Consider the following 243,793-nt stretch of genomic DNA (forward strand, 5'->3'; position numbering starts at 1 on the left):
GGGAATGGTGAGAAAGACACTGTAGATAACCTAAACTTTTCAAATGGTAATCCTGGAGTCAAGACCTTTACATTCATCAAATCCTCACTTACCTTAAATGCTTAGAAGTGAAGGGAGCCTTGGAACAACAGAGCTGGTCCATAGAGAAAAAGACTCTTTGCACCAAGGTTGGATCAACTGAAAGAAAAAAAAAATGGAGAATAAGTATCCACGAGGAGGCTGCAGCCAGTGGTCAGAGCCCAGAGAATTAACACGCTCAAGTCTGAGAGTCTAAAATCTGGGATAGCACAATCAGGTGAGTGGGAGAAACAGCCGTTTTACAGTGTACATGGTATTTGCAAATGAGCGTGCTTGGATGTATATACTTCTACAAATTTGAGATCTCTTCCTTCTTCCCTTTTTTACTCCATCCAGGTTTCTGCCTGGCCCTTGCATGGCTGCACTCTCTATGGGTCCCTGGCTAGTCCAAAAGTATTGCCACCAGATACTACCACTTAGGTGGAAATAAGAGCACAATTCCTTGCGTTACCATGTCATTAATACCCACAGAATGGCTGAAGGGCCTTTGCACTTACTGTTCTTCCCCCAGATACATGCCTGGCTCACCCCCTCACCTCCTTCAAGTGTCAGCTCAAATGTGGCATCATCCAAGAGGTCTCCCTTCTCTTTATTCCCCTGCTGGTTTCTATCCACTCATACACTATATATTTTTTCATATCCCTAATAACCCCCTGACATATGTTTTCGTGTAAATATATTCATTTGTTTCTATGCTTTGCTTGTGTCATGACTAGAAAGTAAGGTCCATGAGAGTGGGGACTTCCATTTGCCCATTGCTGAATCCTAGCACCGTAACAATGCTTGGCTTAGTGTAGGTGCCTAACAGACATTTGTTGAGTGCATTGATTAAATGCACTCAATACATTTAATCATCCTTTAGAAGAAGCCACACCACTGGTCAGGTAGAGAAAGAAATTGTCAAGACAAGACCATTTTCTACCACCCGGCTTTTCTTACTTTATGCCTTCCAAAGGCTTGATGATAGTTGCCTCTCAGAAGAGGAATTAACAGATCATGGACAATGTAGAAGATCTTTTGTTCCTTGTTTTCTGGCTCTGACCATAAAACTGTAATTTTTTTAGGGGAAATAGCTACAAGGCATGTTAGACACTCAATTGTTCTGATAACAAAGCAGCAGTTAAGTTTAAGGGAAGGGCCCTGACAGGAATGTAGATGATACATAAGGTAACATGAATCTCCCCCCGCCTTTTAAAAAATATTCCCAGCCTTGGTTTGGTTGATTTGGCTTAACTGGTCAGATTCATGAATTCTTTGAGTTTCAAAAATACTTAAAAAAAAAAAAAACAACTCTAGGAATTATTTAGACATTCTTCTCTTTCTCAGTCTTTGCTGGAGGCCAAAATAATAATAATAATAATAATAATAACAATAATAATAATGGGCTGTGTATTTTTTTCTTAGCTTGACAGATCCTAAAGAAAATAAAGAGAAAGGGAGCAGAAGATGTTTACTTTCTCTTTCTCTCTTGGTTTTAGATGGCAAGTCACTAACATTTTGGGAGGATTTATAGGTTTTTAGTTTCCTGAGTGCACTTGGATAGAGAACATTCTTGAAGAAGGTCTTATCTGACATTTTATTGAGTTCCTGCTTTGTGTCAGAAAGTATGTTCTATTCAGATGACTCAAAGCCATTATTTCCATTGCTACCCCAAGTTTCTAGACAGCCTGTTGCACTCATCTGCTTGAAGGCCCCACGAACATCTTGAGAACTCCCTGTCCCTAAATTAAACAATAGCGGGACTGCACATACTTACTCCATCCCTGTTAAATAATGTTGGTGCCAAGCAAAACAACTTAGCTTCTTGATCCAGGAAATACTCTTTCCTGAAAGCTAAGACTGTAAGCCAGTTAGACAGCTTATTCATCAAGACTTGCTTTAAGAATTTTGCCTCAGTGTGCCCACTGATCCCTACCACCCTCCTCCTTGTAAACCGTACCTTAAAATTCCCTAGCCAGGCCTTGAAATTCTATAATGTTCTTGCCTTAATATTTGAGATGTCACTGAAACTGTGTCACATTGTGATAAACTTAGCATTGCTTGATTAACAGGTTTTTCTTTAGCCTTTTGGGGAATTGACAGCCAACAACCTAAGTTCAATATGTCAGTTAGAAACAGAGTTATCTTTGAATACTTTCCCTCACCGCCAATAAATAATCAATTCCAAAGTCAATAATTTTGTTCTTAAATATTTTTCAACTTTCACCTTTCAATTTATTGTTGTGGTCTTCTCACTGTTTTCTTCTTTTCTCTTTCTTTCTTTCTTTCTTTCTTTTGAGAGTATGAGGTGGGGAGAGGCAGGGAGAGAGAGAGGGAGAGAGAGAATCCAAGCAGGATCCACACTCACTTATGTGAGGCTCAATCCCACAACCGTGAGATCATGACCTGAGCTGAAATCAAGAGTCGGGCGCTTAACTGACTGAGCCACCCAGGCACCCCTCTTCTCACTTTTTTCCATTGCTGCCCTGAGAGTTCTAGGTGATTAATTCCACTTACCTGGTTAGAATACTTTCAGGTTGGCATCATGTATGCTGCTTAAATCCAGTGCTAAACCAATGCATTTAGGACCAATGCTAAAATTCACATCCTAGAGAGAGGGTTTGGGGGCTTCCCACCCCTCATCTTTCTCCACGGCTCGGGAAGTCGGATTTGCTGGGCTCTCTTTCCTACTTAACTAAAGATCCCCTTACTTAAACAGTGCCACACCTTGCCCTCAGCCCCACAGTGACTCTTACTGTTGCTTTTTACTTTGGTGATAACACATGAGATTTTGCTTGGACTATGCTGGAAAAGTGAGTTTGAGGCTATGAAGATGATTTTGAAGGCAGATAATTTTTGAAGGCGAATGCTTTTGTCTGTCCAGAGTCCAATACTCCTTCAAAGAAAGGAGCAGGTTCTCACCCCACCAATTCTATACTGGCGGCCACAGGAATGAAAAAGGGGTGGTATTATCAATTTACAATCCTACGCACACCTCATCATCTCATGGGCCACAATTTTTAACCTTTTAACCAACCATTTGACGTCCTTTGACTGTCTTCTTTTGTTTCTGGAACTGGCTAAGAGCAAGGTTGATGGCTCAAAACTGAAGTGTCTGGATCTTGGCTTGCCGAGTTCCCAAAGGAAGGAGCAACCAAGACGGAGGTCTTCAGTCGTTGACCTGCAGAGGCAGCCCTGCCACAGGGCCTTCTCGTGGAAGAAAATGTGAGCCCTAAGTAAGCAATTGCCAGGGCGTGAGAACTCAGAGTCACAGACTTCTAACGTGAGCTTCCTGTATGCTAAGAGAGGTGTGCACGAACCCCAGTCACTATATTAGGTATGTCTCGTTGCCCTTGATGATTAGATTACATAGTTCAGTGTTATTTTTAGCTGCATCGTGAGGTCAGTAACATACTTGGGCATGCCCTATCACAAGGCGATGATCAAGGTTCGGTTTTTTGCTTTTACTTTTGGCCCCCACCACCCTACCACCCCACCGCTCCCACCAGAGAGTAAGATTAAAATAAGATTAAGTTACTTGATTAAGTACTTGATTAAGTACTTAATTGATTGACTCAATTAATTGATTGACTCAATTAAGTACTTAATTGAAAGACTCAATTGTAACTTGATTAAGTTACATTTATTGAATGCTAAGCAAAACCCTATTTGTAAAACTTTATGAAGTAGGTATATTATTCTATTAATTTTACTGATGAAGAACAGAATAGGTACAGAGAGTTTCCCTAACTTTCCCAGTTACACAGCACCTAATGGCAGAGCTTGGACTTTCCCTGAGCCTATGCACTTTGCCATTTTTAGCAGGGCTTCTCAAAGTGTGTTCCACAGGAAAGCAGTCCTACAAGATTCTTCATAAAAATCATTCTAGCGACATACAGGTACCTTAATTTATGGCAATTTACCACAAACGTTACCATATAAAGGCTCTGAAAAGACCTGTGTAACTTAGTATTACAGCAACGTTAGCAAACTTATGAAAGCACAGCCCATTTGCTGCATAACTACCACTACCACCCCAGCAAACACGAACACGGAAGGATGGTAGAGGATGGAACCCCACACTCTCTTTACATCCTTTCTGGATCCAGACACAACATGCCACAAAGAGGTTTGCTCCATATTTCCCAACCATAGACATTCTTTCACATGAATCTCAACATCTACGACGTGTGTGTGTGTGTGTGTGTGTGTGTGTGTGGTCTTTAGCTTTGCCTGGTGGATGACCTTCCAGGGTAAACCTATCAAAGTCCAGTATGTAAGATCACTAATTAAAGTGCTGGACATGAGTCGTAACCTCTCTGTGGTTTCCTAAAAATGAAAACATAAAATTGTAGTGTCTCAAACCCAGCTGGCAGCCCTCTGAGGTCGGCCAGAGTTTCTACAGGTAGGCAACTGTGAAAAATTCAGCTGGTTAGTTCATAAAAGGAAATGATCATCTAGAAATAAAGAAAAGGGACAAATTCAGAAGAAGTTAATTTTTTCCTTTCCAAAAGATACATGCACTCCACAGGACTCATAGGGACAATAATTTTCCAACACAAAATCCTTCTATCCAACATTGTATAGTGTTAACAGTACACCCTGGCTCTGAACAAATGACATACTTCTCTTTACTTCAGTTTCCTTATATGAAAATGAGATCATGTAAGTCCCAATCCAAAAGGTTGTTATGATGATTAAGCAAGATAATGCATGTGAAGTGCTAACTCAATGCCAGTACATAGTAAATGCTCATTAAAGCTGGTTATGATGAAGAGAGTAGGAATTCTACAGAAACGGCTTCTGCCAAGTCACTTCCTCCTTCCAGGTGTCTGCTTTCTTGTGTTGACAGTTTTCTCAATAATTCCTTGGCCTACAAAAAAAAAAGCAGTGGGAAAATGTGGCCTCATTGGATACGAACAGTCTATGAAGACACAACTGGTCTCAAGCTGACACGCAGATTCTGACAGAAATAGGATGAGTTCCCAATTCCAGGACCTCTGGTCTTATGAGTACTAAAATCATTTAACAAAACACAAATTAGAGTTCCCTGAATAAAGCAGGACTTGGTGTTAATCAGGAAGAACCTTGTTTTAACTGTTATGTTATTCACTAATGCAAAGTTAAGGTGGGAAGTATCTTCAAACGATACTAAAAAAAGCAGCTAAAATGCACTGAGGTCTTACCATACATTCTCTGGGCAAAGCACTTTATATGCCTTCTCAAACTGGATGCTTAAAGTAAACTAATGACGCTGGCACTATGTTTATGCCAATTCTCTGGACAAGAAAATACATCCTGAGAGAGGTTAAGGAACCAGTCTGAGGTCACACCCAAGGTAAATGCTTTGATCTGATCCCAATGAGTCCACGTCCAGAACCAGTCCATTCAAGGACTCTGCTGCACTGTATAGCTGGGCCAAACCCACTGCCCCACTGAGACAATCCATTGCAAGTCACCTACAAGAACATAATGTAGATGCATGTTTTCAATGACTAGAGAATTGACCAGAATATTCTCTTTTAGACCAGGACACTCTGCCATGTTTCACCAACATTTTGTCCATCGCTGCACGGTTTCTAATCACCAGAAACTCTTGTGTTATTTAAATAATGCCAACTGGATATTTCACTGGTTAAAAAACATCTTAACTGCATATGACCTGTTCATGAGTCTTCCTAATCTCTAAGTAGGGATTGGTCCTCAATACCACAACTTCTGTCTTCAGCTAAGCCACTAGCAATCCTAGGAGACAATCGTCCTTAAGATGAAAGGCAGTGATAAGGTTTAGGGATCCTAAAGTCATATGGATGTTAGATGGAGAGATTATATGATAAGGTCACCAGATTATTTCTCTAAAAATGAAATCAGCCCTAGAATTTAACTATTCTGAAACCAGAGGCTTGTGATGGAATTGGTTAGTTATTTGTTGTGATATTGTGAAGGGCTCATCTTTCAACAGTCTTGTTTGTTTTTTTTTTTTTAATTTTGAAAACAGTCTATTTTTTGGTTTGACAAATATGTAGCACTTCTGCATTGGGTAAAGACATTAACAAAGAAAGCCCCAGCCCTTGAAAATTTTAATGAACTCGAATGTAAAGAAATTATAAGAAAGATATTTAAGAAATGTTAAAACAGAAATATCGATGCAAAATGGTGGTTACAGTCTAGTCACTATACAGATTATTTTGGCACCAACTTTGTGTAGCCAAGCAATTTTCTAAGTTGATGCCACTGGTGTACAGGCCCCGCACAAATCGCAAATGCTGACGTATGTCTGAATTGGAATGGACACAAATGATGATAATCTCACTTACATAATGTTTTCTCTGTGGCAGACAATGTTCTCATTTCATCTTCAATACAGCCCTATAACAAAAGTGAGGAAGTGAGCCAATGAGGCCAATAGAGGTTCAGCAATTCACCTGAGGCCACACAGCTTGCAAGTGGCAGAGCTGGGACTCAAACTCGGAAAATACAGCTTCAGAGTCTGGGATCTTCACCCTCATGCTCCAATTCAATATTATTCCCAAGATGTCAGCTTCAAGCACAAGACAACTCCTAGTCATAGGAGCCCTAGGGGAAGAAGTTCATGCTCTAGCCTTCCACTCAGAAAAGACTGCAAGAGCGACCCAGACTGAGAATGACTGGAAAAACACAAACCGACTGGCCCAGCCAGGGCCTGCCAAAATGGCCAGCCTCACAGGACAGCCTCCTACTGAGAGACGCTAGGTCAGGATGTCCGCCTAGAGTTGCCGATTGACGCACATGCCCCTCTGGCCTGCTGTGCTTATGTTTCAGGAGGCAAGAAAGGTCTCTGTCATATATGAATTTCCCTGGAGTTTCCCCCTACAGAATGTAAAGTGTCATATCAGGTGACCGATAGGGACTGAGGATAGAGAAGTCATAGGTCTATGCCTTCCAGAAAATCATATTCTAAAGTTCCTTATTGGCAGCTATTCTTGATTCTTGTTTCCCTCCAACTTCCCTCAAATATCTGTATTTAATTTTCAAGAAATGCATATTATTTTTTAAAATTTTTATTCTTTAGGTAATCTCTACACCCAACGTAGGGCTCAAACTCACAACCCGGAGATCAAGAGTCACATGCTCTACTGACTGAGTCAGCCGGGTGCTCCAAGAAATTTTTAGTATTACATATAGGTTCCATCTTTATCAAACAGAGAAATGAGTTGACTTTCAACGTTAATCCACTGACTCATAAAAACCAGCCAAACAAGTTATAGTGAATCTTGCACCCTTATGCCTTGCTCTGATTCAGACATAGGTGTTAGTGAGATTAAGGATCTGATGAGTTGACTCCCAGCACTACTGATATCCTTCAGCTATGGACTCTGGGACTGATCGGCACCAACGACCTTGGGACAGACAGAGGACTTTGTGCTACAAAAACAACTTAATCCCGTATCTATATATGCCAAGCAATGACAATTCAGGAGTTATTTGACAAAGCCAACACCATTTGGTACATTCACAACAAGCTGGAAAGTCATTACCAAACTGTCTGAAGTGTGGTAATAGGAAAATTAGAAGTATTCAGTAGGGGTATTGCGTACTTCAGAGATAGTTTGAATAGAGAAGAACATTTATGAATTTTGTGATAGAGACTAAAGGTTGTTAGTCCAATAGCCTATCCCCTTCTCCCCTACTGAGAAAATCCTGATTTGACTGTGTACTTTCCACAATGTGACACTGTGAATTCTGTCCCCCAGAGATGAATTATGATTGATCTTAATCCAACAGGACAATCCCATTTTCCTTTGCTACTGATTGGTTTAGGGGTTGACCTATGACCTATTTCTGGGCAGTTGGATGATAGAGCAATATACTAGAAAGGCTCCTGGGAAGGACTGTCTTCTCTATTAAGATAGGAGTATATGATAGATATGCTCTCTTTTTACTAAGAACATTGTTCTGTGCAAGTATGATACATGGAGATGCCACCCCCATCTTGTCGACATTGTCTATGTGATAGGATCACTAGAGCCTTAATAACACGATCAATCTGTTGAGCCACCCTTAAAACCAACCATTTTATGGCTTCCTCTTATGTGAGATCATAATAAATGATTTTTGACACAAATGAACAAAGTACATTGTCCCAGGCTCAAAGATAACTAATAGGAAGGGCTGAGATTTCAAACACAGATATACCTGATTCAAAAGCCATTGGCTTGGTCCTCTAGGCCAGGCTGAAGAAGTAAAAAACTGAGAAAGGAAGAAATGAATATTAAATGTCCTGGTTCTTGCCCTGGCATACCACTAAAGTGGATATCCCTGTAACATATACTGGGCAAGTGCCAAATTTGTTCAGGAGTTTCTGCCTTCTATGCCTTAAGTCAAGGTCAGCAGCAGGGCAGGTAATAGCATTCTAACTGGTAGAGTTTAGCTAAAAGATTCAGAACAAGACTGTTCGGTTTAAAACTGCTTTAGGTATTCAAATCCAAATGTCAGAAGTATCAACAACTGTTGATAGTTTTCAATCTAAACAAGCATTGCCTGAATAAGCATTCTTCTTGATTTTTAGTTATGCATAAATTACCTTCTTTAAAAACTTTCCAGAGCAATCAAATAAATGTCTGAAGTTGTCCGCATTAGGTCAAATACTCTAGCAACTTCTTTTTCCTGACCAAATTTTGAGTCATCTTGTAACTGAAAACAGAGGTATATGTTTCTCACATATCAAAATTAATTTAAGAAGGCTACGGCAATTCGAAATACTCCTGGAGAAAGAACAACATTCTCCTGGCACGGATAAAGATGATGGTGGCCTCAGGAGAAGAAGCACCACCTGGGAGAAGCGCAAGTCAAAACCATGAATATCACCTCATGCCTGTTAGAATGGCTACTGCCCAAAAGACCAGAGATAATGAATGCTGGTGAGGATGTGGAGAAAGGGAACCCTGAGGCAGTGTTGGTGGGAATATAAATTGGTACAGCCACTATAGAAAACACTATGGAGTTAAATTTAAAATAGAACTACCAGGGGCGCCTGGGTGGCTCAGTCGGTTAAGCGGCCGACTTTGGCCCAGGTCATGATCTCGCGGTCTGTGAGTTCGAGCCCCGCGTCGGGCTCTGTGCTGACAGCTCATAGCCTGGAGCCTGTTTCAGATTCTGTGTCTCCCTCTCTCTGACCCTCCCCCGTTCATGCTCTGTCTCTCTCTGTCTCAAAAATAATTAAATGCTAAAAAAAAACAAAAAATTAAAAAAAAAGAAAAGAAAATAGGACTACCATAGGATCCAGCAGTTCCACTTCTTTATCTGAAAGAAACAAAATGCTGACTCAAGAAGATATATGCCCCCCACCATGTTCACTGTGGCATTATTTACATTAGCCTAGGCATGAAAAGAACTCAAGTGTCCACTAATGGATGAACAAATAAAGAAAATGTAGGAGATGTGTGTGTGTGTGTGTGTGATGGAACATTATTCAGTCGTAAAAAAGAATGAAATCTGCCATTTGCAACAACATGAATGGACTTTGAGGGCATTCTGCCAAGTGAAATAAGCCAGACAAAGAAAGACAAATGCAGGAAAACCTTGGTTTGTGAGCATAATTAGTTCCAGAAACATGCTTGTAACCCAAAGCACTTGCATATCAAAGCGAACTTCAAGAACCATTGGCTCAGTGGTGATCATGTGACACTGGGCATCACATATTACTCGCATTGGAAGATATCACTCATTTATCAAGTTAAAATTTATTAGAAATGTATACTTGTTTTGTGGAACACTCACAGAACAAGTTACTCGCAATCCAAGGTTTTACCGTACTGCATAATATCACTTATACATGGAACCTCCAGAAAAGCAAATTCACAGAAAAAGAGAACAGATTTGTGGTTACCAGAGGCAGAGCGTAGGGGACAAAGGAATTGAGTGAAGGTGGTCAAAAGGCTCAAGCTTCCAGTTATGAGATAAATATGTCCTGGGGTGTAATGTACCATATGATGACCATATTTAACACTGTTGTGTGGTATATTTGAAAATGTTAAGAGAGCAGGGGTGCTTGGCTGACTCAGTTGGAAGAGCATACAATCCTTGATCTCAGGGTCATGAGTCAGAGCCCCACACTGGCTGTAGAGATCACTATCAATAAATAAATAAATAAACAAACAAACAAACTTAAAAAAAGTGCTGACAAAGCAAATCATGCAAGCTCTCCTCACAAGGAAAAAGAAATTATAATTATATGAGGTGCTGTTACATTAGCTAAACATTCTGGTAATCCCTTTGTAATAGATGTAGGTCAAGTCACTATGCTGAACATCTTAAATTTACATAGCACTCTATGTCAATTATATTTCAACAAAACTGAATGGGAAAAAAGCAATTTCTGGGAAACAGAACGTATCTTTTACAAAAGGCTTTTTTTTTTCTTCTCCAGAACTGGACAGTGGCAGGAAGAGAGAGAGAAATAAGCATCTCAGAGCCTTGCTACCCCAAGTGGGGTGCTGGAATCAGTAGCATTGGCAATGCCTAAGGGCATGTCGGAACTGAGCATGCCCAGACCTAGAGGATCAGAACCCGTGAGTTAATAAGACACCCAGTGATTTGTATGCAGTTTACAGTTTGAAAAGCAATGGCTTAGACCAATGATTCTCCACCTTGGCTGCACTTTGAATTTTCTGCAGAGCTTTAAAAAAATACTGCCGCTAGGTCAACCCTCAGAACCTCTAATTTAGTTGTGCTAGGGTCCAGTCGGTGCACTGAAGTTCTTTAAAGTTTTCCAGTGATTTCCATGTGCAGCCAAGGCTGAGAACGACTGATTTGGTGAGCTGATGGCGGCCATTCCAGCGTATTTGTTCTCCTCAGTGACACTAGGGAGTATGTAGGTTTCTCAGTTTTAGACCTGCAGCCATGGGACCCTGTGACAGGAGAAAGCTTTGTGATTAGATGTAGGACATCAACAAGAAATCAGGGAACTCTGAGCGCAGGCGTGATTTACATCATGTAGTAGATCTTTCCTTACAGCTGTACATGTTCAATATATCTTTATAAAGAAGAATAATTTTTGTGCTCTTCGTATCTATTGCACCCTGTGCTAGACAGCTATGTCTATTCCTCTGATAATCCCATAAACTCTACAAGGAATATACTATTGTCCCTCTTTCACAGTTTTGGAAACTGAGGCTCAGAGATATTAAGGCATTTTCCAAGGTTGCACAGCTGATGAACGGTGCTGGCAGGATTTGAGGACAGGTCTTTCTGTCTCCAGAGTTGATGTTCTTTCCCTTAATCTAATTGCTTTTGTATCAACATAAATCATATTTCGAATTCACCAAGTTTATCACTTCTGAAAATATACAAGATAAATCACTTCGAAAAAGCAAAGAGTTATTTGATGCAATCGCTCCTAATTCACCTTCTTCACACACTACAGAGTTTACATACATTTCCCAAAGGAGTGCAGTCCAAGCTCTGATTTTATCACTCAACTGGGTGAGCCTGAAAACAAGTAATCAGGGTTACTTCACCTCCTTTCTCCTTGCTGTCCACTGTCCCCACCCCACCTCTAGCCTCGATTCAAACGAAATGAAAGCGTTACAGACCAAAAGAAAATCACTTTGTTATTGCCATGTGAGTATATTCAACTTTCTAATTACTTGAGCATAAGGAAGTAAGGAAGGAATAATCAAAACATTATTTCTCTGTATGGGCCTTAATGGGGCAATTTTCCCTATAAGAAACGATACAGGACCAGGAAAATGATACTGGTACCCAGCTCTCAACTGTGTAAGAATGATAACTTAGCCTGCGAAGGAATCTCCCCACAGGAACATGTGGTGGGGCTTCTTTTTAAACGTTCATGCCACAATGTACCTCAATGCGTCACTTCTTCAGGATCAGAGCACTCTAGTTTCAGGGTCCAAGAACTGAGTCTGCCTCAAGTGAATTTATTAACCGACAAAAATGGCCTGGGATGGGTAGAGAATTTTCCAAAATGTCGTGACCAGCGCGCAGATGCCTAAGCAGATAAAAACAATGCCATAAGGAGTCCATCAAATAACTATTTTACATGTAAATATATTGTCCCCTGTATTTAGAAAACAAGCCCTATGCTAAGTACTGTCTGTGCATCATTCCATTGAATTCTCATATCAGCCCTGCAAGAAGGATTCTGTTAATTTCATTTTGCAAATGAAGATGCTGAGGCGTGTACAGGTTCAGTGACTTGTATAAAACCATACTGCTTATAACTGGTGGACCTAAGAAATGAAGGGCGGCAACCCAAGTCCAGAGCTCGTGTTTTTTAGCCCAACACTGCCACCTATAGGTAAAAGGAGCTATCATTTCCTGTAGGGATAAGGTTTAAAATGGAAAGTCCTACCTAGATAGACCAGACCAGCATCTATTCTCTTTCCCCTGCCCAACAGATCTCTGGTTTCCTTTAAGGAAATACCTGTGGTAACCATGCAATATTCATGCATTAACCACAATGTTAAAACGGACTACTCACTTCCAACCCCAAGTGATGGTCAGTCGGCATAGTCTCATACCCCTTGCAACAATGATCAATGTGCCTTGGTTCAACCTGAATGAAGAACTGGACACATCATGTGATATTGTGAGAAGTGCTACCTTCTTCCCTGGAAATGCACAAGGAAGCAGTTGCTGCGGGTAGCCATCTTTGTGACTGTGGGGTCACATGGTGGCTAAGGATAAAGCCAGAATGAAGAGAGAGAACCAAGATCTTGCCTAAAACATGTCTGATGCTGGATCCTCCTTTGGTTTTCGGTTACATGAGCTAATAAATCCACATTATTAAGTCTCATTTACTCAGATGTTTTGCAACTGAAAGTTCTTAACTGACATGTAGATACCGATACTGTACAGTTTGGTGCCTGAAATAACTTTAGAAGAAGGATTTACTTTCTGCATGCTATATTTTAGTAAGGGTTTCATTGTAGATATCTTTTTGAAGATTAAAAAACAAAAAGATCTAGAATTGTCTCCAGACCAAAGCAGTGATCAGATTATTGTCAGGCAGCTCATGTAGATTGTGTAATTTGAAATTCATCATGATCGGTTCATAAAAATAAAGACATTCACACTGAGCCAACCATATTACCATTCACCAACTTGTGTAACAGTGTGAAATACAATTTATGTCAAACTGAAGGAAAACAAGCCTCATGTTCTGAGAATTTGGAGGAAATGTTATCAGTCATAGGTACGTTTCCTTCTAAGAACAGGAAATGATGTTGAGAAATAAAACATGACCCAACTGCTTGTTTCTCGTTGCATTTAAAACTATTTCCGCCGTGAAGTTTTCCTTAGGAATCCGAAGAATTAGATGTATGGAGCATGACTCAGTCTCTCCACTGACCTTACTTACTGACAGCTGCAAAATTTGACTTCCTCCTTTTGCATCTAATACTGTCCCAGAGCACTTGCCATTAAAACAGACCCCTCTCCAACCTACATCCTATTTACCTCTCTGCATGTTTCCTGCTGACATCTTTCTACCTACCCACAGGTGGCTGGATCAGCTCTGCTCAAGTTAGTAGGAAACCTCAAAGTTTCAAAGTGACGTACAGGGAAATGACAAGAAGTACACCTAGCCAAACACAAACTGGATTGTTCTCTCTCCATAAAACTGTGTAAAGAGAGAAATATGTAAATATAAATAGCTATGCATTTATATATATACACCTACATGCATATATGAAAATATTGGGGGAGGAGGAAGAATGCCAAACATTTAACAGAATTGTTGTTGACCTATTACTTGTCTGGAGAAAAGCGTACCGAAGGTTGAGGAAATCAGGAAGGAAAATACTATGTAAATTAGAGAAGTTAACCTGGAAGTCTAGATTAAGATCAATTGATCTTTTCATTTAAGATCAATTGATCTTTTCATTTAAGATCAATTGATCTTTTCATTTAAGATCAATTGATCAATTCTAGCCAATGTTTATGTTGAAACTACTCACAGGTGAAGTAAAGAAGTTGTCCTGTCCCCAACCCAGCAGGACATCACTGTAGTTGAACAAGCGGTATGTGTTGGTCTTTGAGAGAGAAAGTGCACCATGGGGAGGGGTGTCTCACTAAAATGCCATTTGGGAAAACTTCTGGTAGAACTGGCATTCGTGTTAGGACATTTGGGGAAAGGGCTGGGAAGCAGAGCTTTGCTCTGGGTTGCATGTTGTCAGGAAGGGGGCAATCCTATGACTGGGTCTGTAAATATAGCTTATCCAGCTTGGGGAAGTCTGGAGCACCTGAGACTGTAACCAAGCAGCTAACACTCTGAGTAGCCAGAATAGGGGGATGTTGGACCATTTGGGGGGCTTGAGTCACGTTTGTGATTTTGTCTGTGTACACACGTGGTTACGGAATGCTCTCGTTTGTGTCTCCGTCCACCATGGTCACAGAGTGGCTTCTCTGATGTCGGTGCTCTGTGAAATCCTTTATTTCAAAAGGAGAACACTGCGGTCTCATTGGGAGTGCTAGGCCAGCTCCTGATGTGAGGGGCAGCTTTTCTCTTTCTCAAAACCAGACAAGTTTTCCAGTATCTAATCACATAAAGCAAATCTTCCCAAGAAACAAAGAAGCAGATCCAAAGAGACTGACCAAAGATTTGTAAAGTATCGTGCAGGTGAGTAGGGAATTGTTTTATCAACCTAGCAACTTTCATTAGAGCAAGTTGGTAAAATTTCTCCTCTTCACCATTCAAATTTAGATACATTTTTTAGACTGGGTCAACATAAAATTTCAAAATTAGCTGAATTATTATTTTATGCCAAGAAAAACTGGGCAGAATTTTTAATAGTCCACAAATACCCAAGAAATATGTTATTTTTCTCTTTTTAAAGAATATCTACATAGAATAAAGCTTCATGATCAGTATTGCTAACTCAAAGCCCATGTATATGTTTATACCTCTCGATGACACCTGTGGCCTAATTGCTTTTCAAAAGGATCGTGGAGATTGCTGTAGCATGTGTCAAAATACATGTTCCCATATAGCCCATGCTGTGTGTGGAAATGTTTACAAAGCATGGGCCGTAGGGAAACATATTTTAAAAAAGAAAAATTACATACTTAAGATGCTATCATCAAGTTTTTTATGGTAATTTAAATTTAATTGCATCCTAATTTCAAACAACAACAGAAACTTTAAGTAAATTTGCATTTAAATCTTTTAGTCTATTAAGTCATAACTTAAACGATCATTACTGGAGCTGCAATGGTCCATCAGAGTAATCCTGCTTTGAGTCAAATGAGTCTTTATACCTCCACTGTATCAGTCATTGGTTCTGGAACCAGTGGTTCCAATGGAAGGGTCCAGAAAGGTATGACCTTGGCGGGGTGACTCCACAGCTGAGGCAAACGCTGAAGGATCTGAGCTACAGGCCATCTGCTCACAGTACCTCAGTAACTGGGGCAATGCAGGAGAATCTGGGGGCATAGCTCCTGTCTACTGCGGTCGACCCTCAGCACTGCCGGGATCGACTTCTTCATGTACTTACAGGAAGCAGCTCTTCTAGGATCTTAGGGGTCTCTCTTCCTGGAAGAAATGTGGGAGAAGAAATTGAGTGGGAAGAACTACATTCCCTGAACTGCAAATGGTCTTGGGATTGACTGATATTGTCTCCCTTCTCCATTATCCCTTGTAGATTACCCTTCTCTTCAGCTTGACTTTGAGTCTTCCTGGTGCCATGATCCAGAAACTCATCCTTGAAGAGCCTAAAGTCCTGATCACTGTGGCCTTCTCAAGCCAGGATTGCTAAACTTGTCTATTTACCATCAAAACTGGGCAAAAGAGTGCCAAGAGTCACCCAAGTGGATCCCCTGAGCGTGAGCCACTGGTACGGGATCCCACATAATTTCATGTCCAATCAGAGGACACACTTCCCTCAAAGGAGATGAACAAATCAGCCCATGACTTTGAGCTCCACTAGTACTTAACACAGTGTCTGGCACCAAGAAAGGTACCATCATTCTCAGCAAATATGGATGGGAGGAAAAGGGGCTTACTATACAGATGAAATGGCTTAGTGTGTGTGTGTGTGTGTGTGTGTGTGTGTGTGTGTGTGTTTCAGTTGAGCCTAAAACATGGTGGCTGCTCAATAACTATGAATTGAATGAACTGTAATTATGCATGAACATTTTGTGAAATAAGGAATTTTAATCATTGACTTCTCCTTGCTATCTCTAAGCACAGGCAGTGCTTGTCCAACCATGGAGAAAAGGTGACTTTATGTTCGAGAACACAGACTTTTCTATACCTATTAAATTCTATTACATATTTCATTTTTATATTTCTATTATGTTAATCCTTCTAAGGGTTTCTCACACTCCTGTATTTGCCACTCCAGTCTCCTGTCTGCAGACTGGGGCGAAAAGGCTAGTTACTATTCATCACAAATCAACAGAATGGATGGAAAACAATCTGTTGTATGAATAGCGCGATTAGTTACTTTTTAACCAGCTCCGGTGGCAGCTCAGGTAAGTCTCTGAATCCATGACCTCTGCTGTAGAATAAAGCAGCCGGAATCCAGCTCCTTTTCTAACAGGATGTTTGTTGAAGGTTATACAATGGAAAATGCGGCTGTGGCTGCCAAAAAAAAAAAAAAAAAAAAAAAGGCATTTCAGTTTCTGCCACTAGAGGGCACCGCAGCCCAAGACCTAAGATGAGGTTCTCGCTAACCTCACTGCACTGCAGGGGCAGTGAGACATTTCACTGTATTGCATTGCATTGTTTTTTTGTTTTTTTTTTTTCTGTATTGTACTATACTGTATTATACTGAATTGCATTAAGTTACATTGTGTCTTATGGTATGGGTTTCTGACGGTATTTAATTGGATTGCCTTAGAGAAAACGCTATTTGCTATTATCTTTTTAAGTTGATGCCTATCCTTGACGCCCGATTGTCATTTTCGTTAATATCAGTGGCTGAAATCGAAGCACAGAAAAAGCATAATTCATCTCCAGAATTCTTTATCAGACTCATTGAGGAAGATAGGAAGAGACATCACGTTATACTTGAAAGTACGTGGGTGATTCAATCAATCTTGTGAACCATGGCCTAGAACTTTGCTTACACAGAGTAGGCATTCAAGAACATGGTTCGGTGAACTAGACATGATTCTATTGCATGTATGCTATTATTGGGTGAGCTTGGGAAGACTATTTAATTGAATATTTCTGGAAGTGGGTCCCCTGATTACCTATAATTGAATCATCTGGGTGTTAGTTTAAATGTTATTACTTTTTTTAAAAAAAAAGTTTCATTTTTTGTTTTTGAGAGAGAGAGAGAACACATGTGAGGGGGAGATGGGCAGAGAGAGGATAGAAGATCTGAAGGGAGCTCTGTGCTGACAGCAGAGAGCCCGACGCAGGGCTCGAACTCACGGACTGTGAGATCATGACCCAACCTGAAGTCAGATGCTCCACTGACTGAGCCACCCAGGCACCCCAAGTGTTTCTTAAGCTACCTTAGACCTCATACACCAGCACCCCTGTGAGGTGATGGTGGCATTAGAGGAGAATCTGCATTTTTTAAACATTTTTTTAATGTTTATTTTTATTTTTGACAGAGAGAGAGAGACAGACAGACCATGAGTGGTGGAGGGGCAGAGAGAGAGGGAGACACAGAATCCGAAGCAGGCTCCAGGTGCTCACCTGTCAGCACAGACCCCACGGGGGGGCTCGAACTCACAGACCGCGAGGTCATGACCTGAGCCAAAGTCGGAAGCTCAACCGACTGAGCCACCCAGGCGCCCCTAAATTGCGTTTTGAATAACCGTTTTATGTGTGTATTAAAGTTTCAGAACCAGTGGCTTAATCTCCTGCTGGTCTTGGTTTTCTCCCTTCTTCATCTGAGGGACTAATGAAGAAACTAAATCAATTCTTCGGTACCGGTGCGTCTGTGGAGTCATCACCATTTGCCAGGGGCGGGAGATGTCAGTTCTCATAGTCACAGAAGCAAAGCTCAGCAGGAAGAGTGAGACTGAGCTTATTTCCATCCGCCGCTTCCAGTCCCTCAGCCACCGGCAGCATCCCTGGATGTGAAGCAAGGGAGCCTGGACCTGGGCACAGCCGACAAATCCAGCCGGGGAAAAGAGGAGCAGCAAACAGACATCAGATCTGTATTTCAAAGTCTGATCCCTGAGCCAGCCAGGAACTTGCTAAAAAATGCAAGTTCTCAGGTTTCACCAAGGACTGAGTCAGAAGCCCGGGGACTGGGGTCTCGTAGTCTGTGTTCTGACAAGTCCTTGGGTGATTCTGAAGCGCACTGAAGTTTGAGAGCCAATGCACTGCCTCTCTGCAGTGCTCCAGGGACAGCAGAACCTGAACGACTTGAGTCACTGTCCTGATTCCCGAGGGCCCACGGCTTTTGGGTGGACAGTGCTTCGAGGTTGGACCTCTCCTTCGTGAACCAAACAGGCTCTTTAGTAAAAAAGATTTTCCTTCCTGGAAAACTGCCCAGACCCTGACATAATTATTAAAAACAGCTGTATACACATAAATGCTCATTTAGACTGATGCCGCTTTGAAGCAGAAGAAAGGAATATATTTTGTCAATGGCTTCCATGCAGCTAAACAAGAAGAAAAGGGCTCTGCTTTGTCAAGATTCAAGGGAAATAGTCCTTTTAAAATTCTCTATTGGAGCATATTGCCTATTAGGCTAAAAGTTTCCCCCAAAATATAGTATTCTCCTGAGATGTTCAAGTTTATAGATGGGAATACTACTCAACTTTATGTCTTAAGGCCTCAAGAAGGGCTTCAGTATATGTTTGGTAAACTGCAAAATAATCCACCATCACCAGAAGGACACTCCCTTCTGTAATAGAGGGCCCAATACTATAAGGACTTATTAAAATTTGGCACCATATCTTTTACCTAATAATGTAGCCTAAAGTAAATATATTGGGGTGCCTGGGTGGCTCAGTCGGTTGAGCGTCCGACTTCGGCTCAGGTCATGGTCTCGCAGTTCATGGGTTCGAGTCCCGTGTCGGGCTCTGTGATGACAGCTCAGATCCTGGAGCCCGCTTCTGATTCTGTGTTTCCCTCTCTCTTTCTGCCCCTTCCCCACTCATGCTCTGTCTCTCAAAAATGAATAAACGTTAAAAAAAAATTTAAAGTAAATATAATTATCAGCATATTCATTCATGTGTCAATTTTAATCTGCCAACAAATATTTGTTAGTGTCTACTGTGTTCCAAGCACAATTAGAACCACTAAGATTACAGCAGTGAACAAAAGAGATGAAGATCCCTGTCCTCATGAGGATTATATTCGAGTGAAAGAAGATTAACAATACACAAACAGAAAAATGAAAATCAGTAAGTGCTGTAGAAAAAATAATGCAGGGAAGGGAGTCAGGTGGTGCTGGGTGGGGGTGGGGTTGCAATTTTAAGTGGTTAAAGAAGGAATCTCTAGGATGGTGACTATTCAGCATGCTGTGTCTCCTCTGGGGAAAGATAGGTCAGGTAGAGGGAAGAGCGATTGCAAATACACTGAGGGACCACCAGGAGGCCAATGTCACTAAACAAAAAACAAAAAATAAAAAACAAAAAACCTGAGCAGTGTGGAGAGGACAGGAAAATGGCCAGTTGTGTCATGGAGAGCCAGACTGCACAGAGCCTTGAGAGACATTTGCAGGACTTTTACTCTGAGTGAAATAAGGCGTCAGTTGAGCTTTTTAAAACAGCATGAATGGTATGATCTAAAATACGTGTTCTACGAGGACCACTTTGGCTATGGTGCTAAGAATAGGCTATGTGGGAGAAGCAGAATGAAAGCAAGAGAACAATTATTAGGTTTTCCAAAATTCATGAGTGAGACAATAATGCCTCCGACCAGATGATAAGAAGAGGTGTTAATAGTTGGAACATTCTATATATATTCTGGAGATAGAACAAATAGGACTTGCCCATTGCCTGGATGATGGAAGAGAGAGGTTGGGGCTATGTCTGTATTTTATGGTTTGAATAATTGGAAGGATAGATTTTTCATTTACTGAAGATTGAGAAATTGCAGTTGGGGTGGGTGCCGAGCAGGAGTTGGCTTCCAGACATTAGATTTGAGATGCCTATTGAAAATCCAAGTGGAGACGTTGAGTTGGCGTTTGGAAAGAAGATGTGGCATATATACACGATGGAATATTCATCAGCTTTCAAAAAGAATGAAATCTTGCCATATGCAATGATGTGGATGGAGCTAGAATGTATTATGCTAAGCAATATAAGTCAAAGAAAGACAAATACCATATGATTTCATTCATATGTGGAATTTAAGAAACAAAACAGATGATCATATGGGAAGGGGGGGAAAGAGAAGAGAGGGAAACAAACCACAAAAGATTATTAATGATAGAGAACAAACTATGGGTTGACAGAGGGAGATGGGTAGGAGATGGGCTAGATGGCTGATGGGTACTAAGGAGGGCACTTGCGGTGATGAGGACTGGGTGTTGTATGTAAGTGACGAAACGCTGAATTCTAATCCTGAAACCAATATTGCACTTTATGTTAACTAACTAAAATTTAAATTAAAAAAAAAGTCTGTAGTGGAGGGGCAGATTTAGGCTAGAGATATAACGTTAGAAGTCAGCCATATATGTAGACAACAGTTGTCATGAGAAGAAAAGAACAGTTTTATAAAACCAGCTTATGACTTATACAAGGTTGTTCAGAGCCACTCTATTCATAATTGTTTAAAAGTGGAAATAGTTCAGGTGTCCAGTAGTAGGAGAATGGATAAACAACCTGGATATACAACAGTATATATACTGTAATATCACTCAGTCATGAAAAGGAACATGCTTCTGAAAACGGCAACTACCTGAATGAAACTTACAGAAATGATAATAGGTAAAAGAAGTTAGACACGAAAACTACACACTGTATGATTCCATCCACATGGAATGGGCAAAACTAATGTGTATGGGAAAAAATCAGAACAGCAGTTGCCTCTGAAGGGTTACCTCTGCAGGAATCAACTGGGAAGGCAAATGAGAGAACTTTCTGATATGACAGTAACTTCTGTCTCTTGATAAAGGATTGGGTCGCATTGGTATATGCATTCATCAAAACTCATCCAATGGAACATTTAAGATTTGCTCATTTCACTGTATGTAAGTTACATCTCAAAAAGAAGCAATATTTGTTCATATGCAAGTATTGAACTCTAGCTAATAAAAATGATATGCATACAAAGTTTAGGAGTAAAACAAACTGATTTCTATAATTTACTTGGAAATATGTTTTTAAAAATATGATCATAAAGAATGGATGGATGGATACATTGATATACAATTTTAAAAACAAGTATAATAAAGTGTTAATTGCAGAATTTATGTGGTGAATATTTAGGTATTTGTTGTAAATTCTACTCTACATTAAAAATTTATTATGAAAATTTTGAAATTGAAAACTATGAAATTACTGAAAAAAAATCAGACTACTATAGGTTCAACGCATTGGTTGGTTACTTTTATACCCTTCAACTTCCATCTGAACTTACTAAAGTGTAAGTCCCATGGGAGCACAGGGTCTGTCTTCCTACATGCTGCTCTGTGATGGACACTTGTCACAGTGCACTGGGACACTCCCAATGTATATATATTTGATTGTGATTGACTCAGTGGCTCAATCACAAGGTAGTCTCAATTTATCTACTGAACTGGGAGACAGAGCCACAGTTAACTTAATGGGGGTTGTACTGGGGGAGAAGAATTTGTCAATAAATTTGAGGAAATACAGGAAAAGAGAAAAAGACTTCACTCTTCAGGACGTCTTTTTAAAATTTGTTTATTTATTTTGAAACAGAGAGAGAGAGAGAGAGAGAGAGAGAATCCCAAGCAGGCTCCACACTGCCAGCATGGAGCCCAATGCAGGGCTTGGACCCACAAACCACAAGATCACAAACCTGAGCCAAAATCAAGAGTTGGATGCTTTTTCAGCTGACCTATCCAGGTGCCCTTCATTTTTTTTTTTAATGTTTATTTTTGAGAGAAAGAGACAGAGCATGAGTGGCAGAGGGGCAGAGAGAGAGGGAGACACAGAACTGGAAGCAGACTCCAGGCTCTGAGCTTTCAGCACAGAGCCCGACGCAGGGCTTGAACCCATGAGCAGTGAGATCAGGACCTGAGCCAAAGTCAGGTGCTTAACCGACTGAGCCACCCAGGTGCCCCATGTGCCCTTCATTTTTCAGGACATTTTAAATACCTCTCCCCACTCTCTTATGTTTTGGGGCTCCAAGGAGAAGTTGGATGTAATTCTTCTCTTTGCCCTTCTATAGGTAAGAGGTTTTTTTCCTTTGGCTTCATTTAATAGTTTTAGTCATTTTCTGCAATTTAAATACTAATTTTGGCATTTATCCTGCTTGGTGTTCTCTGAGCTTCCTGGCTGTGTGTTTTGGTGTCTGACATTAATTTGGGGGAAATTTTCAATCATTCTTGCTTCAAATATAGCTCCTGATTTTCTGTGCCTTTCTTCTTCTTGGGGTATTCGCATTATGCATACTTGCCCCACCGTTCTTAGATATCCCATTCTGTCTTTTTCAGCCTTTTTTTTCTCTTTGTTTTTCCGTTTGGGATGTTTCTACTGACCCATCCGCAAGCTCAGAGTTTCTTCCTCAGTCATGTACAGTTTACCTACGAGCCCATCCAAGGCTTTCTTCATTTCTCTTACAGTGTGTTGGATCCCCAGCATTTCTTTTTTATTCTTTCTTACAATTCCCACCTCTCTGCTTACATGGCCCTTCTGCTCTTGCAATGTTGCCTACTCGGCATATTAGTTATATGAGTTTTACCTCCAGGAGCTCTACCAGGTCCTCACATTAATCATAGTCTTAAAAATTTTGTGAGGTTAAACTCACATAAGTGACCCCTCCACCACCAATAATGGATCCCCCTGGAGTTTTTTTAATGTTTATTTATTTTTGAGGGGGGGGAGGGGCAGAGAGAGAGGGGGACAGAAGATCCAAAGCAGGCTCTGCACTACCTGACGCTGGGCTCAAACTCATGGACTGTGAAATCACGACTTGAGCCCAAGTTGGACACTCAATGGACGGCCGGAACCACCCAGGCGTGCCCCCCCACCCCTTGCCCCACATGGAGTTTTTAACTCTCTGACTTGTCCACAGGAGCCTCCAGCAATTCAGCAATTTCAGGTCAGGTTTTCTTACCCCCGGCACTGGTTGCCTGGAGTTTTCTGCTCCTGTGTTTCTCTTCTGGTGAGTTGTGATTCTCTACGGTTACCTGTTTTCCGGAGAGCAGTTGGCCCCGCTAATCCCCCTCTCTTACGGATTTAAAAATTTTTGGTCAGTTCAGGTTTTTACTTGTTGTTGGCAGAATGGTGACATCTAAGCTCCTTACATTCCAGACAAGAAACCAGAAGTCTCTCCCTTTGTTCCTGAGATTTGCAAATGAGGCAGAGAAAGAGAGGCAGCCTTCAGAGGGAGGATTCTCTGAGGCCTGGACCTGAACAGTAGAATTTAGGCTAGTGGCAGGGGGGCGGACATGGAGCAGGAAGCCTCTCCTCCTAGATGTATTCACCACTTTGGCCCCTCCAGATGTGACATTTTGGGAAGCCTCAGGATAGAACACTCAGGCTTGGGCATCAGCCTTGGTCCCAGCATAAATGTAATGGCAGTGAAAGGGGTGTGGCTTCAAATGGTTGCAGCCAGGGGTCAAGGAGAAATCTAATCTTCCCCAAGCCTGGGGAAATCTAGAAGCCCTTACTTAGAAGGGATTTTGTTGGGGCCGAGTTCTGGCGCCCTTGAGTTAGGCAACAAATGGCCGTGAAATACGGGGTTTACCATTTACCCCATGTTGAGCCACATTTCACCCCCTTGGGAGTGTCCACATCTCCTCTTACAGCGGTTTCTGGGTTCAGTCAAATGATTAGAGCAAAGACAGTCAGGAATATGGTGACTCTTTGGTGACAGCAAAGAAAATGTGTTCAAATTTGCAATGCAACAAGCCATAAATAGGTCAGGTACAGTTGACCGTTGAACAAAGCGGGGGTTAGAGACACCAACCCCCGCATGTTTGAAAATCCTTGTATCACTTTTGACTCCTCCAGAACTTAACTACCAATAGCCCACTGTTGACCAGAAGCCATACCAATAACATGAAGAGTCAGTTAACACATTTTGTAAACTACATGTATTATATACTGTAAACTTACAATAAGCTGGAGTAAAGAAAATGCCATTGAGAAAATCATAAGGCAGAAAAAAAAATGTTTATAGTACTGGACTGTATTTATTGAAAACATCACGCCTCTAATTGGACCCACATATGTCAAACCTGTCCTGTTCAAGGGTCAACCATAGTAACACGTGTAAAAGGGGAAACTGGTGATTTGTGGCCCGGAACTGCAGTTTCAACATCAGGAGTTCAACATCATGGGTTCCTGTGGCTTCAAGTTCCCCAACTGTAGAAAATAATGTCAACAAAACCAGACTCAAAGTGAGAGATGGACAGGAACCAGGGAACCCTCTGGCTATAAAACTGCAATGGAAATGTGAGCCCCTAAGTTTCAGGTTCCAGGGATCTGTACCCACAGGAGCCTGAGGCTAAAAAAGCCAGTCCACTGCTTCGGACGACAGCTGATGTGGAATTTGGAAAGGAGGTGCTGATGTGTTAGTCCCTTCTTGTGCAACTGAAGCCCAGAAACACACCCTGAGTCCTGGTCGCAGGACGTTGGTCTGGATGCAAGATGCTTAACTGCCTGCAAGTGGAACAAGCTTCGTAACTCCCTTCCCTGCCTTCTATCTTCTTTCGATTTTTCCCAGGCCTTAATTTTGCTGGGGCAGATGCCAGGGGATGGGGCAGCCAGTAGGATTGACGTGCTTGATGTTGACACATGAAATTAGGAAGCGGAAGAAGAGCTACTCAAACAGTAATCTTCCCCCCTCCTTGCTACCTCATGCACTGGCTATCATGAAGCAACACTAGTCCCTAGAAAGATGCTGTGGGGATTAAAACATTCTTCCTCTTGTCTACTGCCTTTGATAGCTACGGTATTGAACACTCATTAACGCCAAAGCTCTTTTAATTGTATACAGCACCCTAAGAAGATTATACACAGCTTGACATCAAGATTATCAAAACCTCGTGTATTTATCTTTATATTTATATGTGTATATGAGTACACGTGTGTATATGTTGGAGGGGGGAGGCGCAAAAACTGACAACTACTTTGGGCGTCAAATTAATCGCTAACATTATTTACCATAGCCAAGATATGGAAACAACTTAAGCTCATAGATGGATGATTGCATAAACAAGTTGCAGTATATATACAAACGAGGAGATTCTGCCATTTGCGATAACGTGGATGGACTCTGAGGGCGTTAAGCTAAATGAAAAAAGAGAGAGAAAGACACATACTAGGTGATCTCACTTCTATGTAGAATCTAAAAACAAACAAACAAAACCAAAGTCACAGAAATTGGGATAAGATTAGCAGTTACTAGAGGTGAGGCATAGGGGGAGTTTGGAGGAATAGAAGGAAGGTGGTATAACCTCCAGTTATACAATAAATAGGTACTAGGGATATAAACGTACAACATGATGACCATAGCTAACACTGCTTCGGGAGATATAGATCTATCTATCTATCTGAAAACAAGAGAGTAAATCCTAAGAGTTCTTATCTCAAGAAAAAAATCTTTTCTTTTCTTTTTTGCTTTCTCTTTTTATTGTTTTCTATAAGAGATGATGGATGCTGACTATATATGGTAGTTATTTCGCAATATATGTAAGTGATACATATGTAACGTATGTAAACATTATATTGTGCACCTTAAGCATATACAGCATTCCATGTGACCTATATCTCAATAAAACTGGGGGGAAAAGTTATTCTGTGCCAAAAGCTCTCCTAAAGGTTTTTCCCATTCACTGTGTTTACTCATTTCATCCTGACAACAACTTTGTGAAACAGCTATTACTATTTTCATCAGTATTCCGTTTCTAGGGATGGGGAGGTTAAGATTGCAGAGACGTCAGGAATGGAGAGGAATTTGGATCTAGGCTGTTAGTGCTACCATTCCTGGACTGCAGGTGCTCTCTTCCTGGGGGCCTGCACCTCTAGCAATTTCTGAGTGACGTCTTTCAGGTTTTCTATGTAGAGTATCATGGCATCTGCAGATCGTGAGAGTTTGACTTCTTCCTTGCTGATTTGGATGCCTTTTATTTCCTTTTGTTGTCTGATTGCTGAGGATTGTACTATATTAAATAACAGTGGTGTGAGTTGATATCACTCTCTTGTTTCTGACTGTAGAGGAAAAGTTCTCAGTTTCCCTCCATTGAGGCTGATATTAGCTGTGGATTTTCCATTTAAAGTCTTTCTTTTGTTGAGGTGTAGCCCCTCTAAAACTACTCTATTGAGGGTTTTCATCATGAATGAATGTTGTACTTTGTTAAATGCTTTTTCTGCATCTATTGAAACGATCATATGCTTCTTATCCTTTATTTTATTAATGTGGTTTATCACATTAATTGATTTGTGAATATTGAACCTTTTGCAACCCAGGAATAAATCCCCCTTGATCGTGGTGAATGATTTTCTTTAATGTATTGTTGGATTAGGTTTGCTAGTATTTTATTGAGACTATCTGCATCCATGTTCATCACAGATATTGGCTTGTAGTTCTCTTTTTTAGTGGGGTCTTTTTCTGGTTTTGGTATCAGGGTAATACTGGCCTCATAGGATGAATTTGGAAGTTTTCCTTCCTTTTCTGTTCTTTGGAATAGTTTGAGAAGAATAGGTACTAACTCTTCTTTAAATGTTTGGTAGAATTTACCTGTGAAGCCATCTGGTCCTGGACTTTTGTTGGCTGAGAGTTTTTGTTTTGTGTTGTTTTTACTGGTTCAATTTCGTTGCTGGTTATCAGTCTGTTCAAGTTTTCTATTTCTTCCTGTTTCAGTTTCAGTGGTTTACTTGTTTCTAGGAATTTATCCATTTCTCCTCGATGATCCAGCAATTGAGCTACTAGGCATTTGCCCAAAGAACACAAAAATACTCATTCAAAGGTATACATGCACCTCAGTGTTTACAGCAGCATTACCAACCATAGCCAAATTATGGAAACAGCTCAAGTGTCCTTTGATGAGTGGATAAAGATGTGGGATATTTATAGAATGGAATATTACTCAACCATCAAAAGAATAAAATCTTGCCATTTGCAATCACGTGGATGGAGCGAGCAAGTATTCTGTTAAACAAAATAAGTCAGTCAGAAAAAGACAAATACCATATGATTTCACCTGTATGTGGAATTTAAGAAACAAACAAAAAAATGACCATAGGGGGAAAAAAGAGAGAGAGAGGCCAATCAGGAAAGAGACTCTTAATTACAGAATACAAACTGATGGTTACCAGAGGGGAGGTGGGGTGGGGGGAGGGTGCTAAGCAGGTGATGAGGATTAAGGAGGGCACTTGTGATGAGCCCCGGGTGTTGCATGGAAGTGTAGAATCACTACATTGTACACTTGAAACTAATATTACACTGTATGTTAACTCACTGGAATTTAAATAAAAACTTAAGGGAACCTGGGTGGCTCAGTCGGTTAAGCATCTGATTCTTGATTTTAGCTCAGGTCGTGATCTCACTGTTCGTGGGTTTGAGCGTTGACAGCATGGAGCCTGCTTGAGATCCTCTCTTCTCTCTCTTTCTCTCTCTCTCAAAAAGAAATAAATAAACTTTTAAAAAAGGACTTACAAAAATTCATTATAGAAAACCTAACAAACAAACAAACAAACAACTAAATAATACTGCATCCTCAAGGCTACCTAATTCTGCAATTTAATTTAATTCTCTGATACCGCTAAAAGAGCTTTTTCTGCAGTAGCTTCCTTGTTCAGATCTTTGCTTACAGGTACACATTGGGGGTTGGGACCTTTGCCTGTGGGATAGAAAAATGACAGATTAGGGGAATGGAATGTCACATTTCAAGACAGTCTAGGGAGAAAAAAAAAGATTTATAGCATTGAGTTTCTTTGACCTCTTCCTTCCTTCCTTTCAACAATGGTCACCCGACATTCCTTCTCTCATTGACAGGCATCTACATAGTCCAAGACCAAAAGAAAATAGCACACTTCTCCCCAAACTGTAAGTCTTCTGGGCATTGCAGGCACCGGGATGAGTGTATCTGCCAGGTTGGTCGTAAAGGGTGAGCACAACTGAAATGTTAGAGAAGTTGATCAAATGTTACACAATTGAAAAAAAAACTCTTCATCTCTGCAACAATTATGTAATTGTAATTGTAGCCGCAATTTAATGAATAGCCACCATCGGTTGGGCATCTCACATGCTCTCACTAACCCATAAGATAACCTTATGTGTTATCCTCAGTTTACAGACAATGAAGCTGGAGCTTCTGATTCCCCCCTCGGGCTGTCTTCACTCCAGCTACCCTGAATTTTTTTCAGTCTTTTAATTTTCCCTGCTCTTTTCCGCCAAAGATCTTTTGCATAGGCTGCTCCTTCTGATTGGATGCCATTTCCTCCACCCTGTGACTTATAATGCAGTTTAAATTTTTTTTTTTCAACGTTTATTTATTTTTGGGACAGAGAGAGACAGAGCATGAACGGGCGAGGGGCAGAGAGAGAGGGAGACACAGAATCGGAAACAGGCTCCAGGCTCCGAGCCATCAGCCCAGAGCCCGACGCGGGGCTCGAACTCACAGACCGCGAGATCGTGACCTGGCTGAAGTCGGACGCTTAACCGACTGCGCCACCCAGGCGCCCCTATAATGCAGTTTAGAACTTATCTCAGAGTATAATCATATATTCATTAGTGTCATTTTTAAAGAATGTCTATCTCCCTCTTGATACTGTGAGGTCCATAAGAGTGGGGATTATAGATGCCTTTGCTCATTATCATGTCATAAGAAATTAGTACAATGCCAGGGACATGGTAGGCACTCAGTACTACAGGTTGCATTAATTAATTTGCCCAAATTCACAGGGCTAAGAGTCAAACCAACTTCTTCCTGGCTCCAAAGCCTGAACCGCCTCTCTCTGTGCTGTGCTGCCTCCAACATTTTCATGGCGCTGTAGGAAAATAAATTGGCCTTTAATGAATAACCTACATAGAGATTCCATGGAAATGGAGCCCGGCAGACCACAGCACAACCACAGTTGCAAAATGTGGGTGTTGGTATGAATAACATTGCAGATGCTTTCAGCTTTTGAATTTGCGGGGGCTTCTCCACCTCTCTTCTGTCATAGTTGTCTGTCCATCCAACTATAGAAACCACTCTTGCTACCCTCTGCCCAACGCACCCTGAATTTCGGTGGCTGCCAGTCCATGTACTCGCTTCGGTGGGTAGATGGACAGATAGATACATGCGATATAGGTACAGATGATACAGATTTGTACGCATGTCTCTCCTTTTGGAAAGGATTAAAACGGGTGTTTGAATCACAGTGGAAAAATAAAACCTTCAAACTATGAATTTTTTTTCTAAGATTGTTTTTCAGTATTCACAATCTACTTTCATTTTCCCTTTAGTTCCATCTCTCAGTTCTAATGCTGCACTTCAGTCTTGGAAGTATCAGTTTCTTGCTTTAGAGATCTTTGCCCTTTCCTGCTTGGGTCTCAGCAAACAGCAATATAGTTTTCACTTACTAAGCAACGATTACGTGTAAGGTACATAGCACTTCACCTGCATGGCCTTGTACAGTAGGACTCCCAAGGTCTCTGTCAAGCTTCTCATTGTACAGAGTAGGAAACTAGCGCTCCAAAAAGTGGAGTAACTTCTCATGGTCACACAACCAGTACGGAGCACAAGCAGAATTCAAATCATATCTGATACCAATGTCTTCCTGTTCTTTCTGCCACACTGAAAAAAATAGCTAGAACATTTGAACCCAATTTAAAAGAAGTAATAAAGTCAGTCATCTCAAAGGCAGGGGCTGCTTGAACCATATGAAAACAGTAAGGGCAGATGACAAGCTACACTTACCTTTCCCTTCATTGTCTCAAGCTTTCTCTCCCCGCTTGCTTCCCATCTACACTTGCTCCTGCATAAAGGAAACTAGGAGTGCTTGACTGGTCAATTGGAAATGTCTAAGAGACTAATTCTATATTCGAATTAAGAAAGATAAAAGATTCAGGGGCGCCTGGTGGCTCAGTCGGTGAAGTGCCCGACTCTTGATTTTGGCTCAGGTCATGATCTCACATGAAATCAAACCCTGCTTTGGGTTGACATGAGCAGAGCCTTCTTAGGATGCTCTCTCCCTCCCCCTCTCTCTGCCCCTCCCCTGCTCATGTGCTTGTGCATTCTCCCTCTCTCAAACATAATTAATTAACTAATTAATTAATTAATTAATTAAAAGATAGAAAAATAGAAAGTAAATATCATGTACCTTCTTCATAACAAGTGCTTTACAAACATTGACCCATTTACAACAATGCAAAGAACATTATTCACATTTTGTAGATGAGGGACACTTGGACAGGTTAAGAAACTAAAGCTCATCATTTTCTTGTGAGTCATTTCTGTTCCCTTTATAAACTTTTTCTGGCCAATTTCCTCCACATTCATATTTCAGTCACCAGCTAAATGCTGATTACTCCCCAAATGTACTATTCTAGGTCCCACGCATCTCTTTGTTCCCAAACAACAATTCTCAACTTTTTTAGTTACTTGAAATCTCTTTACATTTTTCCACATTATTGACAACCCCAAAGAATTTTGCTTACATAGATTATATTTGTAGATGTTTACTGTGTTAGAAATTAAAACTGAGAAAAAAATCAATTTACCTGTTAATTTATTTAAAAATATAAATTCACTACATGTCAATTCTATGTTATCAAAAATGGCTATATTTTCCCAAACAAACAAAAAATGTCCTGAAGAAAATGTCACTGTTTTGTAGTTGGCAAATCTCTTTTCTATCTAACTTAATAGAAATAAGTCTTTTTTTTCAGTCTTTCAATTTTCAGTCATTAAATTTTAATTTTATGTGTCTGCATTTAATTCTCCTATCTGTTTCTGCATTTAACCTGCTACGATATTGACAAAAACTGGCATCATACGCATATATAGTTAGAAAGAGGAGTATCTTAATAGCTCCTCCTTTTTATTCTAAGTAATAAACAGACACTACCCAGAAGATACATAATTACATTACTGAAGTGTTTAACCTTGCTCCACCAGTATGTTGTGAATTACTTGATGTCACAGGAATTTGTCCCGGGAAGGATGCAAACAGGATATGCTCCAGGAGCTACTTACAGTGGGTGTAGCCAACATAAGCTCAACCACGTCCTGTTTTCTGAAACTATACAAGCACCTATGCCTAAGATATATGACCATATGTAGCTAGAGTTATCAGGGGATAGAAAACAATTGTGAGAGTTTGAGAACTTTTTTTAAAATTAGTTAATTTATTTTGAGAGAGAGAGAGAGAGAGAGAGAGAGAGAGAGAGAGAGAGAATCCCAAGCAGGTTCCGTGCTGTCAGCACGGAGCCCAATGTGGGGTTCTATCTCAAGAACTGTGAGATCACAACCTGAACTGAAATCAAGAGTTGGGCGCTTAACTGACTGAGCCATCCAGGTGCCCCAGAGTATGAGAACTTTTAAATGAAAAACTAAAAGAGAAAAAAAAAAAAACATGCACACACTTAGTTACTTCTACGTGTGACTGCTGTGTCAAGTGTGTGTTATAAGCAACAGGGTGGTTTCGATATATGCGAGATGATGGGAGCTATCCAAAGTGTGGTCCCTTAGCAATAATACAGACAGGGGTCAAGAACATATCACTCACAGTCTGAATAAATGAGAACTGTGTTACTTATTTAACATTCATATGTCCCTGATTTCCTAGCAAATTCCTTTTTTTTTTTTTTTAATATGGAATGCTTCATGATTTTGTGTGTCATCCTTGCACAGGGGCCATGCTAATCTTCTCTGTATCGTTCCAATCCTAGCAAATTCCTAAATTCATGGATTCTGTCCAGAAAGCAGACCAAACGTTACGGTTTTTCTTTCGAAATATGGTCACTATTACAATACACCATTAAAGAATGTCCAGGCTGTGACTTGATTTTCAGTATCATTCCACTGCTTATACGGAGATGTAAGAACATTGACCTTAACTGCTTATATGGTGTTATTATTATTATTACTATTGCTGTTATTTTATTCATCTTTTTCCAAAACTGGAAGAGTGTGAAGTTGTGTGCATACGCTGGGGGGAGAAGGAATGAAGAAACAGAATGATATACAAATCAAATTGACTAACTGCCATATTTAGGAAAAAAGCAATCACTGTCACCTTCTATTGGATGTCTTTATGCTTATACACAATTACCAATATTAAAAGGCAGTAACATTAGGAGTGGGAGAATGATGACTGCTTATTCCATTTGAAAAGGACTCTTTAAAGGAATGGAGAGTCCTTTTCAAATGGAATTTGCATCTGGGTGGCTCAGTCGGTTAAGCATTCAACTTCCGCTCAGGTCATGATCTCATGGTTTGTGGGTTCAAGTGCCATGCTGACAGCTCAGAGCCTGGAGCCTGCTTTGCATTCTGTGGCTCCCTCTTTCTCTGCCCCTCCCCCACTCACCCTCTGCCTCTGTCTCTGTCTCTCTCTCTCTCTCCCAAGAATAGATAAAAACCTTACAAAAATAAAAATAAAAAAATAAAGAGTACATTTATCTGTTAAACAAAAATGTTGAGGCTCCCACCCCTTAAAATCTATCAAAACACCATCATGCTCTAGGTTTCTTTCTGTCACTGAATTTTGAAAGTATGTGTGTTTTGAAATCTCTTCTCTCCTGTGGCAGAGAAGACTGAATGGAGTCCATGTCCATGTTGACGATTGTGGCTTCTTGAGGGCAGAGACTGTCTTGTGCATCTCTATGTGGCCATCTCTGCATCTGCCTGGCACACAGCAGTTTTTCAATGACTGGGTAATTTGAATTCTTTCCACTTGCCATTACACTGTTGAAAAACAGTGTATATTGAAGGTGAGAAACTTTCTCTTAAAGAGGAAAAGTGCTTAGAAATAGAAATTATTTGGATCATTCTCAATATTATTTTTCATCGTTCAAGTTGTGAACGCAGTTGCGTGGCATTTATCCCCATCATGAAGACAAATCATAGCCTGATTCAAAAGTTACTGTTCAGCCCTGCAATGCAACAACAGAGGGTGAGCCTTTCTAAAAATTCATCAACTATGGGGCACCCAGTGGCTCAGCCGGTTAAGCATCTGACTTCAACTCAGGTCATGATCTCACAGTTCATGAGTTTGAGCCCCGCGTCGGGCTCTGTGCTGACCGCTCAGAGCCTGGAGCCTGTTTCAGATTCTGTGTCTCCCTCTCTCTCTTCCCCTCCCCCACTCATGCTCTGTCTCTCTCTGTCTGTCAAAAATGAATAAATATTAAAAAAATTGTTTTAATTCATCAACTATGTAAAAGTTTTTAAATGACCCAATCATCAAAAATAGCATGGCCTTAATTAAACTTTGGGAAGAATTTTAAAAGGGAATTTCTCCTCCCTTATCTTATTTTTCTCAACAAAGAAAAATTTTTATTTTTTTAAATCAAAGTTCAAAAGCCTTTGTTTTCATAGGAAATAAATTACATGTTCCTTAATCTAAATAGGAAATGATGGTTTACTCCTCAAGTTCAAGACAAATGTCAGGATTTTTCCCAGAGAATTAATATTATCATTGTTGTAATTTACTAAGATACTGAATGTAAAAATTCCCAATTGTAGAATATATTTATTTTAAGCATTACATATTGGAAAAGTAATTTACCATGTTGCCTCATTATGAATGGCTGGCTTCCTTAATAAGGCAATCCAGTTTGCTTTTTACTGGGAGTCCCTTCAATGTTTAGAGTTGTGCTGCTTCCTTTTTTATTTCACTTAGTGCCTAGCATAGGCCTCAAGTACAGCTTCAGATACAAAATGAGGTGTGAGGCCACGAAACAAACTGATAAGAATGACCAAAGCAATTGGGTCACACAGTATTAGAATCAGGTAATTTCTTGTTCTTCATGTATTTTCCTCAAGTTACAATCATCTCTAAATATTTTTCAGGAGTGATCTAGTGGTCTGTGGAAATGACCTAACCTAATGATAACCCACATCTCTTTTTTTTCCTCCTTTTCTGTTCTATTGCTATGGGTCATTGTATTCCTGCGACAGAATTGTAGTAGAAACACAACACAATCGGGGCGCCTTGGTGGCGCAGTCGGTTAAGCGTCTGACTTCAGCTCAGGTCACGATCTCGCGGTCCGTGAGTTCGAGCCCCGCGTCGGGCTCTGGGCTGATGGCTCAGAGCCTGGAGCCTGCTTCCGATTCTGTGTCTCCCTCTCTCTCTGCCCCTCCCCCGTTCATGCTCTGTCTCTCTCTGTCCCAAAAATAAAATAAATAAACGTTGAAAAAAAAATTAAAAAAAAAAAGAAAGAAACACAACATAATCTAAGTATTTCTTCCAACTTTCAATTAATGATATATTGGCATGCATGCATGTTTGTATTTGTGTATATGACAAAACACACCAGATGTATTCATTAGATTGTACTCTAAAAAAACCCACCTCAAAACTTAGTGGCTTAGCACAACCACCATTGAAATAGCTCATAGTTCTATGGGTTGGCAATGTGGGCTGGGCTCAGGTGGACGGTGTTTCTGCTGTTCTCAGCTGGACTCATTTCTGGGTCTTTAGTCAGCTGCAGATTAGCTTAGTGGTTCTGCCTTTAGGCTGTCAGCTATGCTAATGGAGCAACTGGGCCAAGGGTCTCTCCTCATCCTACAGGCTAGCCCAGCCTTGTTCATATGGTGGTTCTGACTTGAAGAGCCCAACAAAGTTTAATCAACAGAGTAACTCCCATGGCCCAGCTGATTTTCAACTTTCTGCTTATATCACTTGGTACTGACCCATTGACCAAAGCAAGTCACATGTCCAAACCCAGAACCAGTTTAGAAACATCCCTCCAAAGAATATAGGGAGGCATGAACAAAGCAGAGCTATTCCTGTAGTCAATCTAGCACTCACTTGAGTACCCTAAAAGAAGGTATTAACCAAGAAAATTGTCTCCTCTTAGGAACCTTTCTCCCTAGACCTGAAGTCAATTGATAACATGGATGAACCTGCTGGCCTAGGAGAAATTGCGAGCAACAACAGTTAATGGTGAAATCACAAAATATAAACTAAATCATTATTATGCTATAGTGAGCAGCTATTTATGGTATTATAAGGCTAGACTAATCGAGAACATTTGAGAAAAAAAATGATGATCAAATTGTACTTCCAGACATTAAGCTGTACCATAAAGTTAGAATAATAAGAAACTAATGCCAGTATAGCTACATAGATGAATGAAACGAAACGTAAATTCTAGACTCGTGTTAAAAATATATATATACCTTAATACTTGCTAAAAGTATCATTTCAAGTTGGGAAAAAAGTAGATTTGTATTTATACACTCACCATGTATTTATTAAGCCACTATTATTTGTTCCTCTACCAGTGTTTCTTAAACTTCTGACATGGGCCTAGCATTGTTTTAGGCACAGAAGACAGAGCCATGAACCCAGAGGTCAAAGTTCCCATTTTCTTAGAGCTAAAGTTTTAATGAGAGGAGACATAAAATAAACAAATCACCCAAAACAATAAATACATGCTCAGTAATAAAACAATAAAATGAATTCAGATGGTGATAATTGCCATTAGGACAATAAAATAGGGGACTGTGTTAGAGAAATATTGGAGGCCTTATTAGGATGTGATGGCCATGGAAGGCCTCTCTGAGGTGGTAACATATAAGAAAAACCAGAAAAATGAAACCAGCTGTGTTGAGAGCTGAGCTTTCTGACAGAGACAATGATAAGAGCAAAGGAAATGAGGCCTGGTCTGTTTCAGGAACAAAAATCAAGCCAGAGCAGCAACTATAGAGTCAGGACCAGGGAAACAGAATCAATCAAGTAAAAGAAATAGGGAAGAATTTGGTCACGGGGGCCTCTGAGGCCATGGAAAGGAGTTCAGATTTAGATTTTATCCTGGATGTGGGGGTCAACCAGCAGAAAGGTTTTCAGCAAAGGAAATCAGAGGTAGTATTGTGATCTGATTTTTGTCTGTAGAAGATGTTGCTGGTTATGGGTGGAGAATGGACATAGTGAGACAAGAGTGAAGGCAACGACCAATTAGGAGGACATCGCAGTGTTTGAGGAAGAAGTGATCCTGACCTAATTTAGGGGGTAGTGAAGATACAGAGACTAAGATACAACATCAGGACTTGCTGATTTACTGGGAGTGGATGAAGGGAAAGAAAGGAGTCAAAAGTGACTATTAAACATTTGGCCTGAGCAACCATGAGCCTGACAGTCACTGTGCTATATTTTGGGGATACAAGGGAGAATAAGACATAGTCCTTGCCTTGTGGAGTTTGTAATCTATATTATTTAATAAATGTTACTTGGTTAATAAACTACTAGTTTAGAAAAATTGTTAGATTTAAATATCACGTTTTTTCAGAAATATAGATCCATGGAACAGAGAACCAAGAAATGGACCCAAAAATGTATGGCCAACTAATCTTTGACAAGATAGGAAAGAAAGTCCAATGGAAAAAAAGGCAGTCTCTTCAAAAAATAGTGTTGGGAAAACTGGACAGTGACATACAGAAGAATGAAACTGGACCACTTTCTTACACCATACACAAAAATAAATTCAAAATGGAATAAAGACCTACATGTGAGACAGGAAACCATCAAAATCCTAGAGAAGAAAACTGGCAACAACCTCTTTGACCTTGACCACAGCAACTTCTTACTAGACATGTCTCTGGAGGCCAGGGAAACAAAAGCAAAAATGAACTATTGGGACCTCATGAAGATAAAAATCTTCTGCACAGTGAAGGAAACAATCAGCAAAACTAAACGGCAATGGGAGAAGATATTTGCAAATGACATGTAAGTAAAGGGTTAGTATCCAAAATCCATAAAGAACTTACCAAACTCAACACCCCAAAAAACAAATAATCCAGTGAGGAAATTGGCAAAAGACATGAACAGACACTTTTCCAAAGAAGACATCCAGATGGCAAGCAGACACGTGAAAATATACTCAACATCACTCATCACTAGGGAAATACAAATCAAAACCACAATGAGATAGCACCTCGCATCTGTCAGAATGGCTAACATTAACAACTCAGGCAACAGCAGATGTTGGCGAGGATATGGAGAAAGGGGAATCCTCCTGCACTGTTGGTGGCAATGCAAACTGGTGCAGCCACTCTGGAAAACAATATGGAAGCTCCTCAAGAAGTTAAAAATAGAACTAACCTATGACCCAGCAACTGTACTACTAGGTTTTTATCCAAAGGACACAAAAAAAATGCTGATTTGAAGGGGCACATGTACCCCAATGCGTATAACAGCACTGTCAACAATAGCCAAATTATGGAAAGAGCTCAAATGCTCATCAATTGATGAATGGATAAAGATATGGCATATATATACATGGTATATATATACAATGGAATATTACCCGGTGATAAAAAGGAATAAAATCTTGCCATTTGCAACAATGTGTATTATGCTAACTGAAATAAGTCAGTCAGAGAAAGACAAATACCATATGATTTCACTCATATGTGGAATTTAGGAAACAAAACAGATGAAAATATGGGAAAGGAAGGAAAAAATAAAATAAGATAAAAACAGAGAGGAAGGCAAACCATGAGAGACTCTTAAATATAGAGAACAAACTGAGGGTTGCTGGAGGGGAGGTAGGGATGGGCTAAATGGGTGATGGGTATTAAGGAGGGCACTTGTTGGGATGAGCACTGGGTGTTACATGTAAATGATGAATCACTAAATTCTACTCCTGAAACCAAAAAATAAAAATAAATAAATAAAAAGCACAGTTTTACATCACAAAGTCTAGATGTGTTGAATGCTAAATTTAATATATGAATAATATCTAAATAAATAAGCTAGAAGAAAATAAATATGCATACTATATACTTCAAGGGCAGGAAAGCTTTTTAACAGATATAACTGATAAGGAAAAATATTAATAGATTGAATACTGAAATTTTCAAACTTTTGAATGTAAAAACATCTACAATAAACAAAATTAAAAGGCAAGTAATACTTGTGAAATATATTCATAGCATATATGATGAAGAGTTGATGTGCCTAATAAATCAATATGGAAAAGATGAGCAAAGAATACAGTAAGTAAAATAAGCAAAAATACAGGGTAAATCTATAGAAGGAATTTAATCTTACAGAAAATCAATAATGTACATATTTAAAATAGGACTTGATTGGTAAATAAAAAATGAGAAGAATCTAGGAGTTATCCTAGGGGTATAAAGTTGACATTTTTTGGAAAGAAATTCTTTAAAAATACGCAATTCCCTCTCAGTTGGCAATTTCATTTTTGGAAATGTATCTAAAAGGCATGATCATGGTTGTGTGCTGCTGTATATAAACATTTACTGCAGTCTTGTTTACAGTAATATGAATTTCTCACAATAAAGAACTGATTAAATAATACTTTATATGGTGTAATATAGTGCAGCTAGTTAAAATCACATTGCAGGAAAAAAACAACCGACTGACATATGGTAGATAGTTCATAATATGTTTTATGTGATAGAATCAGGTTATAAAACATCAAGCCAAAGTTAATTGTATTTTGGTAAATACCTGTGGAGAAACTGCATCAATGAAGACATACACCAAATTGTTTATATATTTGAGTGTTGGGATTGTAGGTGACTTTTCTTCTATATGTCTGTGATTTGCAACTTTCCACATTGCACATGTGTAACTATATATGTTTTATATTACAAAATTAAAAAAAATGTATATATTTATGGAAGGGTAAGTACTCGAAAATAAAAGGAGTCACTGAGCCTCTAACTAAAGGTAACTAGTTGGAAACCAGAAGTCAGAATAAAGGCTTCAAGGATGCTTGTGATAAAAAATGCAAAACAAAGGTGCCCTAATACTGATAATAAGCAAATGATCCCCATAAGAGTGCAGGCAGTGAAGGTGAAGCATAAACTTAGACAAAGAAATTCTGGAGTCTGGAGGCTAGAGACACTGTGGAGCCTGTTAGCCATCATTCAAAGGTCAGTCCATACAGCAGGGGATTATGGGGCCAACTAATCAAATTAACACCCACAAGTAATCCCAACTTACACTGACCTCATATACGAGGTAATAGAAGCTTTGACTGTGATCTAATAAGCCCCTTGCTTGATTCTGTTCAGTTTATTAAAATAACCCCCCAACGTGATAAAACGCATCATTCCTGACCTTCACACACAAGTTAAACAGATAAACTGTCTGACCTTTTGAACATACAGAATCCTTAAAACACTACATTGATCAAACAGGTAACCTGTAAATCTAGAAAAATGGTCTATGACTTTGACATTTGAATTCAAAGGACACCAGAGGTCACATGTGCCTACTGAACTCATTGTTGAATTATATTGAAATTCTTTTGAGGACTCTAAGGTTTACACTTGTAAAATAACTTTTTTAAAAATTATCAATAGTTGCTTTACATGGGAAACACAAATGAACAATGATACTAAAAAGTTTGTGTGTGTGTGTGCGTGTGTGTGTGTGTGTGTGTGTGTGTGTGTGTGTAAATAAAAGCACTTTGCATTTCTACAGTATCTGTCATTGGGAGGGTCTCTAAGTCTTTGGTGCCCATTTTGAAATTGGAGAACTGAGGAAAAGCAACGTCCCCAAATTCCATTCAGTAGCCTAATGACTAAATAACTCTTTAATTCCTCTTTTGTACTTCATTACAACAGTTTTTGAACGTTGATACTTACAAGATTCTTCTTTGGAACTTACAAAAAAAAAAAAAAAAGTATCAGTGCCTGCGGTCTATCCAGACCTACTAGATCAGAGGCTCACCGGTGCGGAGGCGCAAGGCGTGCAGGTTCGGCGACTTACAGAAGTGGTTCTGGTGTGTGCCCTGAGGTGTGAGAACCACTAGTCTGGGTGAAAAGGTGCCGGCAGGGAAGGAGCTGGCAATAGAACAAGGAAAAGAAAACTGAGACATTTCTAATTCAAAGTGAACATTTTTAAAAGAAGGACGTGTGAATAATAACATTCCTTCCCAGGAAGTGTCATTTCTCAGGGTCCCTTCACCTGTAATCTGGGCACAGAGTCGAGGTTAGAGTCAGTCCAATTCAGTGGGTAATGTCAATTCACTTCTCACGATGTGTGTCAGGGAGCAAAGGAGTGTTCCTATCAGCTGCCCCTAAGAAAGAAAGTAAACACTCCCAACATGCACTGAGGTAAAGGGAGTGGCTCAGGTTTCTTACACGTCCCTGCTCTGGCGAAAGGGGTAATAATTAACAGCTCCTGGGGCTCGATGATCCTGCGGAGGGCACTGCCAGGTGCAGAGCTGAGCAGCACGGGGCGTCGGGTCGCCCCTCCTCCACACTTGGCTCCGACCTCCAGGACAGGTGAGGGAGCCCTGCCTTTCCAAGGGACGCTCGGAATTGGTGAATCTGTGACTGAGCAGGGGAACAAACTCTCCGGAGCAAGTTCAGCTCAAGAACTCAGGTAAAAAGCCTTCTCCTGGTAAAAAGCCTTCTCCTGGCGTGAATAACAGGTGACATATGGGCCTGGGGAAAAGAACCCCTCTAATCCACCCCCCGCCCCAGGTCAGGTTGAGGACATGTTATTAGAAAGCGGTATCCACGGGCAGCCAAGTTGAATGTAGGCATGCATCAGACCAGTTGAAACTCAGACATTGCTTTTCCTTTTTGATTGTTTTCAGAATACCCTTTCCTGACGCAGGTAAGCATGTGGGGAGGAGGGAAAGGCACAAACTTGAGTGTGGCCGCTGAAGCCCTTCTCCCTTTCCTCAAGGGAAATAGCTCAAAGAGCGCTTTATCTGGAATTGCACTTAACCCTCACATCCCCCTTTCTCTTGAATCAGCGGACTTGAAAGGTCCTTTTAAGTGAGGGTTCCGCTAAACTTTCCGCTCAGAAACTACAGAGCTACAGAGACATACCCCTCCAAAAATTGAAAACGATTTCTGCTGTAATTTAAGAGTTCACCAAACAATGAATGAATGAATAAGCATAATTAAATGGGAGCCCATGAGTTAAGGATACAAGTTCTGAAGCAGGAGAGCCATAAGTTCAAATCCTGGCTTTGCCACTTATTAGTTTGTCCCGTAGCAAGTTACTTAACCTAGCCAAGCCTCAGTTTGTCACCTGTAAAACAAGCCCCATAACAGGATATGCCAATGGGGCTTTGATGGGAATTAAACACTTAGCAAGCATCCTATAAGTGGTACCTCCAGTTAGGATTAAGAAATTAGCAGCTCTGTCAAAAGGGCCAGATCAGGGAGGGTGAGCTAAGCTGGGGAGACCAGACAGTGTGGAGGTGGTAAAGCTTAACTGGTTTCCAGAGAATGGGTCTAGGACACATGAGCGGATGGCCAGTGGGCAAAGAGTTACAGCAATGAAATCATCTGGCTTCTTGCTCCTTTTCAAATAGTGTACATAGTGGCAAATTCAAAATTACCTGCTACTCAGTAACTTTTGCTTTGGAAAAGTCACGTTCATTTTAACTGTTATTTCTAAGCAGAAAATATAATTTTGTAGTAGGAGACTTATACACAACCCCAGATTGTGCAACCTGTGACATTTAGTTTTATAAGACAGATAACCCTTGAATGACTTTGATAAAATAGACCATGGTAGCACCCATATTGGATTGTTTGTATTGAAGTGATATAGACTTTCATTTGTGTTTATGGACGAGAAGCACACAAGAACAATACCTGTGTTTGTTGGTCTTCACCTCTGAACTTAAATTACAGGGAAGTGACCTTTATGAAATTTTATTTAAAGGGCACTTTTGTTAATGTTGCTGTTAGTTTTATATTAATGTTGGTAATTTCAAGAAGGGAACAAACTTAGAAGTTGCAACTAGCAACGTATTTTCGTTGATGACATTTTATATTTTCATTACATTAATATACATTTAAATGGTTTGCAGTTGATCCCAGCTTAATATCATCATTGTTTTGATGGATTCTTGTTTCAAACTGCAGATTTGAGATTCTCCAATGTACTTATAATTGGATATTCGCTAGAATTCTAAAGCCAACCAAACTGAGCTTTACTATGTTATTGTCCTCTGGGTCTTAATTGTGTTAGTGTTTATAGCTAAAAGCTTATAAAATATTCTAACCTATTTAGAATATAACTTTATGCCAAATAGATATGGTTGGAACTTCTTAAACCAAATTATTTGATTTAACATTTTGTAATGTTGTATGTTTAAACAAACAGTAACCCCAACTGAGATAAATCTACTTAACTGTACTTGAGATTAATATGAGATTAATTTATCTAACCACATAACTAGATTAAGTCTTCCTAGTTAAACTCTATTTTAGTGTACATATGTTCCTCTACTATCTCCAATATGAATAACATTTTAAGATATACTATTAAATATATTGGTCCATCGAGAGAGAGAGAAATAACCAGCAATGACTAAGAAAAAATGAGCTTTCCCAATTATATGGAAGATAGTGTAACACATATGTAGTATTTTTTAGCATGTAATTCAAAGTTTCATATTTGATACTTGTTTTCACTTTTCCTAAAATAAGAAGCACCCTATACTTTTCACTGAAATGGAAATCTAGTCCTAATAGTCAATTTACTTGTACAGATTCATTGAAGGTAGGGAATTTAGGATTTTTAGAGATACGGGAGCTTCCTATAAAAGTTTAGATTTGGGGGATGCCTGGGTGGTTCATTCGGTTAAGCATCTGACTCTTGGTTTCGGTGTAGGTCATGATCTCATGCTTCATGGGATCGAGCCCCATGTTGGGCTCCATGCTGACTGTGTGGAGCTTGCTTGGGATTCTTTCTCTCTCTCTGCCCCTCCTCAGCTTGCTCTCTCTCTCTCTCCCTCTCTCTCTCAAAAAAATAAATAAACATTAAAAAACATTAAAATAAATAAATAAGATAAGATAAATGTTTACATTTTTATCTTGCCATTTGCAATGACATGGATGGAACTAGAGGGTATAATGCTAAATAAAATAAGTCCATCAGAGAAAGACAAATACCATGTGATTTCAGTCATATGTGGAATTTAAGAAACAAAACAAATGAGTAAAGGAAAAAAAATAGAGGGAGAAACCAAGAAACAGACTCTTAACTACAGAGGACAAACTGATGGTGACCGGAGGGGTGGGGAGTGGTGGGATGGGGGAATCGGTGGTGGGGATGAAGGAGAGCACTTGTCATGATGAGCCCTGGGTGATGTATAGAAGTGGTGAATCACTATATTGTACACTGGAAACTAATATTACACTGTATGTTAGCTAACTGGAATTATGATTTTTTTAAAGTTTAGATTAAAAATTTTTTTTTCAAATATAGGTCAATCAAAGATACAACCTCTGAGAAAGAACTTCTGAATATTCTCTCTTTGCCCTAAGGTCTAGTGTTAGAGAAGTTTGGGTTTTGTTGCATTCATCTGTGTCTTTCAAAGCTATCAGATACGGTGATTATATCACTTCATAACATCATCTCAAATTGCAGACTAATGCCACTGCTTTCTGTAGTGGAACGTGACGATGTCTCCCTTTTAAGTGATGACGGTGTCATCTTAATCACCTAAAGGACCACTTCCCTGTCACCATCCCAGAGCCCAGTAAATGGGGCTCAAGAGCAGAAAGTGCTCGCTCTGCAGCCAACATACAAATAAGCACAAGAACAATGATTCACCGTCCCTGTGAAGTCAAGCTCAGAATTTCCTCTTGGAAACTAGATGAAGCAGAGAATCCTTGAGTGGTACCACAGCAGCAGTTCCAGAACATGCCTTTGGCAGACTGAGCAGCTGCCCTCCAGACCGAGTGGTGGCAAGATGCCTTGAGTCCTGAAGTGGCTGAAAACCCATGTGCTTCTGTTACAGTTCCTGTGCCTTGAGGGAGCTCTGGGGACAGTCAAGCCAGTGCATTAATGTCCTGTCAATATGGAATAGAATATTAAAGGTTGGCATTTCAAATGAGATTCCACTGGGACTGACAGGAATGGTATATTCACATAGAAGCCTGGGTGTTTGATCCATACCCTGTTGAGTCCCGTCTTATATTCAAGCATTATGATACATTGTTATGCATCTCAAAACAAGCATTTCTTAACTGTAATAAATATCACTTAATAAAGTGATGGTTTTTATATGTCAGCTTCTCACTTTTGCCATCTTTCCAAATGAGGCAAATTCTTTAGAAAGATAGAGCCGGATATTTCCCAGAAACCACACTTCTCTGGACTCTTGTACTGTTTTACTAAGAACTGGATAATGGATAGAATTATAGATTTTTTTTTCTCATTTCCTTGAAGTCATATAATTGTATATAGATCTGTTCTTCTGAACTTTAAGGTTCCTGGTCAGAGTTTAGAGAAAAAACTTTATTTTGGAACTGAATACATATTTGTAACTTTCCATTGCTTTTTCCGGCCAAAACAATGATTAAAAAAAAAAAAACAAAACCTTCATGTTTACTGCCCTGAATATAATCTTACTTCATAATTTAAATACACATTTGCTATTCCAATGTGTTACTTTCCATTCTTTTTTTTTTTTTCTTAGTAACTTTTATGGTGTGTGTTATGTAAGATATGTTCCTTGTATATGATTTAGAAAGAACATATGAGGGGCGCCTGGGTGGCGCAGTCGGTTAAGCGTCCGACTTCAGCCAGGTCACGATCTCGCGGTCCGTGAGTTCCAGCCCCGTGTTGGGCTCTGGGCTGATGGCTCAGAGCCTGGAGCCTGTTTCTGATTCTGTGTCTCCCTCTCTCTCTGCCCCTCCCCCGTTCATGCTCTGTCTCTCTCTGTCCCCCCAAAAAATAAATAAATAAATAAACGTTGAAAATAGAAAGAACATATGAAATCAAAAAGAAAATAATTATCATTCATGATTTCGTAGCTTACAGCTTTATAGTTAATATTTTAATATGTCTCCCTATATATTGCATATATTCATTCTTTTATATATGTTTTTACCTACATACTTGCATATATACACTCACTCTAGAAGGTACAAAAACGAAATAATCCATAATCTTGTTCTAAAGGAATAGTCAAATTAACTAAAGTAAAATTTAGTTAGAGAAAGCAGTAAGTAATTAGAAAGCTGCAGATATTTTGCTGTGTAATTTCAGAGGCAGGAAAAATATCCTTTGGCTGGGGAATGTTGGGAAGTTAGCACCTATATTCTTTTAGTTCATTGTAAAATTCTGACTGTTCAGCACCTCATGCACCAGTGATCCCAGGAATAAGGGGCTACAGACACAGATGTAGGCTATGCTTCCTGTGCCTAGCACAGGGGCAAGCCCAGAGAGGGAACTCCTGAAACATTTGTTTACTATACAAAGGAGTGAATCAAATTTTCCACTTGTTAAACAAGTGGCCATTTAATCCATGATAGGCCACAGCAAGGTACTTTAAGTGACTGGCCCATTTGAGTTCATTGGGGCTGGGATTCACCTCCCATCCTCTGGCCTCCTTCTGGTACCTGGCCAAGCCAGGCAAGCACGCGTCTAGGCGGGATACAGGCAGGATACAGGCAGGATACAGAGCAGGTGGAGGCAAAGCACAGGTGCTCTCTGATGCTCCCAGGTCTCACTGTGGCCTGCGAGCTGGTGCTGTCTGATCCTGCCTTCTCAGGCTCCTGAGCTTGTCTGCTTGCTTAGACCTTGCTTGTCTGCTTTGCTTTGCTTTCTCAGTCTCTGCCCTTCCCTGTCGAGCCACCTAGGCCCATCTGAGCTTAGACCCGTCTAGTATTTCCAGGACTGTTTATTTCTCCAGGACTTGATTGCTGACCTAATTTCCTGTCTCATGAGCTCCATCCTATCTGGACAAAATGAAAAAATAAATAACCAAACTTATTCAATAATAATCTTATTTCATACACACAGTCAATAAACTCTGGCCCGAGGACCAGATAGCTTGTGTGATTCACTCTCCCAGTAAAGTACATAGATTTGTAACAACTACCTTCCTCCTCAAGGCATAGTTTATTATGCCCTACCAAGCAAATTGTGAATGTCCAACATGAGACCTCTAAGCTTCTAGAATTATCATTTTTCCTTTTTTCATAAATCCTCATCTCTGCTAATCATGACCTCTCTTATCTTGCTCTTAAGGTTTTTGAGATAACTAGCTCAGATCCTTAAATCTACCCAGTCTCTATAATTTAGGAGATATTCACAAATGTCCTACCAGGTTTTAAATTACTGTGAGTCATAGTTAATGGGATTGGAGAGGGGAAACTGTTTGAATTCACAGATCTATTTCTCACCTTGGCAATTAATAATAAAATGAGACTTTTACCTTTCGGGTATTTAGACTGTTTGAATATTTTGTTGAGCCAATTTTTAGATTCAGATATGGCCAATATGATTCCTATTTAATTAGCATATATTGCCAATGAACAAAAAATTTTATCCTGTTTTTTTTCTCCCATAAATTCCATTTAATTGTCTTCCTTCCTAAGGTCAGAGAATAATGTAAGTGCTTTTGAAATCCTTTAATCACACCTGAAATCTTCTGATTGGCTTTAGCATAGCTCACCAGTTTGACAATATAATTCCACAGCCATTGTTTGGTATCTTTATGACACCTTAGCTATTTTCCTATAAATACAAATAGGAAGCCAACCAGGAAGTTCCTGCAGTGATTTTCAGCCCATCACTGTCAACGTCACTTTGTGATTGTAAGAAACTTCCACTGGTGATTCTTCAGTTCAATATATACCCAACTTCTAATCTCAGCAAAGCTATCATGTTAACTATGAGGTCAAGAAAGATTTACAAATACCAATTACTCAGGCCATATCTGCAATTCTACATTTAGTCAGTCACTCAGCAAATATGAATTGAATTCCTTGCGTGTTCCAGGCAAAATTCTAAGAGCTGGTTGTATACAGATAAATACAAAAAGCCCTGATCCAAAGAAGTTCATGTTGTGGTTGGGGAAGACAGATAAGTAAATAAATAAGATCCTTTCAATTACTGTTACATACCTAAATGGAAATCATGTGGTAGTGGCTGACTGAGAATTGCTTAGGGAAAGCCTCTGAATGAAGAGATAAACTTGGCCCACGATCAGCATGATGGAACACAGATGTGGAAGTCTAAGAGCAGGGTGTTCTAAGAAGGAGGAGTAGCAAGTATAAATCCCCAAGACGGGAATGAGCTTAGGGAGTGATGGAAAATCAGCAAAAAGGCCAATGTAGACAAAAGGGAATCAATGAGGAAAGTAATGAAGGGAATGAACACTGAAGAGATTGATGGGATGCTGTGGGTAATCGTAAGGAAGCTATGTTTTATTCTATCTCATTCTTGGAAGTCATTGCAAGTTTTTAATCATCAGATGATGAAATTTATTTCAGTCTTTAAAAAGAATAAATAAAATAAAAATAAATAAGAAATAAATACAATAAATAAAGTTATCATCCTAGTTTCTGTGTGGAGAATGGAAGACTAGTCACTGGTGGATGCTGGGAAACTAGCCATGAGGCTGATGCAGAAATTCAGGAGTTAAGGTGGTGATGATGATGATGGCTTGACTCAGGGTGGTAGCATTGGAAATAGAAGCTTTTGAGTTCAGGTGATATGTTGGAGGTACAATTAGTAGGATTTACTTTTGAATTAGAATCTCGTTCTAATGAAAGAGGAAAAGATAAAACTGAGTCTTAGTTATGGTGCCAAATTGGGTAGATGGGAAAGAATTGTCAGGGAGGGAATTCTGGAGACTGAAGAAAGTCCATGGTCCTGTCTGGGCCATTTGCATGGAGATATCTTCTAGACTTCCAAGCACAGATTAAGTAGGTAGTGACATGGGTCTGGAGCTCAGCAGGGAAGTTGGGTTACAGATGGATTCGATTATCTGGAAGAAAGTGTAGACAGAGAAGAGGACACGGCCGAGGATAGGCTGGTAGAACTAACCAGCATTCTGTGATTGTGCAGAGGAGTCTGGACAAGAGACTAAAATGTGGAGTCCCGTGAAATAGCAAAGAAACAAGGCAAGTTTGTTGTGGTTACTGCTTTGTCTCAAAAGCCTCAAGAAAAAAAAGGGGGGGGAGTTCAAAAGCAGGAAACAATCAACCTTGTCAAATGCTGCTCAGAGAGAAGATGAACCATTTGTTAAGATACAGGCCATTGGAACATGGGAGAAGAGGTGCAGGGAGGGGTACATTAAAAGAATAAATGGTAAATAATAGATATCCAGGAGAAGACAGTGTTTGGACGATGAGGTTACCACTAGGGGATTCTCAGTAGGGAACAACAATAACCTTTTTTGTGGGTGATTCAAATGATAGCATCTAGAGGTAAAACTCAGGTTTTAGAAGCAAGAGCAAGGGCTATATAATGAAACAGCCCAGACCAAATCCTACGAATGAGTAACTGGGATCTGTTGGGCTCCTGGAACGTGCTGTATCTTTCTCGCAAGGCAGCCTAAAATACCCATGTAACTTCTGACTTACAGAGTTGATTTGCCTGATGGCTAAGCTTCTGTCCCTTCCATCACAAGTCCTCCAAGAGACCCCCTTCCAATGATGAGCTGTCAAAGAAGATGACATCCCCAACTAGAGGAACACTGTTCTCTCAGCAAGAAGATAGGAGTAGAAAAGGTATAAATCAAGAGCAATGATACAAGGTGAAAAGCAGAAAATGGCATCAGAGCAGTGCAGAGAAAAGACTATGGAGAGACTTGATAAGTCCCACTTGAGCAGAGACTAGGAAGAAGCAGAAATCTGAACGTCAACCTGTGGTGATGAGGGCCCTCTCGTGTGAGGTAACTAACTGGTGACAAGAGACTCAATGGCTTGAGAGCCATTGGACCAGTAGGCCTGCTATTTGAGAAAATCTTCAATTTTAAGTTTAGAAGAGTAGATGTTTTGGTGGAATTGCAGAAAACCTGACTGTCAGGTTAGGAGACCTGGACTGTATTTGCTAAGAATGAAATCCCAGGAAAGTTTGTGAACAAGAAGATGATGTGATGGTCCAGATAGTAAAAACATAAAGGGGAATTAGTCAGGCGTTCAGCTTAGAGACTATTACAATGTTCCCAGTGAGATGTGCTCATAGCTTTCAAATAGATTATATATTTTGAAATAATGTGCTATAATGCATCAGGGAATTTGTGAACATAGCTTTCCTTTTTTTTTTCTTTTCTTTTTTCTTTTTTTCTTTTTTCTTTGTTTTGGGCAGTGGGTGGGAGGATTGCTATTATCTTGGAGAAAGATGATATGAAATACCTTCCAAACACCTTACTCCAACCAAATTAAGCTAATTTGGAAGTAAAAGGAGAAAGTCCCTACCCCTCTTTTTTTTTTTTTTTAATAAAAATTGAACTTTTCTCTCTAGCCTAGCCTTTTATCCTGGCTATATCCCCTATGATTCTATAGGCTTGAAGCAATAGTAATTAAATATGTAATTTCTGCAAAATGGAATGACTGGAAAACATTATACTTAAAATCTTGGTCACACCCGAATGCCATTTAGATGAAGACATAAAGGAGGATGTTATTCACATCTGACCACGGTTTCCAAAGCCTGAAGGAAACTTGAAGGATGTTACATCACACTTAATCAACACTTGCGAGTCAGAGCTTGATTTTAGATGCCTGGAAACTTAAAATTGTGTTTGCAGGACTGGGGCACAGTTCAGTCAATTTGGGTTGAGTGGCTGTAATAGAAGAAATGTATTCCCTTGCGCAGAACCATATAGGAGAGAACTCATTCTAGAAATACTCCAAAAACAGACTTACCAAACTGGCCAATCCTTCCTTGCCTTGGACCACTGATTCTGTAGTTTTTTAGTTTACTTGGTACATTTTCTTCTTTTCTGCACATCTCCAAACATTGATCCAGGATTCCTTTTCTACTTTAACTATCTTGTCTTCCCATGTTGCCAAAATAGTTTCAATGATTATAAAATGCTTTTGGTGGGGCGGGGGGATTATAGAAGCCTTTGGGACTTTAGTATCTTCTTAAAGAGAATAACACTGAGCTGTCAAGTAAGCAGAACCTTAAAACTGACTGAAATTTTTTTTCCACAAGTTTCTGGAAATTTCCTTGAAAAACGTAATAAGAGCAAGACATCTAAATTTTTTTCATAAATTTCTGGAAATTTTACTAGAAACTGTAAAACCAGCAAGGCTTCAGAAACTATTATTCCAGACGGTCAAAGTTCCTCATGTAGCTTATTCTTTTTTTTTTTTTTCTTTTTTATACTTCTCAATAAAAAGTAAGATCCGAACCAAAAAAACAGCAGTTTCAAACACCCCAAGCACACCTGTGCATTTATAGAGCGAGCAGGAACATAACTTTTGAATCACTAAAACCTGGTAGTACCAGAACTGTGGATAAATCTAAAAATGAAAAAAATCCTTAGAGTGCGTTCCAAATCAAATACTAAAAATTCAGAAGTAGAATTCCTGACAGGAGTTATGCCAAATTTAACCATACCGGATACATTCATTACCAGGAGCATAGCTAATACAGCCATCAACTGTAAAGTGATCATCAGCACAATTTTGACCCGGGGTATCACTTACAAATTTGCAAATCATTTGCATTTAACACGGGCCAACATTGCGGTTTGTATTGTACTTTCTTAGAAATATCTCTCTATCCTGTTGGCCTTTCTCTCTCCCTATCTCTCCATTCCATAGTTGTCAATCTCTCAAGTTGATTACCAAGGGGAAGACTGGAAGTGAAGTTATATACTTCTGGCCCATCTAGTATTTCTTCATATGCCCTCTTTATCATCTTTATTCAGAGATTGTTAAAATTAAATTATACGTTCTTCTTCCTTTACTACTTATTTTCCCTAAGAACATGAAGAATATAATTTTCAATTTCAAATGAGAAATATATCGTGAGAGATAAAATGAATTTTTCTCAGAAGCACATATGGATAACAAAAACAGGAAAACACCTAAACATCTTAAAACTTATAAAGGTCAAGTGGGGGCAAGAGCAGAGAAAACAAGACATTATTACTTGTTGTCAAGCAAGTCACTTTGTGAAAAGTCATGAAAAGGTGGTTTACAGGATGCCATTTAGAAACTCACTCAAAATGTGTTATAGTTAAAACGCTGAACTGAGCCTACTTTCTAACAATTGAAATTTGGAGGGCATCTCACTTATCCTCAATAGTAATTCTCTTAGAAAAAAAAATATATCTTTGAAAAGAATCTTGGAATGGGCCAACTAATAGAAAATCAAAGATTGGAATTTGTATAACCTTTCCAAAATGCAAAAACAATGTTGGTGAAAAGAAAAAAAATTAGAGGCCTTCAAGATTCAGACTTTGTTTCAAATTATGTGTCCCACTACTTACCAAGTGTTGGAAATAGAGGTAATAACATCCACACCCTGCTGGGACGGTCTGAGGATTGAGTAAGATAACATCTGGGAGTATAAGATCTGTGGCACATGGTAAAAAAAAAAAAAAAAAAAAAATCTTTCTCTTTCCTTCCCTTCCCAACCCTCATGCCCATAGAAGAAACACTACTTAAAAAACTTGTCCCAAATACTTTTACTCACCGGGGACAAAGCAAAACATTTCAATTTAAGTCAGAAACTAATTTATGAATGCATCACAGGAGTATACCATTAATGTTATCCTCACGTCTTAGTGTATCCTCAGATGATCTCAAAAAAGGAGAAAAGTTGAATATGATGGCTCACCAGTGCTCTTCCTGGATCTTCATCAATGAGAGGACATTCATTACCAGGTAATTATATGCCTGTATGTGTTATCCTACTCAGCAGTCATTGGTGGATTAAGCCCCAGAACCTTGTCATTCTAAGCATGATGAATGAACCACAAAATCAATATGAATCAACAGTGCAGACAGTGAGTACTAGTCCTAAAGACTGCTAACCCATAACCTTTCATGGAACAATCACTCATATTTTATAAATAGTGGTCTAATTTCACTATAGTTGGCAGAATTCTCAGAAGCAGCCTTAACTAACGGATCTAAGTCTCCTCATAAATTGGATATCCAAAGAATTGGTCCAGGGGCTCAAAACAGGCCTTCCCATCCTCTTCTCTCCCTCCCTTACTCCTTAGGACACATTTCATTTTCACTGTGTCCCTCTTGATGTTAGGTTATGCAATATATAGAACATCCACAGTGGTTTTCTTATACACAGCAAATAGCATCTTATATTGGTTTGGGAATAACTGAGCAGGAATTTGAAAACTCTAAGAGTAAAGCTGAGCACTGAACTGGCTGAGTTGGAGCAAAAGCAGATGAGAAAAAAAGACGGGGAAAAACACACACACACACGCACAATTGGCCCTGAAACATGACCCATGTCTCACTGGGAAGAGAAACAAAGCCAAACAAATGATAGGAGGTGGTGGGTATAAATTGATGCTGGATTGGGCCACAGGAAAGCAGAGAGAACAAACATAGTCAACAATGGAATTAAAGTCAGAACGGAGGATAAACATGAAATATAAGAGGTGGGAAGAAGGTGTGAAGTAAAAGACAGTGGATTCATCTATTCATTCCTCAAGTATGTATTAACTGCTTCCCAAAGACAGGTATTCTGGACCCTGAGCATTCAGCAATGGCCCAAACAAAACCTTTAGCCTTGTGGGGTGGCCTCCTCAAAGGGGGATGCAGTTGCTGTGTAAGATAAATGAGTAACAATATATATATTATTAGACACTGAAAGGTAGGAAGAATAAAATAAAGCGGGAAAGGGAATAATGAGTGCTGGAGGTGGACAGCTGGGGGTTATGATTTCATATATGATGTCCAGGGAAACCTCGGTGAGAAGGTAGCATTAGAGGAAAAGCCTGGAGGAGGTGAGCAAGCCAGTTTTGTAGGTATCTGGCTGGGAGTAAAGGGGACAGCCAAGACCAAGCTCTGAGGCAGGTGCATGCCTATATGGAGGAAGCCAGGCTGGGGTAAACGAAGTGGGAGGAACAGCAGAAGCGAAGGATCCTGACGTCATGGGCCAGAGCACGCAGGATCTCGTAGGCCGTTGTAAGACTTCATCTTTCCCACCGATGAGAAGCCATTGAAGGATATTGAGCACTTGGGTGACTGGATCAGTGTGGCCAAAGAGGGCATAAGAGTGGAAGCAGAGAAATTATCAAGGAGCTGAAAGTTCAGGGGAGGGATGATGGTGCCTTGGGCCAAGGTATCAGTAGTGGAGGTTAAAAAAAAAAAAATCAGATTCTCAGGTATTTTGATGGAAGAGAATGAAACCACTTTTTTTTTGGGCGGGGGCGGGGGGGAATATTTCCAAGGAAAGGTCTGCAATTCTGAAGACCCTTATTTTATGTCATATTTTGAATTGGCCAAATTGAGGACTGACAGTTTATATTTTGTAGCCCAGCGCCCCTTTCAGGCCCTGGTATCTACATATCAGCTGGAACTCCAGTAAAATTTTATTACATTTACACAAACGCCAGACTTGAAGATAGCACTTCTCAAAATGTGGTCCACAGGCCGCCCACCTCCCAATCAGACAGTTGTTGACAATGCAGACCCCGGGCTCCCCTTGACAGTTAATCAGATAGTTCTGATGCATACTGAAGTGTAAGAACCACCGCTCAGAGGAGGAAAGGATTAAAGTTCGAGAACTTCCGACCTCCTGAAATAAACAAAACCCCAGAGCCCGGGGAAATCTGTACAAAACACTTGTCAGAAATTAATACCACCGACCACCCAGGATATCCACCATGTCACAAATCTGACAGACACCTCCATTCATTTAGTCACTGGATGAGTAATCATTCCGCTCCCGCTCTGCACTAGGCTTTGTTCCAGCGAACAAGGCAGAAATTACAAACTTATTAGGGATTTTTCTTTTCCTGCACAGAAACATGTGAAAATAATGGAAACGAATAGGGAAATAGAATCCACTCAATGGAGATTTTGGCCTCAGCACATTGCATGAGAGCTACATTTGATCGATAAAATAAGAGGTTGTGACATTAATAGCATAGCAGCAATGGAACATTTAGGTCTTACTGCTGAATGAGGATTCTCTGAGTTTAGAAACTTCCCTGGGTAAATGGCGTTGGCATAAGTCAGCTTCACGCTCCAATGACTAAGTTTCCAGTTGCCGTTTTCATTGCCTGGGGTCATCACTGGTCTGCTGCTTCACATGGTAAATATTCTAAGTGAGCAGAGTTTCAAAAAAATATATATATGGTTGCTTTCAAAGTACTTTCAGGTGCTAAGCTGAAATCAGGGCACTTGAGAGGTGAGTAAATGCCAACCAGAGGACTTGAAAAAAGTTCAAATCCGGTTTTAGAATGCAGATCAGATTTGATTCTCTGGATTCCTTCGTCTTTGTCTCCTCCTCGGGGAGCCCAATGCACACTCCTGTGGGCTGCAGCGCTACCCACAGCCCACAAGCCATGTGTGCATTCCTGTCCTTAGTAAATAATTTTAATGAGCATGATGTAATAAATTTTAGCAGAAAGTGCCTTATTCCACACGGTGTCTCTTTCCAAGCATGTTGGCCGGGCACCCTTTGCTGAAACAAAGGAACCAGCCACCTGCACCTCTGAGCACAAATTCAGCACAAAGAGCCAATGTTCCACAGGCTGCTTCTACCTGGCCAGTAGAGCTAGAGGGCAATGTTTGCCCAGTTTCCATGGCCAGGGTCTTCTCTAATCAAGGAAACTGGATCAAACACTGCGTGCCCCAGCGTGCCCTGCAGGTGGGTTTATAAAGAGGACACCCTTCTCCTGAAGGCCACTGGACTCTTGTCTTTTTTTAACTTTTTAATGTTTACTTATTATTTTTGAGAGAGAGAGAGAGAGCAAGTGGGTGAGGGGCAGACAGAGAGGGAGACACAGAATCCAAAGTAGGCTCCAGGCTCTGAGCTGTCAACACAGAGCCCAATGCAGGGCTCAAACTCACAAACTATGAGATCATGACCTGAGCCAAGGTCAGCCACTTAACTCTTAACTCTTGTCTCTAATAAAGGATAAGAGAGCCCTCTCTGACATTTTTTTTAAGGAACCAGGATTTTAAAATAGGTCAGGGGGGCGTCTGGGTGGCTCAGTCGATTGAGCGTCCAACTTCGGCTCAGGTTATGATATCACAGTCTCTGAGTTTGAGCCCCACATGGGGCTCTGTGCTGACAGCTCAGAACCTGAAGCCTGCTTCAGATTCTGTGTCTCCCTCTCTCTCTGCCCCTCCCCTGCTCATGCTCTCTCTCTCTCTCTCAAAAATAAATACACATTTTTTTTTAATAAAATAAGTCAGGGACAAAAAGTTCAAGACATGGTTGGGACCATCTCCTTTAAAAATGAGAAATTTTTTCTACATGGAGATCGTTTTTAAAAATTTATTTCAACATTTCCACTATGAGGTTTGATAACCTAATGAAAATAACAGAAATGTTCATAATGAAAAATTGGATATAGTAACTTCATTAGTTACTATGTCAAAAAAAAGGTGAATAATGTCCCCCCAGATATGTGAAAAAAGTTCATTTTTTAAAGCTTTCCTTATATCAGATATTTTTCAATGAGCATTGACAATCACAAAGCATATCAATGTGACTGTTATTCCCAACCCAATTTACTTACTCCACGTTTACCTGTTTTATCACTTTGGTCAGTTAGAAAACAGTAAGATCATCCATCTGTCCAAGATACACTGAAAATATTTCAATAGGCATCTGATAAAATCAAAATTCAAAGACTAGAAATATATTAACTTATGGAATTTACTTGAATTTCTGGATATGTTAAGTGGTGGCACTGGTAAAAGGTTTTATTTTTCCCTCTAAAAATAGGTCAGGGTTTAATTTTCTATATTTTATTCCCTCAACAAATAATTATTGGGAACACACCACAAGCCAGAAGTTGTGCTAGAAACTGAGGTATGGAATTTTGAGCAAAAAAAGACAAGAGCTGCTTGGAGCTACGGATCTCCGATTTGAGCCTTCACTAGAATGACCTAGAGGGCTTGCTACACTAAAGATTGAGGGACCCACTCCCAGCTTGTGACTCAGTGGGTCTGGGTTAGCGTGAGCATTCCCATGTCGAAGTTCCCGGGTGGTGCCCATGTTACTGGTCTGGGAATCACACTTTGAGAACTACAGGTCTAAAGGCCTGATTGATAACAAACTGACGCAGATGTTCAGATGGAAAGGGATCCTTTAGAGAATAAGGAACTAGCCTAAACAGTGGCGGGGGTGGTGGGGTGGGGCTCCCGATATCTGACCAAGGAGGAAGCTAACGAGTTTAAGGAAGTGAGCAGGAGAGCATTCCTGACATAGGGAGTCTGCCTGAAGTCCTTATGGCCAGAGAGAGCTCAGGGTTCCAGCAAGTGAAGGGGACCCAGTGTGGGTGAGGTACAAGACACAGGGAAATGCATCTCTTCAAAGTAGGCTAAAGAGACGGAGCAGGACCTCCCCTGCTGTGATAAAGATTTGTAGTTTTTATCCCAAGAGCAATGGGAAGACGTTTAAAGATGTTAAGCACAGCAAATGCTATGGTATGTTCTCTGTGCTCTGTATAGAGTGTGGAGTATATGGAGGACACCCAGAAGAAAAACAAGGAGGTCCCTTAATATAAATTTTTATTTAATTTTTTAAAATGTTTTCTTTATTTTTGAGAGAGAGGGAGAGACAGACACAGAGTGTGAGCAGGTGAGGGGCAGACAGAGAGGAAGACACAGAATCCGAAACAGACTCCAGGCTCTGAGCTGTCAGCACAGAGACCGATGCGGGGCTTGAACTCATGAACCACGAGATCATGACCTGGGCCAAAGCCGGACGCTTAACCGACTGAGCCACCCAGGTGCCCCTGTATTGTTTAAAACGTAAGGAGAATCAGTGGTCAAAGTCATGGTAGCGTCACAGAAGAGCGAGGTAAGAGCTCCTGTCTTCAGCTCATGCTCATGTGCGTGGCCCCGAGGATCACTGGACACCTGCTGTGTTTCAGGCACTCTGGTAACAATCCTAATGGTCCAAGAGGCTGTTAATGAATTAACAGAGTAGATAGATCATTTCCTCATCCCTAGGGAACAAGGGGCAACAGACTGTGGAGCCAAGGTCGTCATCCTCAACAAGCACACAAGCCTCCAGCTGTTCATACACAAAGGGTGTTATTTTACAGCCAGCCTGTGTGTGCTCCAGTAATGACCAGAGTTGTGTGGCACACTTGTGTTTACTTTTCAACTGGCTTACAAAAATGTATAAGACTTGGATTAGAAAAAAAAAAAAAAACGAAATGAAAGTTTAACTCATAGGAGAATAAGACCCCAATATAAGCTACATACCAACCCAACTGTGCCATTCCCTCATCTCTATACCCAGCCCCACAGCAAATCTAATTAGCTCCACCTCCAGAATCCAAACAATTCTCACCACCTAGTCCAAGCCACCATTATTTCTTGCCTGGACAACTGCAGCAGCTTCCTGCTTCCATTCCCTGTCCCTAGAGATCTGGCCAGGAGGACCTTTAGAACCTCATCTGAAACCACTCTTCCCTTCTTTCTCTCCTTCAAACATGCCAAGCTTAGTCTTGTATACAGGGCATTGCATCTCTTGCTTGGGACAGTCTCCTTGACTCTTCACATGGTTGGCTCTTTCCCATTATTGAGATTTCAGCTTAATATGGCGGGCCTCCTGATCACCCTTGCTGACACGTCCTCCACTATGCACTCCGTCACATGATCCTGTTTTATTGTTCTCAGAGCATTTATCCCTATGTAAAATTAGTGTATTTCTTTAAAAAAATTTTTTTAACATTTATTTATTTTTTTGAGACAGAGAGAGACAGAGCATGAATGGGGGAGGGTCAGAGAGAGAGAGGGAGACACAGAATCCAAAACAGGCTCCAGGCTCTGAGCTGTCGGCACAGAGCGCGAAGCGGGGCTCAAACTCACAGACCGCGAGATCACGACCTGAGCCGGAGTTGGACGCTCAACCGACTAAGCCACCCAGACGCCCCCAAAATTAGCGTATTTTGCTCTTTTGTTTTCCTCTGTCTTCCTCCCCCTCAGAATGTAAGTCCCATCAGTGCAGGGGGTCTCATTCACTGTATACTTTGCCATATCACTAGCATCTATTACATCATCTGTTATATAGTAATCCCTCAAATTCTTGCTGATGATGCATTCCTATGGGAACTAAACTTCAAAGAACTAAATTAGGAGCTCAGTGTTTTGACATGTGCTACCCTTAAATACCGTTTCATATCGAAGGGCAAACTGATTACATCAGTGCTCCTCTTGAGTTTAATGTATATGCAGATTTCCTGGGTATCTTGGTTAAAATACAGATTTTAATTTCTAACAAGGTGCCTCCTATGTGTTCAGATGATATGAGAGGAGCCACTCTTAAATCCTGTGATAGGCATATTAATGGCCTCCCAGAGATGGCTACATTCTACTCCCCTGAACCTGTGAATATTTTACAGTTGCATGGCAAAAGGGAATTAAGGCTGCCAATCTGCTGACCCTAAAATAGAGAGATTATTCAGACGGGCCCAATGTGATCCCCAGGGTCTTTAGAGATGAGACAGGAAGGGGGCTCTGTGAGGGGAGACTGTGTCAGAGTGGGGCTGGTGAGAATGACTCCATGGTCATTGCTGGCTTTGAGATGGAAAGGGGGACAGAACTGAGGAATGTGGCAGGCTCAGGAACTGAGAAAGCAAGGAAACAGGTAAATACGGTCTCTGGTTCAAAGCGCTACTACTATACATAAATCAGTACCTGTTCTCTCCAAACACTCAGCTACAGCAAGGGGCACCTGGGTAGCTCAGTCGGAGGAGCATCTGACTCTTGATTTTTGGCTCAAGTCATGATCTCGAGGTTCGTGGGATTGAGCCCAACGGCAGGCTCTGTGCTGACAGTGCAGAGCCTGCTTGAGATTCTCTCTCTCTGCCCCTCCTCTTCGCTCTGTCTCTGAAAATAAATAATAAATATTTATTTTTGTTAATTATATTTATTAAATATAATATTTAATAAATATATTTATTAATATTTATTAAAATATTTATAATAAATAAACATTTTTTTAAAAAGACAAAACACTCTGGGGCGCCTGGGTGGCGCAGTCGGTTAAGCGTCCGACTTCAGCCAGGTCACGATCTCGCGGTCCGGGAGTTCGAGCCCCGCGTCAGGCTCTGGGCTGATGGCTCGGAGCCTGGAGCCTGTTTCCAATTCTGTGTCTCCCTCTCTCTCTGCCCCTCCCCCGTTCATGCTCTGTCTCTCTCTGTCCCAAAAATAAATAAACGTTGAAAAAAAAAAATTAAAAAAAAAAAAAAAAAAAAAAAGACAAAACACTCGGCCAGAACAAGAAAACGGACTATTTCATCAAAGTGGAGGTGGTTTCAAGTCCTTACTTTGGTTTAGAATGGAAATAGAAGCATCAGTCCTGATTTGTGAGTAGTGTTAGGGCTGTGAACCAGAGGCCATATTTCTCTGTGTTTCCAGCCAAAGAAGACAGAGCACAGACTTCCCTCATTCTTTCCTCCCTGTCCACAAACTGCTCGGGCTGCCCATAAGGGTTCAGCTGCTGCAAGTGACAGCAGAGAACAAGGTCTGACACGGAGGCAGCTCCTCGCAGCTGCCAACTAGAATATAGTAGGTTGTGAATTTTTTTTTAATCTTTTTCATAAAAATCTTTGGAAGCCAAACCATAGAGGAAAAGGGAATAGATAAGTATCTTCCCTCGTCTGAGGCTGTTGGAAAACACGCCAGTGTGTTAATATATCAAAGACTGAGATTTACCCTTATGAAAGGATTCTCTCAAAAATCCGCTATCAGATCTGGAGCACATTCCTGTTTCCTTCAGAAGCACCGGTATTTGAACAAATGGCACAGTCCTTTGCCTCTCCCTTCTTATCCCCTCTTTTATGTCTTATCAACGCCCAGTGGCATTGTTCTGAGTAGCTAAAGCCCCTGTCTTCAAGGGTAGAGTTTTCATCCTCAAGAAAACACTTTGGGCATTTTTCTTTGTTTTGTTATCTACCAACTAGCCATCACTTCCAGTTTCTTTTTAATACTATGAAATTACTCCTTAATCTTTAACCCTTTTGCCCTTTGCTGAGTCCTAGGGGTTGAGGACCCGAGAGAAACTGACACGTCTATCCACTAATGGCTCCAGGGCCATTTTTTACAGGCGTCATCAGGAAAAGATGAATGCCCACAAAATATAAAAGCCACAATATGGCTAAAAGCAGCGAGGGGGAGTGTGGTGGAGGAGAGGCAGGTCTGGCTGTACTATCGTATTGATTAGATTACTAGTGGAGCTCACGAAACTCCCAGGCCCTTTTTATTGTGGGTTGTCAGCACTGAAGAGGGAGTTAGGTCTTAGGATAGAACTGTTTGGGAGAACAAAGCAAACAAGTCAGGGGCACCATCATCCTGACCGCCAGCAACAATTACTGATATTTTAGTAGAATTACTAAAAATGTTAGGAGCCCTTCCTTTTCAAAATGAGCAGCCTCCTCAAAGGAAGCCGGGAGAGGCAAATTCAGAGGTCCCTGATCAGTTAGGGTTTGCATTTTTCCTGCAGTCAAATCAAAACAGCCCTCCTTCCTCTTCCCAACTTCTCTCTTTTCAAACTGTGGAATCCAATCCCTTCATTTGCAATGGAAATGTGAATAACCTACTTTGCCAGCTGAGGAAGGTCTCTATGCAAAGGTGGAAAGGTAGTCTTCTTTCTTCATTGAGCCAGGAGCTGATGCTAAAGGCAAAAAAAAAGACCCAGAGCTGTAGCCGCTTATAGAACAGTTGCAGAAGTTTGCGATTTGAATTCCAGGATTCAAGTTGACAGTAATGAAGGATAAAGCGGGTTAAGAGAATTCTGCTTCTGCTTGCAGACATCATGCAGACATCAGTAACATGGAATGATGGGTTGTCTTGGCATAGGGCTTAATGATAAGTCTCCATTTATTCTTTTCTGTTGTCCTCCTATTTCCTGGTTCCACCTTTCCAAAAACATACAGGAGCTTATATATATATATATATATATATATATACACACACACACACATATATATGTATACATTAAAAAAATTATACATACATTAAAAATAATAATACATACATTAAAAAAATTATATATATATACATATATATATAATTTTTTTAATGTTTATTTTTTGAGAGAGAGACAGACAGAGTACAGGCAGGGGGCGGGGCAAAGAGAGAGAGGGAAACAGAATCTGAAGCAGGATCCAAGCTCTGAGCTGTCGGCACAGAGCCCGACACAGGGCTCGAACTCACAACCCCCGAGATGATAACCTGAGCCGAAGTTGGACGCTTAACGAACTGAGTCACTCAGTTGCCCCTATTTTATATTTTTGTTGGAAGTAAAATTATGACAACATTATAAATGCATTACGCACTTATTATATGAAATTTGGAAACTATACAGAACTATGACCCATAAAATAAGTCACAATCTTTTTTCCCAGAAAAATGGTCAATTTGTTACCTTTTCATGCTTAATTCATAACTATTTTATTAAAAACATATTAAGTTTTAAATTCAGTTTTGTAACCTAACATGAAATTGTTGATCTCATTGCTAGAATTTAACATTATGAACAAAATCCATGTGTGTTATGGGGAAAACTAAATGTGTAAGGCAGCAAGTTAGCATTTTTATTCTGCCTAAATTTTTCAACTCTTTGAAGATATTCTTTCAAATGATTTAGGCTCCTGTCCTTAAACATGGAAATATGCACAGCAGGATGTTGTTTCTAATACTGCTGTCACAATGCATTTCAGGGTCGGCCGGATTTGGAGCCTGGACACTTTTCAACAAGTCTCCAGGAGGCAGAAGTAACACAAAGTCAGGAAGCTCAGCCGTGGCCAAATATGCCTTTGGTGGCTGAGTTGGGTTGTATTTTTCTCTGGTTTAGTTTGTGTCATGTGTAGCCTCTGAAGTCTGTGTTGGGTTACATTGTACAACAGTGTTTCTCATTTGCCTTTATCGGGTCCAAATAGTCAGAATCACTTAGCAAAGAGGGAGCCAGGGTTTTTGGTTGCCAGGAAAGGGATCGAATATCCACTTAATTACATTGCAAATCATTACTGAAACTAGAGAGAGAATTCTATTGCCACTAATATTTGACATCCATTCTGTCTATGGATGCAGGGCGTAACTCCGTTCCATCCGTCCTGCTGTCCCACGTCCATGAATATTACACTTTTATAAGATCAAATAAAAATGGTTTCTTCCGGCCAGCTCAGTAGCATGATAAGATTGAGGAGCTCATTTCTTGCAAAGTCCATTATTCATGGCAGACGTCACTATGTGGGTAATTCCCATCTGCTGAGCAGCTGCAGTTCGGGCCACAAAGTACAAAGTTCACCTAAGCATTTTACAGTGAATTCTGGATCCGCTATTGCTCATAAAACCAACCTGGGAGCCTTAAAGGAACAGGAGCCTGGGGCCCTCCTATGCATTGTTCCCCTGCACCTGTCACCCCTGTATCACGTCTCTCCTGCCTGGCACTCTTCACGAGCTGCAGTGAATAATTCTGGGTGTCCACCAGCAACTATCAAGATGTGATTTCTGCCCAGCCAGCACACGGTGCCAGCTTCCGTCTTGGGAAGCTTATGATCCTATGTCTTCATGTAGGTTGGAAGTCCAGTTTATACGGAAGTTTTCCATTCCTCAGTTTTGTAAAAACACTAATCCATATTATTTACTGTGAGGTTTAAAAAAAACACACACCTTGGGGCGCCTGGGTGGCTCAGTCGGTTAGGCGGCCAACTTCGGCTCAGGTCATGATCTCGCGGTCGGTGAGTTCGAGCCCCGCGTCGGGCTCAGTGCTGACAGCTCAGAGCCTGGAGCCTGTTTCAGATTCTGCGTCTCCCTCTCTCTGACCCTCCCCCATTCATTCTCTGTCTCTCTCTGTCTCAAAAAAATAAATAAACGTTAAAAAAAATAAAAAAAAAACAACACACACACACCTTGTTATATATTATGATGCGGTATTTCATGTTCCAAAAAACCAAGCTCTCGGAAAGTCATTGTTTTAGGTATCAAACATAAACTGTATAGGCTATTCGATGTTTGTTTCTTGGGTATCTCTGTGACTTCTAAATATCACAGAATTGTAAACTGAGAAGATTGCATATGGAATCTATTTCTTGCCACCCATTTTATAGCTTTGTTAGGGCGGCTGAATAGTTGCTAAGTGGTCTGATCTAGGCTGGGTGGGGAGCTTTTTTGCCAGCTGAGAGGAAAAGGTACACAGATGCCTGTTTCCTTTTTTGATGGGGGAAGGAAGCTCCATATGTGACATGTAAATGGACCCAGAAAACTCTATTATAATTACCATTGACAAGGCACAGAGTGTATTAAATCCCTGTCCCCTTTCCTGACTAGGGACTGCCTAGATAGCGCTTTAGTGATTCGATGTCCCAAATCATGTATAGGTCCCATCTAGACTTCAGACCCTTCTGTACATGCGGAACACTTGACCCCATTTCCATAGAACACAGCCTTGTTCTTGCACCTCTACCCCAGTACTGTTTGCCAATAGTCCCAAACATCTTTCTGTTTCCATCTTGTCCTGAAATCTGTCTTCTGTAAGTTCCCTAGTGGCCCTTATCATCATGTCTTTCTTTTGCCTAGAACCTTCCGTAGCTGCCCCCTGCTGGCAGGGTGAATGTTAAGCTTCTTAAAATGGCTCACGAGGTTCCTGCCTGCTTCTTCAGCTATTCAATGCTCACCACTCCCCATTTACATGTTCTACCCTTAGAATCCCGGCACTCTGAGCTTCCTCCACAAAAACTATGGAAATAGCTACATGTCCTTGTGAAAGGTATTTTTGCCTGGTAAGCTCCTCACACGCTTCATGTTTCATCCCTCCCTTCCGAAGTTCACTGTAGGAAGCATCTATCCTTGAAGCTCTCACCCATCCTCAGAATATGAATGAAACCCCTCGATGGAGCTCACACGGTGACTATATGACTGTATGAGAGAATGACCGTTCACTGTTGGAAGACACAGCTTGAATCAGTCTGCAGAAACAAGTGATCAACTTGACAATAACTTCTTAAGCCCTTGTGCCTTCAGTGCCAACGCGTAAGATCACAATGTTGCAGGCTGGGTTTCATTACTACCAGCGTTCTATTAGACCCGTTGTTCCATCAGATGAGCAAAAGAATCATCTTCAAAAGTTCCTCTGGAGGGGCGCCTGGGTGGCGCAGTCGGTTAAGCGTCTGACTTCAGCCAGGTCACGATCTCGCGGTCCGTGAGTTCGAGCCCCGCGTCAGGCTCTGGGCTGACGGCTCAGAGCCTGGAGCCTGTTTCCGATTCTGTGTCTCCCTCTCTCTCTGCCCCTCCCCCGTTCATGCTCTGTCTCTCTCTGTCCCAAAAATAAATGTTGAAAAAAAAAAAAAATTAAAAAAAAAAAAAAAAGTTCCTCTGGAAAGGAAATAGAAGCAGAACAGCAAAGGCAGCCTAAACCCAGCAGAAGAAGAGAAATAATAAAGATCAGAGCAGAAATAAACAATATAGAATCTAAAAAAACTGTAGAGCAGATCAACGAAACCAAGAGTTGGTTTTTTGAAAAAAATAAACAAAATTGACAAACCTCTAGCCAGGCTTCTCAAAAAGAAAAGGGAGATGACCCAAATAGATAAAATCATGAATGAAAATGGAATTATTACAACCAATCCCTCAGAGATACAAACAATTATCAGGGAATACTATGAAAAATTATATGCCAACAAATTGGACAACCTGGAAGAAATGGACACATTCCTGAACACCCACACTCTTCCAAAACTCAATCAGGAGGAAATAGAAAGCTTGAACAGACCCATAACCAGCGAAGAAATTGAATCGGTTATCAAAAATCTCCCAACAAATAAGAGTCCAGGACCAGATGGCTTCCCAGGGGAGTTCTACCAGACATTTAAAGCAGAGATAATACCTATCCTTCTCAAGCTATTCCAAGAAATAGAAAGGGAAGGAAAACTTCCAGACTCATTCTATGAAGCCAGTATTACTTTGATTCCTAAACCAGACAGAGACCCAGTAAAAAAAGAGAACTACAGGCCAATATCCCTGATGAATACGGATGCAAAAATTCTCAATAAGATACTAGCAAATCGAATTCAACAGCATATAAAAAGAATTATTCACCATGATCAAGTGGGATTCATTCCTGGGATGCAGGGCTGGTTCAACATTCGCAAATCAATCAACGTGATACATCACATTAACAAAAAAAAAGAGAAGAACCATATGATCCTGTCAATCGATGCAGAAAAGGCCTTTGACAAAATCCAGCACCCTTTCTTAATAAAAACCCTTGAGAAAGTCGGGATAGAAGGAACATACTTAAAGATCATAAAAGCCATTTATGAAAAGCCCACAGCTAACATCATCCTCAACGGGGAAAAACTGAGAGCTTTTTCCCTGAGATCAGGAACACGACAGGGATGCCCACTCTCACCGCTGTTGTTTAACATAGTGCTGGAAGTTCTAGCATCAGCAATCAGACAACAAAAGGAAATCAAAGGCATCAAAATTGGCAAAGATGAAGTCAAGCTTTCGCTTTTTGCAGATGACATGATATTATACATGGAAAATCCGATAGACTCCACCAAAAGTCTGCTAGAACTGATACATGAATTCAGCAAAGTTGCAGGATACAAAATCAATGTCCAGAAATCAGTTGCATTCTTATACACTAACAATGAAGCAACAGAAAGACAAATAAAGAAAATGATCCCATTCACAATTGCACCAAGAAGCATAAAATACCTAGGAATAAATCTAACCAAAGATGTAAAGGATCTGTATGCTGAAAACTATAGAAAGCTTATGAAGGTAATTGAAGAAGACTTAAAGAAATGGAAAGACATTCCCTGCTCATGGATTGGAAAAATAAATATTGTCAAAATGTCAATACTACCCAAAGCTATCTACACATTCAATGCAATCCCAATCAAAATTGCACCAGCATTCTTCTCGAAATTAGAACAAGCAATCCTAAAATTCATATGGAACCACAAAAGGCCCCGAATAGCCAAAGGAATTTTGAAGAAGAAGACCAAAGCAGGAGGCATCACAATCCCAGACTTTAGCCTCTACTACAAAGCTGTCATCATCAAGACAGCATGGTATTGGCACAAAAACAGACACACAGACCAATGGAATAGAATAGAAACCCCAGAACTAGTCCCACAAACGTATGGCCAACTCATCTTCGACAAAGCAGGAAAGAACATCCAATGGAAAAAAGACAGCCTCTTTAACAAATGGTGCTGGGAGAACTGGACAGCAACATGCAGAAGGTTGAAACTAGACCACTTTCTCACACCATTTACAAAAATAAACTCAAAATGGATAAAGGACCTAAATGTGAGACAGGAAACCATCAGAACCTTAGAGGAGAAAGCAGGAAAAGATCTCTCTGACCTCAGCCGTAGCAATCTCTTACTCGACACATCCCCAAAGGCAAGGGAATTAAAAGCAAAAGTGAATTACTGGGACCTTATGAAGATAAAAAGCTTCTGCACAGCAAAGGAAACAACCAACAAAACTAAAAGGCAACCAACGGAATGGGAAAAGATATTTGCAAATGACATATCGGACAAAGGGCTAGTATCTAAAATCTATAAAGAGCTCACCAAACTCCACACCCGAAAAACAAATAACCCAGTGAAGAAATGGGCAGAAAACATGAATAGACACTTCTCTAAAGAAGACATCCAGATGGCCAACAGGCACATGAAAAGATGTTCAGCGTCGCTCCTTATCAGGGAAATACAAATCAAAACCACACTCAGGTATCACCTCACGCCAGTCAGAGTGGCCAAAATGAACAAATCAGGAGACTATAGATGCTGGAGAGGATGTGGAGAAACGGGAACCCTCTTGCACTGTTGGTGGGAATGCAAATTGGTGCAGCCGCTCTGGAAAGCAGTGTGGAGGTTCCTCAGAAAATTAAAAATAGACCTACCCTATGACCCAGCAATAGCACTGCTAGGAATTTATCCAAGGGATACAGGAGTACTGATGCATAGGGGCACTTGTACCCCAATGTTCATAGCAGCACTCTCAACAATAGCCAAATTATGGAAAGAGCCTAAATGTCCATCAACTGATGAATGGATAAAGAAATTGTGGTTTATATACACAATGGAATACTATGTGGCAATGAGAAAAAATGAAATATGGCCCTTTGTAGCAACGTGGATGGAACTGGAGAGTGTGATGCTAAGTGAAATAAGCCATACAGAGAAAGACAGATACCATATGGTTTCACTCTTATGTGGATCCTGAGAAACTTAACAGGAACCCATGGGGGAGGGGAAGGAAAAAAAAAAAAAAAAAGAGGTTAGAGTGGGAGAGAGCCAAAGCATAAGAGACTGTTAAAAACTGAGAACAAACTGAGGGTTGATGGGGGGTGGGAGGGAGGGGAGGGTGGGTGATGGGTATTGAGGAGGGCACCTCTTGGGATGAGCACTGGGTGTTGTATGGAAACCAATTTGTCAATAAATTTCATAAAAAAAAAAAAAAATTCCTCTGGGAAGGGATATACAAATCAAATGTAATGGTGCTTTAATATTTGCAATGTATTCACTTTTGCTATAGTTGTTTACATAACTTGTGAGGTTTTGTGTTCGTTTGTTTGTTTTTTGTCTAATTCTTCACTTTATCCCAGAATCCTTCAAAGTCTCATTAATATTCAGTCAGAATGATCCTGCCTATGGTAAGAAAAATATGGATGACTTCTGTGGTGTTCAGCAACAGCCTATGTTATACTTGGGGAGGGGTGGAGGTTGGCTGACCCTCTCTGTAAAGGGCCAGATAATAAATATTTTAGGCTTTGTGGGTCATATGGTTTCTGTCACAACTATTCAACTCTGCATTTATAGCAGGAATGCAGCCACAGACAAGAAGCAAGCAAATCAGCGTGACTACATTATAATAAAACTTTATTTATAAAAACAGACAAGCTAGGACCGCAGTTTGCTGACTTCCTGGGTCATCTGGAGACTTATTTCTGTAGAGGAAGATTTAGTCAGGTTCTGTTCAGGTACAGAAACATTTTCCAAGTGGCTTGTTCCCTGAGAATATCTTTCTAATTATACATGATTCTTAGGTAAATACTTTGAAGGATATTTGTACCATATCCTATTATGCAATTTTATCAGAAACAGAAGCTGAGGGAATAAGATTATATAAAAATTCATTTGCCTTACTAACAACCCTCACAGCTCAGCATATCAGGAATTGCATCTCAAGTGAACCAGAAATTTCTATATGCTGCCCTAGCACTCAATAATGAGAGCTATAAAAAGTGTTCATGCTCTTCACCAGTACAATAATTTTTAGGAGATATCCCACAGTAATGACTCCAAGGGAACGAATCCCTTGTGTGTGCAATGATATTTAGAACAGAAATATTCATTAACATTGAAATTCTAAAGTAACTCAGTTGGAAATGGAACCATAGAATGGAGGAATTCTGTAGAACTTTTTTTTTTTTTATGTGGCAACTGAAGTGTATTGAACCTTGAAAATCTGTGTATTAAAGTTACAAAGTGAGGGGCGCCTAGGTGGCTCAGTTGGTTGAGTGTCCAACTTTGGCTTAAGTCATGATCTCCCTGTTCGTGAGTTCGAGCCCCCCCGTTGGGGGCTGTCAGAGCCTGGAGCCTGCTTCAGATTCTGTGTCTCCCTCTCTGTCTGCCCCTCCCCTGCTCACACTCTGTCTCTCTCAAAATAAATAAACATTAAAAAATTTTTTTTAATAAAATAAAATTGCAAAGTCAGATGGAAAGAGTATGTCTACATGATATCAAGCATAAAAATCAATATACATGAATTCTGTCATTCAGCATTTAATAAATCTTTATTGAATAAGAGCCTACTCTGATCAAGTCTCTGTTCTAGCACTGGGAAGACAGTAATGAATAAAATAGACCAAAATTGCTGCCCTCATGGAGCCAATATTCTCATGGGAGGGAAACAGATATTGAAGATCGAAGGAATTTTAACAAATGATATATTTGGAAATTTAATATGAGATTTCCCACCCCATCCCCCATAAAACTGTTTATGTAAAGATGTTTTTCCCCCTTTATTTGGCATGTTTCCATTTTTAGGAATAAGAATTTCTCTGATCATTTCATTCAACCAGTGTTCATAGAGTTCTTACTATGTGCCAAACACTCTTCCAGGCACATGGAACATAGTGCAAACAAAATATACAAACACACCTATTCTCGTGGAGCTGCGGTCCGGTGAGAGAGACCAAATATAAGACACATAAGTAAAATACGTGTAAGGTTAGATGGTGACTAAGGAGCAGAGATAAGAAAGCAGGATAAGAATGTTGGGAGAAGGCAAATCTTTAGATCAAGTGGTCAGGAAGGACTCCTTGTAAAAAGGACTTCTGAGTAAAAGGTTAAAGAAAATGTGCTAACAGTGTGACAGTGGGGGTAGGGGAGGGGAGCTCATTCTAGACAGGGGGACGAGCAAGTGCAAAGGTCCTGAGGTGAGAATGTGTCTGACATATTCAAGGAATATTAGAGTCCAGTGGCTAGAGAGTGTAGTGAGTGAAGGAAAGAATAGTCGGAAATGGATCAAAGGGAAACAGAAGACCAAATCACATCTGGCCTTTTAAGTCACCAGAAGGCTGTTGGCTTTTACTCTGAATAATGAAAAGATAATTGGAGAGGGGCACCTGGGTGACTCAGTCGGTTGAACGTCCAGCTCTTGATTTCAACTCAGGTCATGATCTCACAGTTTGTGTGTTCAAGTCCCACATCAGGCTCTGTGCTGACAGTGAGGAACCTGCTTGGGATTCTCTCTCTCTCTCTCTCTCTCTGCCCATCCCCAGCTCTCACTGTCTCTCAAAATAAATAAATAATCTTAAAAACATTTTGTAAAAGATACTGGAGAGTTTTGAGCCAAGGAGAGATGATCATGTTTGCACCAAAATAATACCTACTGTTACAACAGACTACAGAATCAGGGAGGCTTTTAGGAGACTGTTGCAGTAATCCAGGGATGAGAGGATGGCTTGGACCAGTAGGTTAGGTAGGGTAAGGATCTTAGGCTGTGGTGGCAGGGGAGAGGAGAGAAGAGTGTCAGGAACCAGTATTCCCATGAGACCAGCTGCCTCACAGGAAAAGTAACTCGGAGCAGTGACCATTCCTGAACTGTGACTATACCGCTGGTGGGAAACACAATGTCAGGCACATACTAGGTGCTTAATGTAGGCTGCTTAAATGTTGCAAAACCAAAAAGAAATGTGAAATCAAATCTCTATTTTATGGCTGTCTCCTGTCAACCAACAGTCTTCTCACCACTTTCCCCTCATTTTCCCTCCTTTGGTGATTTATTTGTGAATTAGCCCCTCCAGCATTTGTCGATGTCCCAAGAAGACTTCCATTTTCTTTTCTTTTTTTTTTTTTTTTTAAATTTTTTTTTCAATGTTTATTTATTTTTGGGACAGAGAGAGACAGAGCATGAACGGGGGAGGGGCAGAGAGAGAGGGAGACACAGAATCGGAAACAGGCTCCAGGCTCTGAGCCATCAGCCAGAGCCTGACGCGGGGCTCGAACTCACGGACTGCGAGATCGTGACCTGGCTGAAGTCGGACGCTTAACCGACTGCGCCACCCAGGCGCCCCAAGACTTCCATTTTCAATGACTTGCATTAAGGTAAAACCACAGAACAGTAAGGATTCCATTGAGCCATTTCTATCTCATACCTTTGCGAGCTGAATGAATATTATTGCCTTTTACTGTCCAAGGGCATGAGTATAACCAAATGTAACTTTTTTTAGGGAACAACTCAACTCTTTATTGAAGACCTATAACATTTTTTATGAGAACCAGAAAAACCTGCATATTTTATGTGGACAGGTAAGCCCATGAAACTAATGCAAAATACAGTTTAATTCACAGAAAGAAATTCCATAGAGGTTGTATAAAGGAATCAGGATGGGTTGGAGTCTATAATCTAGCAGCACAAGTGGTCTGGAAAAACAGGTGAATCTTTGACTGGATCATGACTTTTGTATTTAGACTCTATCACCAAATTCCAGTCCTGGGACATGTGACCTTTTAAGCAGCTTTGGGGACAGGAAAAGCATTTAAAAATCATTTTAATGACCTGTTTACTTTCTAGTTTTAAAACAGTGTATGAATAGATTTTAAACAGCAGTTCCACTAGAAAGCTATTATAATACTTTCTTGCAAATGTGCCAGAACAGATAGAGAAGGTGGTGTTATCCCTTGGTGACATCATTTGTAATGGAGAGAGTATCTTCAGTCCATACCCATGGGGGAATGCTCGAATAAATACGACACAGGCTGTAACATAGTTTGATTTTGTTGTTAAGATGAATCAGATTCCAATGACTGTGTACTATGGTATAATAACAAATTTTAAAATGTGAAAGAAACACTTCAGAAAAGTCCTAAATCTAGAAAGTATTTTTAGGAATGCAAACTGGCCTTAGACTTTTCCTTTCTTCCTTTTCTTCTCCTTCTTTGAATGCTTCGTTCTCCACAGATCTCTCCACTTATCCTTGCATTCTAATGGGACTCGCTTCACATCATTACAGTATCTTCCTGGCCGTAAGGAACATTGGAATTTTGTACCTCCTATTAAAATCTTCACATTTGATGGTACAACATTGAGTTTAGGCCACTGTGATTTGGCTTAAAATTGCAGTTGAACACAGAGAAACTTTCTAGCCACTCTGGCCTTTACTAGTGAAGTTAAATGATTTAGTTTGATTGAATATTTCAGTTACCTTCCCATACGTAATAGAAAAAGGAAATAACTAATCTCTTTACAAAGAAATGGGCCTAATTTTAAATTATTTCAATATCATCCTATATCTTAGATCTCTAATCTATATCATTGTGAAGATAATTTAAGAAAAAATCCAAACTTTAAAAAAATGACTATTTATATTTTAGTTCAAGTTTCTACAAAGTTCACGAGGTGAAGAAGTTTGTTTCCTTGAGGAAAATGTTCGAATTTTGATGTTATGAACATATAATGTGAGGCATGTTCTTCCCAATTCTGCAAATCGGTGTTCAATTTACCATACAAAAGTCATTTAATTTTTTTTAAATTACGTGAAGTAAAGTCCACAGTGAGACTGTCAGATTGCTTAACCTTTCCAGCTTTACCCACTGGTCAATGAAGTGAGAGTCCAGAATTCTCAAAGCATTCTGACTGAATTTCAATAATAGACACCGTTAAAGGGGGCAATATGGAGGACGACATGAAGCTTTCTTAATCTCTGGTTAATTAAGCAAATATTGATTGACTACCATGTGCCAGACACTGTTGTAAAAGCTGCAGATAAAGCAATGAAGAAATGGGACATAATATCCTGCCTCGATGCTTCTTATTCTAGAGCACACCGACAAGAAACGAAATATGTAGTATATCAAATGGTAATAAGGGTCAGGGACAACAGCAAAGCAGGGACGAGAGCTCAGGGATCTAAGTGGGGAAGGGGAAGAGGAGCATTTGACCAGAGACTCTGAAAGATGTGAAGAAGCAAACCTTGCAGAAGCCTCTGGGACGCACATTCGGGCAGAGACAGCAGCCCCAACAAGGGGCCGGAGCTGAGCTAGTGTCGTTGAAGTACAGCAGGGAAGCCAGTGGAGCAGAAAGCTTGTGGGAATGGGGAATTAGTAGACGATGCAGCTAGAGAGATAACTGCGGAGGAAAGCACCAGAGTGTATGGGTCTTTAGATCATTGTGAAGATCGTAGCATGTACTTGGAATGAGATGGAAAGCCACTGGGGAGTTTTGGGCAGAACAGTGACATTATCTGAAAGGATTCACTTTACAAGAATCTCTCTAGCTATGGGGAAGCTTGGGCCTTTCATATGAAAGGCCAAGAGAAGAATGAGAAAGAAAATTCCTGCAGTAATCCAGGCAAACAATGAAATGGCATGGACCAGAACCATGGTAGTGGATATAGTGAGTATAGTAGTCACGTTAGGGATATATTTTCAAGGTGGAGCTCATAGGATTTGCTACTGCATCAGATGTTGAGTACAAAAGAAAGATTAAAGGTGACTCTAAAATTCCTGGCCTGAGCAACTGGAAGGATAAGGCTGCTATTTACCCAGATGGGAACAGAATGACTTGGAGAGGAAAATATTCATGGGAGAAAGATCAAGAGTTAATTAGGAGCATCTTAAGTTTGATGTCAGGAAGGCAGTCAGACGATTGGAGTTTAGGGGGAAGGTTTGGGCTAGAAATATAAAGTTGGAAGCTATTAGTTTAGAGATGGCATATAAGGATCTTAGAGACTGCCAAGGATACGGGTATAGATCTAGAAGAGAAGAAACCTAAGGATTTAGACAATGAGATTAAATTAGTGTAAACAAGCCTTCGGTGACATATTTAGTTCATCTATAAAGAGATGCTTTGTGAAATTAAAAAAAATATTCTTGTATTCCTGGGACACCTGGGTGGCTCAGTCGGTTGAACATCTGACTCTTGATTTCAGCTCAGGTCATGATCTCACAGTTGTGAGATCAAGCCCCACATCGGGCTGGGCGCTGTGCATGGAACCTGCTTAAGATTCTCTCTTTCCCTCTGCTCCTCCCCTGCTCGTGGGCTCACGTGCACTCTTCCTCTCTGTCTCAAAAAGAAATATTCTGATATTCCTTACATGAGAAAACCTAACGTTGTCTGGTAACAGTTGGAGTGTTTCTTCTTGAAAGCAAGAGTGCGATCATCTCAGAAGAGCAGTTATTCTGTGAATTTTTGATGCGGGGGATCAGTTGAAGTATAATTAAACAACGAAGGGATGCTATACATCGGTAACTAAAAGTAGGACACGCATCATGTGCTGCCATTTCAAAGACCAAATTATGTTTGGTTCAGAACAACTGATGGGTATCCTGACCTCTCAGTAATCTGAAATGTGAACTCAAAAGCGGGAGAAAGGGCATAACTTTGTTTCAGGAGTGACTCTGAAGTTAGTTTATCAGCCCAAGAAATAATAAGCAACAACATTTATGAAGCGCTTATTAAATATCAGGTCCTATGAGTTAGGGACTATAATGATGTCCATTCTTCAGAAGCAGCAGGCTTAACTGTGTTCAGCATCTTGTCTAAGGTCACCCAGTGAGGAAGTGACAGAGCCCAGGTTCAAACACAGGTCTATCCATTTCCAGAGCCTGGAGTGTTCATTACACTCTCAAATAACAAGTCCTTTACATTTTCTGAGAATTGATTTTTCATAAGAACAGTAGTTATTGGATGTTATAGTAATTATTGGATGGTTGGAATGTGATTTTTCTTGGTTTCTGTATTTTTTGAAACCATTTTTTATGTTATAATTTCTGTAATGATAACATTACTTTAATAGCAGAAAGACTTTTACATATACAAGCGAAAAATAGATTAGAAAATATATTCTATGCGACTATGCTTTGGCATTAATATTTACACCCACAGAATAAGTAAGTGTTCACAGTCCGTGTTTGCATGGAATTTCCTTCTTTTGTTACATTTCCAACTTAAAAATTAGTCAAATGCTATTGATTTTTTCAAATATGTAATTTCTGTTATACATTTTACACTGTTTTTCATACATTTCTAACTCATTCTGCATAATAATTTCGTGAGTTAAAAATTTCTTGTTCAAAAATGAGCAAATAGCCACTAAATCTCTGAAGAGCTATTCTTCTGATTTCTAGTTTAGTATAGTTTTCAATTCTGCTTTAATTTTACGTTGAATAGAATTAACCTTCTACCTCATTGAAGAATCCTCCAGTTCAGAAAGCATTTTAACATGCTCTGCCCTCTGGTGGGCATATCATTACCATTATGACTTTACTGGTTAGAGCTGTTTTCAAAAATAAAAGAATGTTTCCAAAATTGAATTATTTTGAGGATAAATTGAAAAGCCAAACAACCCTATCGGGGAATTTCTTTTTATCTATTAAAATGGCTTATAGACTTGATCTCTCCATTTTCAGTTAAAAGATTAACCTTCTATAAATAACACAAAAACAATGTTTGAGATGATTGGTTTCTTCTGCAGACAGAAGATGGCAAACTAATTGTTGAAGGAATGTTGGACATTTTCTGGGGAGTAAAACGGCCTATACAGCTAAAAATACAAGATGAAAAACAAATCCCTTCTTTTACTAGGTTGAAATCACCAGATGTCTTTCCCAAAAGGTAAGCTTTCACTTTTTTTTTTTTTAATGTTTATTTATTTTTGAGAGAGAGAGAAAGAGAGAGACAGAGTACGAACGGGTGGGGGGTGCGCAGAGAGAAAGGGAGGCACACAATCCGAAGCAGGCTCCAGGCTCTGAGCTGTCAGCACAGAGCCCGACGCGGAACTCAAACTCACAAACAGTGAGATCATGACCTAAGCTGAAGTCAGACGCTTAACCGACGTAGCCACCCAGGCACCTCTATCTTTCACATTTTAACTCCTTAGAAGATCATCCTCATATTGACTTACATTTATTGTGTGCACTCTTAAAGATGGGAGCTCTAAAGCTTCTAACACCATCTCATTTAATCCCCAGCAATTCTGTGAAGTAGGTGTTCAGAACCCAGAGCTCTAAGGGTTTAGGTAGTTTGTGCAAGATGTCCAATTACCATGTAGCAGGACTGGGCTGGACCTCAGGTCTACCTCTTTGCTGTGTTGTTTCTCTCCTGGAAGATTTCATTCCTTCGTTAGAAAAGACAAATTTCATTAGCCCGTTAGCCTGGCCTTGTCACCAAAAGGGGAGATAAAATTTAAATTTCTCTTTTCCTTGGAACAGAGGGCTCTTCCTGCTTTCTAGAAAGGAGATTTAATTATGCTCCACCTGATTGTCCTGATCTTGTTCAACAGGGCACAACAAAGTGCAGTTGGAGCTCAGTAACAATGTGAGACCGTTCTCTGTGTGGGTTTATGCAACTGTACCTTGAATACATTAAGTTGGGCTGATTTTTTTCATTATCCTTTGCAATTTTTATAAAAATAAATACTCTGAGAAGGACTCGTGCATGTAATTTTTTTTCTTTTTTTCTTCCTTCCTCCCCACTTTCCCTCCTTTTTAATCCTTAACTTTCTGACTCCTCCCCCTGTTGTGCGTCTGTGGGAGGACCAAGCCTTCTCTCCCATCCTGCCATCTATAACTGGATGGGCTGGGGTTCTAGGAAGAGAGGATGGAAAGAGAGCTGCCAGGACCTTTCCCTCAATCTGATCTTGGGCTATAAGCAAGGAAAACCAAGGATCACCTTGAGGGAAGCCCCACTTTTTCTCTGGACGCCCCGCTATGATTTGCACCTTGCCAATGTTCTCAAACATGATCCAGCAGTTCTGAACATTTCCTAATTCCCTACACATGCCATGCAGTCTCTTACTTTCCTGACTCCTGGAAAGTTTACTTGCATTTCAACATCGTTTGCCTGACTCCCCTCTCTCAGTCCTAGGAGACTCTGGTCAGGTAACACATTCTCCAGAAAGCCTTTTTCTGACCCTTCAGTCTCTCCTAGGTGCACTGGCAATTTTTCAAAACACACCGTTAATTGTGTTTTTATGCACCCACCTCGTGCTCTGGCCTGTGAGCTTTTTCAGGGTACGGAGCATGCCTTATTCGTCTGTTATTGGGGTGCGTAGCAGTGTGCCTGGAATGAAGAGAGTAGAAATACAAAATTGAATAAAGTCCCCATGATCCTGGTAGTTACATCACCTCTGCTCTGTTGTGAAAACTGCCTCTGTCTACCACTTCTGACTAGTCTCCCATCCAGGCTAAGGGCTGCCCATGGGCAAAAGGTCCAGTATTTGTGGAAGAGCGGAAGGGGGACCACAGACTTGGGCAGCCTAATGCAGCCCTGCAACCCTCCCCTTCAGGTCCTAGGTGACCGATGGGGCTGATGATTCTAAGTGACTAGGAGCATCCTTTAAAAGGAGAAATTACCCCTGGGCTCTGCTTTTAGATAACTGCACAAGAAATGAATTTGGCAAAATTAGCTATCATTAGTCATATTGCCGAAAAACTCATTGCAAAGTTCTCTGAGCAGCCGGCTGCTTTTGATGCAATTTAATTATTTGAGTCATGAAAACTTAATAAGTATGGCACATTAAGGGAAGATGTCAAGGAGATACAGTAAGGTACTCGTATTATCACATTGTCTTTTTTTTTTAAATAGCTACCCCCAAGATATTTTTAATTTTTTCAAATTAAAATTCAAAACACTTGTTCCTAAAAATCCTCACTGTGGGGAAAAGTTTCAAGAGACCAGGTAGACAAAGTGATATTGATGCCTGTCCATACACTGTGGCAGATTAAAAGTTAATATTTTCACGATGTGCCTTCCATGGACACCAACTGCGGTTTTCATTGTTTATCATCACATTGCTGTGAACCAAAGAGGAATTACCTCCCTTAGTTTAAAGTTGAGAAAGAATTCCCTAGAAAACTTTGCTTGCCCTTTACCACAGTAATGAAACTTACCAGGAGAACATATGAAGTGAAGGGCACACTTGTGGTGTATCAGATCTTTCTGGAGGTTGAGAATTATCAGAAAGAGATCCTACTCCTCTCACACTCAAAAGCAAGATTAGATTCAGTCACGATTCATTAGCCAAGAATCCTCCGTGAGAAGTAGCTGAACACTCAGCGGGAAGGTGCATATAATTTGGAGTGGCTGTTCCTTGGCCTCTGTTCCCTAGTGGGGTGCAAAACCACCTAAGGTCCTGTCTTTGTTTCAGTCTGGTCCTAGACACCTTCACTCTGGTTGCCATCCTTAAGGGTAGCATTCATTTAAATTCTGAGCCTTGAATGAAATCATATAAAGAAAGGGACTAGGGGCACCTGGGTGGCCTAGTAGCTTAAGTGTCCAGCTCTTGATTTTGGCTTCAGGTATGATCCCAAGTATGGTGAGATTGAGCCCTGCATCAGGCTCTGCACTGACAGGGTGGAGCCTGCCTGGGATTCTCTCTCTCTCTTTCTCTCTCTGCCCCTCCCATGTGTGCACATGCGGTTGCTCTCTCTCAAAATAAATAAACATTAAAAAAATAAAATAAAAGGAACTATTCCCTCACTCTGTAACCCTCCTCAACTCTCCTTTCTCATACTGGGTTTCTGTGTGCAGAACTTTTTAATTTTTTTTTTAAGTTTTACTTATTTATTTTGAGAGAGAGAGAGAGAGAGAGGGAGAGAGTCCCAGGCAGGCTCCGCAGAGTGCGGAGCCTGACTCGGGGCTTGAACTCATAAACAGTGAGATCAAGACCCGAGCCAAAAACCAAGAGTCAGATGCTCAATCGTCTGAGTCACCCAGGAGCCCCTGTGTGCAGAACTTCTACCTCTGGTCTCACTTGGTCACTTATGTGGTATCTTCAGTGGGTGTATGTAGAATAAAGGACGGGTGTGGAAGTTGTGTACTTGGCTGCAGGAAGGGCTGTGATCTTGTCTTTCTGTTCACCCATTGAGAGAATCATCAGTTTGTCATGCTAGTTTGTTTTAATTATCTTGGAAATGAGTCACACTGAGTCAGCTTAAGGGGAGTGGTAGAAGCTTAAACATAAATCAGTCTGTTTGAACTGTGACCCCTTTGTGGGTCCTTTATGGAAACAATGTGATCCTTTATGGAAACAATTCTGTGGGAAGTACTTTGATCTCTCATATCTGGTCCAAGTATTTTGTTTTGAAATTTTTTCAAAACCTAAAACAAAACAAAACAAAACCACCAAGCCTTCTTGAGGTTATGTTTACTTGCATTAGTTTTCATTGCTGTGTTTAATCTTTCTCAAATCAGCTTTCTCACATTTTGTACAAATCATGACAGAATGACATAAAGAGCAGAAACTGGACAGGTGTACATTTGAATAGCATTTATAGTGTAGGTTTTTTTTTTTTTTTCTCCCAACGCAGGTAGAAAAATAACCACATCCCGTTTGTCTATCAAATTACTACCTCCTTTTTTATTTTGCAACTCATTTGAAAACTTGCCCACAGTTTAAATTTACCAACGCATACATCCTGAAGCATGGCCAGGGCAATGCTAACAGTCTTGTGCTTGAGCAAGTTAAACTATTTGATGTTGCATAAAGTTCCACCTAGTTTTCTTTGAACGACTCCGGGTTAACTGCCCTCAAGCGTAGCCATGTGCACAGTTGCGCGTGGGTGACTCTTCAAATTACACAATCCAGAGCTCAAAATTGGTGTTTTCTGCTAAGATGGGTAGAGAGGGGAAAGGGCCAGACACTCATATATGGTGCCATGTTTGTCCCCTGTATTTGTGTGACGCCACTAAACTGTAAGAAAGTGAGGACAAGTGTCCAGTCTACCAAGATTACCAAGGATCTATAGAATACCACTGGCCAGGCACTCTTGGACTTTCTCATCTTCCCCCGTATGAAATAGCATCAGGCTGCCTTGCCGTTTTAGTTTCTGCTTTTTATTGATATTGGGCTTTTCCCATGACTACCACTCTTTCTATGATAATAGCATCTGCTTCCTCTTGATAATTAATTTCCTAGCGATTGGGGAAGATGAGCAATTTTATCTACCGTAAGAATAACTTGAATCTGAGTCAGGACCTGAAGAGGTTTCCCTTGGGTTAGTTATTATTACCTGTAGTTCTTGGACTTTTCTTACATGTGTTTTAACTGGCTATGTTCTGGATAGTAGAGCTTACTGAAAAATTAACAAATATGTTAAGATTACCTTATTTACATCATAAGACTATTATGAGACTCAAATGACATAAAAGTTGTAAAAAGACATGAAAAGAATTCAAAGATCAAGGAGAAAATACTCGTGTTTGTCATATGCACCACCACTAGTCTGAATAAGCATTTTTTTGTTATTGTTGCCACCAGTGACATTCGGATAGAAGCAATGTTACAAATGTCACATATGGATAGAGCATATGCCACCACTTACAGTCTTTGGTCATAAGGAAAACAGACATTATGGAAGAGATTTTTAGTAAGAATAAGACCAATCCCAGCAATAACAGTATCCATTAACCTAGAGAAACAAGAATATCTTGGATCCCTAATGATTCTTCACCCATCATGAAATGGAAACAGGTGACTCTGATGACGAAGACGATGAAAATGATAACTTTGAGCACATACTGAGTGCTTACTCTGTATTGGGCACTATTTCAAGAATTTTACACAAATTAACCCACTTAATCTTCTCAGCAACCTCACACTGTTATCATCCCCATCTTATAGATAAGGACACAGAGAAGTGACGTGGCTAAGACCAAATAAATGAAGTAAAAGTGACTGTTGGTCCAGCTGGTAAAAATAAGTAGCTGCCCAGTTTTATGTATTGTAATTATTAGAATGCATTGAAAATTGTTAGTGTCCTATATATAAATCATGTTTTAGAAAAGAAGCTTCCCATACACTTTCCTCCTTTGTAAATTGCATTCTTAGTGGTAAAGAGCCTTAAAGGTAGGCACCGCATCTTATTGAGAGCCACTCTACCCAAAAATGCTTTGAATACAATAGGAACTCAAAGTATGTTGGCAGAATGAACAGTTTTATATCTAAACTCTCCTAAGAGCATTGTAAGGTATCTGTGTAATGATGGATTATGTTGGTTTCCACTAATTCCATTTGCATACACACATTTTAGAGAATCTATATAACCTTGTATTTCAGGGTTTACTCAATTATTATATCAGATCTGCTCAAAATCAGTACAGGAATTATTTAAAATACCCACTGACCATCCCGGTATAAATATAATTTTAATAATATCATAAAATTGTTATAATTTGGGATATGCCTACCATAGTCCCTCAGTATCATATTAATACTCTAAATCTGAAAATCATCATAAGGCTTATTATGAATAGAATTGATGCCATTTACAAGATTTATTACTTTTCAGGGGAATGACACGCTGGGGGGAATTTGATGATCTTTACCGTATTAGTGAGCTGGACAGAACCCAGATTCCAGCATCTAAAGGAACAGATTCCCAAGAAGGTCAGTATCAAACTTTTATTAATGAAGAGACATTTTTTATGTAAATCACGAATCCTAAATGTTTCTCTGAAATTTAACAGTTTACACACCACTATTTAATAAAACTCTTATGTTAAAAAAATCCCTTAGGATCATACTAATTTAAGTCACTACAGTGCTCATGTGATGTTTAAGAACTTTACTACATAAAAATACGATGATTTTTTTAAATTACATCAAGTCACTTAGATTTACTAGGTTAGGGAAAGCTAATGGTTTGAATAAACTTGTATACGTAAAATTCTTTAATATTTTCCCCAAAGTTGGGATCATTTATTATACTCAGCAGCTTTTTATGTCAGACCAAGCCCCTCACCTTAAATTCTACATCTTTTTAGAAGCTGAATGTCTTAGTTAATGGATATTTGCGTGACAACACTTCCCAGAAAGAGGCAAATATACTGGAGTCAATATATTTAATTGACTCCAGTATATTGTTGTTGACAATTGTCAACAACATTGTAATTGCATATTGTACATTACATTGTATATTGTAATTGACTCCAGTTGTTTCAAGCATTTATTTGAAAAAGAGAAATCAACTTGAACATCAAATGAATTCATATCAAACATGACAAACCAATGGTAAATGGCAGCTCCTATGGCATGTGACATCAGTAGTCATAATGATGATGTGATAGTTGTAATATTACTAGCTGTCATTTACTGAGACTCTGATAAGTGTCCGGTATGATGTCATATATCTTACATAGATTTGGTTTTCATATAATATGTAGAGATACAAGGAGGAGCTGATGACTGGGGTTGGGAGCAGAGTTCATGTTTCTGGGGTGGCCGGCCGTCTTACCAAGCTGACTTCAGATTGAAAATAGTACCCTGCCGACATTACCTTCATGAATGTACCAACAACTTCCAATGTTGAGTTATTTTTTCCAAACGTTTCTCAAGTCAGTCTTCTCTGCTGTCTCTGTAGCAACCCATGTTCAATAACAACCATGATACTCCTTCCAGGATTCCCTTATTTTTGTGTGATGGCCCTTGGCATCTTTCATATTAGGGTCCTTCCAGTTAGCCCTTTGAAAACACTCATGAAACCCAAGGGAATTCTGATTTCTAATTCTAAATTCTAAGGGAATTCTATGGTGTCTTGGCACCAGAGATACCACAAAAACCTAGTTGCAAAAGCACCAATGCTAGAAGAAAATGAAATCTCCCATGCCTATGGGTTGGTACTCTAATTACAATAGACACTTCTTTAAAATCCCAAGGTTAAATGGAATACTATTTCCCACTGTTTGAAGCATTATAGTTCACTGCTTAGCTGCATATTTACTTATTAAATACATATACAAATTCACCCAAAGAGGTAGGCAGCTAAATGATATGGCCTTATAATCTTTATTCTTCCTAGATTATTTATCTTATCCCAGTAGCACTCTGAAGGCTTATGCAGATGAAGAGCCAGAATCCCCATTGCTCTATCGCACCATGAGTGAAGCAACCCTGGTGAGAAAAAGGATGAAGCCTCCAATGATGGACAGAAAAGACAGACAGAAGCATAGGGCCTCTATTAATGGGCACTTCTATAACCATGAAGTGAGTTTTGATTCCGCTAATGTCATTTGAAAATGATGTCTATTTTTTTTTAATTTTTTTTAACGTTTTATTTATTTTTGAGACAGGGAGAGACAGAGCATGAACAGGGGAGGGTCAGAGAGAGAGGGAGACACAGAATCTGAAACAGGCTCCGGGCTCCGAACTGTCAGCACAGAGCCCGACGTGGAGCTCGAACTCACAGACCGCGAGATCATGACCTGGGCCAAAGTCGGCCGCTTAACTGACTGAGCCACCCAGGCGCCCCCGAAAATGATGTCTATTTTAACAACACCGCTCAATTCAACTTACAATTAAAATAGTACTAATAAAATAGTGGTAGTGTATTTAATATTTATTGGGTACTCTCTATGTGTTAGGTGTTAAACTGTTTTAAATTGGATTTTGATGGATTATCTCATCAATCACTAAAACAATTCTATGAAACAGGTACCATTATTTTCCCTACCTTACGTGAGTCAACTGAGGTTCACAGTGGTTAAGCAGTTTGTCTTAGGTCACACTACTTTTAAGTAGCAGATCGGAACTTGAAACCAGCTTTGTCTGACTCCAGAACCCTTTATTAACCACCGTGATGAATGAGCCCTATCTAAGTGGCAGGTTCTGTACCAAACACTGGGGATCTGAAGATGATTCCGATGATGCCTCTGCCAGCATGGAGCTCAGGTGTTGGGCAAAGAAATCAGTAATCGACAAATGGCATTAGAATAATGTAAATGATACGATGGAGATTGGTTCAAAGTACATTTGAACATTAACATTTAAATAGAGGGGAAAAAACGCCATAGACCTATTATTCCAATAAATCAAACTTCTCATTTTGTCACATCTCCTTCCAGGTCTTGTACATATACACATATTTTTTTTATGCAAGGATTTTTATGCAAGGGTTAGTTGTTTATAATTTTTATTCTGATATAATTTTTATTCTGATTTTTCACTTAATGTGTTAAATTTATGTGTTTCTTTTCCACAGTTTTTGTAAGACGTTTCACTTTGCCGAAGGTAGGCAATGTGTCATCTTTTTTTTTTTTTTAACTCAAATTTTTCATTGCCTGGTACTTCAGCAATTATTCATCCATTCATTTAATAAATACTTAAAAAGCACTTGCTCTGTGCCAGGTACCATTCTGAGCCCTTTCATACAAAATGTTAACTCATTCATCGTAAGCTTTTTTCCTGTAGGGCTTTCTACCTTATTCCTTCCTCTACCCTTGGGAGCATATCCACGGTGTGCCTTTGGAGACCGGTGGGGAGAAACCTCCTTCGTGAATTCTTTGTTCAAATTAGATATCTTCCTGGCTCAAGCATTTACCCTTAGCCATAAAGTAATTTTGACAATCCCCCATAGATGTGCAATGACCAATTGTCCTGGTTTCTATTTCTCAGAATCACGCCGTGTCATCATCTTGTGGGGTGATTTGTGTTAAAGAAGGCTGTGAAAGCCACATTGTTCCAAATGAGCGGCTTCCAGATGGGACCCCTGTACTAAGAATGAAATTGGCACTAAGTTGGCAGCACGGTGTAGTGGCTAAATGCTTGGGTGCCGGAGCTTGACAATCTGATTTCAAATTCTTGCTGAGCAAAGTTTAAAGCTACCTCCATCTCTTAGCCTTTATCATTCCTACTTTACAAGGTTGTTGATGGGACTAAATGGAATAAGGGGAGCTAAGAACTTAGCACAGCATCCGGCACAAAGGAAGAACTCAATTTACATTAGCTTTATTGTCGTTCGTTAAAAGAGATCAAGCTACACATATTTCATACAGATGCCAGTCGCTGCATTGTAATAACTAGCAGGAAAAAAAAAACCCAAAAAACATTCTATCCATGGATGGGCAGTGAGAGGCATCTAGGAGTTTAAGTTGATAGAGTCATAAGATGTGTTTTTATATCATGATACCCCACGATAACACCAATATTGTTAGGACATGAATAACACTCATTTCAGAGGGTTAGATTATGATATTTGTATATAAGTTATGACTGTTGACTTGACCTGTGGTATATTTCTATCCGTGCAATAAGGATAGATGATTTTATTTCATTATGTGTTTTGGCCAACAAAACTAATCTAAAACTCTGAAAAACATGATTCCAAATTCATTGTATGTTGGTACTTTAGATGGGCTCTTGGGGTCATCTAGTCCCACTCTCTTATTTTACAAATGAAATCCTTGAGGCCTCTTTAGGCCTCAATGTGAAGTGAGTTGACAAAGTTGGAGTTAGACACTATGATCCAGTTCTCCTAAATCCTCATCTAGTGCCGTTGCCAAACTCCATAAAGATTCTTCTTATAAACAACATCAAGCCACATATGTAACATATCCTTGCCTTAGTGCCAGATGAACGTATGGCTCTCCAGGGCTCCACAGAACTCATAAGCACTGGTCTTATGTGTCACAGAGTGATTCATCAATGCCTCACAATGTCCACGAACATTGAATTTTCTCATACTTAGCAAGAGTTTATTCCAGACAGCCTCCATATATCTACTTTGAAAAATTATTTCCATATCCATATTTCTACTCACACAAGTGCTGTGCATATATGCACTTTAATGTTTATTTTGACATTTATTTACTGGTTTCCCAATATAAGGCTCATCTATCTAACATTCCATTGAGCCACCCAGAACCCACCCATCTCCATGTCTGCTGAACCCACCATCCCCCTCTTCTAGAGTCTTGGAACACTATTAATATTACGTTTTATTTGTTGTTAGTTATAGTTAATTTATTTTAAATATTTGAACCACATTGAAGAATGGTATGATTATCTAGTGAAAATGTTTTGAACATCCTCAAATGATGTCTTACCTAACTTAATTCTAGAAACAATGTAAAGTTGCTTAAAAGGATGCATAGTATCCAACAACAAAGAAAGCAAACACAAGAAAACAAAACTTTTAAATTGGTGATTTGTGATTTTTCTTTCTTTGCCCATAAGAAGGCCAGTTTCACCAGATGCTCAGTATCACTCCTCATTGGGGAAATACAAATCAAAACCACATTGAGATACCCCCTCACACTGGTCAGAGTGACTAAAATTAACAACTCAGGAAACAACAGATGCTGGTGAGGATGTGGAGAAACGGGAACCGTCTTGCACTGTTGGTGGCAATGCAACCTGGTGCAGCTGCTCTGGAAAACGTGAGAAGGTTCCTCAAAAAATTAAAAATAGAACTACCTTACAACCCAACAATAGCACTACTAGGAATTCATCCAAAGGATACAGGAGTGCTGATTCACAGGGGCACATGTACCCCAATGTTCATAGCAATGCTTTCAACAATAGACAAATTATGGAAAGAGCCCAAACTTCCATTAACTGATGAATGGATAAAGATGTTGTACACACACACACACACACACACACACCATACACACACAAACACACAATGGAATACTACTCATCAATCAAAAAGAATGAACTGGAGGATATTATGCTAAGTGAAATAAGTCAGTCAGAAAAAGACAGATATCATCTGTTTCACTCTCAATTTGAGAAACTTAGATGGCCATAAAGGGAAGGGAAGGAAAAGTAAGTTACAGAGAGGGAGGCAAACCAAAAAAACTCTTAAATACAGAGAACAAACTGAGGGTTGGTGGGGGTGAGGGGTGGCCAAGACTACACTGTGTACACTGTGTGTTAGCTAACGGACAATAAAGTATTAAAATATAATATAATATAGGGGCGCCTGGGTGGCGCAGTCGGTTAAGCGTCCGACTTCAGCCAGGTCACGATTCTCGCGGTCCGTGAGTTCGAGCCCCGCGTCAGGCTCTGGGCTGATGGCTCGGAGCCTGGAGCCTGTTTCCGATTCTGTGTCTCCCTCTCTCTCTGCCCCTCCCCCGTTCATGCTCTGTCTCTCTCTGTCCCAAAAATAAATAAACGTTGAAAAAAAACTTTAAAAAAAAATATATAATATAATATAATATAATATAATATAATATAATATAATATTGGGCTCCTCAAAAAAGAAGTAGGAGAAGGAGAAGGAGGCCAGTTTCACCATATTGATTCTTGTTAGTTTAATGTAAATTTAAGAATTTCCATGGTAATATTTTGTTGCTGTTGTTTCTAGACATCAATTTTCACTCCAGCCTTTGGATCAGAAACCAAAGTCAGAATAAACAGTAATATGAGAACTGAAGAAGTAATTGAGCAACTTCTCCAAAAATTTAAGGTAATCTTTATCACTAAACTGAGCTATAACTGTCTTGTATATAAGTTAACTATAGGTACATAAATGTACTCTTCTGAAAAAGACCTGTGAACATGTACATCTAAATTAAATGGTTCATTTCCGAAGAATTCTTTCTTACGAATAACACCTTTTCATAATTGGGCCTTGAGAGATTATATATTCTCTCAACAGGGAGCAGAAAAGGATTCTTGTCCTAAAAGTGTATAACAAAACTGAGGAAAAAGATACAGATTTGGGGTCTGGTTGGCTCAGAAAACATCTGCCAATGACCAATCAATCAAATATGAAAGAATTCATGTCTGCTTATTTTTTTTTCCATTGACAGATTGAAAATAGTGCCCAGGATTTCGCACTTTACATTATTTTTGCAACAGGAGGGTAAGTGTGATGCCTCTTTTACACGATTCCAGTATGTTATAGTTTTCTGCCCACAGGGGAGGCCCAAGAGCAGCTAACCCTCTTTCTGTGGAAGAAAGGAAGGAAGGGAAGAAGAAGAAAGTGGGGAGGGTATTTTAGAAGGTTATTCATATTGCACAGTTTCAGAGGAAGATAACCTACGAATAAGATATCCTAGAAGAGTTTATATACAAAAGAGTTTGCTTTTTGGCCAGACATCAAATTACTGAATGGCAGTCAGTGCCTGCGAGAGTCTATGGAGAGTTCCAAAGAATTGTTACACCACTGAAGTCACTTGAACTTCTGGACCTCTTTCTTTTTGGCTTTCCCTTCTCCTTCTAGCTCTTACTGCAGTCATCAATGCATACCATTTGTCTCTGATCTTGTTATTACCTCTTTCTTACACAGTGTCTGACACACTGTAGGAGCGTTCTCTCTTCCTCAGTAGAGAAAAATATGCAGAAGTTGGTGGTAGGGAGCAAAAGGTTAGCATTGGAAAGAGGCTATATGTGGGGTGCTGGGAACAGGATGGAAGAGAGATTAGAGAAAAATCTAAGGCAATAGTGAAATGATCTTTTTGAAAACTCTTAAGTTGAAAAAAATTATATATTAAATTGTAGAAATATCTCCAGTTAGAGTTTAAGTGTCAGAATGTTTGAGCCAGAAATTGAACAGAATAAAATAATACATTTTGATACCAGGACAACTGTAAGAAAATGGAAGTCGGATCTTCAAACATATACAAAATTAAAGTCCTTATTAATTTAAAGCTTAAATGTAAGAAATATAAAGTGTAAAAATTCTAAGGGTGTGTGTATATATTCATATTCTAATTGTTTAGGAAAAAACTAAAAGGTATAAAATAAAAAGCAGAGACAAGGGCGCCTGGGTGGCTCTGTTGGTTAAGCGTCCGACTTCAGCTCTGGTCATGATCTCACAGCTCATGGGTTGAGCCCCATGTCAGGCTCTGTGCTGACAGCTCAGAGCCTGGAGTCTGCTTCAGATTCTGTGTCTTCCTCTCTCTTTTGACCCTCCCCCACTCACACTCTGTCTCTCTCTCTCTCAAAAATAAATAAAATGTTTAAAAATTTTAAATAAATAAATAAAAAGCAGGGACAGACTTATAAAAATGTAAAAGAAACAGCAAATTACGAAAAATATCAGATAAAAATTTAATACGTATAATATCAAATAGTTCTTGCAAAGTGACAACAAAAAGACAACTTAATGAAAATAGAACCCACAATGCAATATTATCTCATATTTATCGGATTGGCGAAATGTTTTTGAAGGATTCTACCTATGTGTGGTGTGGTGAAGGGTAAAAGGGTATTTTCATGCAGTTTTGGTGAAAATATGGCTGTCTTTACTTTTTTGGAACTCATTCTAACAGTATTATTAAAATTTACAGTATAAGTACCCTTTAACCTGGCAATGCCACTGCTGAGAATCTATTCCACAAAACTAAAAGGACTAGTACCTATAGATTTATGTGCAAGGCTATTTATAATGACAAAAAATTAAAGACAAAGTCACCTATCACAGAAGAATGATTGAATAAGTGGTTATGCAGCCATTAAATGGAATGTGTCAGATTATACCAGTTAAATGGAGGGGATTCCATAATATATATTACATGAAAGATGCAACATGACTAAAAATGTATATCATATGATCCCATTTTTCTAGAGGAATTACAAACCCCTATTTAAATATAGGGGTATATATGATCATATGATCAGGAAGAAAGGTATGAAATGATAAATATGAAGTCACTGATACCACTTACCCTGTTAGGGGGTCAGGACAATGCAGGAAAGAGGATGGAAGGAGGAGGAGCACAGAAGGAAAAACAAAAACAAGTAAATCATTTTTTTAAAATATGTCTGCGATAAAAACAGCAAGTATGACATGACCACCTGTACGTATTGTGTGTTTGTGTGCATAAAGAGATATACGAAGGGTTGGCCACACAGAGGGTAAGGCTGATTGTCTCAGGGTTCTGGGATTCCAGGTGATTTTTACTTTCTGCCTTTTACTTTTCCCCATAGTTTCAATTACAGTAGCATACGTGGTTTTTTAAGACTTTACTGGGGAAGGGGCACCCAGGTGGCTCAGTCAGTTAAGTGTCCCTCCGACTCCTGCTCAGGTCTTGATCTAGCGGTTTTTGAGTTTGAGCCCCACGTCGCACTCCCTCTGACACGTTGGAGCCTGCTTCCGATTATGTGTCTCCCTCTCTCAACCCCCTCCCCACTTGCTCTCTGTCTGTCTCTCTCTCTCAAAAATAAAACATAAAAAAAAATTTTTTTTTAACCTTTATTGAGGAATAATCGGGAATAATTGACAAATATAATTGCTATATTGAAAGTACAATGTGATGATCTGATACACATATACATTATGGGATGATTACCAAGATCAAGATAATTAACATATCCTCACATCACATAATTAAGGCTTTTTGGGTATGTGTGAGAATGCTTACGATCTACTCTCAGCAACTATCAAATGTACAATACCATACTATTAACTCTGGTCACCAAGCTGGAGATTAAATCCTCAGAACTTATTTATATAATAACTGAAAATTTGTACATATATCCCCCTCGTTTCCCTCCCTGATAGCAGGAATTATTTTTATAATTAGAAAAAAAATGTTTATTTTCACCACAGAACTGTAGTTCGTTAAAACTTTATCTGTGAAAATCATGTTTTATTTTGTTTTTCGTGTCAAAAATGCTTGCACACAAAATCCAGAACAGAAGATAACCCTAAGTAGCACCTTTTAGGGCTCAGGAACAGAGAAAAGAATGGAACCTATAGCACCTATTTAGGTATTAATCTGGAAAATAAAGGCAGGTGCATTTTAACACCTCGCATCTACTAAGCCCAGGATCTATAACAGTGTTTTTCAAATTCTAGTGCACTTCAGGATTACCTGAGAAGTTCATTTAAAATACAGATTCCCAAACCCCTCCAGATCTAGGAACAGTCTGGGAATATGTATTTCTTAATAATTATCCCAGAAGCAAATTCATGAAGCAAGAAACCTTGCTCTGGAATATTAAGAACGCAACAAACAGAGGAGGCAGTTATACCACATGTAGAGGTCAGAAGAGGATTCTAGTATGTTATTAAGATGAGCTAAATTACCGGGGCGGTAGTCTTGCCTCAGAAATGCAGAGGAATTAAAACAATGAACTCTGGCTCTGTGGAAACAAGAACGGATAACATTACTGACTTTTTCCTGGGGGTAAGTCCCACCCAGGAGATGAGCACAGTTCTGATTCTTGAAACTTTTAAGTGCCTGACATAATTGATTTCCTAGATGACAGTGTAGAAAGGACTAACTGGTCTACCCGTTTCCCTTTTCAGTCTCTTTCAACATAGCAGACAGATTGTTCTTTTTTTTTTCTTATAATTTATTGTTAAATTGGCTTAAATACAACACCCAGTGCTCATCCCAACAAGTGCCTCAATGCCCATCACCCATTTTCCCCTCTCCCCCACCCAGACAGATTGTTCTTTAACAATAGAAGTCAGACAATGTTATATCACTTCTCATCCTCCAGGGGTCTCCCTTCCCGCAATAAAGCCAGAGTCTTTATGCTGGTCTCAGTACGTGTTCACTTCAACATTTAATATTCCTTTCCTCATCTTTATGATAGCTTCCCTGGTCCCTTGCTGCTCTTTGATAGCATTAGGCATGCACTGACCTGTAGGATGCTCTACTTATCAACTTACTGTGTTTGGAACACACCTCCCAGAGAGCTCCGTGGTTCCATACCACATCTGCTTCTGGTTGTTTTCAAATGTTACATCTTCAGTGAAGCCTTTCTCAGCCACCCTACCAATAATTGCATACTTGTCCCCTGTACACACCTATTTACACAGACCCATACTTTCTATCCCTCTCCTTGCTTTATTTTTCTTCTGAGTACTTATCACTAATACATGATATGTTTCATTGGTGTATCCTCCTTATTGTCTGTGTCCTCCACTAGAACGTAAGTTTCGTAAGTGGATTTTACTCTGCTTTGTTTTAGAAGGTGCCCAGCACAGAGAACAATGCCTGACACATAGTAGGAACTCAAAAAATATTTGAGAAAGGAGGAAAGGAGATGAATGTAAGGACACAGTGTTCTGTTCGTGCTTCATTCTGATAAAAATGAAATGACAGATGTGAAATTATTTTGACAGAAAGTTGGAAGTGCTTTTGTGAGTGGGAGTATTTATAACTTTTGGAAATTTGAAATTCTTGGAATATACCAAATTGGAAGTTATTTCCTTTCTCATCTCATTATCATGGCATGGATGAAGCCCACAGATGAATGAAATAATAAAAACACTGACCTGTGATGTGAAAGACATTCTCAACATGTTTTTAAGGAAGATCCAAGGATTTGATTGAGATGAGAAACAAAGGAATAATTGAGGATAATTATAAAGTTTTGGACCTAAATAACTGGAAAGATGGAAATACATTAACCGAACTAGGAAAGAATTAATAAATATTTGTTGAATGAACGAATGAATGACAAATGATGAAGAATTTTTAGGTGTGTCGCTTGGTAAAAGCATAAATGGCACTGGAGATTTGTCTGAACATCCAAGCTAAAGGCAAGACTGAATTATCTGAGATACAAATCAAACCTTAAGATCTAGCAAGACAAAGAAGTTCTCCTTGGGTTCTTTTAAAGGTTTTACTTTTAATTTACTCCTTTGAATGAGTGCCTCCTGTTGTATGTTCTTCTTAGGTCTTCTCCCCACGTGAGCTAAAGAAAGAAAATGAGTGGACAACTTGTCTTTCTTCTTTTTCTCTAGGATGGACTGCTAACTATAGTTGATTCCTGTTTTCATTTGTAGAACGGAGGCGGCTAAAGAAGACAGATGTCCCGCTACTGCATAGGCTCGTGCAGGGACCTTCCAAAGAGAATGCTCGCATTTTCCTCATGGATAAAGATGAAAAAGAAATTAGCAGTGATGTATGGATACTGTCACCCTGAATCTCTCTTTGTTTCCTCCTAACCCAGCACCTCTCACAGAATCTGCATTCTTTTTTGTTTTGTTTTGTTTTGTTTCCCTTTTCAGGTGGCTCAGTACATTAACTTTCATTTCCCTCTCCTGGAATCCATCCTTCAAAGATTAAATGAAGAAGAGAAAAGAGAGATTCAAAGAACAATAACAAAGTAAGTTGGGAGTATGTATGCTGGGTGCCTATTCCTATAAGAGGTTCAGCGCACAAATTGTGTTCAATTTTTAATACCCTTTTTCTCCTTCTCCTTTTCAGATTCAGTACAGAAAAGGCTATTATAATGAAATGTCTCCAAAGTAAACGGGTAGTAAAAACTGAGACAACCGTTTAGCAGACCAGGCTGTAATTGCTGAAACTCTCAAACACTTCAGCAAAATTAGAGAGATATTACTATTTGATGAATGCACAAATTCCATACTTGCATTCATACAAATGTCTGTGAACTTGAATCTGTGGAAAATTGAATGTTGAAAAAGCTTGTCTCTCTTTGAAGTGATGAGTTGACCTAGGCTTCACAGTTGCACTGAAAGGAGCTGGAATTTGTTTCAGGAACTGAAACAAGCTTGGGTACTGTGTATCCAAAATACTTTCTTATAGTAAAACACTCCATGAACTTGAACCTAAATGATGTCTTCAGATATCATGTAGGGTAAACTTCTTTCAGCTTGAACTGTCAAGAGAATTAAAAAATCATCAACAGATTCTCACAACTGATTCAGAAGTAAAAGCTGCCGGCTCTTGAAATAAAAAGGAAGCACACTCTTACCCTACAAAGGAGTCTGATAGTGAATGATGGTGTTTCTCAGCTCCGTGCAAACTCTAGCTTCTTCATGAAACCCAGGGCTGTCTCTATATGGTTGGTGGCTTTCGGCTATTTGTAACATCAGAGCTATCTGTCCTTTGGGATAGAAAAGATGATTGGATTTCTGTTAAGAAATCCAAATTGCAATTTCCTCAACCTGAACCTTTCTTTTTTTTTTTTTTTTCTGTTCTTCTCATGACTTTCAAAAAGTATTTTTAAGCAATTTTTTTTTTTTTTTTTTTTTTTTTTTTTTTTTTTTTTTTTTTTTAGAGAGAGAGAGAAACTAGGGGGGAGGGGCAGAGGGAGAGGGAGAAAGAGAATCTCAAGCAGACTCCACAGTCAGCACAAAGCCTGGTGTGGGCCTCCAGCTCATGACCCTGAGATCATGATCTGAGCCAAAATCAAGAGTCGGACACTTAACTGACTGAGCCACCCAGGTGCCCTGAGTTCTTAAGCATTTTAAAAAAGTCAGTTAAACTGGTTTTCATTATTTTTCCAAACAAGTATACCACAGAGACTTAATACGTTTAATGGGCTAGGACAAGAGTTGATCCACAATAACCATTTGTTGCCAGATGAAAACAAAGGATAATGCAACTGTTGTAGCAAAAAATAGGCAGGGAATCTGGAGCTCTGCTCTTTTTCTCCAAGACAACTCATCCCACAACTCCCAAGATACTTAAAAGTCTGCTAAAACTGACTTGAAGAAAGGGGGGACAAAAAACTGGTAATGCCACAAGTATCATCTATGATTTTATTTGTGAACTCTATGTTAAAATGGAATTTTATGCAACATTGGTCCATTCCCTAAACCACTTTCATTCACATTCCTCACAGGCATTGTGTTACCTGGTTTGATTACATTACATGTACTAAGGGAAAAGGTTGTATGTAACAAGCCCAAGTTCGAAGACTAATTATCAAAATTAAAATACGAAACATTTTTAGACAAAGATATTACTTCCTAGTGTCACCAAAACCGAAACCTAAACTCAATGAAGGTAAAAGTGTGCTGTGACCTTTGAGTCCTAGGAAATCTTTTATTGAGGAAAACAGAGGCTTGCATCATTATCTTTCCAGCTATCAGTTAATAAGAAATTATGTTCTCAGGGTGCCTGGGTGGCTCAGTCGATTGGGCATCTGACTCTTGGTTTCAGCTCAGGTCATGATCTCACGGTTCATGAGTTCAGACCCTGCTTGGGATCCTCTCTCTCTCCCTCTCTCTGTCCCTCTCTGCTCACATACCCTGTCTCTCTCAAAATAAATAAATAAACTTAAAAAAAAAAAAGAAAAATATCTCATCTTCCTAAAGTAGGGCAAAAGAAATTGTTAAAATTCAGAAAAAGTCTCATCTTGCTAAAGTAGGGCAAATGAAATTGTTAAAATTCAGTATACTTATAAAAATTTAAATTAGTGTCAAGTACCTGTCCTAAATGACAAAAGATTAATCATCAATATATTGAAAGTCTACAAGATATGTAAGAAAAATTCCAAGACATGGATAGAAAAAAAGAAAAGACAAAAAGACATGAAAAGTAAAATCACAGAAGAAATACAAAGAGCTACTAGGTGTGTTGTGAGAGGAGAGTTGTATCTTAATGGTGATCAACTGTATCCAGTAAGGAGACAGAAACACAGTGATTTAAGCAGGAGAAGTTTAATATAAAGAATTAAGCTGTGGGGCGTCTGGGTCGCTCCATGGGTTAATCGTCTGGCTCTTGATTTTGGCTCAGGTCATGATCTCATGGTATGTGAGATGGAGCCCCGCCATCAGTGCTGAGCCTGCCTGGAATTCTCTGCCCCGCCCCCACGTCTCTTTCTCTCTCAAAATAAATAAATGGCCTTTTTTTTTTTTTTTTTTAATTAAGCTGTGATGATAGGAGAATAGCTGTAAAGCAGAAGTGTGTGTGCCAGGATTGGGAGCTATAGGGGCCTCTTTTGCAGGAACCCAGTACAACTCTGTGCATCAGTTGGGCTGCAGTATCTTTGAAGCTGTGTGGGACAGAGGCTGGTCAGGTAGCTTACTAGATGGCCACCCCCGGGGGCCCTCTCTGTGAGCAGGCACTGAATCCAGGGGGTGGTGTGGAGAGCAGCGATTTGTGTTCAGGTACAGATGTGCACTCAGCTCCAGGCTGTGCCACCGCAAACCAAATCGAAAGATGGAGGAGTTGGGGGAACAAACGGTAAAGAAAGCTGCACCCTACAGGCAAACTGCCCTGGAGAAAGCACTCTGGGCAAAGCAGTGGAGGAAAAAAGTGGGCTTCCCCAAAACCTTGTCAGTCAGCCCTGGGAATCTGGAAAGACCAAATTTCCCGCTACAGTGCTTCTTCAGCGCCCTCTACCGACGAAGCAGGGCATCATGCACAATGCAAAGGAAACACACTTAAAGGGTCCATATCCATTTTCAAAGAACCAACAGCTAAGGATGAATCTGGAGCACAGAGTCAACAAAATAACTCGGATGTCATCAAAACACAAAGTTAAGAAAAGCAAAATGCACTTTTTGGTCTATTGGCAAAGATTAAGAAATGAGATTAAATACTCAGCAAATTACAATCAGATGGCCACTGAGACTACTGGTGGAAATACAAGTGGATATAACTTTTCTTGAAAGCAGTTCAGCAGTAAGTTCATCCTATAATTCAGCTTAGAGGATCCTATATTGAAATAATCAGTCATACAAAGCCATTGTGCAAAGATACGTATTATATTGCTATTGTGATAAAAATAATTAAGTAGCCTAAATTTTCAAAATTATGGAAAAAAAAACAGAAGGAAAAAAAACATTTACCCACAGAATATTATGCAGCTATTAGAATTATGTTTCCAAATAAATTGTAATTACGGAAGAAATTCTTCTTACATATCCAATATCTAAATAAGGATATACATACAAATATTCAAAATATCTATTATGCATAAAATATGCTTGTGTGTGTGTACACTAATATTTGTACCTACACACAAACCAAAAAGACATTAGATGTGGTTATATCTGAATTGTAGAATTATGGGTGAATCATTTCTTATTTTTCTATGCTTATTAAATAGCCTATAATAAACACGTGGTACTTTTTGAATTAGGGCATAGATAAGTTAGGATTAGAAAGTTACCAACAAGAAGTAGCAAGTACATGCAAGCACAGAGTCCTACCAGATGCAGAAAAATAAAATTATTTAATAAGACATTAACTTCGCTTCTGTGGTAGTTTTAAAATATATTCATAAAGTCTTTGATATTCCTCCTTTCAAGAGGTGGGGCCTAATCCTTCCCACCTTGCAAATGGACTGGACCTAGTGACTCAATCCTGATGAGCAGAGGACAGCAGAAGTGACAGTGTGCGATTTGGGCAACTAGGTCATATAACGCTGTGGCGTCCTTCTCGCTCATTCTCCTGGGTCACTGGCTCTGGGGGAAGCTGACTACCATGGCGAGAGCAGCCCCAGAGAAAGATTTGCATCATGGGAACAGAGACCTTTGCCAGAGCCAGCAACAATTGAGGCCTCCTGTCCACAGCCAGATGAGTGGGCCATGGGCTGGTCCCGGTCAAGCCTTCAGATGACACAGCCCTAACAGTTTGACTACAGCCTCCTGAGACACCCTGAGCCAGAAAACCCAGCTAACCCACTCCTGGATTCCTGATCTTTGGAAAATGTATGAGAAAATAAATGGTTGTTGTAGTATGCCAAATTTTAGGATAATTTGTTACATGGCAATACAATTTCAGAGAGAAAAATCTGTTCGGAGGCATCTTTGCATAATACAAGAATATAAACTTTTGTCATAAAACTCTTTATCCTTGCTTCAGGTGGCTCAGGTTTTTTACTACCAGTTACATATTAGTTCAAATTCAACCCCAGTAATGTTATACTTATTAATGGTAGAGGACCTGTTACATTCATCTTTGTATACTTGGCTGAATTTAATGCTGTGTTTTGTATATAAGATGTGCTTAATAAAAATCAATTGAATAAAAGACTTAATGAATTAGTGAATCAGTGAATAAAAGAATGTGCAAATGAGTTATATGAAATGTTTTTCTAAAAGCTCCTGTATATATGCATCCTTTTCACAAATCGGACCCAGTAGCTAAAGAAATATAGAATCTTTTCTGTATGGTTTTCTCTGATTTGGTGGTATATTTTACTATCTCTTGGCTATATGAAATGTTCAGTTAGGCAGTGTTGCTATGGAATTTTGCTTAGGGCCGTTCACATTGGTTTTAGGAACTGAACGGGGAAGAAGTCCATTTTCAAGGCAGTCTATGAGGTGGACAAGATGGCAGGTGTAACTGTCACGTTGCTATATCTACACGGGAAAGGAAAGAAAGGAATAGGATGCATTAGAACAAAACCCTTCAATGGCATCCATTTGTCCTTTTTTCTTCTTTTCTTTTTTCTTTTCCTTTTTTCTTTCTCTTTTTTCTTTTCTTTTTCATTTGTCTTCTAAATAATAATAGTTAACACCTATTAGATTGATTGAGCCCTTTGAAATTGTCAATATTTAACCTACCAAACTGGCAATTTCACATCATTCAAATTAATAGCACTTATCATTTGCCAAGTACTGTTTTAAGCTTTACCTATATTAGCTGATTTAGTGTTTGTTATAGTCCCACAAAGAAGTTACCCTTTCAACCCAATTTTATAGATGAGGAAGGCCATGGAGAGGTTAGGAGATTTGCTAAGGTCTTTAGAAAAGCTGGGTAGGATTTGAACCACACTCCGGAATCCACACTCTCAACCCCCATAATCTATGGCTTCACCCTAAACTACACTCTGTCTGTCTGGCATTCTTATTTGTCCTCATCTGTAAAATGGGATAGTAGTACCGACTTCACTGGATGGTTGTGGGAGTTATAGGAATAATACATGTCAAGCCTGGCACCTTACACATTAAAAATGTGATAAACCTTAACTGTTGTTAAAATTAAACTACAGTATGTCCCCACCCACCCTTGTATCCCTATCTTTCACTGGATCGCACTGCCCACAACTACTTAATTTTTGTCTTACAACAGACCGAACTGAATCACTCCCCATTCCCCAAAACACCTCACATCCCACCACTTCTCTATCTGTTCAAACCCTGCCTAACTTCTAGTCGTTGGGCAGGGTCACTTCTTCCATGACTTTTCCTGGTCTCTGTGACAGTTTGTGAACTCAGACTCTTGTGAATCACATTATCAGTTAGCTCTGCTCTTGTGACACTGGAAATTTGAAATCTGCCCTTTGTTATAATTCCTTATGTGTTTGTCTCTTGTATAAATGCATTAGTTATCTGGTCTTAGTAAATTCATATTCTTCTCTATAGCACCTAGCAGTGTATTAAACACAATAGGAACTTGCAAACGTTTTTTCACATCTAATTTGCTAATGTATATGAACATGTTGAAATCACTGGAGTGAGGTAAAACTATTTAAAATCAAGGTGAGATGCAATATAATGAGAATTTTTTTCTCTAATCAGATAAACTCACTTATTTAGTAAGCACTACACTATTACTGCTTATTTTTTATTAAACACAAAAAAATCTGGAAAAATAAACATAAGTCCAAATGATAAGTTCATTATGTCATTGATCCTAGGATTGCTGGGGAAAAGACTACTATACAAATCATCACCGAAAGCTCAAGTTAATAAACATTAGGGCCCCTGCATTCCAATGTCAGCCTCACATACCTAGGGTAAAGATAAAAGGTTGAAGGATGAGAAAAATGGGCCAAGGGGGTCAGAACTCAATTTCAAAGTTTAAAGAAAGAAATGAGCACACATAGAAAAAGGAATTAACAAATATATATTAAAGAGATGAGAGAAAGAAAGAGAGAAAAAAGAATGAGAAATTGAATGAATCTCTGAGGGATTCTTCCAAGGCTGAGGCGTTGGTGGCAGAATCAATGGTTAAAGGAGACAGAGCGAGTTATTTGGTTCGCTGTTCACAGAAGGAAATAGCCATTCTCTTCTCAACATTGTGCAGAGAAAACTACCACTGTTTGCAATCAGTGCTTCAGGGAGATTACTCTGCTATGGAGTTTTTAGATAATGATGTTCCTTGACATGACAAAAAAAGCATGAATGCACTGATTAAGAGCCCAGTTTCTGGAGATGGATGGTCTAGATTTGAAACCTGGTTCCAAACCATCTGTGAATACTTGGGCAAGTTACTTAACCTCTCTGTGCTCATCGTCTTGGTCTGTAGAATGGGAAGGTTACTAATAGTACCTTCCTCATTAGATTATGATGAGGACTAAATGAGTTTTTAAAGGTAAAAATTTAGGGGCGCCTGTGTGGCGCAGTCGGTTAAGCGTCCGACTTCAGCCAGGTCACGATCTCGTGGTCCGTGAGTTCGAGCCCCGCGTCGGGCTCTGGGCTGATGGCTCAGAGCCTGGAGCCTGTTTCCGACTCTGTGACTCCCTCTCTCTCTGCCCCTCCCCCTTCATGCTCTGTCTCTCTCTGTCCCAAAAATAAATAAACGTTGAAAAAAAAAAAATTTAAAAAAAAAAAAAAAGAGCCTGTTTCCGACTCTGTGACTCCCTCTCTCTCTGCCCCCCCCCTTCATGCTCTGTCTCTCTCTGTCCCAAAAATAAATAAACGTTGAAAAAAAAAATTAAAAAAAAAATAAATAAAGGTAAAAATTTAGTATCTGGCACCATGCTAGTTATTATTACTGTAGCCAGTGACAATAATAAGCAAGAAGTTACGTGTAATTATGTGTCTTTAGGACACCGGCTGTTGCAAAAGCAGACTTATCTGGCACGTAGGAGACAATGTACGGCCAACAGAACCTATTCCCCACCGCAGTTATGACCTTTTGTAGCTTTGCAAGTAACTCAAAGGCTCTTGGCAAACAGAACGTTAAATATTTTCTTGATTTCATCATGTGTTCAATGCCATAGGCACAAGGCAAAGTCCTAGTTAGTTCAAGTCTAACTGATGGTGAAAGAGAGAGAGAGACAAAAAGAAGGAAAGATATGTTTTCACCAACCTCCCCCAGAAGGTAAACATGAGGAAGATAGGGATTTTGTTCAGTTTTTCATGGTCACCGATGTATCACAAGCTCCTAGGATAGCGCCTCATACACTAGACCCACTAAAAGTCTATTCAATGAATGAATGTTATAAGCAGTTCCAAGTACCCTCCCGGTTCCACACTTTCTCAAAAAAAAAAAAAAAAAAAAAAAAAAGCCAAAGCAATTCTAAAGTTAACTTATTATAAAGCACATTCCATTCAGTTTATCAATAATCATTTTCAGCAGTGATATGGACAGAAACTTCCAAACTGCAGGCGGGTCTTTTTCACTCTGGAAACCCAGCAGCCAGTTTCTAGCTCAGTGTGGCAGCCCATCGCGTCTACCTGAAAAGCCCCTTGATTTCATATTTCTGGTGCTGCTTCTGAGAAGCTGAAAGCTTAGGGGAGAAAGTAAGAGTGTAAGCTGGTTGTATCAGGGTTACGATAAGTAGGTTTCTCTGAGTAGAAAAGGAGAGATTTAGTGTAGCCGCGCTAGTGTTCTTGAGTAACATTGTGAGTAGCTAAGAAATGATTTTGTTGAATCTTATTTTGAATCTCAGACATGGGTTTGATTACTGATGAAAAATAAAAAGCGGATCTCACCAAAGATTCCGCACTGACATTTTCTGGGATCATTTGTGTCCCAAGAGAGACTGGCACTTTTCAATCAGTTTGGACCCCTAGAAAAGAAAGCAAATAAGTACATCGGTAAAGAAAGAGAAAAACAGAACAAAAGAAGACACCTGAACATTTATGATCCCCAAACAGAAAAATCTTTAAGACTTACCTGTTATATGCCTGTTGAGGGGGCTCTTAAGTGCTCACTGCTCAAGATCTTAGAATTTCTCACAGCCTAGTCCCTTAGCTTAAGCTCTTACTTAACTGCAATGCCTCTCTCACTCTGAGGACCCCAGATTTGGATTTAAAAAAAAAAAAAAAACTTTGCTTTTTCCTCACAAAACTATGGGACTCTTTTGGCGCAGGTGAAAAACAATCAACATCAGTTTCTCAATGCATTTTAAAACTGCTCTAGGCTAATCCCATGCTAAATCATTATATAATCAGGTACAAGAATTCAAAAGGATCAAAACCACGAACATTGATCCGTGCCCTTACCATCTTCATATACACTGGTATTGACCTCTATTCTAAGTCCAGCAGTTTTCCCCAATTTTTACCTGTATGCTCTTTATTCAAATGAAAGTCATTCTTGGAAGCCCAGAGAGATAGGTAAAAGTTAAGTGATCTTTAGTGAAGTGGGAATAGGGCCCCTAGAATTCCATTGCTAAGATTAGTGCATGAGCGAGTGTGTGTGTGTGTGTGTGCACGCGCACGCACACACACACACACACGAGCCCGCGCGCCCTAGTGGATAGGTGACCTGAACTCCCCAGAGCTCCTAGCACCCTGTGGGACATGGTTAAAAATCTATTAATTTAGCCTTTCTTCCTACCCTCAAACAGTACCACATCTAAATTATCTAGAGACTGGAATCTATTTAAGTTTGGTTTTCAAAATAGCTCTGCAGTTTAAGGAATCTTTGTTTCTCTGGGAACCCATGACTTTTTAAATCAATCTTCATGGGACATTTTCCCGTAAGCTCAACCTCAAGACCCTCATATTTAATCTCATCCATTTGCTCTGAACCTAATATTAGTGGGTAAGTCCTATTTCTCCATATCCGTCCTTCCTGACTTTATTTATTCCTATTTATTCCATAGTTCCTTGGTAAATTTCTCACTTGTAATGATGACAGATGCAGGGAGGGGAGGGGAACGTTTCTGGTAAAGGTAAGGTAAGGTAGAAGAAAGGAATCTGAAAACTACTGTAATAATGAGAAATGTCCTACATGAAATAAGGGATGATAACTCAACATCTTGAGGCAAAGCACAAGCAAGATTTAGAAATAGAAAGCATGGATTCATGTTCCATGAGGTGATGGAATGCAGAGAACAGAGAAAAGAAAGAGGAAACATTTTCCTTACACTGACATCAAATTAGTCACTCTGATGTCCTATAATCCTGGACATGTTGGTAGACTGCTAACAGGTCACCCATCCTAAGACTTTGGGATAACCATTACCAGTCAATTTCTCCATATTCTTGTGACATGCATTTCAATCCTTTTTTTTTTTTTCATTCTAGACACTCTCTGGACATAACATCAGCCAATATCCTTTTAAAATGTATTTTCTCTCATCTCTTCCAAGACCCCAGTGAAATAATGGTAAAAAAGCTTTTAAAAAAGAAGAAAGCCTTGTTGATGCTAAAAAGAAAAAAAAAAATCAACGTAAGAGATATTGATGAACTGCTAAGGGGGAAGAAAAAGGCCATCAGTATGACACTGACCAAAATATCAAAGTGCAAAAATAGGGGCTAAGAATAATGAAATGATGATATGTCATAGCAGTAAAATACCAGAAAGTCACTAATTTCTGAGTTGCTTTTGGTTTTGGTCTACTGCTCAGCTTGTTTTTCAAACTGTAGCCACCACTATTCTTTCAATAAACTAATATTACTTAGCCAGAATTTGATCCTATTGTTTACACCTAAAGAACCCCCATTGACATATCAGCAAAAATATTGTGCAAATATATGGACAATATAATATTTTAAAATATAAGAACCCAGTGGCCCCTGGGTGACTCAATCGGTTAAGCTTCCGACTCTTGATTTCAGCTCAGGTCATGATCTCATGTTTTGTGGGATCAAGCCCTGTGTTGGGCTCTGCACTGACAACACAGAGCCTGCTTGGGATTCTCTCTCTCTGCCCTTCCCCAGGCTTTCTCTCTGTCTGTCTGTCTGTCTCTCTCAAAATAAATAAATAAACTTTAAAAAATAATAAAATACAAGGACCCAGAAAGTTTATATATTATTCTGAAATAATACATACATACATATGTACATATGTTAAGAATGTAGCCCAACAAAACATAAACTAGTCCAAGAAAAAAACAAAAAAAAAATTGTATTTAGAAATAGTCCAATTTACCCAGGATTACACTGAAATGAAACCCTATGTGAATAGCCATGGATAAGTCCAGAAATAACTACATCTGATTGAAAGATTAGCTCAGAGGGCTTTTTGAAATATTCTTTTAAGATGACAGAATATTCTATTAAAAAACTGTCTTATTAAGAACTTAAAACATTCTAGTAATCTGATGAAAGTGCGTGCTTTATTTGCCAACAGAGAAAAAGAAAGGCAATTAGAAACTCTCAAATACAGAAGGATATACAAGGAAATCATAGTCCAAATATGTGAAACTAAATAAAAGTGGCATGATTTTCTGCAGCTGGTAGTGGTAAGAGAAGAGTGTTCATTTAATTTCTACACCTTTTAACAGGGTAAATCATTCGGTTGGTCAATCCATTCATGGTACTGATATCAGTAATATTCAAAGTAAACACACAATTAAATATACTATTGAGTCATTTCCAGTTTTTAGCATTAACTTCTGAACAAGCATATAAAACTTTGTATTTAATAAGCAGATACATAAACCCAGACAATGTAGAACAATGGTATAGCTTTAAAAAAGTAAACTTGGCAGGAGTCAAAGGAAGTTTAGACATGTTACTTGTGTTTGGGAGAATCACTAGATGCTGACTGGAACTGAAGGGCCAAGAAATAGAAGCAATAAAAGAACTAAAAATACTTTTAAATAAATTAAGAAAGAGTCTCTGGATAGGGTTCTTGAAGTCAGCAGAAGCACACCATATTCATTATGTGATGTGAATAATTTGAATATTTTAGGAAACTATCAAGGTGATGATGGGAATCACTAGGAAAACTAGAAGAAAGAACTCAAAATTGGGAAGGGGAAATGTACCCTGGTGTTCTGTTTGAGCTCTTGTTGTGTTCATGTATTGCTTATATAATTTTCAAAGCTTGTGTAATGTATTATAAGAAACTGAACATAGTAACCTGTGACCGCCTGCATTGGTAGTTCACCCACATTGATCCACCTACGTTGGGATTATCACCTTGCTTAACCTGGTCCTTGTTTTTTCTTTGGAAATGCATCCAAGACTACAGTGGCTCTGACAGTAGACCCATCAAGTTGTTGGGTACAGACTACTTACCCAGCAGATCTTTTCCCATGAACTTGTGTTAAGTCACATCTAAACGTAGACCTTCACTTTTTTTCATTGTGAAATTGCATGTATTATTTTCAAAGCATTGTTCCAACCTGCCCGCATTTCTGCTAACTCATGTTTGCTTTCTTCTATATTATACTCTGCTGTTCACAGAGAAATATCTCAGGCTATAATTATCATTCCCCGTTGACCTGGCAGAGAGTATCTGTGAGTAGGGTTTTCTCCTTGAACCTGCTGAGGTCTACAATTTGTGTTATTATTTCATGAAATGTGAGAGATGCCTGTTCTTTGGACAATCCAAATTCACCCTGTATAGCTGAGTTTCTTTTTTTTTCCTCTTATATATTCGTTTTTCTCTTGCCAACATTCCAACATTGTTGGTTCACCCTTTTTCTCCTTAGAATTTGGCTTCCTTCTCAAACTATGTCTTCCATCTTATCTAAAAATGCTTTGTCCTCCCAACAGCCAGAGCTAGAAAGGCAGTCTTCAAACCTGCTTACCCTCTCTTTTAGCAGGCAGGACAGGTTTACATAATTGACTACTGTAATATCAGAAAAGAAAACAAAGAAAATGCCCGTAGGTCCCTGGAGTAGTTAGTCTTTTATAGCTAACTTGGAACAGCCACAGACTGCCAACTGGCTGAGCCTCTGAGCTTCTGGGGTCGTGGTTCCATGGAGGCTCCTGGAGTCTCTAGGCATTATTCCTCTGCCCTATTGTCAAACCTAGACTCCTTTCACAAACACAGAAGCATGGAGATTTGCACAAATTCTTGAGGATAAGATTCTAAAGTAGTTTTATCATCCATTCCCACATTTTTTGCTAAGCCTGTTTATATACTATAAGGTTATTTTGTAAATATTCCAGTCTTATCTTCATATCTAATATCCACAAATCCTTTCACTTCCTTTTATAAATATGTTATTTTCCAATTGTTTCATTATTTCTGTTACTGTCCTTGGTTCCAACTTCTCACTGAGAATTAGACAATTCAGAAACATGGGGAGGGAATGGGGGAACAGTTTATGATTATCTACTTGCACCTTACTAAAGTGATCCTGAAAGTGGTCCCCAAACCAGCAGCACCAGCAGCACCTAGAACTTGTTAGAAATGCAAATTATCAGACCCCATCCCAGAACTACTGAAATCAGACACCCTGGGGTGGAAAACACTGATTTTGTTTGAGTAAGCTCTGTAAGTGATTCTAATGCACACTAAAGTTTCAGACTCACTGCCTTAGAATAATCATACAAGGATCAACTTGACCAAACTTTAGAGATAATGCATAATTACAGATAATAAGCATTTTTATCTGAAGAAGTAATTCTGGCAAATTATAATTAACATGATATATTCTTCAGATAGCTTCTGTTTTCTCCTTTAATTTGGGGGAGAGAAATCCTAAAAGAAAGTAGAGAAGGAAGGGGGAAAGGGGAAGATATTCGGCTTTTCAACCACTAAGTTGAAGATTACTGTTAGGCAAAAAATGTGGGGGAAAGCGCACAGAAATCTTCCTAGCAGGCCATTGGTTAAACAGTTTGAGCAAGTAGTATTCTCACTCAGGAGCAAGAATGCCTCAAGAAAATTCCCTTGGGAGTTCCCAGACTGGGCCCTTCTTCAAAGTGTTGATCCGTGTGGTTATGGAGTTGTCGCTTAGATGGAAACATGTTTTCTGAATGCTTTACAAAAAGTAAAAAGGCTTTAAAATAAATAAATAGAAGGGCGCCTGGGTGGCTTAGTCAATTAAGCGTCCGACTGTGGTTCAGGTCATGATCTCACAGTTCATGGGTTCAAGCCCCGCATCAGTCTCTGTGCTGACAGCTCAGAGCCTGGAGCCTGTCTCAGATTCTGTGTCTGCCTCTCCCCTGCTCGAGCTCTCTTTCTGTCTCTCAACAATAAAACGTTAAAAAAAACTAAAATAAATAGATTCTAGCATAGGTGATTACTTTCATTTTTTGTATCAGCTAATCTGGGAGTCAGTGAAGTTTTTCTGTGAACAGCCGGATAGTCAATATTTGAGGGCTTTGCAGTTCACGCAGTCTCTGTCACAGCCACTCAATCCTGCAATTACTTAATTCAGCTGTTATAGACAGAAAGCAGCCATAGACAATATGTAAATAAACGGGCAGGGCTGTGTGTCAATACAACCTTATTTATATAAACAGGAAGTGGAGTCCATTAGCCTGAGAGCTGTAGTTTGCCTGCCCTTGGCTAGACTATAGATATGTGACTTTTAACATAAACACATGTACAGTTTAGCTGAACAGGTAGAAAAGAGCCACTGAAGGTAATCAAGGCATTCAGGAAAATTGTTACCTGTGAAAACATTTCCCTCGGCCATTGCTAGACGTATCCCCCATCTGAACCATCCACAGCCTGTTTTCACTATAAAGACTGCTTTATTATTATTATTTTTTAACTACACACTTGCATTCCTTTACTCAGATACTACAATATCTGAGTTTCTGCTCCTTGAATCACGTCCCTGGGAGAGCAGTTTGTCCTAGGTCCCTTCCATGAATTGACATGAATTTTCTGGGCCACAGCCTACCATGATATTCTTAGCAGTTTAAGTCCTATAACTTTACCATCTTAGGAAAAATCATTTACTTGGTAACCATATGCAATTAGATTAGTTACAGAAACTAATGTAGTAGTCAGTTTGGTGAGTAAGCACGAGCACTCTTTTCTGGTCATTTCTCTTTCCTCTCTGTAGTCTTCACCCCTATTCCAATGATCTTCTGGCCACTAAGAAAATGAAACCCTTGTCCCTGATTCCTTAGTTAAGCCCCAATTACATTTGGCAACTATTCCCTATTGTGCCCCCCAGAAATTTCTGGAACAAAACTACAGTTTGCCCACAAGGTCTTCAAACTATCATTTCTTTTTTTTTTTTTTAATTTTTTTTTCAACGTTTATTTATTTTTGGGACAGAGAGAGACAGAGCATGAACGGGGGAGGGGCAGAGAGAGAGGGAGACACAGAATCGGAAACAGGCTCCAGGCTCTGAGCCATCAGCCCAGAGCCTAACGCGGGGCTCGAACTCCCGGACCGCGAGATCGTGACCTGGCTGAAGTCGGACGCTTAACCGACTGCGCCACCCAGGCGCCCCAAACTGTCATTTCTTTAAAATTTCACTCTATTTTTAAGGACACCGTTTCTTTACAATTACCAAAGTCTTCAGTTCATGTTTCTCTCTCCCACCCCCAATCCACCTCCATCTGGTGCCACGACTCTGGTATTCAATTCTGCTGGTTTCCTCAAATAAGCATAAATAGTAACATACCCGGAACCCAAATGTAGTCAATTACACCAATCCGTCTACACTGTGCTTTTCTCCCAATCCGTTCACGTTTGGAATGGAGAGAGTACTTTGTTTAGAACTTCAATAAATCCTAAGAGAATAGACAAGGAAACAGGCATACCTCTCCTCTGAAGCACATTTCACTTTCCTCTGCTTGGCAGCACGTCTCCACCAGGTGAGCGAAATCTGCAATAATTGATTGGAACTGCATCTCCGTTGCCTGTGGTTTCTGCTTCACAAGATCGCTCAGGAGCCTGAATCGGAAATCAGTAGCAAAAATGCAAGTGCTGCCTGAGTTCTAGATGGTCAGCCTGCACACCTGCTCTGCTAACTTAGAGCTGAACACCACCCACGCCTCTTTGTCACTCCCACTCTGAAGTTTATGAAAGACCTGGGGCGTCTGGGTGGCCCAGTTGGTTAAGCACCCGATTCTTGATTTCCGCTCAGGTCGTGATCTCCCGCGAGATCAAGATTGAGCCCCACGTCGGGCTCTACACTGACAGCTCCGAGCCTGCTTAGGACTCTCTTTCTCCTTCTCTCTCTGCCCCTTCCCCACACACATGCACCCACATGCTCTCTGCCGGCAATAAATACATTTTAAAAATATTTAAAAGCTCTGAAAATGCCATGGTGTATTCGTACTTTTCACACTGCCCGTCTCCATCTCTGTGTTTTATCCAACATACTTTTCTTCCAGTACATCTCTTTAACATAATTGATGCATTAAATTTAATTATTTTACATGACTATTACTAGGGTAAACATGTTTGTTTTCTCTTTTCATTGCATTGGATGATAAATAGATTATATCTTAAAATTAAATGCTTTTTTCCTATCGCATTTTGTAATGAACATTTATTCTGAACAACTAACTTCCAAATAAATATTACAAGTATAGCACACCTCGAAGTTGAGGGTCCTTCATATGTTATTAATGATAAACCAATAAACTAATATGAAACTATAATGGATTGACAGTCATCTCCGATTTCCTTCACAAAAGAGTTTCCCCCACAACTGTAGTTTCTTGCCACTATGAATCTTCAAAAGTGTAACCTGGTTTCTGTCTCTCTACTTGACGAAATAGTATTCCAAATCTTCCAATGTTATCTTTCTCTCTCTTTCTCTCTCTTTTTTTTTTTTTTTTTTTTTTTTTTTTTTTTTTTTTTTTTTACTGTTTTAGACCAAGACAGATTTAACCACAAGGAAAATAAGGCATGAAGGGGAGGGAAAATATACATTAATCCGTCTTCTACTGTTTCACCAAAAACCTTTCCTTATTCTTCATTTTCAAGTTCACATGTATACTACCTAGTGGCCTTATTTGTGCCTTGGATGGGTATGAAAAGAAATATCTCAAAGCTCTAAGGCAGCTATTCTATGACAATTTTAAACCAGAGGTCCAGTAATAATTCCAGATAGTAAAGATTTTAGGCTTTGCCCACAGACAGGTAAATGGAGGCTAATATAGAAGTGCAATGTGATACTCCAAACCCCTGTTTGCCTGGGGTGGGCTGCCCCATGTGGCAGCCACAGTTTGTGTCCAGTTGCGTCAGCTGGAGAAGAGGCAGAAGAGAGACCAGGCAATGAGGGAGGAGGTACGCACTGTGGTTAGTTTCACTCTGGGCCCCAGACACGCCCTCCTCTTCTCCCAGCTACCTCAATGTGGGCCGCTGGCCCAAGCAACTTGCTGAGTCATTCGACTCCTGGACTGAGATGCCACCACCTTTTGCTGCCCAGCAGTGACCAACAGCGAAGTCCCCCACATGTAAGTGGCACAGCTCAGGCACTGTGCGGCAGTGAGCATGGTCACTCGCAGGGAAAGCAGGCACCGGGAGCAAAGTGGGGGACGTGGGTAAGCAAACTTGGCCAACCGCAGCTCTCAAGCCTAGCCCAATCAAGCAGTGCCCTCAGGACCTACAAAAACAGCCGTGCCCTGTTGCCCATAGCATGCTGATCCCATTAAACAATAAAATAAGGTATCCAGCTTAACATGGCAGCCCAGGGGACATGCCTCTTTGAACTAGCCGTTTCAGCCTCACCCTCTCCCACTCCTCCAACTCTCACACCCCCGCCACCACCCCCCAGAAATATTAAAAATAATGGCAACGGCCAACATCTTCTGAGTATGCTGATGTTTACTATGATCCAGGCAAGGTGCGATAACTTATCGATGTTATCCCATGTAATACTGTCTGTTAGCTTTTTAGTAAGGTTCTATGTCCTCTCCATTTTGCATTAGAAACATTCCCTGGGAGTGTTATAGTTCTGGGCATATACAGCAAACCAGGGAAGTGAGCCTCCCTCCCAGAAAGCATGAGGATTGGGAACCACGTGGGAGAACTCATCACGACACAAGAAGTCAGGCTCATACCCTTCCCGTCCCGGAAGAAAGGCTTGGTCAGTGGAAGAAGCAATGATTCTGTGGTTCCTGAACCAAGCCTTCGTTGGACTCATTTCTGAGTCACATGGGATCAGGGTAACTCTTTGAAAAAGCGCCGTAAGAGAACTTTCGTTAAAGTTCTGCAAACCATGAAGACACCAGGGAGCAGCCCCACCCTGGTACCTGCTGAAAGGGCATAATCCTGGGAGTCAGGGGAAAGGGCTGTCTTTCTTCTTACAACAAAACATAAAGTAGCTTTGTCATTTCAAGGGATCCAGTCTGCAGCTGAGCAGGCGACAGCAGCCCCTGGAGGGCACGACTGTTCCCAGTGGCCCAGGAGGGGTGCCAGGGAGAGCATTCTTGGAGAATGCTCCAAGGGGGAGGGGGAGGGAGTTTCATAAGCTCTCCCCTGAGGACTCTAGGGATAATTGCTGGGACTGAAATTTGTGGAAGCAGGTAGTCGCAAGGCTGTGCAAAACTTGTATTATTAAATATTAGAACCACAAAGGGCAATTGCGGGAGGTGCACTTGCATACATATGTGACATGTATTCTTATACTACACATATATTTATAATGGGTAACTCTGCAGTGTTGGAATAAAATCATTATGATTTTTCCTTCTCTCTTGTGTACTTTCTAAGTTTTCTGCAATGATTGTGCATTACTTCAATAATAACATAAACCAATATTTTAAAAAGAAATAGAATAGTATCAGCATTTTTTCTACCCAGCTGTTCTGTACATATTTACTCTTCTAATTAGACCTAAATCTGGTCCCACTTGAAAGAAAATGCTGTATTCGTTTCTAAGTGCCTCTATATAATTTAAGTCTGTATGGTTAGATAAATAATCAAAGAAGTTTACCCTACCTTCAAATAATCAGTATAGGTTTTTAAGAAATTAATTAGTAAAGGTGGAGAAATACAGGCTATTTCCCATTGGAATTTGGTGGGTTTTGTCTTAAAATATATTTTCCTATAGAAACAATATTACCCATGATGATGAAATTCACTGACCTATCCATGAAAGCATAGGATTACTTAAGTCCCAGGCAATTAACACTAGCTGTCATGGATACTTATACCGTGGGAATGACCCTATTTCCAAACACTCATTTGGGGCTTCTGTAGTCTGGCTTAGGGGATTCAGCACCAAAAGGCCAGAAGCTGGTATAGGAAGGGGACGAGGTTTACCCCTGGTTCATGCAAAATCTGGACTTCTCTTTCCTTCTAATATCATAAAGAGGGCACAGACTTTGAAGTCAAACTTACTTTCGTTCAACTAGTTAGTGTGATGGTAAGTGAGATTCTTAACCTCTCTGACCTTTATAAAAAGTAAATTTGAACACCTACATTGCAAGGTATTTGCAAGGACCAAAAATAACATATTAAAGGGCTGAGTACAGTAACTGGTGTACTTAAGGCAATAAATAATGTCAAAGATAATACGAACGATGAACAATTATAATAATCATAGCACAACTTGCTTCCATTTCAAATTAACGGTTGCTTCCAACCATGGTTCCCGTCCTCCCTGACTCCCACAATGAATAGTACATTGTCACAGCTCTCCTCCTATTTATTCACTTATTCATTCAGCAAAGAATTAATGAGCATCTTTACAATTTCCCTGAGGATTTGAGCTGTAGATCCCACAGTAATAGAGAAACCTAACGGGAGAGGCAGGAAAGCTCCCTTGTCTATACCCTCCTCTTGTCTCACAAGCTGTGGGATCCAAGTGTGTTCATGGTTTGGCCCCTCCCAAACTCTCTAGTCTCACCCCCAACAGTTTCTCTCCCTTCCTTCACTTATGCCTGAGTCACCCGGCTTTCCTCTTTGTCCTGCTGGGTGGGCTGGTTTCCAAAGGCACTTCCCCAGAGGGACCAGTAGGGGGAAAACGGGCAAGACTGCTATGTTTCCAGAACACCAGAGAGCAACTGCTTCTTTCAACCAGAAGAAACACTCCAATCGTCCTGGAACCAGCAAGGGGAAGAAAAGGATCCCATTATGAGAAGACAAAAAGTCTGAGAATGAGATTCATAGCAGGGGTATTAGGATGTCATGATATATCTCCTTAAAACCCCAGATATAAAGGCTGCTGCTTCTAAAGTGGGGGATTCTGTGCCACTTAAAAGCTTGACTCCCCCCCCCCCCAGACTGTCACATACTTGTGACCTGCTTGGAGTTGATTTACCCCTCCTGACCACTTCTTTCCTCTCCCACTCTGATCTTTCTACCTACCAGCCCTACTGCTGTTATTTAAAAACAGTTCCTTAAAAAAAATTATAATAAAAATTTTTAAAAAGCTCTCTTAATTATTTATGTTTTTAGCTTAAAATTTTTAACTTACCTTCTTAAATCTTAAATCCTAGTTTTGATTCTCAGTACCATCAACTTGTTTTCAGTTTTTCATTTCTATGATATTAATCTTCTATTTTCATTAAATTTACCCACCACTTCATTTAAAGCATAGTCTAGTCTTTATATACTATCTTAAATCTTTATATACTCTCTTAAATCTTCTCATTGTCACTCAGTATTTTTAACTGGATTTTAAATTCTTTTACTTTGAACTTCTATTTCCTTTTTATTGTCTCTGTCTTATTACATGATCTCAACTCCTACCTTCTCTTCTATCCTACTGAATTTTTCTTTCCTCTCCAGAAACTCCTTTGCTTGTTTTTCCTTTTGTGTTTTTGCAAATTTATGCTGTGATAGCCAGTCATACAGAGCCCTTGCCGCTATCCCAGGAAGTAAGAAGGGTTTTTTTCCAGCTTGACCCTTGACTCCCAATATGGATCCTCCCAGAATATTCCAGAAATCTCTACATTAACTATCTGTATGCTATTGTTTTCTCCATACAGAGAACACAGTGATTTCGCTAGGACAGGGACGATTCCTAATATTTTATACTTTTATTATCTAGCCTTTATAGAATAACTCAATGTTTAAAAAATTATAACTAATATTATAACCCCTTGATTCTGGCACACTAAGAGCTATATGTTGGTAGTTACAGCCAGATAGCTTGGGTGAAAATTGCAGCTCAACAACTATTTACCTGTTGCATTGTCTCATACTAAGTCTTCTTGCCTTCTGAGCCTCGGTTTCCTTACAATTAAAATGGCATATAATGTTATCTCCCTCATAAATTTGTGTGTAAGAATTTGATGAGATGCCATACATAGAGTAGTGCCTATCTATACTCAGAGACTTCCTCAAGAGGAAGAAAATTTGCACGCTAGAAGTAAAAGAGACCTCGTTCTTCTACATTCTCACATCAAGCCTGAACTAAAGAAAGAATGGCTAACTAAATGTCTCAACAGTCTTTGGGTGTTGACTGGGAGGTTTTAAAGGCTAGTTTGTGATTGGCTCACCTTGGAGAACTGAAGAAAGGATTCCAAGGGTCAGCTGGCATAGGAATTGCAAGTACTGTGATAAAACAGACCAAGCAACAACCTGTGCTTGCTGCCCATGAGTATGTATTCATTCCAGAAGCAACAAAAACTTTGCCTCACTTGGCAAGATGATATTGTTGGACCAATAGTATTTAGACCCTGCAAATGCATGTCTTCGAGTAAATAAATTAACTAGAAATACAGTAAGCTACCGTTTCTAATGAAGTTGGGGGAGAAGGAACAATGAGGAGGAGGGCTTGCATGCTTTCTCCTGAGGACATGATCAGGGGCATTAGGAGGGAACCGCCCCACCGTCAGGGGTAGGAGTGCTTTCAATGCATCCTGCTGATTCAGGGATATTAGAATTTCACCCTTTGGCTTTTTTCTAGAACAGTCACTTTTGGCAACTCCAAATGGGGCCTCTAACATCACATTCACCAGCAGCAGAATTCCTGCTGAGGGAGAATGCCTGGACCATGAGAATATGTTGGCTCTAAGCTCAGGAGCTGAATGGGAGTGAAGAGATGGATGATCAATGCCACTAAGAAAGATAACTCTTTGTCTTCAACAGCAAGCAAGTAGTCTCTTTACTAAGACCTGACAATGAGTTCCGTTCGATCCGTCTACGCAGGAGTGGGGAGAATTGGAGAAAATGCCAACCGCCTGTGAGATCTTAATCACCTGTGCTGTCAGTGGCAAAGAACAAATCAGCTGCCCTAAAGTTTTCTGTGCTGTGTGTGCTACTTCCAAAGCCCAGCCCGTGATGCCTCTGTCACCTCAGCCTCAGTCACAACCAGAAATCTAAGCCTCCCAGATCATCTGTCATCATGCTGATGTTTCTATGCCCTTAATCTGACCCATCTCCTGCTCTTTTGGTCCTCTGTCTCCTCTGTAACATGAGGCTTTCTCAAGAAAACGTTCCCAGGGCACCTGGGTGGCTCAGTCCATTAAGCGTTCGACTTCGGCTCAGGTCATGATCTTACGGTTCATGGGTTCGAGCCCCGCATCGGGCTCTGTGCTGACAGCTCAGAGCCTGGAGCCTGTTTCAGATTCTCTCTCTCTGCCCCTCTCTCTCCCCCTCCCCCCTCTCAAAAATAAACATTAAAGAAAAAGAAAACATTCCCATATCCACAGCTTCTCTTCTGAACTTCTCTGTCTTGCTCTAAACGAAAAAAGGAGGCTACCCAGAGCACATAACTTCCTCCAAGACCTTGCAAGATGAGACTGTTTTTGCTTGAAATCCACCTACCTTTGTATCTAGTTCTTTTTTACTGCTTTCAATATAACTCCTTCATTCTCATTTGAAAGCCACAGCTCCTTTGAAGTACAAGTTATCAAACTCTGACACCCCTTATCTTTACTTATTTCTGCCGCATATAGAAAGTCTTGTCATCCCCCTCATTTCTGATGACTTCAGACCCAGTTAATCACCTCTTTTCCCACCATTATCTTGACATTTGTCATTTTCTATAGTTTCAACAGCTATATTAATGATCCACAGGTGGCTGATAGATTACAAAAATGGACCAATTGTCCATCTTTCTCTGTATTCATGTCCTTTATGATGTGACTTTCCAACCCTTCCTATCAAGAAATGAAGTCTATTTCCATACCACTTTAATCTGGGCTGCCCCCATGACCTACTTTACAGAAGCACTGGCATTGCACGCTTCCAAACCTGGGCCTCATGAGGCCTCCACACAGCCACTTTCTCCCAGCTGCCGTGTGAAGAAGCCTAGGTTAGCCTGCTGGAGGACAGAAGACCATGTGGCCCAGGCCAGCCAGCTCCCAGCTGACTTAGCAGCTGACCATAGAGTCTTCTGAGCAAGCCCAGCTGAGAATGGTTGAGGCTCGCCCCAGATCAACAGACTCATGCAGTCAACCCACAGACCTCATTGCTGACTTCATCCAGAAACCCTTTTACATTAGAATACACATTGGGAAACCTTGTTCAAACGTAAAGACGTTGTATTCTACTGGCAGCATTTCTGACCAGTAGACTTCAGTATTGGTAACAGCAGCCAAATCAGAATAGCACTTTGCAAAGTAATAACTTATGTTCATAAAATTATCTAATTTACACATGTTTTCATATGCATTATATATGTATATGTCACACACACATACATGCATGCACCCACGCGCAAATGTTCCAAATTTTGCATTTTAGGAAAAATACTTTAATGTACTTCTCTGTCAATATTTTCTGACCAATAGACTCAATCTCATTAACCGATCTGATTGGGGTAGCAACCACGATAGCCATAGTTGCAAAATATGCCAACATTCTCAATTCTACTGGACCTCCAATGTAACATTTAGCTGATCCATTCATTATACAATGTTTATATCTGAGCCCAGTTTACCGTTTTCCATACCTCCTCCCCTGCTGGCAGAACAAATTAGAGAACAAACTAAACAAAGATTCTTACTTTTGCTTCTCAGTTTGGAATTGCTCCTCCCGAGCTTTGCACAAGTCCTCTTTAAGGCTGATGACTTGGTCACAGGATAAAGGTGGAGAAATGTAAGTTCTATCTACCTGCAGATCATCAAAGCATGGCTTCCTGAAGGCATATGAGTCCTCACAGCAGTGACCCACACCAGCATTGATAGGCTCTGCTTCGTGTCTTCTGCATAAAGCTCCAAGAATTAGTTTCGCCTTTCCCAGAAGAGAATTAAAATAAGAGCCATAAGGTTGTGGTCATTTTTTGTTGTTTTTTTTTTTTACTCCATAGAAAATAGGGCTAATAAGTATTCTCAGATTCTGGTTTCTGCTAGTTCATCCTGGATTTCACTGTTTAGGAAAAATCAGGAGGGTCAAGTGCAGCCTGGTTCCCAGACTTGTCCTCCCTCTTCTCATCCTCAAGTTGAGCTCACTTGGACTCCACTTCCAGGTTCCTCTCCAGTCCAGTTTATAGACCAGTGTTGACTTAAGGTTGGAGTTTCTTATGTTCTTTTAAATTAAAATCAAGCCTCAAGTCAACAGCACTGCTAATTTGACTCAGTTATATGACTGAAGCTCAAATCCAATTTCTTTCCGTTTTTTTGTAAGTGGACATCTGTAACTGCCACAGAACTTGGCATATGGTAGATGCTCTATGAATATTTGCCGAATGAATGAATGATGAGAGAAATCCTTGTATCCTATTTCAATTATCTCCTTCATTTTCTGGTCCTCTTCTAAAGCTGTCACCTTGCCTTGCTTCTGTGGTGTCTGATTGTTATCCTGATGCTCTCTGCAAGCCTGCCCATGTGCCTTTTCAAGTACGACTACCCCCAAATCCCTATCATTTAGGTATTTGGGGATGAAGTCATTGAGGCCAATAAGCATCAACATTTCATGTATGAGTTTATCCATTTTAAATGTAACCAAAGAGATCACCTAAAAATAAGGCTTTAGGAATCTAGAAGTCTAACTGAAAGTCCTTCCCCAAGAAAGGCAGGCACTAGATAACAAAAATTTATAATAAAATAAAAGGGAGACGAGGCTAGATAATAATGTTTTAAATCTGCAATCAAAAAAATTATATTTTATCAGAAGAAAGACCAATTTAGCATGAAAAAATTGTTCTATCAAGAACGTAGGGCAGAGAAAGCTGTCACCACACAAGAATTTAGTAGTGTTAAAATAATACCACTCGAGAGAGACCTGGAGCCTACATCTTGGAGATGTGAGCATACAGGTCCCTAGAGGGATGTTCTCCATTGTGAGGAAGACATAATTTATCATTCTTCACTACAGCCTGGAAGAAATATCCCTTAAGACTATTCTTTCCCTTCTTCTGATTCCATTTGCACTAGTCATATCCTACTTCATCGTCACAAGTATTCTGATCCAGGAAAAAGTGCAGTCTAGTTGTTAGGCCCAATTATTGCTGTCATTGGAAAGACATTTCTCATTGTAAATGAACACACTGGTATTCTGTCTAATAAATTTAACACTTGTGAGTTTGGTGTGAGATAATAGAAAATATAAATATTTGATCTTTGACCCTAGTTCCTGCCAACCGTCTTCCAAAACCCTTGTAAGTTCCTAAGTGATAAGAGCACTAGGAGCATCTTTTGTCCTAACGAGGCAACTCTGTGTGGGCTCGTGGATGGGCACTGGTCCCCAGAAAGACAACGTAGTGATTAGAAGCTTGGGATTTTAAGTCCCCCCCTCCCCGTCCATTTTCCAGAGAGGAGAGAGGGCCTGAAAATGGAGTTAATAATTGATCATGCATACATAAGGAAGTTTTTATAACATCCCAGCAGTATGGGTGTTGAAGAGCTCCCAGGTGGGCGAACCCATCCACATACTAAGAGGGTGACACACCCCAACTCCACAGGGACAGAAGCTTCTGCACTCAGGATGCTCCCAGACCCTATGTATCTCTTCCAGTCCTATGTATCTCTTCATCTGGAAGTTCACCTGTATCCTTTATCATACATTTTACTTATCTTGTAAACTTAAGTAAGTATTTCTCTGAGTTCTGCGAGCTGCTCTAACAAATTAATCAAACCTGAGGAGGGAGTCATGGGAACTTCAGATTTATAGCTCACCAGTCAGAATCACACAGAATCACACAGAATTACAATTGGACTTGTAATTGTTATCTGAAGTGGGATGGGAGCAGTCTTATAGGACTGAGCCCTTAACCTGTGGGATCTGACACTATCTCCAGACAGATGGTGCCAGAATGAGACAAATTGTAGGATACTCAGCTAGTGTCACACAGAATTGCTTGTCGTGGGGGAAAACACTTGGTGTCAGAGATGTTGTGAGTGTGATAGTTATGTAAGATTAAAGGAGAAACATGGGAAGAAGACTAGTTTGTTGCTGTTGTTGTTTTCCTATACATTCGAGTTAGTTTAAAATCAGCATTATCTTTGAAGTTGTTGGCAAAGTCATTTTTGTTGACTTGAAAATCCAAGAATTAGACCCTAGGGTATGATCCAGACAAAGACGTACTGAATCTGATATTGCCACCATTAGGGAAGTGACAGTCTTACCCCTGCTGCTAATCAAGACGATTGGCATGCGTTGGCCTAAAAGAATTTCTCCTGGGGACAGAAGTATTATGCTCCATTGACAGTTCATGAATGTGTCCACAAATATGAGATGGATTGCTGGAGGTTGGGGATTAGGACTTTAAGAACAGGCAAACATGAAGTCACAGATGTGCTTACCGAGTCCTCCATGCAGACAAATCGCTGTTCATCTCTCAGTGGGCAACATTTGGTGGCAGCATCTGCCATGTTCTTCGTGAATGTAACCAACTCTTGAGCAGATAGTTGTGGGACTTTCTTAGTATAAAGGATTATGAGCCTGAAAGAATAATTTCCTCTTACTCCTGGCAACGACTATGTGCCTATGATGAAGAATTCTAGAGTTTTCCTTAATATTTGACAAGCTGTGGTTTAGGCTGAACAAAGCATTAAACTGGGTTTAATGCTTTTTAATCTTTATTCCAATGGCCCAATAACTTCATCAGTATACCTGGAATTCTCTTCTCACCTCACACATTGCTCTACCCTGATCCACAAAAGATACTAGGACAGCTAATTTGGATGACAGCTTCTGAAATATTGTACACACAGTCCATTAAAGATTGCATTGGTTGTCTACAATGTGTAGGAACAGGGGCCTACAATAATGATCAGCAAATAGTGCCTACTCTCCTGGGGCTCACGCCATACTGGGCAAGATAGCAGGTACCCTTGAGGTAGTGAGGGGAGTACACAGTGCTGTAGATACACATGGAATGGCAAGCAGTCCCATCCCAGGCAGGTCAGGTAGGCCTCCTGGAGGAAACGACACGTGAGCTGAGATCTAAAAACAACAAAAATGAACCAGGTGAAAGGGAGTGCAAGTGGGAGGGGAGCCACTGAATGTGATTTTGGTTTTGTTTTGTGAGTTTTGTTTTGTTTTGTTTTGTTTTGGAGGGGGGGCAGGAAATTGGGAATCAGAAACAGAACAAGAAAGAAAGCTCAGTTACAGAATCAGAACTGCATTATTTTTAGGGTAATTATAGTTGCCATATAAAGAATGAATGGAGGTGAGCAAGAAGCAATGTGAAGGAAGAAGCAGTTTGAAGACTCTTCCGGAAATTCAGTTGAGAGACGCTGATACCCTGAACTAGGAAAGTGGTGGGAACAGAGGGACATGAGAAAGATTTTTTAAGGAAGAAGACTCTTACAGACCCAGATGTGAAGACAACAAAAAATCAGACTCGATCATTGCATTTTAAATTGAAATGGAGTCAGGGAAAGAATTTAGTTGTAACATCCAATGAAACAAGCAACCTAATCCAGTGGTTCTCAGAGTGGGACTCCTAGACCAGCAGTATCAGCAGCCCTGGGAACTTACTAGAAATGCACATTCTCAGGCCCCATCCCAGACTTACTGAATCAGAAACTCTGGGGATGGGACTGTATTTTAACAAGTCCTCCAGGTAATTTTGATGTATTGTAAAGTTTGAGAACCAAAGATCTAATCCTTAAGCCAGATATTTGCAACCAAACATAACATAGAAGTAATAAGCCAAATATTCTCTCGGAAAGAATACGTTTTCCTGGATCTATTATTCTGGACATCTATTTTAAGCTCAATATTATTGGACACTATATCAAACTGATTTTTTCCCCAACACTCTGCTTCTAAATAGACTATTACAGTAAGATCCTAAAGATTACTAAAAATTGGTTTTTGTTTTTGGATATACCAATCTTTTAAATACAGCGGGTTGCACCAGTCTCTGCACACAAGAGGTTTATGTATTCTCTCTGGCAAATAGCTATGGTATCCATTCATCTCTACCCTAGGTGCTGAAAATACTAAATTTGCTATAGGAACTGACTTGAAACTGACAAAGGGACCCTACGTTAGATTGCTGTAGCTTTGACTTAAAACTGCAGGCAGGGGTGCCTGGGTGGCACAGTCAGTTAAGCGTCGGACTTCAGCTCAGGTCATGATCGCACAGTTCGTGGGTTCGAGCCCAGCATTGGGCTCTGTGCTCATAGCTTGGAGCCTAGAGCCTGCTTTGGATTCTGTGTTTCCCTCTCTCTCTTTGCCCCTCCCCCGCTTGCACTCTGTCTCTCTCTCTCTCTCTCAAAAATAAACATTCAAAAAACTCTGCAGGCAAAGCCCCCCAAACTAAATGTGTGAGGGAGAGATATGAGGGAGGGGTGTGAGGGATATGAGGGAGGGGTGTGAAGGAGAGGACCCTGAAGAGACCACAGGACGGGAGTCAAGGTCTGCTTGGTTCCCTAACCTGTGGGCATTGACCAGAACTCTGGAAACTGGCCTGGAGAGCCAGGTAAAGGCACATAAGTCTGTGTAGATATCTGTATTATTAAAACAAAGATAGGTTAATTTTGAACTCACATTTTCCTTGGCCTCTGACATTTTAAGGTTGGATGTAGACTCATAGCAGCTCTCAGCATCAGGGGTTAGCAAAAACTCACCAACAAATATATAAACCTGGACAATATCTTGAAAGCATACCTGTCATGGAAGTTAGCATCTCCTAATTTCTCACGTAAATCACAGTGATTTTTTATACGCTCATGGCTTTCACCAACCACTCTTTGGAACATCTCTTTCTGGAAAATAAAGATAATCAATGTTTATCACTGTAACAATATATCTTGAGGTAAGATTGCAAAACCGTCTTCTGTAACAGTTTAATGTAACTGTTTTCCTAAATCCAGGGCTTTATTTACTTAGTGAGTTTGCAAATCTTGAAGAACATGTTTTGGTAAAGCAGGAATGTCCATGTACTTTGCAGAGAAAAGAAGTGGTACGAGATTGATGTTTAGTTTCTGGTGTATAAACTCATTTGTGGGTTTAAATGGCGAATTTTAGAAGAATAAGGCAATCATTCATCAAGCCAAAAAGACATTCCTAAAGGTAGTTTATAGAGCTAAGTTTGATTGGTCAGAGTGTGTTGGTTATATTTAATAAGACAGCCTTTTTACATAAACAGCACAGATAAAGAGATATAGATATAGGAATAGAAATACAGATATAGGGCACCTGGGTGGCTCAGTCGGTTAAGCATCTGACTTCGGCTCAGGTCATGATCTCACAGTTATGAGTTTGAGCCCCGAGTCGGTCTCTGTGCTGACTGCTCAGAGCCTGAAGCCTGCTTCAGATTCTGTGTCTCCCTCTCTCCCTGCCCCTCCCCCACTCACACTCTGTCTTTCTCTCTCTCTCAAAAATAAATAAATAAACATTAAAAATTTTTTAAGAAATAGAGATACATATTAAGAAGTCATGGTTTGGGGCGCCTGGGTGGCGCAGTCGGTTAAGCGTCCGACTTCAGCCAGGTCACGATCTCGCGGTCCGTGAGTTCGAGCCCCGCGTCAGGCTCTGGGCTGATGGCTCAGAGCCTGGAGCCTGATTCCGATTCGGTGTCTCCCTCTCTCTCTGCCCCTCCCCTGTTCATGCTCTGTCTCTCTCTGTCCCAAAAATAAATAAACGTTGAAAAAAAAAAAGTCATGGTTTAATAAAAACATCTACCAGCCTTCAATATAGTACAGCACTCCACAAATACACATTGAAATGAATCAAATGGAATTCTCAGAAGTAACCGCAAGTTCAAAGAGTTCTTCAGCCATGCACATAAAATTCCAGTGGGAAAATACAAGCGACCTTCTAACCTTAACTCTTCAGTAGGAGGACTGGTTATCATCTTAACCAATCAGACCCAGTGCACCTGATCCTAATAAGCAGTGTTTGTTACAGTGAAAATGTTACCAGATTTGCAAACTATTTACCTGGATTTAACCCTTAGCCTTGTCCTTTACTGCCTGTGTGATATTGAGCAAGTCTTTTAAACCTTCTAAAACTCAATACCGTCATCCAGAATACAGTTAATAATTCTGGCATTACCTATGTCACTGGACTGGTGTCAGGATCAAATAGGACGCTGATGGTAAAGTCGCTTTGTAAACTCTAAACACCCACGCTCCTGTTATTAACGTTCATGCTTATCCTGTTATTAACGTTCATGCTTATGCTATTATCATAGTGATTATTGTGGAGGTCTACTGGCTACAAAAGGGTGCTCACCTACAGGGGACTAAATTACCTTCATTGATCCTTCTCTCTAGAAACAGAAAGATGGTAGATGTACCTGCTTGGGCCCAGACAGGACAAGGGATGCCTTCAAGCCTCCACCAGCACCCCACCCTCTGTAAACATGTAAGCCACTGCTTAGATAACAAAAGCCAGAGTCACTTGGTTCCTGGTAATCCGTGGATAAGTGATCACCTGGTCAGATTTGTAAGGTCACCTGCTTTTTTCATGTCAAATGCATAACAGAGCTACTGCCTGTAAACAACATCATCTGGCCTGAAATAAGGATGGTTTCCGGGACTGCTTGTTGGAAACTGTCAACCTTCCCATACCCTAATACACTGTGCTTTCATGCTACTAGCTACTATGCCCAGGAGACACTCATTAAAAGAGGAGATTGCACAGAGAAGGTTTCGTGAAGCACAGAATGTACAAGACAGGGATTCATATAGAGAACTGCTACAGTATGACGATGTGGCCTTTGGCTTAGAGGAGAATCACATTCCTTGTTCAGTGCTCGCAATTAACAAGCATATGCACAATCATTTTACAAAATAGGACACTATTAACAGCGCTGGAATTATTCTCATGTTTGTAATCACTTGTGAGTAACAAGTTAAAAAATAAAAAGGAATTTACCCCATGGCTATAGCATTCCAGAGGATTTTCTAATTTACAGCATTTTCCCAATAAATTTTGATATACTGTATACACTCTTAAAATCAAAGAAACTGCCAATTCTGAATGTCTTCTTGAATATTCATAAAGAAACCTATATCCATATGAAACAGATAGTAAACAGTAAAATTTAGAAGTCGTGAGTTTTCTCTCAAAAGCCAATTATGATTATAAAATTTATTCAATATTGTAACTGATTTTAGGCATTTGGAAACCTTGAGAGGATGGCAGGGAGGTTTTACTGACTTCATTTTGAGAGAAGGAAACCAAGTCAGTAAAATTATGTGATTTTTCCAAAGTCACACAGGAGTGGGTGTCAGATTCAGAATCTGAAACTAAAACAATCTGATTGGCTGATGGGTTCCTGGCACAGGAACTTTTATGAGAAATTAATTTCAAGTGTTTGAATGAGAGTACATTTTTCTCAGGCATCTTTGAGGCTAGATTTTATAAGTATTAGAATTTTTTTTTGAAAGAAAGTGCCAGCTAGGTATTAAATCACCATCTTCCCCTCTTGTCCAGATAAACATTCAAACCTGAGTAGTCCAAGCATAATCTACACATTCTTCTGTGTTACAAGAAAGAGAAATTTGGACTCTAGGATATTTACAAAGGAATCACAGAACCACAGGAGGCAAACTTATCTTATCCAGCCACCTCAGTTTATAGCTGGAACACTAGAGCCCGAGGAAATTAAGTGGCTTGACCTACATTCCAAAGCTTATGCATAACAAAACTAGACTTGGAACTCTCGTCTCCCAATTCATAGTTTAATGTGATTTCCACTAGGAAGGTGAGCCTATCGACTTTTCCAGTACCAAATGCAAGTTTAGGAATGAGTAGTTTCAGGCAGTGACATTTACTTTTATAAGCCACATCAAATGTAATTTTGGAAATATAGCTAAAGTCATTCTACAAAGAACTTTGAAGAAAATTCAAATTCTTATGCTTTGTTGGAGTTTAGTTGCTTCAAATAATGCTTCACAAAGTGACTTCGGAAATACTTCAATCACACAGCAATATTGTTTTAATATTACATATTGAAATCAGTTTGTCTTGCACAAATTAGTATGCATTTCTGAACGGACACCGGAGATGTTAATAGCCCATCTCTCTAATCTTTAAATGCCCCACCATGGCTTTGGTAATAGGTATTAAATTAATTAGAACAGAGCTGACCAGGTATTCCAATCTGAAGCCCTTAGAGATGAGTCCCTTAGAGCAAAACTTGCAAACACTTAACCCTCATTGTGTTCTTAAAAATGCCTGTATTGGGGCGCCTGGGTGGCGCAGTCGGTTAAGCGTCCGACTTCAGCTCAGGTCACGATCTCGCGGTCCGTGAGTTCGAGCCCCGCGTCAGGCTCTGGGCTGATGGCTCGGAGCCTGGAGCCTGTTTCCGATTCTGTGTCTCCCTCTCTCTCTGCCCCTCCCCCGTTCATGCTCTGTCTCTCTCTGTCCCAAAAATAAATAAACGTTGAAAAAAAAATTTTTTTTAAATAAAAAAAAAAAAATGCCCGTATTAGTCGTCAGTATTTAAAAAATCAAGCGACTTCCAGCTTCTTTCAAAATGCAGTGGACCCAACAGCCCAAAGCCTGCGTTTCCACACGCTAACAGGTGGCTGGAGCTGTGCAAATAACTGCCACCTTTTAGACTCCACAAAGCATCTCCTCTGGATCACCGTTCCCATGCAGCCACTCATTTACGTCATGGGCCAGCCTCCGTCATCATTCAGGTTTACAACCTTTCCCCCCAAAATGCATAAGTATAGTATTCCATTAGTAAGATTTTACAATATACATATATATATATACATATATGTACATATATATATGCATATATGTACATATATATACATATATGTACATATATATGCATATATGTACATATATATACACATATGTACATATATGTACATATGTATTACTCTGGCAGAAGATCATCTTGCTGGTCGATGAATTGCTTGCATACAAATCGGTCTTCTGTAAACCTGCTGAGTGGCAGAGATGGAAGATCAGGTTTGTCATCATTTTCTGAGTTGATAATGCATTCCCCTCGGAAAGGCACAGACAGTGCACAGCAGGGAGTGATTTTGCTGGATAGGGTCGACTGTTTAGAACAGGTATCGTTCATAAGCCGGCTCTATAAAACATGAAAAGGGTAGTTATTTTTGATGACTTCATTCTGAACTTATTTATTTTTGTTGTTCTTGCTAGAAAACCAGAGAAAAACTTGGCACTCCTTTACTCTTGGCAAATTGAGAGACCGAAAAGGTCATTTATAGTGACTTGTTCTAATAAGGAGAGCTGCTCTGTTTGATCTTCCTCAAGTGTCACAGGCTCTTTCAACATCTCTTGCACTTAAAGGGAGACAGACACAATAATAGTGTCCATGGTTAGCCCCACAAAATACAAATGAAGAGAAGAGTTTTATTGTCCTGCTATTGTGGTTATTGTTTTAGGATTCCAGTTCGGAAAACATTTTGTCTCTGTCATTTACCATATATATTATCATATTACTATTATGTTTACATATTTAACATATTTACTTACAAATATTATGTGTGAATGATATTTACAAATATTAAATTTTACAAATTTACCCACAAATATTATGTGTGTGTGTGTATGAATAAGCCAATCTCTCTACGCTTAAGAAACAATCTAATTCGAGAGTCAAATAATTAAACAACAATCGTAATGCAGTATAATAGAAGTTGTAAGAGAAGTGCATATGTGATGCTTTGGAAGAGAAAAGATTGGCAATCCAGACTGGATGGAGTCAGAGTGAAGATCTTAAACAATCTGAGTCTTGATGGACAAATAAACTTAGTTGGAAACCAATGAAAAGGAAGAACATTCTAAAGTTATTCATCTTTATATATAAAAATCTTGGAAGTGAGAGAATATGACATTTGGGGGAATGATATATCGGATATTTGGGGGGTTTTGAGAAAATGTAGTTGAGAAATGATGGAGAACAGTATGGAAGTTCCTCAGAAAGTTAAAAATAGAACAACCCTATGACCCAGCAGTTGCACTACTAGGTATTTGCCCAAAGGATACAAAAATACTGATTCAAAGGGATACGTTATCCCTGATGTTTATAGCAGCATTATTTACAATAGCCAAGATCTGGAAGCAGCCCAACTGTCCATCAATAGATGAATAAAGATGGCATGGTATAAGTATACAATGGAATATTATTCAGCCATAAAAAAGAATGAACTCTTGAGGAGCCTGGGTGGCTCAGTTGGTTAAGTGCCTAACTTTCGCTCAGGTCAAGATCCTGCTGTTTGTGGGTTCAAGCCCCATGTCTGACTCTCTGCTGTCAGTGCAGAGCCTGCTTCAGATCTCTCTCCCTCCCTCTCTGCCCCTCCCCCACGGCTCTCTCTCTGTGTCCAAAATAAATAATTCAAAAGAAAAAGAATGAAATCTTGCCATTTGTAAAGACATGGATGGAGCTAGAGCATATTAAGCTAAGCGAAGTAAGTTGATCCGAGAAAGACAAATGCCATATAATTTCACTCATATGTGGAATTTAAGAAACAAAACAGAAAAGCATAGGGGAGAAAAAAGAGAGGGAAATGAGGAAATACACTCTCAACTATAGAGAACAAGTTAACGGAGGGGAGGTGGGCAGGGAGGTGTGTTAAATGGGTGATGGGGATTAAGGAATGCACTGGGTGTTGTATGTAAATTCTACACCTGAAACTAATATTACACTGGATGTTAACTAACTGGAATTTAAATAAAAACTTGGAACGGAGAAAAATAATAGGGAAAAAGAAAGAAAAAAGGAAATTATGGAGCTTGAACCAAATGAGTGATTGGGCAGACGTAAGAGCTGACGCATAGAATTGACAAGATTTTCATAAACGATAATTAGATTGGAGGCAGGGGGTGAGGTGAGGACGAAGAATCTAGAAGGGTGTAGGACACTGAGGTTAGCACTATTTACTGAAGTTAATATTCAAGAGAAATTAACAGATTTTAAGAGAATAGCCGAAAAGGGACACCAAAGAGTTAAGATGTTTTAAGGCATCTATTAGGCATCTGCATGGAGATTTCCTCTAAGCAGTTAGGACTTTAGATTAAGGACTCAGGAAAAAAGAAGAAAAATGAGCAAAGGTCTAAATATGAAAGTAGTAAGTTGAAGCTACATCAACAGGGTCACACTGAGACTGTTAGGGGAGAGTCTGTGCATTAGTTAGGTAACCAGAAGGCTTTCAGTGACTTCTGTAGGTTTGTTCCTTTCTTAATAAAGAAAGAATGCCTTGTGAGAAGACAGGCATATTGCCTCCAGGCAGTCGTTGGGGGTAGGAGTAGTTCCAGGCTGACAGAGGCTATGTCATCTTGCACCTGTGGTTTCTAACATTGCCTTCGGATTGGGGTGCTTGGGCCAGGAGATTATTATGGGCCAGGCCTAGAAATGGCATAAATCACTTCTGACCAGAACTCAGTCAGGTTGTCCTCACCAAGTTGTGAGACAAGCAGAAAATGTGGTTCATGGCTCAGCAACTCATCTAGGTCATGGAAAAGGAGAATGAAAGATGGCCAACCATCTCTGACTATACGTGTAAAATGAGAAAGGAAAAGGCCAAGAACAATTTTTAAAGCGTAGTAGAAGAGGGGAAGAAAATTGATGAAAGGAACTGTAAGAAAACAGGCATTCCAGGTAGATGAAAAACCTCTCCCGCCATTTCTTACCTTCTAGACACACCTATGCAGAAATAATAAATGCTTCTGAGAATTTATTTGACTGGAAAAATAAACCAGTTGCCGTGGTTGACAGCTTTAGCTCTAAAGTCAGACTTCCTGAGTTCTAATCTTGACTTTGCTACTTCCTGACTGTGTGACCTGGGCAAGCTACTTTGCCTCTTCATGTCTCAATTTCCTCATCTATAAAGTGGGGTTAAAATAATACTTAACGTCTTATGGTTGTGGGAAGTAAACAGACTAGTAATTGTTAGGGACAAAGAAAGGAGCCCGGAACAGATTAAGCACTAAAAAAAAAAAGTGTTCATTAAGTAACAATGAAATGTTTGAAATTAATGCCTGGCACACAGAAATCATTTTTTAAAAGTTTGTGTTATAGCAATTATTACACAGTCCCAGAATGTCGGTCTAATAGTGCCTTGAAGTCAAAGAAAGAGAAAGAACTTTACAATGTAAAATTGAATTACATGGACTGTGTATTATAATAGACTGATAAGCCCTACTAACTCACATCACTTAGTATTAAAACATCTAGTATAAAGATTATTTGCTTTTTATGTTGGTGTGGTGTTGTGAAGCATCATGGGATGATATAATAATCATTGATAAAAACAAAAAAGCTTTCTAGGACATACAATTTAAATGTGTACAATCCATACAACATTCCTGAAAGCATTGGGAGAAATACTCTTTAAAAGACAATTAGAGGGGCGCCTGGGTGGCGCAGTCGGTTGAGCGTCCGACTTCAGCGAGGTCACGATCTCGCGGTCCGTGAGTTCGAGCCCCGCGTCAGGCTCTGGGCTGATGGCTCGGAGCCTGGAGCCTGTTTCCGATTCTGTGTCTCCCTCTCTCTCTGCCCCTCCCCCGTTCATGCTCTGTCTCTCTCTGTCTCAAAAATAAATAAACGTTAAAAAAAAAAAATTAAAAAAAAAAAAAAATAAAAGACAATTAGATCGAGACAAAAAATAAACAGTAGAAAGGGTATCCTTTTCTTGGTGAGTGCTGAGTAATGCACAGAATTGTTGACTCACGATTTTGCATACCTGAAACTAGTATAACACTATATGTTAACTACACTGGAATTGAAATGTTTTCAACGGAGAAAGAAAGAATGAAAGAAAGAGAAAGAAAGAAAGAAAGAAAGAAAGAAAGAAAGAGAAAGAAAGAAAGAAAGAAAAGGGAGATGGGGGAGGAAGGGAGGGAAAGAAAGGGAGAGAAAGAGAGCTAAAGTTCTTCCTTCCTTCCATCCTTCCTTCCCTCCCTCCCTTCCTTCCTTCCCTCCCTTCTTCCTTCTTTCCCTCCCTCCCTCCCTCCCTTCCTTCCTTCCTTCCCTCCCTCTTTCCTTCCTTCCTTCCTTCCTTCCTTCCTTCCTTATTTCCCTTCCTCCCTCCCTTCCTCCCTCCCTTCCTTCCTCCCTCCCTCCTTCCTTCCTTCTCTCCTTCCTTCCTTCCTTCCTTCCTTCCTTCCTTCCTTCCTCTAGTGGAATAGAGTGTATCAAAGAAATGATAGTACAACTGAAATAATTCTTGTTAGCAAAATTATTAAAAAAGAGTAAGTACAAAAAAATCTAAGAAGTCAACCCAACAACTGAGATAAAACACCTAAGCGAACCTGAGAGAATAAAATTAAAAGCATAAACGCAGTAGAAATAATAAATCAGTTCGAGAACTTTCTCTTGGAGAACACTGGTACATGAAACAGGAGGTTTGCAAAGCTAATTAAATAAAGGAGAAAACACAAAATACATGGAGAAAAGGAAGTATAATTACATATTTGATGTTTTTAATTATCAAATAATAATATTATGTGGAACTTAATAGGTAAATAAGAAAATGTTGACAAAGGAAACTTTAAAAAAAAATGTATATTATAGGGTGCCTGGGTGTCCTCTGTTGGTTAAGTGTCTGACTTCGGCTCAGGCCATGACCTCACAGTTTGTGAGTTTGAGTCCCACAATGGGCTGGGTGCTAACAGCTCAGAGCCTGGAGCCTGTTTCAGATTCTGTGTATCCCTCTCTCTGCTCTCTCCTGCTCACACTCTGTTTCTCTCTCTCTCAAAAATAAATAAACATTTTTAAAAATGTATACTATAAAACCTGACCACAAAATTCTCATTAGTCACAATAGTCTGAAATTCACTGAATTTGTGAATACTGAATAATGAGCCCTAAGGGAATATAGGATCAGGTTCCTGTAAGCCCCGGTCACATTTTCATTGTCAACAAATCAAGACGTATCTTTGTTTTGTGTGTGTTTCTATTCAAAGACACATTATTAGGGCACCTGAGTGGCTCAGTTGGTTAAGTGCCAGACTTCGGTTCAGGTTATGCTCTCACGGTTCATGAATTTGAGCCCCACATCAGACTCTGTGATGACAGCACAGAGCCTGCTTGGGATTCTCTGTCTCTCTCTCTCTCTGCCCCTCCTCTCCTCAAAATAAATAAACTTAAAAAATTTATTTAAATAAAAAGACCTTATTTAATATATATTGTTCACTTATTAATGTTGAACGAATACATCTAACACATTGTCTTCTCCAGAAGCACATCATGACTTTTTGCGTTTAGGAACACCAGATAGCACTTCAGCACTAGGCTTGGGGGCCACTTCAAATAGCTAAGTCACCCACAAAAAAACCCCACAAAATGTGGGAAATGTGGCACTAGACTGTAGGAAGGAAGCTTATTTACAGTATGAGAGCTAAAACAAGAAGGTGAGCCTGGTCGTATTCCCTCCCAGCTGGGACCCTGTGCATCAGGCAACTCAAATGCTCCACTGTTCTGAGCATGCCCTGGTCTGTGGATGACCACACAAGTGCTCTGAGTATTAATTTGGGGGTTACAAATCAATTCTGGCAAATAAGTAATTCACAAGTACAGAATTAATAAACAATGAGGATCGACTGAAAAATGTTAAAAGAAATCTATAGCAAAAGAAATGGAAAAGCTGTCCCACCAATTTCTTGTCTCAGTCTCTGCTTCAGTCTCATGGACAAGTTCTTTCAAACCTTCACAAAACAGGTAAGACCCAATACTATTATATTATTTCAGAGACTTCAAAAGGAAAAACAACGCAATTTTTGGAAGTTAGCGTAACTGAATACCAAAACCCGGAAGTTCTAGATCAATCTCACATGTAAACACAAATGCAAAAAATTGGAAATTATGTCCATATAAAATCCAGAAATACAGTAAAAGGAGATTGACTTAAGCAATCTAAAGATAGTTAAAAATTAAGAAATGTGTTAATATGATTCAACGAATAAATTAAATGAAAATCAAATGATCATCCCCAGAAGACAAAAGAACACTTACTAATGTTCAGCATCCATCCTAATTAAAAACAAAACCATCTCTAAAATGGAATGAAAATCTTTTAAAAAAAATTTTTTTTTCAACGTTTATTTATTTTTTTGGGACAGAGAGAGACAGAGCATGAACGGGGGAGGGGCAGAGAGAGAGGGAGACACAGAATCGGACACAGGCTCCAGGCTCCGAGCCATCAGCCCAGAGCCCGACGCGGGGCTCGAACTCACACACCGCGAGATGGTGACCTGGCTGAAGTCGGACGCTTAACCCACTGCGCCACCCAGGCGCCCCTGGAATGAAAATCTTTTAACACATAAACAATATCTTTGTCGAGCCAGTAACTGTGAACTTTGTCCGTTAAGGTCTGGACAAAGACAGGAATGCCAGAGCAGTCCACAGTTACTTTGTATTGTTTGTGAACACTAGCCAATGCTGTGAAATCATTCAAGACTGTTCTGGCATTCCTGACATGGTGCAGAACTACAAATGGACCTGTTCTGGAGTTCCCGGCTTGGCGCAGGTATTGTTTCTGTGTAAAGGATATTAGAGATTTTGTTTTGTTTTATTTTAATTATGATTGATTCTGTCAGCCCCCCAATTTCTCTTACTTTTCCCCCAAGTTCACCTAATCATACAAATAACACTCTCTTAGCCTGTCCTGAAAAGCCAGGACTCCTTCTAAATATGCGGAGTAGAGTTTCTTTTTTTTGTTTGTTTTTAAATTTTTTTTCGTATATTTATTTTTGAGAGAGAGAGGGAGAGAATCTCACGAGGGGCAGAAAGGTGGGGAGAGAAAGAGAGAAGCGGGGTTCACCAGAAGTGGGGCTCGTGTTCTACCTGAAGCAGGCTAGGAGCTGACAGGAAGCGGGGCTCGAACTCATGAACCATGAGATCATGACCTGAGCCAAAGTCAGACACCTGACGACGGAGCCACCCAAGCGCCCAAGTTTTTTAAAGGCTGAGTGAGTTTTTGTTTTTTTTTTTTAATTTTTTTTTCAACGTTTATTTATTTTTGGGACAGAGAGAGACAGAGCATGAACGGGGGAGGGGCAGAGAGAGAGAGAGACACAGAATCGGAAACAGGCTCCAGGCTCTGAGCTGTCAGCACAGAGCCCGACGCGGGGCTCGAACTCACGGACCGTGAGATCATGACCTGAGCTGAAGTCGGACGCTTAACCGACCAAGCCACCCAGGCGCCCCAAGGCTGAGTGAGTTTTAAGAAAGAGGAGGCTCTCACCCTGCCAAGTACACAGGCTACCACATCTCCTTCACAACAGGTCTGATGCAGATTTTTAACATCCCCGGCCAGTTTGGCAATTTCAGAAAAGTTAGCTTTCGGTTGTTTCTTAGTCAGCAGAACCAATTCCCTGAAAAGAAAAAGAAGTGCATTTTAAACCGTATTTTGAGTTCAATGCTTTCTAAAATTAGTTCTAGTTCATTGAGTAACCAAAATAATAGAAACCCATTTGCAAATGTAGGATGAAGAGACTATGTTTTAAATGCTTTCTGTTTCTTCAATGATAGCACTCAGAGCCACGCAAAGATGTGAATCACAAAACAAACACCATTCGGTTCCCGATCATGCAAAATATAGTCATTTTCAACATTTAAATTATCGCTTAAAGAAGCTGAGTTGCTTAGATGGGTAATTGGAAAATTTCTCTGACCCAACTTTCTAAGTAAAATCCTTCATCACAAAGAAAATAATTATGAGAGTCTTGGGTCTCCCTTGTCTGTCCTTGTGAACAACTGAGCAGCATCTCTGAAATTTCCCTGGAAATAGGGAAAACGGGCCTGCCTTATAAGGAGAACTAAGCTTCCATGCAGCTCAGGTCTGTCCCGAATTGGGGAAGAAGGTGATAAAAGGAAGGATACATCTGGGCCAAGAAAGAGGCACACGGAGTAACATCAAATTCTCCCACACTTTCCATCCCTACCCTGAAAACGTCACTAGATTTTTCTATTCTTTTTTTTTCAATTTTTTAAAGTTTATTTATTTTTGAGAGACATAGAGACAGAGTGCGAGTGGGGGAGGGGCAGAGAGAGAGGGAGACACAGAATCTGAAGCAGGCTCCAGGCTCTGAGCTGTCAGCACAGAGCCCGATACAGGGGCTTGAAATCACGAACTGCGAGATCATGACCTGAGCCCAAGTCAGCACTTAACTGACTGAGCCACCCAGAAGCCCCTAGATTTTTCTGTACTGCAAGACACTGGAGCCAAAATCCTTTTTATCTTCACAGAGACAAGAATACATTTTATCTTCCAGCCTTTATCATGCAGAACGATTACGTGCCTGCATCTGAACGTACAGAATCTTTTGCGCACTAAGGCAGAGGCTTAGGGATCTGAGCGGATAGAAGAAATTGAGGCAGGAAATAGTGGGTTTAGATGAGGAATAGTGTGGTTTCAAGTCCAGCTTTATGTGCCCTATTGAACAGGCAGGTAGCATCCGTATGGAGAAAGGAACCAGGTTTGTACTGAAAGACATTATTAAATGAAAGAAAAATGATTTTTTGACCAGAATGGGGTGCTTGGGTGGCTCAGTTTGTTAAGCGTCCAATTTCGGCTCAGGTCATGATCTCACAGTTCATGCCCACTTCATTGGAGCCCACTTCGGGCTCTGTGCTGATAGCCCAGAGCCTGGAGCCTGCTTCAGATTCTGGTCTCCTTCTCTCTCTGCCTCTCACCTGCTCATTCTCTCTCTCTCTCTCTCTCTCTCTCTCTCTCTCTCTCTCTCAAATAAATAAGAAAGAAGAAAGAAAGAAAGAAAGAAAGAAAGTTGATTTTTCAAATGAGTTTGATCAAATGGGGTGATCCAACAGCAACAAAGTTCACATATCTCAATCAGTAACTTACACTGCTTTTGATACTTTGTGGTTGAATTTAATCCCAATTTCACATAAATGGTGATGCCTCAAAGATATTTCTCTCACGTATTTCCTGATGGGTTCTAACTGTAATCAGAAAAACAATGGATCAAAGACATGTGGTAGTAATAGAAAAAGTTAATCTTGTCATTAGTAAATAAGAAAGAAAAGTAAAAGTTGTGTATCTCAAAATTAGAAAGTCCTTATTGTTTTGTTTAAAAGATACCAAATCCAAAAGCACAACGTGGTTGGTTGGTTTCATAAAATAGCATCTCACTTCCCAGAGATCACTTGGTCTAGAAGCTCAAACCTTTAGAATATAAAGACAAGAAAGTGAGCAAGCAGAAGTCCAGACAGCACTAGAATAAATTGCAACAATGTCTTACAGTTGTGTTTTATTTTTATTCAAGTTACTAGCTCTGCCATCTGGCACATGTCTCCTATTGCAAATCTAAAATATATGCTCTCCAGTTTTGCAATATATATTAATGGAGTCCCCCCGCCCCACCCCTCAAGTATGTTTGCCATTTTCAACCTAGGATTTTTACTTTGGAAACTATCGCAAAAAAAATTCGTCTAAATAAATAAAAACATAATTATGCAAAAATGAGAACATGCATGTTTTGTTATGAAAGCAAAAATTCAGAGACAAACTGTCTCAACAGCAGAGTGACGGTAAGGTAAATAATGGCATATTAATTTTGACAAAATGTTTACTCTTAATAAAAAGTTCGCATTTTTAAATCTCAAATCAAAGCTATATATTCAGTGTGATCACAACAATGCACAAAATAAAATCTGTGAGTGGAAAAATGAATAAAAGGATATACACCAAATTGGTATCTCTGTATGCTGGGCATATTAGTAATATTTTAAAATTTCAGAATAGTTCTATATTTTCACTTAAGAAATTATAATGACGATAGATTGTTTTTACTTTGGGTAACTGCACCTTACAGTGCTATTTTTAAGAACAAGTTAGAAAATATATACAAAGGCAATATTCAAACCACAAAACTGGCACAACAATTATAATTTAATGTAATAATTATGATTAAATGTAGCTAATTATATTTTTATAATACTTACACATATAATTATTACTTTAGTCATTTTGTTGTATTATACTCATTTAAAATCTAATACAAACAAGCCCATACGCTTCTTCATGAGAGAGTCTCTGAAGACTTAACTCATAAACCACATTCTTTGATCATAGACACAATTTTTACGCACTTGGTTATGGAATTTTTTCTGAGGAAGAAGCGAGAACTACTGGGAACAGACACCCTGGAGGCAGCAATACCGTAAAGATCATAAAGTGGGGGAGAGAAGGGAAGAACTCTTAGCGAAATTATAGGGGCATGTTTTACATTAAGGAAATTCTCCAGTGAGAAAGGTTAAGATTAAGAAAACTTTGTAAGTACAGGCACCTGGGTGGCTCAGTCGGTTAAGCATCCGACTTTGGTTCAGGTCATGATCTCACGGTTTGTGAGTTTGAGCCTTGCATCGGGCTCTGTGCTGACAGCTCAGAGCCTGGAGCCTGCTTCAGTTTCTGTGTCTCCCTCCCTTTCTGTCCCTCCCCTGGTCTCACTCTGTCTCTCTCATTCAAAAATAAATAAAACATTTAAAAAATTAAAAAAAAACTTTGTAACTTAGAAGAGGAAGCATGTTACTTAAAAAAAAAAAAAAACAACTCCACAAAAAGTTCATTCTTCAGAAATGCAAAGTAATGAGACATAAGACTGCACGATCTTTTATTTTTGTTGTCTTTAATTAATATAAAACCAAAAGAAAAAAAAAAGACTGCCCTGCTTAAAAATTCAGAATTGGCTTCTGAAGGCGTCACTAGGGGACAAATAGAAAAGGAGGTAAGAAATATACATATAAATATCTTTAATGATAATAGCTATAATTATTGAGTACTTAGCATATGCCAGAACTCTTTAGATACATTATTTAATTTCTCACACCAGATAAATGATGAGGAGCTCCATAGGAAAAATAGGTGTAGAGGAATAGAGAAATAGGGGTTTGAGGAATATGAGATAAATTTGCACTGAGAAAATCAAAGGAAACAGAACAAAGTAGCACTGCATTTAGTCTTGAGGAATTCATCAAATGATTATCAAACTACTACTCATTTAAACACAACCTTTGGGAAAATCCATGTAGTGCCTTTTCTAGTAAAGATGGTTATTTTATGTGGAGATTTAGAACCTGTAATGAGCATGCATACAAAGTACTTTTATCATAGAACTAGTCAATGAAGGAGAAAAGGCCACATGGTTAAAATTAAGAGTGGTAAGATTGTATTGTCCAAAGACAGCTGCAGCAATATCTTCCGTCTGTGTTCCTCTTACAATGAGTCTTTGACAATCTGCTCCTCAAGAGGTACAGTATATATACTGTCCCCTTCAAACCGGTGAGGTGTTTCAACCAATAGACCATGACGGAAGTTATTTCTGAGGCTAGGTCATAAAAGGCCATACAACTTCTGCTTTATCCACTAGAATACTCATTCTTGAAGATTTGGGCCATTTGTAAGCAGTCCAGCCGCCCTGAGGCTACCATGCTGTGAGGAATCCCGAGCTAGCTAGGGCAGAGAGACCACATGGAGAGGCCCTGAGATTATATGAAAAGAAAAAGGTGTTGAGCTAACCCCCAGAGTCCCCCAGAGTCCTAGATCTAGCCACTGTCTGACCACAACCACAAGAAAGATGAGCCAGAGCAGCCCAGATGAGCCCTTCCCGAACTGACCCCCAGAAATCATGAGAGAGAATTAAATGATCGTTGTTGTCTTGAGTCAATAAATGTTGGGGTGCTTTGTTACGCAACAATAGTAACTAGAATATTAAATATTTGTAATGAAGTACAGTCTACGCTAAATTATGCTTTCAGATTTTATTGACACTATGAATTGCCTACGTATCTTGTTAAAATGAAATCTTATTTAGTAGGTTTGGAGAAGAGCTTCAGGTTCTGCATTTCCAACAAGCTGCCAGGAGGTAGGAGTGATGCCAGTTCACAGTCCACCCTTTGCATAACAAGGCTCTAAATCACAATTGACAAATATTTTACCTTTATCTGGAAGCACTCAGTTTTGTTTTCTTCTTGGCAACATGACCGAATAGCTGTTTCATAGCAAGCAGACATGGTCAGAATAGTAGGTCCATACAAGAATGGATGCTTTCTAGATGTTTCATAAATGTACCTGTAATGTGGCAAACGCAGAGTTGTGAAATTTAGAATTCAAGGACATGTGCCAACACTGTCTCTTAAAAACTTAGGATTCATTTTGTTTTGTTAACCTGAAACTTCTAGAATTTCGTGGTGAAAGAGATGAGGTAGCAGTATACATAAATGCATCACACGTTCACACACATCACTGTGGACAGATCCCTGTGAAGTTAGACATTCCCTGAATGCCCTTGAAGTGGCCAACTGTAACTACCAGGCTGGTGGGGAAAGAAAAAATAATGAAAACCTGTCGCTTTTATATAAGGAGTGGAAGGTAGAACGTTCAATAGTCCAAACTGAATTGTAAATGCACAATTGTACAGCTGGTGCAGGAGGATTACATTTAGGAGCTAGTGGTGGGGGTAGAGGAGTCTCTCAAGATCATCCAGAAGTTCTTTCTAGACGAGAAGAGTTAATGTCACTGCCCTCCAAGATGTGCCCCCCAATATTTGGGTTTGTTACTAAGTCCCCAGTTTTTATTTCCCTCTCAGGTTTATTCATTCTTCCTACTCATAGAGCCTGGGCTTCAGGTCTGCCTTTCACTTATAATTATATCTCCTATATGTGCAAAGTTTGTTCCAAATACCCCACAGACACGCATGCAAATATACTCGTCAAGAGGACACTACAGGCAAAAACTGTCTCGAGGCTCACACAAATTCATTTCTTTTCCTGTTTGTACAGGGAGAGTCTTACTTCAGCCTCCCTTGCAGTTAGGTTGGGAACATGTAACTGAGTCCTGGATGATGAAATATGAATGAGTGTACTCTACACCGCTTTGAGGTGTGGCTGTTAATGTCTTAGCATAGTTCCCCGTTTTCTCCTTTTCTGTCTCACAGTAACTGTAGAAACACACGCTCCAGATAATATAGAGATGGAAATGTCTTGCATTCTTGAGTTACCGCTTGGAGACGAATTGTCAGGGACTGAGCCAAGTTAGAGAGAGATGAACTTCAAAGTGTCAGAGTAGCCAATTAAAACGAATTGAAAGTAACACTTAAGACTTTAATCACTTATGAGGATAGTATGAGCAAGAGGTTAAACTGGAGAAAGTGCTGACTCCCCACCCTGTCCCCTTGTCCATTCCCGCCCCCCCCACCCCCACCCCATGGACCTGCACCAGTCAAGGATCAGGTAGATCATCACAGATGTGAGGATGGCTTACTCCTGAAGGAGTCCCAAACAAAAGGCCCCTGTGGTTTTAAGGACACTGGGGCAGGGGGGAAGGGGAAGGGAAAGGTCTGAGAGTTGGAAACTCTGAATGCTGAGCTAACATGCACAAAATTCTCTCCAAGTTTCTCCCTTCATCTCCCCTCCTCCCCATTAGAAAGTCTCAATAGAGGCACCTGGGCTAGGAATGAAGCTAGGCACAAAAGTATGGCCAGTTTGGAGGGAGAAAGGGACTGAGTCCTTGACTGCGACTCCTTCAGTGGCTGAAATGTGTTTTGCCCCAATCTGGAATGGGAATGACAGCTTTACCCCATGAGGAATGTCATCTGTAATTACCAGGCCTGAAAAAAATCATGCTCAGGATTCAGCCAGGAGCCAGACTCTTCAAGAGTCACCAAAGAGAACTACCCGATTTAGACTGTGATATGAACAAGAAATAAATCATTATTAAGTCAATATTTAGGATTTTAGGATTTATTTCTAAACATAGGATTTACTTGTGACCACAGAATAGCTTAGTCCATCCTGATTATTATAAAACTTAATAAAAGTTTAAGATGTAAGGTCTATAAAGTAGGCATATGGTGACACCAGAAAACCAGGTTTTTAACATTAAAAGGATAATGGAGGAGATGATAGATAGAACAGGGACTTGGTTCATGTTTTAATTTCCTCCCGCCCCCAGTTCCTTGGATAACACATAAATCTTTGTTCCTGCAACTTCTCTAACTCCAATTTCTTTTGGGATACCAGCTAAGGACACAGGTGCTGCAGCCATTGAAGTCAAACAACAAGTTGGTATTGTTGCCTTCCCTGAAATGATTGAAAAAAACAATTATATTTCATGACAAATGGCCAAGGAAATGCTTAAAATATTTGAAGAGAAATCCCCACATGTTACAGGGGCTAGAAAACAAAATCACACCCAAGAAAGTGGCTAGAGTTTCTGGAGTCAGGGACTATATCCACATGTGACTGCATTAGAAGAGTATTTCTTGCTGCTTTCTGAAGTTTAGGGCCAGATTGAGAATCATGGCACCATAATGAAAGATGAGAGATTTTGCAGGAGACCTGAAGCACTAACCAAACAGACCTTATTTACAACGGATGTGTTTAGCAATCCTGTGGTAACATTTGCTTTTGGTTGAAAGTACAAAATCTTTTCTTGTTGGTGGAGGACCAAGATGGTGGCCATTAGAGTTGTTTACTAAATATTTCCAGTTCCCCTCCTTTCAGGCAAGTGGTAGGACTGTACATACCCAACCCCTCTGAAGTGAGGTATGACAATGTGACTTGCTGGTTAGTGATGTCTGAGTAGAAATGATGAGTATTTCTTCTAAACAAGCTTAAGAAACAGTGCATGATTTACTATCATCCCGTTCCCTTGACATAGGAATCAAAGAAGCAAGTGTTGGGTCTTTCTCAACCTAGGTCTCTAGGTGACTATGATAATCAGGCCTCCTACCAATCTACATTGGACAGATAGCATGAGTGAAGAAAAAAAAAAAGTTATATTGAGCTGCTGAAAATTAGAGATTGTTTGCTTATTTGCTACCACACTAAATTTAGCCTATCCTTTTGCTCTTTAAAAACCTATAACGGAAAAAATCATCTACAAACCATGGAGGGGGAGAAATAGGCCAAATAATAGAACTGAACATGATTCATTAGCAAGACTTAGAAAAGTAGGTGCGTGCTTGGCAAAACAAAAACAAAACCAGAAAACAAACAAACAAACAAACAAATGCTCTTCATTCTCACCAAGGGGCTCTCAAGCCCTTGGAAGTTTAGTCATTTCACCAAAGCCATTCAATACCTCTGCTCTCTACTGTGCATGCTAAATTAAGAGTTCATTACTATACTACAGTAACTTAGTTCCCTTGGAAGATATTCAATATGAGCCAATCTAATTTCAAATCTCCAAAGGCAAAGTTTAATTTAGTATAAGGAAAAGGTTTCTAATAATTACAGCCATTTACACAATGGAATGTCCCTATTGTAAGATAACATAGGGTCATGCTTGGTTGGAAGTTGGGTTCTATAGTCAGACATACAATGGAAGCTTACAATAATTAAAACTGTTATTGAAATTTTCTTAGATAATCCAAAGGTACAGTAACTATGGTTTTGTGTATCTGTATATTATATGTACCTTTTGAAAAGCCTGAAAGAGCTGACTTTTCACTCCAGCTTTGATATATACGTTACTGTTTCCTTGGTTGAGAATTAAGTAAAGTCATTGCCTTATAATTAGGAGAAAAGTAGTTAGAAAATTATTTTTCCCCTGAATATTCATAGTTGTCTGCACATAAGTAAAGATTATCATAGGAAGAGAGTTAAGATGACAGAGTAGTGGGGTGGGGGGGACCCTATGCTTGCCTTGTCCCTCAAACACAGCTAGATAAATATCATATCATTCTGAACACCCAGGAAATCGATCTGAGAACTAAGAGAACAAACTACACATCTAAAGAGAGAGAAATGGCCACATTGTGGAAGGTAGAAGCTATGGAGAGTTGATTTGGGGGACAAAAGAGTTGTGGGTGCTGTGGAAGGGAGGGAACCCTGATCATGGAGAGCAGGGAGAGAAAGAGAGAAAGCAGCACGCATGGGATTGCACAAGAAAAACACTTCCCCAAAATCATTGACTGGGAAAAAGAGAGAGGCTGATCATCACAGTTTTTGCAAGCAGTGGAGTTCAATGTCTGAAGTTTTAGAAGTCTGGGCCATCACCGGGTAGAGGCTGATAAGCTTTGCAGTGTTCCTGTGGAGGAGGGCAGAGGCGCTGGAGTGGACAGGGTGCTCTGAAGATCCTCTGGGCCACACTGGGAGAGAGAGTTCCCTTTCTTGGAGTGCATTTGGGAGAGGTGGCACTGCCTCTCAGGGGACAAAAGACACGGTGGGCACCATAGAGCAGCCCCATTAATCAGCATAGCAGCAGAGACACCTGCTGAGGGCAGCTAACACGGAAGTCAGCTTTTGGCATTGCTTCACCATAAACTCCGAGCCCCTGTGTGTTCATGAAACTGCCCTTTTGGGACAAATTGACAGCAGCCACAGCACAAGACCCTCCCCCAGAGGATTAGCATGGGTCTGTGTCATGCCTGGTCCCTAAAATTTGGAATTTTGAAACCCAGGCCCGTGCCCGAGATAAAACACAAGAGTACTATGCCACAAGGCAGACAGTTGGCTCAGACGCAGACAGGGTGAATGCAAGGATCTGACGGAAGCCTGAAACACAACAGAGACTTTTCGCTCCTCTCTTGAGGGCTTCCCAAACAGCGGCAGGTGCAAACTCCCCAGTCCAGGATGAGAGAACTAGCTGATGCCATTTTCCCCCCCAGCCCATCAGCACAGACGGATTTCCATAAGCAGCACAGCACCCCCAGTGGAGGCTGGAGCCACTTACCTCAAGCCCCACCCCACTGAGCCCTGTAGGTGCATCTTTACTAGGACAGGAGTGCCTGAGAACCAGTGCAACAAGACTCTCCCCCAGAAGACTAGCACAAACCTCCCACATGCACCAAGTCTATTGGTCACAGAGTGCTACAAACTTCAGCTCTAGGGAAAATAGAATCCAGCCGTTTATAACAAGCACACCAAAACACACCTAGTTAAAACTCACCACACACTGGACAAGGTTCAAACGCTTCCCATTGCGGGCAAGGAGAAACTCTGCAGAGAACTGATCTGAGGGAAAGAGCAGCCAAAACATAACAGCAAAGCGCACAGGCATACGCCAAAAAAATCTTCCTGAAGTACCAAGGCCTGTACAGTATATGACCTCGTCTTAATATAGCCATTACCCTCAGGAGCAGGAGATGCAATGGTATTTCCTAACACACAGAAGACAGAGTCTAGCAAAATGCCAAGACAGAGAAATTCATCCCAAAAGAAAGAACAGGAAGAGGTCATGGCCAGGAATCTAATCAAAACAGATATAAGTAATATTCCTGAATCAGAATTTAAAACAACACTCATAAGGATACTAGCTGGGCTTGAGAAAAGCATAGAAGACACTATGGAGTCCCTTACTGCAGAGATTAAAAAAAAAAAAAAAAACACTGGGGCGCCTGGGTGGCTCAGTCGGCTGAGCGTCCGACTTCAGCCAGGTCACGATCTCGCAGTTCATGGGTTCGAGCCCCACGTCGGGCTCTGTGCTGACAGCTCAGAGCCTGGAGCCTGTTTCAGATTCTGTTTCTCCCTCTCTCTCTGACCCTCCCCCGTTCATGCTCTATCTCTCTCTGTCTCAAAAATAAATAAACGTTAAAAAAAAAACTTAAAAAAAAACACCTAAAAACTACTCAGGCTGAAATTTAAAAAATGCCATAACTGAGATGAAAAACCTACTGAATGTATTGACAACAAGGATGGAAGAATCAGACTACTGATAATATTACTAATTAATAATATAGAAGATAAGATTATGGAAAATAATGAAGCTGAAAAGAAGAAGGAAAGAAAAACATTAGATCATGAAAGTAGACTTAGGGAACTTAGGGACTCCATAAAGTATAATAACATTCTTGTCACAGGAGTCCCAGAAGAAGAAGAGAGGGGGAAGTAGGCAGAAGGTTTGTTTGAGGAAATTATAGCTGAAAACTTCCTTAATCTGGGGAAGGAAACAGACATCCAAATCCAGGAGAGAACTCCCATCAAAATCAACAAAAGCTGTCCAACACCAAGACATATCATAGTGAAATTTGCAAAATGCAGAGATAGGAATCCTGAAAGCAGCAAGGGAAAAACACATTCTTAGCCTACAAGGCAAGACAAATAAGGTTTGTATCAGATCTCTCCACAGAAACTTGGCAGACCAAAAGGGAGTGGCATGATACATTCAATGGGAAAAAAATGTAGCCAAGAATATTTTATCCAACAAGGCTGTCATTCAGAATGAAAGGAGAGATAAAGAGTTTCCCAGACAAACAAAAACTAAAGGAGTTTGTGACCACTACACCAGCCCTGCAAAAAATATTAAAGGGGACTCTGAGTAGGAAAGAAAGACCAAAAGACTAGAAAGAAACCGAGAAAATCTCCAGAAACACTGGCTTTACAGATAATACAATGGCACTAAATTAATATCTATCAATAATCACTCTGAATGTAAATGAACTAAATGTTCCAATCATAAGACATAGGTTATTAGAATGGATAAAAATAACAATACCCATCTGTATGTTGCCTATAAAACACTCATTTTAGACCTAAAGACACTTGCATATTGAAAACGAGGATATGGAGAACCATTTATTATGCTAATGGATGTCAAAACAAAGCCAGAGTAGCCGTAGCTATATCAGGCAAACTAGATTTTATTTTTTTAAATATTTTTCAAGTTTGCTTGCTTTGAGAGGGGGGAGGGGCAGAGAGAGAGGGAGAGAGGACCCTAAGCAGGTGCCAAACTCAGCGCAGAGCCTGACACGGGGCTCAATCTCATCACTGTAAAATCATGACCTGAGCCAAAATCAAGAGTTGGGTGCTTAAACCAAGCCACCTAGGTGACCCCAAACAAACTAGATTTCAAACCAAAGACTACAGCAAGAGGTAAAGAAGGGCACTATAACATAATTAAGGGGTCTATCCAACAAGAAGATCTAAAAAGTGTAAATATTTATGTCCCCAACTTGATAACACCAAATATATAAATCAGTTAATAACAAACATGAAGAAACTCATTGATAATAATACAATAATAGTAGGAGTCTTTAATACCCCACTTACAACAACGACAGAACATCTAAGCAGAAAATCAACAAAGAAACAATGGCTTTGAATGACACAGTGGACCAGATAGATATAATAGATACATTCAGAATATTTCATCCTAAAGCAACAGGATACACATTGTTTTCTCCTTTTTTAAGTTTATTTATTAGTTTTGAGAGAGAGAGAGTGCAACACATGAGTGAGGGTGGGAGGGGCAAAGCAAAAGGAAGAGAGAGAATCCAAAGCAGATTCTGCACTGATGTGCACAACTGTGAGATCATGACCAGAGCCGAAATCAAGATTCAAACACTCGACTGACTGAGCCACCCTGGTGCCCCAGAATACACATTCTGTTCAAGTGCACATGGAACATTCTCCTGAATAGATCACATACTGGGTCACAAATCAGGCTTCAATAACAACTAAAAGATTGAGGTCATACCATGCATATTTTCAGACCACAATGCTATGAAACTTGAAGTCAACCACAAGAAAAATTTGGAAAGACCACAAATAATGGAGGTTAAAGAACCTACTACTGAAGAATGAATGAGTTAACCAGGAAATCAAAGAAGAAATAAAAAACACATGGAAGCAAATATCTCTGGAGGAAAGGGAACAAAAGCAAGAATAAACTATTGGGATCTCCTTAAGATAAAAAGCTTCTGCATAGCAAAAGAAACAACAAAACTAAAAGGCAGCCTACAGAATAGGAGAAGATATTTTCAAATGACATATCTGATAAATTGGTTAGTATCCAAAATTTGTAAAGAACTTATCAAACTCAATACCCAAAAAACAAATAATCCAATTAAAAAATGAGCAGAACATGAATAGATATTTTTCCAACGAATACATACAGATAGCTAACGGACACCTGAAAAAGATGCTCAACATCGCTCATCTTCAGGGAAATACAAATCCAAACCATGAGAGATACCACCTCATACCTGTGAGAATGGCTAAAATTAACAACACAGGAAACAACAGATGTTGGGAGGATGCAGGGAAAGGGGAACTTCTTACACTGTTGGTGGGACTGCAAATTGGTACAGCCACTCTGGAAACAATATGGATGTCACTCAAAAAGTTAAAACTCGAACTACCCTACAATCCAGCAATTGCCCTACTAGGTATTTACTCAACATATACAAAATAGTGATTAAAAGGACCACATGTACCCTGATGTTTAAAATAACATTATCAACAATAGCTAAACTATAAAAAGAGCCCAAATGTCCATCAACTGGTGAATGGATAAAGAAGATGTGGTATATGTATGTGTGTGTGTGTGTGTGTGTGTCTGTGTGTGTACACACACACACACATATATATATATATATATATATATGAAGAGTACTCAGCCATAAAAAATGAAATCTTGCCATTTGCAACAATGTGGATGGAGCTAGAGTTCATTATGCTAAGCAAAATAAGTCAGTCAGAGAAAGACAAATACCATATGATTTCACTCATATGTGGAATTCAAGAAAGAAAACACATGAACAAGGGGTAGGTGGGGGAAAGGAGAGGAAAGCAAACCATAAGAGACTCTTAAATATACAGAACAAACTGAGGGTTGCTAGAGGGGAGGGGGGCAGGGGAATGGGCTAAATGGGTGATGGATATTAAGGAGGCATTTTTTGTGATGAACTCTGGATGTTATATGTAAATGATGAATCACTAAATACTACTCCTGAAACCAATATTACATTGCATGTTAACTAGCATTGAATAAAAACTTGCAAAAAAAAAAAAAAAGATTAACATATAACATAACTCAACATTGATTTCATTGTAAATTCTCAAGAAGAGACTAGATTCACTGCCTGAGTATTGGTCAGACTCCGTAATCTCTGAATGTTCAACTCAAACCTGATTTTAGACTTCTCCTTAGAGTGGAGGAACTACAATAAATAGGTAGCTGGGTCCTATTTTGGTTCCCATTTGGTTTCCCCTGAAGTCAGATGAGTTGCAACTTGCCCAACCCCTTGTTCCTTAGTCCTTTCTACCTAAGTAGCTGGGGCCAATTAATTTCCTTATGAAGGCTCAGTAATCTCTGGGGGCAATTCTGCCCTTATATGGGTGAATTAAAGGAGTTTGTATTATTCAGCATCAAATCATCCTGTCTGCTCGTTTATCTGTGGTCTAAAATTTTATGTCTAAAATCTGAAATAAAATCACTACTATGCTCCTTGCAGTCTAGAATCAGCAATCAGACCTTTGCCTTATTCCCATTGTCTGAACCTATCTTGATAAGATGGCCAAAACTTCATTCCTTGAGAACTGAAGCTTTGTGTTTCTCTTGTCATTTCTATCTCTCTAGGCATTGGTTACCTGCCTCTAAACCCCAGTCACTTGCTCACACCACACATACATAGACCTCTATGCTCACGAGAAGAAAAAATGACCTTGCCTACCCATTTACTATAATGCTATTCACTCCAGGTGGGAATTAGAGAATCAGACTTTATGAATAGAAAAGCATCTCTGTCTAATCTGCAATTGTCACTTATTCCTAGGTTCCATATGAAAGGCTCTCTCCATGCCTGTCAGGTACCCTCTCTGCTATCCCTTGATGAATCTCCCAAATGCCAGCCTCTTGCCAGAGCTATTACCTGCTCTCTGTCCCCAGTACTCTCTGTTTATTATGCTTGGCCTGATTGCTATACCTTGTAACATCATTTGCTACTGGTCTGACTAATCTAACCAATAAGGAGGTGGGTTCTTTACATTGTCCCAGTCATTTTTAAAATGTATTTAAACATTTTTTTCATCCTAGTCATTTTTAATGCCTCTATACACAGACCTGTATAGTCACTAAGACTGTAATTGTCATTCTGAGGGAGAAAAAATATATATCGTAGCTCAAACCTTTACTTCAATTCCATGTAATAAAGCAGTGTGTTCTCAGAGCCCATATATTAAAAAAAAAAAAAAAAATCTGTCTTCAAAATGGAAAACACTCTTCTTCAGAGAGTATGGCAAGGAGAAATGACTTACCTCTCCTTCACTGATGCTTGATTCTCTTTGTCTACCTCGCAGATCTGCTCGAGATTTGGAATTTGGAATACATCGCTATATTCTGTGTCATCTTTTTTGTATAATAGGAAGCACTTGAGTCTTGCTTTGTTATTTACATTGCAACAGTCAGAAAACTCCTGTTTGTCAGCCATTCCTTGGTTGTTACAAACATGCTCTAGGAAGGTAGTCATCTGTAGGAGGAATAATAATAATTTAAAGGTGAAAAATGTATGATCTACATCCCTAACCACAGGAAAGTTAAAGAATTATTTCAGGAAAAGACCACTGAGTGTACAACTTGTATTTAACAGTCCCTGGACATAGCTCTTTAGAGCAAAAGCTTTTAGATTTTGAAGTCTAAACTCCCACATGCTGACATGGGCCCAAAGGAATTCATCACTCTCTCCTTTCCTATGTAATTGCTTCATTTTCATAGAGTTGTTAAGAGGTATTAAACACAAGCCAAAATTACAGAGCCTAACGAAGTTCAGGTATTTTTTTATGAGAACTATCCACCAAGAAATAGATGGTAATTTGCTTTCCTTGCTTCCTAATTGTTTTCAGTTTGGTTTCCATGGGAAGTTATTTTAAGAATGCAAATCTGAGGCAGTGTGTATTCAATGTCAAATATTCAAATGAAAATGCGATAATTTAGTTAGTTTTCAAATACCTTTGAGTAGCAGTAAATGTGTGGGATGCTGTAAACCTCAAAAGACATATATTTCTAGATTTGGGGGAAAAGGGCAAAAAAAAAAGGCCATCTTTTGAAGTAGTGATAAGAAGTAATCACTATAAAGTAAGTGAGACTAGTCATTGGCAGAAGCATTTCATTTAAAATGTGTTTCTCATAAGACTGATAATTTTTCTGTCTACTTAGAGTCTAGTAAAAGATAGGTGAGTTTTAGCTCCAAGAAGATGGACTTAAAAATAAAAACCTCCCAAGAAATAAGAAAACCACTGACTTGTAGTTTAAAGTGTTTGGCATGAGGTAAGTGATCCATAAAATCTGTAGATTGTACAAATATGTTGTTAGTGTTTATCAAGAATTCACTAATTACAAGACAGACATACTTTATGAGATAGTAGTAGTCCCCAAGATTTCCTACTAACTGGTAAAAGGAGCCTATAATAATATTCACCTCTTTCTTCTTTTTCATATTCTCTTAGAAACTTTTTTAAATTAGTACTTTGATTTCCCAGTTACCTTTATATAAGGATATTAGACAATAGTATTCTAGAGGCAGAAGAACAACCAACTTAAATGAACAAATTGGCATTTTAGGTTATAATAGTCGCTTGAGTGTTTTGTTCTCTGAGTCTGACCTCCCAGCAATGAAATGAAAAACTGTAGGTTTATAAACCTATAAAATTTACATTTTGAGTGTGATTCACATACACATCGCTGCCTTAAAATCCCCTACCTAATTGTTCAGCACCCCACCTCATAACAACACCTTCTGGGTGGAATTTCGGTTTAAAAAGAAAAGGGAGAGAGAAAGACAGAACATGATTCACCTACCAACTGGTGAGAGCATTCGGACGGTGATTCCTGTGGCTTGAGGACCTTGCACTTCTCTGCGCGATCTACCAACTCTTCAACTATGGTTTGTACTTCTTGATAAGTTGATTTCTGAAGAAACTGAGCAACCATAATGCTAGTGCTGAAACATAACACTTGTGAGAGTGCTAAAGATAGAATCAAAACTCTTCCCCCATCATTGTGAGATCACTGCCCCCTCCCCACTCCAGAATAAGTATGATTTCAAATTTCAGACAAAAGAATATCGATAATACAACTCACATGTCTCTTAAGTTCTCTTGCAGATAATTCTGGCTATTAGTGTGGTTCAAGGCTGAAGAAAAATGAGATTTTATTTGCCTAAGAGGATATTTTCAAAATTGAAATCTCCCTGGATAATTCTGAAATGTATATTTTTTCACATAAATTTCCAGGTCAATTCCATTTGCCCTCAAAAATTAAAACACGTTACCAGAATTTATATTCACTTGTGTTTAAACTGCATTCTGTGAATAACTTATTTCTGTTCAAATATATTGTGTACTTGAAATCTGTCATTGGCCTCCCATTAAGTTGCATGTACTTGTGTTGACACACTTGAATTAATTAATGTGATTTGGTTATTTAACTCTTTATATTAGAAGTTACTAGAACATCCAAGGAATGCTAAGAAAATTAAGGTTTAACATTGGTAACAAACATACAAACATTAGCACTTTGACAGGATTCATTTGGCAAAGACATTATCTCACCCATTTTGGATTTACTCATCAACTTTATCTTTCTTATCACCTCCACTCACCACACACACACACACACACACACACGTTCTCTATTGAAAACAATACCTTCTGCTTATACTAATAGCTCCTAAAGAGCTTAGCAGCTACCTGTTAAATAAAGAAATCATTGTTATTTACTTGCCCTGTTGATATAGAGAAACGTTCTGGAGTCAGTTGCTCTGAGTTCAACTTCTAGCTCTAATACTGACTGTGGCCTTGGAAAAATTACTTAAGCTCTCAAAGTTCCTGCTTCTCCATCTACAAAATGTAAATAAACTCTACCACATTGGATGTTTGTTAGGATTAAATGGAAACATGTGTGACGCACCAAGAACAGTGCCTGCCACAGAATAGGTACTGAAGAAGATAGATCGTAATATTATTCCTGCTACTATAAATACAATTACTTTATCCAAAATTATTTATCCGATTTCAAATACAAGTTTGAAATGGATCATTCCATCACCAAGAATGGAAGTAAGACTAAAACGAGATCTTCCTGTGTGTGTTGCCTCAATATGTTAGTTCTCTTTCTGCATCCGTTCCACAAATTAATTTCTAGCCATTTCCAATGACTCTATTGACAATGATGAGCACTGAGAAAGATAAACCTTTCCATACATATTTAAGTAGTTGCTGTGCCTTTACTTCCTGGCACATGGGATATATAGAATGTAAATAGGATCCCTACCTGCAGCTAGTAAACTTCTCTGTAGAGTTTGGCATTGAACGTAGCTGAAGAAAACAAGAAAACATATGGATCTAAGATTCTTCATTATTTTAGATGAAACTTTAAAGAAGGTGCTCTATCACCTGAAAAAAATGAAGAATCCTTTTATACTCTTTTCAAGTAATTACTATTAATAATTAACCTTTTCCTGGTGAATATTTTTTCCAGGCCAGTACGACCCTGATAAAATTTAAGAATCTCATGACAATGAAGAAATATTGTTAATAGATGGCATTCATTAATGAATACTGGATTTTAAAATCAGTCATGTCAATCTACTTGTTTTTTCAAGATTATACCACGTAGGCCTTGTAATAATCAATATGCGCCTTTGGTAAATATCTCATTTCCTGGAAATGCTTGTTGACATGTACAAAGTTCTGAAGTGGCAGGAGGAAAGTAAACATGAACTACAACAGATTCAAATAAATGGCTAAAGCCCTGATTCCAGTGCTGGGCACATTTTCAAGTCCCTGGTGAGAGTGGGAAACATAGGCCTCGGAAGCAAACCCAAGGAAATGGGACCTAATTTACTGAGTGCTTATTGTGAATCTGGTGCTTTATATGACTGTATTTAGATAACACTTTTCTTGTTTCTTGAAGAAGACATTAAGACTGAGGATCATACGGGCCTGCCCACCATACTTGGTAGCCAGCTAAAAGTGGCACCTGGGAGCCTCAAGTTCTGGAGAAGGCCAGCAACACATTGTGCAGTCTGTCTAAAGACCATGAAGCTGCTGACAGCACTGGTGAGAGTGAACCAAGACAACAACATGGACAAGCTCTTGGCCCAGTGGCTGTATGAGATTGAGAGCATCACGAAACTCAAGGTATCTTGAAACTCAAGTACTACGTGTAGCTGCTGGACCAATGAAGCCATCAGGATGCAAATGTGCAGATGAAGTGCATCCTTGTGCTAAAAATGCACTATGAGAAATGGGAGTTGGCAATGAAATTGGGCCTTTTCTTCCATCAATTCAAGGAATGAATTTTTTTGATGACCTAGGACAGACAGGCAACCAGAAATCACTTTCTAGTGTATGCTGCTCTTGAGGCTTATATCTGAGGCAGACACAGAGGACTTAGATTTGCCCTGACAAATCGGGGTTTGCTCATGGGATTGGGAAGCCAGCCAAAAGCAGCACCTGGGAGCCTTGAGTCCTGGAGAAGACTAGGAACACATCATGCAGCCTGTCTATAAGGTACAGGTGGAGGAGTCTGGACTGGTTTTCAAGGACACGGCTTGGCAGACTGCAGGAATATCCTTCATTAAGAGATACCTGGGAGCCCTGATTACTGGCAGAGCAGACAAATCTGGAAGCCTTGCAAGAACTGACTCCAGCATGCTAACCATGGTATCCTCAATAAAAGACACCAGAAATCTGGTTTGTTACAGAAGCCTGGGACTTCAGAAAACAGGCAGACTTAGAGGACTTGGATTTCCCTGCCATGTTGGAAGCAGGAAGAAATAGAAAATTTGAACAGACCAATTATCAGGAATGAAGTTGAATCAATAACCAAAATCTCCCAACAAACAAAAGCCCAGAGCCAGATGGCTTCACAGGCAAATTCTACCAAACATTTAAAGAAGATTTGGGGTGCCTGGGTGGCCCAGTCGGTTGGGCGTCCGACTTTGGCTCAGGTCATGATCTCACCGTTCATGAGTTCAAGCCCCGCATCAGGCTCTGTGCTGACAGCTCAGAGCCTGGAGCCTGCTTCGTATCCTGTGTCTCCCATTCTCTCTGCCCCTCCCCCACTCATGCTCTGTTTCTCTCTGTCTCAAAACTAAATAAACATAAAGAAGAATTAATACCTACCCTCTTCAAACTACTTCAAAAAAATAGAAGAGAAAGGAAAACTTCCAAATTCATTCTATGAGGCCAGCATTACCCTGATACCAAAACCAGATAAAGACATCACTAAAAAAGAGAACTACAGGCCAATATCTCTAATGAATATAGATGACAAAATCCTCAACAAAATACTAGCCAGCCAAATCCATCAATACATTAAAAAAAAATCATACACCACAATCAAGTGGGATTTTTTCCCAGGATGCAAGGGTGGTTCAATATTCACAAATCAATCAGTGTGATACATCGCATCAATAAGAAAAAGGACAAAACCATATGATCATTTCAATAGGTGCAGAAAAAGCATTTGACAAAGCATTTGACAAAGTACAACATCCATTCATAATAAAATCCCTCAACAAAGTAGGTTTTCAGGGAACATACCTCAACATAATAAATCTATGAGACACCCACAGTGAACACCATATTCAAGGGGGAAAAACTGAGAGCTTTTCCCCCAAGGTCAGGAACTGGACAAGGATATCCATTCTCGCCATCATTATTCAATATAGTACTGGAAGTCCTAGCCACAGTAATCAGACAAAAAAAAGAAATAAAAGGTATCCAAATTGGTAAGGAAGAAGTAAAACTTTCATTATTTGTAGATGACAGGATACTAAATATAGAAAACCCTAAGGACTCCACCAAAAACCTACTAAAACTGAAAAAATGAATTCAGTAGTCACAGGACACAAAATCAATGCACAGAAATCTACTGCATTTCTATACACTAATAATGAAGCAGCAGAAAGAGAAATTAAGAAAATGATCCCATTTACAATGGCACCAAAAATAATCAAATACCTAGAGTAAACTTAATCAAAGAGGAAAAAGACCTGTACTCTGAAAACTATAAAACACTGATGAAACAACTTGAAGACAATACAAAGAAACGGAAAGACATTCCATGCCCATGGATTGATTGGAAGGGCAAATATTGTTATAATGTCTATACTACCCAAAGCAATCTACACATTTAATGCAATCTCTGTCAAACAGCATTTTTCATGGAACGAGAACAAACAATCCTAAAATCTGTGTGGCACCACAAAAAAAAAAAAACAAAAAAACAAAACAACAACAAAAAAACAAACCCAAAAGGACAATCTTGAAAAAGAAAAACAAAACTGGAAGTATCACACTTCTGGACTTCAAGTTATATTACAAAAGTGTAGTAACCAAACAGTATGGTGCTGGCACACACACAAAAGAAAGACACACAGATTGGGTGGCTCAGTTGGTTGAGCATCTGACTTCAGCTCAGGTCATGATCTAATGGTTCATGAGTTCAAGCCCCACATCAGACTCTGCACTGACAGTGCAGGGCCTGCCTGGTATTCTCTCTCTCCCTCTCTCTCTTCCCCTCCCCCACTTGCTCGCTCTCTCTCTTTCTCTTAAAATAAATGAATAAATTTGAAAAATATAGACAGCCAGATCAATGGCACAGAATAGAAAACCCAGGAATAAACCCACAATTATGTGGTCAATTAATCTTCTACAAAGGAGGAAAGAATATGCAATGGGAAAAAGACAGTCTCTTCAACAAATGGTGCTGGGAAAACTGGACCGCTACATCCAAAAGAATGAAACCACTTTCTTACACCATACACAAAAATAAACTCAAAATGGGTTAAAGACCTAAACATGAGATATGAAACCATAAAAATCCAGGAAGAAAACACAGGCAATAATTTCTCTGACATAGGCCATAGCAACATTTTTCTGGATAATGTCTCCTGAGGGAAATAAAAGCAAAACTAAACTATTAGGACTACATCAAAATTAAAAGTTTCTGCACAGTGAAGAAAACAATCAACAAAACTAAAAAGCAACCTATTGGATGGGGAGAAGACATGTACAAATGACATATCTGATAAAGGGTTAGTATCCAAAATATATAAAGAAACAATACAACTCAACAACCAAAAAACAAATAGTCCAATTAAAAAATGGGCAGAAGACATAAACAGACATTTCTCCAAAGAAGCCATCCAGATGGCCAGCAGACACACAGAAAGACACTCAATATCACTCATCATTAGGGAAATGCAAATCAAAACTACAATGAGATGTTATCTTGCACCTGTCAGAATGGCTCACATCAAAAACACAAGAAACAACAGGTGTTGATGAGGATGTGGAGAAAAACAAACTTTGATAGACTGTTGGTGGGAATGCAAACTGGGGAACCACTGTGGACAACATACAACAGTATGAAGGTTCCTTAAAAAGTTAAAAATAGAACTACCCTGGGATCCAGCAATGGCACAACTGGGTATTTAGCCAAAAAATACAAAAACACGAATTCAAAGGGATACATGCATCTTTATGTTTATGGCAGCATCATTTACAATAGCCAGATTATGGAAGCAGCCCAAGTGTCCATCAATAGATGAATGAATAAAGAAGAAACGGTATGTGTGTGTGTATATATATGTATATATGTGTGTGTGTGTATATATATTACACATATGTATTACATATACATATATACATATATATGTATATATACATATATATACGTATATGTATATATATACATATACGTATATATATGTATATGTATATATATATATATTTGTAATGGAATATCACTCAGCCATAAAAAAGAATAAAATCTTGCCATTTACTACAACATGGATGGAGCTAGAGAGTATAATGAGAAGCAAAATGAATCAGAGTAAAACAAATACCATATGATTTCACTCATGTGGAATTTAAGAAACAAAACTAGCAAAGGAAAAAAAAAGAGAGTGAGACAAACCAAGAAACAGACTCTAGAGAACAAAGACAGTTACCAGAGGGGAGGTGGGAGGGGGCGTGGGTGAAACAGGTGATGCAGATTAAGAGTACACTTATCATGATGGGCACAGAGTAATGTATAGAATTGTTGAGTCACTATACTGTATACCTGAAACTAATATAACATTGTATCTTAACTATACTGGAATTAAAATTAAAAACTTAATTTAAAAAAATGATCAGTAGCAACAACAGAATCAGGATCATGTAATTTACTCATGGATTCACCAGTAGAAATTCAGGTCTGTCTGGTTCTGGAGCCCACACCACCCAAGAGCTAGTATTGAAAACTGAGATGTCAACATTCCTCAGCTACTGTCCCCTTTACCTAACATCCAGTTTGGGGATCTAAAGGAAGAAGCAGGTAATTACTGATAAAATAAAAAGTCTAAGATAAATGTAAAGTCCAAAAGTTTTGTAAATGGGAGATCACTGGTTACTACCTAACAATTCCTGTCCTTAGTTTCCTCATTTATATATGGAGGATTTGGACCAGATAAGATCTAATAGGCAAAAAATATACCACAAGTAAGAAAGATATATTTACCTGAAAAATAATGACAGTTCTGTTATTATTTAGGTTTGGGACACATTGGCCAATGACAAAGAATATGGATGATGTATGATGGAAAACTAGGGTCAACAAAGGAAAAATTATCTTTGGCAGGTTTTTATAATCCTCTTCAGGGTCCTCTAGACAGTTCTAATGCCCAGCATCTCTTCTGTTGTACATTCTTAGAGCCGTGCCCTTGAGATCTTACTCTGAACCTCCTGGAACAATCAGAAATGGACCTATTACTCAGGAGTGACAAATCCTTTGGATGAGTGCTGACAGACTGTCACCCACTGCAGACATTACTAACTGATCACTGCACTCTTTCTCTTTGAACCTTGGCTCAGCCTTAGGATTATTCACTGCACAATGCCACAAGAGAGACACTATCAACTGATTGGAGCTGATGAAAAAAACAAAAAACCCAACAACAAAACACTATATGTGTACTAAACTAATTCTTCTTTTTAAAAAACTGGAGAAAACTAACATCCTATTGGAACTTTCTTCTCAGAACAAGAGATTCTTGAAAACATAAAAAGATGCTAAGTCCTTTGTCAGTGACTAATGATGGAATTTCAGACCAGAGGAAAAACAAGTAGTGGGGATTATTTAAACAAAGGCAAGGCGGGGCGCCTGGGTGGCGCAGTCGGTTAAGCGTCCGACTTCAGCCAGGTCACGATCTCCCGGTCCGGGAGCTCGAGCCCCGCGTCAGGCTCTGGGCTGATGGCTCAGAGCCTCGAGCCTGTTTCCGATTCTGTGTCTCCCTCTCTCTCTGCCCCTCCCCCGTTCATGCTCTGTCTCTCTCTGTCCCAAAAATAAATAAAAAACGTTGAAAAAATAAAAAATAAAAAAATAAATAAAGGCAAGGGGATGAGTTTTGTGATAATACTCAAAAGACAGCACAGAATTTGTTCTCTGAAAGAATGAGATCTTCACACTGACTTTTCAGATAAAAAATGGAAGGTATACAAGTATAAGACACAGTGATGATTTTTAATAAATACTATTTCACAACAAAACTAATTCTATTTTTTCTTAGAGAGAGAGAGGGTGTGCATGCATGCAAGTGGAGGAGGGATAGAGGGAGAGAGAGAGAGAGAGGGAGAGAGAGAGGGAAAGAATCTCTTTTTTTTGAAGATATAACAATCCTTTTTAAAACTTTTTTTAATGTTTATTTATTTTTGAGAGAGAGAGACAGGCCATGAGTGGGGAAGGGACAGAGAGAGAGGGAGACACAGAATCTAAAGCAGGCTCCAGGCTCTGAGCTGTCAGCACAGAGCCCGACGGGGGACTCGAACTCACGGATCGCGAGATCATGACCTGAGCTGAAGTCAGAAGCTTAACTGACTGAGCCAACCAGGCATCCCAAGACAGAGAGAATCTTAAGCAGGCTCCGCACCAGGTGCAGAGCCCAATGGGGGGCTCAACCTCATGACCATGAGATCATGACCTGAGCCAAAATCAAGAGTTAGTACTCAACAGACGGAGCGACCCAGGTGCCCCATAACAAACCTAATTCTTATCTGAGTCATAGAAAGAGAGTTTGAAGAAAACTTAGAAAGACCAGGACTGGATCCCTGGATCCCACCTGAAACCTGGGTGGAGGTTGCTCATGCACATGCAATCTTGGCACTAATTATTGTATCGTGAGTCTTATCCTGCTGAGGAACATCTCTAGTACTAGTAAATTCTTCATGTGCTGAGTGCTGGTATGTTCTATTCACTGGTGTGAGTTCTGTCTGAGCAATACAGAGTAAGTGTGAGTTGCCCTCATTCCACATCCTCTCCTCTCTAGGTAAAATATATCTTTTGAAGAAACCATCCTCTTTCCTTTCCCTCCTTGCCTCACATCACACTGTTTACCTGCTTTTTACTAGTGTGTTCTCTGGCGTATCAGTAGAGATACTATTGTTCTTTGACAATACTCTCTGTGATTATAGAGTCTTGTGATGGCAGCAAGTTCCTGGATCTCTGGTTTCATATCTGCCGTGTTTAGCACAGTATTGGACACATAGCGGAATCCACTGTTAGGTACAAAATTGAATTAGCTAACTGTGCTCTGATTCGCTTCTGTTTGCTAAACTTATTATCCATTATCTGAGTAAAACTTTCTTCCTGCTCTCCTCATTAGTAAATGGAAGTGTTTGGAAAATGGCAAAAGGACAAAATAACGTTACAAAATAAACATCTATTATCTGCTGGCCATCGTGTTGGGTACTTTATACAGTATTTAATACATTTCTCTAAAGCCTTTGTGATGTGGAGAATATTCTCCCACATGACACAAAGAAATGGAGGTCTTGGAATGTAGGGAACTTATCTGAGGCCATACAGCAAGTTAATGGCAGAAGGCATTTGATTCTCCCACCCCTTCTCACTTAGATTGAGTGCCTGTGCAATGTGCTCCCACAGCAGAGGACTTTTTCTATCCCTATGACATCATATGTGATTGCTTATTTACTATCCATCTCCCCTGCCATGGGGAACCATCTCTAATTGGCTCATATTTGTATCCACAGTGGGAGACTAATAACTATTTGTTGGTGAAATAAATCAAAATCCCAAGACTTCATTGCAAACGCTATGCCAAAAAAATTCTGTGACTGTTCTCATGTATTACCTACTAAATGGCCATCATCTTCAATTTCAGACACTGAAACACTAAGAACATTAAAAGTTTAGAGAACAGTCAGGCCCTGAGCCCATGACCAAACTTCGTCTCCTCTCTGTTCCCACCACGCTCTCCTGAGACATGACTGACAAGCACTTACATCTCCAGCATTCACAGCAATTATGGCTTGGAATAGCGGGAGAAAAGAGCCATTGTCAAGGATCGTGGGTGCTCCTCCCTCTCTACGAATAACAGATTTTGTTTGTCATTCAACATGGCCACACCTAGGAGGTACTGTGTACAAAATATAGTTCTGGGATTAGAGGACTCAGATTCAAACCTTGGTTCTGCCAGTTACCAGTTGTATGACATTGAACAGATTCGTTTATCCCCCCGAGACTCAAGTTGCCTATTTGTAAAGTGGGAATTCAAATGATATCTCCTGCATAGGATTGTTAGGATTAAATGAGATAATGCATGAAAAGTACTCAGGACAATGTTGGCTACACTGAAAACATTCAGTACCAGCTGGTAGTATGGGCGACAGCAACAGCAATGCTTCCTGCACTCAGCTCCCCATTTCTCTCCCAGTAGCAGCAAGAACAGCATCTGTGAGGATTCTGTCCACACCATTGCTGTCTTGGAGCCCCATGTCCCTTGGAGCTGTGTACCATTGAGCCAAAGATTCTGATGGAACGAGTGAATCTTGATTGTTTAATTTTGTTATCAAGTTGACACATGACATCAGTCTTTGAGAAATAACTTGATGATTTTGTTGTTTATTGCTTGCTACAATAACACGATTTCAGGTAAAGGTTACAGAAGAATCGTTTCATTGTGTTCTTCTCAGAAAGTAAAATCCACCACAGGACGGATAGGAAGCAGGTCAAGTCGGTGTTCCTCTTTTCCCCACAACCTGGGAAGAAAAAATAGCATCTTATGCGGCACAAGATTGTGAAATAGTGTAACTTGGGCGATGGGAAGTCCTGTGCGTGGTAGAGCACCCGGGTGGCTCAGGCAGCTAAGCATCCACCTTCGACTCAGGTCATGATCTCGCGGTCTGTGAGTTCGAGCCCCGCGTCGGGCTCTGTGCTGACAGCTCAGAGCCTGGGGCCTGCTTCGGTTTCTGTGTCTCCCTCTCTCTGTGCCCCTACCCTGCTCGTGCTCTGACTCTCTGTCTCCCAAAAATAAACACACATTAACAATTTTTTTAAATAAATAAATAAACTGTGCATGGTAACTATGTTGTGCTTCTTGTAAATCCAAACCTACTTTCTGTCCAGGTCTCTCTTCCCCGACACTTGAACATCATTTTGTTCCTGAAGTTCGTGTATGAGTCTTACATAAACTGCGGAGGAGAGGGCATCCTTTACATATCTTTGTGAAATCACAAATATATCGCTTTGCATTTATGTACATGCTGTTGCAGTAAGACTCGTAGAACGGGTTTACTGAGGGGGCCTCTGGGTGGCTCAGTCAGGTAAGCCTCAGACTCTTGATTTCAGTTCAGGTCATGATCTCACGGTTTGTGAGTTTGAGCCCCACGTCAGGCCCTGCACTGACAGTGTGGAGCCTGCTTGGGATCCTCTCTCTCTCTGCCTATCTCTCTGCCCGTCCCCCACCTTCTCTCTCTCTTTCTCTCTCTCTCTTTCTCTCTCTCTCTCTCTCTCTCTCTCTCTCTCTGAGCTCTGTCTGCCCATCCTAACCCCTCCTCTTGTCAATATTCAGAGTTTCAATCGCCTCTCTGTTCTGGTCCAGACAGCAGATTGCGGTGGGAAAAAGGGGGAAGAGAAAGAAGAAAGGCTACTCAGAAAGCTTGAACAGTGAGAGAAGGTGCTACCACAAACACACCCAGAGAGACGTTAGAGGATGAAGGTGGGGTTTGAGGTCCAAGGCACTTGGGACGAACCAGAAATAGACACTGAAGCATGAGAAGGGAGAGGCTCCGGTGGACCAAACCGGCTACAAATACATTTGGCATTTGACTTAAATAAGCAGGTATTACCTTTGGCAGGTTTTACTTTGTATTTCTCAAGCAGCCTAGCATTTGGCTGCCACTTTGGGGCCCTAAGAGGTGGGAAAAAGAAACAAAAACACATAGAAAAATTTAAGACATTATTATTTAAATTTGGAGAAGCATGTCCCCTTGAATTTTGAAAAGAAAAACAAAAGCAGTCCCATGCTGTACAGGGAGACAATGAACACCGTTTCTTCAAGTGCCTTTTATGAACTGCCAGTGAATTCATCCCTCCCTTTCCATGGCCTCAATGTACACACTCACTCAAGTAAATGCCAGCTGTTAAGAACCTCTGATTGCATTAAACGTATTTTTTAAGCTAACAATTTGAACCACGCACACACACAACATTCCCACAGACTAAGCACCCATTTGGACAAAGTAGAGGGCTGTCGAAAGCTGCGTGTGAGTCCGTGTCTGTGAGGATGCAGGAAGGGCACAAGTGGTGCCAGTTGTGTGTGCGCGCATGAATTGTGAGTCTAGGGTGAAGTGGGAATTGCCGGGAAAGAAATAGTGAGAAAGGAAGTTGGAAATCTGTGAAGAGACACTTCTAAGCAGCCATCCATTGGGGCTGGTATTCACAGGTACCTGAGAATCCTGGAACACAGCAAGTTGGTGAGGGACTCCAGTCACTAGAGGGAGGACGAGCAGGGAGCACTTCTACTCTCTTCCCCCTCACTACATTCACCCCCCAGCTCCTCACTTCACACACATGTATTGCCAGTGGAGGGGTTCCTGGGATAAGGGGTCCCAGGAAGGTGAGACAGCCACCCCCTGAGAGAATTCACATACTAATACCCTTACTGCTCCCCTCCCTTCAGAGCTGATGATGATTTCCTTTGCAAGTCAGTTTGGCTATTTGTCTTGTTTAGCTGATGCGTGATGGAAAACAGAAGAGTAAGGACCAATGGTATAAATTCAAGGATAATTATTACCATCCTTATTTATAGATGATGAACTACGGTTTGGTTTAAGTTACATGACCAGGACTACTGGAATTAGAACCCAGGTTCTCCTGACATCTTTTCTTACACCATGTTGTCACCAAGGAGACAGTGCCAAAGTCCTTCCACAGAGACATCCACATGTTAGCCTCGCGGGAACTGTGCCCTCAGGCCTCAGAGACAGAGGAAGCAAGGTCCCATTGGGAGTTCCATTTTATTTTATTTGACCACGAATACCAGCTGAATTTCAATGGAAAAGAAATAGGACTACCTCTTCATTAAAGCAGGCTTCAGGCCCCTCTGCTTGGCAACACTTGACCACCACATTAGTGAAATCTGTAAGCAATGACCGCAGCTCCACATCTGGAAGCTCAGGCTTTAGCTTCACTACATTGACAAGAAACCTGTGACCCAAAGACGTCAAATAGAACTCATTAAAGATTTCTTTCTTAAGCTCTCCTTCTCCTAAATGCTTGTCACAGTATCACATGTCTTGGGGGTCTTGATTTGGATGAATATAAGAAGTTAAGATATTCCACTTTGAAGGGATTTTCTGAAACTTTCCCACTCAACTTATGGGATGCATTTCATGGTAACATTCTTTGGAAGGTTATGTAATTATAAACGAAATGATATCAAATGTAAACATATATTAGGTCTTCATTATGCACAGAATTGTAGATTACGTGATTACTTTTGATCTTTCTAGAAAATCCATTCTCAAAACAACCTCTATTCCCTCTTTCTCAGTAGCTGAATGCTGTTTCCACTCAACATGATAGAGACACTACCTAATTCCTTCCCCCTCCCCGAAAAAACCTTATTCTTTAGCATTTATAACAGTGTGCGAGAAAACAAAACTAACAGTCTTGTCCCTTTTGGGCCTCTCCTTTTTTCAAACATTAAGCAAGATTCTCGAGGCAAACATCTATGCCATTCCCTCAAGAAAGTCCAGTTCATTATGAACTTGCCCATGAGCTTTTATGCTGGCTGCCCTAACTCACCTTTGCAAATCGTAGCGTATTAGACACTCCAAGTCTAGCAAAAGAAAACACTAGCTAGGTTTTGACTTATAAGCAATGGCAATAAATATGCTCCAGTGTTTTTCTGAATGGGAGAGATTGGACAATTTGAGGCAAGGAATAGGATTATAACACCAAAATCACATATGCATTAATAGTACACCTTCCCATTAATACATTATGTGCCTTCAGGCTGAAGAAAAGATGAATGGAAGAGAATGCTTATACCTGTCTTTCTTTCTCTGGAGCTCCTCCTTATGAGCCTGGCATAAGTCTGTGTGAAAGGTAAATAAACCTTGAAAGGTAGATGGAGGCACATATGCTTTATCAGCTTCCAAACCTTCAAAGCAGGACCTTCTGAAGGCAAAGTTGGTTTTGCAACAGTGGTCCACATCAGGGTTGATGTTCCGATTTTCATTTATTCCACATAACTCTCCAAGAACTAAATCCATCTGTGCCAACGAATGATGGAATTCAAATATAACTTTAAAACTTGAATAGTTTTGAAATATGGTTAGATAAATCGTTAGATTGTCCTAAGGTGATTATTAACTGTACTCAGAAAAACCCATGCACTTATGAACATAACACTACACGCGAAGCAAAGTAGAAGCTCGCATTATGATAAAGTTTCAAGCCATTGTAATTCAAATGCCTATAGGTTAATTTCTTGTTAGCATATATACAAATCTGTAATTGTGAACAAAGAGCTGCAAAACAGCCAACTGAAAATGACAGCCAAACACTGTGGCCCTTAGATTTATTCTCTTCCTCGGATGGTCCCCAGAGTAGTCTCCATCCCAACTCTAAAGAGATACACCCACGTTGTGATTGGGCAGGAAGCATCAAGTCTCTTACCGACACTGTGGGGCAAGACTGAATTTGTAACTTTACTTAAAATTATAAAGCTTCTTATATTGTTCTGAAACAATGTCATTATTCCTGCCTTTTGCCCTAACAAATTACACATAAGAAATTAGTAATAAGAAGAAGTAAGAGAGATGATTTGGAGAACCCCAAGAAAATATTTAAAACATTCTCTTGCTTCTTAGGATTGTGATGCAGTGAGCCTGCCCAAAGAACTTTGACATTCCTTGCTTAACAATGTTGAAACAATGAAGAAAGGTAGATAACAGCCTAATGGTTATAAATCAATTAGTGCAGCAGATTTATTTTCTTCCTTTTGTTTTTCTTTTTTAGGAATAATTAGGTACACGCACCACGCTTACCAAATTATCAACGCAGGCAAACTCTTCACTCAGTGTGCAGCAGGTGGTCAAAGCTGTCACCATTTCCTTGCCAAGAAAGGTCAGTTCTTCAGTGGAGAGCTGGGGGGCTATCTTTGTGAGTTTGATAAGGTAGCTGAAAGAACAGTTGTCTAATTGGTTCTAAACAAAACCGAATACCCGTTTTCCCTTGTCTAGCTACTTGAAACCCTAACTCTTCAAGTCTAGGGACAACCAATGTAAGGGCAATGTGAACCACAGCTCTCCCATAAAATGATAGATAACTGTCTCTTTACTACCTCTTTTCCCACACTCTGCATTTTTGGCTTCCTTATAATTTCATGGTATTCTCAGAAAGTCTCAGATTTGCCCATCCTGTCTTACCTGTGGGTATAGGAGCTCCCTGGAAGCAAATACTTTGGCTAGTGTGTAAAATACTGCTTGAAATCTGCATGATTAGTAAACATTTTAAAGGGAGAATTTAATAGATATATGTTGGAAAGGGTAATCAGAGATGAGGGAAACTAATATCTTTAATGGGCTGAGTTTGACTTCTCTTCACTGAAGCGACAGTGAAATCGTATTTTTTAAACTGTTTTGATTTGAAGATGCTAGGTTTAAATGCACACTATATTAGTCTGGTAATTAATTCAGAAAATCCAGAATAAACTGTGTATTGCTCACAAATACTAACAAGGACACTAAAAAAATAAATATTAAAATGTTAAGCAAAACCAGAATTATTTCTGTAAACTTGGTAAGGTGGGCTCAAATTCTGGGCAAACCATCTTTGCCTGGGAAATTGTAACAATCTGAAGTTCACTGTCTCTCCTGCCCTCCCAAATAGGTCAGAATCCAGAGATTCTATTTTGGGATTGAGAAAAGCAAGACCAAGCAAAAACTAAAGTATTACAGGATCAATTTTCTAAAATCCTGTATTTTTTTAAAAAATTTTTTTGTAATATTTATTTATTTTTGAGAGAGAGAGAGAGAAACAGAGTGTGAGCAGGGGAGAGAGACAGAGAGAGAGAGAGAGAGGGAGACACAGAATCCCAAGCAGGCTCCAGGCTCTGATCTGTCAGCACAGAGCCCAACCCTGGACTTATACCCGCGAACTGCGAGATCATGACCTGAGCCAAAGTTGGACACTTGATGGACTGAGCCACCCAGGCGCCCCATAGAATCCTGTATTTCTTTAACTTCTAGCGTCATTCCTGGTAAAGGCTTACTATGACAGCTCAATATGCATTCTTGACTTTTGTGTTTTTATTCTTTCCCAGTTTATGACCTTGCTATAACTGAGAAAGACTGAGTTGAATTTTTGAAACTTTGTGGCACTCTTTATTTTATCCTGGTCACAAGTGCCAACCTACTTGTAAGCAAGCAACTTACTAGTATTTCAAGTCCTCTTTCCCCAAATTCTGGGAACGTTCACATTCTCGTTGTACTATCTTGAGGCTTTTCTCAGTTGTCTCGTTGAATCTGTGTTCCTAAAAATAAGAACAATCATATTCAGGAACATTTTACCTAAAATGTAAACACAAGCTTCGTGTCAACTTGACAAATAGCTTTTTTTATTTGCATAGTATTTTCAAACTATCATTACCACTCATTGCTCACTAAATTGAGAGTAGTTTGTTTTTTAATCCATGTGTGTCAGTACTGAAATCTTCTCAGCTATAAACACAGATATGGTTTATGCTAAAATTTGAAATCTGCAAATTTTTCATCATCATGTACAGTTTTTAGAGCTTCCCAGTTTACAAAGTGTAATTCAAATCTTATGTTGACAATGAGCGTAACTGATTATCACTTTCAACTGGCCAGAGCAAGCTCTCATTTTTACATAAAGGAAATTAGCCTCTTATGAAGTCAAATGACTTGCCTTAGAATGACCCAGCTAGTGAGTGTGGCTACAGAACATTTTACATCACATTTATCTTTATTTTATACCCTCCTTTTCATCATTTAGAATTGGAACTTTAAGGGGTGCCTGGGTGGCGCAGTCGGTTAAGCGTCCGACTTCAGCCAGGTCACGATCTCGCGGTCCGTGAGTTTGAGCCCCAAGTCGGGCTCTGTGCCGACGGCTCAGAGCCTGGAGCCTGCTTCCGATTCTGTGTCTCCCTCTCTCTCTGCCCCTCCCCCATTCATGCTCTGTCTCTCTCTGTCCCAAAAATAAATAAACGTTGAAAAAAAAAAATTTTAGAATTGGAACTTTAAAACTCCAACAATTGTCTTCAAATATTTGACAAACTCTACCTCGTGCAGCGTAAAATTGGATATCTCCTGAGTGGCCAGACAGAAAACTACACACCAGTGGATGGATGCTGTGGGACAAATTGTGCCTCCATATGAAAAAAAACCCAGAATTTTCTAGCACTATGATTCATTCGTTCGAAGGTCAGGAACAGACTTTCTCATTAGGAACAAAGCTAGACTGGGAGTCAAGCCTTCTTGTTTCATGGCTCAAATATGAATGGGTGTAATATGAATGGGCTCAAATATGAATGGGTGTAAGGTGGCTTTTATGGTAGGTGGAAGCAATTTTTTAAATAAGGCGAAAAAGCAGCACATATCAAATGAATGAGAAACGAATTCGAAATGTCAAATAATTAATTTCTGTAATACATAAGGGATGACTATGAATTGATACTAAAACACACTAATTTCAACAGGAAAATGGATAACGGGCACGAATAACTTGTTCACAAGAAATTTATAACTGCAATAGCTAAAATAAGATGGGAAAGACCTAATTTCATTTAAAAATCAAATAAATGCTTAAAACACAGTCACTAGTTTTTTTAAACCTAGCAAAGTTAATTTCCATGTGCAGTGATGGTGACAATGAGGGTTTGGGAGATTGGCGGGGAGGGGGTGAAGTGAGTATTGTCAAGCACTGTTGTAGGACTGTATGCTGATAAAACTTTCTAGAAAGTAACTTGACCGTTTGGATCAAATGTGTTTTTTTTAAGTCTATATACTTTGACCTAATAATTTCCCTTCCGATAATCTAACTTAGGACAAGAGTCATAAATATTAATAAAGATGAATGAAATGAGATACTCACTTCAGGGGCACTTACAAAATTTAAAACCTAGTCAAATGTTTAAAATGTCCACTACACGGTAGGAGGACAGTTGAATAAATTACTATGATGAAATTCCATCATTTAAAATAAAGTATATTTTGAAGTCCGTTTAATGACCTAACAAATTTGTTGTGATAGTAACTAAAAAATAGACACAAATATTTTTCTTTTTTAAAAAATGTATTTATTTTTTGGGGAGAGCACAAGTGGGGGAGGGGCAGAGAGAGCAGGACAGAGGATCCGAAGTAGGCTCTGTGCTGACAGGCTGACAGCAGGGAGCCCCATGTGGGGCTTGAACTCATGAACCCCAAGATCACGACCTGAGCTGAAGTTGGATGCTCAAACGACTGAGCTACCCAGGTGCCCTAGATGCAAACATTTCTTAAGAAAGTACTATTCCAATCTTTTTTTTTTCAATTTTTTTTTTTTGCGTTTGTTTATTTTTGAGACAGAGAGAGACAGAGCGTGAACAGGGGAGGGGCAGAGAGAGAGGGAGACACAGAATCCGAAAACAGGCTCCAGGCTCTGAGGGTCAGCACAGAGCCCGACGCGGGGCTCGAACCCACAGACCGGGAGATCATGACCTGAGCCGAAGTCGGAAGCTTAACCGACTGAGCCACCCAGGCGCCCCTCCAATCTTATTTTTAAACGTGCACACACATATATGCATGTTTGCATAGAAAAGATGAAAGAAAATGCTAATTACAGCTATTTCTCAGTGACAGTATCACAGTTTTTATATTTTGTCTTTGTAACTTTGGGGATTTTCCTAATAATCGTCAATAATCATTTATTACTTTTGCAATCATAAAAAAATCCAATATGGCTTAATAAAATGCAGAATACATAAATAAAGATATAAGTGTAAAATATTTAGTGGGAAGATCTTTTTTGCATTAATACCCAGAATTAGTAGTTCAAAGCGTTGTGCAGAAACCTAACATGATGTCAATCTTCCCAATGATCGTCCTTCACTGAATTTAAAGCAGACTCAGATGGGGTGCCTGGGTGGCTCAGTCGGTTAAGTGTCTGACTTCGACTCAGGTCATAATCTCACAGATCATGAGTTCAAGCCCTGCGACAGGCTCTCTGCTGACAGCTCAGAGCCTGGAGCCTGCTTTGGATTCTGTGTCTCCCTCTCGCTGCCCCTCCCCCTGCTTGTGCTCTGTTTCTGTCTCTCAAAAAAAAAAATAAACATTAAAAAAAAAAATTAAAGTAGACTCAGATTGGTCAAGCACATTTCTACCCCCTAAACTAGAGTAAAACTTTTATTCAGTTTTGAAGTGTTTGTTGTCTGGCTTTGTTTTGTTTAGTTCTGTGAGCCCAGAACAGTAGAACCTACCGCGTGGCGGTAACAGTCTGGAGGGTTTTCTGTGTGACAACACTCTTTCAGAAGATCCTCGTACACGCCAGCGATTCTTAAAAGCTCTGGTGTAGACAGTTCCGGATGTCTCCTTGAGTATTCATAGAGAAACCTGTGATGTGTAAAATAATTTGAACATTAGAACTTAGAGAAAAAACAAAATACCAAATCCTGCCATCTTTTAAGCTAGTCAGATCTTGTAATACTGAGTCCGCTCTCAGATGCTAACTTCTTCCTCAGGTTTGCTCAGGCAGTGATTTAAGAGGGTATTTTGACTACGGGAGATCTATCTTGCAAAATTCTCTTCTGTAGCATGTTCTCCACTAACTGTTTTCACTTGAGAGAATAGAAGGATTAGAGTTATTCAGAGTTAATTATAAAATGATTTAATCCATAAAACATCAGAAATAGTGTATCATGCCAGCAATACTTTAGAAAATACACGTGGGGTAGAATTCTGTTGGAAAATACATTCAGACCTCCAACTTGAGATGGTGGACATATGGCTTGCTCCCCACTCCAGGGCCGCCTCGGTGAGAGACTGGGAAACAGCTTTGCCCATTACTTCATCCTGTCACTTGTCAAATTGGGAGTAAACACCCCTCTAGCGCTAAGTCGTTGGCAATGGTTTCCGTGACCCCAATGAGAGGCTCCGAGGGGATAGGCAGTGTGATTTGGGGAGAAATGGGAAAGCGAGAGGAAAGAGGCTAACACTTATTAAGCCCTTAGTAGGTGCTAGCACTGGATCAAGCTCTGGGCATAAGAGATAAAGAAACGCTTCCTAGCTGCTGGAAACACTTTTCTCATTTAACTTCACTAAGTCCTCAAGATAAGTACTATTTTATAACTGAGGAAAAGTCTCAGATGGGGTAAGTACCTTGCTATTAATGGAAGCTCAACATTTGAACCTATGTTTCATAGGATGCCTACTTCATTCTTTTTCCAAACCAAGTTGACTCTCTTTGCAGGAGAGGGGTACCTTCTCTAAGCACCTCAGCTGTGCTATTCACAATCTTCGTCATAAAAAAATCTTATCAGTTCATTCAGAGTAAGTTAAAATCACTTTCTATGCTTTGTGAGAGCAACACCTCACAAAAGTTTCTCAATTCCAGGCAACTCCTTATATCTCTTTCTGTTTCACAGCCTTTGATTTCCTTGATTAATCTTGGTCTTTCTGACATCGTCTCTCCTGCTTCTCCATCCACCTTCTCAACCTTATCTGTGGAATATATTCCCAGATCCTAAAGCAACAGTGTTTAACCTTCAGAGAATCGAGGACTCCTTCCTTTTAATATCTGATGTAAGCCAGGACCCTTCTCCAGGAATAAAACCACACCTAAAAAAACACCCAACCAAAATGCTGCAAACAAAAACTCCTAGAAGCCTACCCTTGAGGCAGATCCATTGAGGTCTTGTGCCAAATGTTTACATCCAGAAAGACTACTCCTTACAACTCTGTTTCTGGCTCAACGTGCTCACTGTTGCTCTGTGATTTCTCCTCAAACACTATGTTGGATGATGATGATGATGATGATGATGATGCAAAACTTGCTTCCACTTGGTGAGCACGTGTGTCAGGACAAGTGAAACTACCTCTATCATTTTGTTAAGTTTAATTTGAGTTAATACACTCATGAGAAGCAATAGAGCACAGTGCTTATAAGAAAAGGAGTCTGGAGCCAGACCGCTCGCCTTTGAGTCCTGGCTCCACCCCGTAATATCTGTGTGACTTGGGAGCAAGTTACTTCACTTCTGTGCTTCAGTCTCCTTACCTGTAAGATGAGGAGGGTAAAAGTGTTCTAACCATAAAGGGTTGTTCTGAAAATTAAATTGGTTAGTAGATGAGAAGCACTTAAAATTTGATAAGTTTTCCATAATCTGTATCTTCCAGAGCTTTGGATTCATATATAAAATTGTCTCATGATATTTGAGACAATATGGATGGGCCCGGAAGGTATTATGCTAAAGTAGTCAGACTGCAAAAGACAAATATGTATGAGTGGAAAAAAAAATAAAGCGAAACTAAAAACAAGTGAATAAACAAAAACAGCAGAATCAGACCTATAAATACACAGAACAAACTGATGGCTGCGGGGGGGGGGGGGGTGATGGGCAAGATAAGTAAAGGGAAGTGGGAGATGCAGAGTTCCAGTTATGGGATAAATAAGTCATGGGAATAAAAGACTCAGCATAGGGAATGTAGTCACTGGTCTTGTAACAGTGACATATGGGGTCAGATGGTAACTGCACTTGGTGATGAAGCTAGCATAACGTATAAACTTGTCAAATCACTATGCTGTACATTTGAAATTAATGAGAAGTTGTGTGTCAACTATGCTAAAAAAATTGTCTTGTGACCTTCCTAATTAATTACTCTACAGATAGCTCAAAGTCAGTGCGGTCAGATCCAAACATATTCTCTTTCCCACAGAACCTTCAACCCATACTTCCCATCTCATTGAATCTGAAAACTACTTACCCAACCACCTAAGCCCCAAACTGGGATTCATTCCAGATGAAGTTTCTAAAAAACAAAAGTGATTTTGTCCTTCCTTATTCTTCAGTGAAAGCCCTTTAGTGGCATCTTGTTACTTAGCATGCCTGTGTGATCTGACCCCGTATACTTCTCGCTACCCTCGACTCTCACCACAAATACCCTACACAAAGCCACAAATGCACCAAGTGGTTTTAGACTTTTATCCATGATCTACCCCTTCTGTCTAGATTACCAAATTTTCTTTAAGTACCTCCTCCCTACTGAGCCTTCCCAGGTTTCTTAGGTACAATCGACCACTTCGTCCTCTGTGCCCACATTACATATTACGTAGTGCTACTGAAAATAAAAGCATGTCTTGCACTCATTTATTTATAAGTCTGTCTCTTCCCCCATCACATCCCCTATTGATGAAAGCTTACCGAGGATAAAAGTCCTGTCTAACCTACTATAGTCCCTGAATTATATTTCATTACCAATAAACTTAGAATGAATGAATGAATGAATATTCTAACATGAATTTTATATATGATGTTGTAAAACACAAAGAAGTTAACTTGTTCTAGTGATTCAACAGGATTCAAATCTAGTCCCTTTGGTTCCACGTCCACTAGCTTCCCTTTGACGGCTATGGAAAGGTATAGCGTGGCAGTTCAGCCTAGAACGTCTAAGACCAGATCTCCTCAGGTCAAATCCTTACTCTGCCAGCTTTTAGCTACGAATCTTCAATAAGTTATTTCACTGCTCTGTACCTCAGTTTACTTGTCTGAAAAAAATGGGGGTAATCGTATTGGTTTTACGTGACTGCTACGAGAATTAAAATAGATACTCTACATAAAGTAGTCAGCCCATTGTCTGGCACGTATCAAGCACTCAATAAATGTTAGCCATCCCTGTAATAACACAGTTGCATCTTTTTAAAATCATGTGAAAATACTGTAATCTGTAGCCAGGATTTTTAAAAATTATGTGATGCCCAATGATTTCAATGGTTCTCATTCCTCCCACCCAAATTAGCTGAAATAGGTCAAATCATAAGTTTCTGTTTGCCTTATAAATTTCAGTATAGACTTATGTTACTCAGCCATGAAGCTCGTTTGATTAGCATCTCGTTCTTCACACACATTTTCGCTTTCAGTAAATTTTGCTTCTCTTAGAGATAAGTCCTTTGGTCTGTCATCTTTATTTGAGGAAATTATGCACTCGCCACGCTCTGGTATTTTCTTTTCACAGCACTCTTTGATTTTGCTGGAGATGGAATCTTGTTTTAAGCAAATATGGCTCATAACTTTGCTCTGTACAAAATAAGAGTGAAAAATTAATTTATTTTACTAATTTCTTCAGGGCCGGATTTTCCTTCACAATGAAATGGTTGCATGCAAAACCAACCATGAGCATGACATCTGGAGTTGTTCCTTCAGATAATTTGATAATAATATTTACTTAAATTTTGTATTCATTTAGCGCACATGAAGCTTTCATATGAATGCAAGTTTTATTTCTCAAGATTTTAAATGATAATTATGAAAATAGACTCCGTTATACATTTACATTTTATTGTTAAATATTAAATACTTTACTCTTATTCGTGTGATATATTGGCCTTTTAAATTCTAAATGTTGTTTCTTTCCCATAAGAGTTCACCTGTGTTTCAATGAAGGCCACCAAAGACATGCGACTATAATATCTATAATACTAGATGTCTTTCTTCCCTCGTGGCCTGAAACTATATTGCCAACACAAAGTAGAAACTCAATAAATATTTAAAAGGCGAATGAAAAAATGGTAAGTAAATGAACTACTGTAGCAACTACCAGATAAAGACTTCTCAAACATAAGAAGCTTTCCTACTCATTGTTATCATTTTCCTATGGTTATTACTAATTGGAAACTGTTCAAATTATCAAATAGTGTACAAAACAGAAAACCTTACTGTCTCTCCTCTTTATCCCGATTATGACCCCTACATGAAATTGTGAGAATAAGAGAGAAGGTGAAGTTTTCTTATTTACACATTAGTTGGACAATCGCTTTTTATTTTTTAATTTGAGAGAAAGAGAGTGCATAAGCAGGGAAGAGAGGCAGAGGAAAAGAAAGAGAGACAGTATCTTAAGGAGGTTCCATGCTTTGCACAGAGCCAGGCATGGGGCTCAATCCCAAGACCCTGGGATCATGACCTAAGCCAAAATCAAGAGTTGAGCCACCCAGGCTCTGCCAAGTTGGATAGTTTTTTTTTAAACTGATCTGGTCCCTAATCCCTTCTCCAGACTCTCCAGTGTGAGCCTGCACATTCTTCCTCCTCTCTGTTCCAGCTTCACATGTACTATACTGAGTTCCATAAAATGCCAGGCCATTCCAGGTCTCTCTGACTTTACTCAAGCTGTTCCTTCTGCCCAGGATCTTCTTCTGGCAAACATTGAGGATGAGGAATGGGATGAAGCTCTGGGTTGAATTGAAATATGGAATGGGGGTTGTTGGTACCATGTTCCCAACAAACCATACAGAACCAGGAAGCCAGTCTTTGCAAACATCTACACATCTCACTGAAAGCCATCACAGTTCTGGACAGCACATCTCTTAATGTCTGGAATTCACTTCTGTCTTGAATGAACTACAATTTAGTTCCTCTTATTTCTCCATGAAGGCATTTTAAAAAGGGATATTAAGGACATAATATGATCTCTTCATTTCAGCTTCATACTTCACAGAAAACTCTTAAATTATACTCTAATTTAGTATATAATATTTAATATTATAAAGCCCATACTTCCATAAACAATACAAAACTAAGTAGTGAGTGAGATTGCTTTTAATTGGAGTCTGATTAAGAACAAAATAATTCTTTGGGACATCTGTTGTCCCTGCTTGAAATAAAGTGTATATATCTTTATATTTTAAAATTCAAGTTAATTAATTAACATACAGTTTCACTGTGAGTTTAAAACAGTAAAACTAATTAAAAGTCACTGAGAAAAAGTCTCATTTCAACTAAGAAGGCAGGATTATTTTTAATAAAATTGTGTTACTTTTATATGCACTTAAACTTTTACTGAACAACTTAAACTAAGTCAATATGTTTACCAGTAAATATATCCTAAAAATCCAGACTTTTAGAAAATCATTTTGAAGAATAGTGTAATAGTTATTTCAAATTAACATATCCACTTATTTGAAAATACTTCTCCTAAATAGCTGGAGGAAACTCAGAGGAAGCCATTCTTAAAAATACAATGGTATTTCCATTCTCTGAGTTTTACTATTTAATTTCTAATATCTCTAAAAGAAGAGTTGCAATATTTTTTTTGAAAAGTATTTTTTTAATATATATAATTTGTTGTCAAATTGGCTAACATACAGTGTGCAAAGTGTGCTCTGGTTTTTTGGGGTAGATTCCGGTGGTTCATTGCTTACATACAACACCCAGGGCTCATCCCAACAAGTGCCCTCCTCAAAGCCCATCATCCATTTTCCTCTCTTCCCCCCCCCACCCCCCGCATCAACCCTTAGTTTGTTTTCTGTATTTAAGAGTAGAAGAGTCACAATATTAAAGAACACTTCAGTCTGCCTTGAGTGAATGTTCACAAATTCTAAGTTCCTAAAGTTTATGTCAAGGATGTTTAGCCATATAATATAGAATCTGCTGAGTAACCTAACAACAATCAATCCCATGTATTAAAAAAAAAAAGTTTTGGGGCGCCTGGGTGGCGCAGTCGGTTAAGCGTCCGACTTCAGCCAGGTCACGATCTCGCGGTCCGTGAGTTTGAGCCCCGCGTCGGGCTCTGGGCTGATGGCTCGGAGCCTGGAGCCTGTTTCCGATGCTGTGTCTCCCTCTCTCTCTGCCCCTCCCCCGTTCATGCTCTGTCTCTCTCTGTCCCAAAAATAAATAAACGTTGAAAAAAAAAATTAAAAAAAAAAAAAGTTTTACTTGACCTTATTTGTTGACATATCATTTTCTATTTATTTTGTTATTATTTAACAATTTATTAACATTCTGATTTCGTTGTGGTAAAGTAGCCACAACAAACCTAGGACAACTTCAGAATTTAAAAATGGCTGCCCACAGTCATTATTTTTACTTGGTTTTAGAAAATATTTACCCTGCCACGGATGCACTGCACAGCATCCCCTTCACAGCATCCATCGTACTTGGAAGAAACATCTTCTAGAAGGGAGGTAAGTTCCTTAAATTCAATCTTGGGAAATTTTTGACTAAGTATAGCAATATTTCTGGAAAAAAAATGAGGAACCACGTAAACAACTTGAACATCAAGTAAAATAAGAGAGAATTCTTTGCTGATACAGTATAAATAGCTGCAGTAAGAATTAGTACCCTTGTTTTTTCACGGATATCTTTACCAAATAGCTGTTTATATGTTGTACAGCCTGCATGATCACTTGGAAACTCCTAGGCTGATATTTCGAGTCCCGGACCAGGACTGGAATAAAAAGTTCTGCGAGATATTCCCCCTTCCATACTTTTATAGCAAAACACATTTTGTAAAGACCACCGCTTCCTGTGGCGAGCTCATGGCAGGCATAGCCCGTCACAGAACACTTTCCTGCTGATCTATTTGAGATCTCAGAATTTTTCTAAAGATATGCAACAGCACCATTACTAATTAGTGAGGATGAGCACTTGAGATAAAATTTATCCTTATAAGGCTGCCTCCTAGTCATTAGAGTCAAAGATGGATGGACGCATCACATCTAAAGCACTTGGAGGCTTTAAAACCCTGATTGGGAACTCCCAGACCAATTCAGATTTCCAACTAACCAAAGAATATCTCAGAAGTAACCTTCTTTCTCTCTGGGGTTGCCCCACTTCCCAGGTCTTCTTGCATTCTGACCTAATGTCCTGGTTCTGAGCTATCCATGTGGACTGAGACCCACCTCAACACCCCTGGAGAGGAGTAAAAATCAAAAGTCATCAACAATTTCACAAAAATGGGACACAGAGGAGAAAATATAAGTAAAGACAAGATACGTATTGTAAAACTCACATAGATTCTAAGACTTGCAATCCAAATTTTATAAGTGCCCCACAGACATTTTTTTGAAAAGAAGATGATGCTTTTAAATATTGTATGACAGGTTCTGCCTGAAGGAAAAAGAGAAGATTCTATTGAAGCAAGAGCAAAATCCCACCAATCTCTTATTTCTTAACTACATGTCAATCACATTTTCCAAAATTTGCTCAGAAACAGAAAATCAATGGGATTTTTATCCTGATAAGTTTATATATCAAAAGAAATATGCATTTGTGGCACATTATAAAAGTTAGGCCAGTCTTCCTGATGACTGAATTACACTTGATGGGAAGGTAAGCGGTGCAGTGTGCTGTGAGCTTGTCCACCTCTATTGGGATGATTAAATTTTATAGGTAGTCAAAAGAGGACATGCCCAGGATAGATGATAAAATGACACCTTTACCCTAGATATTCACTCACTAGGGCTTCCTTCCAGTTTACATGGAAGACAATGCCAGAAGAAAGACCCCGGAAATAGGCAATTGTCTTTCAAGGTCTCAAGTAGTAAGAAATTTAAATCAGCAGCCAGTGGCCCAAAGGGTTGAAAAACCAGTGGAAGTGGCAAGGAAATGACTGATAAATGATAAACAACCCTTTACTATAATTTACCTTTAAGTGAGGACCTGCAGTTTGGGGTCACCCCTTACCATTTTAATGACATAAATGCAATGCTCACTTTTGTTCGAAAGCAGTTAGCTTTGTCTTGTTCTTCACAACATGTTTTAGTCATCTCCTCAAAACGAGCAGCCACAGTTAGAAGGGTAGGGGCAAAAACAAAGGGGTTCCTTCTGGAAACTTCATATATGTAACTATAAAAGAAAAAAAGAGAAGGAAAGGAAAAGGGAAAAACACAGAATAAAAATGAAAAAAAAAAAGGTAGATGAGGGATGGAAAGATAGGGAAAGACAATATCAAGTTGTAAAACTGAAGGTAAGCCTTCAATATAAAGCAACATTATCTAGTCTCCAATAAAAGTTTTATCAATTAAGTTTCAAACTTCAAAATCAGAGTGATGGTTAGTTTTCATCCTGAACACTGAACTAAGGCTGCTGTCCTTCCTTCCTTCCTGTGGCTGCCAGATGGTCAGTGGCTCTTCCTTCCACATTCAAAGGGCAATTACCTGTGTATACTCTGTTTGAGATTTGGGGATTTTATTTACTTATGTTCAAATAAACTTATAATTTAAGTTTTGATGAGCACACCAGCTTTCCAGGAAAAAAAGGCCTCTGCTTCTGCAATTACTGCACTATTGAAAACCCATTTTTGGTAGATATCCATTGATTTAATATTTACCCTCAGTAAAAGCTGCACCTTCCCTTTAGGAAAACCAGATTATTCCCTCCAGTAGCAGATTGGCACCACGCACACACTCTGTCCTAGGACTTGCCACACTGAAAAATGTATATCATTACTGAAAGAATCTTGAAAGTAGGTTGCATATCTTGTTCATATTTATACCGTGAACACTGGACACAGAATCTGACACACAACACATGTTGAATGGATTCATCCCTCAATGAAACAAGCTATGTTCCTTTGGAAGAGGTATTGGACTTTGCCTGAGAATAGTTCTTCAATTAGATAATACTTCTACTAAAAGTAAACTTACTTGTTCAGAAAAGATTCTCTGTTATTTTTATAAGTCTGGCATTTCTCTTCAGGATCCAAGGTAGGAAGAGGGGGCAGAAATCCTACATCAGCTTTCTTATGATGGAAGAAACAAAGTTTTTTTTCCAAGTCGACCTTACTGCAGCAGTGTGAAAAATTATGCTTTTGTGGAAGTCCCTCCAAAGCACATATATTTTCCAGTAAAACATCATTCTAGACAACAAAAAAGTAAAGGGCATCTTTTATTCATTGTAAAGTTTTTCAGCTTTCTGAGATGACACAATAAATACAGTGACTAATGAGTGTCACCCTTTGCAAAGGAAAGTCCGATTTTCCCAAAATTACTAGCAAAGCATTCTTACCCACACCTTTGACAGCCATCCCACACTTGGGGAAACTTTCTCTGTCTTATCCTGGGGCCCTTTAATCTCTTATTCCTTCTTTGCTGCCTACATTTCCCTTATATAACAGCTTTTTTTTTTTTCCTTTACTCTTAAGGTGAAAAGGCCGGAGAGTGAATGTATCGGTAAAGTATTAGCAGTAGTTGTTAGTAATAGTCTTCCAGAAATGCAGATGGTGACTCTATTTGACAGAGGCTAAGAAAAAGGGGGTGTGATGGTAAAGCATACATTGAAAGAGGCAGCTAAGGAGGGTACCTCTGTAGTTTTGTGCACTTTGTCAGACTATTGGTTGCCCCCCTTGCCTACATACATATGGCATGGCTGCAATCTCATAGTCAAGTGCATCATAATGCAGAATTGCATCTCTGCGAGGAAAACACCTTATCCTAAATTCCAAAGTCAGGCAAACTAAAAATATAATGGGGCATAGAGCATCTCTTTTTTTTATACTTCAAGCCAAAAATTCTGTTTGAAAAATAGGCTTATTTGTTTAAGAAATACAGACAATTTACTTACAGCTAATTCGGAACACTCTGGGAGTGTCATGTCAGCCAAGCATTTATCTCTATATTCTGTCATGGTTTTTACCAACGTCTCCACTTCTTCGAAGGAGGCCTCCTGAATATATTGAGCAAATATGATGATGGTGCTGTAACAGTCCACAGGGTACACAATGATCACCCGAAGGATCTCCACTTCTGTCCAACAAAAACTTGTAGAAACATTAACTTGCTGAATAGTCTCAGGACATTATCAATGTCTGAGGGCCATAAATTTTATAATTTTTGACAATTCAATTGCCTCATCTGAATTTTGTGAGTAATACTGTATTTACTTTTTAAATATGGCTTTCTATTGCATTGAATTACTTTTGAGAAGCATTGACATTTCTGAAATATATCAGATAAGATCATGATAAACACCATCATCATCAAAAATAATTTAGAGAGGGGCACCTGGGTGGTTCAGTAGGTTAAGTGTTTGACTCTTGGTTTCAGCTCAGGTCATGATTTCAAAACTTGCAAGTTCGAGCCCCACATCAGGTTCTGTGCTGACAACTCAGAGCCTCCTTGGGTTTCTCTGTCTCCCTCTCTGTCTGTCCCTCCTCACCACCCCCCCCCAACTCTGTCTCTCTCAAAAATAAATAAATAAAATTTTAAAAAATAGTTTAGAGAAACTCACATATATCCAACATTCTCCTGTATAAATTTCTGAGTAATACTGACATCATCTGAAAAGCAACAACATTTAGGTTATTATGTATCCTGGTATTTAAACATTTTCCCACCAAAGAACTGCATGATATCTAAATTTATAAAGTATAAAAGGGAAAACTCATTGTAGAAAATAATTTGGCATACTTCACAAGAAGGAGAAAAGTCATATGAACCAAATATGAGATCTTTATCACAGCTTACTACGTACTCCAGACATATCCATTAAGTTGAATTGACTTGACATAATTTCAAATCTGGGTCCAGACTTCGGATTTGCCATTGACTGCTCCTCAGCCACAAATGCCAAATCCAAGCACCATGTCCATGCTAAGTATCTATCATGTATGACTAGAAGAGTCATATGAAGGTTAAATGATATGTGATGTAATGCTTCCACAGGGCCTAACAAAAGATATCATAGTGTGCTAGTAGTTAATATAGTTTATGATGCTAGCAAGACACAGATATTTAGATCATCTCTGAACCAATCTAAAATCATCGATTCCCTCCCAAGGAACACACTTATATTTGTCCACATAGCCTATTTTTATAGAGTCCTTACTTTTGCAAGGTATTGTGCTGGACACTATGAGGCAATCAGTAATAATTAAGACATCTCCCCTGGACCTCAGGTTTCTAAGTACTCACTGTGCACGTGACTTACGAACAAGACTATAATCCAGTTTAGAATGTACATGATATTCTAAAGTAATGTGGGTAAGTATATGACAAGAATGCTTTATGATCCCTGGGTGAGAAACCAGAAAAGGATTATAGGAAGAGTGGCGTATGAGTTGAGTCTGAAAAAATGCACATAGCAGTGAAATGAGGATGCTCTTCTCTCTGTGTGGAGAAAATGATGAGTAAAATTACAAAGATAAGAGATTTTGAGATATATGTGGGGAAAGTAAATTAATTTACTTTCATGAGAAAGTGGGTCATCAAGAACAAAAACTACGATAGAAAGGACTTGGATCCATATTTTGGAGGTCTTGCATATAAAGCCTAGGAGTTTGGGCTTCAATTAGAAGCTATGAAGATCCGTTAAAAATGTTTATATAGAATAGTAATGTGATTATTCTTTTTTTAAATTGAGGTATAATTAAAATACAGTGCTGTATTCGTTTCAGTCGTATAGCATACTGATTAGACAATTCTATATACTACTCAACGTTTACCACAATAAATGTAGTCACCATCTGTCACCCATAAAACATTATTGCAATATTAGTGACTGTATTCCTTATGTTGTGCTTGTCATCTCCATGACGTATTTATTTACTTTATAACTGGAAGTTTGCACTTCTTAATCCCATTTATTTATTTCACCCACCTTCCCTTTGACAACCACCAGTTTGTTTTCTGTATTTAGGGTCTGGGTTTTCTGCTTGTTTGTTCGTTTTCTATTTTAGATTCTACATATAAGTGAAATCATATGGTATTTGTCTTTCTCAGTCTGACTAATTTCACAAAGCAGAATACCCTCTAGGTCCATCCATGCTGTCACAAACGGCGAGATCTTACTAATTTTTTTTTATGGCTGAGTAACATTCTGTTGTATGTATTTATACCACATCTTTTTTATACATTCATTTATTGATGGACACTTGGATTGCTTTTATATGTTGGCTATTGCAAATAATGCTGCAATAAACATAGGGGTACATATCCTTCAAATAAGTGTTGTCATTTTCATTGGGTAAATACCCAGTAGAGGCATTACTGGTTCATGGCACTTCTAGTTTTAATTTTTTGAGGAACCCCCATACTGTTTTCCACAGTGGCTGCACCATTTTATATTCCCACCAACAGTGCACAAGTGTTCATTTTTCTCCACATCCTCACCAACACTTGTTATTTTTTGTCTAATTTATATGCAACCACCAAAGACCCACAGAGACACAAACCATCAATAAGATAAACAGCAACTTACTGAACGGGAGAAAATATTTGCAAATATTATATTCAGTAAGGAGTTACTATCCAAAATATATAAAGAATTTATACAACTCAATACCAAAAAGCAAACAAACAAACAAAACTCAATCCAAGTAAAAAAAAAGGGGAAGAGGATCTGAATAGACATTTTTGGAAAGAAGACATAGAAGTGGCCAACAGACATACAAAAAGAAGTTCAACATCACTAATCATCAGGGAAATGCAAATCAAAACCACAATGAAGTATCGCTTAATATAATCATTTCTATATGTTAAGACATACCAGCCATGTAGTAGTATATATAATGTGCAGGGAATTAGAAATAGACACAGTACCTGACGAATAGAAAGTGACAAGAACTATTTGTAAATTAGATGGATGGAAGAATGAATGGATACAACACACAAAAAGCAAGACCCACGAGCCCATTAAAAACTTTTGTAATTGTTCTATTGAGAAATTAGCAAGACATGAATTTTGTTAAGAGTAATGGAAATGCAAAAGAGAACGTCGATGCAAAAGATATTGAAGAAGCTATTGAAGAGACAGAAATCAACAGGATTTTTGAAGAAGTCTTTAAAAAGAGCAAAGGAGACGAACTCAGGAATGACCATTCTTCAAGCCCTGTGACTGGTCTCAAGAGCGGGCACTGTAGGGGGGATGAAAGTAAGACACAATCCACATTTTTCAGGGCCAATGCAATGTTTATGGCACCCTTGTGCAAGTTACAAAAAAGTCCTTTCTCCTTGCCCCAGGGATTTAAAAAGACACATTTTCTCAAGAAATGAAGTTCAAAATATTTCCTCTTTGGGGAGAAAAAGTATGTCACCCTTCCCTGCAAACTGACACTGTGTTGGCCAGGTTTATGGGTATGTACAGACTTGAGGATATTTATAAACTGTACAGTTGGTTGGAAGAAGCTGTGTTCTGCATGCCCTAAAGGTGTTTATCACCTAGTTGGGAGATATGTTGGACACCCAAAGATTATTGAAAAATCCCAATTCATACTTGATATTCCACTCTTAACATACATGATATACGTTTTCAAGCAATACTAATATTTTCAAATCCAAATTACATATTTCAGCAACACTTTCTATACTGCCATAAAGCTGGTGTCCATTTCCCGAGTGTGATAACTACCATCTCTGTCTAAAAATTGGGTAATATGGCCACAAAAATACAAAATCTGGGAAAGTTAGTTCAGGATATCTGACCAGTATATATAAACTCATGGCGGGGGGGGGGGGGGGGAAAAATTAAATGGAAATGAAACAAGGTAAGAAAATAAGAAATTATCCCAACTAGTTATTCCTTAGCTAAGATACAAGTAAATTTCTTACCTACATCTTGAGGCTTTGTGGACAGGGTTAGGGATTCAGTCAAAAAGAACAAGAAAATAACAAAACCTGTAAGTTTTAACTGTTTCATTTTCTTTTTTTTTTTTTTTAGAAATCACATTCACAAAAGAAAGTAATGTAACTGAGGAAGATCAAGTTTTTATATTATTCTTTGACACTATTAGTAAAAAAGTAACCTGTTTAACCTATTTCTCATATACCTCACGTTTGATTTTTATTTGATCACACTGCAGATTTTTTTGCTAATTATTAACTAGGAAAAATTATCTCTGTGTTTTACTGGAAAAATCTATTGAGTTAGAAAAAAAAGTCCACAGGTTAAGTATGCACAATACCTAATCAAATAGACAACCAAAGGAAAAAAAAAAGTCTTGAAACATTGCAAATGCTAAAGGAAAAAGGACTAGAATAAATAATTTACTAAAGAAGAAGCACAATTAGAAAGATGCTAAGTTTCACTGGCAATCAGAGGAAGTTAAATTTTTTAAAGTATATTTTTATACTCCTGACATAGTTAGAAAAAAACAATTAAGATGTCTAATTCAGGTAAACATATAGTAAAAAAAAAGTTTCACATAATCAAGGCTTTTGGAAAACGAGTGTATAATAAGGATCAATAGTCTTAAAAATGTTCATACTATTTGAGCCAATCACTCAAATTCTGGGAATCTATACTGAAATCATGGCCCTTAAATATGGAAATATTTGTAAGTATATGATAAACAGGAAATCTATTTTTTATTTATGTCCACTAAAAGGGCCAGCAACCAAGTAGCAAAGGCATTTAGTGCCCACATTTGGGGGTTCTAAACACTCTTTTCTACTACAAGGATCCTGGGCTTCTTAGAGAAATGAATAGTTTCAGGGCTGGGACATGAAAAGTATAAGATGAGCTGAGAACATGGTGCCAGCAACTGAGGAAGTGCTCAAAAATAGACGGGATCAAGTGCAAAAAAGGTAGAAGACAATGGGACAATTTGACAACATAAATGATGACAGCAATGCATTATCACCCATCACATTCTTTAATAAGAATTTATGGATCTCTACCAATACAAAATTAAAACAAAAGTAAGGAAAGGAAAAGCTCTTCTCTACAAAAGAATGCCAACTAATAAATGTAGTTGGAAACAAAGCATCACTGTTTGTAACACCATAGTAACACTAAATGGTGAGCTAATCACTCTGCAGGTTACCCTTGGCCTTTATAACTAATGAATATAAGGAATATATAATAACAGGAAATATTTACTACAAAATACTTGGAGAAAGAGTAGAATCTAAAATTGTTTATGTTATGTGTAGAAAGTGCTAACGTGAACAGACCTATTAAACCAAAAGAAAGGGAGAGAGAGAAAGAGAAAAAAAGACTGGGAGGAAGAGAGGAGAGAGAGACAGAAAGAGACAGAGAGACAGAGGGAGAAAGAGAGAAGGAGGAGTGTGTTATGGACAATCAAGAGAGATAAACATACATCAGATTCAAATAGCTATCCATACACTAGGAGAATTCCAAATAGGGCAGACATCCAAATGCAAAAAGGAAAAACAAACATAAAAGTACTCGAAGAAACACAAGTAAAGTGGGAACATTTTTTCTAACTACGGTACAAAATGCAGAAACAGTTATAAAATCAACTACATAAAGAGATGTTAAAGACTTCTCATGGAAAAATACTCTAGGCAAAGTCAAAAACACAGAGGAAAACCTGATAAAAGATAGCTGCAATCTATATCATACAAAGAGCTCTGGAAATTTGAGGAGGAAAAAAAAGACCAAAATCTAATAGAAACATAATAAAGTGATCTAAGCAAAGAGTACACAAGGAGAAAAAAAAAAAAAAAACTAATGGGTTCTAAACATAAAAAAAGAGGTTCTCCTAATAAGAGAAATGCACATCTAAAGACCACAGCAGCATTTCTCACCTATATGATTGGCAAAAATCTGTAAGTCTGACAGCTCACTGTGAGGGTAAAACTGTGGGGGAAATAGTTCCTGTCATCCATGACTGGTGGGAACGCAGACTGGTGGCACAATATTTCTGGAAGAGAATTTGGCAATATCTAAAAACATACGCATTTGTCCCCTGAGCCAACAAATTTTCTAATAGGTACCTACCCTAAAAATACACGGCCAATATTTCTAAGTGACTGAAGCACTGGGCTATTCATTGTGGCACTATTGGTAATAGCAAAAGATTGGAAAGGATTCAAATGGCCACCAATAGAAAGTCGGTTAATAAACTATAGCATATCCACACAAAGACATTCTATGAAATTATTTAAAAACATTGAGGAAAAAATATGCGTAATATGGAGTGATTGCCAAGACTATGTTTTCAAGTGAAAAAGGCAAGGTAGAGAACAGTATATGGAATGGGTAACCTCTTATGGAATAAAGATAGGGTGGTATAATAGGAATATATTTATATACATATTTGCTGAGATATTAAAAATAAAGAACAGAATGATTAAACTGAGAAGTAAGAAAAGCTATTATTTATAGGAGAAAGGGAAAAGGGGAGACTAGAGTAGAAAGAATAATGTCTAGTCAGTTTGGACTATTATAACAAAATACCATAAACTGGGTGGGTCATAAACAACAGCATTTTATTTCTCACAGTTCAGGAGGCTGGGGTCTGTGACAAGGTACCAGTGGGGTCGGGTTCTGGTGAAAGCAGTCGCTTGTGGGCCACAGACTTCTGTTTTCTGCTGGTATGAGATCTCATATGGCAGAAAGAAGGTATCAGGGTGATGCTGCCTTCATGGGCTGGACTGGGAAATAATCTCTTTCTCTAATTTTCTGGAGCAGTTTGTGTAAAATAAGTATTATTTCTTCCTTAAATGTTTAGTAGACTTCAATGAACATCAGCCTGAAGTTTTCTTTGTGGGAATGACCTTAACTACATTTCCATTGCTTTCATAGATACAGCAATAATCACATTATCTATTCTTTCAAGGTATTTTCCCATTTCCTTTAAGTTGTTTAATTTATTGGCAAAATAATTTTCAAGCTAGCCCCTTAGAATTTCAGTAGCTAAGGTGATGTCTCTCTCCTCTCTCATTCCTGATACTGGTAATTTGTCTTTTCTCTTTTTTTTCCCTGATAAGTCAGGTGGGAAGTTTATCAATATTATTGGTCTCCTCAAAGAACCAACATGAGGTTTCATTTATTTTCATCTATTTTTTTTCTGTTTTCTATTTTGTTGATTTCTGCTTTGATCCCTATTATTTCCTTTCTTCAACCTACTTTGTTTTAATTTGTTCTTTTTTTTTTTTTAAGTTTCTGAAGGTGGAAGCTGCGTTCACTGAGATCTTCCTTTTTTCTAATATATGTTACCTGAAGATAAGAGTGCTACAAATTATAAAACAGAGTACCTTTCATGCTATAAATTTCCTTTAAGCACTGTTTTACTGGCATCTCACAAATTCTGATATGCTGTGTATTTTCACTCAGTTCAAAATATTTTTTTAATTATTATTTTCAGAGAGTGAGAAAGAGTCACTAGCAGGGAGAGGAGCAGAAGAGAGAGAGAAAGAGAAAGAGAGAATCCTAAGCAGGCTCCACACTCAGCACAGAGCCCAACATAGGACTCAGTTCCACAACTCTGGGATCATGACCTGAGCCAAAATCAAGAGTTGGACATTCAACCAACTGAGCCACCAAGATGGCCCCTCAAAATATTTTTAAATTCCCTTTTAGTTTCTTCTTTTATTCATGAGTTCTTTAGAAGTGTATTATTTAGCTCATGAGCATTTTGGTATTTCCAGAGATCTTATTATTATCCATTACCAATATAATTCCATACTATCAAGCAATTTTCTGGAATCTCCCTTATCTCTAATTCAGACTGGCCTATGCTCACCTGCTTTCAACAGTTTGTCATCCCAACAGAAATTTAGGCCTATCTTGATATTCTGCTATGGACAACAGGCAGTCTGGGTTACTGCTTCTGATTTATGGCGATGAGGCAAGTGAGACTTCTTTGCAATTTAGTGTACAGACAAAAGCACAAGTTAAAATCTATCCTCCCTGAACCTTCTTACACTCTTGGTGGGAATGCAAACTGGTGCAGCAACCCTGGGAAACAGTATAGAGATTCCTCAAAAAGTTAAAAATAGATCTACCCTATGATCCAGCAATTGCACTACCAGGTATTTACCCGAAGGATACAAAAATACTAATTCAAAAAAACACATGCACCCTGAAGTTTATAGCAGCATTATCAACAATAACCAAAATATGGGAAGAGCCCAAATGTCCTTGTCTGATGAATGGATAAAGAAGATGTATATATTTTTATACATATAAATATTTATATGTACATATTATGTATTATAAATACATATTTATACATATAAATATCCAATATATATATTACTCATCATAAAAAAGAATGAAATCCTTCCATTTGCAATGACGTAGATGGAACTAAAGAGTATTCTGCTAAGCAAAATAAGTCCATCAGAGAAAGATTAATACCATATGATTTCACTCATAAGTGGAATTTATGAAACAAAACAAGTGAACAAAGGGGAAAGAAAGAGAGGCAAACCAAGAAACAGATTCTTAACTATAAAGAACAAACTGATGGCGACCAGAGGGGAGGTGGATGGGGGATGAGTTAAATAGGTGATGGGAATTAAGGAATATACTTGCTGTGATGAGTACCAGGTGTTGTACGTAAGTGTTGAATCACTGAATTCTACACCTGAAACTAATATTACACTGTATGTGAACTAACTGGAATTTAAATAAAAATATGAAGAATAAATAAATAAATACAATCTATCCCTCCCAATACCTATAAACTCTCATGAAAGATAGCTACCTTGGACTACCACTCACACCATATCTTTTTTATTCTTTTCTTTTCTTTTTTTTGTTTTTGTTGTTGTTCTTGTTGTTTGTTTGTTTGTTTGTTTGTTTTGAGAGAGAGAGGTAAAGAAAGTGTGCCCATGAGGGAGGGAGAGAATCCTAACCAGGCTCCATGCCCAGCATGGAGCCCAACACAAGGCTCAATCCCACGACCATGAGATCATGACCTGAGCCAAAATCAAGAGTCAGATGCTCAAGTGACTGAACCACCCAGGTGCCCCCCCCCCAACACCAGATCTTAAGAGTCTTTAACTTCCTCAGAGGTTTCTCATGTTTTAACGTAAATTTCTCAGATCTATGTTTCTCCCTCTTTCTGATGTGACTTGGAGAAGATGAAGCTAGCAACCTCTCTTGTTCACCACCTTATAATAAAAATATAGCCTGTGACATGTGAGATTCACCCACATATCCAAGGTATATTTATAGAATGCTTATTATTTTCTAGGCACCGTTCTGTATGCTGAGGATAACAGAAGTGAACAAAACAGACAAAAATCCCTCTCCTCAGGGGCTTACAAGAGGGGGATAGACAGAAAATAAACAAGTAAAATCTAGTGTATATCAGATGGTGATAAGTGGTGTGGAACATGGGTAAAGGGATACAATTTAAAATAGGTAAGTCTGAGTGTGGTTTTGATTTGTATTTCCCTGATGAGGAGCAACGTTGAGCATCTTTTCATGTGCCTGTTGGCCATCTGGATGTCTTCTTTAGAGAAGTGTCTATTCGTGTTTTCTGCCCATTTCTTCACTGGATTATTTGTTTTTCGGGTGTGGAGTTTGGTGAGTTCTTTGTAGATTTTGGATACTAGCTCTTTGTCCGATATGCCATTTGCAAATATCTTTTCCCATGCCATTGGTTGCCTTTTAGTTTTGTTGATTGTTTCCTTTGCTGTGAAGAAGCTTTTTATCTTCATGAGGTCCCAATAGTTCATTTTTGCTTTTAATTCCCTTGCCTTTGGGGATGTGTCAAGTAAGAAATTGCTGCGGCTAAGGTCAGAGAGGTTTTTTTCCTGCTTTCTCCTCTAGGGTTTTGATGGTTTCCTGTCTCACATTCAGGTCCTTTATCCATTTTGAGTTTATTTTTGTGAATGGTGTGAGAAAGTGGTCTAGTTTCAACCTTCTGCATGTTGCTGTCCAGTTCTCCCAGCACCATTTGTTAAAGAGACTGTCTTTTTTCCATTGGATGTTCTTTCCTGCTTTGTCAAAGATTAGTTGGCCGTACTTTTGTGGGTCTAATTCTGGGGTTTCTATTCTATTCCATTGGTCTATGTGTCTGTTTTTGTGCCAATACCATGCTGTCTTGATGATGACAGCTTTGTAGTAGAGGCTAAAGTCTGGGATTGTGATGCCTCCTGCTTTGGTCTTCTTCTTCAAAATTACTTTGGCTATTCGGGGTCAAAACCATACTCAGACACCACCTCACGCCAGTCAGAGTAGCTAAAATGAACAAATCAGGAGACTATAGATGCTGGCGAGGATGTGGAGAAACGGGAACCCTCTTGCACTGTTGGTGGGAGTGCAAACTGGTGCAGCCGCTCTGAAACAGTGTGGAGGTTCCTCAAAAAAATTAAAATAGATCTACCCTATGACCCAGAAATAGCACTGCGAGGAATTTACCCAAGGGATACAGGAGTGCTGATGCATAGGGGCACTTGTACCCCAATGTTTATAGCACCACTTTCAACAATAGCCAAATTATGGAAAGAGCCTAAATGTCCATCAACTGATGAATGGAAAAAGAAATTGTGGTTTATATACACAACGGAATACTACGTGGCAATGAGAAAGAATGAAATATGGCCCTTTGTAGCAACGTGGATGGAACTGGAGAGCGTCATGCTAAGTGAAATAACTCATACAGAGAAAGACAGATACCATATGTTTTCACTCCTATGTGGATCCTGAGAAACTTAACAGAAAACCATGGGGGAGGGAAAGGAAAAAAAAAAAAAAAGGTTAGAGAGGGAGGGAGCCAAAACACAAGAGACTCTTAAAAACTGAGAACAAATTGAGGGTTGATGGGGGGGTGGGAGTGAGGGGAGGGTGAGTGATAGGTATTGAGGAGGGTACCTGTTGGGATGAGCACTGGGTGTTGTATGGAAACCAATTTGGCAATAAATTTCATATTAAAAAAAGAAATAAATAAAAATAAAATAGGTCAGTCAAGGAAGACACCATCAAGCAGATGATAATGAATAGAAGCATAAGGAGGTGATTGAGTGAGCCCCACATATCTGAGGGCAGTTTTCCAAGCAAGAAGAATCACAAGGGCAAAACTCTGGGCAGGAAATTAATTGGTAATTTGAAGAATAGCAAAGAGGCCATTGTGCCTATGGAAAAAAATCCAATGGAAAAGAGGCAAGAGAAGAGGGCAGAAAGGTATCTTCATGTAGGGTCATTGCACAGACTGATTTTTACTCTGAGCAAGATGGGAAGCCATTAGAGGTTTTAAGTGGAAAAGTGGTGTAATGTACTTAGATGTAAAGGATGATTTCAATTACTATGTTGAAACCAGAGCTGGGGATGGGGCAAGGGTACTTGAAGGAGACCAATTAGGAAGATATTGCAATAATCCATGTGTGGTATTATTGCGGCCTGTACTAAGGGTATGAAGAAAGAGTCGTATTCTGGATATCCTCTGAAATAGAACCAACAGGCTTTGCTCATTGGTTGAATGTAGGGGTGATATGGAAGAGAGAAGCCATAGATGGCTCTAAGTCTTCTGGTTTGAGCAACAAGAAGGATGGACAAGACAGAGGGAGACACAAGTTGGGGCAGGACAGAGTTCAGTTTGGAAGTGCTATGTTTGAATTGTGTCTGCATTATCAACATGAATATGTCAGAGAGAAACTGACATGGGAGCCTGGAGCTTAAGGGAGAAATCCAGGGTGGGGATATAAATATGTGTTGTCAACTCCTAGATGGTATCAATGAGCTAAGTCCAGATGAGATCCCCTGGAGAGCGAATTTAGATTCAGGTAAAGCTGCTCTGAGACACTCCAACATTTAGAGGTTAAAGAGTTGCGGAAAATGCAGTGAAGACCAAGGAGATACAGCCAGTAACGTTGGAGGAAAATGTAAATGCCAAATGGGAAAATGTTTCAAGGAGAAAGGAGTGATCGATTGTGTCACCTGTGCTGAGAGAATCCAGGTAAGCTAAGGACTGAGAATTGACCACTGGATTTCAGTATGGAAGTCATCCATAAACTGGACTAGAGAAGCTTCCACTTTAATGTTTGCCTAACTTGTTTTTTCAAAGTAGAAATGCTCTAACATCTCCACTGTACTATTATATTTGTGATACTCTGTCCTTGTGCTTCCGATCATTTTTGTTCTTTATATATATCAGGGAAATGTCATTTGACTCATAGATTTTACTAATAGTTTCATCTTCATTAAACTTTCCTCTTAATACTAAAAAATGTTTTTTACCATTTAATGCTTTTATACTGAATTCTATTTTATCTTATTGTGAAATCTGTGTTACCTTTTAGAATTACACCAAAATCAGACAAGGTCCCCAGATGTTACAACAGAATTGAAGGAAAAAATGTAAAGTGCAAAACAACTGAGTTAGAACTGAAAGCTCATTTTATTGCTCTGGAGCAATTGTTTTGCCCTGGAGCAGAGGCCAAAGCATGAATGTAATTTTTAGATTTCTATTCAAAGCTAATATGATAAACAGGCCCCCTACTGGTGGGCTGATCTTTTTGCATCACTTGCTGATCTTGCCCCTCTGCTTTCCCCTGAGCACACTCCCCATACTCCTTATCTCATGAGTTATCCTCCTAAAAACTAACCATGATGACTCTTCTCTGCTCAGATCTCACTTTGGTACTCTGTTATAAGATATTGTCCACACCCTTTGGAATAAAACTCATGAGAACCTGCTCAATCCTTCATAGTTTTTATATCTGGCTTCATCTTCTGTATCTATACCCTTCCTACTCACCCTGTACACCCCCAAGCCATTCATCATGTTTTGTCATAGGCTATGTTTTCCTCTTCAATGAATTGGACTTCTTTACTTGAACTAATGAATGTCCACTCATCTTCTAAGGCTCTTCTTTAATGTCTGCCTCTTTCAGTGTGAACCTTTCCCCCAGTCAGAATAGGCTTCATCTACCCATTGACTCACTCCATAATTTGTTGCCACCTCTATAGTGTCCATAATCTTGTTGCATTGCTATTAGTTGTGTCCTCCTCTACTGGAGGACAGTGACTGCACCCAGAACGGGACCTGGTACCCAGTGAGTGCTCAATAAATACTTGTGAAATAAGGAAAAATCAACTGTTAAAAATATTAATTATATTCAATCAAAATAACTACAATAAACACTTGCATTTTTAAATGTCTGTGAATAGAGAACTGAACAGCATTGAGAGAAAAAAGTAGATGTTAAATTTTGAGTAGCATCATCCTGGATGGGTCCCCTAAAAACATAAGAATTTCTTTTTCGTTTCCAGTGTATCTGTTAGAATACTTAAGTGTTCATTTAATGAACAATGGTTCCTGGCAGCAACACAGGGCTTAACTTGAACAATTTTTAGGGCACCAAGTAATCTAGCCTTCATTTTTTTTAATGTTCATTTATTTATTTATTTTGAGAGAGAGAGAGAGAGAGGGAGGGAGGGAGGGAGTGGGGGCAGAGAGAGAGGGAGGATGGGGAGTGCTAACAACCTAGAGCACAAACCCACGAACCCATGAGATCATGACCTGAGCCAAGATCAAGAGTCGGATGCTTAACTGACTGAGCCACCCAGGCACCCCATAGCCTTCAGTGTTGTAAATCCACCCTTGAGTTGTTTTAATCTCCTACAACAACCAAGACTCACCGCTTTTTTATCAGAATCTGCTTCAGACAGTGGTATACATAATTGGTTTTTAAAATCATTTATAAACTTTCATAAATAAGCAGGCTAGGAAAAAGGAAACATTTGAAGATACTTTATTTATATGACAGAGAAATCTCATAATAAAGTCATTATTTCATTAATTCACAAAAAGCACTATCTCAGTTAGAATTAAAGGAAAAGATGCACACCAAACCATGAAGACTTATTTTGTCTTCTTCTTCCCCCTGTAATACAAACAAAAATATGTTAAGTACTAATTAAGTGAATGGTGCAGCAGGTAACTGGTTCTATTATTTTGCACCGGGGAAGTACTAAATAGATGGGAAGATCTTCTGATGGCATTCTCTGAAACCTTAGAAAAAACCTAAGAGAATTTTGAGTTTGTTGAGTCACTGATTCAACATTGTGGACACAATTTTGTTCCAGCATTTCTAAAATAAACTCTGTATTAAATTGCATTTATTTTTTAAAAAAGCATTTTAATGGTAGGTCTCAGGATGTATTTTGCTATGGATCAATATTTTGGAAGAATGACCATTAGATTTATCCTTGTCTGAACTTTCTGTTACCTGCAGTAATTTAAACTCCCAAGGCAGCACGGGTTTTTGAAATCAGTTTTGGACCCTGAAAATTAAAAGCAAATAAGAATCATCAGATGAAGAGATGGATGGCTCTGCCATTTTTACCATTAACTCTCCACCATCTAGGGGTGAACTCACATGGGGCTCAAACTCATGAACCGTGAGATCATAACCTGAGCCAAGATTGACTTGCATGCTTACTTGTTTTCAAATTTCAAGTACACCTCTGATGCTAGCAAGCTGGGACCATGGAAGCCAGAGAACACAAAAATCCACTTGTACCAATAGTAGACATAGCTTGTTCTCCTACACCAATCTCCAAATTGTTACCAAGCCCCACCACACCCCTCACCTTCCTCCACAAATCAGTCATAGAAATTGGAAGGTTTGCAGAGAAAGTATAGCTGCTACGTGTTAATGTTCTCTACATCTAAATGAATGTCTTCCCATATCAAGCGACATTTATCTTTTTGTATCATGTTCATCAGAAAAGGTTTACATCAAAACTATTTTATCAGTTTTGTTTTATCTGATTTGGTTATCTGTGTTCCACCCTCTCTACTAAAAGCACAGACACATATTGATAAGTGTACACCTGACAAAAAGGCTGAATTATAAAATCTTTCAAAATTGTAATGATGCTATATTCAAATATATTTAGTAACCTAAACTAAAGGCCTATAAAATGTAGGCGATTACAAACCCATTTAAAATTATTAAATAATAAGTTTAAGATAATTCCTAATTACTAGTCTGTTGATATACAAAGGCACGATCCTAAATGATTTCAAAAATATTTTTTAGAAATATTCCCCCAATGAGGGTTGATGGCAGGTGGGAGGGAGAGGAGGGTGGGGGATGGGTATTGAGGAGGGCACCTTTTGGGATGAGCACTGGGTGTCGTATGGAAACCAATTTGACAATAAATTTCATATATTAAAAAAAAAGAAATATTCCCCCTATATCTTGTTTGCACAATTAACTTGCTATTAAGTCCTTTTACTCCATTCAGCTGAAGCGATCAGTTCTAGGCCAGAAACTGTCTAAATTACCATCAATTAATTATATATTCAGTTTATAGTTCCCTCTATCAGGAAATAAGTTGAATTTACTAATTTTCTTAAAATATTCTAAAATTATGCTTCATTCTAATACTAGTGAGAAAACTGATTATTTCTTAAATGTCATAAATTCCTTCAACCTATTTCCAAATACATTTAAATCTCTCTGGCATTATTTTAAAGTTTTAGATGAGTGGAATATTCTTTCTGTTATTCATTACAGAAAACTCCATCCCAAGTATTTTGAGTGTGAAAATGAGCTTCACATACCTCTTCTGCAAAGCAGGCTTCCTGCTCTTGGCCTTGGCAGCACTTTTCCAGTAGACCAGAGAAATCTGCAATGACAGCTTCAAGTTGTTCTTCTGTTATTTGAGGCTTTTGCTTCACAAGGTTAATGAGAAATCTATAATTTAAACAAAATAAAAGAGAAATCTGTTATGCAAAGTATTTTTCTAAAGACTTCCTAGCAGAGTCTTGAGAGTCCTAGCAACCCTCCCCCTAAACCCTCACTCCATCAACCCATCACCAGATTTACAACACGCACTCTGTCTAACACCTTCGTCAGAAATACTGGGGCTAGAAATGGGTAGATATCCCACTAGTCTGGATTTGTGCAGATGAAACATGATTTTATAGTGCCACCATACTGATATGTAGTAAGATACAGTCTTTTTCTTACTTGCCTGGAATATACTTCCAGTTCTCCAGTCTAACGTATATCCTATCAATACTCAAAGACCCAGAGTTCCAAGCTCCTGCCATTCATAATTACCACACCCATACCTGAGCATTGGTCCCACCAATCACCTGCACTACTCATTTAGCAGCACTTTCATGTTGGAACCAATGTTGACTGGGGACTAGGGAAGACTTGCCAGAGGAGGCAGCATTCTTACTGTACTTTGAAGCATGACACAGATTGTGACAGCAAAAAAGGGAAGGACAGGTTTCCCAAAATGAAGGAAGACAATTTACAAAGCAAGAGAGTAGGAGCACCTGGGTGGCTCGGTCGATTAAGCAACCCACTCTTCATTCTGGCTCAGGTCATGATCTCATGGTTCGTTGGTGAGATCGAGCCCTGTGTCAGGCTGTGTGCTGTGAGGATTCTCTCTCCCTCTCTCTCTGCCCCTCCTCTGCTCGCTCTCTCTCTCTCTCTCTCTCTCTCTTTCTCTCAAAAAACAAATATTAAAACAAAGCAAGTGAGTACTAAAATGCACGGGAATTTGGAAAACATAAGTTCCACTGGCGTGTGTTAACATCACCATTACAGAATGCCTCCCACAATGAATTGAAATGTGCATTCCATCTCATAACACCCATACTTCATGGTTGACTCAAATATTATGGTTACTCTCTTCAAGAAGTAAACAGTGCGAAAAAAAAGTTTCAATAGTGCTTTCCCAGTGTTTTGGAATGGAGGTACCCAAACTTACTGCAAGGACACATCCTAATTCCCCAAAGTAGATTGCCATTTTTCTCAGTCCCAACATGTATCACAACAGTAGTTAGAGAGGATACTGTTTTTACAAACAAAAACTTGTCCATCCTAGTGAATTTTTCCAGGCCTATGCTCCCATGAGGCTGTGAAGGCACTGAGACAAAACTATTTTAAAAGCCACTGTAAGTGCTTTGGGGCAATAACATTCTCCTAATAAACCCAAGATTGTTGGGTATGTAAGGTAGAAATCTCAACTCCTATTTGGTGTTGTTGGTCTTCTCCCTGTTAGCAAAGAACCATTTCTTACTGCTGCTTCATTGTTTGCAGTGCTACACCCTGAGCTCGGCACAGATCCTTATGGAAGATGAATCTGTCAGCAGAGAATGGCAAAGGGACATATGTTTCATCCACCACTAAGCTGCTGAAACACGGCCTCCTGTTGGCATACGAAGAAGTGCAGCACAGGCCAACACCGGGGTTTACAGGAGTCTCTTCGTGCCTGATGCATAATTGTCCAATAATAAGATCAGCCTGGTTAGGACAACAGGAAAGAAGAAAGCAAGGAGATTCAGCATGAGCCACTATGTTGACTCAGGCTTCCAGAAAATTCTTGCAGTTTTTTAAGGCAGTAATTTATAATCAGTATTACCAAAAAAATCTGCTCCCTGGGATCATATGTTGCCACATTGTGGATTCTTTTTTCACTCATTGTTGGGGAATAACTTCACATTTAGTGGCAAATATTTCATAGGTAATGTCAAAGATAGTCCCTTCAGTTATTTAAAATACGCTTCCAGTCACATACATACTTCCAAAGGCAAAAAATTATCTGCCCTGATGGCTTAAATACATGGTTTAAATTTTTCATGTATATCTATCTAGTGGAACTTTCCATTTTCCTTTTGGGACCCAGAGAATCACTTTCTGAAGGTACAATTTCACAAGCCTCATCCTTTCATATACATACATACTTGCACATGTCATACATGCATACAGGTATACATATGTATATGTGTGTGTGTGTTTGTGTGTGTGTATAATCCTAATTGAAAAGAAACAAGGCCAGCGTGTGTATGTGTGCACGTGTGTGTGTCTTTTAAGGCTTTCCTCTTGTAGAGTCCTCCTACCTTCCACACTTCAAAGATATTTCTTAAATACCTGGTAATAACTTGTAATAATGGCCAATATGTTTTGTGTGCATACTATGTATCCAGCCAGTTCTGAACGAGTTACAGGGATTACCTCATTTAAGACAGTCATCCTATGTGGGTGGTACAATTCTTATTCCCAAATGTCAGATGAGAAAGCTCAAGCCAAGTGCTATAACTAGCTTTTCAGTGGTGACAGTGGACGGGGATGCAGGCAGGAGGCCTCCAGAACCTACACTCCCAATCTGCTACAACAGCCCATGTCCCTGCAGTCTCTCAGCACGTGGGATTCAATCAATGATAAAGGTGATGCTTAATCACAGGAATTCTCCTTCCACTCTTACCTTTTGTGGAAAATTCCAAGACATGAAGACTAGCTAGCAAATAAGTCCTTGGCATCCGAAAGAGGAAAGGGGAAACGATAAATGTACAATTTGGTTCACAATTATGATTTTAAGGGAAAAAATAATGAAAAAAATCAGCCTGTCATTTTATGACACTAGTGACATTAGAAAGTAAAGATGATTGGCATTACTAACGAGAAAGTCATTTTCTTATTCAGCTTACCCTGTTCTAAACTCTTTATCCTGTTAAAGGGGTGAGGGGGAATGTCCCTAATATGATAAGATGATTATACTACAAAAGACAAAAATACAAGTATACTAAAAAAAAAAATGACTTATAGGGGCACCTGGGTGACTCTGTCAGTTGAGTGCCCAACTTCGGCTTAGGTCACGATCTCACAGTTCGTGTGTTTGAGCACCCAGTCAGGTTCTGTGTTGACAGCTCAGAGCACAGAGCCTGCTTCGGATTCTGTCTCTCTCTCTCTCTCTCTCTCTCTCTCTCTCTCTCTCTCTCCCCCTTCCCTGCTCATGCTCTGTCTCTCTCTCTCTCTCAAAAATAAACAAACATTGAAAAAGAAAATTTTTAATAAATAAAATGACTTACTTTCATCTATCAAAAGTGAAGCTTTTTTTTTTTTTAACTCAATTCACATTTTTTTCCTTGTGTCCATTAGACCAAACTCAATGCTTATGGATGCACAGTGGAGTAACTAAGATCTATGTGTGAACTAGATGCAGTGGGATAATAGCACAACAGCAGTAGAGGCATGTGCAACCAGAAAGGAAATTGTGAAGAAGGTATGGCATTGGGTGTTAGAGCCTGGGCTCTGGGAAGAGCTGCATATGCATTCAAATATCAGCCCCACCATTTACTACCTGGGACATGTTGGTCCTAATGTAATTTCTTTGAGCCTCATTTTGCTATAAAATGAAGACGGTAATGGGGAATTTCAAAATTTTCTTTGTCTTCTTTTTTTAACATTAAAGTATTTTGTGAACAAAAAGAGGAAATCATTGAATTGAATGATGTGTTGGTTATTCTCTTTCCGGTTCATAAAGCTTGCTTAGACATCTTTGGATAAACTGGTTGCACTCCCCCAGCCTTTCTAGAAGGACCAGAAGCCTGGCCACATGCCCAACTGTTCAGAGCTGAGTTCATGCCCTCTCCAACTGTAACTAATCAAACAAGTCTATTAAAACCATCTCCACAGTGGTTTTTACCATTTCTCCTAAATGGGAATTATGAGACCATTTCAAGTCAAACGGGGCAGAAACACAATGGGACTAAACAAAACACTCACCGCTCCCTCACCACAGGCCAATTGCTTGTCCTCACTGAGTTGGCAACAAGTGGCTGCTGCGGTTGCCATTTTCCTAGTGAAGGCCATCAGCTCAGGTGGGGTCAGCTGAGGGGCTTTCTTTGTGTAAGCAACAAGAAACCTGAAAGAAGCAATTTTTTTTTTCACCAAATCCTGCTGAGCCATTCATGAGTTTTTGACTCCTCGCTCGTTCTCAAAGATCCTCTCTTGGTATCAGAAGCCATGATGTCAGCTCATTTGTATTACCAACAAGGTATTTGGACCACCTTTCAAGATGCATTTGCTCTAACCACCACTCCCTATACTTCTATTGTAGCGACATATCACAATGGGGAAACAAACTCTGGAGAGTAGACTGACACCTATTCCAACCTCCGAAGTTTCACTGATACTAGCTTTGATCTATTCAGTGATTCCACTCTGACAGACTGCAACAGAATAAATATCTTTTCTGCAAAAATCTGCATGATTTGGGGAACCCAGAGAAGTACCAATATCAGACTTTTATAAGCCATTCTTCTTGCTTTCTAGAAGAGGGGAATGGGGATGAGTACCTTCTCCCAAGGGAAATTGGGTGATCGGATTACACTGATTTCCAATATGAAATAGGGGCTGAAATTAGAGTAGCCCTGGGTGACTAATTTAGGTTTATATTTCCCTCGCACTACAAAATTTGAAATCACTGAAAGTGCTATTTAAAAAAACATACGCGTTGGGGCACCTGGGTGGCTCAGTCGGTTAAGTGTCTGAATTCGGCTCAGGTCATCATCTCGTGGTTTGTGAGTTCCAGCCCCAAGTCGGGCTCTGTGCGGACAGCTCAGAGGCTGGAACCTGCTTCACATTCTGTGTCTCCTTCTCTCTCTGCCCCACCCCCACTCACACTCTGTCTTTCTCTCAAACATAAGTAAACATTAGAAAAAATTTTTTAAAACGTACGCATTTTGTAAGTAATATTCTCCTAGTTTCTGGAAGAGGCCACAGCTTCGCTTTGCCAACGCTTGACTTTCCTGAATATATTTCTCCAATTCTTCTTCCTGAAAATACAAGCATTATTATGTACATTTTCTTCTCTTCCGGGACACATAACTTTGTATGTAAAAATTGACCAATAATATATTATTCTGACACCAATCTTAGAAAAACCAATTTTTGAGGGTTTTTTTGTAATACTAAAGATAATGAGAGTGTGACTTGTGACAATTAAAACAAATGGACCGGGGCGCCTGGGTGGCTCAGTCAGTTAGGTGTCTGACTTTGGCCCAGGTCATGATGTCATGGTTCACAAGTTCAAGCCCCGCATCTGACTCTGTGTTGACAGCTCAGAGCCTAGAACCACAGCTTCAGATTCTGTGTCTCCCTTTCTTTCTGCTCCTCCCCTGCTCACACTCTCTCTCTCTCAAAAATAAATAAACATTAAAAAAATAAAAATAAAAACAAATGGACTTTGGGGAGATTAAGCTTAAAACTGTGAATCACCAAGCTATGTGATGACAGAATTCAATGTTTGGATAAAGGATTACAGTTCTTTCTGTACAAATTCTTGCTTTTCTGGAGCTGTTCAAAAATGAGTATTATTGTTATTCTGTGTGTCAAAGAACTTTTGGTTGCCATTTTTCTTCCTACATTAGGCCACTGGTTGTTGACTACTAGTTAATAACTACTTAATATCTAGATGACTACTTAGTAGATATAACTAGCTAACTACTAGTTAATAACTAGATGTTTTCATAGAAACAGCATTTTTAATGGATAATTTCTATGCAGTTTTTCAGACTCTCCCTAAAAAGTAAGAGCAATTTACCCCTTTATCCTGGCATTCAAGAGGGTTTTCAGACTGGGAACACTTCTCCAATAACTCCTGGTATCCTTTAGCCACTCTTAGAATTACTGGGACAGCAAGTTTAGTATGTCTTCTGGAATATTCATAGGTAAACCTGAAACGAGTGTGAAAAAATATCATGTTGTTGGAATTAAGAGACAATTTATTCCTGTGTTATATGGCATGCAAACGTTAAAATTCAAATGCATAAGCCTGGAAATCAAATATGACTTGAACTATATGCACAGTAAAACTATTAATACAAATTATAATCCATCCAATTGTTCTAAAATGCTATTTTGTTTTCTTTTGCACTCTTCACTTGGGTTTTTCAATTATGAGCTTTACAGTCATTTATTCAACAAATATTTTTCCAGTGCCTACTCTATGCAAGCATTTCTTTCAGCAGTAAGGATTCAGTAAGGTATAAGATAAAATGCCTGACCTCTCAAAAGCATACATTACAGGGAGACAGAAATGAATAAACAAAACTAGGTCATCGAATTCAGGTGGTGATAAATGAGTGAAGAGAAATAAAGGAAGACAGAATGTGGGGGGAGTGAGTCTTAATTTAGAGCATTGGTCAAGAAATGTCTCTTTGGGTGGCTCTTTTGGAACAGAACCCTGGGTGAAGGAAGCTACACAAGTACCTGGAGGAAGATCATTCTCAGCTGAGAAAATTTCTACTGCAAAGAACCTTTCTAATTGAAGAAGTGCTTCTATTAGATAAACAATTATTGTTGGATGTGTGGGTGGGTAAGTTTAAAGATAATTCTTGAATTTACTAATTGTATTTCCAAGTCATAGATATAAGTAATATTTAGTTCTGCCACCAATAAATTGTCAGTGTGGGTTCCTTCAATTTGGACTTTGTTCTTGTGTGTGTAATTTTATTTAGCAGTGCAAATTATGTGTGTCCAATCTGAATGCAAATTATGTATGTCCAATCTGAATGCAAGTATAGAGTGATATCCTTAGGGAATATGAAAGAGAAAACTGGGCCATTATTTTCATTATTACATTAGAAGCAGGCTTTTAAATTTATAAAGACCCTTGGAGATCATTAAGCCTGAAATCCTAAGAGCTACACAAATCCCTCCTCGAATAGTGTCCATAGATATACACTGTACAATAAAGGAAAATGTATTAACTTGGCTGCTTGCTTCCTATCAGTTATATTACAATAAAGTACTATACTGCAAGTATCTCTACACATTTTTTATTTTCTTACAAAAACAAAACACATATTAAATAAATAGCAAATAAACTGTTCTAATAAAAGCCCTTCTATCTACCATTATCTATTGAGTTATACTTCGGAAAGTTTTGAAAACATGCACAGTGAAAAAGCACATTCATAACCATTAGCCCTTATTATCACAAAATATCCATATCTAATTTGGAAGCTCAGTAGTAGTCTTCATACGAGTAATCCATGCAAAGATGACAGTGCTTCTGATCCCAGAGAAATTGATACAAAATAAAATATAGCTTCAGTTAGTAGCAGCAACAGTGAAAGTCTCATCAGTATAAGATAGATCTCATTTCCTTACTCCCTACTTATCTGCTTAAATAGATTTTGGTTCAGAACATTCTAGCATCACCCAAACATACTGAGTTCAAAACCTGTAACCATCACTCCCCATTTCAGCAACACAAAACTGTCAGCTACATACTGATCTTTACTCATGTGAACATACATTTACAGAGTGTGTTACCTTGCCATGAAAAGATCTTTTTCCCTTGAAGAAAATTGGTTGAAATCTCTCTCTCCTAAAAATCTATTTAGATTCAGAGATAATCCTTCAGGTGTGTCATCATTTTCTGCATGAATTATGCATTGACCAAGTTCAAGTATGGGCAATTTGCAGCATTCTGCTATTTTGCTTGACAGAATATCTTGCCGAGAACATAGGTAGGACATAATTTTTTCCTGTAATAGGAAGATGAGGGAGGAAGGGAGGGAGAGAAGGAGAGAAAAAAAAGAAATAGAAGACATTTTACCTTGTCTCTAATGTTAGTGCTTTCTCCCTACTTTGCTTTTCCTTACTCCTTTCTACCTACCCGTTTGTTCAATTCTTCTTTTCATAGTTGTCAGCTAAAATCTATTTTGTATTAGGAAGATTTTAAAAACACGATAGAAATATACTCTTCAAACCAAATGACATGCACATAGGTATATATCTTTCTATTCCTATTAAAATGGGCTACTGGACAACGTTTGCTGTTGATGTCCTAATCATGGAGAGCAAACTTTCTGCTCCATGTTAACAGATCAATCTGCAGTGACCCACTATGACCTCCAGAGGGCGGGCTATAGATGATGAAATTTCAGCACATCTAAGAATGGAACAGAACTTCCATATCCCTGTCTCGGGACTAAAAATCCAAGCCTTCTCAGTAAGAACAATTAGAACCCATCATTCAGCTATTAAAACCAATTGACATACCATGTTGAAATTAATTTTTCCACTTTAAAGGAAAAGGGTGGTAATGAGCTCCAAAAATGGAAAAATAATTTAAGTGCCTATAGAAATCAGTAAAGTCGTCTATTAAAACCAAGACAACTAACTTCAAAGAAAAACAAAGTAATTTTTCTAATATGCAAGTAAAAATTTGTAAAAGGAAAAATAAATGAAATAGGAAATCTGTCTTTGGGAATCTTCCCCAGCTCTTCACACCAGGATCTCTGCCTTTGCTCAGAGATTGCCTCTTTCAGCCAAACTGCCATGGGACTGGCTCAAATGAGCATTTTATCTCCACATCCAACCCTTTGGAAACCAGGTTCAAGCCTGGGTTTCTAAGCCTTTTGAATATCTAAGAGCAATGGTTTGAAGCCTTCTTGGAAAAGACGGTGTGTCACCAGGGACCAGAGAGGAAGGAATTTGGGGATAGATAGGCCTCTTGTACAGTATCCAGGAAGCCTAAAGTTGGCCCAGAATAGATGAATGCCATGCTGCTAAAATGGCGACTAACTATGGCACATTTGAGGATTCTGTTTGGGGGATTTTCTTTTGGTTTTTAATTCTCCTGGAGCCCTTTATCCACGCCTCTCTCTGTGGCTTTGTATCTTGTGGAACAGTTTCTGGTGTTGTTTTTGTTGTCTGTTGTGTCATTTTGTTGTATTCATATCATAAATATAATAGAGCCCCTTCTGTGGCCCAGGCATCGTGCAGCCGGCCTGTGGAGATAACAGCAAACAGAAGACGGGCCCTACATGCCTCATCTCTCCCATCAGACTGTAAATTCCCTGAGCGAAGCTTCTGCCTTAGTGTCCTTCATAGTGTCTAGCACACAGAAAGTATTCCGTATATATTTGCCAAATGAAATGATAAATGGCTAGAAAAACCAATTGGTTAAAAGTAAAGAGTCTCTCCCCCAAGATTCTATGTGGAGTTTATGATCATTTTCAGAAGAAAGAATGGGCCCCGGTGTCACGAGAGGAGAGTATCTCTTAAGTGAAAGGCAGGGTTAACAAAACACGGTTTCAGTTTTACTGTCAAGAAGTCTGTGACTTGACTCAGCCAGCTAGCTACCCTACCCTGTGACCAACTCCAACAGCCTTCTCCCATGTAGAAGGAGAGCCAAAGAAAGAAAAGGAAGTGGAATTATCTCTGTTTTGGGACGCAAGACTCTTTACCCCATCCTGCAGACACTCCAGCACGTTTCCTCTGCAACATTCCTCATGTATGTGGGCCACATCCAGGACCAGTTTCTGAATTTCGGTAAAATTCGCTTTGGAAAACTTTTGACTCAATTTAGTAACAGTTCTAAAGGGGAAGGAAAGGAATTAGAAATCAATCCTGATTATCTACCAAAATTAAATAATACAGAGAGAATATTAATATAGTTGCAGTTCCAAAAAGAAAGAATGGAAATGCTTTCGCTGTTTGAAAAGAAAAGGGAGGGCCGCCTGTGTGGTTGCTTTAGGCTCAGGTCATGATCTCACAGTTCATGAGATCAAGCCCAGAGCCTACTTGGGATTCCATGTCGCTCTCTCTCTCTCTCTGCCCCTCCCCTGATTGCACTCTGTCTCTCTATCTCAAAATAAATACACAAACATAAACAAATAAAAGAAAAAGAAAAGGGAAAGCATTATAAGTCTTGTCAATTCCAACCAATCTTTGAAGGCAATGGTTCTATAGAGTGACCCGTCCCCACAAATACTTTGGACATGATTTATTTGTCTTTAAAACCTTTCCTGTGAATTGGGATGAAATCTATCTTTTTGCTGCTCATCCGTGATGCTGACTGCTTATAATCACCATAGTGAGTGGGTGGGAAAAAATTAAAAGGACAAACAATTAAGAAATGGAAAATTCCATGAAAATAATAATCATTTTTTTTTTTTTACTTGGGAGAAAAAAAATACTCTGAGAATACAGAAGGGGCGTATATGTGCAAATACATGAAACAAGACAAGAAAGTAGAGCCCACTGAACATTCAGACATGTCAGCATACCAAGAATGGAGTGTGGCCAGAAGGGAAATAAGAAGTAAAAAAGCTTGTTCCTTCTACATATTTCCTTAAGTGTTAAGAGATGTCTAGATGAAACCACTACCCCCTAGAGCAACTGGTGTTGCTGCTTCTGATAAGGATAGATTTTCTTTATAAATCTATAACATTTAAGCTTAATCACTTACGGATAGCAAATAATAAATACAACCATTATAATAATAACTTAATTTATATTTTATTAGTAAGAAAAAATTGAAGCAATTCACGAATCAGTCTAAGCTTCTAATAACCAGAGTTGGAAGGTAGTAAAGCAAAATCTGACCTATTCTAAGAAAACATTTTAGAACTAACTCCATGACTAACTTTAACCTAGGTCTCCACTATGTATAATAATTTTTAAATGTGTCATTTAACAAGCACACAAACTAATGAACTTTGAATGCATGTATTTAATACTCGTCAATTAGCATCTCAAATATTTTCCTACACTAGAAATGCTTCATTGTAAAGGTTGAAGAGCACTTTAAACCAGTCATGTAGTTTAAAATTTTCTAGTAGCCACATTAAAAGGTAAAGAGGAAAAAGTTAAATTCACTTTAATAACATATTTTTAACCCAATATATCAAAAATGATACCATTTCAACATAGGATTTCATTCATATGCGGAATCTAAAAAAGGAAACAAATGAATCAACCAACAGAAAAGCAGAATCAGACCTATAAAAACGGGGAACAAACTGGTGGCTGCCAGAGGAAGGGAGGGTTGGAGGATGGGCAAAATGGGGGAAGGCAGAGGGAAATACAGGCTTCCAGTTATGGAATGAATAAGTCACAGGGAATAAAAGGCACAGCATAGGGAGTATATTCAATGATATTACAATAGCGTTGTGTGGTGACAGGTGGTAACTACATCTCTATAGGTGAGCCCAGCAAAATGTATAGTGAAGTTGAATCACTATGTCGGGCACCTGAACCTGGTGCAACATTGTGTGTCAACTACATGCAAATAAAAAAAATGTATTTAAAAAAATATTTTAGGGGCGCCTGGGTAGCTCAGTCGGTTAGGCATCCAACTTCGGCCCAGGTTCTGATCTCGTGGTCTGTGAGTTTGAGCCCCGCATCGGGCTCTGTGCTGACAGCTCAGACCCTGGAGCCTGTTTCAGATTCTGTGTCTCCTTCTCCCTCTGACCCTCCCCTGCTCATGCTCTCTCTCTGTCTCAAAAATAAATAAATGTTAAAAAAATTAAAAAAATATATTTTAATATGCAGTTAACATAAAAACCAAGAAGATATTATACATTCGCTTTTTCATACTCAGTCTGTAAACTCTGGTGTGTAGTTTACACTGGGAGCACAGTTCCTCATTCACATCAGCCACATTTGGAAACGGTCAGGAGCTACATGAGGCCAGTAGCAGCCTTGCCCTGTAGCACAGCCTTAACCCCTTGGTAATTCTGATTCTTACATCTGATGCCAAAGTCTCAACTGTCAGGATACAGACAATTCGAGATCACTGGCCTAGTAGACGAATAGGAATCAGGAAAATAAATCACGATCAGGATGTAGAAACACTGGGCTCTGAAGACTCGCAGTGGGGTCCTGAGTAAATTGCTTTAATCTCTCTGGGTCTCAGTTTATTCCCATGTACAAATGAAGAGGTTGGACTGTCTTCCTCAGTATCCTTACAGCAAAGACAGAATATGAGACAGAGGTAAATTAAGTGTGCTTTACAAAGAGTTAAGCAGCAGACTATGGGTTAGCTTCCTTCCACTCCTGGGATTTCAGGATTCTAATCGCATCAGCTCTCATCAAAGGAAACTTCATTCTCAACAACAGGAACAATGAGAAAAATGAGCTCAAACTGAAAAATAGTGGTTTTGCACATATCACCCTCTTCCCTACTTATAGGGCGTAAACTTACATGGCTCGGAAGGTTCGGGGTCCAAAATTTCTCATCACTGCACATATATGTTGATTTAACAAACTGCTTTCTCTTAATTCTTTTGTAATCAGGGCTGTCTAGATATACAAGAAACAAGTTGTCAAGAAAGGATGTATTTTCCTTTGCAGGTGCTAATAATTAGAAAACCAACAGCTTCAAGGAAAGCATGAGACCATAAGGAATATTACGAAAATTGCAAACATGATACATTTTTACAGAACTTCATTCACTCTTTCTTTTAGGTTGGTTTATATACATCTATGCCAGACAGATTTATTAAAAATACTCTAAAACAAGAACATTATAACTTTCATACTTGGGATACTGAGTGCACAACTGTACTTTTAAACTAATTGAAACCTGATGATTTCTTAAATGTCTGCTCTGTCACACACATAAAAGTGAATAAATGATAACATCGCGTCACAGACTGACGTTCTGGGAATAATCACAGTCCTTAGGAAATTTTTGTTGTATGACTTTTGTTGTGGCAAGTAATTAATTGTGGATGTTAGTCTCATTCTCCAAACCCAAAAAAGCTGCTTACGTCTCCAAACCTACATTTCCTTTCATTAGGTGATGATGAGACGATGTTTACACCTCAAATTTGTTCTTAGCATCAAAAGAAATAATGAACATAAAGTATTTATCATAGTTTTCTTTCTCTTTTTCCTCTCTCTTTCTGTGCCTCCTTTTCTCCTCCTGCTCCTTCTACCGCACCTCCTTCCACCTCCTATTCCTCTCTCTTTCATTTATGTTATGACCCGTACCTCTGTCTTCCTTTATCCCACCCCCAGACTCATGTCCTTAGTCATATAATACTTGTTGGCCAAAGGAATGAATACAAAACAGCAAATCCAGCTGTTTTCGCCCAAAGAATATCAGACTGCTAACATATGCTCTATTCTGAAAATGGTAGTCTGCATACAAAGCATATTTCCATTTTTAACTTTGTTTTGTTTTAATGAGCCATAGCCAGATTAAAGGATTGGTTCAGATATCTGTACAAATATAATACCTTTGTTTGGAAGCATTCGACTGCATTTTCAGTTTTGCAGCAAGGTGGAATTATTTTGCCATAGTGGGTAGCCAAAGAAAGAATTGTGGGTGCATACAGAAAGGGGTGCCTTCTTGCTATCTCATAGATGTACCTATGAAATGAAAAGGCACTGTGAGATTTACAAACATATAAAACTAGGACAACCATTAGAACTGGAATCCGGAATCATCCACCTCGACAGTCCCCATGGCAAAGATGGTCTAAGGGCAGGCTCTCTATTTCTCTGGCTTAGACATGCAAGACAGCAGCATGCAAGGCAGAAGTGATTGAGAGTTAGATATAGGATCCCCTAACAGAGAACCTGTGTTCAAATCCCTGCTTCGGAATGTACTAGCACTGTGCCCTCAGCCAATTATCTCAACTTTCTAAACTTCAATTTCCTAGTCTGCAAAATGTGAAGAAGAATGAAGTGAAAAAGGACAGGCTTCAAAGGCAGGTAGTGAGCACTAATCTGATCACGCATGCCAAGCACACATGGTCCTACAAAATCCTAAGTGTTCAATAGCTGCTAGCCATGTTTAACGTATCTTAAACATTCCTGAATCTCTAATTTTTTTTTATTTCCGGGTAATTCAGTGAACACGAAACACCAAGTATTTGGCTCCAGAAGGAACCACTTTGTGCGGTACTAAAATTTTCCTGGGCAAACTAAAATGGAGAGATTAGAAGGAAGGAAAAACAAAACAAAACAAAACAAGGTGTATCTCACAACTGTTGGGTCCCGTGAGTGTTGTGTACTCATCTACCACCTAGCATGCTATGGAAACAAAGTTGCACTCCAAATGGTCCGCCTGATTTCCTAGTGCAGGACCTCAGCTGGTGCAAAATTATTGCCACTTCTCTGCCTTTTAGAGTACCTCTGTAAATTGCAGAAATACTAGATTACGCTTGGTGCTACTCTCCTTCTGGGGTTTTAATCTACCTTTAAATTGGATCCTTACCTGTTCAGGAACATGTCCCTGTTTTCTTCATATGCTTTACAACTGGTGACAGGTTCTGGAACTTGGAAGGGTGGGATGGATGACGGAGTAGCCTTTTTGTGTGCCAGTAAACAGTTATGTCTTTCCTCTTCGCTTTGGCTGCAACAATCTGAGAGTCCATACTTTTCAGAAATTTCCTTCTCATGGCAAATTTCATCCAGAAAGGCAGATAGCTATAGGAAATATTTGTTTTTAAAGAAAGACAACTAACTGTATTTTGAAATTCTGTGAAACACATGAGAAGTTTTCTAATACCCAAAATCAGAACTACAAATTAAAAATACAAATTCCAATATACTTTATTTAGTTTCAGCCAGATGAGAGTTTTCTCTCATGTCTTTTGGGAAGTGGAATTTTGGTGTCCAACCTTGAGAAATACACATGACTATTAAATTACTTTATCTTAAAAGGGAAAACACCATGCAATATTTTATCCCCCCCAGAAAAAAAATATTTGAAATATTTCATTTTCCCCTCTTATTTTATCAACAGCCTTTTAAAAATACGTAAGCCACTTTTTTTGTTGCCTTAATTTTACCAACATCGGATGATGAGACCGATAGTCCTAAGAATGCCTTAGAAATACATGTTTCATTCATCTCAGCAAATTTTATATAGCTTCTATAACTGCTAATATTTAGAGAATCCTACAGCTCTTAAGCAAGACTTTGAATTCTCAATCCACATAAAAATCATGCCTTTAAGTTTACAGTGATAAACCGCCAATCTGTAACATTAACGTGAACCTCTCACTGGACGTAAAGTTGCAATATGGAATGTATTTTGCTTAATTTTTACATTAGCAGGACAAGCCAAAAATAGAGATGCAAAACAGAGAGTTTTATGAAATCATCAATTTCAGAGTTGCAAAGTATTTTATATCTTTAAAAGGGCATCTCCTCTAAAATATTCCAAATACATTGACTTTTGGCCATTCATCAATCCCACCATGAGAGAAGATTCTCTGGGCATTTTGTCCCATAATTGGGTAACTCTAATCATTACAAAGTTCCTAGGTTTTTTTTTCTATTGAAATAAAATAAGCAATAATAACTATTATTTATTGATCTTCTACATTAAGGTGTATTTAAAAAAAAAACTATTCATTGTTTGAAACTCAATTATAAATGAGTTTCATATTTTGTTATTGTTTGTTAAATCTGGCAACCCTCAGTATGTGCCTCACTTTCACTACAGTGTAGAGTATAGTGTAATGAAGCCAATAAGGGTGTTAATTTTAAAGCCTGACGGCCTAGTTTAAATCCTTGTTCTGGACTCCCTCAAAAAAAGTTACTCAACCTCTCTGTGCCTCAGCTTCCTCAACTGGAAGAATAGCATTTACCTCCTAGGATTATTGTAAGTATTTAACAAACTAATGTTTGTAAGCAAAGCTGATATTCTACCAGTAACCAGTAACCCCAGTGAGGGGTTCTTCTTCGCTCACTTGGACATCCATCTGAGTCATCAATGCTATGCTCCATGTCATAAAATATTTTTATTATCAATGAGTATGTAACACTCTCTAGGATAATGTCTGTCACATTGTGTGATTAATAAAAAGTGACTTCTTCTGTTATTATTATATCCGTCTTTATGACAAACCTGAACTGAAAGCTACTATTATTCCTTTTTTTACGGATAAGGAAACTAAATCTCGAAGAAGTTAAGTACCATGCTCATGGTCACCCAGATATTCAACTTTCAGAACCTTCGCTCTTAGTCACCATGTTTATATTGTCTCTTTACAACAGGTACTCACTGCTTTTTCTTCAACAATTCAGAATTAACCCAATTCTTCTTTCATCCAACAAGCGTTCAAATATTTAAGTGTATTTCTCATGGCATCCCTGTATCTGCTCTTTTGCCTGCTAAACTTTGGTCAAATACTATAGTGGGATATTATTATTATTATTCACTCACCTGATTTTCTAAACACCCTACAGGCTGCTCACTGCCCGTGGACTTCTCAATTACAGTCAGTATATCTTTCACCATTTTGCTTACTTCTTTGTAAGTGGCTTCTTGAACAAACTGAGCAAAAAATATGGTAGCTCTGGAACAAAAATACATACGAATGCTTAAGGAATAGACATGTTAAGCTGCTTTTCTTCCAATGTAGTTTTCGTTTGTTTTTGTTTTCTGTTATGTGACTTGTTTAGGGGATGACTTTTGCTAAAAAAAAATTATGTGAAATTAGATTCTAGTCATCCAGAAAGAAACATCAATCTTCTTGCCCCGTACCCCCAAAGTATACATATATCTATTAAAGAACTCAAAGTGGATTTTCCTTAAGAGTGGTTCCTGCTTTTGTGGTCACCCATCCACTGCAGTGAACCTACAGCTGAGGGTATCTATATTCTATAGTGCCTTTCAAATTTAAGCAAAGAATTGGTCATTAGACGTGTGCCTGTATCTACTCTTAGTTGATCAAGATCTGATCCAAGATGGTATTCATGGATTGACCAAAGAATTGTCTTAATAGGGTTCTGGGTACAAGCAGTAGCAGTAAAACACTATTTTAAATTCCTTATTAGAAACTTCAGGGGGCGCCTGGGTGGCGCAGTCGGTTAAGCGTCCGACTTCAGCCAGGTCACGATCTCGCGGTCCGTGAGTTCGAGCCCCGCGTCAGGCTCTGGGCTGATGGCTCGGAGCCTGGAGCCTGTTTCTGATTCTGTGTCTCCCTCTCTCTCTGCCCCTCCCCCGTTCATGCTCTGTCTCTCTCTGTCCCAAAAAAAATAAATAAACGTTGAAAAAAAAAATTAAAAAAAAAAAAAAAAAGAAACTTCAGGAGCATAGACTAGACAGAACTCAAAAGAAAAACATACTCTCTACAAATAACAAAGTAGAATATTTTACCTCCTATTATTTGCTACTAGGATTTACATAGTATTCAGAATACAGAATATTGTAATATCACCCTATTGGTATTGATGTGAAAAACTCCTGCATTTATATATTGTGGTTACCACTGATCTGATACTAATCTTCAGTTTCTAAAATATGATTTGGTTTTTCCCATGGAATTTCAAGGACTCTAGAGGTTAATTTAATCTAAGGCATGGACAAACATTTCAACCTCTTCAATATCCATTTGATATCCAATATAAATAACTTCTTCAATTAGCTTTTGTACTTTTCAAAACCCATAGGGCTATCCGGCCTCATTTAATTACCTACTAAAATGATTATTGCTTTGCATATTTGAAGTGCATTTATATGAGCAAAACTTACAGGTCAACGAAATTCATCTCTGCAGAACATTGGGAAGAATCCAATATGGAAGCTGGAAAGCAAAAGAAACTCCATGAGAAATGGTGTTTTCAACTGCAACCAGGAAAGTGATCGTTCTTATATGAAAATGTGTATGTTTAATTTAGAACTGCACAACTGAGAAGACATTAGGGAGCATCTATCCAAACATCTTCACTTTGTACTTGAGAAAGCTAGGAAACGAAGGAATAGCTAAGATAACAAGAATAATTTATAGTAGACCTAGCACTAAAATTCAATTGTTTGGTTTCCCCCTGTACTGTGATGCTCTAATTGGCTTGGAAATCAAAGGATTAAAAATACATTTCAGACCTCCTTTTGAACATGATTGCATCACAGTTTGCTTGCTTATTTATATCCCAGCCACATTGTTTCTTCTTTAGTCAAATAATGATCCATTTTTTCTGAAGTAAAGGTGAAGATGTTACTTATTTTATCAGTCTGAGGGGGTTTTATATGTGAGGGAGCCAGGATTATAGACTCATATATAGAGATATAATATAAATATATTTCAAAGTTAGCATGTATGCCAATTATATAAATAATGTACAAAACATTAATTCAACATGGAATGTATAAGTCATTCGTAGATAATCTGGAGCACTGCCATGATTTTGTAAACCTCTTATAAAGCTACAAGTTTATCATACATTTAAAGATATTCCCCATTAAATATTTTTCTTCTGTGTGGAGCAGGAAGTATAAATAAATCAGGAAAAATGAATAAATTCAAATGTAAGAATTTTGATGTAGAGAAAAGACAAAAAAGAAAACAAAATATCTTACCTATTCCATATGCATTTCTGTGCATTGTTCGGGGTTCAGAAAAATTTAGTAGGAAAGTTAAAAAAATTGATATGACCCACTTCATGGTTGTTAGTTATTTTTTCGTTGGCAATGATGGGGGGAGAGTATTGAAAATCATGCTGAAATTCTTTTATACCCTTCTCAAGCAACGCCTGTTAATTAGTAATCTTCTGTTAGTATATCAGTATATGTGTTACCTTATTTCCTTAGGTTGCAAATGGGACAACTTGTCAATAATTAACAGCACAGGGATTATTTGCATTTTATGTCCAAGGACACAGACCGCTTTTCAAAGGAAAAAAGGGGGAAAAAATTTGCAAATTCATCCCATGTTGCAAATGTTAACAAATACTCTTCTCAATCTACAGAGTATTCAAAGAAATGTTTTTTTCCTGAATTGCACAATAATGAATATATTTCAAATTAAAAATCTAATGGAGCCATAAAGATGAAGACTCCAGACTTTGTATGAAATTCAGCTAAATGCATTAATTCCTTTAAAAAATATTAATTGAATGCCTATAATATGCCAGGCACTGGACACAGTATTTGACCAAATCAAACTTCACTGAAGAATACATTCATTGCTTGATTATTATATGGATTAACTCAAAAATCCTTTTCACCTAATTTCATGCCACTACAGTCCATTTTTAAGTATTTAGTATGCTGTGTATGGCTTAACAGAAAACTTAGAGCACAAACTCTGATGAACCAAGCCCCATAATAATTTTGTTTGTTACAAAATAATTTTGCATGTATGCCAAACTGAAGTGGGTCAGTTGCACTCTTCATTCAGCAACTCAAAATGATTTTGTTAACACTAACAAAGGAGCACTTACAAATGCCACCTGATTCTAGGAGGGGTTCACCTCGTTAAACCACTGGAGGAACTTTTAAAATTCCTGTTGCTTTGACTGAACCCCACACTAATTAAATCAGAATCTTTGCAGGTGGGATCTAGGCATCACTATTTTCTAAAATCTTCACAGATTATTCACTCTTCTAAAGTTAAGATTAAAAATAAATGAATTACTGTAGGAAATAAATAGATATGGTGCATTCATTTAAAAATTTTTGTTTAATATTTATTCATTTTTGAGAGACAGAGCATGAGTGGGGAAGGGGCAGAGAGAGAAGGAGACACAGAATCCGAAGCAGGCTCCAGGCTCCAAACTGTCAGCACAGAGCCCGATGCGGGGCTTGAACTCTGAACCCGCAAGATCATGACCTGAGCCGAAGTCGGACGCTCAACCGACTGAGCCACCTGGACACCCTGATATGGTGCATTCATTAAGTGGAGTGATATTCAGCCACCCTAGTAATTTTGTGGCAGAATACTTAATGATATGGAAATATGCTCATAGTATGTCACAAAGTAAAAAAACAGGTGTAAAATTACTCAGTTTTTTTAATTCCTCCTTCCTGCTCAAAAAAAAAAAAAAAAAAAAAGTAGAAGACAGGAATAGTCGATGACAAAGTTACAACACTGGGTTTCTCTGGATGGTGGGATTGCAAGTGAATTTCTCTCCCTCGCTTTCCCTCTCTCTTTCAAAACTTGTTCAGTGGAAGTTTGATTATGTGATTTAAAAATAAAATTTTAGGGGCGCCTGGGTGGCGCAGTCGGTTGAGCGTCCGACTTCAGCCAGGTCACGATCTCGCGGTCCGTGAGTTCGAGCCCCGCGTCAGGCTCTGGGCTGATGGCTCGGAGCCTGGAGCCTGTTTCCGATTCTGTGTCTCCCTCTCTCTCTGCCCCTCCCCCGTTCATGCTCTGTCTCTCTCTGTCCCAAAAATAAATAAACGTTGAAAAAAAATTTAAAAAAAAAAATAAAATAAAATTTTAAATACTAATTGAGTGTATTTTTTAAAAATAAATTATATGGCTTAAGTCAGAGAAAGACACATACTATATGATTTCACTCATCTGTGGGATTTAAGAAACAAAACAAGTGAGCAAAGGGAAAAGAAGATAGAAAGAGGCAAACGGAGAAACAGACTCTTAACTGTAGAGAACAAACTGCTGGCTGCCAGAGGGGAGGTGGGTGAGGCAATGGGTTAAACAGGTGATGGGGATTAAGGAGTGCACTTGTCGTGATGAGCACTGGATCATGTATGGAAGTGCTGAATCTCTGTATTGTACACCGGAAACTAATATTACACTGTAAGTCAACTACCTGGAATTAAAATAAAAACTTTAAAAAATAAATAAATGAATTACAATGCAACTCACTAGGGCAACCATTTAGGCAAAGGTTTATCAATGCCTTTTTACATAAACTTCTAGCCCTTCTGGGAGATTTGGCATAGCATCGACAAGTTCTTTATTGCTGGTCAACTAAAATTCCCATTTTTTTGATAATTTTTGTTTATTTTCTGCCACGTGTGGCTACACTAGGTTTTGCCTCCTAAGGAACACACTAATGGGAACAAACCTCGTTCCTCACTCCATAGTGAGAGGCATTGCTGACCTTGCCTGCCCATTTGAGTGTGGGTGGGTCACCACTCTCCTACTATCCCTGATGAGGAGTCCTAACTCAAATATATGAAAACAACAGCATTAATTATGAAGAACTAACCCCATTTTATGGAACAAACTGTAAACAGTGTTGCTAGGCAGCGGCAAAATATCCCAAAACCTTTCACAGTGTCAGATCCATAGTTAACCCTTAGTAACATTAACTGAATCAATGCTGAATGTATTTGTTCAGAGAAGAATTTAAGGTGGAGGAAGACAGTGCATTTGGGAAATCTCAGATTCTATAAGCTCTGAGATCGTTGTAACTTTACAAACCATATTTCAAGTTTTATGCTGGTGTGTGTGTGTGTGTGTGTGTGTGTGTGTGCATATATTCTGCATGGCTGGACAATCTAATGTCATTATTTCATCAAAAGGTTAGAAGGGTCATATGCAAAATGCCTAGCAAGTAGTAGGCATTAACTAAAGTGAATTATTTCAATACGATAAATAGTCACATAACTACAAATACTATGTGCACATCAGGCTGAGGCGTGTTGTGTCAGCCACCAATTGATCAGGCTGCTGACAAGCCTAAACCAGGAGTAACAACCTGTCTCATCAGCCCAGGTCCTATCTGAATCTTTCCTCTGATAATAAATTGGCTTTGTGCCATCCTTTGATCTCCTTCCATATTCTCCATTATGGAGCAAGTCTCTGATATTCCTTCCCTGCCCTGTGATCAGAAAGGCAGTAAAGTGTCACTGGTCAACATGTGAGCTCAGGCACCACGTTTGAATTTCTGCCCAACCACTTAGCCCTACATGACTTTGAGTGAGTTAGCTAATTTTTCCGACCTTTATTTTCATCATCTATAAAATGAGGATAGTGATAATACCTCACTCATGACTAGATGAGGATAAAATAAATTAATGAATGTGAATGGCTCAGAATAGGGTCTTGGGCAGAGTAGCACTTAATAGATGGAAGTTTTATTTATTCATTCAAAAAGTTGAAGTCTGCATACGAGACACTGTGCTTTGATGGGAATAATCAGCAAAACCTCTCACTTGGGAGTAAAGAGCAAGGACTGTTCCTGTTAGCATGTTCCTTAGGAAATGAAACTAGGGTGGCCACACATAGCGGAAAATGAACAGAAACCATCAAGTGAATGGGAATTTTACTTGACAAGCAACAGGCACCATCCCTGCTCTCACTGAGCTTACATCTAATAGGAGACAGACAGTTATGCCCACAATCACAACATGGCATGATGGATGCAATGATAAGTGGGGTCAGGAGGAACATGTGACATTTTTCAAGGGGGTTAGGGAAGGCTTCCTGGAATAAGTAACCTCTCAGTGGAAACCAGACTAAAAAGTGGAGGTGGACCAAATAGAGGGAAGAGTGTGCTGGGCAAATGTACAGAACAGTGCAAAGGCCCAGAGGTAGGAGCATGGCATATTTAAGGAACTTGAAGAAATGCAATTTCAATGAAATACAAAGTTTGATGATGAGGCAACTTGCTCTCTAAAGAGAATGTCTGACACAGTTATCAGGGGCCATATCTCAAAGACTTTTTACATCAAATTTACACCTCCTCCTAAGAGAATGGCAGACTAAAAAGGGAGCTGATACAAATCACATTTGTGTTTTGAAACCATCTATCTTATCATAAAAGGGAACACGATTGTGAAGACCACTTAGGAGGTTTTTGCAATAAAGTGGTCCAGTAAGCAGCCTGGATAAGAGTAGTGCTAATGGGAAATGACAGTTGCAGGTAGAGTCAAGTGATATGAGTGAGATGAAATATATCAGTTTGGGATATATCGAGCTTAAGATAGAGTGGCCGGTTTACTCAAATAGTCCTTGTGTTACCCTGTTGACTTAGTGTAATTATTAAGCAGAGCACCTTGGTTTTGCATGTTGAAGTATCTTTAAGACCTCCAAGTGGAGAAGTTGATGGGCAGTTGAATAGTACTCCTTGTCCTTTGGAACAATATCAAGGCTGGAGATAGAGGTTCAGGAATCGTCAATTTGTAGAGGGTCATTGTAGCCGTGTGATCGGAGGAGAAAGAGAGACCGTAGTGAAAAGTACCCTGAGGAACACCAAGTTTCAAAGAAGAGCTTTGAACCACAGTTTGCCTACTAACTGCAAACAATCCTTGATCTATATGTCATTGTTCAAAGTTTAGCCCTAAGTACACAGTTCACATCAAACACGTTTCCATTGGTTTGATTCTGATTCTGTTTACTTTTTATAAATTTGTGAAACTGCTCAGAAGCAACAGAGCATGGTAAATGGGATTTTGGTATCAGATTCCAATCTTGATTGTGCCAATTATTAGCCATATAACATTTGGCAAATAATTTGCTTTCTCTGATCCTTAATTTTCTTACATATATAATGAAATGATAATATTTACCCTGAATTTTTATATATATTTATATATCATATAAATCTCTCTATATAATATATATTCTCTCTATATAATATATTATATATGCATACATATATATATATACATATATGAACTATACATATATATATATATATATAGAGAGAGAGAGAGAGAGAGAGAGAGAGAAGTAACGTACTTAAAGTATCTGATACCTAAAAGACATTTTTTAAATAACAATAAATACCATCATGATTACCATTGCTATTAGTGTTAAGTGTGAGACATACTCTTCTTCCAAGCAGTTAAACTGTATGTGTGTTTACTAGAAAAATGCCTTCTCTTATTCTTCTGGGATAATTTTCATATTTGTTGGTTTGAGTGGCTAGTTGTTTGAACATTTGGCTTTTATCTTTTATATCACTTTCCCTTCCTCACCAATGCTTGTAAAAACTTTATCTATCTTTTAAAGTCTATATAAAATAATTTTCCATGACCCCTAACTAGAAAAGAACTCTCTCACCTTTGACAACTTATAACACCCTTTAGACTGTTTTCACATGGTACTTCTTTCCACCTTATATCATGTTGGTAAGTTTACGCGATTCTTCCTGCATAGTTGACTTCTTGGATTCAAGAACTCATCTTTGTCACTCCTACAATGCTTAGCATATTGTCCGGCACAGAGCAGAAACTTTATAAGTATGAAATGAAAGGCAGTGAGTCAGACTGTCATTGTCAGGATTTATGAACTTACTGCCCTCACTCATTCGTTTGAGTCAAATGCTCTTCTCATGTTTACATTTATATTTTCTCTGATATTTGGAGTCTAAAAGCCCTGGGACAGATCTGAGAAGACGATAATACTGAGGGTCTTGGGAGGAAGCTGATAAGTCTGGTTGCAAGTCCTGTAGATTGAAACAAACTCTACAGAGAAGACATAACCCACATTCCAGTAGGATGAATGTCTTCAAAGTCCTCCAGCCCCAATTGGGTCCTCTTGCCCCTTTAGATTTAATTACATTTAGTCCCATGTTGATCCCACCTATAGAGAGCAACCAGAATTACCACTGCCGCCCTCCCCAGTTTTCTAAAGCTCCGGGAGTCTTACACTTGAGTCCCCCTGGGGACTACTGCTTGCATTTATCCTTGACATCTCTGGTTCTTATTTTCTGGTGCTGCTAAATTCTCTTTACCTGTGCTTTCTCTTTTCTGCTGTACATTTGCCTCTTCCCAACCCTGAACCCCATGTTGCATGTCCCCCAATCACTTTTTCAAAGAGCCCCCAACACAAGCTTGTATCAAAGAACTTGAAATCAAACATGAAAAGGCCTTTTCAGCTCTGTCAATACTGCCTGATTCCTCGTTGAGCCCTGACTAACCTCCTCCTTTCTTGTTCTCTCTTCAGTCCTCATTTCTTATCTTTTCTTATCTTGTTCTGTCTCCTACACTCCCCTTCCTATTACTGTTTTCAGGCAGAGCATATCATCTCTCCCTTTGCTTAATTAGAGCCTGTCTAAATTATGCTTTGGAGGGAAGAGGCCAGCTTTCACATTTGCCGCCCCCCCCCCCCAAGAAGCTATCAAAGTATTTTCCTTCATTCCTTTATCAAAGAGATTTTGCCTCTGGTTTTTAGAGGGGATTTTTTTCCTTCCTCCTACACAAAGAACAAAGTGAGAGGGGTCAGAATCAGAAAAGGCAGGCAATCTGCCTGTCAAACTTGAAAGGACGGCAGTGTCATGAGGTCAGTCAGCAAGGTGAAGGAAGACATCAGTATGAGTCAAGCACAGATAGAGTGAAGTCAGTTAAGGGTCAATTGGAAATACATTTCATAGAAACCTGTGTTCCATTAACAGAATTTCTCCTTATATGTGTCGGCTGTTTCTGGTAGGTTAGGCATGGGTCCTTAAAACAGCTGAACTGGACCACATACTCAAATAGATGATACTACTTGAGGAAAACAATCATACTTTGTGAGCATCTCCAAAAAGTCCTATACAATAACTTGTATAGAAAAAAACATTTTCTAAATACTTTTTGTGCAATGACATACACTTTCTCTGATGAGGAAATACTTCTGACCCCTCTTTTCCTGCCTGCGATAGCAATGACAGGTTATGAGACATAACAAAGGGAGCCTTTAGCCTTACACCCTCATCAGTGTCATTACTGGATACTCTCTTTCCTTTGCAAGTGAGATGGCTTATTTTCATAGGAAATTTAGAAAATATCCCCTACATGATCCAGAGATTTCATGTAATTCTTATGGACTGAACGTTTGTGCCCTCTCAAAATTCATGTGTTGAAGTCCTACACCCCAATGTGATGATGTTTGGAGACAGGCCTTTGGGAAATAATTAAGTTTAGACAAGTTTATGAGGGTAGGACATTCATCATGGGAATAGTGTCCTCATGAGAAAAGACACAAGAGAGCTTTGTTCTCTTTTTTTTCCTCTCTCCCCCTGCCATGTGAGGACATTGCAAGAAGGTAGCCATCTGCAAGCCAGTAGGTGAGCATTCACCTGAAACTGAACCTTGGACTTCCCAGCCTCCAGAACAATGGGAAAATAAATTTCTATTCAAGCCACCCAAGTTAAGTTTTATATGGTATTTTGTATGTCAGCTAAGGTGGACTAAGACACACACACACACACACAAATCCCTGTAAATATACATTCTTCTGGAAAATACATGGAATACGGGGAGCCTGGGTGGCTCGGTCGGTTAAGTGTCCTACTTTGGCTCAGGTCATAATCTCGTGGTTTGTGAGTTCGAGCCCCGCGTCAGGCTCTGGGTTGACAGCTCAGAGCCTGGAGCCTGCTTCAGATTCTGTGTCTCCCTCTCTCTCTGCCCCTCCCCTGCTTGTACTCTGTCTCTCTCTGTCTCTCAGAAATGAATGAATGTAAAAAAAAATTTTTTTTAATACATGGAATAAAAAAAAACTAGAATTATTATCTATTATTCTTAAGCAAATCACACTACTTCTCAGAACATAGACTTTATATTTCTAAACAAGTCGTCTTTATTTAGGGAAATGCTTCCTGCTTTTGATGTTCCTAAAAAAGTATAAGAGCTACGTGTTTCTAGTATTGTGTGGGAGATAAGAAGTTTGTAGTGATTTGAACTGTGGCCCCACAATTTCTGTCACGAGAAAAGTAATAATATGAGCCAGAGCATACCTCTATTTCCATCCTCAATACCTCACAATCATTCTTGCATTGAATCAGCTTTGTTTCAAACAATAAATCTGTGGTCCACCCCATCACAAACTTAGAAAGGCTAGCTCTCTTATGCAAGACTGTTCTGAATATAGAAGAGCCATTCTTTCATCACTGAAAGAAAGCAATGGATCAAATATCTGGATTTTTTGTGGTGGTCTACATTTTTTTTCTTATTGCAATTAAAAAAAAAATCAAGGGATCATCTTTCCAATAATGCAGTCTTTTTGATTTTGGCACATACTCTGCTTGATAGCCACTGGAGCTAACTCTGCACTCTGCTCTCTCATAGCCTCTGTTCTTGTGCCCAAGTGGCAAGCCCAAAGTCATAGGCTAACCGAGTCTGAAACTTTAGAGTGTTCTGCCTTGTTGAGGTCTCCTTCTATCACTGGAAGTGTTCTTGACTCCTAATACTCAGCTGTGTGGCTCTTCACATCACCAACCAATTATCTGACTCGAGTAAGAGCCTTCACCTATTCAGACAGGATGGACCTCCTGTCTCCGTCACTTACTACACCCTCCCCCCTCCCCGTGTTACTGCCTCTTAGTTTCCAGTGACACTGTCTTTAATTCAGTTCTTCCCTGGAGGTTCTTAAGACCAGCTCTGTAAGGAACCAGCCCTTAGGGTGCAGATATCAATGGATAAGCAAATAAATGAAGAAATATGCAACAGACAGAACTGAATAAGACCTAAGTGGAGACAAAAAGTAAATTTGGAAAAATGATCTGTTCTTTGGCATGCAGTATTTTTCAGCTGTTGTCCTGGTAACTGTTTATAGTCTAGTGCTAAAGAAATTACACAGTTTCACATGAATTAAGTGGACAAAATGTTGTTAATCTATATGTCAACCATCATATGTAACATTTTATAAACAAAATTTTTTCATTAGGCAAAAAAGATTCTACCTTTCCCAAAAGATATATCGCAAAATGCTAACACACTTTCTTTGGTGTCATACAAGTATTCACGTACTTATTTGTCAGTTATGCACATAAGAGATAATTTGGGTAATTTTAGATCAATTGAGCTGATGCAAAAGTGACACCATCAAATGGAACTATGGCTAATCAGCTTTAAACATTCAGTTCTTGAGGTATCTTAATTTGGGGTAATTTCCTTTATTTGACATTTTTAAATAAAATGTATCATTATTATTATTATCTTAAAGCACAAATTTGCATGATTCAAATTTGCATAAAATTCACTTTACTATATTTACTATTATTATAAGCAAGGATTCTGTGATTTATACTTGAGAATATTTATAGCCCGTAGCATAAATCAGTTTATTCCTCTAATTTTTATTGAATCTGCATTATGCAGCAGGTTATGTTAAATGCCAAGAGAGATACATAGACTTCTTTTTTTTTAAATTTTTTTTAACATTTATTTATTTTTGAGAGACAGAGAGAGATAGAGCATGAGCAGGGGAGGGGGATAGAGAGAGAGAGGGAGACACAGAATCCAAAGCAGTCTCCAGGCTCTGAGCTGTTTGTTACTACAGAGCCCGATGCGGGGCTCAAACACACGAACTGCGAGACCATGACCTGAGCCGAAGTTGGACGCTCAACCGACTGAGCCACCCAGGTGCCCCAAGATATACAGACTTCTAATTGATGCCCTGTCTGGTGAGAAACACTATCTAGTTGGAGACAGAGATATATAAATGAACTGATACCATTAAATGGGCCTGCTCTCAAGAGTCAGAACCATGTGTATTCAAATTCCAGGCCTAAGATTCAGATTTTACGTTTCAAATGGATATAAAATCTACTATAATTATAATAAAATGTGAATGCTATAATAATTTAAGTACAAAGAGTGAAGGGGCATCAGGAAAAGAAGTGAGCCACTTAATGCAGGGAAGTTTCCTCAAAGAAGGTGACCTTTGAGTTGAATTAAACAGATAAAGAAGACAGAGAAAGACATCCCAGGTAGAAGGAAAAAGCATGCATAAAGAAGCATGGTGTGTTAAGGAATAATATGAAGTTCAAACTGATTAGAATCTTGAAGGGAGGGGCGAGTTAGTAGCTCAGCTGGTTAAGCATCTGACACTTGATCTCGGCTCAGGTCATGATCTCATGGTTCATGGGATTGAGCTCCACATGAGACTCGGCGCTGATAGTATAGAACCTGCTCAGGATTCTCTCTCTTCCTCTCTCTCTCTCTGCCCCTCCCCTGTTCTCTCTAAATAAATAATTGAACTTAAAAAAAAAAGAATTTTGGAGGGAAAGTGAAAAAGATATACGAAAGATAATCACTTTATAAAGTGACTGAAGAGGAGCAAAGAAAGATTTAGGTGAGAAGGATGGGTAGAAATTGTGTGATTCAAGGTGTAATGTCCATATATGCCACACATCTGGTATAACGCAGTGGTCATTACACTGTCAGCCACCCTTCGGGAATTGAATTCCTAAAATGTTGACAATATTGATAAAAAAAGAATTACTGGGCCCATGTTGTTCAACTCCAGGTGAATCCCTTCATATTTTGTTCCATATTAATGATGTCCTCCGGGTTTATGCAATACCAACATGGGCCCATGTGAAGTATACTCATTTATCACTTCAGATTTAGAGTAATGAATAGAGAAGCAATACTTACATACTTGTTTATTGTCCAGTCAGTGCACATGAAGTTTCTTACTAATGTGCAGACAGCCTATCTTCCTGTTCAGATCCAGGTATCATCTCTTTGTTGGTACTATCTTCTTTATTGTCAAATGCATCTCATTCTTGGCTAATTTTATATCTGCCATCTCAAGAGTAAGGTAGCGATGTTGTTATTATTCACAATGTGATGGCTCCTTGGAGCCTATTTGTATTGAAACAAATAAATCTTCTTGCCTCTGTACTTCTCAATTGTCATTTACTTAATGTGATATTGGTTACATCATTATTCATGGTGATGCATCATTCATTATGTCACTGTGAATTCTGGCTTCCAATGATTCTCTTGAATGTTACTGTGCTTCATTGATGACAATCACAAGTGCAAGTCTCTGGTCATCTTAAATCAATCATTATGACTTTCTTAGCACAAACATAGATCAGCACATTTTCCACCCATATTTTCTACGGAACTCTTATTATATCATAATCACTGCATTTCTAGAATGTGATCTCTTTCAATGTTAACTGTGTTTTGGTTTCGACACACAGCCACCAACAGGGACAATAGGTGAGGGTTCTGTGGTGAAGAAAGGAAAGTGATTCCATTTCTGCAAGGGATATTTGGCAGGGTGTAAAACCAACCCTGGGGGGGCGCCTGGGTGGCTCAGTCAGTTGAGCGTCCGACTTCAGCTCAGGTCACGATCTCACGGTTTGTGAGTTCGAGCCCCACGTCAGGCTCTGGGCTGATGGCTCAGAGCCTGGAGCCTGCTTCCGATTCTGTGTCTCCCTCTCTCTCTGCCCCTCCCCCGTTCATGCTCTGTCTCTCTCTGTCTCAAAAATAAATAAACATTAAAAAAAATTAAAAAAAAAAAAACCAACCCTGGGGAGCATGACATAACCAAATTGACAGAGACAAGAGAGGACATCAAGTGGAAGGGCCCAGTAGCATTGCAGAGCAACTGTCTCCAGAGCACTTGGAATAGATAGACATGTCCACGTCTGAAGACAACATGGCTTGATGTGGAGTGTTTGAAGGAATTGGAGTGACCATCCTGGGTGTCCATGGAAGGGAATACGTAAAGGACACCTGTCACCACCCACCATCTTTGTGTACTGCAGACAGAGACTGCCCTGTTGGAACACAAACAAAAAAAAAACTACTGGGTGGGCCCACACATGTAGCTCAAGCCAAAAGTTAGTCAACCTCCCAACCCTAAATTCGTCTTGTGTCCAGTGTGAGTGAGTCACCCAAAACTCACCAGTCACAACCTCACTGAAGAGGGTAGGAGAAAAATGGAACTGACTAAATAACTTTGAAAAATAAGGTATTGACTGGAAATTATAAGTTGTATATACACCGTACTCTAGTTGGTAAATTTGTTTCATATGGAGATATAGGCCAATAAATTTGAAACTCCTTCATACGTATCCTGCAGTTGAACAAATAAGTAAACACATGGTAGATAATGGGAGCCAAGTTTCTCCCTATCAAAGAGGGAAGTAATATATATGAGGAAGAGAAAGACTTGAGTGAACTTTGCGGTTCTGGAGTAGTCAGAGACATCAGTACGAACTCAAATGTACATAGATAGGTGATAAATGATGATAGATAGATAGATGATAGATAGATAGATAGATAGATAGATAGATAGATAGATAACAGATGATACAGAAATAATACAGGTATGTGTGTATACATGGGTTAGTATACACACCTACATTTCTTAGCTCTGTTCCCTGAAAGAGTCTAGAAGCAGTGATACCTCACTAACAGCAATTGCAACCAGTACCCAGATCATTGTCTAAATACCATTATCTGTGAAATAGAACAAGGGCTCCTTGAAGAAATGGCTGTTTTCCAGGTCTGGGGGAAGGGAAAATAATAAGATGGGCCTGGAGTGTCTCAAAGTGCCAGAAAGTAGTGTTCAAAAAACAAAGTACGGCGGCATATCAAAGGGACCCAGAAGCCAACTGAAAGAACTCACAAAGGCCAAAGCTGAAATAATTTGAGTAACAAAGTAGATAATGTAACATTGAATTATAACCCAAAGTACAAAGCAAATATACATGAATTCATATATAAAGTGAATGAATAAATTAATAGAGTGAAGTGACAAATCTTTCTTACAGAAGAATTCTAAATAATACCTGTCAATACTCGCACTTCCAGGAGCTTCATCCTCTCCCTCCCTCATTTTAAGTGTAGGCTAGATTCAGTGACTGGCTTCCAAAAAGACAGTATGTAAAGGGAAAAATAACTTTACAACGGAGTAATCTGGCAAACGCTACCTCAAACAAGTGCTTGATCTTAACATCCCTGGTAATAAATCATACAGATATCATGTGTTCCCTGATACGGTATGAAGAGCACTTCACACACACGCACACACACACACACACGTGCACACACATGCACACACAAACACACACACACACATACATCACTGTGTCTGCACCATTCTGGTGGCCCAATCAGGTACACTGTGCAGCAAAGAGCACACTGCAACAACTATCCAGCCTGAATGATGTGCTTTCCAGGCTGCCCTCTCAGAAACAGCCGGCCTTGGGCTCCTGGACCACACAGACTGAAATGTCTGAATTCCCTGGGGGAATCTGACCCCTTGGGAAGCAGGGAAGCCAGACTCTGGGAGTTCCATGTTTCATAGGATCTTTCTCCGAAAGTCTGAAGTCCTCCTTCAGTGTCAAGGTGGCAATGCCATCCAGACAGGGCCCCCAGAATTTATCCCGTGTGGGTTCAGTTCTATGAAAACATCTTATTCAAAATTTCTAGATCTGCCTCCTGGGCCTTTGATGGGCCAGTGCCTACCATCTCCACTTCTCCCCTTCTGGGCTCTCTCCCACCTTTGTGATGATTACTTCCAGTGTGGAAAAGTATTTGATACAGTCAGTGATGAGGCTAAAGTAAGTGGTGAGTGAGAATGGGTAGGGATAGGGAGGTGGGGGACTGTGGAATGAAACATTCCAGAAATGGAAGGATCCGTTTTTAACTTGGTACTAAAATCTTTTGTAAACTTCATACTTATAATGAAACTATAAAGTAATATTATTAGGGACACAATAAGCAAGTTGTGGATGGCATGTACATATGAAACCAATTCTATAAAAATTCCTAAAGCACAATAAAACTAATAAGGCTATAAATGACTTTAGGTATGTAAATTCATTTTAAAAAGTATATAAATTCATAGATAATTTCTGGTATCCGTGGTTGCCTCTGGGAACAGGGATAAGGGGTTAGGTATTGAGTATAACATCTCAATTTTTACAAGAACATTTTACTTTCCAATTCTTGCACTCCCTTACTCCTATATATCTGGCTCACTCTCTCTTGTACTTTTGTCCAGATCTTCTGTCCTCTCCCCCAACAGTGCTTCTCCAAACTGCTTAAACTTCTTACACTTCGTGTATTGTCATCGTAAACTGCCTTAAATTTCTATCTAGCCTTTTTTTTTTTCAGTTCAATTAGCCATCCTTATAATTACCTCTAACCTCTTTGTCCCTCACATTTCTTAGTCCTCGGAGTACTGAAAAGCCATGTTCTCATGGCTTTGCCCATACTAGTTTTCATTTTTTCATTCAGAATGATCATAATGTTAAAATACTGCTTTGAATGTTTATAATCCATGACTCAAGAGAATATTCATGTTTCTTTTCATCAATTAGCCCCCAAAGAACAAGACTAAAGTGCGAAAAGAGAGGCCAGTGGGACTTGTACAGAACCTACAAAAATTTTCAAGATGGCGATTCATCTGTGAAACATAACAGCCTCGGACAATTATGTTAGATTATTTTCATTTTTTATTAATTACAGCACAGAGAAAAAGGGCAAAATGTTTAAAGAAATGTGTGTTTTCTAGACAGGGTGTTGGTTTTGCACCAACAGAAAAGAAAAACAGATGAATAAGCTCTAGATCTTCATTTCTCTTATTCTCGGGGCAGGCTGAAAAAACAAAAAGACAGATATAAATACTGTTAGTAAAATGGCATGTGTTTGACAAACCTATTCAAGTGAATAGTAAATTGCTTAGATTGCCTTCCTGCAATTTCTACCAATGAAAGCCCTTCAGCCTGTCCTGGACTCTTGATTCTTCTGTTGGGCTGGTGGAGGGGACACACCGATAAGTGTTGTAAAGTCCTCACTTCATCACTGATGTCATAAGCTCCTCAGGCTTCAAGGTCCCAGGTTTCATCATCCCTCCTCAGGGTCACTTACTTAACTCCTGCTTGTTACCTACGTTAATGACCAACAAAACAAGTGCCTTCTCAAAGTAATACCTTTCAGAAGAAATTCTTGCCATTTAGCAATAAAACAAATCACATTTTGAAAAGGTCAAATTTACAGAGATACAAAGTTACTTCCTCATCCGAACGCACAATATGTAGGTATTATCAAGTGGGCAGAGAATAAGTGACAACCAAGTAGAGGTGGTAGACCTTACAGTCAGTTTGGAAAATATGAAAATAAATTCATGTTAGAAAATAGTTGGACAATTTGTTTTAAAAAAAAGGGAGTTGAGGGGTGCCGGGGTGGCTCAGTTGGTTGAGCATCCAACTCTTGATCCCACTCATGATCCCAGGGTGGTGGGACCAAGCCCTCTGTAAGACTCCATGATGAGTGTGGAGCTTGCTTAAGGCTCTCTCTCTCTCTCTCTCTCTCTCCTCTCTCTCTCTCTCTCTATCCCTCTGCCCCTCCTCTGCTTACTCTCTCGGTCTAAAATAAAATGAAATAAATAAATAAATAAATGATTTACAAATTAAAAAAGAGAGTTGATTCTATTTTTTAATTTCCCCCCAAATATTACAACCCAAATCACTGAAACATGTTTATGTTTAAACATTTAAATTTTGAAGTGCACCTTAGTAGCAAATTAATCACTATAAAGTGCAAGTTCACGTACAGTAGATCTATCATATTCTTCAATGAAATTAATTTGTTACTGGGCTATTAGGTTGCACCATGTGAAATCATTACTATGTAATTGGTTTTATCTTTAAAAAATGCATTTGCATATGGTCCAGCCTAATACCTAAGTACCCCACTGCTGAGCCATCATTTGGTTTAGTGATTCTGTCTACTATGTCATAATAGGTCAGAACAGGACAGTGGTTAATTCTCAAGCTTTGGTTTGGATTTTGAATTGTGGCTCCACCTCTCACTAGCTGTGTGGTCCTTGGGTAAATTATGGAAACTATGCTGTGATCTGTGCCTTCATTTTCTCATCTGTGAAATAGGAAAAATAATGGCACTCAATTCAGACAACTATTGTGAGAATTAAATAAATTAATATATATAAAGGTCTTAGAACAGTGATTGGCACTGGCCTATATGGCTCTTGGTAAATAGCAATCTTTGCTATTTTAAAAATAACTATTATAATTACTTTTTTAAAAAAAATAATGCAAAGTATAGTTACCTGAGATGTTGTGATTGTGTTGTTTTAGGCTAAGGCAGCTTGAGTTGTAGCAACAAGTTTTGGACCCTAAATAAAGAAAAATGACAGATTTGGGGAAAATATTAGCATCACTATTAGGATAAAAAATTAACATTTATACAGCCATTTGTGATTACAAACTAATTTTACATGCATCACATTCTTTAATTGCAGTTTAGTACTAGAATATCTACAAGGAAGCTTACTGGCATCCACTGTTCCCAAAGGAATAAAAACATTACTGTCAAGTCATAGAGGGAAACAGTAAATATAAACTTCCCCCATTAACCTGTAAAATCAAACTCAGATTCAACCAAGTTCCAAACCAACATTTTTCAAGAACATGTTTAAATAAATTAGTGTTCTGGCTTCATGCTATCTCTACCAAAGACTTGAGCCTCACAAATATCTATCTATATTCATAAATATCACAACTTTGGAAACAGAACAAATACTGTAAACATTTCCCAATATGCTCCAGTGAGGCAGGAGATAAAACAAAAACAAGAGCTATTTAAGTAATTTTGTTGGGTAATTGTATGTGGAATAAGATTCTGATCCTAAATGTACAGAGTATCCCTAAGATAGATGAAGCCCTAAGCCCTCGCCTGATCGAACATAACAACAAAGGAAATCAGCCATATGAAAATGAAGAAAGTCCAGCACCTCCTCAGCAAAGCAGGCCTCCTTGTCTTCAGCTGCGCAGCACTTGTCTACAAAGCTTCCAAAATCCCCCATGACAGTTTTCAGTTGTTCATCTGTTGCCTTGGGCTTGTGTTTCAACAGCTCAACAAGTGCACTGCATTTGAATGAAAACAAAACAAGAACGATAAAAATCAGAAAAAAGTTTACTCACATAAAGAAAAATGGAGATGGAAGGAGAGTGGGAGATGTAGGCTTCCACTTATGGAATGGGTAAGTCACAGGAATAAAAGATGACAGCTTAGGGAATACAGTCATTGGTATTGTAACAGTGTTGTGTGGTGACAGAGGGGAGCTAGACCTGTGGTGAGGACAGCAGAATGTATAGACTTGTAAAATCACCATGTTGTACACCTGAAACTAATGTAACATTGCATGTCAACTACACTTCAATTTTAAAAAAAAGGAAAAAGAAAAATGGAGATGGTAAAGATAGCTGTATTATTGTTTATAAGTCTTGGAGTGAGGCAATTCTGAGCTTGAGGCCCAGGCTTACCACAATAAGCTTTAATATTCTCATTTGCATAATGAGAATAAAATCTTCCTTCCTAGGGTTGGTGGAAGGATCAAATGAGATAATCAATGTAAATTGCTCAGCACATCTAGTGTCAATAAATCTCAATAAATCAATAGATCTCTTTACCGTAAATGTCTAGAAAGGATAGGTCATTGCATTTTTACATTCTTCACATTTTAGAAGTTATACAATATTGAATAGAATTTTATAGTGATTTAAGAGCTAAAACTGATCCTTAAAAGTTTAATTGTCTTGTTGGACTTCATCTAAAAAGTTTCTAAGAATCTTTATATTTGGTCTGTGAAATTTACTCCATTCAGTTAATACTGGGAAGGCCATCAGTAATAAAACTAATCAAACTTCTGGGAGGTGATGGTTCTCTTTCACTGACATCTGCAGAGATAATAGTACTAGAGAGAGAGTCACATGGGCATGATAAGTTTTGCAATATTACTCATAAATCTATGACTATGATTAGAACCTCGAGAGATGATAGCAACTTTATGGTGCTAAATGTCATGCACTTTTAACTCCTGTGACATCAATAGGGCATCAAGCCTCATTTTTCTATATGGTTTCCACCCAAGTTCCATTCTCAAAAGTTATATCTTGGGGATTTGCCTTGTCTGTTGGCTGCCATAGAACAAACTTAAAATAGCCATTCATGCCTAGAAATAAATTCACCAATTCTTTCTACTAACTAACTTGCTCTTTGCACAAATGTATCAGTTAACTGTTCATCTTTTTCTACTGGACTCATCTTAAAACATTATTCCACTGCAGCTTTTATCCACAAGATTATTCTGAATGATTTGTAGGCAAGATTGTAATATAGAGGTTTTTTGCTAGGAAAACAAAAAGCTATCCATTTTATTCTTGACACTTTAATCAGCTTACTAAGGCCAATACTTAATTAAATACTCTTTTCTAAGGAATATAATCACTGCTTCAGAAAAAGTTACTCATTTCAATTTACAATTCTCACTCTCAAAATGATAAATGCTTACAGTAATGAAACACTACTCACGATTGTTTCTTGATTTGTTTCTCAGCCTCAGGAAGTGTGCATAAATCTGCATGGAAGGTGAATGTTTCAGCACTAAATTCTTTGGGAACATATGTTTCATCGACTTGCAGAGCAGAAAAGCATGGTCGTCTGTTCACCAAGGACTCTGTGCAGCATTTGGTAACTCTCTCGCTCACAGGGGTCTTCTCATGCAACACACACAACCGGTTCAGGACCACGGACAGCTAAAGAACAGGTGGAGGAGCAAAAATTGAAAAAGCATAATAAAAGTTTTCCATGAACCTCTACTTTCCAATGGACGAAAAAACATGTTATATATTAACTAGCAAGACTGAATCCAAGGTTGATTTGAGGTAGCGATTTGCTTATCTTTAAGAACTACAAGTAATAAGAGACTTTTTAAAGTATTTTCTCCTTTAAATATGTCTACATTTTAAGAATTATTCACTTGAGAAAATAATGATTAAAATAATTTGATGTGAGTCCTGAGATATGTGTTGGAGTGGGAAGGAAACAGTCTTATACTTTAAAAAAGACCCCAAAGATTAAGAAAGATTTTTAAATGCCAGGGGAAACATTGAAAACTCATGAAATTTTTTTCAAAACAATTTATCATTTTGGGGATCTTATACAAATTCTCACTGTGATGGCCTGGGTAATATAAGTGGCCAAGTCCTGGCGGCCACTACCACACATATACACACATGTGCATGCAAGCACATGTAGTCCACCCTGCTTCTGAAAGTTAGCTTTGTCAATATCTAACGGCAAAAATTCATCATGCTTAACTTATTGTACTTAAAAGACTCACATAGTCTTCAGCACAGGACAGTCTTTCTGATTCAGGATGCGTACAACACTTGCTGCCCACTTTTCCTAGGCTTCTTGAGACCTCCACGAGAGTTGGAGTTGACACTTGAGGTACTTTCTTGGTGTAACGAACTAAGAGCCTGTAACAAAATAATCCATGTGTTTTCAGCCAGGCAAGAAACTGTCTTTCTCAAACACAGCAGGTCAAACAAAGAACACTTAGCCAAAATCAACAAAATGACTTTCTGTTCATAAAATTATCTCCATATCCAGGTCAGTGGAATAGCATGGGGGAGGACCTTGTCCTGAGTAACTAGGGAAGCCTATCTTTGATTCCACCTGTGTGTATACTCTTAAGAAAGTGACTGACCTTATTAGAATTCGGTGACACTAGTATATTTATTAACTGCTTCTTTCTTTCAATAAAACCTACTGACAGTTTAATATATATCAGCCTTGTGCTAAATTTGAAAGATATGTGTAAATTTTCTCATCTGTAAAATGGGAGAAACTATACCTGACTCAATAGGGGATGGTACAAGTATTAAATTAAAATTTTTAAAAAGCATGCAATCAACCTGGCATGATATCTAGCACATAGTAATCATTTACTCAGAATTCCAATCACCACTGAAAGTCATATATGACTGTAATCTACTAAAAGGAAGAGACTATTGTTGTTGTTATCCCTAATACCCATAGTTAGAAGAGTGCTAACATAAATGTCTACTGAATGATGTGTCTCTTCTTGTCTTTACCTCCATAGATAAGGCTCTAGTAGATCAGGACATTTGTCCATCGGCTTTTATATTACTTCTTGAGCTACTATCATTCAAAGCCTACCATTTCCTCCTTTGTAAAGCATCACTGTATTTTGTTTGCCCATAAGCTATTCTTTAACCTTCAAGGGGCATCCTCAGCTCCTATATTCCAAGATGTGGTATTTTCCTTTCCAATCTCAAGAGACCAATTTTTTAAACCACACTCAAACATAGGATTCTCCATCCCATTAACCATTTTCTGTCTCCTCCTCCAGTTTTTCTTGATGGAGAGAGATGAGAAATATATACTGTATTTTCGTGATTAAAATCTCTATGATAAATGGTATCTATATTAAGTTTTAATGAATTACAAATTGATCAAGAAAATAATCAGCCGATAAACAAAAATACATACGCATTTTGGAAGCCATATTCTCCAAGTTTTTCAAAAAGTTCACAGTTTGTTTTGACTAAATTGTGAGGCTCTTCCACAAGAGGCTTAAATTCATCAAACTGAAAGAGAACAGAATTGTGTTCACAGAATTCTACCTTAGGACCATACGAAGGTTGCTTTTCATCCTTCTAGGCAGAAAGAGATCCTTCCACCCTTTGCCCAAAGTCATTAATTAGATCTTTGATGCCAAATCTATTACAATATGTCCAAACTATTTATTTTATTTGGTAAGACTGTATAGTAAAAGGGATTAAGAAACTCAGGCTCTGGTGTGCTACTGCTGGTTTTTGAGCCAGGCCACTTGACCCATTTTCTAACTATGTAACTTTACTTTCCATATCCAAGGTTCAGAACACTTACCTCTACAATAGGGATGGAAAAAAAAAAAAGAAAAGAAAAGAAAAATAAGAGAAAAAAAAGAAAAATAAATAAACAAAATGGGGATGAAGATGGTATTCACCTCAGAGAATTGTTCTATAAACCACCTGAGTTAATACAATTAAAACAGTACCTGGAAGATAATAAAAGCTCAATAAATGATGGCTATGACTTTATGTATCATTATCATTAAACCATATCTCTAGTTGGATTCTGAGCTCCCTGAGATAAGAGATTTTACCTTGGTCAAGGACTCCAGTATGGTACCTGGCATAGAGTAGGTTCTTGGTAGAGCAAAAAATGACTTTTCTTTGACTCTGAAGTTTGGAAACCACTGTATATGCCAGGAGTGCTAACTCTCTTAAACATGTTACAATCTGTTGGGGATGGCTAAATATGGCAAAAATCCTCCAGAACAGGTTTTCTCTCCTTACATAAATTCTTGTAAGACAATTCCTAAACTTTTTCCAAAAATTTTGAAAATATTCTAGATGACTAGATCTCACAGTCTTCCTTAAGATGCCAATTCTTTTTTTAAGGAATATAAAACTGTTTATTAACCACTATTTACCAGCCTTTACAATAAAGTAAACAATGTACAGCTGGATAACATTCTAAGACTCTACTTCTTGATATTTGATCAATCTTGGAATCCGGTTAACTATATATCTAAGTTCCTTAATTGACATTAATATTTATCTTATTTTGTTCCCAGGAACACAAAAAAGAAAAAAGCATGGTCAAGGTTTTTTGAAATTAGAGGTTGCACCCTTTAGATCTTTCCCTTCTAGGCTATTCTAAGTCTTATTAGCCATCTATTTTTCCTATAATGTTTAAGAGCACAGAATTAAAGCCATGTCAAGAAAAGATATAAGTTGCACTATTTAACAATTTACATTCTTGCATTATTTTTCTTTCTCATTATGAAGGATCACCAGCCAGACAGCTCCATTTTTTTTCCCTTGAGAAACCTACCACATGGGCATAGCAAGTAGGAGGATCATCGGTGGCACAGCACTTCTCTAGGGTGGCTTCATATTCCTTGGCAAGTCTCAGTAGCAATGAGACAGAGTATTCAGGGTGCCTTCTTGAGTATTCGTACAAAAACCTAATTCAGATGAAAATAAAATAGATTTAATTGGACAAATGAGCAAGACAAATCACCTAACTAGCCTCAAGAGTAACTCATATCCCAAAGATCTGAGTTCGACTAGACCCCATGCAAGGAAGGTTAATGACTAAGAGTCTGGGGTTCAGAACTAAAGCTACCTGCATTCAAATCCTGGCTATGTCACCTATTTTACTATATCACCTTAAGCAACTTATTAAAACTATTACAGACTTGGCTGCCTTCTCTGTAGAATGCAGATAATAACAGCACCTATCTCACAAGGTGGGTTGCAAGAAATGCATGACATAATCAATGCAAAGCATACCCTGTCTGGCACATATTAAATGTTTGATGAGTGACCCCTGTTTTTATTATGTATTTTTTTTATAATTTGGACTATATCTCAAAAAGGTTCTGATAGATAAATAGAGATATATTCTTAATTTTTTCTTTTTCCCCACTGCATGAATAAAATCTTTAATCTTTATGTAAAATACATAGTGCACATTACACTGTTATAATCCAACAACAGAAATGCAAAGTCTAACACCCCACTTACTGACTATATGTAATCATTTATTTTGTCACAGAATTTCATGCTGCCCTGCCATGCTACTGTTATTTCTGGTCTGTTCAACCAAGTATAAAGCAAACTTTATGAACAACCAAACATAAAGCAGATTCCAACTTCTCTTTATATTTTTTTATATAGATAGATAAATGGTAGGTAGATAAATAGATACAGATATACAGAGATATAAAGATGTATTATGTATATTCACACATATATATTGTAGTAAGTTCAAGAAATACTCTTTGAATGAATAATATGTGTATAATTTATGTATATACAAATGTTCCTAGAGGTATTTCCAGAAATATCCCTGAGGAGAAAAGGAATGGAATGGGGGCAAGGATAGAAATTTTTACTACTTCCCTCCTCTTCCCTATTCTCTATTGATTGAGTTTTTACCATAACTATGTATTAGTTTATAATAACTTTTTAAAACTAATTAACTTTTGCAAAAAAAAAACTTAAAAACTAGAAGAGGGAAGGATTAAGAAGTATTGTAGACAACACAGAAATTGTAGCAATGCCAAAGGAAAGCCTAGTATCTCTTCCTGAATCTTGAGACCATAGAAAAGCTATGGAGGGATTATTCTTTATCCACTTACGTGCCCAGGAACACATCCTTTGCCTCCTGATAGTTCTTGCAAACTTCCTTATCTTCAACAAAATCAGCAGCTAACGGGGACAGGTCAGCAGGCAACTCATCTCTTTCCACCTCGCTGATGCAATGGGATTTTTCCAACACAGGCTTACCACAGCATTCCTTCAGCTTAGTGGAGATTGAATCTTGATTTTCACATACATACTTGGCAAGATCCGCCTGTAAGCAGGTTGATAAAAATTTTTCAATGTAAATTGACATCGCTACACTTTCTCCTCAGACCTTTATTATGTTGGCAAAACATCTTTATTGTATTCTAAGACCATACACATACCAACATGCCTTCCATGAACACTTTCAGTCTGTGCTCCCAAGACTAGAGACTCGGATAGAATTACTAAAATATTTCCACTTGATTACAAAAGACAGGTCAGTAACAGGGGCCCATATTGGTTATCATTAATTTTATATTTCTACCACTAAGGCATTTAAAGTTTTAAATTAAAACTCAGTACTGTTTTTCCAAATATTTCCCTCAAATTAAGTACAGGCATTTTGAAACCAGATAACTAAATAAAATGTGAGATATTTTTGAAAAACTAGTCAAGACCATAGTCACGGTTTCTATTTACACATGTAAAATATTTGCCTTAAATTTTCCAGAAAGTATCCTGAGAGATTAGGATTCTGGTATTTGGTCATATTTTCAAGTTTGGGGAAAAGAGATCTCATGCTAAATATTTGCATAGTTAACAAAGATGGTTAACTAAGAGAATATAGAGGGGCAAAAAATTACATAATTTCCAAAGATCTCTTTAGCAACTAGCCCTTCTCCAATTCCACCCACCTCCCAAAAAAGTTTTCTTTGAAATCTACCTTTCTACCGGCTGTCCTACTTCAGTGAAAGCCTTTGTTCTCAGAATATGACTGAAAGGGTTACAAATTAGTGAATGCGTTTATCAGATCATTTCATGAGTGAGGTGGCCAGGTTTAAATAAACGACAACAACAAAAAAGTACCATAAGGCAGGCAAAGAATTGAGCAGATTGTGCATAGAAAACAATCTCAACCCACTGTCAGCTTCACCAATAATACTAAGCAAATTCATACTACCAACTGAACCATGTGTGTTACCAAAGAGTATACTTTACCCTGTCATCTGCACATTCAAGCAGGTCACCATGGCAGCATTCCTTGTGGATTTTGGCAAGATCTGTCACTAACTTGGAAATCTCTGCAAAGTCAGCCTTGGGAAATTTCTGGCTCAGACGAGCTACTGACCTAAGAAGAAAATTTCCCATCCAAACATTAATAACATGCAATATTTTATGTGAAATCACTAGGAAAATACTACTTGAACCAAGAAAATTCAGGACAAAACAGCATAAAGAAATAATTTGTAAAATTTGTTGGTTCTTTTTTTTTAATGCTAGTTCTGAACCAGATGGTTATCTTAGGACAAAATATTTCTTTAGGGCAGAATTAGCCATTTTAAGAGTGTGTGTGTTGGATAGAAGTCCAGCCATTCATAAAAACAAAAATCAAGAAGAGATTCTAAAAGAGGCAACATAAGGGACACCAGGCTGGCTCAGCCAGAAGAGTTTGTGACTCTTGATCTCAGTGTTGTAAATTCAAGTCCTGCGCTGGGTGTAGAGATTACTTAAAAATAAAATCTTTAAAACACAAAGTGAAATAAAATAGGCAACATGTGGAGAAGCATCAAGTTTGGAGCCCCGACCTGGTTTCTCAATCTGGCTTTATCACGTATTAGAAGTGGGACCCTAGGCAAGACTCAGCCTCTACCCAGTCACAACAGCATGCTAAATTGCAGGACTGATGTGAGGATTAAGTTAGTTGATCCATGCAAAACATTTTACAAACTGGAACGTGCCATGCAAACTCCTGTTATCTTTTTTTTAATCGAGCTCCCTGACTTCTAAAGGTGTCTGAGAAAAAAGAAATTCATAACTTCTACAAAATGAGGGAATTTTGATTAGGCATACTTTCACCAAGAAATTGATCCAACACAGTGTCTAAACTCTATGACATGTAAAAGGCGAATATCCATATGCCTTCCCAAATCAAGTCAGAGTCTCCTAAATCTGCTCAAAGCTTCTTCTTCCCCCAGACCGATCACAGCCTGTTTAACTGTTTATCATTTCCTGTTGGGGTTGTTTTATTTACTGAGTTAGTTGATTTTGGTGGAGTGGATGGTAGACACGGCAGGCAAAGATAGCTCAAGTGATGGTATCTAGAGAGCTCGCAGAATGTCTATTATTTTCATTCCTCTCCTGTTGCTGTTGATTCATTGTTGACTACCATGTGAGGGATAGGGGAGAGGGGATTTCTCTTGGCTTAGAAACTGAAGAATGTTCCTTCAACCAGTGAAGTAATATAAAAACAGAGGCCCAGACAAAAACAAGAGATTCACAACAGAGCTGAAGCTATAAGAAAATGAATACTAACCTCGATGGCTAAATTTAATTATCAGAACATAAAAGGACAAATATTTCCACATAATGGATGGGGAGGGTGGGTTAAATTAAGTAGAAGACACTGACTACTGCTCTGTAAAAATACTGGATCATTAGAAAGGGATCTTTAGTTTTTATAAATAAGTGGGAGATTAGATACCTTAAAGACAAAAAAAGATACCCTCTAAATTCTTTGACGACTTAGAAAAAATATGATAAAAAAAATTATGAGGAATTGTCACTGATGTTCTGATTTTCACTGCTGTTAATTTCTGCCTTTTAAACAACCAAAAAGATGCGTGTGAAAGCATCACATAAGGTGCCACATAAATGTACATTTTTGTCATCTGAACCATAATCATCTACATCATTACAAAGATTCAAACTAAGTTTAAAATACCATGCTTTGAAAGCTCTTTCTCCGAATTTTTGGAGGCTGGCACACTTGAGTCTCTCTTTGGCGGATGAAGCCAGTACTTTTTCTCTCAAAGCATCAACCTGCAAAAAAGAAATGATTTGGGAAAAATTAGAAAAGGAAAATTCTACGCAAAACACCCCTTCATAAGTTCAGATGAGACTGTGCCACATGGAATTTTAAAGAGATCATTTACACCTAAATTCCCAAGTGCTTACTATTGGCAAATAATTATTTTGCTATGGAGGAGGAGGACAATCAGTCTGGTCATAGCGTAAGCCTCTAGGTGGTTAAGAACCAGCATGGAGGCTTCGCCAGGGAAAAGGGACCTGAAGGGAAATGTGGAGGCACAGAGTACACTAATATCCCAGGGAATACAATTTTTCTGACTTCTTAATTTCACTTACAATTGATCTCAACCCCTCCTCCACCAACTCTCACAACATCAATAAGCTCCTTAGAGAATACAGTCCATAATAAATATTTATGGAATGGGTGAATAAACCCAGCCTTCTAGAGGCAGTTGAATTCTCGGCTTCGAATTCCCTACCCAATAGAAAAAAGGCTCGTGAAAAGATTAACAAAACTGTGACCCCTTGCTGTGCAGTTTTACAGATGAGTTTCTGTATGTCACTGTAGTGACCCACGCCATAAAAGATGCAGGATATTTAGACACATACACAGTGATTTCCTCTATCAGATCCACCATGGCAAATCTGAGAAGGAGGAATGAGGAGGTCATAGGTCTTCAAAGAGGGTGAAAGATCTTTGGGGGAGTTAAGAGCGAGGGAGGCTTTTCTGTCCATGTAAAGAAGTTTGTATCAGAGACAGGCGTTCCCTAAATCTAGCCATATGATGTGCAAAGTCTGAGGTTTGGTTATGAGTTGGCCCTCCTGTTCTGAGGAATACCTTTGGTGTCAGGCAGGCAGCTTTATCTGCAGCTTCGCAGCATTCTGTAAAAACTCCTTTGTATTCTTCGGCGTAGTAAAGGAGTTCTGGGGCATAAAAGTAAGGATGTCTTCTGGCAATTTCATATAAGTATCTACATGTTTAAAAAGAAAAACAGGCAGTCATGTTTCTGCAGCAAACAATATTACAGGAACAATTGTAATCAACAATCTCATCTAATTTACCAGTTAATCTCAATTTGCACATGATGACCTTGACTTTGTCATTCTGTAAGTCCGTGAAAAGGCTAAACTTATACATATAAATTATATATATATTTATATACGTATAAAATTTTATATATATGTACACACATATACCCACACACATGTATAAAATGGTTAAATTTTGGTAATATAATGTTTTTGACTAAAACAAAATCAGCTCTGAGAATAAATATATATCTTCATAATATTTTAACAGACCTCAATCTCAGTTTTTTATACAGAGCATGTCCTGTTTTAATGAACTCTAAAAGATCTTTGATAACATTTTTTATCATGGAGAATTTTGTAGTATCAAATATAACTTCTTTGAAAATTATCATTAGAATGAAAGCTTCTAAGCCTTAATGCTGAAAATGTTTTTTATGGTAGCAATTGTTATCATAAGCCTTGATCTATTTCTTAATGTTTCATTTTGCAGCATAAAAATCTTATTACTTACTTTCCCAGGAACCTCTGTTCATTTTCGTGGAAGGCAGTGCACATGGCATCAGCCTCTGGGGTCACCAGCTGACCGAAGCCGGGATTGTCATCTTTGTGCTGCAGGAAGCATTCGTTTCTCTCAGGTTCTTTTTTCTCACAGCAATCAGCCATCTCACCATACTTGTCGCGAAGAGAGGCAACTGTACACAGTTTATCTCCAAAGAGTTCGTGCTAAATGGAAGAGAGCAGACTTCAAATCATGGGGAGGTACTTTGTTTTCTTTGCACCCAAAGAGCAGTCTAAAAAGTTTCATGTATCGGTAAACCTTGGTTAGGAAACCATGTAAATTTAACATCCACTTTTTTCCTCAGGTGTAGATAGTTTCCCAGGATTTGACCATCTATGTAATTTTTGCAAGAATTAGCCATCACATGATTACTGACAGTGAATAAAAAGGAAAGGCAACAAGACAATCAATGGCTTTAAGGAATGAACATTGCTCCTATTTCTACAGGCTACAAGCTAGAAGAGCTAATAAAAAAATCAAGGGAAAATAGTCTTCTAAGTAGTAGGTGAATTCACATGAGGAAAGAAAGTACTCAGAGTTCTGAGTACTCAAGTTCTCATTTGATCTGCTCTTTTCTGAGGGTCCAGCTTTTAAGTAGATGCCATTCAAAAACTGAAGAGTAACACAATTTATTGTTTATTAATTATTATATGAAAATATAGATCTTTTTTATTCTAGAAACATTTGTCTCAAAACACATTCCATTAAATGTATTCTTTCTGTCCCCCTTAATTTTTATCATGAAAGTAATTGGAACTCCAGGGAAAATAAACTGCTGAAGACAGAATTAATTTGCAAAGCAAATATATTTCTAGAAGTCATATTTAAGTCCTAAGATCATGTTAAAAATATTGAGTTAAAGTACCGATTCTACCTGGAGGGGAAGATACATGGAAAGAAGGAAGTAAGAGAAGGGAAGCCTTCACTGATAAATAAAAACTGACCTTGCCCCCAGCAAGGTATATACAGATTGAATGGGGAAAGAAACAAACCTTTCCCTGTATTGAAGACCTACCTAGAAATACCACAAGTTCTAAGTTCTTCAAAATGAATAAATGCCCTGATTGTTTATTGTATGTAAAAATATGACTATCCCTAAAATGAGGACTATATACTTATACTATCATTTTACCCAAGTGACAAAATTGACACAGAAATCAGATGAGTGCCTTCTGAAGATAAAAAACATGCTCTCACTATTAGCCTCTATGATAGAAAGCACACTTCAGATTTTAAAAAGAGAATTTTACAAATAACGAATTTCCATTTAAATACACTATCACTGAAGAAGAAATAGAAATTGGCGATGAAAAAGAATGAAATCTTGCCATTTGCAACAACGTGGATGGAACTGGAGGGTATTATGCTAAGCAAAATAAGTCAGAGAAAGACAGGTATCATATGATTTCACTCATATGTGGAATTTGAGAAACTCAACAGATGAACATAGGGGAACGGAAGGTAAAAGAAGATAAAAACAGAGAGGGAGGCAAACTGTAAAAGACTCTTAAATACAGAGAACAAAGTGAGGGTTGATGGAGGGGAGGGGAGTGGGGGGATGGGTTAAATTCGTGATGGACATTACCAAGGCCACTTTTCAGGATGAGCACTGGGTGTCATATGTAAGAGAGAAATCACTGGGTTCTACTCCTGAAGCCAAGACTACACTATATGTTAATTAGCTTGAAAACAAATAATAAAGAAACAAATAAACTATCACTATTGTGTGTGGTCTTAATAAAGAAATGTTTTTAAACCTCTGGCTGTAGCTAGAACATCTCTATTGTAGAAGAAACAAAAGCTAGCCTTGCTTTTGAGACTTGCTTACAAAGGAATAATTGAGGAAACTAAACTTGGATTTTTTCCTTTGAAATTATCAGGATTACCGAAAAGAAGAAATGATAGTCAAAATCAGAATGTACTTACAAGTGACTTTTCACAGTTGGCTGCTGACTGGTCAGCCACACATCCTTTTGCGAACTCAGTTACTTCATTCACTAATTTTACATGATCTTCAAATGGACACTGCTGGAGATACTGAGAAAAGGCAACCAGTACCCTGAAACAAAGGACATAGAAACATGAAACACGGTGAAATTTTAATATAAAGTAGTTTGCTATGCTAAACAACAAATCGTGTATCTGTATATGTTCTGTATTATATACAACTTACTATTAGCCAGAAAGTCTATCCACATCAGCTATTATCTGAAGCCATATGTGGCTGTCTAAGCAAAGAAGACATGTATTTATGCCATGTTTAAATAGATGTGCACGCATGTCAGCAGATGCACAAACAGAGCAGGCAAGCAAACTGTATTCTAAATAAGTCTAATTATGAGGACTAGGGACATTACATAGGCCCTTTGTCTATTTAAAACACGCACGCGCGCACACACACACACACACACACACACACACGTCTCTCATTTAATCAGACTGTAGCATGAAATTGACCTTTAAAAAATAAACTATTTTCTCACTTTTTATTAGATTAAATAATATTAAAATGGTCTCAAGAGCCACAGACCTATTTGCTAGGTAAAGGAATTTAGTAAGTGAGCAGCAAAAGAAACCATATACTAAAGTCTTTCCCACCATGCAGGTTATGTAAGCATTCCAGAGGTACACTGTCCCATATAAGTGGCCAGTAGCCACATGTGACTGTATAGACTTAAATAAATTAAAATTAAATGCAACTTAAATTTTTGATCCTCAGTTGCACTTGCCACATTTAACATATTCAGTAGCCTCATGTGGCCAGTGGCTACCATATTGAACAGCACTGATATGAAATATTTCCGTCAATGCACAAAATTCTATTGGATAGTATTGTTCTAGAGCCTGGACTCTGATGATATGGGAATATAAGGTCTTTAGAATAATAACCAACTCTATTAGAAACTTTCAATTTGACTCTTCAATATCTTAACTTACAGGCCTCTGAAATGTTCTTCTCCCAAATCATTGAACCGATGAGCAATCTCACTCTGTTCTGAAAAGGAGAAAAGAAAAAAAAAGGTTTACATTCTGAAGAAAACAACTTAGTTACAATGTTACTTTTTGTGTTTCTCTCCATGCGAATTAGATAGTCATTTGCTCCAAAACCTTGGCCTCTGATCCCTACAGAAAATCTGAGGATGATGGTGAACTATTTGTTCTGAACTAAAATGGAAGAGTTATTCTATCACCAAAAATACTATTTGAAAAATCATGAAAATTGTTAAATATTTATAGCTTTATATTCAAACTTGGATAAGATCTAATGCTCCTGCAGTGTCCATTAAAAGCTACTGAGAGGACAGTCTGAAATGAAAAATATAAATTCTGTTTATAAGATTAACAACACAGGTTTTGAGTTTTGTTTCTGTTTTGGGATTTTTTCATATCTATATCTATCTATCTATCTATCTATCTATCTATCTATCTATCTATATCTCAACGTGCAGTACCTAGGCCTTTGGGAATGTGGAGCTATGAATTCTAACATTAAACTATATTCTGTGAAGTTGAAGTCACTCTCGGCTCCTTCATGTGCAGAAGGAAATTACAGCTACTAAACAATTCTCACCATTTTTTTCACCTAGGATGTTAGAAATATATTAATAAGATAACTTCCTAAGGGATCACAAATATAAAATACCATCACAGTCTGGAAATAAATGCTAACGGAAAACACTTCTTTAAAGATGCAGGGTTTTCTAAAACCATTCTTTTACTAGGAAAATAAAACAAAGGTTGAATAATAGGAAAATAGAATTCTTACGTGCTTCTCGACGAGTCACGCCCCTGGAATAAGCAGAGCTAAAGAGGAAGAGGAGGGAAATAAAGGTTACCCACTTCATTGTGCCAAAGGCTTGTGGGGTTGATAGAAGAGAAAAGGTAGGACGAACAGAGGGAAATTAGCACTAATATACTTCTTTAACCAATAATTGTAGATTATTAACCAGACTCATCTTGGTATTTCATTGGCCCCCAACTGATTACAAAATTCATATTATTCTTGCCAAAAAAAAAAAATCGTTTGACTAAATCCATTGCGTATGTTTGCCATCTGGAACTGTTTTTTCCACAAGACCTTGTCAATTCATTAGTTATGTAAAACATCAAGTTTTACATAAGACTTTAAACGATTTGTCCCTATTATTCATTACCATGTTCTTTATTTGTGATTTACCATTTGAATATTTTAATTTTTAATATGTGCAAAATTCTAACCAGACCGATGACTTAAATTAGAAATTAAGACTTACTAAAAGAGCTAAGCTTTGAACTGTATCTATTACTAACTCCAGCTATGTTTTTATCATCAAGTAATGAAAAATTTGCGCGCGCGCACACACACACACACACACACACACACACACACACAAGAGGGCTTCCATGTCATTCTCATTCTCCTGAAATGTTCTGTCTAAAAAAAAGTTGATGTTACCTCAGATGCAAGCTAAGAAAAAGCCACAGCCACAATAGCAACTAAAGTGGATGTCCAGGTCTACATTCTTATCCCAGCTCTGGTCCACAAATGATTCAGGTCCTGTGGCAGGATATTTAGATGCATTGTAGGCATATCTCATAGAATT

At 39.0% G+C, this 243,793-nt stretch overlaps 5 protein-coding genes and 1 non-coding gene across 6 annotated transcripts; 1 reads left to right on the forward strand and 5 right to left on the reverse strand.

The window, feature by feature from the left end:
* Positions 1-31,904: 31,904 nt before the first annotated feature.
* Positions 31,905-32,007, reverse strand: LOC115513137. The gene has a single exon (XR_003968563.1). It is a non-coding gene; the product is annotated as a U6 spliceosomal RNA (small nuclear RNA).
* An 8,419-nt stretch (positions 32,008-40,426) lies between these two features.
* Positions 40,427-93,296, forward strand: RASSF6 (Ras association domain family member 6). The gene is given in 11 exon segments (XM_032592970.1): positions 40,427-40,620; positions 51,750-51,848; positions 70,885-70,963; positions 75,130-75,269; positions 80,945-81,042; positions 82,454-82,638; positions 86,741-86,842; positions 87,189-87,241; positions 92,103-92,244; positions 92,351-92,448; positions 92,550-93,296. Coding segments are annotated over 11 exon segments (1,266 nt in total). The 3' UTR covers positions 92,626-93,296.
* A 3,614-nt stretch (positions 93,297-96,910) lies between these two features.
* Positions 96,911-150,166, reverse strand: LOC115512558 (alpha-fetoprotein-like). Its single transcript, XM_030313694.1, has 15 exons — positions 150,056-150,166; positions 148,865-148,916; positions 148,583-148,724; positions 147,043-147,254; positions 137,002-137,134; positions 133,910-134,007; positions 132,290-132,419; positions 124,955-125,169; positions 122,991-123,123; positions 120,777-120,874; positions 118,460-118,598; positions 115,723-115,949; positions 107,630-107,762; positions 100,709-100,785; positions 96,911-97,405 (listed from the first exon to the last, which is right to left on the reverse strand). Exons 1-14 carry the CDS (start codon positions 150,138-150,140, stop codon positions 100,738-100,740), a joined length of 1,845 nt encoding a protein of 614 aa, XP_030169554.1. The 5' UTR covers positions 150,141-150,166; the 3' UTR covers positions 96,911-97,405; positions 100,709-100,737.
* Positions 150,167-158,679: 8,513 nt separating this feature from the next.
* AFM (afamin) lies at positions 158,680-181,767 on the reverse strand. The gene is made up of 15 exons (XM_030313700.1): positions 181,610-181,767; positions 178,293-178,341; positions 177,627-177,759; positions 176,711-176,922; positions 175,778-175,910; positions 175,075-175,172; positions 174,172-174,301; positions 171,154-171,368; positions 167,559-167,691; positions 164,518-164,615; positions 163,129-163,261; positions 162,128-162,351; positions 161,149-161,281; positions 159,922-159,983; positions 158,680-158,832 (listed from the first exon to the last, which is right to left on the reverse strand). Exons 1-14 carry the CDS (start codon positions 181,695-181,697, stop codon positions 159,957-159,959), a joined length of 1,806 nt encoding a protein of 601 aa, XP_030169560.1. The 5' UTR covers positions 181,698-181,767; the 3' UTR covers positions 158,680-158,832; positions 159,922-159,956.
* Positions 181,768-191,939: 10,172 nt separating this feature from the next.
* On the reverse strand, positions 191,940-211,653 carry LOC115512560 (alpha fetoprotein). The gene is made up of 14 exons (XM_032593046.1): positions 211,569-211,653; positions 210,744-210,795; positions 209,433-209,565; positions 207,474-207,685; positions 206,491-206,623; positions 205,452-205,549; positions 202,711-202,840; positions 200,789-201,003; positions 199,053-199,185; positions 198,188-198,285; positions 197,234-197,372; positions 194,748-194,971; positions 193,273-193,405; positions 191,940-191,984 (listed from the first exon to the last, which is right to left on the reverse strand). The coding sequence occupies exons 1-14, from the start codon at positions 211,651-211,653 to the stop codon at positions 191,940-191,942; spliced, it is 1,830 nt and encodes a 609-aa protein (XP_032448937.1).
* Positions 211,654-226,122: 14,469 nt separating this feature from the next.
* ALB (albumin) lies at positions 226,123-243,099 on the reverse strand. The gene is made up of 15 exons (XM_030313702.2): positions 242,977-243,099; positions 242,148-242,205; positions 241,137-241,269; positions 239,163-239,374; positions 238,458-238,590; positions 237,534-237,631; positions 235,811-235,940; positions 234,664-234,878; positions 233,352-233,484; positions 231,960-232,057; positions 230,785-230,923; positions 229,974-230,197; positions 228,394-228,526; positions 227,710-227,775; positions 226,123-226,235 (listed from the first exon to the last, which is right to left on the reverse strand). The coding sequence occupies exons 1-14, from the start codon at positions 243,053-243,055 to the stop codon at positions 227,734-227,736; spliced, it is 1,827 nt and encodes a 608-aa protein (XP_030169562.1). The 5' UTR covers positions 243,056-243,099; the 3' UTR covers positions 226,123-226,235; positions 227,710-227,733.
* Positions 243,100-243,793: the final 694 nt, after the last annotated feature.

This window comes from Lynx canadensis, chromosome B1 (assembly GCF_007474595.2).
Source record: "Lynx canadensis isolate LIC74 chromosome B1, mLynCan4.pri.v2, whole genome shotgun sequence".
Taxonomy (NCBI): domain Eukaryota; kingdom Metazoa; phylum Chordata; class Mammalia; order Carnivora; family Felidae; genus Lynx; species Lynx canadensis.

What these genes read in the sequence shown, in the direction of transcription:
- LOC115512558 (XM_030313694.1), bottom strand. Translation starts at nt 150,140, where the DNA reads ATGAAGAATCTTAGATCCATATGTTTTCTTGTTTTCTTCAGCTACGTT. An exon ending in GAGAAGTTTACTAGCTGCAG is followed by an intron (nt 148,917 to 150,055) that starts GTAGGGATCCTA and finishes ATTTTTCTTCAG; the next exon opens with CCTTGAACCACACTAATAGC. An exon ending in TTGTCTGCATGGAGGACTCG is followed by an intron (nt 115,950 to 118,459) that starts GTAAGCACATCT and finishes CTTCTGGGAAAG; the next exon opens with GCGAAACTAATTCTTGGAGC.
- AFM (XM_030313700.1), bottom strand. Translation starts at nt 181,697, where the DNA reads ATGAAACAGTTAAAACTTACAGGTTTTGTTATTTTCTTGTTCTTTTTG. An exon ending in TGCAGTGCATCCGTGGCAGG is followed by an intron (nt 171,369 to 174,171) that starts GTAAATATTTTC and finishes TATTTTGTACAG; the next exon opens with AGCAAAGTTATGAGCCATAT. An exon ending in CAAACGAGCTTCATGGCTGA is followed by an intron (nt 167,692 to 171,153) that starts GTAACATAAGTC and finishes TACACATCACAG; the next exon opens with GTTTCTCTATGAATACTCAA.
- LOC115512560 (XM_032593046.1), bottom strand. Translation starts at nt 211,653, where the DNA reads ATGAAGTGGGTCATATCAATTTTTTTAACTTTCCTACTAAATTTTTCT. An exon ending in GAGATGAATTTCGTTGACCT is followed by an intron (nt 209,566 to 210,743) that starts GTAAGTTTTGCT and finishes TTTTTGTTCCAG; the next exon opens with AGCTACCATATTTTTTGCTC. An exon ending in CCCCGAACCTTCCGAGCCAT is followed by an intron (nt 202,841 to 205,451) that starts GTAAGTTTACGC and finishes CTTCCCCTTTAG; the next exon opens with AACTGTTACTAAATTGAGTC.
- ALB (XM_030313702.2), bottom strand. Translation starts at nt 243,055, where the DNA reads ATGAAGTGGGTAACCTTTATTTCCCTCCTCTTCCTCTTTAGCTCTGCT. An exon ending in GAAGAACATTTCAGAGGCCT is followed by an intron (nt 241,270 to 242,147) that starts GTAAGTTAAGAT and finishes CCTTTGTTTCAG; the next exon opens with GGTACTGGTTGCCTTTTCTC. An exon ending in GAATATGGCTTCCAAAATGC is followed by an intron (nt 230,924 to 231,959) that starts GTATGTATTTTT and finishes ATTTTGTTACAG; the next exon opens with GCTCTTAGTTCGTTACACCA.